Source organism: Lepisosteus oculatus, chromosome 6 (assembly GCF_040954835.1).
Source record: "Lepisosteus oculatus isolate fLepOcu1 chromosome 6, fLepOcu1.hap2, whole genome shotgun sequence".
Taxonomy (NCBI): Eukaryota; Metazoa; Chordata; class Actinopteri; order Semionotiformes; family Lepisosteidae; genus Lepisosteus; species Lepisosteus oculatus.
In genome coordinates, this window is record NC_090701.1 from 15972549 (window position 1) to 16191328 (window position 218780).

The following is a 218780-nucleotide window of genomic DNA, read 5'->3' on the forward strand; positions in this document are numbered from 1 at the left end:
ACATCAAAACATGGTAGGATGCCTTTAGCGCGTTGGTGATGCTCCTGACATACATACAGTATATTTTACATCCTGAGTTGTCTGAGATGTCTAAGCTACAGTAGCTGCCATATCACTCTGCAACTCACAATTGGCAACCCTCTGACAGGAGACCTCCTTGGAAAGCTAAGATTGCTGCTGGAAGTGGTGCTAGTGGGACAGCAGGGGACGCTTACCTTGTGGTCTGTGTGGGTCCTAATGCCACAGTATAGCGACGGGGACACTATACTGTAAAAAGGAGCCGTCATTCAAATGAGATGTTAAACTTACCCCAGTGTCCTGGCCAAATTTCCATTGGCCTTTACCAATCATGGTCTCCTAATAATCCCCATCTATGAATTGGCTTCACCACTCTTTTCTCCTCCCCACTGATGTGTGGGGAGCATACTGGCACACTCTGGCTGCTGTCATATCATCCAGGTGGATGCTGCATATTGGTGGGGGTGGAGTGGAGCCCCCATTACCTGTAAAGCACTTTGAGTGGAGAGTCAACTTTTTCACAGCAGTGTTCGCAGAATTGCACCCAGATGAATGAGGAGTTATCTCACAGAATCATTCCAAGGGCCCTCTTGTAGCTAATCCAATAAAAGCACTGACTTGAACCACAGGGTCAAAACCTAACGATATGAGCCATAGCATTAGCCAGATGTGACCAGAATTCCCCAGGCAATGCTTTATAATTGATGTAGCATTGTCAGGGCTAAGAGATCATGTTTCAAAAGGGGTATCCTTGACTCGTTATGGAACAGATACTCCAGGGACTCACCTTACAGCTGCGAGCTTGTAACGATTTCATTGTGAGATGCACTGCTTCTGCAATCAGGGCTAACACTCCAACTGCAGCTGTAAACCACTATATAGACTATACAGACTACACATTTCTCCCTTTATTCAAGCAGGTTAATTTCACTAGTGTATCAAATCAAGAGCAAGAGGAGAGCATCAAGCATGTCCTCCTTTGCTACAGATGGACCAGTAAAATAAGAAACAGTTAAGTTCCAGAAATGGTCCGAAAACCAAAACAAATTAAACGTAGGCAATGATGAACTATATCTGATGTATGACAAAATCAAATGTCAGTGTATTTTTGAACCCCCACAATAATGATACACTGTCTGAATTAGTTACAGCATTTCATGATTTACTCACTAACACTGAAATATTAATATACACCTAGCACCTAGACAAAGTTACTGTATATTTAATGGAGAGCATCATTTATAAATATATAGAGCATTGCTGCCCTCTAGTGAGTTGCATGAGCCCCTTTTTGAATAATAGAAAGAGGCTTATAACTATTAATTTACTCCAATTAACTATTAACAGCACAACTGCAGCTAAATAGATCCCCTATAAGTGACAGTTGTTAAGTTCGAAGTCACAGCATATTCACTGTGACAGTGCTGATTTTGCACTTTATACGAAAGAAAAAATTTAGGGACTGGACATCTTGCTCTACCTAAAACTAGTGAAGCAGCTTTAATGGGCTCAGAAATAAAGTGAAAAACTATCATCTGAGGCTGTTTTAGCCAAGCCTTACCAGTGATCTGAACAATTACTGTTCCTATGTCACTGAGAGCCACATAATTTGAATAATTCTAGTGTTTTAACTGTGACAAACAGATTATGTAAAAAAATACCAATTGTAAAAACTTTAACAACACAAATAGACCCATATGCATTCCCAATTGTCTAGGTATCATATGTTTCTTTTCAAAGTTCTAATACAAACTTGGGAACTGCTAAATTTTAGTTGTGTTTAATACCTGTTTTACTCTTTAATCGAATAAAAATAAAAAAAAACACAGCATGAACTATTGACAAAATCAACTTATCGTATGTATTGTACCTTTATCGTTTCGTATGACTTTACTTTGTTTAAAATATTTGGGTTTTTCTTGTGCTTCTGCCAGATCACCCATATCTGCTCTGTCAGACAACACTTTTAACATCGACAATTCAACATCCAGTATAAGCCTCAAGAGAACGTGCCAACATTACATATGTCTTGCACTGGGCAAACTGACATTCATCAGTGAATAAAAGACAGACTTTCTCAAAATGTCTGTGGCCCGCAGAAGACGGCGCTTTAGTCTCTGAGCTTTCATTGTCGTTGAACTCCAAGCTTCTTCATGCAGACAAAAACTAGTCTTTCTGCTGAATATGCAGATTATTTCTCCTGGAACTTCTGGATCTGTAGCCGCTGAGGTTTGACAACGATTATGCAGACAGATGTGATGTGACTATCTTCCATTTCTTAAATTGTGGCAGTGTGCGACGGGGATGAAGAATTTTAAGATATTTGGTGGGTTTATGGAGACACCGAATCAAAGCTTGGAGGGACAAATCCACAGCAGCCAGTCACACCTAGACTGCATGTCGACTGGGTATTGCAGATCAGAGCACCTGGAGAAAATCCACACATGTAGGGTTAAAGCCTAACACAGAGAGCACTTTAATGCAGAATAACCCTGTTGGTGTGCCCTCTACTTCACAAAACCAGTTCTCAGAGCAGTTTCTCTCTCACATAATTCACCTTCAATCATACTGATAGCAACTAGACACTCTTCATTACTTAAACAGGGCACCGTTTATTTTTTACTGCTCTTGCATTAATAAAAAAATAACGTCTTTTTATGATTTATACAAAATATGAATGCACCTCAATAAAGCAGAAAACAGACATGAGCGTTTTTTTCATTTAAAAAACATACAGGCAGCCGAAAGTTTATTTTAATTTGAAAAATCGCCTCGCCCTTGAGTTTTTCCAACAAAATGTTTCATTTTTTATGATTCTCGTTTGCAACTAAGCATTGCGTTAAGAATAAATTAAACAGCATCTGTCACATTATTTACTAATTTCATTCTAAAACAGGGTTTAAAATATAAATTTACAAAACTGAACAGTTTGAATCTATTTTTATAGTAGACTATAGTGTCATCAGTTTTAAAATTGATAAGGACAAGAAAACCACTTGGGTGCTGCTATACGGCTCCCATATGCGATCGCTATCCACAGATTTCTGCACTGAAAAAAAGCAGAAAATTGAAACTTGATTGCTGCTGCACTCGTGCTCGGATTTTCAACCAACCCTTAATCCCCGGTAGTTCCACCTTAGCGGCGTTTTGATTTGCTCCCAGTTCTTCGTATTCCTATGTAATTGGCCTTCACTCCTGTCAATCATACAGTTTCTCTCCCGGGCCTGCAAAAGGGTTAGGCGGCTCTTCCGGTTGGCTTTTCGAGCATGCTAGTCAGCGGCTGAAGGCATAGGGGCAGATGTAACTGTACTTTAGCTTTTGCTTTAAACACGTGAATAGCAAAGCATCGGTCAAGGAAAATCAAGTCAGATACTGTTAGTGTTTTATTTTTGAAGTAGTACAGTTTAAAATTTGAAATAAAAGTTATTTTTATTATATATTTTTTTAAAAAAATTGAACATGGCGGATATTGATAATGGTGGTGCGGAGAAGAGCTTGGACGATTTCTTTGCCAAGCGGGACAAAAAGAAGAAGAAAGAAAAAACTAAAGGGAAAGAGCAGGCGATAGCCCCAGGACCTGTTAGTCTGAAAAAGAATAAAAAAGAGAAGGAGAAGTCTGCGAAAAATGAAAACCAAGACACCCAGCAGGAAAAGGTAAATGTATAACTGGAATATATGGGCCCAGTTGAAAGATGGAGTGGAGATGAAAATATTCTCTGCTAAATTATTTCGGGTTTAGTTTGCAGTACAATAGTCTCTATCCATACTTTCCAGAAGGTTTTCTCAGCCTTTTCAATCGGCCTTGTGTCGTCTGTTCGTGTAGTCAGCTGATGCAGCATATGCTGATATATTGATGCCGGACGACAGGCCACAAGTACACGACATAAAATTAAAAAAAAAAAACTGAAGGTGGATGTGGAAAACGTATACCACTGACGAGCGAGATTCGTTTGCTTCCTTTGCTGAAATTGAGAAAATATCGCATTTACCAGATCGTAAATGTTCGTTCGCGTTTTGCACAGTTGTGTCAATGTCAAAAGTCAAACTGTCACAAGGGAAGGTATTTGCAATATCATTGTCAACTAGGTTACACGTATGTAGCTATTCATAGGCTGGACCCCGAGTTGTCGACCACGTTGCGCTGGTCAGGTGGAGAGACATCTCTGCTGTGGCCCGGTGAACGTGTCTTCTGTCCTTCCAGCAACGAAGACGGGAAGGCCAGCAGAAATATTGGGTAAAGCCATTCATGGACGCCTTAGTACACACGAGCTGGCCGGGACGATATGGAGACCTGCTTCTGTGCGATGCTGGCTTTATCGGCTAGAGCAGTGGTACAGAGTGGATGGCTGAACGAGAGAGGGTGCTTAGACAGGCCAATACATGTTCATGGACATTTTGGTACTGATCTCCTGCAACTCATTCCTTTGCTGCACAAAATGTCACAATTTTCCAGTTGATCTTAATTTTCCCTAATCACCTTGTGGTATAGACTTCTAATGTACAACAGGCATGTTCTATAAGTATTTTTTTTAAATACACTTCATAGATGGCAAAATTTATGAATGCACTCAGTTGGGGTGATGAAATTTGCTGAGGTGTCAAAAGAAACATGACAGCGAATGACAGTTTTCAGTTATTATTTTTTAGCGGTTGTACTAACATTTTATTGAACACTAGACGTGGGTAGATTCGTTTTTCGGATTAACGTAGGTAATGTGGTTACATTGAAACTGCAGCTCTATTTTTATATTTTGAGGTTAGAAAGAATCAGCATTGATGAGTGCATTTCAAACCACAGTGATCGTTAAATACACAGTAATGTATAAAACGTCCAATTTACATCACAAAATAAAATTTACAGGTATGCACAGCGTCATATTCTGCAGTTCAAAATGAGGCAACAATTTCTGGTGAGATGAAGTGGCCTTATTACATTGTAAGCATGTAGGCTTGTGATTACATTTCTTTTAATCCAGTAGAAATATTGCTCTAAGCTTTGAGACAGTTTTGCCGACTCTGCATGTAGATCATGTTGGAACATTTCTGCAGTGAAATGGCTGCTGAACAACACATACAGTACCTATTCGCTTATAAGTCGCATTACATTAGTCATTACAGTGACTAGTGAGCAGGAAGGGCTGCCTCGCACACCTATTCAAACTCTTGACAACATGGCGAGCGTGCAGTTCTTCAGCAAAGTTTGCACTTTTGTGCTTAATGTGGAATTCATAAAATTTTGCTATACATTCAATTAATTTATTTTGTTACTGAGATTTAATAACTGGCCTGAGAAATTGGAACTGCAGTGCTCTTTTAATCAACAGATGGTCTGCATTGAAAGTCACAGATAGTAGCATGTTTGGCCATCGTAGGAAGCAATGCATATTGTACACGCAAGGCACATGGTTTCTGCCTGTTTGCAGTCTTCTGTCAGATTCCTCCTGTACAGACTGGACAGGAATGTGCCAACTCACTGGTCTCCGAGTCCTAGGTGCTACAGTCAGCCTAACCACAGGTCTTTGATGAGGCTCAGGTCTGGCGGTGAGGACATCCATGGTATTGCTGTCGCATTCTCACTTTGGAAGAAAGCCGTTGTTTCATGTGGGTGTGTGTGGTCCTGCTGGGATGTTGTCTAAGCCTACAGGAAGGGCAGCTTGTGAAGTCCCAGGACACGGTGTAGTATCATGCAGTTGGGTTGCCGTTATTCACTATGAGCGAAGCTTTGCAGTGAGTAGACCCTCCCGCCAGATCAGTACACTAGGACTCCCGCATCGTTTGGTCTTTTGTATGCTACAGTTAGTGTACCTTTCTGCTCGTCTGCTCACTCTCACTCTTGTCTGTCAGGGTGGTCTACACAAAGACCACATTCATTTTCAGATAGGCTTGAATCTACATACTTTTTCATGCTTAGTATATGATGAGAGTGAATTGTGTATACTACGCCAAATGGAGCTATTTTCTTTTTGTATGAAAAATCAGATTCCCGAAAGTAGTTTCAACTGTGTTGAGAACATTCCTGTCATTTTATATTGTCATCCTGACAGACAGTGTACCTTGTTGTTTTCTAATTCTTCAACTTACTAATTGCTTTTTATGAAACATAAGAGCATCACATTTTCTAGCAATGTTCTAGGCGTAGACCCATGCGTGCCTTAGTCTTCCATTGCAAGGCATCAAAAAATTATATAAAAGTTCTCTAAGGTGTTTTCTTACTGCCTAGTATTGCTTAGCATTGCCTGATCTCGTCTACTGTGTTTTTACGCCGGACTGAAGAAAGCAAGTTTTTATCCAGCTTCTGGTTTTCTTGCTAAAACTCACTTTGCCAAAGTATTAAGGCTGTTTGAAGTACATCAATCCAGCTTTGTAGGTGTGCTTGGCTTCATGTTTATTTCTCTGTATTCTCACTCTCCTGTTCCTTAAAAAAAGAATACAGAATACAATCACAATAATAGATGGAAACTTCAGAGTCCGTATTTTTATTTTAGGTAAGGATTTACGACCGTGGGTAAAAAAAGGGCTTGGAACTGGGTATTCCATAACCAGTGAAGACAAAGTGAACAGATCACTAGCTTAGATTTTAACATTAATTAACCAACACTTTCAGATTTTTGCAGAGCAGACTTTTAACAGTCTGATTGATATACATCGGGGTCATTTTGAGAGGAAACAATCTGGTATCTTTGTGTATAAAATTTGTCCACTTCAGATATTTGAAATTCCTTACTGGTGAGTACTCCACTCACCTCCCAGGATGTCATCATTCACTACCTGTTCAAATCAGAAAGCCCAGAACCTACAGTCATGCATGAAAGTTCGTGCATAATTTGAGATTTTATTTTTAGCCACAAAATGCATATTTAATCAGAATTTGTCCCTTCTTAATTGAAATAAAGTAACTTTTTTCACCAACTTGAGTGTTTTGAAAGAAAATGTCCATGCAGCAAAACAATACACACAGTATATAGAAATTGTACAGGTGCAAAAATAAGTGAACCCTTAGTTCTGTGACTTACATCAAAGTAAAGCAGGATCAGGTGGGTCAGAGACAAGAGTGCTAACCAATTAATCGAGAAAACTTATAAAATTGAAGATCTGAAATGATGTGTTAGGGAGGAGCAAACATAAATAATTGCAAGAAAGCAAGGTTAGTTACTCTTCCTATGAGTCTAGCATAATGCCTTGAACAAAGGAAACATCAGCAGACCTGAGGAAAAAAGTATTGGATGCCCATCAATCTGGACAAGGTTATAAAGCCATTTCAAAAAGATTTGGACTCCATAAATCAACTGTTAGGCCAATAGTATACAAGTGGAGGGCATTTAAACAATGGCAACCCTGCCAAGAAGTGGACATCCTCCTAAAATTTCACGCAGGGCCACAAGGAGAATTATAAAAGAGGTTAAAGGTAATCCTAAAATAACATCCAGAGATCTTCAAGCCTCCCTAACTGCCTCTGAAGTAGTGGTGCATAGATCCCTGAACAGAACTGTCATCTGGAAGGGTCGCCAGGAAGAAGCCTCTTTGTTCTCCAAAAAAGAGCAAAGCTGCCCTTCTGAAGTTTGCCAGAGATCACCTGGACAAGCCTGAAGAGTTCTGGAAATCTATTCTCTGGACAGATGAGTCCAAAATTGAACTATTTGGGCACAACAAGAGGGCCCATGTTTGGCGAAGAGCCAACACAGCCTACCACCAACAAAACCTTATCCCTACTGTTTAGCATGGTGGTAGGACTGTCCTTGTATGGGGCTGTTTTTCTTACTCTGGGCCTGGGCAACTTGACATTATTGAGGGAATCATGAATTCTGAGAAATATCAAGGAATTCTTGAGAAGAATGTCAGGCCATCAGTTAGAAAACTCAAGCTGGGCCTAAAGTGGATGTTTCAACAAGAGAACGATCCTAAACATTCAAGTACGTCCTCCAAAGAGTGGCTTAGGAAGAAGAGGTTCTGTCCTGGAATGGCCAAGTCAAAGCCCAGACCTGAATCCTTTTGAAATGCTGTGGCAGAACCTGAAGAGGGCTGTTCATACACGACATCCTTCAAACCTCACAGAGCTGAGTTTTTAAACAGGAATGGGAAAAAAATCCCTCTAGCAAGATGTCAGAGCCTGATAATTGGTTATAGGATGCGACTGTGTGAAGTTATTGCTGCTAAAGGAGGTGCCACAAATTATTGACAAGAATATCTGGTGATTTATTAAATATCACAGTCTAATAATCTGTGAGTTCAAATCTCTTTTTATCTGTGGAAAGTCTTTATTAAGGATATTCATTTTATATATTCATTAAGAGTTCAGGTTCATTTAATAGCATGACTGTACAACTTGAGCAACAATATGTTCTATAACATGTGAACTACTGTTTTTCTTCATTTTTTTTAAATTGGTTCTTTTTTTAAATTCTAACACAGGCACCCGTGTTTTGGGAAAATTCTGAAGTGAAAACGTGCAGCAGTAAAGACAGAAAAGGATAACTTAGAATGAGCTGTTTGTAATGTAATTTTTTCTTTTGCTAAAGGTTTAGTTTACTTTTTTAGAAATGGAAGTCTGGGTTTGATATTGTTAGGGAAGCATTGCCGTAGGAATTGTCCTTTAGAACAGCACACTTTTATCTTGGGAAGGGGGAGAAACGGCTCTACCACATGTCTTTTTTTTTTTTTTTAGAGAAAGGGGTAGAAAAAATGTTGGTTACAGCCTCTTGATTTGTGTAACGAAATCTAACCAAGCAAAACCTCCTGGGTCCGTGCCACGTCGAAGCTGTGAAACTCTGCAGCGGATTGAGTCAGCTACCATTTAAAAGCAGCATTTCTGGATTTGCTGGGTCAGTCGTGCAGTCGTGTCTTTCAGGTCTGCAGGCAGAGGGATCTGGACCTCCCAGCTTTATTTTCTGTTTAATCTGGATGAAGTCACCCAGGGGAGAGTGAATCATCTGGGTGAAGTAACGCATCAGAATGCTTCAGGGACAGTGGCTGCTCCTGGTTCTAGATACAGTTGAGCAGCTTCTGAAAGTTACGTTTTATCATCTCTTCTGACAGTTACTTGCAGTAAAATTGCAGGTAAATGCGTTTTAGTCAAGGGTGGCTTGTTCTGCTCCGGGAAGGCGGCAAGATTCCTGTTTTTTTCACATGATCCAGGATCATATAAAAATATTTTTTCCCATGTCTTATGAAAATTATAGCTCACTGTGCAGCTTTGTTATAGACCAATATCATTATTGGTCTATAACATATTGGACCCTTTAATTATATAAGGGTCCTGATTCTCTCCTGATACAGAGGGGACAAATTTGACTATAATAAAAATGACAAAAATGCAATCACCTCACAGTTACATTTCCAGACAAGTAGTACTACGGGAACTATTTTGGCAGATGCTAACTAATGCAGCATTTGTAATTAACGCAGTCTGCTGAGAGAATCTTTTCGATATTGAAAAGTGTTTGCTTTTGTTTTTACAGGAGGATGAAGAATGGAAGGAGTTTGAGCAGAAGGAGGTGGACTACACTGGACTTAGGCTCCACGCTCTACAGCTGAGGTATGGCCTCAATATTCAGCTTTGTTTTGGAAACCTAGGGCAGTGGAAGATACTGGACACCCCACTCCAGAAGAAGGCAGTAATTAATTTGAGTCCTGATGCCTCATTTATTGTGCTCATTTCAAATGATTATTTTAATCACTGAGCCGTGAGTTTTGAGTATTTGGTAAGCAACAGTGTTTTAGTCTGATTGCTTATATGTGCATCACAGGTATGGAAGTCTTGTATACCTAGCTGCAACTTTAGGCTTTGGAAAAACTGAACAGAAAAAGTATTTTTGTAGTGCCCTTAAAACATGCTTTTTAAGGGTGTCTGTGATGCCTTTAACACAATGCAGCCTTGAGCAAATCTGTAATGAAAACATGATTTACATTCCTGGTTATTGATAAGAGTTATGTTCCACTTGCCTCAGTAAAGCCCTCAGTCTCTCTCAAATGCTTTTAAACTTGAGCAATCACGCTAGCTTTAAAAAAGGATTGTATTTCAAATGTTCTCACTCCTGACCAAGCCACGTGCCAACGGGCACTATAAACAAATCTGTCAAATATTTTAAGATGGGCAGAAGCACTTTAAAGGGGGTAAACGTCAGGAAAATCGAATCGAAAAGGCTTTGTTCCCTGCATTTAATTAGCTTAAGCAGGATAAGGCTTAAAAAGTAGGATAGACAGTGTTAGTTGTAAATATTAAATGAATGGGTATCATGCTAGCTAGCTGAGCTGTTGTTGTTTTGTTTTCAGGAGCTGTTGAGGTGGTGAAAATCTGGTGTGGCTTCAGCCCTGTAAACAAGTTAATTTTCTTTAAGTCCATGCTGCTTCAGTGACTTTCATTTTATTAGTGATCATGCATGGAAAAGAACATTTATTTAGACATTTAGGAGGAAGTTGTACCTGATTAAAACAAAGCTTTTCTTTCAGATGTTATGTTTTACTTGGTACTTTTTGCTTTATTCGTTCCATCTAACAGTCTGTGGAATTTTCAGTTTTTCCATACTGATACGTTTATGGAAGCTGTGTTAAATGACAGGGTGAATGTGAATGAATGTTGTGTTTAAAGTAAATGCATTCTCTTTTTCTCCCATTATAAATCGGTATATTCCAATAGGAGTGGAGGTTTAGGCTTTGACTAGTTTGATGGACTTTAACTGAGGGGATCGTAACAGTTCATAACATGTCCTATAAATAACTGTAGGCTGCTAATAATTTAAATGGTTCATCTTGCAAAATAACTGTCTTGAGGCTGTGTGACAATATTACAAAGTGCTATTTTGCCATTATGTTTTTTTCTGTACCTGGTAAGCTTGTGAGGGTGCTTTAAGCGGTCATCTAATGCATGAAGAAATGAAAGGTAGCACTTAGCATGTCACAACTGAAAATGTGCAAAAGGGGCTCCCAAGAGGCAGTTGTTTTTAGGTAATCTCAAATAGCATGCATCTTTCAATTTCTGAATTTCTTTGTGGAAACCCCAGATATGGGCATTTTCCACTGGCCGGCCCAGGTTCTGTGCACTCCTGCAGAATATGACTTTCCCCTTACATTTGACAGCTTACAACTGACCTTTAAATGCGGAAACATTGATGTATGTTTTATATACAGCTGCATCAACACATCGATAACTGTCAAAGCAATACCATTCAATAGGTTTAATTGAAAGCTACAATTAAAATGCTTTTTTTTAATTTGTAAACAAGTGTATTGAAAACTAGAGGACCAGCTTTATGTACATCAGTTGTAAATTGCATTGTTATAACACCTTGCTTATTGTTACCTTGGCTATCTAAAATGAGCCCATTAAGTGAGGTTTTGACACATTTATGGCTTGGATCACTGACACAAATGGCAGGAAGTAACTGTGGTTGGCTGTGGACTGTTATTGACAGTGATGAGAAGGAGGAGGAGGAGTATGAGAAGAAAGAAGAGCTGGGAGAAGATGGGGAAATAATAGTCTTCAGTGGAGACAAGACATCAGGGCCATGGAACAAGTCTGCACCTGCTGCCCCTGTCTCTGTTGCACCCGTGGGTGAGTGCTGTCAGGGTCCTTTTTGTTGCGGGTTTGGGGTTCTCCTGCGCCCCTCTCTGTCCACAAATGTCTTTTGAATAGCATGAGATATTTTAATTGGCAAGATCGCTGACTTCTCATCTGTGAGTTGATCTTATTTCCACTCAGTTGGTGAGCGGTCAGTTAAGTCTGTCAACATAATGTTCAGCAGTTCTTCAACAGATGCAAGCTGTTAATGTCATTTTTTAAATCAAATTTCTACAAATACAAATAAGCGCTCTGGATGTGGTAGGTACTCAAAAATTGTGACCTTCCCAGAGACTCGGTTTCAAAAAAAGGCAGTGTCCACCTGCCTTTTCCTTCCTGGGCAGGATCCTTGCTGTGGCTTCTGGATGCCAAGTCAACCGCTGAGCTAGCACTGGATGAAGACGAGCTGAAAACACAGGATCGATGATGTGCCTTCTCGTGTTTTGAGGGCTGGTTTCACTTCAAAGACGTTTCTGTCTTCGAATGCGGGGTTAAATGGAAATGCTTTCTCTTGTAGAAGTTGAAGTGCCGGAGCCAAAGCCGGCAGGCGTGTACAGACCTCCCGGAGCCAGAATGAGCACAACGAAGAGGGGGCCTGCGCAGGGGCCCCCCGAAATCTTCAGCGACACCCAGTTCCCTTCTCTGCAGGCCACTGCCAAGCATGTGGAAACCAAAAAGTAAGTTATTGCTCTTCTTCTGAATCGCTTTCTTCATAATAATTATTGAGAGACCCTTTTTTTAATGTGGGATAAAACATGCTTGTTGGCTTTTATTTCCTGGTGTTAGTAACACTATTGTCCAGTAGGGAGGTACTAGCAAAAACTGTTGAACTAGTGGTTGGATTCGTGACACTAAGAAGTTCAATGTCCTCTTAGAAACCAAGTTAAACTACTGTTACTCATTAGAATTGGAATGTTTTATTAGTGCTTTTGACTGCCCCATCTTCCTACTTGTGTACAGTACAGTTTCAGCTGGTAAGAGGGATTGCTCTTCATTGTTGATTTTAATCAAACCAGACAGGAACAACACCGATTTATGTAAGAAAGTGTTGTTTGGAGAAAAGAATAATTATTCTGTCGCAGCCTTAATACAGCTGTTTTATATAGTACCTTGGTTTAATTTGGAGATTTGGGGTTTGCTGCTGCTTTCTAAAGAGATGGGAATGTTTTATATCCTGATCACATAACATTTTATGTTAAACTTAGGACTTTGTAGTACATAAAAAGGCTCATTTATCATGAAATTATGTCAAGAAAACAGCAGAAAGGACAAAATCAGAAAAACGTTTTCCTGAAAAAGTAAGATTTTAAGCTACTTAAACTTGCCCAGTGTGGCTCTGTCCCCGATTTCTTTTGTAATGGTGATCCAGTTCCAGGGCCAGATTCCATGTACTCGCAGTTCATGTACACTTGTAAGAAATTGGTACTAAATATTTTTCATTACCCTCATCTTGACTTTATGCAACTACAAAAGCACTGGATTTAAAGAAATGTCTCAACTCTGTAAGTCTTGTGATATCTTTTAAAGTAGAATTGGAAAGTCATGACTGTTTGTTTTTGGTCTAATCGCAAACCGGTGATGAGCGAGTTTGTGAACTTCAGTTCACTTCCTGTCTACGTACTCCCTGCTGACTTGCAGCGTCGTGTTCAGATTGATTTTAGATGAGTTGCAACTTGTTGGGGTGTTGGGCGCATACAGATGTGTGCCTGTGAAATTTTAAAACCACAAAGGTGACATCTCCTATGATATCACAGATTTCCCTAAAAAAACATCTGTAATAAATTGTTGGATTTTTCAACCTGATCAGTTCCGGATATACGAAATCAGCTTCCCACCAAAGCTGGAAGTAACAGCAGCAATATTTTCTTTTTTTCATTTTTTCCAATAGTGCTTAAATCTGCAGTTTATTTAAAAACAATAAATCAATGTGTATTACTAATGAAAACGACAACACTTAAGGTATTTTTTTTTCATTTTAGAGACTAAATTGGTTTTATTTGGCTGTAATCGCAGTTACTTTATGAGGAGTAAAGGTATTTTGAAAACTGTGGTATGACTCAAGGCTTCTGTTCAAGAGGTACGAAATTAAAACAGCATAGTTGTAAATCGTAAACCAAAAAAGAACTGTTTCTGGACATGATTAATATAGTGCCTTGCTGTCAGCCATCAATGCTTGGATCATCACAATTGGAATTTCCTATCAGTTGGTCTGTAGTACATAATGATTCGTGTATTGTTGGTAAATTGGAACCACACTCAAATGTGGTGGTCTACACAAAGTTTTGGTTCTTTGTTTTATCGCTCAAGCTAGTCCACCTGATAATTTGCTTCAACATCCTAATGGCACAAAGGCGTTACTTTCTTGCTAAACAAGGGGTATTGATTGATTTCCAGAAATCCCCTTATCACAAATGTCCAGTCAGATGTCTTATTAATGAGGTGATTTCACTTGAGTCTATCACAGTCATCTATGCATCATTATTGAATCAAAATTTTGCACAAAACAATAATAAAATATCCAAAATCGGTATAATGCATTTCAATGAAAACCTGCATAGATAGAATATTTTGATGTTGAGTTTTTATGTTAATATGCACCATATTTGTCAAAATAAAAGAATTCTGGTTTTAGAACTGACTCTAGGTGTTTAGCTGCCTCCAAGCACCAGAAGAAGGCTCCGCAGCCAAATTGCTTTCTTTTTTTTAGTGGAATTAACCTCCACTAATGTTTTTTTTACATCTTGGGGTGCTCTCCCCTTGAACCTCATCTGACAACATTGTATATTAATGATAAATTAACATCACCGAAAGTGAAACAACAGTCATTGAATTTCCTGATGTTTTTTTTTCTTGTCTGTTTCAGGGACAGAGAAATGGAGAAAACATTTGAGGTAGTGAAACACAAAAACAGAGCACGAGAGGAGGGTGGTGGGGGAAAGGCCATGGCTCAGCAGCTGCAGCTTGACAACCAGTACGCTGTCCTTGGAGACAAGTAACATTGCGCTTAAATCTTGCCTGAGAGCTGGTACCCATCCAATCACCCATGGTAACTAAACTACAGCTATGGATTACATCTGCTGTTGCAGAACTGGGCCAGAAACGACAAGACTCAGCCGATAAAGACCTAGACCAAATTTAAGGGCCATTATGAAAGTGTGTGCTTTACAACAGTGGAACAGGAATAATTAAAAAAAAAAACATCTTTTGTCTACTGTGGATCATATTTAGTAAAGAGGAGGTAAGAACGATAACTGGTTTTAACTGTCACTATGCCAAGCAGAGAAGTGGTTTTATAAACTACTGGGTTTGTAGCTGTTTTGCAGCCAAACTGCGCATTTGTTTCACAGCAATTTTGTGGTGGGAGTTATAGCCTTGTGAGAGGGGCTACTACCTCAGGTGTGTAACCAGTTAAAACTGTTGACCATACCTTGCATTGGATCCTGAAAACGCCATTGCTTTAAAAGGAGGACACCTGACCTGTTCAGTTCTGAATTTGGAAGACCGGACTGAAGGATGGGACATTGTGAAACTCGCCGAGGGAAAAGGTTATGATCTGCTTTACAAGAATGACTCTTTAAAGTGCCCTTACTGTAAAATAAAGCTAGAATCCTGTGTGGCGTCCTCTAAGAAGATTTTGGTTTTTATTTTATAGGCAGTAGCTCACTCCTGGAACACACCACTTTGAAAAAAGCAATCTTTCTGTGCATCCCCGACTAAGAAGGTAGTGCAAAGCTGTAGTTTGAGTTCCTACGGAATTTGCAAATGAACTGCTCGTTTTTTTTTTTCCAACTGACCCCATGCCCGCCATCCATTTGTTTTTGTTCACATTGGCAAACCATTTTATGGTTAACATTAAAGATGTACTTTGTAAACTAAAGGATAATTAACTTCTTAACTAGTTTATTGTTGTGTCTTTATCTGTTGTTTCTGGCTTTGCTTCAATCTTAACTTGAGAATTTCTTTTTCTCCCCCTGGTATCTCTGGATTTGAAGAAACTGGTTTTAATGCATTCAGCCACATGTATGGCAAGCATATACCTGTTCCAGACATTTTCTTGTTTTTCTCCATGTGTGTGGTTTGAGTGCTGTAAGAATTGCAATGGTAACAGCATCTGTGGGCATGTAATTTGTTTGAGACTGACAATGAAAGGGTGTTAATTGAAAGATAAAATATTGATGCTGTTTACTTTCAGTACCAACTAGAGCAATACTTTCTTGAAAGTAATTTCTTTAGAAATAAAATAACTTGGCCGGGGGATGACTGAAATTATTTTATATAAGAAGTAGATAAAAATGAATAGTCAGAACTGTGGGTCACATTGAGTGATAAAGTTATTATATGAGCAACATATTGATTAATTTCAAAGTCCCATCTATCTGTTACATGTGGAGGATGCAGGTTAGTGGTGGAAAGCACCCCTGAAAGCAGACTGCAGTGTCGGAATGTCCACATCTCTACAATATATTTAGATGCTGGTGTTAAACTGAAGTCTCATTGAAGGGTGACTTGGCACAATCTATTTATAATAATGTCCTGATATTGACTGCACACAAGGAAGAAGCTTTAGCGGCTTAAATGTGAGCTTTGCAGACTTCAGACATTTTATATTAAGGATTGAAAATTGATGTCTCCCCTCTTTAACATATTTCAGTAAGTACAATATTAATTCCTTTTCAGATTTTGTAAAAGCACTGGTTGTTCTATGAACTCCCTCAATTTGGAATGGCTTTTATCTTTGTTTTGGCTCATATTGACACCCCCCAGTATCCACGTGGCAAAAATGCCAACCTCCAGACTGATGAGCTCTGATGAGCCCCGCCTGTCGAGCCATTCATTATTTTGACGTGCTGCAGGCTCTGCCGAATTTCACAGGAAGTTCAGCACCAATTTTTTGCTTCACGAATGTCACAGGAAACCTGCCGTTTCTCCCTGGGAGCTGAGAGCGCACTGACTGACCCTGTCCTGGGCAGCGCTTAGCCAGTGACGCACTGCTGCCTGGGTCACAGTCAAATAGACCCAGCTGGAAACTCCCCTGATGAAATCTGATCTGTCCTGTATGAAGAATGATGTTTTAATTTGCTGCAAAGGATATTAATGCTGCAGAAATCAAATGTTTTAGTTTTTAACACTGACACCATTGTGATGATAATCGCATAGATCAATTTAGATGTTAACAAAGATCCAGTCCTGTCCTGTGTGTACAATGCCCCAAACCCCAGACATCTGTCATTATTTCTAATAATGGTTTGTCAGTTGAGTTATTAATGGAAACCGAAACTGAAGTGTTGCCAGAAAGGTTTTGTAAAATGGAGACCTGACATGGATCCCCACCCCCCCCACAGTAAGACCTGGAACCACTTGTTGTCCAGGAGATGCCTCATATGGAGTAATATTTGGTGGTGCTGTTGTTTTTTTTTAACAAGGCAGTCATGCACTTTGCTTCTGTGTGGACAAGATCACTGTCATCTGGCCTGGGGAGTTGTAGCTTATAGCCAGCCTGCCCACACAGTCCTGGGATGTACAGTTATGGGAATAGTTCTGTAATTGAACTGTAGCTGAAGAGGGGATCCCACACATGCTGTAGGATAAAATTCCAGTGCTTTGCCTGGCTATGGCACAGTTATGATAGTTTTTCTATTGTGTGATCTGTGTGTACACATGAGTGGTGGTCTGCTGTACTCTTGAGCTGATGTATCACTGCATAATGTCCTTTAACCTGGATGTTTTCTCATGGTTTCTATTGTGTTATGTTCCCTTTTAGCCCATTAGTTGAATCCAGTGTTTCTGGCAGTCTCAGACATCTGCTAACCTGTGCCTGTTTTTATTAGTAGTTTATATTTGTGTCTAGCATTGCGTTACTGATTTTTAATTCTAAGGAGTTTTGCATTTATTCGCAGAGTCTTAATATAACATGTAATCTAGTTGCCTAGTGAAAATCAACACAAAAAGTTCAACTTTCTTCCTTTGCCTTTAGCAAATGTCATTCATTTTTGCATTTCATCTTTTAAGCAAACATTTTAAACATTCAACATTCACACAGCTCCAAGCCAAGGCTGCTATTAAAAACCAAGAAACTTGTTCAAATATTTTTGCAAAAAGAAGTACCCTACTTCTACAGTTAATCCATATTGTATTTTTGCAGATTAGTCAACGATAAACATCTTGATTTGGCTAAAGGATATAGTCAGTATATGTTATAGAACACAATCTATTATGGGCTGCGTCAGAAGTACATTTGTTAGTTATTATTAGTAATTTAAAGTTTTTCACAATGTTGTTAACAGTAAAATGACGAGAACAGACTGTTATGGAACAGACATGACATAGCTGAATACATTATGCTGGTTAACGGTAGGGGTCTACTGTGGATGTCTTGAGCTGTGTGTGTGGCCACTGTTGGAGCCCGGCTGTGTATCTGCAATGTATGCTTTGCACCATGTGTCAAGAAATATTAAGATATTCGTCAGTCTACAACAGCACTTTATGAAAAGATGCGCACCACGGACGTTTCACAATACAAGTACTTTTTAAGACCGTTTAATTATTCTGTGGTTGCATGAGTCCTGCTCAATTGTAAACATTGTTCTGCAGTCCATTAACATTTCCATATATGCGACATCTCTTCAGTTCCTAATTCATCTTCAGTTTAAAATAGCCCTTTTAATTATTGAAATATATTTTCATCACGTTGGAACTGCAAAAACATTAAAATGTCTATATTTGCGTTGGCTATTCTACACAAAAACTGAAGGAGGCATGTCGCAGTAGATTATTAATACTTCTAAAATTAGGATGAAGCTTTTCTCCAAATCTTAAAGTTTCAAAACCGTCCTATACCATTTTCCTATTTTCTGAAATATCGGCATGTGTATCTTATTTCTATTTTCTTATGTTTATTTTTGTTGAGATTTCATAGACTAGATAGCAACATGCCACAGACTACACTAAACAATAAAATTTGATTGAAAACAGGGATGTGTTTTACTTGTACTATGGTATATACCATATCTTGACCTTTCTCTTCCATTCTTAATGGCTTGTCTTGGGATCTGGGAGTTGTTAGGAGCCACAAATCTAGCAATATGTATGGAATTCACTTATTTAGAGCTGTAGTTCTAAACCATTCATTAATCATTAATGCAAACAAATTGCATTGTTTTTCCATAGGTTTACTAAATTTGTAATCTACATCTCCAAATGTAGGGTAATGTGTGATGAGGTGTCACATCTTTTTAATCCACTCTTTTATCAATGATGCAGTAAACCGTAGTATTGCTTGTGGTTCATATCTTTCATCCTTATGTAATCTATGAGAATTATAACTCGTAACACAGAAACAACCTTAGATTGTTACTAAATAAATAGAACTTTGGACGTGTAATAAAACCATTATGGAAGCTCAATTTGTCTGTAACAGATTGTTTTGGGTAAATCAGCAGGATTTATTAGGAATTATGATTTAAGTCTCCTATAATCTGGGACTGTACACTGCACTAGGCTACATTCAGATGCCTTGTTAGAGTATGATGTGAAGAGGCCAAGAAGAAATGTTATAGGTTTAGACTGATTCTTTGAAATTGTTCTGCATATCTTAAAAAATAATGTGTATGTCCCTTTTGTTCTGTAGATTCTGATCAATACAATTCATATTCAGGTGTCTCAATAACTTACATGTAGTTACATCTGTGTTTTATTTTTTTTCTCCCAGGACAGAGGTGTGGGTGTGGGTCTTGAATGATGGCCAGTGTTGCCGTCTCTATCCATTCTTGAAGGGATTTCATGGTTTTCTTTAATATTTTTTTTAATTGGATTGAAACCTACATTTGAGGTCGAGACACTTCCATTTTCACTCCTCTCAAACTGATTCTGAAAATAGTTATATGTTGCTAAAGTTGCTTAAAAGCATGTATGGTTCAGTAGAGGATTTTTGTGGTCTGGGTGATCTTTAACATTTCTTTCTCACCTATATACAGTATGTTGAAACAAGGTGATGCACTGTAGAATTGAATCAAGATGATTTTTTTGAATATTTGGATACTTTGCGTACTGTTAGAGCAGGTGTACAACTAGATATAATAAATCTGCGGAACTCAGTTTTTACTTGATTTTGGTGCACTGTCTGCTTATTTTAGCCTTTCCTGGTCATTGGTCTCGGATGGTGCTTCTGTCATCTCTATTCTAGCTGTTAGTGACCTACTAAATAACTTAAACTGATTTAGATGTACATTTCCTGTGAGAATGAAAACATACCAAACCGTCTTACCGGTTTTTGCAAGTGCTGGAGATAGTCAGTTTGTTTTTGTGCTTTCAGAAGAAAAAGGTGAAGGAAATGTCTATAAGGCCTGGTGGCCTGTGAATGGGATTCTCCCAGTGGACTTGCACATTTAGTTCTGCACCACTGGGCATTAAACTGGGGTTAGCAGGCCGGGCTCTCTTGCTTCCCAGTGAACTGCAGGCACATGGTGATGTTGAGGAATGGGCTGCTCCTCCAGTGGGATCTGAGCTTCTGTGTGTCTGCAGCCCCTGCGATTTGTCAGAAGATGAGTAGCTGTGAGGGAAGGAGGATCGGAGGTGTCTGCCTGCTGTGCTGTAAGTTAAGAAGGAAAGATGCTATTGGCGATTCTTTATATGGAATAAGATAAGATCACTTTATTGGCCATATACAATTTCTTGTATTTGGAATTTGTCTTTTCACATACCCCAGCTTGCTCTCCATGAGACACACAGACAGTGAGAGAGAAGCTTGGGGTCAGAGCGTAGGGTCAGCCATTTATACGGCACCCTTGGAGCAGTTGGGGTTATGGGCCTTGCTCAAGGGCCCAACAGCATAGGATTCCTCTGCCGGCCATGGGATACGAACTGGCAGGCTTCCAGCCACAGGCGCAGATCCTTAGCCACAGAGCCATCACACCACCCTATGAGTGATAATTAAAAAAAAATCTTAGAGATGCTGAGCAGGCTTATAATGCTACTCTGGATTTTGGAGTGCTTCTCCAGTGTTTCCTGACAGATTTTTTTCATTTCCAGTCTCTGGAGGGTAGCTTGCTGATATACCAGAATGACCTTAGAATGCTTTAAATTACAGTAAGTCAGCTACACGTGCAGATTTGGTTACTGAAAGATGGGAGAGTGCAGTGGCTCCTGAACTAAGCTCCTTTTTTAAGATTCCTGAAACATGAAATGGTCTTTTTTTAAATAGCTGCAACTTTCAAATGTTAGAGCAGGGTTAGATAAGATAGAGTTAAACATTAAGAAATCTTCCATGTATGAGGGCCACCATCTCATTCCAACCTTTTCTGATGCATTGGAAATCAATCATTGGGTTTAAAGATCTGCAGGAGTGCATGGATTTCAAAGCAAGTTGAATAGGTCTGTTTGCTACATTTCCTGGAAATATTACACTTAAAAAAGTAGCACATTAGCGTAGTGGTTAGTGTTGCTACCTTGCAGAGCTGGGGACCTGGGTTCAGCTCTGGACCTGGGGTGCTATCTGGGTGGAGTTTGAATGGTGTCTTTGGGGTTGCATGGGTGTCCTCCCATGGTCCAAAATCATCCTAGTAGGTTACATGGCTTCTGGGAAAACAGGTCCTGGTGTGTGTGCCCTGTGACAGACTAGTGTGCTGTCCAGTGTGTATCCTGCCCATTGCTTTTCAGGATAGACTTTGGCTTCCCCATGATCCTGAATTGGATAAAGCAGTTAGAAGACAGATGGATGAATCTGATTGCACTTAAAATTGATTGTTTATGAAACTGCTGAAAATGGTTAGTCAATCAATTGGTTATGTAAAGGGCTCAGCAAGAGAGGAATTCAGGGTCTGTATCCCAGCAGGTTCTCAGGTCAACAAAAACCAGCCATGTTGTGTAGTTGATAGAAGTGGTTAATTCAGTAGGCATGCTAGGTTTATTTCTGAAATATTTTAACTTAATACTTTGTATTATTTACATAAAACAATTGTATAAAGACTGGTAGAGCTGGATATACACCAGTTTAGTTATGGCTTAAATTATTTATGCTTTAAAAATTGAGTAGAACTATCCTTTGAAATTATTTTATGCCAATTAGGGTGAGGTGAGGAGTTAGGGCATATTGTCTTAATCTTGCCTACATCATTCAAACAGGACGCCAATGGTGAATGTTGGTTCACTGCTGCCCTTGGCCACATTCTCACAATCTTGTAAACTGGGACAGGCAGGATCTACCTGGCAGTGTTATTATGAGAGTAATATAGGGTAAGACAGGAGATTGCACAAGACAATTACAGAAAATCAATTATTTCTGTCACCTGCAGAACCACAAAGTCTGCATAAGATTTATCTAAGGCTAAAGTGCTATGGGGAAGAGGAACAGATTTCTACGGCTTACCTACAATCAATTCAAACACGAAGAGTTGGGATGAGCTGCACCTCCCAGGGCAGTTAGAGCTAGAAGTGTGAAGCTCCTACATAACCATGCCAGGGACATGATGAATCAGTGTAGCCTCAAACCTTGGAAAAACAATCTCTGTACAAAAGGAGATCATACAACCCCAGGCACTTATATAGCCATGCATTATAATTCACTTATTCCATGCATGAGAATCTAGAGCTGAACCAAAAAAACAGGATGCATCCCCTTGCAGAGCAAACACATGGCACACAGGGGAGAGAACCACCAATTACCCTCATCAACTCATCAAGTTGGGGAAAACAAATGTTAACTATCTCCAAATTCACCCATGTACCTTTTTACATATGTGGTGAGAATACACCCATACATGTGTAAAAAGATACAAAACAGAATGAATTCATTAAATAATGATGAATAAATTATTTTATTAATTAAACATTTTAAGTCTAACACTAGTTGTATCAAGTGTACCCATAATCATGGGGAATCCATAAAAGGAGGCTTTAATGAGGTGCTAATAACCTTACAGCAGAATCTGTAGCATCTCTCATACAATTTAAATAAACATGCTTGTACATTTTAAAACTTCAATTTTATTTTTCCATAAAAATGTACAAATGTATTTTTTTTCTTCTATACAGCTGTGAAAGTCATAAATTGTACTAAATCTTTACATTAGTCTATCCTAGGCAATCAAGTCATTTCATCCTGGACTTCTTGATCGATGTCATCTCTTCAGATGCTTTGCGTTTACGAGATGCTGAATATCTGCTGGAGTCCAAGCCATCCTGCAAACACGCTACAGCTTCTGGCAGGTAGTAATTCTCTACTGCAGGTGTGGGCTCCTGCAAGACACAAAATGCAACAAGCTGAATAGTATAAAACTACCCTTGATTCTTGTAGCTTGATTCCATCATGTATATACACACATTTAGTTTAAACACATCTAATCCAGTATGAACAATGAACAAAGGGGTGTATCCAGGTTCCTGTGTCAAAAGGTCTCTATATACAACTACGTAAAAATCAAATAGAATTAAAACAATTACAAGTATCTAAACTGTGAATTGTTTAAAATTATTAATTTTTTTAAGTTAATTTACATTTTTGTATGAGAAACATTCAAAATAAAGATTATTCAGACTTATCTCAATATTAACTAGAAGGACCTATGGCAGCAATCGCCATCACTTTTCTTGGGAAAGTACCAGCGGTGCTTACCAGCTTGGTGAAATTTTTGCCACCAGAACTTTTCTTAGCAGATTTACTCAAGCCCTCTCAAATTGCTTGGGGATCGCTTATGGACAGTAGACTTCAAGTCCACTGCCCGTGAGGGCCACTCACTTAAGAATAAATTTGAGCCATTCCAATGTAGCTTCGACCTTGTGCTTTAGGATATTCTTCTGCTGAAAGGTGAATGATTGTCTTAGTTGTAGGTGTTTAACAGACTGAAACGGGTCTTCTGCTATGATTTGCCTGTACTTTGCACTTTCCACACTGCCCTCAGCAAAAGCTTCAGTCTCTTCTGTGGAGAATCAGCCCTGTAACAATACTGCCATCACCATGCTTAACAATAAGGATGGGGTCGACCGAGTGGTTTATTGCGGTGTTCCAATTCTGTCTCATATGACCACAAAAAGTTTGCCACATTTGCAGTATCACTGAAATGCTTTGTTGTAAACTCTGTGCATGATTTGAGATTGTTTTCCCTCCAGTAATGGCTTCCTTCTTGCAACTAAGAAGTGCCGGCATTCATAGCCAGTGTCTTCCTGTGAGTCAGATCATGGCTTTTACATTTTCGCTAAGGGAGTATGTAGGTTGTCTACAGTATATAATAGATATTAACTGCTACTTCCAAGTGTCAGGATTGCAAGCTTTAAAGCAACAAAATGTGAAGACTGTGCAAGGGTCTGAATACACTTGCAAGGCACTTTTGAAGGTCCTTTAGATTTTAAAAAGGTTTTATTTAAGTGAAGAAAGGCATTCCTGCTGGACCAAGCCAAAATACACATACCTGCATGAGGTAATCGGCAATGTATTCTGGTTTCAAACAGTTCACATTTTGGGAAACAGCTTCTGCAACATTCACCCTGGGATCATCTGGCTTCAGCTTGCTGAAATCCGCAAAGAGATGAGTGGCTTCCTTATAAAGAGATGGAGAATGGCTGGGAAACACCTGTTGGAGACAAAATACATCAATGCTTTGATTCATTAGAACCCAAAACAGAACACTTGTCTAGTAGTGAATGAGATATTAAGTTGTGGGATAAGGGCATTTTAGGTCTTAAGATAATTATTTGGATTATTAGATTCCATCACACATTAATGAATTTCAGACATCTTGACATACACTATGTGGAAATAATAGCAAAGGAGCAAAAAAACAAGAAGTGTCGCACTAGAGAAAGAAGCACATAATAGCTAAATCTAAACATAATAAAAACCCGAAGGCAAACCTTGGCGCCTCCAGACTGCAGCAGTCGTCTGAACCCTGCCTCTCTCGATCGGTCAACGTTGAGTATTACTGACCAGCCACTGAAGGCCCCCTGAGTGTTCAGAGAAAATACATCAGAAACTGTGCTGGACTGAAACCGATGAAGCTCCACAAGATTACAGCCTTTTGATCCTTCTGTCCTGGTGTTCACAAGTTCATACAGGCTAGCAAATGATCATTACTAAATCAGCCCCGGTTCCTACAAAGAACTCCAGACAGATTTGTATCAAAGTTTGTACTTGCAAATCTGTGCTGAGGCCAGATATCCAGCCTCCATAAAAGTATAAATCCCCACAATCTTAAAATATCCCTCTGAACTGTTGACTTCAGTCTTCCCCCCTCAGTGCTTGTACAGTGCTCTTCCAACAGCAGTTCTGCTAATGAGCTCATGTGGTTTACAGTGAGGACCTTCCTGGGCACTGGTACCTCTGTACTGCTATCGCTGTTTCTTCTGCCCTGGAGATTTCTTCTCCATCTCATTGCTGCAACAGCCAGCTTTCTCTGCTGCGCATTGATGCCAGGAAGAACATCAAGAATGGAGCTGCTGCCCCATTCATACTCTTCCTCCTGAAAGAAAAAAACAACTTTAAAAGATCAGAGCAAATCGACTGAATTCTCCCGAAAAGCAGCCCAATTTCCTTACAGGAGCATCTTTTGCACCTTCATCAGATTTGATATACTTACTCCCATAGTTGAGAATACATTTAATAAACAATTTTGCTACAAAGGAATAAAACTACTCGAGAATGACTAGACAAAAAATAAATTTATATAGCATTCAACAAAAATATTCAACACTACTTTTTTTTATATGTTTTACAATAGATAAAAATAGTTCCATTCTTCATTGTAGCAAATCTCTTCTGCACTATAAAAAATGTTTACTGTAAATTAAAAGTAAGCCATTACAGAACTTATAATGAATACCTTCCAATATACTGTACTGGTTCATTCAGTAGTGTCTGTCTAGGCACCAGCAGAGTACCCACTGCACCATTTCAACCATAAAGGGCACTGAAACCCTGAAACCATCAGATAATGGAAGGAAGGCAACCAAGTCCGGCAGTCAGGCTACAAGATAAACTGAAGTAACCCTGAACCGCAAACCACAACGTCAAAAATGATTCGACACGGTCTGCCAAGTGCAGTTAACACGAAAATAATAACCTCTTGTGGGTTCATTTGTTTCCTGAGCCTTGCAAGCCGAAGAGCAATTTCTGCAAACTTCAAAGAGCTCTTGGACCTAATCCATTTGCAAAAAGGAGTCTATGAAACTGCTGAAATATTGAATTGGCTGTTGCAAGGAAGAACCCTCTTCTAAAATTCTCCCAACCTCGATGAACTTCCCCACGGCTCTGCAGGCCTCGAGATAGGAGCGGTGAAGGATCCACTTGCCAGCCGCCATCGCAGCCAAATACTTCTCATTCCTCAGCGGGTATCCAACAATTATGTGCGTGCAGCTTGGGTCAAAGCACTGCTTGTCCAGGACCACCCCACCTGTAGGGTTCAACGGATGTACCTCAGTGTTCATGCAGGTGGTTAACAAATACAGTAACAATCATCCTTCCTATTGACTTCAATCAACGTGTGGAGATAGGTCATGCTTAAAGCTGGGAGTTTGTACCAAAATCACAACAGTTAACCATGCTTAAAACTATGAATGAACAATGGAATGAAGAATAGTCAACAGGCTAAAACACAAGTCTTTCAAAAGACAGACATACATATATACAATTCCTTACATGAATATATGGTTATAGAATTCTAAAAAGAAAACAGAAATTTAATTTTTACAATATCAGTCTGAACTGGGGACCAATCATCCACTTAACATGACAAGCAATAATGAACAAGAGTATATAAGCTAAAGTTTAATAAAAAGTGAGGTAGAAACTCTCAACAATGTCCCACGCAATCAACCACAGAGGCTGCTGACTTTACAATGACAGTTATGCACAAGCTAAATACTGGTCTGTGGAAATGGAGTGTCAGGTTCAGTGATCAGTGATTACTAATACTCTCACAGAATACATGCCAGGACACTACAAAAGCTACAGCAAAGTCTGTAAAACAGAGAGCAGAGGCATTATCCTTTTGTGACCTCTCTGACTGTATCCCATTTTGATATTCCCACGCTGCTGTGGATCCCTTAGAGGTAAATATATCACTACATCACCTGGGTAGCTAATAAAAAAGCCCTGGTCCAAAAGACTTCCTCTTCTTCGTACCCTCTATTACTTTCTCTCGGGTATTTAAAAATAAACTTGCTATCACCAAGTGGCAAAACAGGCTTTGAATAAAGGTTCCCTTTCAATTAAAATTGAAAAGTTGTAAAGTTGTAAATATTCAAAATAATTGTTTATGTATATCTAGAATTTGTCTTGAAAACTACTGTATAATTACACCAGAGTTTGAAAAAAAAAAAAGGCCAACCTATAGGTTTTGGCTAATTGTAGTAGCAGAAAAAATGATGACGAGTGAAGGGAAAAAAGTGATGTGCAAGACAAAGGCAGTACAAGCCTCCATCTCTTCTACATACTGACAGCAGACGTGGGTCAACACTTGCCCAATGACAAAACACATTCACGTATACAATGCTGAAGACCTCAGAAGAGATGTCAGGGAAACTGGCCATAGGGTACTAATATTTTTAAACGGGCACTGCTGTTCTGTGAAATTGTGAATAACCCAACAACTGGAATGTATATCAGACAAAGGTAATAAAATAGGTGAAAAACTCTATCCTGGAACAAAGATTTTGTAGTTCATTTTAAGTCTGACAGAGCTTTGGTGCACAGGACAAAATGACATGTTTTAGAAGCTGATTCACCAGGAGGTGAACAAATGGCTTCATTATGACCTGTACTGTACTGGTGTGAATTTACCTAGCTCCTCGATCAGGTGACTGTAGTCAATGCGTTCTTGGGGGTTAAGGGAGGACAGCTGGAATCTTGGTTGGACCTTTGCTTTTTTTTCCTCCTTCTAGAAGCGAAAGAAAAAAAAGTATTACAGACTTTAAGCAATTCCCAGACTCAGTTCAGCTACTTAAAACGAGACGGCGACAAGAGATATGGACATTTCTACTTCAGATGCTTTTGTTCGACAAAGAATGTGTAAAAGTTTTGTTTACATTGAATATAGAAACACTAACAGACATATCTGAACCTTTCACAAATCACTGCTGATCCAAAGGTAAATGTAAACAGACCAGGCCTGGATAAATAACGGTATCGCACTTCTCCATACCTGCTCTTGGGGCTGTGGCGGGACAGGAGGGTTAACTAAAGGAAAGGTGGTGCTGGGAGCCTGGGGTGTGAGTATCTGGCCTTCTGCCGGCGAGGCTAGAGCCTCTTCTTTCACTGGAGAAGCGCTGACCTTACTCCCGTTAGCTTCCTCCACACTGAAGGCAGCTGAATCACAAACAGGAAACGAAGACAGCGAAAGCTGCAGCCCGATTATTACATCTCAAAAAATGATCAAGTGATATTGTTGCGAGGGACATTTACTTCAACAAAGTTCTCCGAGATTCAACCACTTACTCGCCAGCCATTTTAGTATATATTGGAAGCAGACTGAGAATTAGCCCTACAGGAATCCATGTTCTAGACAGCATCTTCTTCCTCTCACATGCTCAAGTCTCCTTTTCGTGTATTTTTTCCACCCATGACAGCAACCTGCTTCTAAAAGTCTATTAAGCGTCTGTTACTTTTTGTGGAATTCAGCTGATTTCTCATAGACGTTTTTGTACCAGTTACTTTTTTTCTGACCCCTCTTCTTAGAGCACCAGTGCAACAGTAAGAACTATTTTGGGTTCCCAAGACAGAAGTTTGAAAACTCTTCTTCCAGGATCCCCTCAATAAGGAATAACTCAAATAACTCTATAAGGACCCGTAAAGTTTTAACATAAAATTAAAATGGAAGTCAATACCATAAATAAATCTTCCTTTGTTTTAATTTTGTTCTTCACCTAACATTCCACTCATTGTAATTGGGTGCACAAATTAATGCAACGTGATAAAGAAGAGCCCAAGACATTCTTCTGAGAACTGGAGGAAATTATTTTTCTCAATTGCATGAAATCTTTAGCTTTAGTATGAGAAGAACAATCTTCGCACCCCTGGTTTTGGGGTAGCCCCCCCTCAAGAAACCTAGCTGCTTGTGTTCTGGGCACATCTGCACCTCTCTTACCAAGCTCTGCCAGCTCTGAATCGGTCATGGACTCCTTGTAGTCATGGGTATCCGTTTTGCCATCAATCCCATTAACCTGCAGTGGCTCTGAGTGCTGGGACTGACTGGTTGGCCATTGCAGGTTGTTAGCCAGCCTGGCCCTCTCCTCTCGTGCTGTAGGGTCATCCCAGATGATCTGTTCGTTCTGTGAAGGTTCTGTGTTCATGTCCATCATAGCATGACGGGACTGCCTATAGGAATAATGAGGATAATATTGAATGAATAGATAGAAAATACCATTTCCAGGGAGAAATTAATATTAAAGCCGATAAAATCTTCTCTGTTATTTTCCAAAAGAACAACAGCAAAAAAAACTTTACCTGTAAAGCATATAGAAAATGCTTTTAGCACCAGAGCTCCACAAATCATACTTATCAAAATCATTTTCAACCACATTAGACTATTCAGTACTATTTATGGGCCATGCAACATTTCATGTCTTTTTTTAACACTGCAATAAAATCCTGAACCTCCAGAAGCCAATTATAAAGTAAAAAATTGTTATAAAATAACAATTTAAGCCATAAAAATCAATTGATAAGTTGCTGTTCTAACTTATGCAATGCAAATTCATTAACACAGTGAATTGAGTGACAATTTCTTCAGCAAGCTTTTAAGTCCGATGAAGGGAACATGCCGTAATGTCAGGTGTCACGAAAGTGCATATTAGCAATTTTGCAACAAATTACAAATGCTGCTTTCCAAAATCCCCATTTCTTAATATCTAACGCCTGACTTCACATCTCTGAAATGCACTTCTTCAGACCGGAAAAAAACATCTTTCCCTTTGAATGGAATATCTGTCACAGATCTGCTACCTGAGAGGCTGGTGGTATCATAACCCCAGCTGGTTTGCTCTTGGCGGGGATTACTTTACCTCAGCGCCTCCAGGCCTCTGCTGCGCCCATTCCTTAGAGGCCGACCCACACTGTCAGGGGTGTGGGGGCGGTTTTCCAAAGTGATAGAGGACCGGTGACCTTTGGGCAGCTTTGTGGCTGACATAATCTCCTGGAGCTGACGCTGCAGGTTTTCCCGCATCTCCAGAGTTTCTGCCAGCTCTGCATGAGGAAAAAACAGCAAACATCCAGTCATAGAACACCTATGTGCAGCACAGACGTGCAACTAAATCAGTGAACATGTAATAAAGATCCCATTATATACAGCCTTCATGATCTTTGGGTCATGAAAGGCATTTTATATTATGACAATAAAACAGTCTCAAGGGTAACAATGTTTTATTTTGCTAAATTATATTTGTTCTTCAATTTCAGAAATGCTTTACATGTACACAATCAGAGATTTCATCCAACGTCCATTATTCCTTATCTGGACATCTTGGCATATCCGGGACAAACAGTGAATTATACAAAACTTTACACTTGACATTATCATAAACAACATACTATCTAAAGGCTTCACAAAATATTGCACATGCAGAATATTCCACATCTCCAATATTCTCTAACCATCCAACTATCAAATTTGTTTTCACAGTAAACTATTTTTTAACAAATTTATGACCCAGTGTCGAGTATTGCAATTTAACAACAGTGTTAAGGGAGGACTCTGTCAACTTCAGAACTATACATACAGTATTATTTTAATGAAGATTCAAAAATTATAAAATGCCAAAAATATAGGAAAACATCAGAAATGTGCAGCTACTTTCCAAAATTGGCATGTTGTTTGTACAAAAAACTAATTACATCAATAATAAAATATTCACAAACATAGTGCAAGTCACAGACGTACCTCTTTTCTCAAGGTTTTCCAGGTCTGTCACCTCACCTAAAGCAGTCTGTTCGCCGTTTTGAGATTTCTCACTTGCTTCCATATTTTCCTCATTGCCTTCATGTGGCTTGAAAGAAGAGAACGTAATTCATTACCAGATTCACTCTTGGCAATGATTCAGTATATATGCATCATCAGGGAGCTGCTTATCCTGCTGAGGGTCACCACAGCCCATCCTAAAGGCACAGAGCCCGAGACAGAACTGAGCCCTCCCTGCATTCCAGTCCACTGCAGAGCCCCGGACAAGAGCCAATCAAATTAAGCCAGTGGGGTAAAGAGAGTTTACCAGAGTACCTGGCAAAAACCCTCACCCAGACAGAGAACATACAAACTCTACACAGACACAGAGGGCTGAGTGTAGGGCTACACAACTTAAAGAACCATCTGCCCTGCAAAAACTCAAGAAAACGTTGAAGTAGGTAACCCAAATATAATTTATGGATTACACAGTCTTTGTCGGAAACATTAAATATATGCACAGCTTTGCGTCTTAAACATGGATGTGCTATACGTGGGGATCCCATGCCTGATCTGAAAAGTAAACTGACTGGGAAGGAAATTAATATTATTTCCGCATCTCTTGTCTTCTAATAAGGTTTTCCTCGTAAGGAACATAAAATATTGGCTTTTCTGGAGCAGCTTGTATTCGGGATAATCACGTTTCTTTAGGGATATGGTCTAGGCCCCAGCGTGGGAATCACTTACCACCGATTCGAAAGAGGTTTCCTTACGGCTCTGCACGCTGGGTGGCGTCTTCTGAGTATCTTGCATTTGGCTGAGGTTTAGACTCATTTTAGGATTGTATGTAAAGGGGTAAAGAGATTCTGGTACAATCCGTTGTTCTTCAGCACACTTAAAAAGAAAGAAATGCATACAAAATCCAGTTTTTGTGTCAGTATTGTTATTTCTGCAGAGGCTGATATTAAACTTATATTTTACCTATATTTCTTCTGCTTTTCATTTATCATAAGTAGTGATTGAGAGAAAAAAAACAGTAAATCTTATCTTACATAAAGCAGCTCCAAATTACTTTAAAAATCCACCCTTTTGTGATCTGAACACGTCTGAGTGCTGGGATACATACCACATGAAGCCAGTGCTCTGAGACAATATGGATTCCTCTTTCTCTGACAGATTTCAGCTCTTTACTGTTATCATTCTGCCGGCCTTGGTAGATAAAGTGTGTGACTGTTTCATCATAAGACCACCTAAAAATTAAGATGAACATACTGATTCAAAACCAGTCCTTGTTATTACCAGGTGAACACTCTGTTAGTAAGCCACAATTCATAATACACTATGATTTAAAAACAGACAACTACTGTTTTCATGTTGATGTTGGGTCAGTCTTCCAATTTAGTATTTTTGAGTTGATATTTTAACCATGAAACATTCAAATTTTAATTTTAACCATGAAACATTCCAGACATTTATGTGACCTAACTGGCATGGCAAGAATAACAAAGTAGGATGCAGTTTAACTGACTGCTAAATAGATGATGCACAAAAGCAGTCAAAATCAACAGATACATAATTTAATCATCCGGTATGGAGGAAGGGCAGGGGAAAAAAGCAAGGCGAGGCTGCAAATACCAGCATCTTGCAGGGCACACAGTGAAGTATGAGAATCTGTATGATGTGGAGGTACAGTTTGCAGTTCTGCTTCTTGTAATGTTGTTGTCCTAGTACACTGCTGGAAATTGCAGAAGGCTTATGCTGTGGGATATGCAATTTTCTCAACATGGCAGAAATAGCATGGCTTTACATATACAGTATTAAATCAGTTCTTTCTGCATATGACCTGGTCCAGTAAGAGAGCCCCAAAGGGGTAACCAGAATTAGTTCTAGTACCTGAAATCAGCCCCTAAGGAGGCTGCAATGGCATTCAGTTCGCTCTGTTTTTTACTCAGCTTCTTGCTCACACAGATCACCACACCAGCAAGGGGCTTCAGGTCCTCACTCTAGAATAGAACATGAAAAAGGTTACATGTGAATGAAGGCCATTAGACCCAACTGGCTAATCCCACTTAATTCAGTATAATTCAGGTAATCGGCACCTATTCCTCCATAGGTTTTTCTACAAAGTTTAACTGGTAATACCAAACCTTTCAGCCTTGCCTCTTTATTGTTTCTCCTACATAGTCAATACTTCAGTGGCATAGGAAGTAAATCCACTCTTGCCTATAAACCACATTAAAGGATCTTTTGAGATGAAATGAGATACTGTTTAAATGCAAATTATTTATTACTAACATTATAATACAAAGCATGAACAAACCAACATCAATGCAAGCCATGAAATGCTTCATACAAGAGTTCTACACATACTAATGTGGTCAGCTGCATATGATTCCCAGTCTGCATGATTACATTTTACACGATCCATAGACAACTCCCTACACAGGACACTATTCTTTCTCCTAGAACTGTTTATTCATTTTAATTGTGTTGTGACGACATTTACAGAGCAAGATCAAACTACCAAAAGACTGCACATGCTTTTTTGACCTCAACTGCCAGAGAAAGCAACCCCTGCTGGTACCTTGTGGGCCAGTGGGCTTCCCAGCTGGGGGCTGGCAGTGACAGCAGCCATGTTGTTGCGGGTGCTGTTGGCCAGGGCCACCTGCAGGTTCCTGCCGATGACCACGGACAGCGGGGTGCACAGCTTCCGGCTCGGCTGCCCGGGACCCCCAGGAGTCTGCAGCGCCTCCAGCGCATCCTAACCAAGAACACGAAGGTCATGAACGCTCTTCGTCTTGACATTGGCCTCTCACCCAGATTAGGCAGCCTTCTCAGTTATCCATTAATATAATGTTATGGATAAAAAAAAAAATACATAACAATTATAAGCTACAGTGGGAAATAAAATGTCCTCTCTGCTGTGGCAATTAAAAGCTGAAATGCATGCGCTGTGTGATGTAGGAAGACTGGAAAGCACAACGCTGTAGAGAAAATCAAACAGATTTCAATAGCTGGGGGATCTTTTCCTCACCTCTTGATGCCTTGATCCCTGTACACACTTCAATTCAAATTCAACCTAAATGGATATATTTTTATAAACGACTTTAATTAGAACTCTAAAGCACTAATTACTAATACTATAAAAGAGGGGGTAATGAATAAGTATTACCAATAAAGACGCAAAGACAGCTGACAACATTCTAAAGCCGGGTTCACTGCTGTGAAATAAGCACCAAAAACTCTGAACATGACCTATAAATGAATGTTTTTACATGGTTGTCGAGAATAATCGACTAGCGCACCACACCTTGACGTCGAACGAAGGTCTGAAGAGCTGGTCTCTGCAGAGGAACCTGGAGGGAGTGTCAAGCTGGAGGGAGGGCTCTGTGGTCGGCGCTTTGCCTCCCTGCCCTGGACTGCTTTGCTCTCCCGCTGGCTGAGCCAGTACTGACTGGAACGCCTTGCTCTGGAAGCGATTCATGTCCAGCGGGGTCACCACACTGCTCTTCAGCCTATTCAGATTAAGCACTGGGAACTCAGGGGAGCACATGGGCTTGTTGACTTCAGGCTTCTGGGAACCACCCACAAAGCTGTGCTCCTCTTCTGGCAATACAGAGAAGAAAGCAGGATTGTAAGGGACCTCACACCATCCAAGTATTTTATCTATAAACTGCAGTTTATGGCACATAGCACTTTAAGAAAAATTTTATATTGAACTTGCATTTAATCTTTTGTCCATATTCATATTAGATAGGACTCCTTAAAGGATTCTCAACAAAAGTTTGTCTTTTGATTTCTGATCATTTTTAAACAATTTTTAGTTTTTACTGTGACACAGAAGAAAGCTTAGCAAACTGAATCCTCTTAAATGAAGGAGAGCACAAACTTTGTACAAATTTAATGAATACGAGGTTTGCAGATGTCAAAGGAAGCTACTGTCTTTACTACTCTCTGTTTTTCTTCAATATTTTACTGATTTTCCTTTGTTTTGTATCCACTAAAGATTCATAAGGAACCTTTAAGGAAGTAAAATGAATTTGCAATGCTGAAACTTCTGAAATTGTTGGATGAGCCAAGGAGACTTTTATGAGTCTCAGCTCAATATGAGTAAAACCAAAGAGGTAGTCTTTGATTTCAGGTGTAACGGGGTGTGACAGGTATAAATTACAACCTCTCTACATTTTTCTTGGTATAATAATGTCCTCCACCTTGAAATGAGGCCAGCATATGCCATATAGTGAAAAAATCCAATCAGAAACTCCATTTTCTCAGACAGCTTAGAAAGTTTAGTATGTCCCAGCAAGCCATGGCTAATTTTTTCAGCACAACTGCTGAGACCGTGTTAACGCTCTGGTTTGGGAACCTAGCCTCTCAAGAAAGAAAACAGCTGCATAAGGTGGTCCACACAGCTTTGAAAGTAACTGGCTGTGACTGCTTCCATATATGCAACACACTTAAATAGGAGATACTTTAAAGTTTATTAGTGACCACTCCCAGCCACCTTTTAACCCGTTTTAGCTTACAACCTTGTGAAGATTTTAACTAAACAGTAATATAAAAGTATGTACTGGCAACTTTGCATAAGGATATTATGATATTCCAGACAGCTTAGGTCATTTTCCTACAAAAATCAATGAATTATTATATGTTTATGTCATTCATGTTCTTTTCGTAACTTGCAAAGGAACAGGTAAAAGTTTATCCAATGTTGTAAGGAAAAGAAAAGAGACACGTTTCGTCTGTGGAGCCTTTTTCAAATGACACCGAAAGAAGGTACCACAGCCTTTAACTTTAGCTGTTCCTTTGCAGTCTACGCATGCTGACGCAGTCTCCTACTTAACTTATTTTTTGTGTCTTTGTTATTTTAACAAGTGCACCATAAATCATTGCTAACAACCAGAAGAGTTGGTCTGGCAGTAAAGCTGACCAATACTACTACTACTTCTGTCTCAATGTAACGTGACATGACAGCGTTTGGACACCAACTTGCAGGGCTGGCGTTCTCCACCAGGAAGCGCCCCTCGTCTACCCTCCTGCCCGCGCGTGCGGACTCCAGGACCCAGCGCATGGTGACGGCGGGCAAGCTCCACTTCTTGGCAGCTTCGTACTTGGAGCCCTCGGGCTCCTTCAGGACCAGGTGGGTGCTGGCCAGCATGCCCTTCTGCTGGTTCGCCCTCCGGACAAAGAACTCCTGCACTCTGCGTGATGGGGACACCGACCTGATTAGTGACACTGCAGACTGACCAATTCTAATGCAAGGCTGGCCTCTCTTGAAAGACTTTATCTAGTATGAAACAATCTTAGAAGTTTGTTCTAATAGGTTTATCTGATATTTTATTTTATCAGTGGGCAAAGGAGAACAAAAGACATAACCTGATTAAGACTATATTTTATAAAACCAAGTATCATTATTTTAATGCTTACATAACTGGAAATATTCAAGGTGGAAAAACCACTGACAGACTGGCTACCATCAAGGTGTGCAGGTGTGATTGCTGTATTTTCTATCACATTAGCTCAACAGAAATTATGTTGTACATACAAAGTGATTCAGAGCCTTGCAGCCTAGAAACAGGTAAAGATTGGTGATTGCTTTACTTTTAGTAAGTCCTGCATTCTATCCTTAACTGTCCAAACAGGTCCAACAATGAGCTTTTATCTTTTTAAGTCCAAATGGTTACATTTCAGTAACATATATGAATAAGGGAAGTTTTTAAAAATGATATGTGCCTCAAAACGATCTTCTGAGAACGTCAGAGAATGCTGTGCATCAACTGTCAGATGCCCAACACCACTATCTAGGGGAACCCTCATGCACAAACACTGGGAAAACTGACACAAAACATCTATCAGAAAACTCCAAGCTTGAAGGTCATCTGTCTTTTTTTCCCCATCAAGGCAAACTCAACTGTATACTCTAAAGCTCATAAATCGATACATAAGGAGTGCATCTTAAAATAGTGCCATATGACTTTCTTAATTTCCAGTTTTAAATAATGGTAAAATGTCTGCATTTTGCCAAACTAGCAGGGAAGCACCTTATGTAACGGTGGAAGAAACACGCTGTTGAGAATGGAAACTATGTACTTACGCTATACGAAACAGATTATACTCCTGTTGTGTTTAACACAAATTGGTTACATATACTAAGGGTTTAATGACTACAGCCACCTTCCTAACTCTATGTTCAATTGCTATTAAGATATAATAAGGGAACTGTTACACATACAGCGTACACAATGCAAGACCAACCTAGCTCCCAAAAGTTCGGCGAGGAAGATAAGTGAATCTCTCTCGATGCCAGTGAACTGGCTGACAGACAGGACACAGTCCTTCAAGGGAACACGTCCCTCTACTGTTGACACTGGAGAGAAGAGAGGATTCATATGCAGGTCTAGGAGAATCTGCTGCTCTATACACATAATCTGTGAAAACAAAGGACCAGGTTCACAATCACCTGGGTACATTTCTTGCAAGAAATCGATTGGGAGAATTTAATTAATAATAGACCTATTTCAAATACCTTCCTCTTTAATATCAAGTTATCTTCTAATTAAAACATGTTACAAACATTGTATTCCAAGAAAAATAATTAAAGACCTACCACTAATGAAATCAATAAATGATTTTAATTTATGACAACTAATTAATTTATAGCCATTATGTCTTCATGCAGCTTTTACTTTAGCAGTGATTAAGTTAGAGTAAACTAGTATAAGTTATGGATTTTAAACATGATTTAAGCATGTCATACATGAAATACAAGGAATACTCAAATGTTAAAATAAACTACTACTGTTGCCTTAATATATGTCTTACAGTTTCACAGTGTCCCTTATGATTGTGTTGCATAAGAGATGCACATTTCAAAAAAGCATATTAAATTAAACCGTTCAGTCACATAGTTTTATGAGTTTGTATAAAATATGGGTTACATATTGAAATACAGATATGACAGTATTAGGTTTGCATTTTCAAAAAAATTACCCTTTTCAATGTAAGGTTTTTAAATTAACAAAGGTTTTTTTAGGAAGCAATAGGTTTGTATTTTCTTCACTAACCATACAGTAGTCGCGTATTCTCACAGATATAAAACAAACGTCACTAAATACCTCTTTCTACTGCCTCTGTGTGTGAGAATCCCTCAGTAAAGCCTTCTTTATTGCTTTCTTACCAGCCAGGTGTTGGTGACCACTTCCCCAACCGTGACCTCCACCTCGCAGCCCAGCATGGGCACCACAGCGTAATCAGCGATGGCTCGGCTACGGGCACCCAGCACTTTCCCAGCATGCTCCTTGATGAGGGACGTCAAGTACGCTTCATCTTCTGTGCTAAACCCAAGGATCAGGAACCTCTTTCCAGAGAATAGGCCCCCTTCCTCCGCCAGTACAGTAGAGGTCTCCCCAACTGTTTGAGAGCGGCTCGGTGGCCTGTCTTCCAGCTCGTCTTCATCCTGCCTCCCAGACTGATCATGGTTCCCTGCTTCAACTGAAAACAAGGGGATCAGTAGACAAGAGTCCACCGCGCCTCTCATAGACATTTCTCAGAAGAAATAAAAAACACAATCACAACTATCATTGGGGAACAAGATGGAGCTATAGGTGGATATAAACATCACACCATGGTTGTTGCCTTTATGACTCCAGACTGCCAACACTGACTCCCAGATGCAGAACATGTCTGCATAGACTTGCAAGCAAGGAATCTCTCACTAAGGTTAACACATAGTCCTTATTAGTGCCATGATAAAGCACTGTTTTTTTTGTCCCCACCCTAAGAAACACTTTCCAGCTTACTGTAAGTAAATTCAACGGTCATCATTCCCAAAAATGACCTGATTTTTGTATTCCTACCTACAAATTTTAAGACTGACACATATATGGACCCGAGCACAGGCTTGAAACGTGCATGTATGGATGGATCCCTCACCTACTGTCTGATCTTCATTGAGGTACTGGGAGAGTAAGTCCTCTTCTGCTTTCTGCTGCCCAGAAGAACTGTCTGCTCTCAGAGCTATGCTCGTGTTGATCTTACGCACAGGCGGCCTGGGGGCTGGCAGCTCCATGTCTGCACTGGCACAGGGCAGGTAATCTGCATGGAAATAATTCTCTACTGGAAGCAGGCAGCACCTGGAGAAGCTCTCCAACAGCCACTTCACAGTTACTACATGAGGTCTGTAGAGAGGAAGAAGGACAAGGCTCTTAAAATGGTCTTAATGCAAAATAATTACTAGTTCTAACTCTAACTCCTTAAAGCTATATTTGACTTCATTATACATTATAAGTGCTACAGATAAATGAAAAAATAATCTGACACTTTTATTACTACTGAAATGATTAAGAGATTGACAGTCATGAGATTTTAACTGTATGCCAACTTTTGAAAGCAGATCGAATTCCTTCCCAATCACCTAAACTGCTTAAAATAAGAAGATGATTCCCAACATTAGACCATTAAATTCCTAATATGAAGAGCACCTGTGGGAGGCCTTGCTTAGAAACTGCTTGACATCTTCGTTCCCGTCTCCCATGATGATGTGAGTGAGCTCCTCGCCGAGCTGGTTGAACCTCAGTCCTCCACCGCTGTTGATGAGCCTCCTAACCTTCTCCAACTGCTTACTGCCAAATCCACACAGGAAAATCTGAGGATGAAACGATCACACACTTTCACACAACTGGTTCTCCTGCTTGGATTATGCTGAACTACCAGCTAAAATAACAGCATCCAAGACTCCAGTAAACTAGATGGGTGCCATAAAAATCACGCCAATACAGAAAGCTACCATCTGCATGAATCGTGCTGTCAGTTATATTAGTATTAATGGGACTTAAGCAACCATAACACAATTGGAGGTTTACAAAGAAGTACAGAAAACAAAGGAAATCAGACGAATTTGCTGGAAAAAGGCAGTCAAAACTGACTGCACATTCAAGATAAATATCTTCTCAGATAAGTCAGAAGTTCAACGGCAGATTCATGAATGGTTGAAGTCTGAAAAATCTTCCATCACCCTATCAAGAGTTTTGGCAGAAAAAATAGTGCTCCTGCTTTATTTGCACAAAGTCCCTGGACTCACTTTGCATCCATCCAGCAGGTCATCAGGGGCCTGGAAAGTGCTGATATCCAGCGATTCCAGGGAATCCTCAGCAGGCACCAGGCGGCTGGCTGAGACCGTAGTGACAGCAGAGTCGTTCACAGAGCTGGTGTTGATGTGAGAGATTTGGCTCACTCCCAAAAGAGCACAACCTGAACAAGAGTCGTAACAATATTTTAGCTAAGTCTGATTAAGTGAAACAGATATTGAAGAAACACGGACCTTCGATAATAAATCTCTCTGTAGTTCTAATGCTGCACTGAGTTGTTCCATAAAATGTTGTATATTTCAAGGGTGGATAAATGTGAACTATCAGGACAAATGCCTAAATTCGAATTTTGTCTCTGGAGACTAGAAATCCCTTTTTTTTCCTGTATGAAATTAAAATTCACATATATCACCACATTGAATTAGAATCCATCCACCCACTTTTCGCCCGCTTGATCCAATACAGGAGTACATATATCCATATCCCAACAAGTAACGGGTGCAAGGCTGGATACACCCTGGATGGGGTGCCAGTCCATCACAGGGCACACAGATATAGTGACACACTCACTACCAGGGCCAGTTTTCCCCAGAAGCCAATTAACCTGCCAGTGTGTCTTTGAACTGTTGGAAGAAACCGAAGCACCCAGACGAGACCCACACGAGCACGTGGAGACAATACAAACAGCATTCCAGGTCCAGAATTGAACCCAGGACCCCAGCAATGGTAACCACTGCCCCACCTTGCTGCCACAAATGAACTTTCTGTACATTATTCCTAATTCTTAAAAGAACACCATCTTTCATCAACACCCTTATAATTCAAACATTAAACTATAAACTTCAGATGCTTTCTGTTATTCATCACAAACGCAATACCTGGCAATTGAAGACTAGTTACAAGAATATTCACAGATGGGGAGATTGAGAGAGAGACTAGTACAGAGACAAGTACTATCAAAATAGATCTTGCCATCCTTACCATCCTGCTTCTTCCTGCAGTCTGTGGGTGTTGAAGTGTTAGGCAAGTTGGTCTGCTTCACACCGGGCTGAACCCTGTACTTGTTCTCATCCTGGCAAAACCCTTTCTCTATACTGTCAAACAGCCAGTGGACAGACACACAGGACACGTTCCACTTCCGAGCGCACTCGTACTTCTGACCTGCAGAGCACCAACACAGGAAGAACACATTTCACTGGCTGCAGAATGGTGGGGAGACAATGGGAGAGATTCCTCTCTCTTGCAGGGGGGAATAAAATCAGCTGCTCCAAGAAACTACACAACATCTTGCGTGATTCAAAAAAAAAACAACAAGAAAATAATTTCGATGGCTAGGGGATTAAACAACACTCCTAATTTTCTAAGCAAAGATTCAAACTGCCAGTACGTATTAGTTGGTTAATAAACCAAAGTAATAACTATACAATGCTAGTGCACTTTTTCATTTTTATTTCCTTTTTTATTTACTAATAATTTCCCAGAATGTTTCCTAACAACTAACTGAAAAGTTAAATAACTACCTGTCTGTTTAAACCGCTTTAGAGTCTATGTTTCATCTCTGTCTAGTCCATTTTACTTACTAGGGACCATTTATTTCCTATAATGCTGCCTGCAAATTCACTGACAAAGAAATAACTACCTTTCAGCACCTTCTCAGTTCAGACAGTTTCCTTAGAGCCTACGATTAATCCTTGTAGTCAAATTACAATGCTTAGTTATCATATTACCCGATTTGGTATGGTTAATACCACTCAACTTTGTTTTCTAATGCTCTTATTACACCTTTTATGTTATTGTACAAAAATGTATAAGGATATTATAATTATAACTCCTTATATTCTGCAATATTAACTTTTACCGATTTTAATGTACATCTCTTCAGAGAAATGCTAGTTAAATAATTACTCTTGAAATGTCAAAGAAAAATAAAACATATAAAAGTATGCATATGTACTGCATAATGACAGGAACAAATGTATGCAGAAAGCATACATCTGTATCCTGTATTGTTATTTTTATTATTAAGACAAAACTCAAAGTGCTAATTTCAGCAACAGTCTTCGGAAAATAAGATTTGCAGTACTTTATTCAGGAAAAGGGAATTACGTCTTGTAATGTGTCTTACACTCAGCTCAGTTGAAGTCTACGGTACTAACATGTCATTGAACTTTTACTCCCACAAAAGGAATCTAGGAAATTTCACCACCTATAATATATATTATACAATATACCTTTATCATCAGTGGAATGTCAGACTTCAACAAGATATCTACACCATTGTGCTGTGCTGCCTAGCAGACTCCAAGAACATACCTTTGGGCTCCTGGACAATAAGGTGGGTACATTCATTCATCTTCAGCTGTCCTGTGTACTGTCCACCATGCTGAAGAGTGAGTCTCTGAACCTCCTTTCTGTCCAGATTGCTTAGACCAGTCACACAGATAATACAACCTTGAAAGACGGGACACATGTACTCCTCTGAGCAAAGATCGGTGTACCTGAACAAACTAATGAGGAAAAAAACATATTAAGGTTAGTCCTTATTCTCCATCATGGTGCTTTGTTCATAAGCTCAAACACTTTACAAACAATCGCCAGGATTCAACATGAACCTCAGAGGGTGACACTGATGTGGCTTATTCTTACAATTCTTATAAATTCTCACTCTTGTATTATTTCAAGGTACTCTGGTTTGTGCTCAACAGAATACGAAGCAGCCTAAACAAAAGAGAGCAAACAGTGAGGCTCAAACTGGCAGAGAAGCCACATGTTAAACACAGGGAGATTTTCCCCAAACAATGACTTCTTTGAAGCTACAACAATGATGCGACTTGTCAGCGGATGACGCAGAGATACACACCATATCAATCCGCGCTAGAAACAGATGAAATGTGGTGACTTATGAAGTTGGAATTTGGGGCCTGTTGAGCAACAACCCCCAAATGTTGCTCTCTAACATATACTGTACTCTGACATTGCCAAATGAGACTGAACATCACAGAGAGCCACCTTTTTCCAAAACCCAGGTGGGTGTTTTCCACTTGATATGCAAAAAAGGTTAGAGCAGCTACAAGACAGAGTAGGCCATTTCGCCAATCGTGATGTTACCATAGCAGGATCGCTTGCAGCAGGTACTTGGACCTCAGCGATATCTCATGAGCTTAACCAGATAAATGGATCTTCCCCAGGAAATTGAGTATGTTTTTTTTGGGATTCCAAATCTATTTTTTTAAAGAAGATTACAGAAGAACCAGATGGTTCACTGAGTACGGTGCACTCCTTACTGAATCTTGCTCATCCAGAACAGTAAATGAATTTTATGACTACAGCATACCTATCCTGGGACTTCTCCCAGCATGCCCTCACCCAGGAGGGCAGCAGGATGGGCTTCCCAAGGCTAGCGGCCACCAGGTACTTCTTACTGCCCACCTCCCCAGCGATAAGGTGGGTGACGGACACATTCAGATCCTTGTACACCCGGCCCCCCATCAACTGCACCCGCTCAGTTATTTCTCCCTAATGAAAAATCAAAGGCGAGTTAGAAAAGAAGAATGTTCGGAAAATGTGTCGCACCCACTTCACACCAACTGTACTTGCACTCACATACAACACAGCTTACTCCCTCTATTAGATGGGAACAGTTAGAAAAAAAAAAGAAATCAGGTCACAGAGAATGAATGAGGTGCTATTCCGTTGCTTGAACTCCAAAATGCATAAGGAAAACTATAAAGGGCATTAATCTCATTTCCATTTTCAGTGATTTTTAATGAATGTTAAAGGCGACATTAACAAGCATTCAGAGCTTTCATGGCGGGTTGCTGACCCTTAATTTCAGCGTCTGAATCTGTCGCGTGTAAAGGCACATGGCTTGTTTGGGTCACTGGAGAGACCTGGCAGCAGTGTGAATCGCGCATACCCTGGTGTCTTTGTCCAGGCTGGTACAGGTGATGGTAACGTCAGCCATGGCCATGTTGTACACGGGGAGTTCTGCTTTAGGCACACAGCGCTGATGCTTGAGGCAGAAGAGGACCACCAGGGGACTGACAATCCTGCAGCCCAGCTACACGGAGAGGAGGAGAGTTCAATGTAAACCAGGAGACATAGGGAACACCTTTACATTTCAATTCATAATTTCTACAAGAGAAATCTCTCACCTGCAGAGCTAAAACTGTAAAACATATGAAAATACCTCATCATTTTTACACAGACCAGAAAATCAATACTGTTATATGAAAAAAAATATTATAATGGCATACTGTCCATAAGTACTAATTGCATATTTACATATATTTAAATTGAATATTTACACTGAATGTTTATGTTTTTTATATGGCAAACATTGAATATTTTTAGATACAATTGGATACAAACCAATTGCTGTCAGTCCCCATAAGACATAAAGAATATGGACTCTGCAATGCTATTGCAGATAGTATTACATTACAGACAGACATCTTAAATATTGAAACTTCAAGGATGTCATGAAGCACACAGGAGCAGTTTCTGGTCGTTTGGTACATTTAAAATTGACACTATTATTCCACTAGCATTTGAAATCATGATTCCTACAAATATATATTCTGCCATGTAAACTGCATATTAATAATGTAAAAACAAAACATTCCGCCCACGACTGAATTATCTTTAACACAAAGAATTACTTAAGATCACTAGCAGAATTCAAAATAAAAATGTATTGATCATTTGTCAGTAGAATGAGTAAATTATCATTTCAGACACCACGGATTTACAGCACTGTTTTCCACTCACGTGAATGAGCCTGGTAGCACATATTTTCATTTTGCCAAAAAAGGCAAAATATCCATATGGTATCTACATACAGTACAAACCTTTTTAAAGTGCTGGAATGCACGCCCACTGAAGTTATCAAAGACATAGAGGGATTTGTCATTGTGTTTTAAAAGGAGGGCTTCCTTCTCATCTATATTTTGGAGGTATTTTTCCGATTGCAGCTCTCTGATTGCCTGGAAGACAAAAAATGATTTGTGATGAATTTAGAAACGATGAAAACCAGAATACAGTAATGTGTGGGATACAGATTCCATTAGCAACATCTCCTAAGGAAACAGTAAGACGGAATTAAAATTAGACTAATAAGCTTTTGACAATAATAAATTCCATTCCACTACAATTTCCTCCATCCCAAAAGGATCTCAGAACACTTTAGATTTAGAAGTGGTTCCAGTTGATCCACAACTAATAAGCAGTATATAAATTTAGGTCATGTGGCTGGTTATGTCATTTACGCATATTAAAAACAGCAATGCTATAAGTGATCCATTAGTGGGACATATAAATTACTTAGGAACACGTTTAGTTTATCCCATGCTGAAAAGAGAAGAAATTAAGCAACAGTTCAGCTATGGGACCTTCTTCAGGTGTGTGTATATAAATTACTTTTATACTCCAAATCCTTTGCCTGAAAAGCAAACTGCTATCCTATTACCTTGGCCATTCTGTTTTAACCCTAAGGCTACCCAACCACAGTCAAGCTGACATCATATTAGCGGGCACAAGTCATTAGAACCAAACCTTCTGGAAAAGCCTGGCTTGTCTGTTAGAACCTTGAGTCTATTGTGTATTCACAGCTGTCAGACACAAAGTCAAACAACAGTCCAGGCAGCAGTCAAAGGAACTCCTTACCTCAAAGGCTTTCACGGCACGCTCTGATCTTTCTTCGCTGGTCTTCACAAACTTCACGAGGAATACTCCTTTATCTTCCGTGGACATCCTATATTCAATGTTTCTAAACAAACAGAAATGACAGGAGTTCAAGTAGGTAGCAGCGTCGGCAGGTGTAGGCTGCAAAGGAAAAGGGAACGGGTTTATTCCACGCTGAAATGAAGAGAAGGGAAACACAACGTTTCGGCTGTGGAGCCTTCTTCAGGTGTGAGAAAGACAGGGCAGACGGCAAAGATTAAACAGCACAGGAGAACAAAAGCTGGGAGGAGGGAGAGGCAGAGAGGCCACTCAGGTGGTGCAAAGTGAAGAGGGTTGAAGTCGAAACCTGTATGAGAATAGAGAAGACTACGTGATAATAAGTCTGCCATTAAGAGAAGGGGACCTAGTTTTCAGGAGAAACGAAACGCATCCTGAAACTAGGTTCACACCTTCCCCCTTCTCTCAAAGACAACTTATTTTCATGTAATCTTCTCTATTCTCATACAGGTTTCGACTTCACACATTCCTTCACCCCTCTCCGATATGCATTTCCTGAGTGGCCTCTCTATCTCGCCCCTCTCCCAGCTTTTGTTCTCCTGTGCTATTTAATCTTTGCTGCCTGCCCTGTCTTTCTCACACCTGAAGAAGGCTCCACAGCCGAAACGTTGCGTTTCCTTTCTTTCCTTTTCAGCATGGAATAAACCCGTTACCTGTTCCTTCGCAAACAAAAACAATCACCCTGCAACTCACAACTGGCAACCCACTGAAGCTAAGCAGGTGTGAGCCTGGTCAGTACCTGGATGGGAAACCTACTGGGAAAAACCAAGGTTGCTGCTGGAAGAGGTGTTAGTGGGGCCAGCAGGGGGCGCTCACCCTGCGGTCCATGTGGGTCCTAATGCCCCAGTATGGTGACGGGGACACTATACTGTAAACAGGCGCCGTCCTTCGGATGAGACGTAAAATCGAGGTCCTGACTCTCTGTGGTTATTAAAAATCCCAGGGCTTTTCTCGAAAAGAGTAAGGGTGTAACCCCGGCATCCTGGTCAAATTTCCCATTGGCCCTTACCAATCATGGTCTCCTTATAATCCCCATCTATGAATTGGCTACATTACTCTGCTCTTCTCCCCACTGATAGCTGATGTGTGGTGAGCGTTCTGGCGCACTATGGCTGCCGTGGATGATGCACATCGGTGGTGGTGGAGGGGATCCCCATTACCTGTAAAGCGCTTTGAGTGGAGTGTCCAGAGTGGAGTTTTGAGTGGAGTGTCAAGTGTAAGCAATTATTATTATTAAAAACGATCATATCGCAAGACTGAAACTCCTGCCGCATAAGGTACATCATTGTTTTTCCTGCACTCAGTTACATTAAAAATAGGGTCAGCATAACTGCACCTTGATGTTACAGTTTGAGAACATTTTCAGAACAGTTAACACACAAGGCAATGTAGGGGTAATAATTGTAATATTATGGAACTGAATACGTCTAAAACTGATTGCTCTTGTTTCGTCTTTGTTCTAATGAATAAGAGCCCACCAGTCATCGGACTCTCATCTTCTCTTGAAGAACAGTTAATTAAATACAGGTGTAACAATAATAAAATGTAATAGAGAATAATCCACAACAAATAAGGTCCAACGGCATTTCAAAACACCAAAATAAGAAACCAACCAAAATTCACTGTGGGAAAAGGAACGGAACATAACAATACGATCACATGACGGAACTACAGCTGAGCAAAGCCACGATTTACTGACAACTTGCGGTACTTGCTCAATGCGATCAATGTTCATCAATTTCAAAGCGGACAAGCTCAAACAGTAACTATCAACCCGTCTATTTTTCAAACAGCTGTACACGTGAAGTCAGCGATGTGCGGAAATAATTCAGTAATGCTGAACTTACCACGTCCCGGTTCAACACACCGTGTCCACAAGCAAGTGCATAAAATAAACCGGGAGTTACAATACAAGATCCTGCGAGCTCGTATTTCAGCGTTTCGCGTTTTTAGTCCGGGTTGACAATCCAGTGTTCGGCTAGTATCGCCGTCTTGAGTTTCACACTCAACAACGAAGAGAAAAGAAAAAAGGGAGCGTCTTCTCAAAACAAGTCATTCGTTGAGATAGATACATCATAACAATTTCCCTAAAGAAAGAACACAGGGTATTTTCGATTTGCCACTGATTGGCGCCAAACCTCCACCTCCTTGTCCGGCGCCGGACTTCCTGCCCAGAACCGGTATCTCGCGTCGCTCTGTCTGACGTCATGCCCAGCTGGAGGAGAAGCTGCTCCCTCCAAACAGTAGCACGTGAGATTGTCTTTCCTTTCGCAGTGGGTGTGCAATAGCAGGTATTGCATTGGATTTGGCGACTCGCAATGCTGTTTTAATTGATTATACTTGTTTATAAGCAACATGGACTTAAGTTTTACGTAGTGCAAATTAGAGGATACCTATCTAGAAGAGGTTCTTTACAGGGTTTTCTGACACAAATAATTCGATTGCAATAGTAAACCTGTTTTACTGGTGTTTGAATAGTGTTTTATTACTCAGATTAGCGTGTTTAGCAAACGAACTCTTATATCTACAGAACCTTGTTCAAAACAGTGCAGTTGATTTAAAAAAGCACATCAATAGAGATGTTTTCAGCTTTAAATTTAACGTCGTACAAATGAGAGGATTACTATTGAGAAGATTTTCTTTAAGCAGGATTTTCCGACAAAAAACATATACGACTGCAATAGTAAAGCGTTTTACTGGTATTTGAATAGTGTTTTATACCTCAGATAAACATAAGTAGCTAAAGAGCTGTTTCTATCTACAGTAACTATGCAAAACTACGCAGTTTATTTGAAAAGGAGCGGAATAGAGGGACGTTTTCAGTCCAACAGGAACAGTGACAAGGATCCCAGTTCCACACGCTACTGTCAGCTGCAGTAGAGTCACTGACGTGAGGCCAGCGCTGCTAGCAAAGAGCAAAATTAACCAAATCACAACAAAGCCACACAACACTACCCCACGCACTGGTTCACACTTGAACTGGAATGCTACTGGGTGCAAAGAGATACTGTAAATGTTGACCTGTTTAAAACGACATCGTTGACAAAAAGCTGAGCAAAACGGGAACAAACGGGTTTGCTGCTAGAAAAATTATTTTAGTATTTGTGGACAAGTATTTTGAATTGTTATATATATATATGTACAGTAGAAAGAGACGTTTAACAGAAGTAATGTTTAAGGTGTATAAAAGGACATATGGACAAGAGATTGGGGAGCCTTAAGCCAAGAAATCAAGTTTTTATTTTTGTAATGCAAAAGTATTAAAATTGTAGTGATGTAAATTATTTGTTTATATGTTAATAATATGTTTATAAGTTACATATGGTACCAAACTGTCTACCAAACAAAGCCATCAGGAAGGGAACAGTAGATAATAAATGAAATCCCAGCTTGCTCTCCATGAGACACACAGACTGGGAGAGAGGCTTGGGGTCAGAGTGCAGGGTCAGCCATTTATATGGCGCCCCTGGAGCAGTTGGGGTTAAGGGCCTTGCTCAGGGGCCCAACGGAGTAGGATTCCTCTGCTGGCCTCGGATACGAACCAGCAACCTTCCAGCCACTGGCGCAGATCCTTAGCCACAGAGTCACCGCTCCGCTATATTTGACGTGCATGAATTTCTGCAACATGTAATCTTTATAAAAAGCACGTGTCCTGGATTTGATTTTGAATCAATCAGGGTTCCTGCCATGTAGAGTTGGAATACGTTCTCTGTGTTCATGAGATATTGTGCTCCAGAGAAGCATCTATAAATTGAATCTACATTGTCCCTGTGTGCTTGTGTACGTGTTCTCAGTGACTGGTGTCTCATCCAGAATGTAGGCCACACTTCCTTTCTTTCCTTCTGGGATAGAATCCTGGTTTGCTGTGACCCTTACTAGGAAAAAGCAGCTTTCACATAACAGTTATAATTTGCAAACATCAAAAACATAACAAATGTATTCATAAGAAATTATAAAAAAGTGATCCTAAGGTCATGTATTGTTTGCTAACATTTACTTTACTTAACATTACTTTACTCACCATCATCTATTAATGCAAAACGATCATATCTGACCTTTTTCTATAATGCATAAAATTGCTTTAAGTGTTATACAGTGTAATAGGATACCTGGAGCTTTATTTTTGCATATGGGTGATCCTTTAATAAGTGTCTCTGTTACAAGACAATCACTGATTAAAAGGTAACATGTTCTTGTGAAAAAACTGGCTATTCAAATGTCATTGTCTCTTGAATGATGATCACAGTGAAATTAAGTTAGTTGGCTAACTTAAAGACTCCTTGAGAAGAATTCAGGCTAGTGGCTGAAAACACTGAAGCGTAATAAATGCAGGCCAAATGTTAAGACACAGAACACGATAATGTGTATTCCCTTTGTTTATTCTTAAAATTTTATGTACAGGAGTGGCTGATTTTTTTTCTTCTTAATGTACATTCAATATAGAAAGTTTATATACGGCATATTATATAGAACATTTCACAAACGCACTAGTCTTTTACATAATATTTTAAATCCGAGTCAATATTATTGTTCCTCCTCTTTTTTGCAGAAGCTCATATAAGTTTGTAAAGGCAGTTATACTGTGAGTAGAAATATCTAGTGCTTTTTGTACTCCGGGGGGAAAAAAATATGAAAGAAGGTTTGGGAAGAGGTACAGCAGAAGCAGAGAAGTGCAGGACTTGATCAAATGAACAGTCAATATTACAACTAGATTTCAGAGACAGTGCTGCACACAGCGAGATCCACAACTGATGGTGGAGGTGGTGGACAGGTTTTTTGTTTCTAGAGCAGTACAAGTAGACTGTAATAAAACACCACAGTCGAGTTTTCTTTTTATCTTTAGCACTGTAAAACAACATTATAAAAATTAGGAAAACAATTTATAAATCAGATTCACAGTCTTGTAAACCGATAACACGTTAAGTAGGGCAAGACAAATGCTTGCCTCTGCTTGACACATCTTGTTTGGCGTTTTCTTCAAGGGGCAGGGGGGCTGTGTATCAAAACTGACAAGGTCGAGAGGACAGGAATGACTTCCTTGATCTTTTTGTTTTCTCTCCTTTCTCCCAAATAAAAAATATATTCGTAGAAAAGTAAATTATGCTTGTGTCACTGTGACCAAAAAAAAAAACAAAAAAAGGCAACAACGCTTTGAACAGAATCCTATGGACTGGGGAAGTCTCCACTTCATGTTCCACAGGTCGCTGTCAAGCTCGAAAGACTGAAGCCTTTCAGCCCAAGTCTCCAACGTCATTGTCAACAGGGGGGGGCACACTAGATAGGACTGTGGATCCTGTCCCAGCGGTAAGATAGCCAGCAACTCCGGGACCTGCAGTTGAACATAAAAAAAAAGAAATGAATAAAGTCAAGTTTTCAAATATCACAGAGGTGTTGCAAACAATTATAAAAATGTATTTAAAAAATCCCCCGACACTCTTTAAGAGGCTGGGGTGGTGGTGAAAAACTGTCTCCATCTACAGTTACTCCTAAAGCAGACATTAAAAGATTACAAAGCATTTTGCATAGTTTTTTTTCCACCCATTTGTGAAATGTTTTTAATGGTTCCACTCTGTTAAAAAGCATGCACAGCTGTGGACATATTTCCGCTCTGCTCTGTGACCTTCAACAAAAACAAAGTTTCTATTTGCTAAGCGCAGACTCAGTGTCGGCAAGATCTTCGCTGGTGAATTTTTCAAGTTCAGGTGGAGTGTTCTTTTAAATGGCAAAAGGAGGCTGGAAAGTAAAATTTTATGACCTTTTCAGCAAGTATGTCTAAGAATAAAGGAAAGCGAGCTGGATATCTACTGCATGTTCCCTCATAATGTATTAAGATGAAGATGATATTCATCGGACGTATATTGTGACACAATACGCAAAGAGAAAGGCAACAGTGAAACAGCATGTGATAAAGGAAAACACCAGAACACACTGTGTTCTACCTGCTTCAGAGCTAGAGAGAAGTAAGCAAGAAGCCCTGGGAGAAGAGGTCTAGAGCCCACTTCTGAGGTGATGAGGGCTACTACCACTCAGAAGGGAAGGTGCGGAGACGCCTGAAGAGAAAAGGAAAAAGGAAGGAATGCCAGAGGCGAAGGAAGAGGAGAAGCAGTGTCCAACTAAGAGGGAAAGGGGCAACCGGCACAAATTCCAGAATTAGTAGCACGGCTTCAGAAAATATTTGATTTCTGTCCAAAATATGAATAGTTGAACGTGATCTACTTCATCTAGGTGCATACGGTACATCTCCTGCCACAGTTTCCGTAAGTTTCTTATACGGTTGAAGCAGTTCAGGTGGGGAGCTGCGTCAACATACGCAGGCTGCAAAGGAACAAGTAACAGGTTTATTCCATGCTGAAAAGAAGAAAGAAAACACACCATTTCGGCTGTGGAGCCTTCTTCGGGTGTGGAGACCCCTGAAGAGAAAGAAGGACCAAAGAAGAAGGCTCCACAGCAAAACAGGTGTGTTTTCTTTCTTCTCTTTTCAGCATGGAATAAACCTTTTACTTGTTCCTTCTTGAAAGGTTACTTCATTTCTATTAGGTAGTACAGCACTCTCAATGTACATTGTTTTCACTGCATTTCTCTTATTGCTATATGATTATTACACAATAAAAGACATATCATATTAACTCACATAAGGTAGCTGTTCAGGACATAACTAATGTCAAATATTAGTCATACACTGGATTTCCAGTCCATTGATGTACTGTAATTGGCAACCAATCAACGTATTCTAACAAATAAGGAGGTATGTGCATGTGTTCAAGTGGTCATTCAGAAGATCTACAGTATATATACTGTATAAGCATTAGGTTCCCAGAATAATCAGTATGTCACTAAAGATAAATTGAACTTCACAGTTAACGTCCTGGAGCAAAGAAAGTTAGGTACCAACCTGTGAGGTACCCTGCAGTCTGTGACTCTGAGATGAATAAGTCATGTTTCTGATCTTTGAAGGCACTCCAGACATTAGAACGAGAGAGAATTTCATTAACCTAGAAAAAAGAAAGTGATAAACATTGCCAGGGGTTATTTGAACTGCAAAACCCTGCTAACAGATACCACATTATTCCTGTAAGGCAACTTGCCAACTCTCTGAAGTCTAAACCAGAACAATGGACTTGCAGTTCTTCTCTGTAAGAGGCTCCTTGCAGCCTGTCTCTGCCCTCCCCGAGTGACTTGAATACTGGTCGTGTGTTCTACGAAGTCTGCATGCACAAACAGCCGAGGGGGGCGTACCTGATCGCCGTACTGAAGACTGCGCGTCATCGATTTCAGTGCTTTTACAATCTGCGCCTTGGTGGCTGCGGGGTTTTCCAGCGTTTCCAGACCAACCCCTTCCAGCAGCCTCAAGAGGTAGGGGACCAAATCCACCTTCAGTGCCTGAGCAGCGAATACAAGAAGAGATGACAAATAAATCAGGAACATATACAGCCTTTGTATCGGTAAGGCAGGGTAAACACAAAGAGGCAGAAGTCATGTCAGATGCAGAAATACTACAATATATGAGAATGTCTTTGTTCTGTATGAAGCATGAACACAGTCACCTTTACTTTCCGAACTGGAAAGATGAACATTGCTACTAGTAGTAGCAGACCTGCTTGTGGTTCAAGACAGATGTGTATAGATTTACAGCATATAGATATACCCATAAGGCACAACGATTACATTCTAAACAGGGCCAGGTCCAGGCTAGCTCTGCCTGCCCAAGCAAACAATTTTATAGTCGACTTCTTTATGAATTTTTGGTTGTTTTTTACCCATGCCTGTGCTTTGTAATTATTTTAGCTTCAAATGTAATAAATGAAAAACTTTAGTTGGAAAAATAAAACAATTTCCTACCGGTGTATGAATTCTTTCACAATTTTAAACATTTTGGGTTAAACTATTTATATACACACTGTAACAAAGAAAAACATTAGCGCCTTTCTTTGTGCCTAATCTCTTAAAAGAAGTTATCATATGAATTGGATTTTTCTTACTTTTAAAACTTGCATAGTGTTTTAATACTTTAATTAAATCTATTTTTTTTCCTGTGGTGCTTTCCACTGATATTAGTGCTAATCCTGACAAATGATTCTGGGACATGGCGGATCTCAAATAATTTATTCGTTTCGGTTTTGAAAAACTGTGGTCACTACAAGTTACTGAAACTGGTAATGTTAACAATTTGTAAAGCAATAGCAACATTTGGGGTGAAAAAAAATCTTACTATGTCAATGTCTGTGGTTATATTCTGCATAACCCTGCTGACCACATTAACTTGATTCAAAATATTATGACAAATTATAAAATTTAATGTACAATAGAATTTACAATATAACTGCACAGTGCTAACCTAATAATAATGGTGATCTGTCATCTTTATTTGTGAAATTCTTGAAAAGATCTGCTTTGTATTTTTAAAATCTTTTAGCTAGTGATGGAAGTGGAGTTTAAACAAATTCTCCCACCCCGTATTCGAGGATAAAACTGGGGGGGGGGATACAATTTTCCTTAAAGATACTGATGTTAGTCATTATTGGAAATTTCCAGTGACTATGAATCAGGTACTTAAAGTCTTTTCTTGTTGTAGTTTGACACATGCAAGACAACTTGCAGTGTCTGAAAATATCAACAGGTACATTTTTTTGCTGAGAAATTAATTTGATTAATAAGTTATCATACAGTATGAAATGAACATAGGGATATTTAAAAGCAATATGCCTCTACAAAGACAATACTCACACAGGTACATCTTAAGATCGCAGCCACAAATATATTCAAACTGAACATGGCAGGCACCTCTTTGAGTATCGTATTTTTCCACATTTTGGTGGATGTTTCCGGAACAAAAATAACGATGACTGGAATGCCACCCCTGGAAACGTGACTACCCAAGCGCATGCTTACTTTGCTGGGGCCTAGAGCCAGCACTGATTAAAAAAAATTGAAACTATGTTTTGCAAACACAGACATGCATAGAAAAGGTATTTATCAGTGCCCCTAACTAAAGCAGTGCTCATTCAATGAAGTCTTCTAAGAAGAACCATACCTGAGCTACAAGGTCAGTTTGCTCTTTTTGGAACATGCGGTTGAGTGCCTCACACGCCACGCCAGCCATGTCTGACCTGATCTTCATTCCACTCATTAAAGGCCCGATGGTCTCCAGCGATGCCATTGCTCGGACACACAGCTGTTAGAACAATATGAAATAAAGATGAGCTGAAAAAAAAAGTTCAGTTTCTTTTTTCTATTGGCAGGCAACCCAACTAAGGCAAAAAAACAACAACTTTAGGTTCTGGATCTCCTCCTTTGATTTAATCCAAATAAAAGAAAATAATCATGGAAATGAGGCTGTGTGTTTTCATTACGTCTATATTCGTAATGGCCTAATTGAGCTACGTATTAGCTTAATTGGATTAACTGAACCCTTTGCAAAGGTCTTCAGCAGTTGACAAATTAAAAAGGCTTTCTGGATTCTGTCCTTCAAGTCCCAATGTTAATGTCACGTATGCAGTATATGCCATATGTTATGTATATGTTCGAATGAATAAAAAGAAGCAAAACTGAAAGAATAATGTAATCTGACATTTTAAAATCTTTTCAGTAAATAACGAAAAATGGAATGTTGCTCACATTTCTAACTGTTACATCAGAGGGTCATACATAACATCTATGTAATAACACTTCAGTAGCTCATTTGAAAACTGAGCTAGTACACTGACCACAACAAGCAAGTACTGTACCTCATTGTCTGAGAGCACGTGAATGACCCGGATGGAACTCTTTGGAATGGCACTGTTCTTGTGAGTGAGGCCCTGCAGAATCTTGGGCAGGTGGCCCAGGGGTGGCACCTGGTCTGCCAGCTGTGCCTGAGAGCTGAAGAGACACACAGTGGCTGTAGTAACAGTCTCCAAGGATTCGCCCTGTGAAAACACGACAAGGTAGTTAAATGGAAAGTCTATACCTGACCAAACGAAGATGGGAGCGAATTAACACACAATTTTGATGACCTTCTTCAGATATGATGGCTTTTCTTGTTTGAAAGGTATTTTGTATGTGTACTGAGAGGTATTTAAACTGCAACAAATATTGCTGGTTCCACAACATGTGGTTTTGTTATGCCTTTCACTACATTAACCCCCACCCCGCTGTGTCACAGGGACTAACCCCAGGGATGTCAAGATTCTTCATGTGCCAGTCCGCATGGCTGCACTTCAACTGGACCTTGATGTGACATGAAAACCCAGAACCTTTTTTTTTAATGTACTAAATCCTCTAAGGTCTCAAATTCTGTTGCCGTGGTTAAAAATAAAAAAGCTGACCGGATTAAAGAGAGGCTGGATAAGAGGCAGTCACTCACGTTGGGGTTGTTTTTCTCCAGCAGCTCTGTCAGGGTCTCCAGTAGCGCCACCAGGAACTCTCTGGGCTTCCGCAGAACCCAGCCTGGCTGAGCGATGAAGATTCTCAGGAAGACGCCTCCAACCGCCAGCTCGCCCTGAGCTGCCCCATAGGCCACCGTGAAGTCTTCAGGCAACTGGAAATAATACCCGCTGTGACTAACGTGCCCTAGTGGAATCCCTCTCATATGATCACAAACTGAACAGGACCGATCAAACTCCCTTATAACTTGTTCAAACTCTGTATGGTTGCTAAGAGACCAAGTTCTTCCATTTCCTAGTAATACTTATAAACTATACTTACAAACAGGGTCACAGAGAAACTGTATAAAGTATTGCTATGGAGTAGTGAGTATGGGACTTGGTTGAATGTCTCATCCAAAATACGGCATCTTCTACAGTACAATATCCTCGGACGTTGGGCATTGTTTTGGAAATATGCATTGAAAGGGGGAGTTCAGTCAGTAAGATTTTCTGTTGTTATGAATATTAAAACAAAGGGGGGATTTTTAAATGCTGACATTTTCTACTCACCCTCCAGTTTACATCAGGATTATCCCTTTGTTGCTTAAAGTGCCTTTCAGATACAAAAAAGAAAAAAAAAACATATTGTAATAGTACATATTAAATGGCCCTTCAGTAATTATTTACTGCAGGTCAAATTGATCTGAGAGACAAACTAAAGCCCACAGGAGGTGTAGAGGAAAATAATAAGAAATACTAACAACAACCCACAACTCAATTCTCAATTGCACAACTGCAAATGTACTGCAAACAAGGAGCTCAAGACCCTCAAGAAAATAAATGGAATAATTGAAGAATTTGAAGATGATCTTGGAAAATATATAAAATGTGCATTTTACACAGTACTAAGCCCTAGCTGCAACATCTGCTCCATCACCCATCTTATTCCTAAAAACACAATACTACCGTATTAAACCAACAGTACTTCTTGTACTTTTAAACAGAGTAGGGAGTATTTTTTATCAGAAATGATATTTAGAGAACCTGACAGGCTCTAGCAGGTGTATTTCAAAATGGAAGATCGGCAATGAGGTTTCATCTTTAATAGCTCCTCTCTCACTGGAGTCATACATACGCGAGCATCATTTCTCTGACAGTTGTGGACACTTTCTCTCTGGAGTTGTCGTTCCAGATGAGCTCAGGGTTCTCGTGAGTCCCTTCAAAGATGTGCACAGCAGCCTCGGAGTTGTCTCTCATTGCATCCATGAAGACCCCAGGCAGGAACTTCAGCAGCGTGAGCCGAACCTACAGACAGAGGAACACTGGGGGCTCAGGAGAAGCGACAGCAGTGAAAGGCCAAAGGTCAACTTATTCTCATCGTCAGAGCGGCCAATAATAATACAAACAGAAACTCACACACCTGCATTTCAAATGACTTATCCTTCATCTCAATAGAAATGGCTAGAAACGAAGAAATATTGCTAAAAAAAAAACAATACTCCCCAAACAATAACTTGAAATGGAGGAAAGGGATGGTTAGTTAAGTATTATTTGAATGTTCTGCAAAAACTTGCAAATAAGTGGATGTCTTTTCGGCCCTGCTAGCTTGTTTGGTCTTTAAGTTGCTAATTAATTGGAGTCTGCCATAGTTGGGCTGCGTCTCACAGAACGAGTAACTTTTGTGTAAAGAAGTGCTTCTTGTTTTCAGTTTGAAATACTCATGCACTAAAAACTATGCAGACCTGTATTGTATTTGTAGTTCTGAGGTTTTGATGGTATTATTGAAGTGGAATAAGTAATAGTTTTATTCCATGCTGAAAAAAAGAAGAGCTCACACTTGAAGAAGGCTCCACGGCTGAAATGTTGTGTTTTCTTTCTTCTTCTTTTTTCAGCATGGAATAAACCTATTACTTGTTCCTTTGCAGCCTACGCATGCTGACGCCGCTACCCACCTGAACTATTACTGAAGTGGTTCTACCTTTAAGTTTCTTTTTTAAACACGGTGAAACAAAAAGAGCTGCCTCTTAAATGACAACCTTACCTTGGGCCCGACAAGCTTGTCTGAGGTCATTTTTGCAAACAGATCGGCAGTCTGGGAGCGAACCTGTGGATGCGTGGAATTGCAGAACAGGTCCAGCAGGTAGATCAAAGCACCTGAAACCCAAACCCACAGCACACATGTTATCGAAAATATCAAAGCACTTGACTGCATCTTGCACACTAAAAAACACAAATACAAAACAAGTTTTAAAGGTGAAGAGATCAATATGATGTGAAACAATATAATTTGTTCCTTTCAATGTCAGTACATTACTGTGCAAATATTCCAAATTTCAGTAACTAGTAGTACGCTGAATGTAGTCCTTTAGACTACACACTAGAAGTAAATAGAAGAAATTATTATACTGAAATGGTACATTTAAGTGCCTTGCCATCCTTAGAAATAACGTCTTCAAAACCACAGTTCATAATGTTGCAAAGAATACAAAAATACAAAGTTACAAAATATATAAACAAATTAACTGGATATACTTATTTTAATTAATTGACATGATCTGCTATGATCTCAGTGGGCCTACTGGTTGTCTTATGCGAAAGCAGACAGAACCAGAGGCTCATATATAAAACCCCCTTTTACCAGGGGTACAGAAATGTTTACCAAAATCATGAAGATTAAAGCTAAAAAGTAAAAGGACAATATAAAAATGAATAAAAAATTTGAATCTGTGAAAAGCTGATTTTCCAATACCAGTAATTCACCCCTAATGGGAAAAAAAACAGACTCTAGATTTTAATTTTTCATGGCTGTTTGCAGCGTGAACTGTGCTGAAGATAAGTGATCAGTGAAGTATAGTAGGAGCTCATTCACACTTGTCACCTACCCTTTGCCATAGCCTCTTTAATTATCTTTGTGTTTGACACCAAGGCATAGAGAGTTTCCAGGACTAGCTGTCTGCCTGAAAGGAAAGAACAGAAATGGAATTGAAATGAACATGAGAAAAAGTTTTAAAACCGAGTGGTTTTCTGAAAATACATATCTTAGCAAATATAAAACTCTGAATGTAATTTTCATCTCTAAAATCCAGACGGCTTGACTACCCCACAGGTATGACTATGTAGTGAAAAATAAACACTATACATTCATCACTGATTTTTCATCAGATACCACTGTCTTGTAAGACTTCTACCACTTTCAGTCATTTCTGCGAGAATTTGTGACATGCATTGCTACTGGTACAAGGCTTGTAAAATAAATTGTAAATGATTTGTCTGAATATTTTCTTATGTACGAGTCACCCCCAACACCACACCACTGTTGTGTTTTGGATTGACATTTCTTGACTTATTCTCAATCAAATATGAGATTCTTCTTGAGGACAAACTATTTGCCAACTTCTGTGTTAATTTAAGGCTTTGATACACACTACACTGAAAGCTAATACTGTAAATTAGTTGTGATTTCAGTAACTAATCAGTAAAATCAAATTACAATGAATTTCTTACTTGAGGGCAGGGAATGCAGCAGAACTAAAAGGTTAGAGAGCACCAAAGACTCGGCAATATTACTGACACACTCCTGGTTGGCTGTCACAATGTTTACCACCTGAAAGCAGATTAGAAGTAGGTGAGAGAGGAACCTTTTATCCTATTTGCAGTGCTTTGCAGTCAGATTCATCCACAAAAAATCATAGTTCAGAAAATATAGTTTATTTATGCAGATAGTTCACACTCTAATATTACACTACGTGTTAAAAAAAGCACTAATGAAAGCTCTTAAACATACAGGCTACAGAGAATGCTTTACAAACAGCAGCTTCACTAGGCTTTAGGGAGGTGAGTGACCTGCCTTTGCACTCTAATTTCATTATCTCAGGTGTTATCAGCATATCTGATAAATGAAAAAAATAGACACCTTACATCAACGTAGTTTACATTTTTCTGACCGTAAAAAGGTAGAATCCTCACTTTCAATGAAAAACAAAATGGCAAAAGACTTAATATATGGAGATTGCGGGTCAAAATGGCTGTAAAACAGCAGTTCTTTATCCTTAACCTGGAGAGTTAAGATGTTTGCAGGATCTCTGGCTTTTTAAAGCACTAGCACCTGAAGAGCTGGGTGTCAAACTGGTCCTCTGATAAAATATCGAGCTGATTCAGGCCCAGTTAAACTAAAAACCTGCAGACATGTACAGTATGCCCTCCAGGAGCAGGTCTGGAGATTTGCAGTATAAGGCATTTGTGCAGAGCTTAGTTTTATTTACAGAATGTTTTTTCTGGTTCATTTTATTTTAATTGCCCTCAAACACAAAAGTAACTTCCAATAAAAAACAAAATATCAGGGAAACTCTGCTTTACCACCAGTTCATCTTTGACTTTTCCCCAAGAACGGGGATGAAAAAAAGAAGGTCAATGCCCGACTTCACCATTTCAGCAGATCTGAAGAATGGACAGCTTTGGAAAATTTACACTAAATGGAAGTTCTTTGTAATAAGTGTCTCTAGAAGGGGGCAGTGTATATTTGAGGGAAAAAAAAGCCTTTAAATACTCAAAAATAATTTAGATCAGTTCTGTTTACAAAGCAAACAACACAAGTCATTACAGGAAAAATAGCCTGGACTTCAAATATGCCGCATAACTCAGATTGTTTTACACCTTCATTTTAATCTCTTAGTGATTAGACAGAGAAAGATGATGCCTTTAGACTTTACCTCCAGCGCCAGCTGCTGAACTTTGCCAGCCCCGTGCACCCTCAGCAGAGAAAATATCAGCTTAAAATGCCCTATGCATTCCGTCTCTGACCCTATAGGAGGAAGACACCTTTAAACATCATGTCAGCATCAGGAACATGAACATCATGTCAGCCTTGGCTGCATGAACTTCACATAACCAGCTCAACACTGCAAGTGCTATATTATTCTGGTTCAACATTAAATTAACCCCTTGCATTCTGACTTACCAGGATTGTTCTTAATGACATTTCGCAGTGCTTCAAGAGCCATTTCAGCCCAGCGTAACCTTTCCTCGTGCTGCTCCGACTCTACCTTGCCAGTCTGGGTGATGGCCATCAGGGTGTGGAGATACTGTGCTTGGGACCCAATGTAGTCCAGAAGACTAGCAGCAAAGGCCTTAGGAAACTGAAGGGAGAAGAAAAGCCTGAAAGTGAGGAAGAGTTCGCAAAAGGACCTGTGTGCCGAAGAATTATTAGCAACTGACCTCAGTTAAGTTTTAAGTTGAATTTTTCAGTTTAACCCTAACCTGTCATCCGCTACCAAATTTTAAGTAGATCATTTCTTTCTCATGTTCTCCTAGGCTGACCATGGGGAATTGATGGTGTGTGATATTCATTAAGATCACATAGCCACTGAACTGAATCCTTCCTCACAAAAACTTGAGTCTTTCATACTTTTTTTCATTACTAGACAATATACTTGGGGGTAAAAATATACCTTCTGGGCCTGAAAATAAGTGTTACAGTATCAAATTAACGTATATTTCTTTAATTCCAATTTTCTTTTTAAAATTATTTTTATGGTCACTTTTATTTGCACATAACATTTAACTTAATTATATTTGGCATTATAATTTCTATTTGCAATTAAATGAAATATGTATATATACACAGGTCACTTTTAAAAGGAAACTTGAAACTCATTAAGCATTCCTCATTAAAAGAAGTATTTTTATTAAATAAATATCTACCATTCCTAAAACATTGAGAAGCCAATAATCAGACTGATGTGTAGAAAAGACTACATAAGAAATGCCCACCCCTTCTGGACCATCAATCACTTGTTGGGGGTCCCAGTCCTTCCCCAATCCCCTACAGGCATCAGTTCCCTTATTTTCTTTTACAGTGCAAGCACTCCTTTTGAGCAGCCTATGGACAAGCCTGTGCTGTTTTGACCTATCCCACTTCCAAAAATACCAGTTTCTAGTTTTAATAGTTTGAAAAATCCAACTTACCTCCAAAGGAAATGTAGGTTGTAAATTGTAGACGCGCACAAAAATCTCCCCCACAATCAGTTCCTTCCCATGTTCACTGAACACAAACTCAGAGCCAAAGCTCTTATCACACTCACTCTAAGGAAATGGGAAAGAAAAAAGATTTATCATTTATACCTTTCAAAGTTAAAAAAAGAGGTAAATAAAATCAGGAATACAAATGATAATACTTAATACATAGAAATGCATTTTTCTTTTACGTCTGTTCAACAAACTGTGAAGTCTTTCATCAGTCGACAGATATGTCAAAAGACTTTCCCTTCACAAACTTTTCCTTCATCAAGTCCATAAATATGAGTAGCTATTTTACTGAATACTGAAAAACTGAATTTGGCCTTTGTGGACAGTGGAAATACAGCCTGAATAGGTTATAGCATCCATTCTACAAGATTCTGAAATATATGCATCCTAACCCCCACTCTATTCTTCATTCACGATGAACCAAAGTGAAAATCACATCCCTTTCACTCAGGATACTGAAAATTGTTCTGGCTAAGAAAGTTGATTGTGGGCATTTTCATACTCCTCAAATTAATCAAACACTACTTGCCACTGATAGTTATTCAACATGCTGTACAACACACATTTAATTTGCTCTGTAGTTCACTCAGTGGTGCGGAAATAAAGAACTTCACAGTGTGAGGTCTCTGGACATCCTCACCCTTTTGATAATGCCCTCCTGTTGACATTCAAGAAACTCCAACAGCTCTGCCCTGGTGCCGTTATTCCAGATGAGGTAAGGGTTCTCTGAATTGCTATTAAGAAGCTTGAGGACCTAATGAGAAAGAAAATAAAGACAGCAGTGGTTTAATGGGACTGTATTGCATGTTGCTATAATGTACATCCACAAGATTCAACTGATATTTAATTATTAATGGCATTAATAAGAGTAGTTATTGGGACCAGAAGGCAGTCTGTGCAGACCTGCAATCTGTGTGAGTCCTAATACCCCGGTGTAGTGATGGGGACACTACAGTATATTGTAAACAGGCGCTGTCCTTCGGATGAGACGTAAAACTGAGGTCCTGACTCTCTGTGGTCATTAAAAATACCAGGGCATTTCTTAAAAAGAGTAGGGGTGCAACCCCAGCGTCCTGGCCAAATTTCCCATTGGCCCTTACCAATCATGGCCTCCTTATAATCCCCATCTATGAATTGGCTTCATTACTCTGCTCTCCTCCCCACTAATAGCTGATGTGTGGTGAGCGTTCTGGCGCACTATGGCTGCCGTCGCATCATCCAGGTGGGGCTGCACATTGGTGGTGGTGGAGGGGAGTCCCCATTACCTGTAAAGCGCTTTGAGTGGAGTGTCCAGAAAAAGCGCTATATAAGTGTAAGCAATTATTATTATTAATTATTAATGATGGAAAAACTATACAGCAAAAAGGAACCATCCTTCAGATTAGACAGAAAACCAAGGTCTTGACTTTCTTTGATCATTAAAACTCCCAGGGTATTTCTAGGGGTACTAAGCCAGGGTCCTGGAAAATGTTCTGCCTGGCCTTTACCAAATATGGACTCCCCAGCTATGAACTGGCTTCATCACTCTATTCTCCTCCACACTGATAGCTGGTGTGTGTTGAGTGTACTGGCACACTATAGCTGCCAGGATACACATTGGTGGTGGAGGGGAGTCCCCATTACTTGTAAAGTGCTTTGAATGGAGTGTCTTTTCCATAAGCAAATTAATAAAAACAAAACATGTTCATTTACCTCAGCTGGAGTATTTGTTGCAAGTTTCCTGGAGATATAGGGAGTTAGCATAGCAGCAAGGCTCTTTTTGATGGTGGGATTTTCCGGTGGGCCCTCTTCCTCCTGGATGTACCCTCCCAATCGGCTCAGAGCTGTCAGGCTCAGTTTGGCTAGGCTGTTGGACACCTCCTGTTGGGGAATTAGGACAGGCTTCAGAATCAAAACCCTGAGAAACTAAGGCACATTACTAGCAAAGTGTAATGAAGGACATGGTTTTAATGGAAGACTCACTTCTTTCTGCCAAGCAGAGAGCCGATCTGTAATTCCTAAATAAAAATCTACACTAACTTTATGATCAAGACCTTAAACCTTCCAGTTAGTCTCCATGAATATTAACGAAGAGAAATTCAGATACTGGTTATTCTGAATTTAAATATGATGCAGTGATACCTTAAGCTTTTACTTATTGAAACATTTGTTAATTGTTGTCCTGATCCAAATGTCATGGATTTGGGGAACCGAACTTTTTTAGCTTGGAACAGAGTAGGACTGGAGTTACTTCAGTTACTTGAAATCCTTAAAGACACTTCTTTACAGCTGTGGAAGTCTTGAACAATTCCTATAGCTACTGTATAGACACCGATGGCCACATTTTGATGGAATTATTGGATATTTCCAACCAGACCAGCAAGATCAGCTAAATGGATTCTCAGATTTGTAACTTTCCTCATGTTCAATTCAGCGACTTTCTCCTGTGCCGGTTTGTTAACTACAGCTGTGACATCGAGTGTTTCTTCTTTTCATTAAAGAGAACTGACCTGCTGGTTGGTGTCCTCATTCTTCTGGATACCGCTCTCCTCGAGAGTGTAGTCGTAGTTGAAGAGGTAGCCCAGGAGGTGCCAGAGAACGCCAGCATGATACATGTGCGTTTGCAGGAAGAAGTCCACCGCGAAGGAGCTCACACAGTCCACAGCCAGGGAAGCCACTCGGGGGATGTTCTGCACAACAGGACCACAAACAAGACCTCAGCCCCTCAGCCCTCAGCCCTCAGGACGGAGGCAAGTTTGCTGTCAGGATTTTGGAATACCCTCATCACACGTCAACGGGGAGAAAGGCAACATGGTAACCATGTGCTCATCACGTATGAGTTACCACATGTGGTAGTTAGCAAAATTAAAGAGATTTCAGCTTGCCAAGGTGTGAGAAAGCCCAACTTGACACTTTGCTTGGATTCATAGTACAATTTACTCAAGCTGAGGCTGGGAATCTTGGCAAACTGATAATACTGTATGTAGGAGGGCAAATTTCAGGACAGCTTTTGACTTGAACTGAAAGCCTATTGAGTTTTTGTTTAAATGTAGCTGAAGGTAAATAAAACTGTTTTCATAACGTCACTGCAGCTTTTAGCAAACTTAAAGAATTCTTAAAATATGGGATAGGATGCAGATTATACTGTTTGCAAAGCAATTTGCTTTCTGTATTTGCATTTCTACCATTTTTAGAAGCCGTATATGTTGACTATATACATGTGGAGTATTTTAGAATTTTAAATAGGGAACATTTAAGCATCTTTCTTAATGATCAAAACAGTTCTTTTTAAGTCTAACTTAAGAGATACAAGGTGTAGGCCCATTTATTTCTTAGTAAGAGTAAAAATAATACAACATGATAATTCTATATTTCTAACTTGGCTGTACTGTACCAGTGGTGTTTCAATTACTGTACATATAATATGAACTTTCATTTTGCAACTAAAAAAACTACCCTTTAATCAGTATGACACTTATACTCAGTATACACACCTTGCCATAATACAGAACTCTGCAGAGGTCCCTGATGATGTTGGGAAGCTCAATGATCTTCTCTCTACACTCCTCAAACTGAGCTGCCACACTGTAACACTTGCATATGTGCCCACAAACCTAAAATACAAAATTAAGAAGGACTGAAGAAAAAAACAAGAAAAAGAGATACCCCTAAATGTGAAGTGGATACTGCCTAGATTTTCCCTGGGTGTTAACCCATAAGCCACATGCACCCATCACTTTTTTTTATACAGTACTTCTGTTTCTTAATTGAAAATGTAATATTAAATGACTTTTCACAGTATTTCCATTAGACTATATTATTCCCCCTGACTTTTGATATCATTCCCCATTGGCAGAAAATGTGTAAATGGTCTAAACAGTTTCTCAGACTTCATAGGCTCCAATTAAAATTATGTATTGCATTTTAAAGTAGGAAAGTGCAACAAAAGTACAACACAAATCGATAAAATAAATGAAAACAGCACGTTAAAGTCCAATATACCTGAACTGCCATATCTTCTGGTTTGCTTGAAGCAGTGAGTACTGCTACACATCGAGACAGAGCCTCCAGTAAGACCTACAAAAAAAATCAAAGGTTTTTAACCTTGTTCCCTATTGAAGAATGAAGAGATAAGTGAGATAGTAATATCATTTTCGTGTTTTTGTATGTTTTTTGCAAACTATGCAGTCTAGTGGCTTGAAGTAGGCTTTTTCCTCAAATATATATAAAGATGCTGCCTGTCCTTGGTCAGTAAGATAAGGGGCATGTATTTGGTAAGCTGGCTATATGCCCAGAACGTGAAAAGAACTAACTGCTAACTAGTCTGCAACTTAGATATAATTAATTGGCAGGTGTTGCTGTTTTATCATTTGTTTAGAATATGTCATAGTAACTCTTTATGTTTTAAGGTATAAAGGACCATTTTCAGCTACTTATTTTTTAAGTCTGGTGGTTGCAAGCCAGACTTCCATATGCATATGAATAAAGGGACTTCTGCTTCACAGACACCTGAACTTTGTCATTTGTTTGACACTACACTATGAAATGCACAGGGGATGACTGGCCTTGTGGCCAGCGTTCTAAGTAAGAAGGTAGTTACTTCACATACAGGGACACCAAAACATAACAAAACCCTAAAATGACGTAGCCAGCTAGCTGTAATGTTGCCAGTATCAGGCAGCCTACAAGACAAAAGCCGAGCATTTGTGAGGCAACATTTTAATGATGCTGCGCGTTACTTCAAAGTCAGTGCTGATGGAGTTAATTCAGAATTGCTATTCTGAAGGCAGTACTAAGCCAAAATGACATCAAAGCTTCTCGGAATGATAAAGAGTCCCTTTATTAGTATGTCCAAAGACAAGTAGAGAAAACTCCTCCTTGCTGTGTCCATGTCCTCCACAACATGCTCTGATACACCCTTCACAGATACTTTGACAGCCTGGGAAAGCTGGTTTCAAACCATTAGTGTCCAAAACCCAAGCGTTATATATTATGGTACGTTGCGCCCGGCAATAACGAGAGCAGCCGAAAATGAGTCGAAGAGTGCCGGAGAGCTGTGGCCCGCACGTACCTCGATGCCGTTCTCTCGCCGCAGCTCCTCAGCGTTGAGAGCCGAGCAGTTGACCGTGTGGAAGGCGAGCTCCGCGGCAGCAGGCAGCAGTGCGGACGTCTTGGAGAACAGCTGGTCGTCTGAGGTCTCCATGGTGATGGTCTTAATGAGCATGGGGTAGCCAGCATATTTATAGGGTTCCAGTTCTGGAAACCGAGAGAGAAGAGGGAGAGCTTTAAATATCCCTCCACAGTACTAATTATCTAGCTCTGAAGATGTATCATTAGAGTTGTGTGCCCTAGGTTATATTTCCAACATGCTTTGCAAATTATACGACTATGGGATATTTGTTAATTCTCAGTGCCATAACTTCTGGCACTTCTATCCCCTGTTTCTTTCTTAAGGTACAAAAGCAAATTAATAACTGTAATTTATCCTTTATTTTGATTGAAATGGAAACGGAAACAATTTCAGCACTTTTCCATGCCATTACTAGTCATCTAACAACCCAAATCTTGTTCATGTGAAGAACTCTAAAAGTTCTTCACAGTAAAAATTAAAATTTGCAGAAAACAAAAAATTTCACCATAAAGTAGTTACAGTACATTATGAGTTCATTTTTGCTGACTTGACGGGAAGAAAGAAAAAGATGAAAACGCTACCTTCTCGGTGCCTGTTGAAGAGGATGCTCTGGGCTTTGAGGATGAGGATGATGTTCTCTGGATCCGGCCCATCCACTATTTTAGCAGACTTTGTGCACAAGAACTCGTAGGCTTTATTTACTTTCTCAAACATATCCTTTTTTGAAAAAAAAAAGTTGAGAGATTGATAGATTGGTTTCACTGTCCAACCAAATATGTATTTATGAGGAAACTGAATTCCTCATGCCATGACAAAAGAGAGTGCGATTATAAAATGTATTTACTACCAATTAAATGTTCATCAAACTGAAAGCATCACAGTAGTCCCTTAAGCTGCACTGCCCTTCTCCAACCATGTTGGTAAACATTATAATGGTTTACAAAGCATTGGCTTTATAAGCATTAAATTAATCAATTTCTAATCGTGTTATAACTGACAGTGAAACACTTACAATTATCCTTTTATAAAGGAAGAGTTGAAATTACCTCAGCATAATTTCAGAATAACTGTTGGACATCGGTTTCACTTTACCAACAGAATGTCAAATCACATCCAGCTTTACTACTTCCAAGAGAGTTTTATAAAAGAACACAGTGGATACTGATTTATCCCAGTTTTCTTAATACAGTATATAGAGTTAGGACTATGGGGCAATCATTACAATTTTGCTGTAATACCAGTTAGTTATTGAACTCCACCATATTGTCAATGTATCATGAAACCATTAAAATACAACTGTAAGTTGTCTGATATTTTTGACAACTAGAAACCAGCATTTAAAAACAAGCAAAACATACTCTGCCTTCTGGATTCTTGTCTGGATGATACTTCTGAGCTAGTCTGAAGTAGGCTTTCCTTATTTTGCTCTCATCATGCCTGTAGAACAAGAAAAAAACAACAAGACCATTATTGAATCAAATATCTGGGGAAATGATCAATCCATTGAAAACTGACTCACGTTCTGTGCGAATCTAATTCTTCTATTCTGTACTAAATGCATGTTTTCACTCACCACCTTTCTTCTCTTTTTAAATATATCAGTTTGATCCGATAGCTGTTATTGTAAACCTCTGCACAATATTCAGAAATTTCTAATGAAAAAGGGAGGGACAGTGGCAAATACCTGGGATTTTCTTTAGTTTAGCTGCTCCATCCAGCACAAGACAGTGCAGATGTCAGTAACATGAGATGCGTTTACAATGTAATGGTTTTATTTGTATGTTTTAGTTCAAACCAATCTCCATATGAACTTAGCTAGATGTTTGCATGACCTTAATACTGTCAAAGCATTTAGATAAAGGTAGAACACTGTAATGGGCAATCGATTGTTTAATCCAGATCCATTTGTAAGAATAGGGATAGTTTGGGAAAACTCAGTAGTGCCCATCAATTTTAATAGGAACATGGCTGTCAGTATCCCATAGTGAAACACTCTATAGGCCGTTTGTAAACAGGAATTATCTCAGCCATACCAGAAAGCAAAAACAAAAACTGAAGGAAACTCTTATTCTTAACATGTATCTAAATATACAAATGCTTCAAATACAAATGGTTAAATCACACACAAATGGACAAAATGGCATCTTGCTTCTCGTGCTCATTTTTAGCACTTTCCAATTTGGAAGCAAAGCACTTACTGTCCCTGTCCCTTGGGGAGGTTTAGTACATCGTAGGCATCATCTACGGACATGGATGGTGGCTTCTTCTCCACCTCCCTCTTCCAGGCTTCAAGGGTGTCTTTCAGAAGTTTCACCTGCATTAAAATTAAAGGAGAGCAGTCCGTTGCTCAATTCTTTGATGAATATGTCTTTCAAGTAATGTTTTCCGTGATATACTCAAGATGTATGCTTTCAGCACCTATGGATACATTTTTGGCCAACAATTTACCTCAATATGTTAAAATGTGTTCATTTATATACTGTATGTATTAAAAGGTAATCTGACACTAAAGCTGCATCAAAGACCTGCTTTCTCCATCTGCTGTGACCCGTTTGCCCATAATTTACTGATGGGACAACAGAGGAACTTGAATGATAACACTAAGTTCACAGGTGCCTGGCAAGCCATGCTTTGGAGAAATCTGATCTCAATCACATCTAGTCCTAGAGATATTTAACCGATTGTGTGCTGCCACTTAGAGACATTCTATCACACTTAAATCTAGTACTCTACCATAAAGCTACTCAAGAACCTGGGATAGAACACATTTTTACTTTGATTAAACTCTGCTTGGGGTAAGTAGATTATGTTTTGTTTAACCGCCTGCAAACAATTCTAATATACTCTTTTGAGTTAATTTCGTGGCAAATATGGAGCTGAACTGATGTTAAGTTTAAACCATAAGGGATCAAAATGGTGTCATCAACCTACAGGGTCTTTGATAGGCCAGTCAGGGAATCTTATAGTGTCACAGAGGTGTTTGAGGTAATAGATGTTGCAGAAGAGCTCGTTCTCCAGCTGAGGGTAGTTAATGATAGGAATAGGGCAATACTGGTATAGTGCTCTAGTGTTGCTCTGTAGCCTTGGAGAGAAGTCAGCAAGATGGGCAGCAATCTTCTCAATCATTAGACGCCTGTATTCACAAAATGAAAAAGAAAACAATTATCAACACCAAATCTAAATTTCACAGCCTATAAAGACAGTTACTTTTTCCTGTATCAAATTAGAAAGGATTCCTTTGTGACTTTCCAGAATAAATACGATGCTTTTTGGCAATATAAATGTTGGGGTTCACCCAAACCTCTCAAACTAAACAACTCTTTCTTATCAAGATGAAGAGTTTCTGGAGTTGCTCATCATTAACACATTTTTATATGGCGAATTTTTATATGGGACCTTGAATGACAGAGGTCCCTGAACCGGATACAACTGAAATTTGTACTGGACAAACAATTAAGACAAAAACTTCCATGGGTTCCACTAAAACCCACCTGAATGTTTCCCCAAATGTAACTAATACACCAAGAAGTACAACTCTAAAACATTTTTTCTGTTTATTAAATCTTCTGTCATTATCCTCTTTTGAAATTAGTATTAAAATTTCCCCTGAAATAAAGCTTTCATGATGAGAAATTGATGCACAGTGAAAATAAAATGATTACTCACACGCATAAAATTATAAATACACACAGGGTTAAATATTTTAATAAAGCGACACACAAAACTCCTATTTTAACTCAAGATGACATCTAAAGTTAGTGGGAGGGCATTCAGAACCCGTTTTATTCAGAACTGGAGGTGTGTCCCGCACTAACTACATCATAGGCCATCAGTTGCCAGCTAAAAGTTATTGCGGCAACTCTACTAAGCTTGGAAAAAAAGTTAGCTGGTGGAAAAAATGGCGAGCACAAGCAGAGATTGGGACAAATTTCGAAAATACTACAGTGGGTGTGAGAAAACAAAAAGGGAGCAGAAGAGGGAGGATGCAAGTGTGGCACTTAAAGGGTCTTTGGAAAGGTTCGTTGTAAAACCCAGGAGTGAAGAAGAAACGGACACGACAAGGATGCTAGCATTGAGACACCTGAAGGTACCGATAGCATGATCTTCACACAAGAAACCCCCCCACCATGGGCCCCGCCCACCCCTTGAGACGGCCCCCCTACTGTAGCTCTGTGTACATCCCCATACGGACTGGCAGTCATGTCACAGATGTATTTTATCTCAAACCTGAAGTGCTGCCTTTCAGCTGAAAGCAGCCATTGTCTGAGCTAATGGCTATTGATCCACTGTAGGCAAACAGGTTCTCAGAGGAAACTTAATTTCTTAACAGCTGAAAGCTGAAGCTTTTAACAATGAATCCATGTTAGTGAAAATGGAGCAAAGGCCAGATGGGAAAAACATTGTGCAGTGTTTAAAAACAAAATCAGCCTCCCGAGCCCAGGAGTCACAAGACGAGCGATGTTTATTTGGCAGAACTTATTAAGTGGGCCTCCACAGCTGAAAGCCTGCAATGTGGAAAACGGTCACATCCTGAAGAATGACACTAAATGAAGGCCTCGATAATCCGTCTTGAAAGATAAGTCTTAAATACTTCCCCGTCATTTTTGTGCACTCCAGAATAGATTAACAGCTTTGCCAAAACCTGTAATTAGCATGTGACAAGCAAACAAGTCTAATTGGAAACATTTTATGAAACGAGGCATGCCATCTTGCCAGTGGTTTCACAGGCACTAATTTTGTCTAATCCCGGTCTATTTTATGTTAACTGCATCAAACTATGACTACTGTCAATCAGGATCTGTGAAACTATGTACTATGGAAATGAAAGGGAAATGTATCAAGGATCACAGCCAATGAGACACCTTACTGAATTTTTCCCTAAGGAAAAGGTTCTGAAGGACTACTGAAGGAAATTGCTTACCTCCTAGTATATAACAGATGCTGATCTCAACCTTAAGAGTTTTCTTGCAATGCTGCTAAAGCATTATCTGGGGCAGCCAATGCACTTACCAGTGCACATGAATGAGTTGTGGGGGGATGCTTCATTTTCCTTTTGTTTATTTAGCAAGAAGTGTTATGTTGCGAAGAAGGTAACCAAATTTAATAGAAGGTAGCTCAGAAAGACCAAAGATAACATAAAATGTGCTTCATAAATTGTTGCAAATATCAAAAACATTAAAATAAACATATCAGACTAGGTTACCAGATTGTTGTTTCAATATTTGTTATTAAATGCAAGAATTACCCCACTATTGTTATGGTGGATGCATGAAAAAATAAGCTATCATTCTTTTATCTTAAGTACAAAAATGAAACAAGTACTACATACTAATTTTAAAAGCAAAGATTTAATCCAGATGCGGAAAAGGCCTTTTGTAGATCATATAAAAGAAGTGAACACACAGGTAGGTCTCAGTTCATGCTGAATTTAAGGTCAACTGAGGACTAGCTGGTGCTATATGATGATTTCCTACATTATAACACTTTGTGTACCTAACTGACAGGCCTGGGTGATGTTTGCTGACAGTGCAAAAATTGGAATGAGACAGCTTCTGATTAATGCAAAGAGAACCTTTCGCACTGAGATAGATTTCTTGAACATTTCATTGTGCCTTTTTTTTTTTCAATTGAAGTCACTGGTTTTATTGACAGAAGCTATTACACATATGGGCCTTCGGTATTCCTACCTCATTTCACTGCTCCAAATTGCTTCTGGAGTATCAAATTCTCCAAGGAAAATCTCTGAAAATTTTTCAGGCTCATAGTTTTCCAAGTAACAGACCATGGCCTCAGGGAGAATGTGACCGAGGACACTTCTCTGCACGATGTCCTGACCCTTCGACTAGAAACAGAGAAATACATAAATAGGAAGGAAGCTAAACATGGGATTCTGTTTACTTTTCAAAGCAATACCTCAGAGATTGTTTTATCCTTTATTTAAAAAATATTCACAATAATTCAATTTAATCACCGAACCCCTGTGAGGTTCAGTTGAAGTTAAAAAAACTTAGCTTAACAGTTTTCTGAAGAATAATTGAGTGAATCTTTTATATAAATACAAAATTGTCATGACACGCTAAGGGACAAAAATGTTTAAGCTTTTTATTTAATGCTGATATTCTAATGTATTTTCTGTGTACTTTATATTAATATAAACTACAGAACAATGACCATTCATGATAGTGAATAGCTATACTGTTTAATAGTTTAACATCATAATGGGAATTAAATTTTGGGATGATCATTTAACTATTTCACTGAGGAAAGATTTAACTAGCAAATGGTTATACACTGCATATACAGTTTACATACAGTATGTCTAAAAATTAAATGTCTAAATCTAAAATCTAAAAGTTTACTAAACGTATAAACATAAGTGGAATGGAAAAATACTACAAATACTACAAAGGGGTAAATAAAAACACTTAATCCTTATTGTATATATGTTGGATTTCCTCAAAAACATACTGGAATGTTAACTGCCTTCTGGGACAACTGGCCCTAGGTGTGCCCAGTGACAGACTGCTGTCCCACCCTGGGTGTGAACATCCTTGCGGAAGAAACGGTTCAAAACTGGATGGATGGATACATGCCGGATCCCACAAAAGAATTACAATCACCATACTTAGACTGAAACCAAACAAGTGCTTGTAAAGGAATTCTAATATTCATTATAGAATATTTTTACAGTTTTCTTGCGATGCTCACATCCAAAAAGAATCCCTACAGTCTGCTATGCAAACCCATTGTCTTTTTTCATTCGTGAAATCGCAATTGGAGAAAAATCTACATAAGACGGAACAAGTAGTATGGGTCTTGCATTGGTTTTCTCACAGCTCTAATACAGTGCTGTTACCATATGTACTGTACAAAACGTTCTTTTGAATTAAGGGTATATATATTAATTAGCTTTTGTCAAATAACAATGGTTAGCTGTAGTAATTGGTCTCCTGCTTCAGGCATAATGCAAATGAAATATGGTGATTGGGCTGCACCCCTTAACCTCTAACCTTACGCTGGAAGAGTGTTCATTCTAAAAAGTACCAAAAGGGCAAATGTAATTTACATTAGTGATTTAATGTCTTTTATCCATCTCTCATCTACCATCTATGATTTCACTCTGGAAGCTTGGATGCTCAGTTAGTATTAGCCTGGCTTCTCTGTGATACACAAGATATTATATAAATGCACTGACCTCTTCAGACTTGAAAGCCTGTTTCAGGTGAGTATACTTCAGGAATCTGCCAGACAAAAATGTAGAGAGGCTTCTGTAAGCTTATGTGGAGAATAAATTAACATAGATAATAAATGCTTTCTTGAATAACCATATTGAAATACAAGAAAGATCAGTTGACTAAATCAGTAGGTTATCTATCAGACGTTCTTACAAATATAACATTTACTGGCCTTGTCGTACTATGACATGCCAATTTCCTCCCAAAAACATGCCCAGTTGAGATGGTAAGAAGGAGGCATTGTTTATGCTTTCTTACTAAGGGACACTGTGTAGAAGGACACTTAAAACTGAAAACAGGAGGCACTTTACTCAAAAATGGGAGTATAGAACAAGCTTTTCAGCCTTGGTGTTGAAGCTAATATCCTGACCTCTTTCCAGAAATAGCTAGATGAGATCCTTGGATCAATTAGCCAAAAATATCAAGCAGACTAGATGGGCAAAGTGGTCTCATGTTGCTTACATTAAGAAGTCGAGTTCTTAATCAAGTAGGAATTCTGCTTTTGATAACATTAAGACCAACATGCAAAGGAACACACACGCCACAACCAAATTCTAACACCTGATACAATGGGAAATGGTTAATTGATAATTTTACATTTCAAAATAATAATAATAATATACCCTGCTGATCTCCCCCAAAAATAAAATGCACACTATTTTCCAAAGTTAAGTCAAAACATCTAATAATTTCAAAAGAAACTTAGTTTCTAAAACTATGTCGAAAGCAATACCACTGTTGTCGCAACTTTAAGCACTGCCACTGATATCAGACTTGCTTGAGGTCTCACTTTGGCTAGAATAGAGTGGTCTTCCTACCTAGCAACAGGAAGCACATTGGAGCCTGTGTACATCATGATGAAGAAAAAGACACCAGTGAGGTACAGCCGAGGCAGTTGGGGGTTGTCTTGCATGATGAGATACAAGACATTGGCGACTTTTTCCACCAGTATAGGATCAAAGGTGATCAAAAGCTGGAAATACACAAATCGCATTACAGGCACAAAAAGATTAAATACTTCTCCCGGGTTTTTTTCAATATTCTGGATGAAGGTTTTAACACAACACAGTCAGTCTAAAAAGTTTTTTCGTCTGACAGCACAGGCTGCACAGGAGTATTCCCTAGCCAGCATGGTAAAGAGCTAATGCCATGTATTACAGACCCAGTCAGTCTCCGGATCCAGTGGTGTAGCCTATTTACAGAGCTTGAGGCCTTTTGCAAATAAAGAAGTAATTTAATTCTGTAAATATGTGACCACAGGCTCATCTCTTTTTAACCCAATCTGAAAGCCATTAAAAATACTGCATGGCACATGCAGTCCTGAGCAAGGACACCAATCTAAAAGCAAAACTGAAATAATTCCAAACAGAATACATGCATTACCTGAACAATGTGAGGAAGACAAGTGCTATCAGTTAGGAGCCTTTTGATTCGAGGGAGTGGTCTGATAATAGCATTATCCTGATCCCTGATCAGAAAAAGTAACAAAAGTGATTTTATGCTCTTTAATTTTTTATATTAGCATCATATGTAATAGTTTATGATTACTTTAAGTTATCCGAAACTATACCTTTCTTAAAAGAAACAAACCAAAGAAAACAAAATATCTAAATATGTTTACTGATGTATAAGTTGAAGACAGACATGAATTTATCTTTATGACTTGAACACAGACTTCTCAGAAAGATGTTGTGATGAACAGTTTTTTGCCAATAAGAACATACATTTGTTCATATATTTGTGTATATTTCCTGGTGTTTGTTACGGCTTTCTACAACAGGTAATATTTCTCTTACGTTTCTCTTGAAGATTTGTTTTAGATGATTGAATTTCTAACTATAAATCATAATGTGCAACTTGACCAGCAGTCCAATTGCAAATATGTCCAATTGGCATCCTGCAAAATTTATCAAAAAGAGGCACTCAATATTCTGTCCTACCTGCTGGGAAAATAGGAGCACATAGTGATAAGCATATTGAGAATGAGTGTGGCCAGGTCTGTCTCATTTAATACTGCTTGCCCACTGGCAAGCAAACACCATTTAAGCTGGGGAATGGCCTGCAGAGGGCGCCAGCCATCCATGCCCTGTGCCCAGCATCTGGTCTTTGGGGTCAACACACCAGAAGTCCAGAATTCCTGCATCTGAAACACAGACATGGCACACATTGTAATGAACATAGAGGTGCATTTCCTTATATTACAGCCAAGGTGGAAAAACATCAGAGTGTCCATGGAAAGGCTCTGTTGGCATACAGTACGTTTTATATGAAGCAAATGTTAGAATTGTAGTGGCTTCAATGCATCCCAAAACAAAGGCATGTGATTGTATCCTTTGAAGATAAAAAGCATGAATACATGTCACAGCACAGTGGGCAGCATTTGCTTTGCTGTATTCATCTTTTTGTGAGAAGTTGAACTTTTTTTTTCCTCATGACCAAACCACAACTAGGATAGGAAGCGCTCTTTGCAATAAAACACAATTTAAATTATTTGCATTTATCAGTCTATATCCACCATTCTTAAGTCTCTCAGTTACTCGAAGAAAATGCCTTATCTAACACTGTCAATATTTGGAGCTCTGGTTAATTTTTGTGCAATATGTGCCTGCAAGTCACAATCAGTATTGTATGACTATGTGCCATTATACCCATAAGCAAACCCTTACCACCCAGTGGAAAAGTTACCTCCTCAAAACTGAATGGGCCACGTCGTTCTTTGTCTGCATTGCCAAAGTACCACTCCTTTTCACTTTCTCTCTTCATATCTGGTGAAGCTTCAATTACATTGCTCTGGAGAGAATCACATTAGAAGCTTTAAATAGTCTCCCACTAAACATCCAACACATGCACATGATGAGGTTTAATGGTTTTAGGAATACAGCGTCGAAGTTATGTACATTGAATAATTCTGTTAACCACACTAAATATGTTGACTTATATTTTAATATTTGTAAAACACGTACATCAGCATTTAATAGAAACCATCCAACATCTCTGTAAAGCTAGGTAGAGTTCTGCATTGTCTGATTCTGTGGAAAGCAGGACTCTAATGTGTAAATATCCATACAAAATTTCTGTAGATGTGTATTTGTTACATTGTTGTTAACAAATCTGTTTTAAGTTTGGTTATCATTTTTTACCACACAGCGTTGGAAAACAAAGAAAACGTCATGTGACCCTCCGTAATCTCTGCTACAGGGAGTGTATTATTGTTATTTTTTCATTTTAATTTGCTTGCACAGTAAACTAGTATCAGGATCCGATTTTGATCATAACATCCCTTTATTGAATTATTTACAACCTACAGGTCATAATACCAACATGTAAGACTGGTCAGGACAGCAAACAGGAAACGACATACCTGCAGGGGGACTGTGGCCCGACTGGTGTGGAGATGAGCCAGTGTAAGTAAATCCACAAGGATTCGAACACCATTTGAATCCATGACTTCCTTCACATTTTTCTTTAATACCAAAAAGAAAATTAACACAAGTGTGTTGGTTTTTAATTCGGAAAGTGCCAGATAATCACATTTTTCATATGTTAATATTGTCTTACATGAAAATACAATTAAAGAAATGTTAATAAAATTTTATTGAATATTATTTTAAGTAAATCCCACCATCCTTGCTCCATTCACTTCTTTTTACTTTAAATTTGTATTTTCCTTTTAACCTGAAACTAACAACTTGTGTCAAACACATTTTTCTAGATAAATTAAAGAGGATTTCCAGACTAAGAGCACATGAATGCCTAACACCACCTTTCTTGAATCTCAAGGTTCCTACCACGGCAAGAGATCTCAACAGTACGATACAAGAAAACCTTTATTTAGAAATGTAGTATTCAGTATTTTTACATACCCTGACCCTTGTCCTTCTTGCCACATTGACTATGATGTAGCAAAAATATATATATGAAGTAAGCTTGAGCCTTACACTTTCCAACTTCTATTTCAGAGTACAGTGTTATAATAAGTCCAAGCCGTGTTGTACTTCTTATGTTGTGAGATAATCTTCACATTAGCCCACTTCAGTGGTATCAAATACACAGAAGTTCAGACCTTACAGGTGTAATGGTGTTGCATGCAAACTAATACTTAAAGTTAACTTTTTCTCCTATTACATCCCACACATGTGGAACTGAATTCAGTCTTTGCATCTTGGCCCACAAGATGGCCCTAGGGACGACTAATCCCAACATACCCCTTGAAGACACCTAGATTTCAGAGGTTAACCTGCTCTTAAAATGAGCATATTTAGCAGCAGAGTGAAAGAGGAAGCCTGGAGATTCAAGCATGGCACTCTCTCCGAGTTCTTCTTCAGTTTTATACCTCAATGAGCCAGTTAAACAAATAAAAATGTGTTCTGTTGCTAACAATGGCAGTTACAATTTATTATGACTGAGGTGAAATGGATCCTCCCATTTGGTTGTACAGCAGTAGTCACATGGCATGGCAAAACTGAAAACAACAAATTTACCCCACTGAACTGAATTAAATGTAACAGGTTTCACCCACGGCTTAATTTTACAAAGAGCTGAAAACAGCCACGTACCTTGTTGAGAATGAGTTTGTTAAGGAAAAGAATAAGCCTGTCCCTCTCCAGTCTGTCAGTGCACTGTGAATAGAAGAGCAGTGGTTTACACATGGGAGCATCCTTGAAGCCTCAGGCATGCTGCCAATCAAACATTAGTTCTGGAAACAAGAGAGTGCATACCAAATAGATGCCCAACATGAGTTAAGGTTAGGAATGAAAAAGAAAAAGGCTCACAAAAAATAAAAAAGGATAAAGTTATCCACATCGATGAGAAAAAAAAATTGTCAAAAGTATAGCTCATAAAGAAGAATAACACACTGTGGCTGTTATGCTCCTTTCAGCATTTAAAGAAAGCCACTTTATTTTGAAGGGTGTTCTCCATTCCCCTTTCTGAATACATCAGTGCTGTTTTTTCGTGCTGTCCTGCGACTCTCTGATGTGTTTTCAAACCAGCTGCTACTTAGAACAGTAATTAAATAACTTAAATAACGTATCCTTAAGGAAAAGGAGAATGCTGATGAAAATAGCCGTGAACACAATGTTTAAAGTTCATTGCTATATAAATATTTTGCCGAGCTGTTAGCCACACAAATCTATTTTGTAGCTCTGCTTATCGTTCCGCGAGAAGCTGGCAATCGTGTTGAGGTATTCAGGATGGTGCAAATTACCTGTCATACTACAAAAATTAAAATTTCTCTTGTAACTACAACTGTCACTGTCGCTACAATGCAGTTTTAGAGTTTGTTATTGAACTTGTTATAATGGCACTAAAAACAAAATCACTCTATACTGATCAAGATTTGATTTTTGTAACAAACTTCAAATCAGGACCCATAAAATAACATATTAGCAAGTGTTACTGAAGCTTATTGCAGATTAACTGGCTCCTGTACTGCAATACGTCAATTAAGGGAATTGATGAGATATCAGATTTATCCAATTTATTGTATTGCTGGTGCATCAAGCAGTTTCCAGGTCAGGGTTAAACCGAAGAGTGACTGTGGAGAGAGACTGCCACATCTACCACCATCTCACTGGGGAACTTACAACACGCAAAATACTTACACCTTGAAATTGATCAGGGCAGAGCATAGTTTATTTTGGCAGAAATTATCGGAAGCAAACTATCAATAACCCATCAGCAACAGAATTAATAATTAAGTTAAATTTCCTTTAGACTGTTTTCATATTCCACATTGATTTAGTAAAGAGCTATCTGTAGGCATTTTATATGCTTCACAAATATGCATGACTACCTTAAGAATTCCATTCATTCAAAGCAATGCCACCACTGAGACACACTGATTCTAAGCATTCTTCTCTCTTCACTGGTGTGGTATTGGTTGAGGGCTGCATGTTAATTATTGCTCTGAGAAAATGTTAGCTTTTTATTAGTTTAAAGCCTGCTACAAAACACTCAATCCTGCATCCTGTAATTTTTTCATATTTTATAGAAGTTTCATTTTTTTAATTAGCAGAAAATTGAATTTTACAGCAGCGATTTTGAAAAGCAAGTTTTACTGTAATGAAATGTATGTTTGTATAGAGCAGGACAACAAAGCTGCAGTTTTGTTACATTTCAGGTGGTACAGGCCAGAACAAATCTGATGCAGGAAATATGCTTGTAAAAACTGCTGTTGACAGACTTCTCAGTCTCTAATTCATGCTGTTTTGCTCAGAAATGACCCTGCATTTTATGCCATACTAATATAATGAAGCTTCGTTTTTGAGAAGCATTAACATTCTTGTAATGTGAAAATTATTTATGCGTGAAGGTTGAGCAGCACTTGATTATGCTTGTCAGTAGTTCTTTTCACTAATTTCCTGTGTTTTATAACAGGCTCCAAATAATGCCCAAGGGGAAATACTACAGAGATAATGAAGCGAGCTCCAACGGAGAAGGTACAGGAGGTTAAGAATGTATGAAAACTGAATACACTAAACAAAGTTTATGCTCTCGGTAGAAAAACAGATAAAACAAACTTTAAATATTTCCCCAGACTACATATAAAGACATTTAAGTTACTCTGAACTCTTTTAATATTTTTCCAGTTTAATCATTCTAATGTTATGTGATCTTCAGCACTGCTGAAATTATGCTCTTAATATCCCTGGTGTGCAGAGTGTTTATGTTGCAGACATGTTCTTTTCATTCAGGGAAAACAAAGTGTCAGGAGAGACCAAAAAATGCTCCTGGTCTGAACAGCTCCCTATCTATTCTTTATTTTTCCTCAGTCCCTGCTCAAGTCAAATATGGAAAACTGTATTATTAGCCTATTTTAGGTTTATGTATAAAACTCAAAACAAACAATGAAAAGTTACTAAGTTTTTTATTTTATTACACTCTCCCCCTTAGATATTGATTCTCCTTGTTTTGTTCATTTTTCTTCTTTATTAGACATGCTCTACCCTGCTCTAAGTATAAAGCATGCCAATAATAAAACTATGTATCATCATGAAAATGCTATAGTTGTCATCCCTGCCAAGTTACCAAGTAACCCTGGTTCAGATCCAAATTCTCATCCGGGGCACCAACTTGGCAGAAGCACTACAGCATCATTAACATCATTTATTTTCTTACTTTCCTTTCTCACTCTGCAGTGTACTGTAAAGCACATCCAGATTTTTAAATAGCTGAGCCAGCAAGACATTAACCTCAGCTAAGGGTACATTTCTGTGGATTTAGAGATTACAGATGTAGAGGAAGTCATCACTCAGACACAAAAGACCTCCATTTACCATTTGAGCTAGTCTGTTTTTTATGATCAAGGTTCCTTCTCTGAAGCTTGAACATGGCAGCATGTCCTGTGTTGTAATGACTTAAACCTAAAACAGCCCACGATAGCCCCTGTGATTAGCCTCCTGAACCAGGCCTCTACTGTCTGTACTCACAAAGATATTGCAAAAAGTTTAACGGGACATCAGTACAGGCATGAACTGCCTCTGGAGGTCTATGACACATGGGAGTACTAAAAGGCTAACATGCCGTCATCCTTTGTCACTCACCCGGTCTAGCATTCCAACTATGTACTTTGTGTCAGTGAATGGTCCGATTTCTTCATAGCACTTTCCATAAACAATGGTCAAAGCTTGTAAACATAAGCACTTCATGTTAACTTTAGGAGTCAGTAGGAACCGGTGATATAGTTCATTGAAGAACTCATAGCTGGAAAATAAAAATATCATTGTTAAAAAAAAAAACATTGCTATGGAAGTGCATCAGTTGTGAAACTAGGGTTTCTTGCTATTTTTTAAAATAAGGCATCAGGTAAAACACCAATTTTCAACAGAAAGTCACTGAGCCCCAGTTTACTGGTCCTTTTCAGTGTATACTGGCTGTAAAACATCTTTTACTACAGTAAGCTATTTGACTCAATCTTAATGCTATTTTTACACAACAATTATTTACAAACTTGGATTTGTCAGGTGTTAGAATTATATTATCTGTTAAAGAACTGAAAAACCCATACACAATTCTACTAATTTAAGCAGATAATGTTTATGAGGTACTGGATAAATCATGACATCCCCATGTTCTAGCTTAAACCAGAGAAAAAGGCCAAGCCATTAATTATTACATTAATTATTAGCAAGCTTAAAAATGAATCACTTACGATCTCTTAATGGCTCCTGTTTCTTCATTCTCATCCTCCTCTAAAAGCAGCCGCAGGTAATAGTCTCCAATTTTTATTTCATCTGAAAGGCACTCATATTTCACCTTCAAGGAGTATTTACAAAAACAAGTGTTACTCATTCAATTCTCTTTCTGGAAAAAAAGTAGTGATTCATAATATTGATTTAAATGCAGAAGGTTTAGTACAACATATTTAAAAAAAATACATGATACCAGTTATTACACCAGTAACTCATGTCAACTTAACGAGAATCTTAAGTAGCATTTACTAGAACAAATGTTCAATGAGCATTGAATGGGTATGAATGAAAGAATTTAACAGACTTTTAATTACAGAACTAATTACATAATTTAGACAGATGTTTACATTCAAGACACAGTCAAAGCAAAGCCTTTCAGTTTCCAAAACACTGAAGATAAAGCACATTGTTTTCAATATACTTTATTTTCTGGATAAAATGGCAACATTTTGTCGTTATCGGTGTTAGTGGTGCGCGTGACGCCAGAGGACCCGTTAATATCTAAATCCTTAAAGCCCTAAAACCACAGTTGGTACCATCACGCACAACAAAAAGATCCAAACTCTATGAAGCTACACTTATTCATCTGTCCAACAAATCATTAACTATTCGCGGACTGCTCCACCTCCCCGGACACGAGCTTACCTCAAACTCCTGATGGTTCCAGGAGATGACCGTGGCGCTGCCCAGCTCGCGGTCAATGTTGAAGGCCCGCATCTCACTTTCCAGGGCATCACGGAGCTCCTCCCGCGTCCTGAAGTTCCAGATCAGGTTGGATCTGGCATGGTCCTGCTGGAACCTGAGGCAGCCGGACGCCACGAGGGAGAAATAAGATTGTCTCTTTGAAGTTCACGCAGACAAGGGGGGGGGGGGGGGGGTGTTCGGACTTCGGATGTAATACGATCAAATAATTCTTGCTCGGTCTTCAAAACTGTAATTGTTTGAGCTTGTTTATGAAACGTCAGACAGAAAACAAGGTGTTAATCAAACTACTGTATGTCTGCTATGCCATTTCATGATGTTAAAGCAAAGGATCAAAACCAATCTGCTAACATGCAAATAGAACATTTCTAATTATTTTCAATTTCCATAGATTATATATTTGTCATTGCTGTTCCTTCTTATCTTCTCAAACCCACTGACAGGCGGCAACAAGCTAAGGCACAAACATAAAAAAGACACTACAATTTCAGCACTATGAAGCATTATCCTGTGTGTTTCCCTGAAGATTATTTATTTCAGCGCTACGCAAGCATGAACATTGTGTTTCAGGAGGAACCCGATCAACCGCACATCGTCATAGGGTGACACAGGTGTCAATACAACATGAACAAGTGGCTACAATAAAGCCATCGCTACCAACATACCTGTAATAGAAGAGTTCCCAGTTGACCTCAATTTTAATTCTTTGCCTCCTTTTTCGTAAAATGACGGGTTTTTGGTTTGGGTTCTGCAACAAGGAAAATCAATATTAATACATACATCCAGTATTTTATTTAGAACTTGTAATAACCCCCGAGCACCGGGACCTAAAAACCAAACAAATGATATACTATAATATGTAAAATTCAAATAAATTACAATTTTGCTATGTGAGCATACAGTTGAAATTACTAATCATAAATATTTTGAAACATAAGAAATTCTACAAAATACATATTTAGGATTTTGTTTCAAATACCTGTTTAGATTCACCCTTCTAAAGCACTTCAAACCAGAGAGAAGGTTTCCCTATGTATTTTTAATTACACACATGAAAAGTTTAGTTTACACATTCCAACATCAGCTGGGCTACATCAGTATGGTTTCATAAAGATATTGTTTTGGAAGAATTAAAATTCAACCAATAGCCTGATTGTTCAAATTTAAACAATCCCGTTGAATCGTCACATCTCACAACTGAAATGTTGTGATTGGGGATTTCTTTCATGTTTCAGAAGAAGAGGAGTTAAGATGGTGAACCGATGAGATGACAAGAGGCAGCACAGTGCTTTAGCACAGAAAAGCTTTGCGAGTCCATTGCTCACAGTTGTGAGTACACATCACCTGATAAATGTCACTCAATGTCCCTCAGATCAGTAGAAATGAGCTGTCAGAGTGCATCACATGCACTGCTGCCCACTCACTCTTGTGATGTAAGCCCTGAATGGAACAGCTAATACAGTATAACTTTACTATTGTTTCAAAAATGTGTCCCCAGTTCCCTTTCCATGATTACCAACACCCAAGCACAAAGACATTCCAGCATTCTGATAATCTATGGACAGATGAGTTAATAGAAAAATCTAGGATCAATTGAATACAGTCTATTTTATTTGTTTTTCTCCTAGCAAATCATAAAAGTAACTACTCACCAAGTTATTCCTGTCCTGCTGTATTGATTGACAGCAAAAAGCCAAAGAACAGGGAGAAGTAGAGGTGCAAAGACGACAGAAACAAATTATTTTTCATAGGGAAAGCATTTGAATTAGATTTTAATATTTACTGATTGGAGTTATAAAGTTAGCATTTAATAGCTTGCGGCACAATTGTTAACAGATTGTTTTTGTCGATCAAGCTTGTGACCTTAAAATACAAATTACCCTTTTCATTCATGAACATTTTTGAGCAAAAAGCTTTCCAAATAATTGCACAAACTTATATCAAACTAATTTTGGAGAATCTTAAGAAAAAATCAATTTTGTTCACAGTGTATTGTGGATCAAATTAATAGAGACTGTAAAACAACATTAAGGGGCATTTAATTCAATTAGTGAAAAAATATTTAAAAAACAGTCAAATGGTAGCAGGTCAGAAAATCACAATCACTTATAACAACGTACATTGATTAATCTAGGTTGCAGCTAAGACTGAACCTTCCAAGTATGATGTTATTTCTAACAACATTGTTTTCTTATTTTAGAACATTATTCTTAAGAATGAAAATAAATATTTAAGGATTGTGCATGAAAGATAATGTAGCATAATGTAGTGGTACATTGATATTGATCAGGTGTTCAAAGAAATTTCCTAATCACACAAGTATTATTGAGAGCAGTTATGGTCTAATAAAAGGCAAATAAAAAATCGACTATGGGCTAAAAATCTACAATATAGTGGCACACGTGATATAACCATTTTAAAACAACATCTTTACTTCTTTCAAACACAGTGTGATAATAAAACTTAGTCTGGTAATTCAAACATCATAGGAATGAAACATTCACAAAATTCCATACAGAAACATTATTGGGACAAAAAGGAACATTTTTCCCAGGACAATGATGCACCATAGGACGCAACACGTGAGTCATCTGACAGAATCACTCTGCCATTACATTAGTGCCCCCAGTGACTCCTACTGCCTGGGGTATGATACAGAGAGTGAAGAAACTATTCAGTATTCACTCTCACTGTGTGAGAGTTCTCTTTGGCCCATCTTGTATATGTGTATTTTGCAGCCCTGTAATTCAGATTAAGGTGACCTTGACAAGACTGGTCAGTACTGACATGTGCCTCTATGCGACTTGAGTGTGTTTTGTCAGAGGACCCGGCAGACTAAATCTCCATCCTCAGCAACATGAAGGATGAGCATCACATGTTATGAGGAAAACGGTTCATGTTGTTTCAGCAGCGTATACCCCAGGGATTGGCAGGGATGTACCGGCTAAAACATACCTCCTTCTGTGCAATTCCCATCCTGTCTCTCCAGTGCATGAGAACCAAATCCACCTTCTCTTTGGCAAATTTCTCCACCTCCTTGGCAGCTTTACCAGCTAGTCGCTGCCACTCCGGTACTTTACTGGACCTGCCATACTGATCCTGCAAACAACCAATTTCCCCAGACAACCACGAGTGTAAATATTTGCAAGGTGTTTGCAACAGGCTTCTTCTAAAAACAATTTTTAAGCGCAGAATTTTTTACGAGATTAGCAATAGCATTCTGCTCTCTGTGAACAAAAAATAAATCTAAGGCAGATAAACTACTTAACTACTTTTGAAACACCTTCACACAAAAGTAACAAGGTATGTACCGTGGCTATTTTAACGTTGTCTCTGATGTGCATTCTGTCTATGTCCTTCTCAGGAACGGGGTCTGCACTGTCCAGGTACGCCAGCAAACCTGTTGGCTGAGATCACAAAGGTGCAGTAAGAACACGACCTTGAAGTGCCATAAAACAGTAATGATTAATTAGTAACTGCGTGCGTCTGAACAGCACTTTTCAGTCCCACAGCATTAAATATATACAGGACGAGGCAATCGGCTTAATTCACTAGTGAAGTGCAGCACCTTGTATGGTGAACTGTGGCAGCCATGATGTGTCAGCAGCACACCACTCCACAGATCAGGTGAAGTGAGAAAGCAGTGATTGAATTAAAGTGGGAAATATCAGAGGGCAAATGGTGCAAGCTCAAAGTGGAATTCAGACAAGGGCCTGGTGGGGTTAATTTGTATGAGTCACAATCTTTAGTGACCAAGTAGTCAGAACTTTAAACGGTTTAAAATCTCATCTCTAGAATGGCACCTGCTACAGCATTGTAGTACTGTGACCATTCTGGGCCACTGGTGTCCAATTTCTGGTGAAGGGAAGTGTGCCACCCACTGGTCTACTGGCCACCTAGTTTTGCAGGACTGATCTAGCCCATGTTTAAATTCTGGACTCTAATGCGATCAGACAACTGCATAGCTGAAATCTGAATTTTATATTTTTATGAAAACACTGCCAATTATTCCTGTACAGTTATTCCTGCTTTCAGATTGCTCCCACACAAAAAAAGTCCTAAGGTTACCACATCTAGAGAACACTGCTGCCAAGACCAACTATGACCAGAAATCCCTGAAATACCGTTTGAACTCAAGTCATTCTTGAAACTCTCAAAAGACACTTGACATGGGTAGGGTGAGATAAAACATCTGCTAGCCCAGGGGTAGACATGGTGTACATTACAAACCTGTTGGAGCTACTTTGAGGACATGAGTGAATAAAATGATTGGGTTTTCTCCTGAAGATTCTGTATATGTTTACATTCTTTTTTTTACCAATTTGCTTCACAATGCCAACATATCCACATATACCGTATGTGGATGTTATATGACAAGCATGAAACTACTTCTGAGTCAAGACATCAATTTTAAACACTAGCCTTGGCCTTGAACTATACACTGTACTACATATTTTTTCTGGCTACTCCGCAGTTTCTATACATTTTAACTGGTACCAGAAAGTAATTTTACCTTCTACTTCATAGGTCTGACCACTCTATGCATGTTGGACATCTTCTGCAAACTGTTGTTAACAAATGAGAAAAAACTGCTTGCCTTCAAATGATCTTACCAGCATTCGCTTGAGTAGATTCATAGCTGTTGGGTTTTCTGCAGTCCAAAGTCCCACCAAATGTCTGCTTAGTTGCCTAAATGAGCAAAGATTGACTTTGTTAATTGTTCTTTAACATGAAACGAAATTGGCGCAGGCAGCACAAGATGCTGTGGTTCCTCCATCCATGAATAATGGATGATAATGATAATGAGAGAACTGCCTCACACCATATTTTCCCTCACAACCTCAAACAAAGGCATTACTGCTAAAGAAGAATGGACTGGAATGAGATTGGGTTGCAAGTATCTCAAAACTCTGCTGAACTGGCATAAAGGAGGTACTGTAGCAACATCAGCAAAGTGGCCCAACCAGGTCTTCAGTGTGGTTTCCTAATAAGTGTACAGCAGCTTTCTTGGTACATTTCAGGGAGAATTAATTTTCAAAAACTTAAAGAAAACCTGCCGAGGATGCAGTGCTTATTAGTTTAGTGTTTGAAAAGGGGCATGCCACTCACCTGTTGGTCAGCATCCTTTGATCTGAGCTTACTGTAAACATAGATGTGTGGAGATGGCGTGGTAAGGCACCTTCACTGAGGGCAAGGTCCTGCATTTTGGTGGCAATTTCTTTATCTCCTTCCTGAGACAAACAACACAGGTAACCTTATCATATACCACCCCACTTATCTGTAATGGAATACCATGTTTAGCCTAACTTCACCAGTTTTATTACAACGGGGTCTAACCTAAGGATCTAAAATACCAATCTAAAACTACAATCAACCACAAACTCTGTGCCGATTTAGCAGATTTGCCAAAATCTGCAAGATCAGCAAACAAAACCCCAAAATGTCTCGGGAACATTTGCTTCCCTTTAAGGAGGAACAGAATCCTAATTAGTACTCAACGGCTCTTATCTCCTTGTTTCCCACTCCTAATGTGAAATCACTGCTAACAACATTGAGATCCATTAGAAAGTCTATGACGACAAGCTACAAATATTTACCGCATTAATGTAATGACAGTCTGATTTAGAAATCTGCAGCAAACTCAAAGTATGGGTAATTACTAAACAGGCTTTAATGTATTATTCACGCAGGCATGGCTTATTTAAAAAATAACATGTGGCACACACATTATTTTTGACAAAATCTCACCTCAATGATGGCTTTCATAACCAGCCCTGCTCCTTTTACAATGGCCATTGAAGGATGCTGAAAATAAAAGAATAGCTCAAGAGATTATACATGTATTTTAAATGTTACCTTACAGGTACAGCTATTGATTTCATTGACAACATTTCACCTGATCATCCAATTCATGTGCAAATAGGACAGATTTCATTAAAGGTTTTACATTTATCGGCATTTAAATGATGTGAGTAATTTTCTTAAAGCCCAATTACCAAATTCCTTGGTTACACCCTAAACATTCCCAAACAGTCTTCAATAACTGAGAAAATTCTAAGGAGTACTGTCTGGGTCTGGAGAGGAATAAGAATAATTAAATTATTATTAATTATTATTCTGACATTATGAAGTAACTTTACTTTCTAATATTAATTTGACAATTCAGACTAAAATATCACATATCACTCTGCAACTCACAACTGGCAACCCACGGAAGCTCAGCAGGTGTGAGCCTGGTCAGTACCTGGATGGGAGACCTCCTGGGAAAAACTAAGGTTGCTGCTGGAAGAGGTGTTAGTGGGGCCAGCAGGGGGCGCTCACCCTGCGGTCCATGTGGGTCCTAATGTCCCAGTATAGTGACGGGGACACTATACTGTAAACAGGTGTTGTCCTTCGGATGAAACGTAAAACCGAGGTCCTGACTCTCTGTGGTCATTACAAATTTCCCATTGGCCCTTACTAATCATAGCCTCCTAATAATCCCCATCTATGAATTGGCTTCATTACTCTGCTTTCCTCCCCACTGATAGCTGATGTGTCGTGAGCGTTCTGGTGCACTATGGCTGCCGTCGCATCATCCAGGTGGATGCTGCACATTGGTGGTGCTGGAGGGGAGTCCCCATTGCCTGTAAAGTGCTTTGAGTGGAGTGTCCAGAAAAGCACTATATAAATGTAAGCAATTATTATTATTAAAAATGTCACTCCTGCAGACTGCAGTCCTGCACTGCTTCATTTAGCTATGACAACACAATCTCATGGATTAGGAAATTAGAAAAATCTCTCAATCCAACACACACATACTTTTTTTTAAAAACCCAATTTGCTCCAGAAAGAGAGTGTAAAGTCGTGCCAAACACAGTATATGCTTGTCCTCTAGTTATCATTTTTATAGGAAATGGCATTAAAGTAAAAATATGTACATTTAGTTTTCATGTCAAAGCACCCGATCTTTAGAGAGGGGGCCCAGGGTTATCCAAGGAGAAACAGCTGCGGCTCTCACCTGGAAAAGCTTGAAAAGGGTTCTTCCGTTGGACGCCACCATTTCCAGTAGCATGTCAAACTGCTGTCCTTCTGTTGTCTCGCTGTAGGGGGCGCACAGCGCAAAGGTGAGGAAATCCAGAAGGGAGCTTATGACAAGGGCTCCTGTTCCGTGTTCCTGAAGACACCAAGGACCAGCATTAACCCAGCCGTATTTCGCTACACATATTCTGGAGCTGGAAATCCAACCATGCTTCATAAGCAAGTTAGAGATTATATTTAAGATTGTTAATTAAGGTGTTATAATGTGTAATTAAGTTGTAAAATATACTGTAACCTATATTGTGAACAGAAGTGGTTTTTGAGACTGCAGTTCTCTCATCCAGCGATGATACTACTCTCAGCTGTTTTTTTTTTTCTCAGTCTGTTTTTCTCTGGCACTGAAAGTCACAGAAACAGTACTCACCACGTGGCTGATAAACTTTTCCAGCAGGTTTTCTAAAAACTTTTTTGAAGACAAAAGAGATGCTTTGTTCAACTGTTCTTGTCTCAAGTCATAATCATCATGCATGGGCTGAAATGAAAATGAGAAAAGTACTGTGATGCTTGTCTACTGCAAAAAAAATGTTTATTCATTGGAAACTATATGACACAATTTCTACTGAGTCAAACCTCATTCATTCATTATTCATTCAGATCTCAGATTTGATCTCATTCAAATTCTTATTACTGCATTGTTGTGTTCCTCTTGTCTACTGAAAGCTGGAGTATGCTGACAAGACGCTCTAAATTCAGTTAATGGGGGATAAGTGCAAATTCTTACATTTATCTCCATTAATACCAAGATTCTATTTTCTGGGTATTATAGTGCAGTTCAGAATGAAATACATTTGTAACGCAAGACATGCAGCTGGGATAAGATGGAAAAAGGAAGCTGTGTTTAAGCTTTTCACACTAATCTGAAAAACCAAAGAAACTGAGGAAAGAATCAATCCCAGCAATACAACACAAGCTTTAGGTGGGGATGAGGGGTTCTTTTTCCAATCAGCAGTACAGGAATACAGCAGAAAGATTGCAGCAGTAACTGAAAGGAGACCTCCTTTTATGCCCTTGTGAAAAGACATGGCACTATTAACATAATAGGTAACATTGCTTATGAGCAACAAATTACAGTACATTTTATAAATGCTAAAAAGAGTGTTTTAACACAATGATTATTGTGTTAAAACAATAAAGCCTGGTTAAATGGCATCACAATACCTGATAGCATACCAGCTGAAACTGAATCCAAAAACGCTGACATTTAGCAGCCAGGAGATACAAATTTGTTTAAATTTATTTATTTTAGGAAAAGTTCTGGGTTTTGCCCTCTGATAAAACAAAGCGAGGATCCCTTCATAAAATGATCACAAATAAAGCGTTCTGTTATTTCAATGTATTTACAACAAGAAAGCGAATGCATTGTTACACTTAAAACCCTATTATGAAATCAAATGATGAAACAATCTTAAGAGTGTTCCTAGCTTGCATTGCAATTACATACTTGAAAATATGATTTTATAGGCATCCAAACAATTTACCTAATAAATATTTTGTTTCTTGCAACATGATTATAGTATTAACTTATTAACATATAAAAATTCAGAAGTATAAATAATTAAACACTGTCCAAATGATTATTTTACTGGTTGGTTTTATTTAAATTATTGAATTATTTAACTTTGACTTTTTCGCTCACTGAAACTTAATAAACAGTTTTGGTCAATTATTACCACATGCATGGCACAGTTTTCCAGGGCCTCCTAAAAAGCAACAAGGCTGCTTAATAATAACAATACTGCTTAATAGTCATATGGTAGCATGGGGTGAGGATTACAGTTAGCGCTGAAATGCCACTCACATTTACTGTATGTAAGGTTGGTCCTTACATACAGTAAATTGGTTGCCATTTTGGTTGGCAACTTAAAGAAAAACTCTCATCTGTCATAAAACACTTATGATCATAAGGCTATCTGGCATTGCTGGGAATATCACGGCACAGGTTCAGGACAGCAATGTAGGGGATAAGGAACATTTCTGTACAGTATGTACTTGTACATAGGTCCATCTTTAAGGTCGATATTATTCTTCCTGTCAATAAATGGCACAAACTGACAAGTTGACCTAATCTAAATACAATTAACGATGCTGCTGGGATCAAAGTCACTGTGTCATGTAATTGCCATGAATAATGAATAAGTGTGAACAATGCAGCTGCCTAATGGCTCCGTGATAATTTGTTTCCTGGCTGCCTCCTAGAGGGAAATGTTCTGGCTAGGGGGAAGTACCAGTGCCTGACAAGACAGAGAGAAAATACAATTGTAAAACAACTTGGAGCACTGATCGAAATAATACAAAAGAAACAACTGAGATAGTGTTTAAGGTTACTTGTCAAGGAATGAAAAACCTTTTAGTGTCTTACATTCACTACAGAAGGAGAAACTTGGCATACATTTCTTCAGATCACAGTGGCATTATATCTGGTAAACCAATTTAAGAATGCATTTTCAGGGGCTATATTAAACCGAACATGAGCCCTGCATCAAAAAGAAAGAATTAAATACTTACACACATTAGTGCACAAAGCATGTCTATTGCAGCATGTGTGACTCCATCATTGTTCCTTTTCAATGCCTTCACAGTCTTCACTCCCAGCCTCTCGCGAAACCTACCAAGAAAGGCACCTTTCAGCAAATGGGAAGCTTACAATAAACAAAATTCACAAAAATGCTCAACTGGCATTTCAATACAAAACCTCAAGATGCCAATGAAGCCACATTAATGCAACTGATTAGACAATAATTAGCATATCTAGTCTTGCCTACTGATAAATGCATGACCACTATGAGACACAATATTTAGTATTTGAACACTACAAGCTTTTTTCGTCATAGACCCATCCAGTATTGCTTGATTTTTGCTTTTAGTGATTGTTTTTCTTACACGTAGAACAGTATTGAATGACGTGCGTTACATTAAGCAACTCAGACAATGTGTGAAAGTATTACGTACGAAGTGTTGTAGTGAAATGTAGTCAGAGAATGGCACTGCACTGCAATGGCACTGCACTGCAAAGTGACTATACAACATGCTTGCTCTATTACAAGCCAGCAGCAACAAAAAAACTAAAGGGATGAGGACTAGCACACAAACTAAAGGGACTTTAAAACTGGGAACTTGTGACACACAAGTACAAAACGCTTCGATCATAAAACACCTCATTAGAAACGCACAACGACACAAGCAAGAAGTCCTACTTTGGAAGCTGTGTAAAGGCCTGAAATCCTGCCTTGGAAGCCACTAGTCTTCGTACAGCATGAAACTGGCTCTCCACTTCTGCATTGTTAACCGTCAGGTCCCCCTCCTGTGACAGAAGGGCTATGATGGCGTTGTTAATCAGCTTCTCCTTGTTCTCCGAAAACAGGCCCTGCAAAGTACCAGTAACACATCTTCTTAACACAGGCCGGCAGACAGGCAAACTTCATGAAGTGTGTGAAATGGGCAGTTAGAGAAAGAGCACTTACGTCTTGTGTAACAGCATGCAGCACACCACTGTAAGAAACATTGGCGTTGAATCTGAACACAGCATCAGCAAAGTTTCCATCTAAAACAAAGAAAAAAGCATTATGAATAAATACACACTTTAAGATAGCCTGGATTGAGCTGTTTGTCTCAAACAAATTACAAGATAGGGAGAGCAATGTAAGAATACAAAATTTTAAAACGAAATAAGGAAAAGCTTTTGAATTATCAGAAGGGAAAGAAACTGTGCTTAAATCACCAGGCAGCTGGCAGTTACCCCAAATTGTAACATTGTAACTCTGTGCTACTTTCCCCTCTGTGTGTAAGAAAGGACACAAGAATTGAAATTTGAAGTAGAAGCAAGCCTGAAGACAAGAGGCTGTCTCTTGTGGGGAATTCAGGGAGAAAATTCAAAGAAAGTTCTGGAAACCCAATACATTACAACCCTGCATAAAATTGACTATGACTAATGGACTTCTGGATTGAAAAACAGTGTCACATTTTCTCCTTTTATATATTCCAATACGTTCTTTAATATGCCCTAAACCAGGTTTTCCAGTTTACTGAACCTGCTAATATAACAAGTCAATGTCACTCCGAGCTGTTTCTGAAACAGACCCGTCAAAATACATTTCTGACGTTTTTGTTCTCTGGCATCCATAATACAGGCATGTAAGCGAATCATGACAAACTAAAAATCTACTTTTTCTTTAATCAAAAGCAACGATTCTGTGTGTAACTGTACCTCTGCACTTCTATATCACTATCACAAACACTTATAATACCATAGTTATGAAAAACAGAGAACATCCGCAGGAGCGGAAGAGTTGTAATCTGATTCTTGTGGCTACTAGCACTGGGCCTCAAGTGGAGATAGAGGAGTTTCCTACAACCCTTTTAGAATTTATTATGTAATCTGACTCACTTGGAGGTGCTGCAAGGAATTTAAGATGCAGACTTTCCACCTCTTCATCCACTGGCATGCTGAGCAAACCCCACCTCTGTCCCTTCTGAGTGGGGGCCATTTTCACACATACATCCCTGTTCCCTGAAGCACGCACTCCGTCCAGCAGACTGGCCATCAGGGAATCTCTATAGGAATGTCAAAAATGATAACACTCGCTGGATAAAAAAAAACTACCGCTGACATTAAAAAACCTTTCTTAGAAGATAACACGACAAAGTTTACAAATGAAAGGAAACCACCCAGCACAGTTTAATCATTTGATTGACTAAGGTGTTGAAATAGATTTCAAATGGATTTTGAATCTGTAGAATCAAGCAAATACAGATTCCTTGTACTGGATAAAATGGCAAACACAAACCCATGTTAATGCAGTGTCTTACAAACTTTTTCTTAATTTTACTTCTAGTTGGGGAAACCCCAGATCAATATCAAGCTGTTTTTGTAATCTTTCCAAGTCCAAGAAGGACATAAATTAGTCCTTCATACATTTTTTGGTTTGTTCCTAGTTAAGATTGCTTAATATTAGGTAGTAATAAGCACGATAAATATTTAGTTATTATAAAAGCATTATAAAAACCGCCAATAAGGAAAAAAAACATAAGTAGTTGTACACACCTTTCTGTTGAGGAGTATTTTCTGATCTGTCCCCTAATGAATTCCACAGTAAAAAGCTGAGGATTTTCTGAATCACATACAAGTGCAAATATCTAAAACAATGAAACACAAACGAGACTTCAACCATCATCTGGTATTTTATCAGTGGTGCTTTTATGGACATGCAAGTGAAAATACAGTGTTTTACACAGAAAAGCACACTTCTGTCTCGCTTATTTAATCCTTCTATGATTTGTGTGAGCAAATATTGCTGAACAACAGGATCTTTATTTAACTTGTTGGTGGAAAAGTGTTTGGTTCCACTGAAGGATAAGGAGATTAAGGAATTTAAAAAGAGCACTTAAGATATGGTTAGAGAAGAGAGGTGCTTTTCATTATTGATCAGTGGAAAGGCAGAATACCAAATGTGACTAAATTAGTGAATGAAAAACATGACAACATGTGACAACCAATCCCCAAAAAAACAGCACAATTCAGCACTCCTTAGAACGTCTGAACTACTGTTGTTTTACTCCATGAATATTATATGAAATTATTAAATCACACTCAATTAGTAGTATCATTTAAGTCAGGTGAATATCTTGATCCTTATCACTCTATGAAGAATGTGATGAGAGTTACAATGAACTCACAGTAGAAACATCTGTCACAAAAAACAAATACCTTCTTTAGAAAAACATGGACTCAAAGCATTAAATGGCATAAGAAAGTCATTCTTAGTTTTCTTAGAAAATCATTATGAGCATTTAAAGAAAAAGGTAGCCACCAGACAGTTGATGACCTACTATACTGTAGATGACTACTGGAGATGAGTCTGTTCTCCTATGAATTGGTGAGCTCTTCCCTTGTTAAATTTCATTTACGGGTAGTGCTTCCTTGGAAAATACTTTCAAATGCTAATCCTGCACATTCAAATGTTCCATAGCAATCTAGTTTTTTCCAAATGTGCACAAACACCATTATCTTTCAATCTGCACTGAGTGAAATAAGAATCCAGCATAGATGTACAGTACACTCAAAGTTAGCAGTGCTACAGGTAGCTTTCTGGATTTGGACTTATTCACCAATTTATTTAATTTAATAAAACTGGAACAGTTTTATTTTAAATACTTGGAGCCGTAGAGTTAATATTTGCTACATTTATAGAACTCTATCCCAGAGAAGAAAACATTATGGAGTTCAGCCTTTAAGTCAGCATCTCCACAGATAACTAAAGTGCAATTAATCTAATCCTCTCCAGTAAAGAACACTCACCTCTCCAAATGGCTTTAATGTTACGATATTATATGATGCCGGATCTCGCTCAACTAAACATGCTTCCGTTAGCGCTAATATTCGTTTTACAGGTTCCTGGAAAAAAGATAAAATATAATTAATCAAATTCCTACAAAACTACACTAATTATAGCTAAAATGTACACCACACCTTTTGCACAAAATCTTCAAAAATCATTCAATCTGCTACTTTTCTACTATGACGTTGAACATTTCTGTATTTATTTCTATATATTTTAAGGAATTTTGTGTGTCAACAAATGTAACAAATTAATTGAATCTGCTGGAGACCTACTTGCTAAAATGAAGAAAAGCAGAATGGTACTGTGTGTTGTAAAATCTACACTCCTGTAAAGTCCTGGGTCCTTTACATGCAAATAAAATAGGTCAGGATACACACAACCTACAACCTTGCCTCATCACTGCCCCTGCTAATAACAGGGGCAACAGCTATCACTCTGACAGGCATTGAGACAAAGCAAAGAGTCTAGAAGCCAATAACAAAATGATACATTTGCAGATATACAAAATTACAAATGAATCTAAGGGCTAGATTAAATCAAATCTTTGACAAACTGGAAAGCCACAAGGCTTACATACATGAACTGAAACACTATGGAAAACATTTTGAAAAAGTGGGATGTGTCCACTGTCTTTTTTTTAGAAAAGCATCTGATTTAAAAATGCCAATTGTTTGACCTGAAAAGTGCTCCAGATCAAAATCAGAGGTTTTCAGCTTTTGACACACTACAAAGCTAGAACTGTCTCACATTCTCCAGTGCCCTTTAGGAGAGTTGCAGAATTAGCACTGACCACTGAAAGCAGATCTCTCGGTTGAAGACAATGCAAGCTTTCAGGCACCCCCGCAAATTACAGCAGCCATAGCTTCAATGAAGGCCAAGAAAACTAAAACCACATCAATGAACACCCACCCATCTCCAGCACAGGTTTGCCACCTCAGTGCCAACACATATGGACATGTTTGTGACACACCCCAGCACTGAACTGGAAACATTTGTTGCACAGAGCCCAGTGTTTTTCATCTGGTTGAATCAGTTGGAACAAAAGGTACTTTTGGACACGAAAGGAGAAGTTGTTTTGTTGCTGTTTAGTGGATAAGTGGATAATTTAATTTAATTGAGGCAAAACACAAACAATTTAAGAGTTCAGCTTAGTGTTGTGGTACAATCAGCCGACATAGTGGGAAAAAAAAACTTATATTGACTAAATAGTCTAAAGAAAAGACCGTGATGGCACAAAAGGTTCACTTATTGATTAGGATTCTTTTGTTATATTACAGAATTCCAAAACTTTACTCAACTCCACTACCAGATAAATTAAGAATAGTTAAGGGGATTTTCAGCAAATGCTCTCACCGGATGTCTGGATGAAATTTTCTGCACTACAAATTCCGCAAGAGAAGTTATTGAATCATCTGTGCTGTATTTGCCCAGCCGGTGGTTCACATACTGCTCAAAATCTATCGGGTCCTTCCGGACACGCAATGTGATGCCTATGTAGTTCCCAGCATGCTCAATGGCACTTTTGATAATGTCATCTTTGTGCTCTGAAGCAAACAGGTGCTGTAAAAAGCAAAACAAAGTAATTACAAGGGTTACAATTTTCTGACAGGGAAAAGAACAATTCAAATGTTCTTTTGCTTAAATTTCATAAATCAGAAATTGATTTATATACATTGATATATATACATACAATAATATACAAAACATACACTGACTTTGATTTCTAGTGCATTTGCCCCCGAAAAAACTGGTTAACAATAGCAAATTGAAAGAAATTATGTAGGATAATCTGTAGGTATGCAAATACAATAGCAATCTTCCTTTTGATTACTGAGATAATAAAGATCTTGGAAATATCTGATAATCAATTAAAATGAAAACAATCTTTACCAGGGCATTATAAATGTCTACGTCTAACAGCTTCAACTTAAAAAATAACAGGAAAAAAAACTGTTCAAGACTAAATAGCCAATCCATATCAATATAGAATTAAATTTATTTTCACTTATGCTTATACTGTACCATAGCTCTTTAGTACTGCTTTTTCCTAAAATAGGAAAACAATATAACTATAGGTTAGAGTGGGGAACTGCATCAGTGCATGAGCTGTACAAGAAGAAGCAAAGGGTCCTTGCCGAAAATTAAAAACATTTAAGCTGCAGAACTTTTTCTGACGTTTGTGAATGAGGTAGAGAGCAGAAATACGAGCATGACGAAACAGGGTGGTGATTCTGTGAGAATGAATACAGAGCTTAAAGGGGGGCATAAAGAGATGGAAATCTGGGTATTAAAAGCCACGTGAAGGGTAGAAGGGAGTAATCAGTAAATGAATGGACAGATTCCCATTTTGGATGATCAGTCCTTGAGAGCTGTGAGAACCAAGTTAAAGGATAATTCCGGCTTCTGATATACGAGTCTCTAAAAAAAAAAAATCTCTCTGAAAGGATGCAGATAGAAAAGCCAGGAAACTCACAGCCAGAAGAGGTACAGTAAATGGGTTAAATGGCTTAAAAGAAATGGGCTGATATTTTCCCCTGTTTCCCCAGTGTAAATGGCTAGGCAGTGCAGATTTGCTGGACAGCCAAGATATCCTTCAAGTGAATTCTGAAACAGAAATAGGAGCTAAGTTAAGCACACGTGTGCTGTTAAGATCTGTATTTACAGGTGACACAGTGGCTTCTGCTCTGCGACAAAAATGGTGTGGAAATATCGGGATGTGAATGATAAAAGGGAACCGGGGACCAGAAAGCTGCATAGCTGAGGTGGTTGGCGGTATTAGATGAATATCAGATGATAGTGGGTTATGAAAAAAGGCTCCTGTTGAAAGTGTCATCCTGTAAAATGAAGAGGTCCTGTTTCATGACCCTAGGAATAAATGGTGAGTTGGTATGGAAAGGGGGGGAGGGGGCACGTGCAGTTCTGGGTGTGAGAACTCTTTCTAGGGCATTTGTTATATAGGCTGTGACTGTCTTGGATGAGGGCCCTCTTAATGGTGTGCCAATATCCCTCATTTTGAAAGAAGAACACATTTTAAGGACTTGGATATTGAAGTCAGCCTTGTTGCTGCATAAACAATAATATTAATGACCCCTCGAGTTTTAACACTAATACTAATAGTTTTCCAATTCTAGCAGCAGTAGTCAGTAACGGGAGCAGTCAGCCGATAAATGAGCACTCAATCATTTAATGTATAAAACACATACCAGTCGACTGAAACCTCCATACAAAATACAGAACCCTCCCTGGTAGTCGGTGACCTCAGCAAATCCTTCAATGTTTCTGTAGTCATAGGAGCAAAGAATTCTGTTGGTAGAGGGGTCTATCTGGTCTACTCCTCCTGGCGTAACCTCTAGGACCACAGGTTTCCGTGCATCACTCCAGTGATGCTTGTAACAGTTGTATCTCTGAAAATCAGAACACAAAGATCTCAAACTTCCATATTACCCTTGCTATGAAATTAACATTTAGTTTCAAATTTCTGAGTTTCTAATACAGTTCCTAAATCTCTAAAACCAGATTACGTTTTTTTTATTCATTCAAGATCTTTTCTATAGATGCAGATATTTGTCCATAAAAATACTATTGCATGTGAAGATACATTTCTGTTTATTGAGATATTTTGGAGCAAGGAAATATCTAATAAAGCCAAGACATATTACAGTACCTTATTATTCTTTGCAATACAGTGGTTTCAGACATTTATAAGCCTTGTTTATCTTCTTAGAGATAAACATGGTCATATCAAGTAACTTACAGGAGTGCTTCAAATTCACTGTAAAATAAAATGCTCATCCAAACCAAAGGAGAGAAACTTGAGCCATATAATTATCGATCACAAACTCCAGCGGATTACTCGTTGTACACTGTAAAATCATTTGTTGGCATGGTTTTAGAAATTGATTATCTTGTTCAAAACTCCTCAAATTATTCTGAGTTAGCGAAAGACGCAATAAGATCATAATAAAGCAGTTTATTTGTCAGATTCAAAGAAACCAAATTTAATTCTCAAAAAGGAAGCTATACTGTATAGTACATTTATGTGGTGGTGAGATTTATGAGGAGTACGAATTAAGTAATAAGCAGAAAAAAATCATTTTCGAGGCACACATTTTTATTTCAAGAAAAATACGTTGACTTATGTACCTGCTAATTTCTTTCTTGGTCTGACAAAAGTCTGGGAAGCTTCTCCACTCATGATAACTACAGATTAATTAGCTATTTTGCATCTGTATGGAAAATCATTAATTTAGAGGTGCCTCGAATCGCTTATTTTTGTCACACTTTGGGAGATGCATCTTTTTAGCTTTTTTTTTAAAAAGGGGACATCATACGTTTACGTTTCATATAAAATATTCTCTCTTAAAACACTGGTACTGCAAAGTTACTTATAAAATGAAGCACATTTTTTCAATTGCTAAGTGTTCATGCTTTGGTTTGCTAAAAGTAAGCAAATTAACATGAAAACCACAGAAGAGGTACAATACAAAATTAGGTGGTATGAGAACCTCTGAAGAGGTACAATACAACATTAGGTGGTATAAGAAAACAAAGGAATCAATTAAGCTACTGGCTGGTGCACATTTTGGGTGTTCAATATGTGCAATAAAAGGAAATGCTAAGCTAGAGGAGGAGACCCTGCAAAAGGGCTTTTGCCGACTCAGCACATACTGTACCTTCTCTAGACAAAGCTGGTAAGCAAAATAATAACTCTGATTAATAAACTCCAAGCAAACAATTAGCTTGGACTGCCACTTTCCAAACAGTTTTGAGGAAAACAAAATAAGAGCAGAGTTAACTAGTAAGGTAACTAGGAAGAGTTATGCTGATTGATGCTGATTGACTGAGTCGCCAAGGCAGAAACGCTTCGTGGAAACAAGTGCAAAGTCAGAAAAGTTTTAAAATACACCTTCAGGTTTGAGTTAAAAAAATGGTTTATATCAAAACAATCCTGCATATATCCGTGAAACAAGTAATAGTTTATAAACCTGACAATCAGTTTTCTGAATATAATCAGTTCACTTACCCTCCCAGTTATTTTGCCCTCAGAAAACTCAGTCCTGAACCTCTGTAGAGAAAGTAAAAAAAAAGTGTTTGTACATCTATTAAAGCTTGTCCTCAGAAACCTGTTATATCGGCTCCAAGATATGTATCTCAAATCTAGGATCCACAGATATCTATAGGAAAAGCAGTAGTTTTAGGATACGCCCTGTGCTGTTTATGAATAAAACAAGTTAATCTTATACATTCACATTCCAGCAAAGATGACTACAATGAATCCATCCATTCTGGAACTCATTTTTGAAACACTAACATTTTACATAAAACTTGAAAGATACAACAGTCTCCTAACTCCAAAATATGGGACAATGCACGTAAAGCACTAATTAAATAAAGCGTTTCTAAAAATAATCAGTAGATTACAGTCACCAAATGCTGAAAAGTTACAAATGATAACAATTGAAATACATAATAATAACAACACAACCTCAACTGACCTAACTGATTTTGCAGTTACCATATGAATACATGTTAGGAAACACTTCAGAGCAAAGGTTTGTAATGGCTAATATGTTGATTCTGTATTGCACTAATTCTGGAGTAAAGAAACCCTTGTGCTTTAGGATGGTTGTGCTTTATTAAGCTGTTATGTCCAGTTAAAGCTCTTGGGTAATGCTGACTTTAGCTTGTATCCTGCTTGTGTCGTGATTTCTCTCCATTACAGTGAAGACCACAGGAAAAGTACACATTTTGGAAAAGGGGTCAGACAAAGATATCCTCCGAATTTGTATCTTGACTTGTCTTGAATTGTTTTATAAACATTTGTTCAGCATGTTAGGGTGCTTTTTAAAGTTATGTAAATAAAAAACTGCATTACCTAGAATTCAAAGGTTGCTTTTAAGGAAAGCTCTCCAGAAGAGCAAATGAAAAACAATACTTACAGATCATAAAAATAAATTAGGTTTACAACATACAAAAGCCAAACACTCAGGTAATTCAAGATCCCATAAGGACTGCTACAGCTTATGTAAACATGAACTCTGAGTATGGGCAATTGCATATTAAGTAATATGTTGGCTGTATCAGGATTTAGGGATTTTTTCTTAGAAAGACTTACGCACACAAACACCATCATACAGGACGGATTAAAATAACACTGCTCTTACCAGCGCCTCTGTAAGCAGTTCTGTTCTATGCTCCGTGGAGAACTTTAAGGTTTCTGATTTTTTTCCACTCCCTTTTCGGAAGGTGAGGTTAAACTCAGTTCCCTGACCCTTCCCAAAAGGACCAATTCCACAGATATCGCCGTAAGGCCACTGACAAAGAAAAACAAAATATATTTCACATTTACAAGGGAAAGCTGCTTATATTTTCAAGGTGACACATGTGAAAAAGCAATACTGAATAGAGTTTACTAGGTTCTATGCAAGATGCATCACGTTGGACTATAAAAAACAGGAAATATGTAAGGATATGGAACATGTAAAAACAAATGGAGACTTCATTTGGAACCGCTACTTTAAAATCATGGTGGAAATTATCAGCACATATCTCTCATTTCTGTTGACTTCATTTTTTTATTTCGTTAAAAGAATTTGAGGGTCCATTGGACATCAAGATCACATGCATGTGATTACTTCTCTCCTAAATTAAAAACTTGAATCGTCCTCTGTAATCAGACATTTCTCACACATTTCCTGCTTTAACAAATTTAAAAGGCTAATAGTCTGCAAAAACATTATTTACCTGATTGGTTACTTCTAATGTTGTTGGGTTATAAGTAGTTATTCCATGTGTACCCACAGAAAAAACTCGTTTGTACCTGCAAAACAAAAAAACATACATTAAGACGCAATTTCCAGCTTTTGCAAGCTTCTTCGCACCCAAACCACAAACAGGATTAGCTTCATTTTTTTCTGCCATTCCCACCTGACAACACTTTACTTTTAGGCGTTGTTTTCAATGTTGAGATTAATCAGAATTAACTTTTTCTCACTTAATCAAGTGTTTTTTTTTAATGCAGGAGATAAAATAATTTTCTTTCATCAACATGTTAGAAGCTGTCGCTTATTTCCTTTCTGCAAACGTGATCAGCATTGTTTTAAAATTTGATGTGACAAATGGATTACGCTGAATACAGTACATGACACTACTTTCATTCGAAATCATTTTGTAGGACTTTTTCAAAAACTGCTGCAATGTTTGCTCAGCAATTTCAAGGTAATTTTAAGGTAAATTTGCATGCATTGAGAACACAGGCATGAGACTATTCTCATAACTACATATGAAAAGGGAAGCTCATATCTACATTGGTTATAAAGGTCTGCAGGAAGATGAAGCATTGCATCACTGAGCAAATGTGTATGGGATTACATGTTCGTCTCTTTCTCCTTTGTATTCCTGGCCCATCCTTCTGGGCTTAAAAGCCTACAAGATAATTCAGACAAGAAATAGCCCTGAACTGCTACAGTTATCATATTGCAGGTTCACAGAACCCCCACGCCCATCTGTATTTTGATCACATTGCAGAGAAAAATCAAAGCTTTCTTCCAGACTTTGGCACACGTTAGACAGGAAAATACAAGCCATCTCCTGCCATTCTGCTTATTAGCCACTAACCAGACCCTCTGGAGAGCAGATTTTACATCCATTTCCTGTCTCTGCACTATATTATTACATTTAGGCAACATGGAAGTAAGAGTTACTGCCCAAAATTATTTCTATTTAAAATGAGGGAAATCAATCATTGTGAATCAAGGTGGTGGAAGTTGTAAATGAAGCTGGGAAGTAAATAAAACTCATTTTTATTTTGTAAAAAAATGAAGTGATGGATATTAAATGTGCTTCTTCTGAAGAAATTTACTACGATACAATTTAAAATGTTAAAACGTTTGTTTTTTTCAAAAAGCAGTGCAGCTGGCTGAGTGTCACCCGAGTTGGGCAGGATATGGTCCTAGTTTCTTTGTGCTGTTACACAACAGGGCTGTGAGCTTGCAATGGCATCAGTGACAGACGCACTGCTTGTCTGCAACCCTCTACCCTAAGGCCCCATGGCACTTGCTGTGTGTTAAATTAGTAATGGCTCTTACTGACAGCAGTGTTGGAGGAGCATGTGCATGTATTCTCATTCTCACTGAACAGTACAGTGAAAACCATCATGTAATTGAATGTAACGTTCAGACCTATCCTAGCAATAGATGTCTAGCCATGTATATAGTAAGACAGAATAACAGCCACGTGCTTTAATAGCTGCAGAAACTCATTCCCTTCTACTACTGTAGGTGTTAAGAATAGGAATCTAACGAAATGACTCACACTCAAAGTGTGAAACCAACTTTTGTCACACAGGGAAGGATAAGCACTCATAGATAGATCAAAACAGGACAAACATTCAAATTGTGAAAGAAACTTCTTTCTGAGCATGTGTACTGTATATAAAAGCTGGGAAATCCTTGCAGTCTGTTCTGTGGGGCAGACACAGTGCACGTTCCTGTCCTTACTGAGCTCAATAAAACTGAATCTGCACAAGACTGTGCCCTGCTCCTCTGATGAAGAATTGCCCACAACACCAGGTATAGACATGTGCATTGCTGTGCAGGTTAAAACTGCAGCAAACCTCCACCAGAAAAAAAGCCTAGAAGCAGCCATATTTCAGGCTTTTCCCATTGCAAACGTCTTGATTGAAAATGAATAAAAATGCAGGAAATCCTAGCTTAGTAGTTTTAAGAGGTTCCTCATTCTGCATCTGTTGGTTGAAAAGCTGTTCAGAAATGTTCTGGAAACCCTTCAAACTATGACTATCTTAACAGTTACTGAGCTACAGAAGTGTACTCATGATGTTTTCTTCACTTTTACATTAATGCACAGGTAAATTAAATCAGGTAAAATCTGCAAAACACTGAAAAAAATACACATTTCCCATAGTAAAAACATCCAAACCATGAATCAGTGAGATTCTTTTTGTCTCATAATAAAAGGGGGAGCATATTGCTTCCCACAAACTCCCTCGTGGGCATGAAAAATGTGGTGTTTTCCACTGAAGACTAAAAGACAAGCCATGAATCAGTTCTTGAGCTGCTGTCATTGCACTGTTTGCCCTCCTCAGGAGGAAGAGCAAGAGCTTCCTCTACATGCTCTGCTAACTAATTCTAGCACATGGTGCACAACTTTATATTCACAAATCTAAATAAAAAACCAAATACAGACATTTATTGCTGTACTGAACTGCAATTTTAGAATAATAACAGTATCCATATAGCCTACATTATTTAACTGTCAGAATTTCTGAGAAGTCTGCTGTTACGACCCCAAGTGTCTAGGGGTAAAAGGGTGTAACATTTAAGATAATTCTTTTGGAAGCAGGTGGGTTTTGGTGAGGTACTAGGAAGCGTGATAACAAGGGTAAGGAACTAGAGTGGTGCCAAAGGAAAGAAAATAACAAACAAAATGGAGCTGGCTAGGACAGTGAGGGAAAGCTAATCTAACTACAAAAGAAAACCCGAAACACACGGTCTTCAGCGTCTTCAACACCCTAGCTAACCTGCACTGACTACCCAAAACCATACAAGACAAATGGCACTCACCCGTACTAAACTAGTGTACTAATACAAAATCAGCTAAGTGTGTAAAGTGTACTCAACAACCTAAACTAACCTTATAAACAAAAGTTCACACAAAAACACAAGTGAACCAGGAATACAAATAAGGGAAAACAAGAGTAATCAACAGGAACAGGGTACAAAGAACACAAAAGTTGCACATGTAACACTGGGGCAAGGTAATGGCAAAACAAGGATGAACACACAAACAAACGAAAGTACAAAGAAACTAACAAAAAAACAAAAAAACAACAAAGCCGAAGCTATACGAAAATACACACACACAAAGCAAAACAAACCAACAAACGAAGCCAAAGCAATAACCAGAAGCGAAGCGATAACCAAAACCAAACGGGACCGAAGTCAAACGAAAGGCCTCTCCTTGCTGAAAACCTCCATGTTACTGTATATGCAGAATAAGATGTGTTCTGATTGGCTGAGAGTTAATTGATGATGACGTCATACTGAAAGTGTGGTGTAATGGTGGGCCAATCGGGAAGGAAGAACAATCAAGGGTCAGCAGTGTGGACATAATAGAAAAAACACACACAGAACACACACTGGGACGTAACACTGCTCAAACGGAAAAATGCACTTGTTCTTAAAAAGCAATTACTGATTTACTTGGGGCGTGAGGAATTTAAATCCTGTCACTAATAGTTTCCTGATACAAGGGCCTAGCATAGCCGGTACTGATCAAACAGCAACTCACAACCCATTCAAACAAATCAATACAAACGCTGAGGCACAATACTGGAGTTCATGTAAAAGAAAATATTATTTTTTCCCCAACATTAACATTAATGAGAAAGTCAATGACATTTCGAAATGAAAGTTGAGGTGGCCCAAACTCTCCACACCCATTGCTGTTGCAATCACTGGATTACTTGGTTGTACTCACATTAACATCTGCTTTCAAAGATAAGTGACCTAAATGTACATTGTAACCTAACAATACTACATTTCCTATGTTGCATTATTCAAGAGTTGATATACTTGTCAACTCTTTTCAAAATGCATGAAATGGAAACAAAGGAGACACAATGTAAATCATACTGTAGGTAGACAAGACATCCCAAGACAGTTTTACTAAATATCTGAACTTTGCTATTTCTTGCATATTCTATGTCATTAATGTCATTAAATGTAAGAAATATTGTTGGTTAAAGGACTACAGCAAAAGAAAGCTTCTTTCTAGGGAAACACGGGGATAAAAATGTTGCCTATGAAAACAAAATGCTTGCGTCAAAGTTTTTTTTTTTCCCCTGTTTTCAAATGGTTTCTTCACATCCTCCACCCCCGACACTGATCACTCCTGTCACACATGAGAGAGTCTCTACTGTATATACAAGCTGGCACTCGCTTGTTTGTCAATGATATGGTATCACTTTTACATTCACAGAACAAGAATGCAGGACACTTTATAAGCAGCCCACTCTAGAGTCACATTAATTTAAAGCTTTTTCCCCCTATAATAAGTAACACCACCCGTCAGTTACAGTACGTACTATCAATGCCACAAATGCATGCAGGAAATCCATTCTTTCACTGATGGATCTTTTATTGAAAACAGGGAGCTTTCATTTGGCACTGTTTAATATTAGACCAATAAGTGAGCTTTTACCATCTATTTGGGAAAAAACCCAGTATATCCGTGTGTAGAGCTGTACAACTCTAATGTAAGCACAAAACTCAGAATGGGAAATCACCAGATTGATATCACATCAGATCTTCAAGTGTTTCAGAGTGCTGGAGCACTAACAGTAATGGAAATAAAAGGCAGCGAGCTGGTCATTGACAAAGTAGCAGTGATTACTACTGAAGGAAGAAAGTCTTCCGGCATGTGAATGTGAGTGAGCAAAATATCTAACAGAATAAATCCTTCAAATGTAATTAACAGCTTATTCTTTAAACCCATATTTAGTTCTCAATTACTCGAACAGGAATTGCTATGGATGGTGAAACCAAGTGCAATTCAGTTTATCCAATTTCCAGGCTAATCAGCTGCTATTGTGAAATTAATAAGCAGTTTCCACACATCCCCCCACCTGTTGCCCCAAAAGAGCATTGTGTGCCAAATCATACATCTGCCCAAAGACCAAGACAAGCAGTCATGGTTTCAGTTTGGCTGCATCGTGTTCAGGAAATGGAGTCTAAGGTCAGAGACTGTGCACCTGACCCCCAACCGTGCAGGTTCAGGGCTATCCTCATCCTCATTAGGCAATAGTTACTGTACGCACAGAGGTCTTCAGCACACGTACAATTAATAGCATCAATGTTGATATTGTTCATCCAAATGCATTCTCTAGCTTTCCCTTACCCCCTTAACCTCCTGCCTTCTGTGGCATGATGGGATTGTTCGTTTTCCTTCTGCATCAGTGCCAATTCGTCCAATTCCTCCCTCTGCTATCCAATGATTACTGTAGTATAAATTCCTACATACTTTTTGTAACCCTCTTACTGTACAAATGATATTATTTAAAGATCGCCTGCTTCATTTTTGAAAATACCTTATTGAACCCTGCTGTATGTCTGCTGTGCTTCAGTGCAATAGGGCTCGTGAATTGCAGACAATTAAAACTATGGAACTGCATTCAAAAAGCTATAATTCAAGTACATGCTTTTAGGTCCTTGTCAATGATACCTTTATGTCATGACTGGGTTGCTTTTGAATATTAAAGAGTTTACAGGAGATAATGGTTCCATAATTCCATAATGGTTGAAACATCTTTTTTTACGTTTCTTCCGTAGACTCTGTTGGATTCCCTTAAGAAATGGTACAAGGAGATAAAATGCGTCAAAAAATCTTCAACATATGACCAGTTTAAAATGTAAATTGTTCTGGCTAATCACTAAACTTTTACAAACATTTCTCTTTACCGTCATAAAAATACACTCTATGGCTGGGATCTTGATACACAGTAAAGCACTATAACTAGTATGTGTAACAATCAAAGTGACAAAACAAGGTACACTTTTTAAATGTATGATTAATCTGCATTCACATTTAGATGTGTAAGCATCTTGCATATGAAAAAATCTATTCCAAATTCATTAGTGGAAGATAAACGTTAGCCAAGATAGTGACAAAAAAAAATCTTGAAATAGGAGCTGAACTCCATTGTAGCGCTGAATGTGAAAATATACAGGGAACAAAATCTCATTCCATGGGTGGTGCCAGGAAACCTCACTTTCATCGCTTTGCGGACAATGGCTCTGACATTTAATATGACCTTGTTATATAGTCATGGTGCAGCTAAATTAAGATTGTACTTAATTATTCATAACATGCTTGTTTACCTAAATGAAGCATGCCAACGGAACATTACAAAAACCGTTAAAAATCTCATTATTTTGTTAGTGGGATGTACTGTATTTGGCCATTGAGATTTCTTATTTAAATGGGGTCTCTTCACTCCAAATACCCTGTTTTGTTCTGTGCTCTCCTCCTCTACCACAAGGCTCTGTGTATTCCCTCTCCATTCTCCTGGTTTCACAGCCCGTTTCCTACTAATCATAGTACAATTACAGAATACAGTGCACAGCCAGCAGCCATGTCACTCTGCAACTCACACCTGGCAACCCACTGAAGATAAGCAGGTGTGAGCCTGGTCAGTACTTGGATGGGAGACCTCCTGGGAGAAACTAAGGTTGTGGCTGGAAGAGGTGTTAGTGGGGCCAGTAGGGGGCGCTCACTATGCCCCAGCATAGTGACGGGGACATTATACTGTAAAAAGGCGCCCACCTTCAGACGAGATGTAAAACCAAGGTCCTGATTCTCTGATTCTCAATAAAAATCCAAGGGTGTTTCTCGAAAAGACCAAAATTCCAGACCAAATTTCCCCATCGGCTTTTACCAATCATGGCCTCCTAATAATCCCCATCTATCCATCTATTGGCTTCATCAGTCTGTTCTCCTCCACACTGATTGCTGGTGTGTGTTTAGTGTACTAGCACACTATGGCTGCCACATCATCCAGGCGGTGGTATACATGGTGGTGGAGGAGAGTCCCCATTACCTGTACAGCACTTTGAGTGGAGTGTCCAGAAAAGCACTATATAATTGGAAGGAATTATTAAATTATTATTATAATTAGTGCATGTAATAAGCCATTGTAAAACAAAGAATGATATGTATAGTAATAAGTTACTCTCAAAAATACTAATAATGTATAGTAAAACTATAATGAACTTGCAGTGAAAGTGATGCTCGTGTTTTTTGCAAGATTTTTGCTGCAGCACTGATTTCTACGCCATCAGCCTGCTGCAGTATATACCTTTCTTACAGCTTCTTTCGATTGCTTTAGCATTTGATCTGCCACTTTTGCATGCTTGACAGCACCAGTAGTAGACTCTATCGTTGTTGCACCACACTGAATTTTTACCAAAAAATTGTAAGAGCTGCTCTTTGCTCTATTGGTGACAGTTTCTTAAAAATATAATCTTCAAGCTACACAAGCATATGATAGAGATATCAGTTTTCAGTTTCAAGTCTTATCTGTGAGTTTCTGACTTGGTTTCAATTGTTTTGTTTCCCTTCTCACCACCCTTAAATGCCATGGCAGGCATACTCTTTGTGCGCCTACATAGCTAATGAAGAAGCATATACAGTATATACTGTAACATTAAGATGACAACCTGAAACAGCAGACTAAGAAAATACAGTAGTGACCAAATTTGTACAGAGTATTCTAAGTGATTCCTTAGTACATTACGCAATCTGAATGTAACATCCCTTGATTTAAATTCTACACTTAATTATACATCCTCGCATTTTGTTTGCCTTCTTATCTGCTTTTTCACATATTGTAAGAAAAACTGTAAAAGATGTGTCAATATACTGTGAATACCTCAGCTTTTCTCATTTTCATTTTTTGTCTGTTGTTGCTAGGCAGTCCAGAGGCTTGCCTGACAGTCAGCATCCTTGGTTTTGGCTGCTATCTCTGAATCTGTTAAAATGAGGTATTCCTGCAAAACTCATGAATGTATGCACATATAAGCACATGTGTATAGATACATACTCTGATCTCGGTATTTATTGTGGTTGTGCCTGCTCTTGTAACTGTTTTGGTCTTAAATTACTTGAGAATAACAATCAAATAATTTAAAAAAAAATGGAAAAACAATCTAGACTGTTTTTTTCTGCTGCTCTGTACCTGTTTAAATTCCCCTCCCGTATTCAATGTTACAATGTAAAACTCTGTTAATCCTCATAATAAGGAGACTTGGGCATTTAGAAAAGTTGTGCTAAGAATTTAGATTGAACTAAAATGGTGTCGTGCCACGTTTTACTACAGATTTACGGTAGTATGGTATAAGTCATGAATCATATTTAATTACTTTATCCCTCACAAACATACACAGTTTTCTTTCAGCTGAAAATGTTATCAGACAGATTATTACAGTATGTGACAGGCAAAGATATCCAGGGACCATGGAAAGCAGTACAGTACAGCAGCCAGCCAAAGCAGCTTGCTCTAATGACTGCCCTTTCACAATGCTCACAGGAACCTCAGAGTATTAGACAGAAGACCCTGTCAAAGGCACTTCAACACTGGGTTCTTTGCCTTCCAAAAGAACAGAGTGTGCGACAGACACGCCGCTTAAAAAAGTGGCATTCATCCCAGTGCAGACACAGACATTTCTGCTTCAGAAAAGACATCATGAGTGTCACCAGTGCTGGCTGTTTTATTCTGAAGGCATAGTGATCCATTTTTTTCCCTCAATTACAATGCCCACTTTCTTGCTTTTTTTAAATTATTTTTGCAGAGAAAAAAACCCTACTGATCATTCTGAGGACAAGAACAATGCGGACCTAAATCCGAAATAACACACTAAGGCACACCCAGAGTACAGTACTTCAAAGGGAAGAATGTACAAAATGTCATGTCCCGAGAAAGTCCTCCAAAAGACTGAATCATCTCCTGCCTGTGTGGTATTCAAAGTTCCATTTGAAATGTGGATACATTGTATTTACATATACTGTATAAGAAATGTACTGTAGATGTTGAGATTAATGCATGATGCAGGCTCACAATGCGTCTCCTGGCTGGCTTGGTTTTAGCCAACAAACAGCAACAGGTACTGCAGTACCTGGCATTTTGCTGGAGAAGAGATTGCCAGGTTTTCAAAAATGCCAAACATATATTTATTTAAGTTTATATACTAGCTTATAAATGCACATACCTTACACTAAGTTGTGTATATATTTGAAAGTTTTAAATGTGTTCACTGACAAAAAATTATACAGTAAAGTATAATACACCACACCACATTTATTTCTCATTATTTCCCACATAATTCATAGTTTAGAAAGAACTTAATGACAGTAAAAACTTTTTGGGTGAATAATATAACTCCACAGTCTACAGTTTATTCCAAAAATGAAATGTTTTTCTCTTTTGTTAGAAGAGATTTCTACTCAATTCTCCCTATTCCATCACTTTCACCTCATATATACAGTTTCAACTGTAACAAATTTCATGTAACACCTCATTTATTCAGAGTGCCTAAATGGCAAAAAGGCTGTACTAAGCCCTTTCACTGAAATTGGAATTAAATAATGAAATATTGTGATTGAGAATAACTGAGAGGTGACTCACATCTTGCTGTTATTCAGATGTTTTCTTATAGAACAGGGGAGACACAAATATACAGACAGAGGCGCACATACACAGAGAGGCAATTTTCCCAGAAGCCAATTACCCTCACAGTATAACTTTGGACGGTGGGAAGGAACCAGAGCACCTTGAAGAAATCCACATAAGCTTGGGGAGAACATGCAAACTCCACACAAATAGCATTCTAGGTCTGAAATTGAACCCAGGCCCCCAGCGCTGCGAGGCAGCAATGCTAACCACTGTGAAACTTACAAGGATTTATCATGATAAATACATAATAAAGATCAATCTTAAAGTTTATTGGTACATACATACACAATATCTAGAAGCTAAAGACATGATTTTTTTCTACACACAATATCATGACATAATTATATGACCAATTAACAGAATTAATTAATTAAGTTGAAAGAAGTGGTTATTTAAGCCTAAATCTGTGTATTAATTGATTACTTGATTTAAAACATGAGTACATCTCAAGAACTCCTTGCAACTAACATCTTTTCATAAAACCCCTTTTCAAATTCCACAGGTGTATCTATAAACCCTCTGTATCTTTCTTATAACCTGTTCTTCATGCTGCTCTTAGCCAGCACTGGACAGAATTCAGAATGTCATAAATCTCAAAACCTACAGTTCTACACTATACTGCTCCTGCTTAAAACCTGCTGACTCTTCTACTATAATGCACACATTACCAGAAAATAAGGCATCAAATGACATTGGGGCTCCCTCCTCTGTTCATAAAATGATTAAATGAACTTCCACTCAAGGTATGGGGCTTGGCATGTCAAGATCACTTAAAAACTAAGGCAATATGCAAAACAACAAAACATGGGTTTAATTTCTCTGACCTTACTTATTAAAAAAAAACTAGTTAAATGAGCCTCTTGGAAGCTTTCTGTTTTCTATCCTCTACCAATTCTAAACTACACAGGAATTACAGAATTACATACCCCCACGTGAAAGAAAACTGTAAAGTACTCTCAGACTGAGATGCAACTTTATCCTTTCGCTGCCTGGTCAACACTAGGCTCTCTAGGCTGGTTGCAAAAGCTCTTGCAGGCTTATCTTTCACATCTGTGGCAGCGACAGGAAGAAAGCAAGTGCTACACATGAAAAGAACAGATTTAGTTACACAATAGAAAGTAAAAGAAAAATAATATAAAAAAACAGTTCCATTGTTAACAGATTAAACAGAAAATATTGCTGAAGCCTGCCTTCAGACTTACATTTACTAAAGATTTACAAGGAATAGAGTGCTGTTCAGGGTAAAGTACAATACCATGCAAGATCAATTGCTTCGGTCAGCACCTAATACATAGCATCCACTAACAGCACAGCACTTCATAAACCCCTGGAAAATAACATGAGACAAAGGTGGTTCCTTCTCAGTGGAAATGTCTCCACCCTGCCAGGTAAGGGAGACACATAAGTACTCTTACAGTAGATCCATTTAAAGAAAGGTTATTGGAAAAAACTTAAACAGCTAAAAATAACATTTTAAAAATATTATTTAATTACTGGAGAGAATATGAATTTAGAAATTGCGGGTTTTAACTAACCTGCTAGATTAAAATAATTCATCTTATCAAGATGGCCAAGATTTACAATCTCCACTACCATTTATATAGCGGGGGATTTTTCAGGACTAATCTGAATGAAATACCCTTTAATAATGAATGAAAGAAACAACAGCTATGGCACACCTGGGATTTGAACCCACAACCTCCAAGTCACACATTTTACTATTATACTTTGTCATTTACTGTGATGTCTGCAGATTTCCAGGAAACACTCTTAATGATATGGTCCAATTCTTACCTCTTTTGTCATTTTCATAGAATGTGCACTTTTAATTCAATTAACAGAAAATATATACAATACAGTGAAGGCTCATTTCAATTTGCTGTTTGACTTTAACTGAAAACTTTATTCATGAGTAACAAATTAGTGCACTTCCCCCTTCCTTTAATCTTGTCTTCCTTTCTTGAGCAACACCCCACAGCGAGGGTAACTACTGAAATACAATGTGACAAAACGGAAGCACGTTTTGAGGAAAGGATAAAACAGCACTTTGAAAACTCCTATTTCCCCGAATTCCCAGTGCACACAAGGAGAACAGGGTCATTGTTAAATCAGCATGGCTCAGTCTCTTGAATTTTGGCATCATCAGCTTGCAGTTTCTGTCAACTCCTTATCTTTCAGTTTCCGTTACAACCACATTCCACAGTTTCTTTCTGACAGAACACCTCAACAGCTGAGTAACTCGAAGCCAGCACATTTTTAATGAATATGTATGCTTACCTGCCTTCCTGTTACGTGAACACCTTATTATATTTCACCTGAAATGAAGCTTCCATTTACTTTTCCTTCCAATTACAGTGCAGTGATTGATTGAAACATGTAACATACAGCACGCTGTGGCAGTGACACCCATCCTTACAATTTAGCAAGCCAGGCACTCAGCATTTGCTACCAGAGCATCTTTTCAGATGCCGATCAGGACTTCACTCAAATTTAAACAATTTCAAAATTTTCTAGCTCAAGCATATGCAAAAGCAAAAGCACAAAAAAGACTTCTAACGTTAAAAGAGAAAAGGGCCTTCCTCTTTCCTTTCCTCTTGGTTAATGTGGTTTTCTACTAATAAACCAAATTAGGGAACATGCTTGTAACCAATGATAATTCTAGTAAACTGTCAAAATGATCTGGTTAATGTACACAGCATTTGGAAAGTATTATATTACAAAAAAAACCTTTTTAATGGCTAGTAAAATCTATGCAGACATATCCGAAGTGCATAAATAACCTACACAAATGAAGAATTTCCTAAACATTTCACATGAGGCGTAAAAACATAAAATAATCTACTTTCTTGTACGGTCCATAGGAGTTTAATCCCCAAGTTAAAATCATGAAGTGCAATGTACCAATATGTCCATTTATACCATCTAAAAAGCAAAATGGACCATTTTGCACAAATAAAATGCACGAGAAACAAAAATATGCACTATATGCACTTAGGAAAATTCAAGCCAAAGTGAAAACTCAAGCCAATATTGGTAGATTATAAAATTAAAGCACCAAAGAAATATCTCAATTTCTTAAGGTGAATTGAGATTAATTTTGGCACCCGCTCGATTTGAGTCCTACACTACAAGCTGAACGGGAGCCTCATATTTTTATATTCAACTAAATGAAAGAAACCAGATGTAAATGCAGAGCACATGTAAATATTACCAATCAGTTTGGATTTTAGAGATCTGGATACAAACAGTAAGTGAGGTATCTTTCTAAATATTTTAAGGTCAAACAGACATTATGTCGATATCCTTCAGAGAAAACTTTCTTGGATGCTACATGCGCTCCACCGAAACAATCACTGTCGGAGCGAGTCACTTCTTACTGACTCTGCCAGTTTCGGTGACAACAGCTTTAAAAGCACCACTTGGAAGGGTGATGCAGCAGCCACTGATAATGCTGTCAGTCAGTTCACAAGCACACACACGGACAAGGGTCACTGTTTTGTACCAACTCAAAGATGCCTTGAATAGCTCAGAACAAACCCAACTTCATACCTGGCCAAGAGCTGTCAGTTTGCAAATCCAAGTCATAATCATCTAAAGCACACAGCCTAAATTCAAACTACCCATGTCTGCAAGGCAGGATTTATTCTGTTCTTTGAACAATGATCTTGGCAGATTGAGCAATACTCTATGGCTTAATACAGCCCTTCTACATAGAACATTACACATTTTCTTGGAAGTGAAGAACTGCTGTTAGTACATTAGTGTAATTTTCAGTGGGGGGACAAAATTCCCTGACCCAAAAGTAGTGACCAATGAATCATGACGTGACTGAATGAAACATGGCTTTCAGAAACAACTTCTGAATTTGTGATGTAACAATACTTCTGATAGACTAAGAAAACAATTGTAGGGGTTCCTAGTCTCAAAAGCCTTTAAGGTGCCGATTTTGGAATCACTGCATTTCTTGGGGAACTTAAAAATTCCAACTTTCAAATAAAAATGAACGTTTCTTAAATTGTTAAATAAGTGTTCAATTAAGCCAACAATGCAGCAGGAGGAAAAAAAAGATCAGGGCTTGAGCCCCGATTTACTGGATGAGAGAATTCAAATCAAAACCAGCGAGTGCAGCATTTGGCGGTAAAAAGAAATATTTGACCAAAACAGCTAAAAAGCTATTGAATCGCCTTTTCCCACCTGGACCCCAAAGACCTTCTAATGAACTGGACAGAAAACATGGATTTAACATATTTTACAAAGTCATGGCAGACTCCAGATTTGAGAGTTGCTTCCTGAAGATTTCTGTGATAAAAATATTACTACGGATTATAATGAAAACCAAACGGTGTAATAAGAAGGAATGGCAAATAAAACAGGCGCATGCAATTTCTACATAAACATCAGGACCATCCAGCATTACAGATATATGCCCTACTGTACATCTGTGGAATGACAATGTTAGACAAGGTGCTTCTACCACCATCACAAGACTTTGTCACGTACTTTATGTCTCCACTGGAGAGTGCATTTTACCAAGTATGAGAGTTTGTCCCTTCAATGCTCGATTCATGACACCACATTGGCGTGAGCAGAGCATGAAATGGACTCCAATAACTGAGTCCGGGTCAGTGTTTACATTTCAACAGCTTTGTTACAAATGAATACAAAATCTTAAGCATGGAATGTAGTAAACCTGTTTTATCAACAGAAAAGTGCACAATTAGCTTTACCACCCCTTTAAAAAAATGCAGACAATTCCAGCCCCTGAATCGGCAAATCCATCTGAATGCTCTTGAGCAGTCATGGCTTAATGGGCATTTATATTTCATGAGCATGATTGATCCATCCAAGTAAAGAAAGTTTTAAAATATTCAGGCCGGTGCCCATAAAAATGAACCTTATGAACACATTCCACTGGGTCCAGAGGATGACAAGCTTCTCTTTTTAGCAATACAAGGACGTAATAAGAATAAACAAGCCAACATCAGCCATGTTCGTCTCCAACCTCTTTCTCAATTTTATCAATAGTTTTTTTCCACCAGTACGAATACTGTTCTAATGTAACTGCAGTACTATACAGTACCTCCTAAATCTGCACAGAAGCAAATAATATAGCCCTACAATCCATAACTACAATATTCTTTTACTACAGTATTTGCAGCTCGTCACCACTATTATAAAAAGGTTGTTTAAATCATATAGTTGAGAGCAGAAGAGATACACATTATTTGTGTGATGACTGCCAGGCACTAAAGGCTAAATAAAAGAGAAACCACTCTTATACATGAACTATACTTTAGTCTCACCATACTCCAAGCATATAAGTTAAAATGTTAACTGCAGAATGGCAAACTACTGTATATGCAGCATACTGGCCTTAACAGTTCAACCAATTTTCAGACTTGTCATGGATGTCTAAAATTGAAATGACATGAAATAGTATAGGACATCATGGTCCCTATAAATATTCACAGAACAACAAGAAGGACAAAGCACACTCCAGTATTTTAAAAATAAGAAAATAAAACAATTTAAGTAGTAAATAACTCTGTTAACATTCTGGGTATGTCAGCTCTGTCTCAGTCGCTGTACTCACAGAACAAAATCTTTCATAACTGCTTTACATATAGTCAAATTAAAGAAATCAATAAGAATAAAGTAAAATACATTAAGTTTATTTTCACAAGACGAGAAAAACTAGTTGATATTTTTCAAAGTTTTAATATGCACAATTGTTCCTTTGAGAGATATATGAATATCATGGACATCTTGAAAATCAAATTCTCATGAGACAGACAATTATATGATTCAGTGTGTGCCATCATTCTGTGCACTCTTCATTTCATCTTCAGCAATTATTTTCTATTTAATTAAAAAACAAGTTGATTTAAAATAACCGAAATAGAAACTCTATAAAGGGTTTATTTTAAATAGATCAACATAGATCAGTTAATCAGCTAGTTCTAAAAACACAACCTCACATGCTGCTTTTGACAGTGTATAAACTTATAATAAACTCATTTTTTAACTCAATACCTGTAACGGAGACTATTTGCCAGCTGTATGCACTTTAAGTACTTTCCATAAGAAGGCTATATGAAGAACTTTTACTATGTATTATAATACAGCCATATAAAAGAAGAAATGATAACATTAAATGCATTAATAATTACAGTATGAGCCTCAAATTTCTGTCCATCCTGCATTTATATCCTTAATTGTGAGTATGGGCATACAGTATGTGTTCAATACCATCAATGCCCTATATTTAGACAACTGTAATGAATCTACCTTTTTGAGAAGAGAAGAATTAAAGTTAATTTAGCTAATTTAGTTAATTAAAGTAGCTCTAGCAACAATTGACTTTGATGACATTCCACTTGAAGACATTCTGCTGTTTCTGCATGGATTGTGCTGCTGGCTTTAACTTCTGCAGAATTATAGGAACACCCTCGGCTGTTCAGGGGGTAACTGGGGATATTTTAAGGGGTTTAACAACTCCTTATTTTTGACCCAGTTAGTGTATGTCACTGATCACTGACAACCCCCAAAATTAATTAGCTTATGTGGTTTTAAACCAAGTTGTAGAACATACCCACAAGCCCAAAATAGCACACTCCAGCCTGGCAGGCCTATAGCAAGTGTAAAAATTCAGAAGATAAAAACGACACTTCCCCCACCCAGAAAGCCAGACAGAACAACTCGTACAGTATTTGCATCTCATCTTGTTGCTACCATGCATATCTACAAAACACAAGAAAACTTTCCAATTCCAATGTCTAACAATTAAAAGTCAATAAGCTGGACAGTGTCAAACAGACTAGAACAGCCCTCACAGATCTTCAGCTTGGCTGGTAATGGAGGAGCACTCCAAGCTTGCTAAGTGACTTCTTAATTACACAAAACATCTTCCATGTTCTGTGTTGTATGATGAGAGTAGAATGATCTGGGACGAACCTTAGGTTGTGATTCTAAGGCTGGCTGTAAGAAGTACTTTCAATAAGTTTAGTGCAGAAAGGAAAGAGTCTTGTGCCTACTGTATATACACATGAACCATATACATCAAAAACCTTATGTGAATTTATGCCTTCAATGGTCCTGGTGGTAGAAAAAGTAAAACATTAAAAGGATAATTTCTACTGGTGCCTTTCCAACAGGAGAAAATGAAGCTAATAAGTGATTAATTTAATCCTCTAATTCAGCCATAGAGGATTCAAGCAATATTCTCTTTCTCCAATGCTTTGCGGATATTGAGGGCTTTTAGCAGTATGGAATATGCAAGGCAGCAAGGCTGTTGTGGTCACTGCCCTTATTTACTTCAGGAAATGGCTGCATGAGATCCTAGGATCAATTAACTACCCAATGGGCTAGATGGGCGAATGGCCTCCTGTTGTTTGCAGGCTCTCTTAGGTTTCCTCCTAACAATGCTGAAGGAAAGGTTTGAAAGTCTCCAGATTGACTTTTTTGCTGATGTTTAAGTTGTCTGTGTCAGCTTTTAGAAAGCCCGTATGGCAACAAATAATAAAATCATTCAGCAAGTGGGTTTGGGTGTCAGAGGCATTGGAAATGACCACAGTGAGTCACCTCAACTGAAATTTAGTTTATTTTATAAAGAAAACAGGTGCTGGACATGACACTGTCCTTAATATGCCAACAACGTACCCAAAAGGCACTGGAAACTTCTACTGCAGCGTTTTGCACTTAATGGAAAAGCAAAGTAACTAAAGTTAATTAGGGCTTTTGTCAAAAGTTAAAAGCTTCAAAGGTTCAACGATTTGCTGTCTGCAAAAGATTCAACAGTAGCTCTAAGCCTTTGAAGGTTTATTAGGTATTCACGCAGTGGTGTGCATGGCAGTTATACACCATGTATATTTAATTTACTTGTATAACCAACTACACTAGTAGTGTTAACTCATCCTATGCGTTTAATATTGAAAGCACTGCTGTCGTCACATAACAGTTAAACCCTTAAGCTAAGCCATGTTCTCCCACCTGTCTATTTTAGAATTAATCTCATCCAGTAGGTCACGATCTTACCAATGGTTAAGGTTCTCAAAATCTACCCCCCCCCCCACCACACACACACGGCTGTAACACAATCTAATAAGTTTATTTTAGGGAGTACAAAACTGCTACTGTGTATGGCTTAATATTTAACTTGTATTAAAAAAAGATGTAAATCTTCTTTCCCTCATTTATATGGATTACTAGCAACAATCTTCAATGAAATAGATGAATAAATTATTACATTGCATACCAATACACTACGCAAACCTCTAATAAAGACACAAGGCTCAAACTGATCCCATTTGCTACAAAGCTTTTGGTTTCCATACTTTTACTGAATGGTGCCTTGTAAAGTTTATATGTAATATGGTATGCAATTTATGTCTTATATTTCATGATAGCATGCAAAATTTTGAATCAAAGCTTTATAATAACTTATGTAGTTCAGTCACAAGAAAAATAACAAAATAGCAAAATGGCACATTTCAGTTCAGCAATAATGTATTATATAAAATATTTTAAGCTTTCCTTATATTCCTATTGTGTTCTTTTTGCAATTTCATTATTCTGAACTACAAAAACTACAGTGCTGACTATGGAAGCTTTTGTATTCATTAATCTAATTTTTAGCATTTTAATTGATAGAATCAGGCAACAAAAACAGGATCAAAGTACCTTCATTGCCTAATCTTTCTGAACTAAAAATATGCTTTCTTTCTCCTTTACCCGACAATACACATTATGTGCTCCTGAACATGATCAACAGCCTAGATATAACACTGCAGTAAACAATCTTTATACGGATCATTGTTCTTTCTATGAGGGCAATTACCTACATATAATATTTGGCACCAGTCCTCTACAATTCCTTCAGAAAGTGTTTTTTAAAGGTTTCAGAATGCATCACTCCTTTCAAAAAATTATACTACGTCTGCCTAATATAATTAGACCTTCTGCCTTTCTGCATTAATCTATATAGAGCATATAACTAACATTTGGATCACAGCTAAAGTTAAACAAGAACTACAAAAAATAGAAAAAGAAACTTGAACAGTACTTCATTAATAGCACCAACATCAAATGAAATATTCCAAGAACACTGCATGATAGTATAATAAAGTACATTGAGCACTTAAAACTAAAACTCTCAACTGAGTGTAGCACTGTACAGTCAGGATCTATATAGTCACTACAAGTGGAATTCTGCAGCAACAAACATCTCAACATCAACTGCTACCTTGCACAAAAAATCATCATATTATTCTGCATATCTATACCATACGGACATACCATCGGGGGCTCCCCACAAAACCTTAATTGGTAAACCGGACTTGGCTTTATTGGCAGTGTGTTGCTCCAATATACTGATGAGATGAAGACGTTCTTATCCTTCCAAGTGGGGTTTATTTCTGTGTTTTTGTTTCTTGATTTGCACCATGCTTGACATTCAAAAGGTTCAATCACTCCACCACCTGTGGCCAATCAACACTCTCACTAATGCGTGTGCAACAGAGTCATTCAAGTGTATCACAGTCAGTCACTAATCATCAATTAATCAAAATCACACCAACCATTTAATTAATATCTAAATTTATCCTAAAGACATATATGCACAGAGTGCTACGTTCTAAGAACTAAGATACATAAGCTAAAAACAGAAGAAAACACTTACTTTCCCCTCCAGGAGTGCTTTGTTGTGTAGAAACAGGCTAAGTCTTTATTGTCTTTGAGGATATTCATCTTCCAGCAAGGCCTAAAAACAAAAAAACAGCATATGAAAGATTTACTCAAAAGTTAAATTTGATTAAATCGGTATGGAACTACATTTTAAATTACACAAAGGCAGAAAATTATTTAAGAAATTAAAATAGTTATAGTGGGACAGTGAGTCAAAACTGGGCTCTTTTATGAATGTTACAGAACAAATTTGCATTTTAATACAAAATTCTGAACAAAAACCTCACTAGAGTGAACACTTTCCCACTTCTTCACCCTCAAATGCAAGTCTCAAATTTGCATTCAGCTTTTTTCCTCCTGTAACAAGTTTTGCAGACGTAAATCGAACATTAATAACACTAAACACCAATCCAGATGTGGATTCCAGATGAACCCAAATATGCCACTAATCATAGGCCTTTACAATTAAAAAAAATCCAAAAAAATATCCCACCTAATTAAACAAATCAATCATAGATTATTATTTACAAAGGATTCACTATAAAATTTAATACATAGATTACCAAAAGCAACATGCTTATCTGCCACTTCTGTCAAGTGTATGTCTGACAAAGCACAGAGATACTTTCTAAGAATGCTTTTAAGGCAGTAGAAGCCAATCTCCCTATAGGGTAAGCTTTAAGGCAAAACATGGGTTCATTTTTCTTCTGCATAGAGCTAATCATCTGTCCTTTGCATGAAGAAATTGCAATCATGTAGACAAAATGAATAGACCTTAATCATTCCATAAAGCAGTTCCTGTACATTATAAAATAGGTTTCCACCTTTACATACTGTAGATTTCAGAACATTGTTTTCAGCTGCAATAAAAGGCCCATGTACTTTAAATCGCATTTTTAAACTGTGACTGTATTAAAAAAACACGTTGTCTAAGAAATCACAGTAATCATATTAAAGATATGAAAAGAAGATCTTAACACAAAAACAGGAGGAAGTAGCTGTAACCAGGATTTAAAAACATGCCAGAATACCGTGATCTTTTCACACAGTTTCCTGTTGAAAAAAACAGCCCTAAGCAGCAACTGACTTTGACCTTTTGTAGCTCACATTCCCAAAATACAATCCATGCAACTTTCACAGTATCTATCCAAATTCAACTGTTGATTGAAAAACAAACTCCAGCTATAAGACAGAAGTAGTAGCAAATGAGAAAAGGCATTCGACAATTAAAACTTTTCCAACATTATCATGGGGATAAAATCACCTTGGCATCAGGAACAATGACTGCATTTACATGGTAAAGTATTGGGAACATAAAGCAACCAGAATTTTGGAAAAGGGCATATATAAAAATATTTTGAACACTCTGCTTTCACATGGAATTCTCCTATTCCACTAACATTCTGTATTTGACTGACAAATGGAATATCACCGTCTTTCCCTTAAGGGTGAGTGCAAACTTAGTTCAGCTCTTCATAGGAGGTGGAAAAAATGCTTGGTGGCTTGTTATGAACAAAGACGTATCCCTGATTAACAACAGAAAGTAGACTGTGATTAGAAAAATGTATCAAAATTAATTCATCTTGAATTTGGTATTTGTGATGAAACTGTAAGAATCACTTATGCTCAAACCAGAAAGCAGTCTGTTGGCAGTACTGAAAGTAAAAATCTTACAAATGTACTGTTTTTGCACACAAAACTTTACACAAGGCAGGTAAGGTGTCTTGCAGGCGATAACAGATAACCCTTATCTGTGTGGAACAGCCCAACACCACAAACATAAACAGAAAAAGATCTACACACGTACACACAACTGCATACAAATTGGGAACCTACATAATAACCACCTCCTGCTCTGAAAGGAATATTCAGTATCAAAATAAAATGATCACAGTAAATACAACAGTTCACCTCTGCATACATTATGACTCCTTGACAGAAAGATTAGTGGCTATCACAAGTTTTGTTATTAAAAGGCCTCATTAATAAGATGGTAAAAGAAATCTAAGAGAGGAAAACATGTAAGCAGTTTATGCAAGCGACAGGAACGTTCTTAATATATCTTATTTTGTACAACTTATAACATTCATGTTTTTTGTGTCCCATTTGAATTTTTTCACACATATTCAGTTTAACTCCCCAATGACCTGCAAATTGATACAGGTGACACAATGTAAGTAAAGAACAGAACTCATTGCAAAGGGTTATTTTATCATGCTACTGAACGATTAGTGTTCTGTCATGACCAACATTCGTTTCCATCTTAAAAAGGAAGATGCAATTCTTCTGCAAAATAACAAAAACGTCTAAAACATAAACACGTTAAAAGTAACATTAAAGGCACAACTATACCACAATTATCAGCCACAAATCACAAAAATAATTACAGCACCATATTTTCATTCATTTTCAATAGGATAAGGATAAATATATAAACAGCAAATTAAAATTACTTGGCCTCTTTGATCTACAATGTACAGGACAATCAATACTCATTTTTGAATGAAAAGGTATTATTTCAGCAACATATTATATGATACTATGTGACACTCTAATGCTGATGAACATACCTAGACCTACAAGCATCGTTATAGCAATGAGGTATAATTGAGGTAATGAGCAATTTAGTGTGCAGCACTGCAGACTGACATCCAGAAAGCAGGAAACTAATGCATGTCACAAGAGCTTCTGACTGTTGTATGCTAATTAGTGGTTTATGACAGGACCGCTTAGTCAGGAAACACGTGCTACGTACTGCGCTGCTTTTCACAATGATACTTCATGAGAGAAGTAACAAAAGTAAAAGACCAGAAACAAAAGGTTTGCTCCAAAGCAAGCAAAATTAAAAAAAAAAATCTATACATTGGACAAGTCCTTTTGATAAACAGACCAGAGCTTTAACAGCAGATGAAAGGAGCAGTGAGTGTACAGTTTGTACTCTACAGTTATGTAGTCTATCACATGCTATATGTATTATCTTTTTTTCTGGGCTATCTTCTCTTACTGCTCATTTTACCGGTTAATAATTAACCATTTCACCACAATGAATATAATACATCTTTCTATGAAGAGTATGCTGAGACACACAATACAAAAGCACATTACTGATGAATAGAGTGAGGTTACTTATCTAAATCCATCTGTTAACCACTTCTTCCTAATTATCCCTGGAAAGCTGCTATTTTTCTTTTCATCCTCTCAAGTCTGGACCTAGAAACTGCTAATTAATCCGGCCTTATGCTGCATAGCAGCCTGAGGGGGATACAGACTGTGCCCCAGCTCATGCAAAATCCACACTGTCCAGCTTATGGCTCATTCTTTCAGTAGGAGGCCTGCTGTACAGTACCCTCTTGTTGCTAACACCACAAGATCACAGGTCCCTAGCAAGCCAACAGGGTCAATGTTTGACAGTAGACCAAGGACCCAGCCCAAACCTAGCAGTGCTCACTCAATTGTGTGCAGCTGTCCGTGGAATGCTAGTCACAGTTAGTACTGACACACAGGTGGGATACAGGGTTCAGTCTGTATTCCAAAAGGCCCCGTTTTTTGTTCGCAACATGGAGTAAGCAACCAACACTGGTGGAGTTCAAGTTCCTCTTGAGTCAAAGGGAAAATCACACGAAACACTGTTCAGAGTTCACATGAGCTCTGTACACTGCACATGGAAGAGACGCTCCCATTGGAGTTCGGAAGACCAGACATCATGCAAATGAAGTAGTAAGGATGGATTTCATATGCAAATTAGCCATGTGCCCAGATTTTGTGCTGTTTTGCAGAAAAATGCACCAGGAACAGCAGTTCACCCAGAGAACATAAACATGAGAAAAGCCCACTGAAATCCATCTGGTTATTATTACTAAAAGTGCATTGTTTGATGGCTTTGATAAAACTGTGGCTTGGAATTCCCTTGTGCTTTCTTCTTTCATATCTTGTTTAACTGATCTCACCCATATCATTTTTTACCTCACTGATGATGCAGACTTTCATTTAACCGGGAACAAGTCTGACTAATGTACCTCACATTTCAATAATTAAATAGAAAACATGCAACTTAACCTGAAGGTATAAAATGAGACGGCACACTCCATCTATATACAGATCTCCATGGCAGAACTCCAGCTGATCCCTCCCAGACACGCACACCTGAGGCTGTCATGGGAGAAGCCAATTTACATTTTCATGTGAACGGTGGGTTTATATGTGAAAACAGATTTGGATATTCAGGCACTGTACATCTTTCTCATGTGAGTCATTACGTGGATTTTTGTTTTCCCCACACACCTATTCTTCCCTTTGGACCAGGATTATGATACAGGAGATACTGCCCTTCAGATGAAATATTAAACCCAGGTCCTGATTCCTTTGCTATTGAAGATCCCATGGCACTGAACTCAATGGTAAGGTCTTAACTCAGCTGTCCTGGCTAAATTCCACTGTGGGCTCATCTACCTGATCTACTGCACAGAGGGGCTGCTGGGACATCATCCTAGTGGCTGCTTTACTTCAGTAGCGGATGAAGTGTATAGAATTCCATATCTATAAATAACTGGGGGGATAAAAAGCAATACATAGTATTTATTAAAATAAAAAGCTCTAAGTAAGCAACAAAAGAAAAAAGACGCAACCTGCTTTTGCATATTCAACAAGCCAACATCTGTTTAAAATACATTAAGTCATATGTTATGTGGTTTAAATGTGTGCGGCTTTGTATTTGTATTTCTTGAAATAATATTAAAATGTGGAAGAGCATCCCTGGTGGTTGAAACTACAAAAGTCTTGATTTACAGTTCAGGCATCACTAGTTTTCATCCGAGTTGTCGTTAACCAAGTAGAACCAACCAGTATTCCCCAAAGGCCAACACGCACGGTTCAATAGGTTCAGTCAACCAGGGCTGCCACTACTTGACATGTAACTCAGAACCTTGTGGTTTGCTAGGCAGCCACCTTGTAAGCTGGCAGTGCTCTCTACGAGACCTACAAATGTCTGAATGACCAAATTATGCGCAAAGCGCCACAGTCACTCCTGTGCCAATACGAGGGCTGTAGATGTGAGCTGATCGCTTTTAATTGGCAATGACAAAAATCAGAGGCATCAAAAGAAAAACTGCCCATTTTCAACTTTTAAAAAAGAGGCTGTTGTTCTTCTCAGCAAGTCTTCATGAACTTTAAAAAGTGGCAGGATTAGGGCACCCTGGACACCCTCAGTTCTGTTTGGCATCTTGTTTTAGTTATTTACAAATTAGCTGAGAAGATTTACTAACATGTTGACCCTCTACACTTTGATTTGAAAAAAATCTACTTCCTGTAGAAAGCTTTTCATGAAGCTTAGTTCCTGATATGTAGGGAATTCAACATTGTTCTTCAATGCTTTAAAAGTAGTTCTACAAGTTCAACGAACATTTTATAAATGTGCAGTCAAACTTCCTTTGGCACTTAAGCTGCTATCCACTCAGAAAAAAAAACTACCGATTAGTTACCTGTATTGTGTGCCAGTGGTTTCTAGCCTTGGTCCTGAGGGAACTGTGCCTCTCCTGTTTTTTGAGCCCCATTCTTCACCACAGGCTGATAAATTTCACTTTTATAGATCTCAGACTACGGCTTCTCAGGCTGTGATGACAGTGTTATTTTCAGCACTGATGCATCGACCCATAACTCTTTCTGCGACTTCGGATGTGAGATGGGGTTTCACCTGGCAGTTTAAGCTGTACAATCATTCAGCACAAATACAAAATTATCTATTAGTCTTTAATTCTTATGAAAGGTATACATTTCATTTAACGTCACTTTACTGCTTAAATAGTAATTGCCAACTGCCATTTCCTTTGGGTGACATCTGCAGATATAGCTTTGCAAAATTCTTTTTTAAAAGTTTTAACATTTTGCAACTGCATTTTATAGCTGAAGCCTGTTTGGTGGAACAGGGATGGTCTCATTGTACCCAAGAGTATCCAACACAGAAAAGCCTAAGGCAAAATGCTGCTTGCTCAGTGGTCCAGAAGACTGCTGTAATTCACTGGCTGGAACTATTAATGAAATGGTAGGTGTGCTGCGACAAAAGTACAGGGCAGGAAAAAGCCAGGCGTTTACAGCAAGTGAATTCTTTTATTTTCCGGCACTGATCTGATAATTGATCTGATTACCCCATATTTACAGTTACCCTATATACAGATTTGTACAATCAGTGGGTTTCAGAAACATACTTTAGACCTTAAGAAGCCCAGAATTCTGTGCCTATAAACCACCACAAAGTAAACCACAAAATATCTTAACAGGCCAATGACGGAAAAATGTCCTAAACAAATGTATCCAATGCAGGACAAAATCTCTCCAAAATACAGATGCCAGTATAGATACACACTATAGGAAATCAGAATTCCCTACCATAATTAAGACTGGTTCTCTTGTAACTCCAGAGTCCGGTACTCTTTACAGTGCTCAGATTACCTTTGCAGTATTTGATTCTAAAAGGAAAAAGGAACTCTCCTATGTCTCAGCTTCGATAACCTTCCTTCTTTGCTTCCTGTCCTCTTTCTCTTCCTTCCTTCTTGCCTATATTCCTGCTGCTGTGATTACGCTCATGTACATTTCTATGGATGCTTTCTTAATGACCTCATTAGGAATTGTCCAGTAACAGTTGAATGTTTATTCTTTAATACAACAGTCTTAATTATTTACTTTGAACCTAATTAACTCAAGTAAACTACTGCGAACCTCCTCTGATCATCTGTGACTCTCTCCAAGTTTACTTTCCTTATGGCCCAAGGGCAGCAACATACGCACAGCAACACAATATCCATTTTTCAAGCCTTCTGAGTAAAGCAATTAAGTTGGGAAGTGCCAATATTGCTAACTCCATCTGAAAACTCATCTGCACTGCTATCACAACTTTAACCCTTACATCTATCTGATGTTCAATGGCATTAATAATGACAACATCTGGTACATAATTCCCTTTTAAGTCTACAGATATACCACACATTATGAAATAAAATACATTTGTCTTAAGTTTCTGCATAGTTGGGTGTCGAGAAAACTGCTTGAATTTTACCTTTGTCGCTTAATAATCTACAAGATGCATTTTTCCTGTTTATAACTTTTTTAATTGCAGCTGAAAATATAGCCTCGAACTCTGCTTTTTCTCACTTTTGTTTAAAAAAATATGCATGTAACACAAAATCACGTTCATAAAATGTTGAACAGATAGAATATAGGGTTGAGTTTAAATTACAGAACTTCCTACAGTGATGACCGTATTCAACAGCAAAGAAGAGCTGACAAGGAAGCTGACAAATCCACCATACAGCTGTCTATGACACTTCTTAAATCAGTATTTTTCTTCCATTTTAACTATGAAACTGCGTTTTTCCCCCCCCACAAAGTCTCCAAATTCTGAAAACCAGGTTACTCATATTTCAAGGCCACTTGAAGTACAGTATCAAATTCATCATTCTAGCTTGTCTGGTGTTTCCTGTACAGGTGTTGACTTCTTCACAACAACAAAAAAAAAACAGGCATTCCAAAAACATCTCTCACTCTCCATATATCTGCAATGACAGCATACCTTTCACAAGTGAAGAACTTCTAAAATAAATATTATTACTTATTGCTATAGTTGTTGATATTGTTAATAAAACAAGTCCCTTGGTATCACCCAAATACCGCACAAAGAAACAGGACCTCCCTTTACATATAGGGTTATGGGAAACATTCTGTTCAGTCCGCACTTTACTACTTCTAAGTAAAAAGTTAAAATTTAAATCTGAGTATTTTGCAACAGGTATTAAGTGTTTTCTCCTTCCCTTTTATGGCAAGCCCCAATTAACTACCATCTAACGCAGCAATTTAATGAAGTTCAATTCTGCACTTGACCAGTGCCGCAGACAGAAGTATGGGAAGTACCGTACAACCATTAAAGCACTGAAGATCAATATATTGTCAGGCCGACATCACTTTGAAAAGGTCCCACTTGAAAAGATAAAACAGAATAGGCTTATCTCTGTTGTGGCCAGATATAGTATAGCATCTTCCTAGAACATACTGTAGGCACTGGGCAATACAGCACTTGGAATTGCCAACTGTCACTTCAATTAAGTAATATGCTTAGTCTGACAATTTGATGATGTGCAGCATGTCCACATCTTGAAAACTGGTTGGTCCCTTTTTTCTTGGAAACTCAAATGATCAAATTCATGCTTCTTCTGTACACAACGCTATCAGACTCAAATACTGGTCACTCTCCCTACATTTTCTAAATACAGTACATACTGTATTACTGTACATGCCTGAACCAGTGGTACAAAACTGAAATGCTTTTATACCTGAAACGCCTTAGCATTTTCTTGTGTAATGCTCTCTTGTGCATCGAAACCAAATACCTTACATTTTTCTGCTTTGTGTACAAATGAAAGCAGGAGATTCATACAATTTTATTCATTTTGTATCATAAAACACAACGGACATACGCTCCACACTTGAACACTAAAGAGAATTAAAACCGTTTCAGAAAAAGTAAAAACATCTAAATTTCTTAGCATAAAGCAATAACGTATTTTTCTGTGTGAATATTTAGTCATGCCAAATTTTCTTGAGGCCCGTGACACATTCTCGCTTCTAAAAAGTTTAAAGAAGCTGCATTATTATCGCAAGTACGCCCAGCAATATCGGTGTTGTTGTACAATCAAGCAGCGCTCTCTAGTCAATAAGCAAAACGCAAACGCAGGACGAGGAAACAAAATAAAAAAGAAACACATTGTCATTTAAAGTTCATTCTGAATGACGCAAAATGATCACAGGTTTTGTTTAACGGAGGAAGTTAGTTGGTGCTATATTTGACATTAATGTCCAAGACTTTCAAGTGCTAAAGGATGTTCACTTGTGTATGGGTTTCAAATAAGCTTCGTCACTACATAGAAAAAAACGCAAATTATTACGCATCACACCACAACTACTATTCATTTGGCAAATGACCCCAATAACAGCTATACTATGTTTTTTAAGCGATACATATGAAATGATCCCAAACCATTTCCTAACACTTTCTTGCTTTCCTGATCAGTTATCGAAAAAGTGCTGCCGCCTACAAAACACTAAAATCAGCTGACAAGAAGGTACAGAACAGCATTAAATGTATGCTAATAAATGTATCTTGCTCTAGTGGTACAGTCGATACCCGAAGACTATAAAGAACTAAAACAGTTTTCAAACTAGCGAGTGACATGACATGGCTTTCGTTCATACTCGACGAAAGTAAAAACTGCTTCGCTGGTAAATTGTTAAAACATTTGGTCACACGGGTGTTTCGAAAACTGATCTGCGGAATAAGCTCAGAAAAAAAAACATCCGATTTGCCAACGCAGACTCCTAAAGCAAAGCAGGCCTTTATTATTAAAAGGGCTGTAGAGTCTAAGCAGGGCTAAGTCCGGACTGTCACCAGTTCAACACAATCTGCTGCAGTGCTAAACTAGACATCAAAAAGGTAAAGCAAGTTGAAATCGAACGCATTGGTCGTCTAATGTCATCCATCAGACTATGCTTCTTTACCTGGAATGCTGATATCAGTTGCAAATGATTTCTGTGCTTTTGCCCCCCTCCAACGTGAATGGCTATTATTTTTTATCCTGTTCTTGGCATCGGCTCTGCGCTCTCACTCAGGAGGCTGCCATCTTCCCTCTGCCACAAGCAGGCTAATGCGCATGCGCCCCGCCCAGCTTGTCATGGGACTGTCAGCTGATTGTGAGGACAGGAAGTCGGAGAAGTCAGCAAGTCTAAAGGCCTCGTTCATTACATATGGATAGTTGTGGATATTATTCCTTAATCCGTAGGTTGTTGATGTACTGTAAATTGGTTCAGTTGCTTTGGTCATGATGCTTAAACCCAATGTACACGATTATGTAAAACTAAATGCGTGTCAAATATTTCCAACCCGACGCTTTGTTATACTGAAACGCATTATGAATATCAACTTTCTTTTAACGATTTTATCTCCCCCTCCCAAAAATAGTGGTGATAATTCCCTGACATAGTAGTTAGTATATTTGGTTCTCACTTTCAGCCTTGTAAAACATGTTTTCAGGAGGTCTTATTGGTGGTTGACTTACAATGAATTGTCCATCTTTACAAATTATAAGACATGCCTGTGACTTTCCAATCTGTTCACAGCTTTGTTTTGTTTAGTTTTTTTGTGAAAATGGTGCTTCTTCATATATAAATATTATCTCTTCTCTTCATTGTGTCCTATGAATTTCACTAATCTGTTCCTCCTTTTTTCAAATTTAGATCTGATTTTTCCTTTTTAAGAAAAAAAAAAACATAACTAGAAGGGTTTTCTTTTGGATAGTCCCTAGTTTTTGGAACTACGCTCATGGGCTATTCCCATCCTGGAATCACCTAATACAACCCTCATGCCACATTGTAGAGAGGTTGGCTACATGTACTTCAAAACCTGTTGCTATTACAGTATATCACTCTTGCACTCTGGAAGCTCTACAGAACAACCAGCCTCAGACTGAGGACTGATGCAACTCTCATTAATAATAATGCAGGTTTACAGGATCACGGAAAACCACTGGAATCTCTGTTGAAAAATAATCCACAGATTATCTACAGTAGATCAGACTTTCCCAACCCTGGTCTTAGAGAAATGCTGTGTCTTTTGGTGTTTGCTTCTGCTGAGTTCAAAATCTAATTGATTTCTGCTTTGGGGTTACATTTGTTAATTTCACTTAACCTTAAGTCTGATGGGATTTGTAGGATTCAGACTTAATTGTTGCTACCAATTGGTACCAATTGCTACCAATTGGTAGCAACCCTGTATCAATTCCGTAGCCTCAATACTGCTGTCATTCAAGTATGTACTTGTTGCACATACTGTATCATTATTGCTTTGTCTCTGAGTACCTGTATGTACTTGCTATTGTTATATTGCTTATTACTATATATAAATATCGTTTTGGTGTGGCACTTACATTGGAAGTATTGCTTTATATTTGACCTATTATTTCTCTTGTACACTTAATGTAAAATCCCAGGATTAGTAAAAGCAAATAAAATCATGTTAATAAATGTGGTCATACCGCATTTTCAGATTGCCTTCCCAGGCCTTTGACTGTCTGAACAGCACAGCTTAAACGAGCATCAAACCTGCTATGCAAAAAAGCCAATCCCCTCAGTCAAATCAGAGGATTTGAACTCTCTTCAGAAGTCAGAGGCACAACATACAACCTGCAGTAGATTTTTTCTTAGTATTCATGTTAGATACTCTACATTTCATGGGACAGGGAAAATACATTGATTCAATTACACCCAGTGATATATTGGTAGGATGATTTTAGTGTTCTCTCTTGAAAGTGTCAAAATTATTCCTGATGGAAAATAATGAAGTAAGGTTACATGACTTTGACATGTAAAGAAAAATAAGAAGGCTCAATGATAGTGTATATAAGCTAACTGAATGTTTTTTTGAAGAGCCTAGTGAACTGTACTGTACAAACTATTAACATTTTGTTAGTCTTTTAATATTTGACTGTCAAATATTTGTATATACAGATTTGTATTGTCAAGTATTTTCAGAGAACTTAATGAGAACTGAGTGGTTGATCCTTAAAATCAGTATTGGCTTAAATATAGGAAACAGTGTAACATCAAGAAGTGCATCAACTCTGCATTTTACTGAGAGCTTTTCTTAAAAGACATGTGACAACAGATAGCAAGATAGGTACATTTTTTTTATTATATAAGGTTAAGGGTATTAGACTCTTGATGCTGCTTTGATACTTAATTTTGTTTCCAGAAATGGGCAATATATGACAATTGAAATTAAATTGAAAGTTTTGAGAGTAGGTAAGAAAAATATTATTGAAGTACACATGTAACATAAGACAGTGAAGCAGTCATTTTCAGCAACAAGACAACTTACAGCAAGTAATAACAAGTGAAATGGAAGCTTGTTAACAAAACAAAGTGCAAACATTTTGAACAAATAAACCAGAAAAATATTGCATGTTACATCTCAAGTACAATACTTGACTTTTAAGAATTTTGAAGTTCACTATGACAATTAGACGTATTAGTGCACATCAGGCTTAAATTTATTAATTGAAACCATCATAAACAGAAGTCTTGGGTGAAATCTTGTTTAAAAATGTTTTCAAATAAATATTTGCAAATACAACTTCTGTCATTGAAAATCAAGGTCATCAAGAAAAGCTGTGCTTTTTATGCATTAATTAAATATTAATTAGGAAATATTATAATGGTAATGTATATAACATCTAAATAACATTGTAATTGGGAGAAGTACAGTAATACAAACTACTGTATATACAATAATTAATCAAAACATATCTAAATTCAATTTGCTGTCTTTAAAGGAAATGGAAGATACGTACAGTACCATTTCAATCTGTGTTTTTGGAAACATATGCTATCTTTATGATACCATTTAAAGTTGTTGTTTTTTTATTAGAGAACACTAGAGCACATAATAGATTTCCAGGCCATACTGAAGTGTATATGCATATTAGAATACAGTATGACACTTCAATTTAATTACAAAACATTTCTGTAAATGCTGATGGTTGCTTGGCTGGATATCATGATCTCATCATGAATGTTCTTATGTTGTCAGGTTGATTTAAGATTACTGGAATCTTATGCTGTAATCTTTTCAGTTTAGTGGGTCAATCCTTACAGTCATTTTAATTAACTGTTTAATAAATAGACAATAATTCAAGGCTTGTTTCCTCATGCAGACTTAATGATAAAATGTAAATCAAAATAATATCTTACTTAATAAATACATTATTTAACATATAATGAAACACATTATTATTTTGAATCACATGTAGCAAAACATTTTCTTGTATAATGCTTCGATATATGCTCTGCATATGCAGAATATCCCTACTCTGAGAGTTTTAGAGTTCAGCTTTTTTGGAAAGGAAGTGCTTGGTTTCAATATACAACTAGCACTGGGGCTTGAACGCCATGTCTCTGGTTCAACGAAAGATCATGATATTAGGGCAGTTCTTAATGATTGTGAATTATCCTGTATACCAGCAGAGGTCACTGCAATCACTCTCTCCTCATTGCCATCACAGCATAGACATTCCTTTGCTACCAGCAACCAGGGTTTCAGATACAGTATGTAGCATGTAGACTATATGTGGCTTTATGGAAAATGTGGTCCCACTTTAGAAATAATGGACACAAATTACTAGTGCATTTTGATTGAATAATTTAGGGATGGAAGTAAATCAGACGTAGGGCCAGAAGAAGTACCTAAGAAGCTCACAGGTTGTTCCTGTCAGAACTTTTTAGGATTTTGCAGACATTGATTCAGTGTTGTAAAAAAATTAAAACTTTATAATTTTTCAAATAGCTAATCCCAAAATCCCCACAAATCCCATAGAGAATCCTTTTGAGTTATCAGAAACTGCTTTGCTGTATCCAATGTCCATCCATTGATTTTCTCACTGCTACAGGGTGGCGGGGGAAGCCGGAGCCTATCCCAGCAAGCAATGGACTTACCCTGGACAAGGCGCCAGTCCATCGCAACGCAAACACAAAACACATACACCAGGAACAATTTTCCCATAAGAAGACAGTTATCCTTCCATGTTTTTGGACTGTGGGAGGAAACCAGAGCACCCAGAGGATACCCACACAAACATGGGGAAAACATATAAACTCCAGATGAACAGTCCCCCATGTATGGACCTGAATCTAGAGTCCCAGCACTGCAAAGAAGCAATGCTAACCACTGCACCACTGTGCCATCCAGCATTATATCACAGTTAAATATCTAGTGCTATAGGTCAGTCACCATACTCCTTTTTCTCAAAATGGAGCTGGAGAAAGATGTTGAAAATGCATTAAGGTGATGCTTGGCCTTTCCAGAGCTGTGAATGTCATCAGGTCATGGGTGAAATCCTACAACCTTCGACAAACCACACTGCCTTATTATACCATTAGACATTTCCTACTAAAGAGATAGTTACAGGAGATCACTTATTCCTTGAGCTATTGCTTTGGTGTTGACATATTTACAAGCATACACACATACAGATACAAAGGCAACTCACCGGGAACGAAAGTAAAGGGGAAATGCATTCATCTTGGTTTCCGAAGTAGTAAAGGAAAAAGGTTTTGCCATGTTACTGTATATTAAACATCTGACTCGTGAAATAGCATGTGCTGCACATTAACATAATTAGGTTAAAACAAGATGGGGGGAAGGACATAGGGAAGGATCTCTAGATTCTGAAAGAAGATTTTTTTTTACTAATGTTTATTAGACATGAAAGGAATTAGTCAGTTTTGGTCAGTAAATATTGCTCCATAGAATTTAGCTGCATAAATAACAATACTTATTATTATTATTATTATTATTATTATTATTATTGTTGTTGTTGTTGTTGTTGTTGTTGTTGTTGCTGCTGCTGTTCATTATCCAGTTATATAAAAAACATTTGTAAAAGTGTCCAACAGTTCCTCCCACACCGATGCCATAGTGCCTAGAAATAAAAAAAAATTATTAAAGTTTTTTTAAGACCAAACCTCTTATTTTTAAAATGTTTTAAACATTATTTTTTCATGACAGAGTACTTTGTTCTCACAGAAAATAACAAAGCAGAATATGTGTTCTTGATGAAACTAGTTGAATATGTTCTAGACCAGAAGATAAAACAAAAAGTGTAGTAAATACAGCAGAAGGCTTCCAAATTTGAGAATTTGAGCTTTGTATATGGAAAATGTTCAAACCTTCACTTTGACTAACAAATTACTGACGCATTTCATTGGAGTTTATTTTTTTGCTACATTTCCAACGTGTACAGTATTAATTAAAGGTTTATTTAAGAATATTTTAAAAATAAAAACAGTTTGCCAAATTCTAATTTGTGATGATGAGTAAAGAACTCAGTGGACAATAGTGTTTTAAATATAAATTGTATCCTAGAATTGTGGTGAAATGAAAAAGAATTGTGGTGATTTCAAGGATTACATTTCAACTGTTGATCACAGCATTCCAGCTCTTCTGCAAACTTCACAGTTAAACCATCTGCAGCACTGATACACACACATAAATGGCTTGTTTGCAGCATTCTGCTGACAACATTAAAAAACCTGTGCTCCACTTGCTTTTACAGCACCAACAACATGGGCTTAAAAAGGAGGTAGCTGTGTGAGTCTGGGTTTGGAATACACAGAAGTGAATTGTCCCGGGTATTTGATGTAGAGGCTTATGACCAAAAGAGGAAGATTATTGGTGAGTTTATGGTAAATGGATGTTATGTTACAATTATGATGAGTTTCTTAATCAATGTTTTTGTCACAACACCCTGCTTCACCTAACCTTACATTATTGAAAGGGGTGAATCCTTTTGCAAGGCACTGTATTCTAATGTCTAATTGAGTTTGAAATATTCTGTAAATGATCAGTGATGCAGTGCTGGAAGATATCTGGCTCTGCAAGAGAAACTTTAGCCGAAAACACCTTCTGAGTAAGCCTAAAAATCAAGGTGGCATGACTTTTATAGACTTTATAAGTCAAATATAACATTTAAAATTAATTGTAATTATATTAATAATAAATATAATATTTGGAATCTTATTCCAAACATAATTTTTCAGAATGTTGGTGATCTTGACTTTTTGTTAAAATGTAACTTTGATATAAATAAAATACCAATTAAGCTGTCTAATTTTCATAAACAGGTATTATTAGCTTTTTTTTACAGCCCTGGTATAACAAAATGTATTTAGTGCCTCAACTGTTGAACAAAGACGGTAGATTATTTACTTGTCCTGAATTCCTGGAAATATTTCAGTTTCCTGTTAACCCTAAGGAATATGCAATAGTTTTTGATTCAAGTGAACTCGTTAAAAGCAAATCAAAACTATTAAGTTTGACTTCCTTTCTGGTTTTACAATTATTATGTATTCTTGGATGGGGTGGAAATAAAGGATAAGAAATGTAATACTCATATAAGGAATCTTTGTAAACCATTTTATCCCTCCTTGTTCATCTTTTTTGGAATGAAACGTTTGAAAATATAAATTGGAAATAAATCTGGACAACTCCTGATATTGTACTACAAATAAAGTTAAAGAGACATTGTTTAAAACTGTTCATAAATTGTATACACTTAAATTAGTACTCTAAATTTAAGCACAAGCAGGATGATTTGTGTGTTTTTTGTCGGGCTGAAGGGGAGTCTTTGGTGCATTTATTTGTTAGGACTTTAGGATTTGTTAAGAGTTTTTTTTTTTAAATTCAATTCAGTTTTATTTGTTTAGCGCTTTTTACAATGGACATTGTCACAAAGCAGCTTTACAGACTTCTGGGCCTGAACCCGTTAGATTTAAGGATAGTGATATTGTTGTACTGTGTAAGAGAAAATTTGGAAAAAGAGCAGTTATTTTTAATAAATGTATTAGTCATTCTGTGTAAAGTTCATATTTATACATCAAAATGGTCCAATAATACTCCCCTTTTAGTAATTTTGAGATGGAGTTGAAACATTATTTAAATTCTATAAAAAATTGAAAAATGCTAAAGCAAGGAAAACGTTTGATATATGTACAAAATATAATTTGGTCACATAAATAATTTACCTCATTATCTCTGTGTGTTTTCTCCGTTATCTGTTTCTGCACCTCTATTTGTATTTGCATTTGTAAATTCTTTATACATTTAATTTGTGTTTTTTTAAAGAGAAACTTTATCCACACGTATCCATCCAGTTATTTTTAGGTGTTTTAGAGAGCGGTACTGCCTCCTAGAATATGTATTATCAAATACAAATCAAATCAAACTCATACATTACCGACATAAAAACGTTTAATAACCGAACTCTCAATACGCATGTTATTATTAATACTTTTAAATTATTGCGACATTAAGATTTAGTCTTAATGAAATCAGGTCCATTGTAACAATCAAGATCCAGAAGCTAAATTAATCCGAGACTCCACAAAATTGTATTTATACATGTTACCTAAAACTTCCTATGAAACAACGGCGCCAAGAGACCACTCCGGCTCCATATTCCAGTTCCATGTATTTCTCGCGGATTTTTGTACTGTCGCCATTGTGCTTTACGTCAACAACAGTTGCGTAGCAGCCCGTTACCAGAGTGATGACGCCGTTTGTTTCCAGGTGGTGATGTGAGGCGCAGGGCAGAAGCAGGGGGATTAACACTCGAGTAATATACAGCAAGAGGAATCCGGGACCTGTGCGAAATTTTACCGCAGGACCACATAAAAGTGTATCGGGCATAACGGCACAAAAAGGGCTGATCGCTGGCAGAAATGGTGAGTCCCACCAGGTTGGTATGGAGACGTCTAAACTCCAGACCACAGCAGTCGAAACAAATTCAAGGCCAGGCAATCCATATGGGAATTTAACGATGGCTGACACATAGTTGCACGAGTTCAGTGTATCCAAACTTTTTTTTTTATTTGCAATTACCGCAGACTCACGTCGTCCTCGAAGTCTCCTTATCAATAGTAATAATGTCTTTCATCGGATGTGGTTGGATCGGCAACCGCTGCATTAAGTTACTGGACGCAGATTTGCTGTTCTGCAGCTGAGACGCTAGAGGGGGAGTATGTTTATACAAGAGCATTTCTTTTTCCTTAAAACTTTTCTTTTTTTTAAATTTGACTCCAATGTCTTCTGCAAAAGAAGAAGGGGTTCAATATTGGTGCTGCTATAGACAGATTTCTCAAATATAAAACCACATTTTGTCTTATGTAAGCACGATTTATCCCCCAAACATTCTCCTATTACAGTCTGATCATCTAAGGCAGATACCATTTCAGTCCAGTCATATTGATCCTCTTTAATGACTTTGATGTGCCAGATTTAAATGTCGAATGAAAGAGGGACCAGTATTGTCTCCTTCATATCACGTCTGATACGCATTTGTATCAATGTACACATTGTTATGAACGTGACAGACGAGATATGCAATCACCCGGTTTATACATGACCACTGGTTGCGTCTCTGTACTGAAAGTCCATTGTTTTGTAGGTAAAGATCGTGTTTTTCCGTGGATAAGTGAGATTCTTGGATAAAAATAACTGACCCGCTGAAGTTCTGTTACACATCGTTATTGTTTTCTGATCAATTAAAACGTCAAAAACAGTTTCTTAAAACAGTGTTATCCTAGAAGATCAAAATAGTCATTTTTTTAGAATACAGTGATGGGATATTACCGTGTGCGTCTTCGTTTTTACGTCCCTAGGGGGTAGTGTATTACAACTTCAATATGTGTGGCTGGTTAACTTTCGGAATTCGCTTTTTAAGAACATTTGTTACTTTTCTTAAATAAGCTACCCGATACGTATGGCGAGATATTGGGAAGCAGAACCAATGTAATGATGTGGCTTCAGGGCGATATTCCTTGAGACCAGTTACTCAATAGAGAATCTGCATCTCTTGTTACTGTTCGGTAGATTGATCCAAACAAAAGGTTATTCCTAAACGTTGTGGACTGTAATCTTTCACTGATGTATTGTGTACTTTGAAAATCAACAGATAGACTGCAGTTTCAGTACTGCACATGTGGACCTCTTACCACATTATTCCCCAGAGCAGAATATGTATATTTTTTTACATTAACATCATTTAAAATGACCTCCCTTCTGAAGGAGAAAAATGAGAACAAATGTTTCGACTGGAGCACAATTCTTTAGAAGTGGTCCAGATATTATTTCCCTTCTCAAAGCTCAAAATTTCAGCACGTTATTCTGTGAAGCTTTGAGCAGTCAGTTAATGAATCATAGTTAGTCACAGAGAACTAGATATTTTCCCACATTCAGCGTTGACTCAAAACGTTGCACTTTTCTTTTTCTGTTCAGGCAGAGTTGGGTTTCAATGAGCATCACCAGAAAGAGGTCATCAACTACATGCGATTTGCTCGTTCCAGGAGAGCCCTCAGACTGAAGACCATTGATTCTTGTTTTCAGGATCTCAAAGACAGCAGGTAATACTAGATTTTTTAAATAATGTTTTTGGGAAACCCTTTGGAATATGCTGTATAAACTTGTATGTTCTCAAAGAACACATATGTGCATTGACTGAAACCTCCCCCTTTTTTTAGTTAGCCAGTATCCAACCCTGGAGTGACAACCTGTTCAGTGTGTCTGTAATCCAGTTGGTTTCTTAGGTCTCTCATTTTCTTTTCTCCAAGTGGGCATAATTATTTATTTTTGTATGGTGGTTTGTAGAGGCCTAGTCTTCACAATAGCCCACTTCATTCCATTTCTTTATCGAAAGCAAACAATTAAAAGTGTAGTAACTGCAGACACGTGACTAAAATGGCTATATTGACCTGATAATATAGAATGTGAGATTTATTAAAACCGCTCTACTTTCTTTTTTAAGGTGAAGGCTAATGTAATAGTGGTTAGTGCAATTTATTTATTTTGTTTCCATTGAAAGACAGGTTACAGCAACGTGGGAACATTATGACAGCTTGTTTATAACATATGCTAGGGGTCTTACACAGGGCCCGTAGGTGGAAAGAAAAAGGTCACAGCGAAGTAATTGTCCCCAGAGTCCGATTAGAGGTGAAGATGACGGGTTATTATGTGATTGGGTGATGACAATGCAGTAATGGGAAGCAGGAGGAGAACGGCAGGCAGCTGAGATGCGCAGGGGAAGCAGTCGGATCTGGGCTGGAGGCAGGAGGAAATGATAGATAGATAGTTAGCGAGTAGTAGCATTGCAAACAGGAACTGGAAGGCTGTGAACAGGCAAAACTGTAAAGTAACTCCCGGAAAACCTGAATCAAAGAACAAACACACACTCCTGTTAGTCGACTCAATGTCAGGGCACTGAGGAAGGGTTGTTCAGGGCTTAAATAGTGTGTGAGGTCCTGAACGAGCTTGATAAGCCCGGCCTGATCTCGTTAGAGATGGCCCTGATGAGCTCCTTGCACGTGTGGGATGCGCCGTGATGATTTAGGGTGCTGATGCAGGGGCAGGGGAATAACCTAATAAGCTGAGAAAAAACGAAATGCCTGTTCCATTATCTGATAAAGATAACAAGATAAATATATTGAGGTGGTGATATAAGTTTTTACTGATGTGAACTTTAATGTTATGCCTTGCGTTTTTTTTATTTATTTTGTGATGAAGCTTTATTTAAACAAGAAACAGAGCCCTGAACTTATGATTCTAGTGCCCTGAGAATTGTTATTTTATTTAATAATACAAGTATGGTAGCAAACAATTTAAAAGCAGTGAAAGCATTACAAAAGGCTTAAATAACACCTAGCGCTGGATAGACTCCTGACAAGTGACATGTAGGCTAACATAGACAGCAGTACAAAGTATGAAATGCAAGTAGTAAGAATATATAGAATAAATATAGAATACCAAATGAGCAACACCAAGATAATGGAGGTCTTTGAAAGTATTTAGGTGTTCAGGGGCCTTTTTATTGACTTCCTCCAGACAACATAGTGCAACTATTTAAAAAGCAAAAGATGCAAGGATATTTGTAAAAAGTGTAATAGTCAGGTCACGGAAAATTGTAAAAGCTTCACAATGTATCGGTAAGACCTTTATGTACAATACTGAATAATGTTTTGGTTAATGAATTTTAGAAAAGACACAGCCATTCTCCTATGAGTCCAAAGAGCAACAAGTTAAATGCCTGGCCTTAAAGAAAGTATAGCACTGTTCCGAACAACAGAGACTATGAGAGGACTTGATTGAAGCATTCAAATTCCTCAAAGGCAATGGCAGATACCATGGCAAATTCTTCAGTATCCTCAGCGAAATATTAGGAGTGCATGCTCAGGTGCTTGTTGCTTAGGTTACAGCAGCAAAATGTATTAATTAGCATTTCATGACTCCAAATTGGGTGGAGGGAATGAAATGATCATATTTTTGGATTTTTCCAAAAGTGGGGATACAAACAAACTAATAATAGAAATGTTGCTTAGTTGTTGGTTGCTTGCTGTATAATTCCTTGTTTTTATAGTGCAGATATATACAGATTGCTGGCAAATGAGTAAATCTAAAATTTTGTTTGGTTTAATGTTTAAATGTTTGTAACAGAGGAGGTGAAGTATGAAAGGTATAATTCCTAATTAATAACAATAATTGAATGAGACAGAAATTACATTTTTTCCAGCAGGTATACCACCCCTGCATGGGTGTTTATTTTAGAAGAAAACCTAATTTCTGTGATGATAACTTGACAAAAAATGAGCAAGGTGTGAATATTAGTAGTTCTTTTAAAATTCTGTAAATGTGAACTCTTTAAAGGACACTGCAACCCATACACGGCTTTATCCCATTTGTGACATGGGGAGTTTGCATGTTCACACTCTGCCCTGTGTCTCAGGTTGGTGGAGGAGACGTTCACAGTGGATGAGGTGTCAGAGATGCTGCATGGTCTGCAGGTGGTCGTGCACGGGGAAGTGGAAACTGAGCTCATAAACACTGCCCACACCAACGTGTTGCTACTGAGACAGCTCTTCTCCCAGGCTGAGAAGTTTTACCTGAAACTGCAGACCGATGTCTCTGAGTTAGAGAACAGGTGGGTATTTCTCTTTGAAATACAGCTGTTGCCTTTTTGTTTCATCAAATTATCCAAAGACACAATTAAAATATGACAGAATACTTCCCAGATGAAAGCTATTGTATAAAAGTGGAAGAATTTGTATTAAAGTATTGTTTGCCAGCTTTATTTTATACCCTGTGCTAATTTTTCTTCCTCATTTTCAGCCCCTATTGAATTAATAAAATAGGTCTAAAATGATAGCTCTTTTAACACTTCAGCTGTTATGTCAAACTACATTTATATACTTCTAATAAGATGTCAGTAGAAGAGGTCTAGTACCTCTTTTAAATGATTAATGGCTTATTCTGTGGTCTTATTTAAGAAGAGGTGATAACAAACTCTACTTATGCACTGCACCTGGTACCTTTGTCATTTCATTTCTGCTAGATGTGAGTACAATGTTCAAGATTTTGCACATTGCCTACCACTTGATTTGTTCTCTAATGGTTATTTTAAATGTGCTTTTCTTTAAAAGCGAATTATGTTTGTGAATTGATGTGCATTTTAGATTTTAGATTGTGTGTAGATACACATAGTGGAACATTACATTGTTCAAGCAATAGCAGATCTTAACAATCAGCTAATACATTGGCCATGTTGCAGGAGTGCATGACCAGGTGCTTGTTGCTTGGGTAACAGCAGCAAAATGTATTAATTAGCATTTGATGACTCCAAACTGGGGGGAGTAAATGAAATGATCATATTATTGGATTTTTCAAATTTTAAGAACACCAAGAGGAGTTAATGGAACATGACTTGTTCGGTTGTACTAGCACCAAACAGCTACTGCAATTAACATATATTTATGTCACAAACCATTGAAAAAAGAAACAATAAAAAATGTTGATATACTACGTCTTAGACCAATTATCTATATTAAAATTAAAATTTTACAGTCCTGGGTTTAATAGAATTAAAAAGGAGTTGATTTTCAAATGGCACAGACAGAGTCTTCAGGTCTTGACATCAGGTCTTGCGTATCTGAGGGGAATGGAAGTGCAAAGTTCATTTTCAGGTTACCAACAGTTATTCATCTTGTGGAAAATTTAATCACATTTTTCTTATCAACACTGACGTCTTGAAGAACATCAGAATCTTTGCTTCAGTGGTTTTTCTTCTTTTTTTTAAAACCACTTCCTTCACATCTGTTGAAAGTAAGTCCTTTCTTTCAAATAACGGACCAAGGTCAAATTATGTGTTCCCAAGTCTACATTATACTGTTATTTCACTCCAGGTTACTACTGATGAGCTCCATTGAGACCTGATTTCATTCTGTGAAAGAAGACAAAGTAGTGTTTTGTGTGACTTATTAGCTGCTTGTTATGTTGTTTAATTATATTTCCATATGTAAGCTCCCATCTATCCTGGCATAATGAAAATAGTTAATTATATAACTGTAAAATGAAAAATAAAAGCAGAATGTTGTTGTTTTGTATAGTTCTACCTATAGATCCTTTCATCGTAAATAATCAATCGTAAGTTAAAAAGGTTACTACTGACCCAAAATATAAATTACTTAAAATCTTGTAAATTAAAATATAAATATAATTTTAAAATATAACCTAAAATATTGCTTAAAAACTTGTTGCTAGACGGAACTTGCACACTAAACCTATAGACAGAGTTAAAATAATGAAAATAGAAAACAAAAAAGCGAACAGTGACAAGGTGGTACCCAATGTGTATTCTTTTTCTGTGGTAGACAAATGTGTTGTTTACCAATTAAGGAAACACAGCAACATTTATGTTGTGATAACTACTTTAGTTACGTAGATCTGTTTTTCTGGATCTTGAGATAATGCTACTTTATTGTAGTAAACCTACAAAAGCTTTTTAAAAATATTTAAAGACAGTGTTATGGAAACAACTTTGTATCATTAAGTAAGTCTGTTGTATTTGTCTTCAGGGAATTTAAAGGTGATATTGTAAACACAGGTCTATATAACTTCTTTGTGTGCAGCAACTGATTTTTATATCGCTGTTTCAGTTTTCTTTTGCACTTTTTAAACTATATCCAGTTTCAATGCAGTTCAAAAGTGCAATTTTATGTTTAGAAATACAAAAAAACCTATAGTATTCATCTTTGAAGGAACTAAACTAATTGACCACATTGAGTACATCACCAAAGATCTTGTTCTACAAATTGGTCTTAAAAGCTAAAAGATTTTAATATGTAGACTTATACGCTATACTGTATTATATACTTGTATATTGTGTGTGACCAAAAGCCATTTAAATATGTGCATGTTTAAGCTGTTTTGGGCAAATTGTAGATAAGTTCACTTGCAAAATAAAGACAACTTCTGTCTTGTTGCTACACAGTTGTATAACTTCCACTTGCACCAATGAACTCTCAACCTATAGACTGAGTTAAAATAATGGCTGTACAAATTGAAAGAAAAAGAACGCTAGAGTATTCACAGTGAGATTAGAAAGTTTTAAGTTAAATTACAATTGTGATGACACCATAAATGCTAAAATGCTGGCTTGTATCTTTCACTGCAAGTGTTCAGTAAGTCTATTTCCACAGCAGACACTGTTTATGGTGACTCAGCAGGGCTAGCACAATAGTGTAGTAACTGTTTTGTCCTCCACAGCAAACTGTGACCATGTGACCAACCTGTTATTGTCTTTCACAAGTGAAAACCATCTTCTGTCTTTATGATCTAGACATAGTGTTTTAAATCAGGTGAGCTTAAACGCAGATTCTGTCAACATGATTAATGTTATTATTTGTACATTTAATTAGCTTGTTCTTTGCCAGCATTTGTGAATATTTCAAAACTCATTATAGATTGATGACATGAACATGTATTGTTTTTATTATTAAGAATATTGCCAATTTGGCAGCTGCCTTTGACCAAGAAAACGTGTAAGTTTATGTACTATATACTGTAGTAGGAGAGTAAATACATTTATAAAAAAATCATGAATGAATGCTTATACTTATATAGTGCTTTTCTGGAAACTCCACTCAAAGCGCTTTACACGTAATGGGGACTCCCCCCCACCAGCAATGAGTAGCCCCCACCTGGACGATACAACAGCAGCCAGTGTGTTCACCACAGACCAGCTATCAGTGGGGTGTGATGTGAAATAGATATATACAGTGTATTCAATACGGAATTGTAAATATATGTGCATATTCAGATTATGTTTTTATTTTATCATTTATTATTAGCATGAAAAATACAGCCAGAGGTGCAGTAAAGTTTACATAACTGGATTGAACAATTCAAGTGACCCAAGTGAGCATAATGTAATATATTGAAACGTTTAAGCAGTAGAACTTAATTTTAGTATTTTTTTTTTATTTTGTTTAAGGTACCGTTCCTTTGTTTTAATCGATTTATAGTTTTACATCTCTTTGGCATAGTTGTAAGGTTTTTTACCTAAGTTCTATAACATTGTCTACCACTACATGTTAATGTAGTTGAAAAAATCACAACTGGGAAACTGAAAATAAGGATAAACTTAATAATAAATAAATTAATTACGTTATATTTACACATTAACTTGTAATCTGTTGTTGTTTACCCTTTGTAATGGTTTTATAGACACAGAAACTATATGACCGATACTGTAACTGCATTATGTAATTATTACGTAAGATTCAATTATAGAATGGCAGGTTGTGAAAAAGTATATTTCAATAACAGGATTGTTATGTGCAATTACATGTATGGAAAAGTGTAACTACACTGCAATAACAGCAATTTTTTTAAGTGTTTCCAAAATTAGTAATAGGGAAAAGTTAAAAAACTCAGTAGTAACTGAGGGTCGAACAAACAGGTCTAGGATGAACAATTTGTTTCCCATTTTTTCAGTCTTTTCCACTCCAGTCTCACTCTTCAAACCAGTTAAATGCTAAAAACAATTTTGAATTGTGAACTGGTTTGAAAGAGGGAATTGGAATTGAGAAAAAAATTGAATGGCCCCCAATCCACTTCTGAACTCATGCAGGACCATTGAAGAAGTATGTGCACTGTTGATCCATTTATACCGTATCTACACTAGGATGCATAGTGTACACAGCAGAGTCAGCATTAGAATGCAGCACTGTGACATCTCTAAAATGATAAAACAGCTAATTCACAAGTGCCCAGCAGGTTACTGGGGTCACTGATGTGCAACAATACCTTTGCTAATTCAGATATACTGAGCCATATACTGTAGGTGATCAGTTAGTTGTGCACTACCATTTGGAATCTTGGCCACAGTCATCTGATGTACAGTGGTACTCATGTCCTGTTGACTGTACTAAACTAGCAATCTGGTTGAACACTTTTACTATAGTTGCTCCATTTGGTAGCCCGCAACAAAACTAGATTTTAGTAAGGTGACATTTTTTTTCACAATTAACTTGTCCTTTTTCTGCTTTAATGTAAACTATAAGAATATGTGCCTGTAGAAAACTGCCTTGAAATTTGTCCCTTTATTTCTGGAAAATGTATGATTCTTCCTAAGTCACAAGTCACAGGTCACAAATCGTGTTGCATCAACAGGCTTCGGTGCATTTCAATGTACTTTCCTTTCCTAGTGCGTTCACAAATATCTTTGACTAATGTTTTAAAATATGAAAGCACTCCTAGCGTGAAACATATTAGAAATGAATTAACAAAAAACGCTGTTACATGAAAAGACGAATGATTTCTGATGATGTGGCAACGTACATACGTTTAATGCCAGTGCCACCTTTGCAAAGAAACTTGAGATCAGGGTTTATGATTGACTACAGGGTAACTAAGTGTGAGTTTATGTATTTGAATGGACTTGTAGGAGTAAGAAGATATAAATGGAAGCAAGATTGATTGCCTTTCTAGGGAACAAAGCTGAGACTGGTAAAAATGCAAAGCTAGGCAGGAACTGAGCCTTGGGGCTTTTGATCTTAAACCTCTAATGAAAAGAACAGAACAGTTTCAACTTGCAGATCATGTTATATTCCTACAGTAGGTGTGCCATGGACTAAAATAGATTAAGGAGGTCTCACAATTACATTTCTGTTTTCGTTTATACTTACTGCATGTACGCTGTGAATTCCAGCTAAACTAAATGGTGATAGAGATGTTCTTATTGGAGGTGATTGTAAAACATTACGTCAAGCCTGTTTAAAATGATTATGTTTAAAGCATATATTCTTTAGTGTCAACCGAGCATTAGTAGCGATGTCCTGTGTTAAGCAGCACTTGGTTAACTGCACTCTTTTAGTCTGTTGAATCCAGTAACTGAATCAAAGGGTAGCTACACTGAAACAACAGCAGTATTACAAAATGCAGGAACACATCTAAACTTAAAATATTGCATTTTGCTAAAGTCATTATGTAATGCACTTACCACAGTCCTTTTAGTTAACCGTGTAATGTGGTGTGTTTCAGTGTCTAAGAAGGGTTTTGAACCCAAAGTAAGGTATCAGTTGATACAATTACCAGAAGAGAGAGGGGAGTCCCCCGCATGGCTGATTTGAGTCACACATGGGCTGCAGGTTCAACAATAAGTGTTGTGCATGCTGTGCAGTTGTATCGCGTGAACTAAGAAACAGCTGGACACAATTTACAAAAATGTCAGCTCATTTAATGGTTCTAAGCAAAGCTGCCCATTCTAGAACCATTTGAATAGCAGGCTGCAGATGTTTGAGACAGGCTTGGAATGAACTTGATTTATCGCTTAATTTCAGTGATCTTTTATTGATGGAATTCTACCTGCAAAGGTACGACACTTTTAGGTGAACACCTCCTTTAGGTAGATGAGAACATTTGAAACTCACCACATTGTTTAACCCAAACTATTCTGATCCTTTTCATACAAGAGTTTTGTCCATCATACATCTGTCACCAAAAAGCCTCCTGTTCCTAATAAGGGTTACATCAACCCAGGGTTTTTAAGTTATACTTTGTTTGTAAACTGTGCGTTTTTATTTTCATGCAGTTTATACAGTTTATACAGTTTGCAAATTTAACCATTTAGATTTTTACAGTAGTTATACAACCTTTAATTTAGAGAGCTCATCAAGGTATTGACTAGATACATTCAGTAGTCTGTTTTGATATGATGACTTGTTGACATTGAGTATCCACCTGTTATCCACCTGTCATGTGCAACTGTTGTTTTTGTCTTAGTAACTGTTAGAAGAAAACGGAGCTTTAGAACTCAGGTTACAGATGCAAAAGACTCAAATTCCTCATAACAAAAAGGTAGATAAAACTGCTAAGACAGGAAGACCTTCTGGTATGTATAAAACACACCCTCACTATGCACATACAGTAGTTGAGATGTTTAAACCACGTATAGCACACTGGATTTTCTGTAAACATGCCTAAGGTTTATAGTGTTAAACTGCATGAAAATGTAAAAAATAAGTTTATTTTCAGGAAATTGATACAACATTAAGTTAAAATCCCTCTCTTAAAATTTCATATGCTCATTTTGTTTCTATTTAAAATTCTCTTTGAAATTAAATATATTGTTTTAGTGTTTGAATAGGTATTGTTCTCAAACACCTGTACCTTAAATCTGTACAAATTGTGTGACATGAAAAAAACATTTAGGTGCCTCACTTAAAATTGATCATTTCTCAGAAGGTAGCCGTTGTGAACTACCATACTTAAGGTTTTGTTCTTTTGTAAGAATTCTAAAATGATATATGACATATTTCTATGCCACTGATTTTGTATATAAAAGGTTAACTTAATTAATAATGAGTTGTGGATGAAAAGGAAAAAACAAACCTATTGTTGTATATTGTACAGAATCTTAACTTTTAATCTTGAAAGTAATGACTGAAGAGCTTATTTTGATTGGTCTTTCATTTCTTATGTTGTTGTGCACTATTTTCTAACTGGTCACCTAACTTTATACGTGGTTTATTTTAAATTATACTAATAGCTGGAAATTAAGCTAAAAGCAGGTTTATGACTGATTAAAATTTACATCAGATATAAATGATTTTAATTTTGAAGTTTTTTAATTTTATAAAGTAAAATGGAAATTAACCCTGTAAGAATTTAAATGGCAACTGCAATGCTATTTTTATATTTTGGGGTCAGAAAGAATCAGCATTGATGAGTGTATTTCAAACCGCAATCAAAGTGAAATGTACACCGTAACTTGTAAAACCTCCAGGGTGAGACCAGGGGTTTGCAACAATGTGGCGACTTACAGTACTTTCACAAAGTTCAGGATTTTGTGCTTAATTCGAAATTTGTAACATTTTCTATACCGTCAAAGAATTTATTTTGTTGCCGAGATTTAATATGAGAAATTGGGACTGCAGTTGCCCTTTCAGCAGCTCTCTAAAACGAAAACTTGGAAAACGGCCTGCACACCGGCCCTATGTTCCACTGAACCTGCCAAGATGCTGACTGATCTGAGCTCCCCGTTCTTGTGTCAGAAACAGCACTGAGCTTTCATTGTAAAAACAGTGTGAGTAAATATTGTAATAACTCTTTCGTTTCTTTTTAGGGAACTGTTAGAGCAAGTTGCTGAATTTGAAAAGGCAGAGTTTACATCTTCGAGTAAAAAGGTGAGTTTAGGTAGGTTTTGTCCTCACCATGCAGATTAAATAGAGGCTTTTACAAGATGTGTCACTCAGGCACCACTTATTTTCATGTGCCCTCTGTATGTGATAAGAACTAATGGGACATTAAAGAGTCAAGGGAAATAAATATGAATGTGATAGACCGCATACCTGAGTGTCACCAGAAAGCTCCTGGTAGGACCTCTGATGTGGTTTTGTAAGTTTTGTCATTTAGCCTGTCTTGCATGGGAAGCTTTGGTGTCCCTTTTAGAGTCAGTAGACACTGATGAAGGACATATGAGGACTTAAACTAAGTGGGTAATGTTGCAAGATGTCTGCCTGATCAATCAATACTGTTTAGCCATTTTAACACAACCTGAGGACAATTCCACTTAGCTTCAAGCCGATACACAGCCTTTGGGTCACTTTAGAATTTCCCCACATATTTCTGGTTAGTGGTTAATTACTGCTCCTGAATGATCAATTTGAAAATATAGTATTCATCTTATTTAGCAGAACATGTTTCTTCATTCTGATTCTTCAGGGAGATGGAAAGCAAGGATAAGAACCTTTCTACTCTGGGGAGATTTTAAGTAATGACATGATAATATTGAACTCATTCCATCCTTTAACTTGTTTTTATTTGGTTACATGAAGTCAGATTTCCATGTTTAACTTTTGGAAAGCTGGGGTTATACTATGTCAAAGAGCAAATTTCTACATGCTGAAAATAGTGCTCCAACATTCAAATGAAGCACTGTGTGTTTTTTCCCCCTTTAGACAAATCAAGAATCTAATAAACCCAAATTAGCTCCTCTGAATGAAGGAGGTGTGTCGGAACTGCTAAACAAGGTAAGGGGCGCTTTGCTTGTGAATCTTACATCTTGGCAACAAACATTGCATCATCTCCTGCTGCTGGATAACCTTTCCAGATCTTTGACGAGTAGTTCATATTTTGTTTGTAAAAAACGGAATCTTGAGCTTTTTAAATAAGTTCGCAATATCATCATAAAGAACTCATCTTGATTTTCACCACGGGACAGTTGTTGATTTTTATTTTACCTTTTACCACAAAACCTCAAGATCACAGATAACACCTTGCACTGAAGCAGCAGTAGCAAATGTGCAAGCTGTATGCAATTTTTTGCTTATGAAAATGGATCTGTTAAACCTTTGATTTAGATTGCTGTTAGACATTTAGTTTAAGGTCTGCAAAGTAAAATTATTTATGTGTATGACTGTGATGTTCTACAATTACTTGCAAATTGAACTAAAAACTAAAACAGGGTTAGTATGCAGGTTGATCCATTGGAAGCCCATCTGTAATTAATCACTGGCTAACATTCTGCAGAAACCAGATAGCAGCTCTATTAAATATTTTTGAGAAAAACTGTACACTTAGTTATGGGAGAAGTGTCCAATTCTGTACGGATATAAATTCTTCATTTAGAATCAGAACGTTTTTCAATAGCTCACTGTATTTTTCACAGGAATTTCACAGTCTCCCTCTTTTATTCTTTAGGTCCCACTAACAGCAATACCAGTAGGTAACTGGTATTTACAGTTTTCCACCCTCTGCTCTTGCACAAGCACTTATTGAAGCCAGTAATAAAGTGCTACACACAATGCAACATCAGCGAACTAACTACATTTTGATTTACAGTATACAGGAACACAATTGATTCATCTGAGGCTTCGACAATATAAGATAAAATCACTTTATTAGCAATATACTGTACAATTTCTTGCATTAGGAATTTGTCTTTTCGCAGACTTGCTCTCCATGAGACACACAGACACACAGACAGGGAGAGAAACTTGGGCTCAGAACGCAGGGTCAGCCATTGTACAGTGCCCCTGGAGCAGTTGGGGTTAAGGGCCTTGCTCAGGAGCCCAACGGAGTAGGATTCCTCTGCCGGCTGCGGGATTTGAACCGGCAGCCTTCCAGCCACAGGCGCAGATCCTTAGCCACAGCCACATTGGAAAATGTCATTTTTTATGTTGCAGGAAATTGCAAGACTACAAGAAGAAAATGAGAAACTCAAAGCCCGGCTCAGGACAATAGAAACTCAGGTAAAAAAGTTGTAACATTAATATTGCAAAATCATCATAATTCTCATCTCCCCCATTCCTGACCATTCATTAAACATGTAAAATAATGTAACTAAAGAACATTCATTACTAGGCGACATGTAATCGATATGTAACTGATAGCCCTTAAACTTTTACAGTGTTGTATGTTTAGCTCTTACTCATAACACCATTTTCTTTCCTGAATTTAAACTGGTAGTTGTTTGTTTACAAAAAATACCACCATGTTGTAGAAATTAATAAACTTTGAGCAGAAAACCAAGCAGTTGTACTATTTAATTTTTCTAAATATTGTTTGATTGTTTTTCAGGCAACCAGTGCATTGGATGAAAAGTCCAAACTAGAAAAAGCTCTGAAAGATTTACAGAAGATTCAAGGCGACGAGAAGGTAAGTGAATGAATAGTTGATAGCTAAAGATGCTATTAAGTACGGTACATAGTAAGTTACAATCATGAGGTTTCTTAGGCAATTGAACTTGATTTTTATAAACTCCTTCACCATTATCAATTTATTGAATGTCCAGTAATTTTAAATAAAAAATCCAACAACTCTAATACAAAAAAATAAAGAAAATATTAAAATATTAAAATCTTCTCATGCAGTTTCAGTTCTAAGTATCACTTCTACTTCTGTGTCATACATCACAAATAAACTTTTAGTTCTTAGTGGGGTTGTTGTGTAAATGAATTCTAGAACGTAGAGCTAGAAACTCAGTTCTGACACCACCTTGACTGGTAAGCAAATTTATAAAAGGTAATACACACCCTATCGTCAGGAATATGGTGTGGTGATGTGGCTTTCACCGCAGAAGAACAAAACATCCGTCTATTTACAAATCGTACAAAATAAACAAAAAACAAGGAGACTGTAATTTGCAGAAATGTAAGGTTAGTGTGGGTCTAGTCTTTTAAAACCAAAACCTCATGGGACTCATAACAAATAGGTCTTGACACTGTCCAATTGAGACTACAGTTAAGGGAAGGTAAAACTATCTCTTATAAAAGACCTTACTTAAGATCCGTATGGCAATTGGAATGATAAAACAAATATTTTGGGAAAAGAAATCGTTTTTTGTTCGTGTTACACCACTTTGCATCAGATTTTAAGGGGAAATTTTTTGGGGAAAACTTTATTTGAACCTAAATCAAATTCAGAACGAAAAATGTCTCTCACCGGAAAATTCCAGAATGGAGTCAGGGAGAGGTGCTGTTGATTGGGGATCAGGTCTTTACTGCACTGCACTTCCACTTTTGTGCGACTTGCCGGGTAGAAAATCTGGGGTGCGCTGATTGGAGAGGATTTAGTTTGGTGAGGGAATGTTGTTTTTGTGTTGCAAATAGTTAATGATGCTCTGAAGCATCATTTGGAATTAACAAAAATACAAAAAGCAACAGGAACACCATTCCCATTCTTTCTGTCTCATTTTAAACTTTAACAGACCCAGCAATGAAGTTCCAGTGATTTGGTAACAGATTTCTGTTAGGTCTATTTTGTGAGTGTTGTTTTATTTGACTTCTTTTTATTTTTTGCTTTCGTGGAAAATAAATGGTATGTATTTTTATGTCCAAAAGCTTATAATTCTAAAGCACACTCTATATAGTCTTAGATGTATACTATATCTTTTGAAGGTATAAGCTTGAAAGTTATGACTTCAGTAGATTCCCAGTAGCACAAATTTGAATGTGTATATCTAAATGTAATGGCTAAAATACTAGGGATTTCAATTTATTATAGAGGCTCTGTCTCATTGGTTTGCTTAATACAGTATGTATGAGAAAGACTTCCATCACCTTTCCTGGCCAAAACAATCCCCATATATCAATCTTTTTGAAAACAGGTGGAAAAGAATTAATGTTTGATCCTAAACAACATTATACTGATCACAACTTCGGCTGAAAGCAGACATGCTTAGAGAATGAGATGGGATTGGGCAGACAATATTCAGGATCTTGTAGAATTAATGACAATTTACAAAATTGTCATGTTTACAAAGAGCCACAATGTTGTTGTTTTTTACCAGTGGATTCCTAATATCTTGGTTAAGTGTGTATACATTTATATTTGTTATACATAATCATTGTCAGCTTTTACCAATCCAATGCTGAATGAAGGCTTCTCCAAGCATCATCCATGAATGTCTGCATTTACTTGTCCTCATCCACCTCTCCTGCTGTGTTGCAGAACTCAGCTTATCTTCTGATAATAGAACTTCAATTTGGCCATTTTTGTCCGTGTTTCATATCCCTATGTTGGAGCTGGGAGCTGGTCAAAGACATTTCTTTAAAGGCACAGAGACCGCATCTTCTTTGTGCTCTGTGTCCAAAAAATGCTCCTGCCTATTTTGACTTTTGTCTTTGTTTCAGACATCTATTTTATAGCTGGCAATATGCATAAGTGTTGACAAATGCAACATGTAGAATTGGGAAGACAAAATACCTGAGGGTTATGTGCATCTACTCTATTAACCTAAACCTACATTTTGATCACAACATAATTTTAGGAGGAATTGAATTGCAGTTATGAATTATGAATACAAAGGAATCTAAAGTGATATCTACTCAAATGTTCTCCCAAGTTATTGATCTAAATAAAATCAGTTTTCCATAAATAAATTTGTATGTATGTTTACATAAACATGTAAATATACACATCTAAAAACAGATATCATTTGGTTTGTATAACAGTTCATTCCTGAAAGTACTTCTGTAAATTGAATTTTATGTAAGCTGGATTCTCTCATAACCCTTGAGCCATATGCATGTTTACAATTTTATACTTTGATGGTAGTAGGTTCAATATTCTATTTTATGCACTGCTTAGCTCACATTTTAGTCTATACAGTATTTTCTGCAATAAAATGAAAAAGTCATTTATTGATTAAATAACAAGTTATTTATGGAAGTGCTACAGGGCTGTAAGTAGTTCCTTTTGACATATATGTATACATATAAATTCACAAAAATCAGATAAAAAAAATTGACAAAATTGGTTTGATGAAAAGGTGAATTTCCACAAATTGCTCATTACATAACCCAGGTAGTGCCTATATAGAACTGTAAAATTATACCTCTATTTCGTACAGTATATTGTGTCTCAAGTGGAAAAAGTAAAAGTACGAAGAAAGAAAACTTTGCCTGAAGTTATGGAGGTTTTATTGTTTGGCATGTCTGCTTGGGTCAGTAGTGTGGTTTTTGTTTTCCTTTCAGCTTGTATTAAAAACAAAGGAGATCACAAACCTAGAAGAAACTGTGGCGGCACTGAAAACAGATTTCCAAAAAACACTTAACGCAAGTACAGCCACCCAGAAGGACTTAGAAGACAATCTAGTGACAACGAAACATGACCTTCTCAAAGTCCAGGAGCAACTTGCAATGGCTGAAAAGGTAAGAAGCTCATAAGTAAGTGTGGTACCTCTGTAATTCTCATGGGAAAATAGGGATCATATCCGTATCACTACGCTGTAGAAGCAGTTCAGACAATTGTCTTGTTAACTTCATTCAAAATGGTGGTAAGGTCCTGTGAAGCCATAATACTACCATAACTTGATATTTCTTACCAATCTTTGGTGCATGCCCTTTCTTATATGTGTGAAACATTCCCTCAGAAATTGAAAGATAGTTAAGACCAGTCAAAATGTCCACTGTTACAATTGAGGTGATGATAATCCAGAAATACTTAAAGCTACTGTAAGTATGCCACTGTAATGTTTGCTATTTATGGGTTTGTTTCCTAGGAGCTAGAAAAGAAATTCCAGCAGACTGCGGCTTACCGCAACATGAAAGAAATACTGACCAAAAAGAATGAACAGATAAAAGAAATTCGAAAACGCCTTTCAAAGTAAGTGCATATGACACGTTCTGTTCTTGCCTTTTATTAGAATTAGATATAATTTTCTTATTATTAGATATAATTTCTATTAGATCAATTGATAATTATGGATTACAATAATACCCCATACTACAGTATAAATTGATTTCTCTTCAAAATATATATTTTTTATAAAAGGCACAGTATTGTTGTTTAGTAAATACTATTGATTATTTTACTGCATTATTGTTTTCTTTTTAATTTTTAAATATTACTATGTAACAGATTTCATTTTAACAAAGGGATTCACAGACTGAGGCAAGAAAGCAAGAGTTTTAAGTTCACAGTAGCCTGTGTTAAACTAAAAAATGCAAGTAATGATTACAATGCAAGCAATTATTCAATCTAAAAGGAAAATGCATGGGATTAATGGCATCAAAGAGCTAATGTGGGCTATAAGTGCTTATGCAATTCTGTTGAGAATCAATGAAAGAATTGGCTTTAATATTTAAATGATTTCCAAAAGGTATTTTTTTCACTTTGCAAACTTATAAAATCTACAATATGTTAATTGTTTGCAAAACACAAAATACGTTTCTTGCTTATTTAACAATATTCAGTTTGTGTACGTCCGTGGGTATATCTTTGTAGTACAGTTAATTCCACTCTCAAGAACCTAGCATTGATCTGTGACCAACCTTAATCTGTAACTTCATTTTAACCAAACATTTCACTGTCCAAAGTTTGTCTCTTCTGGACATTTTGTGCTGTGTGGTTTCTCTAAAACCCATCATTAAGTGAACATGGTAGTTAATCAAACAATATAGGAGACTCAGAGGAACGTGTTCACTTATCAAAGATCTTCAGTCCATACAGGCTGATATAACCATCCATGTCTACACAAAAAAAACACTAGTTTGAAACATGTTCCTTTAAATCACAAATTTGAACACCACACAGGATAGAACTCTATAAAATAGATGGAGATGGTCCCCTGAACAACAACAATTTACAAAATTTACAAAAACACATTTTTTACTCAAATATAGAGAGGAATTTGGGGTGGTCATATCGTGACCTCTGTGTTCCACTCTGTGGGTGATAAAAGGGTCGATAATATACAACACTTGATTAATTATTTATATTATAATGCAGATTTTAAATCTTTTTAAAGTGTTTGAATGACCGGGTTTGGAAATTCTAGAATATGGTTTACCATGATCCATGTGTTTTTTGAGAAGGCACATAATAAGTTCTAGTATATAAAATGTACATAAAAACAGTGCAATGATAATGCTTTTTATTATATACAGTATAATATATAGCATCTTTAGAAGAAGTAATCTCAAATTATTGTACAATAGATAAAAACACAAGAAACAGACAGACTATAGACAAATAGACAGACTAAAGCAGATAGGCGTTTTTCAAATTGTCTTTCTCTTTGTGGAAAAAAAATAGGCTTAAATGTCAGACTTGCTAGTGACTTGACCTTATTTTCATAAAACAAATCATATTAAGCAGATATTTCTTTTATATGTTTCTTCATCAGGTATGAGCCCAATGAATAAATTTTCTTCACCATGTTTTACATTCTGGGTGCAAGAAAAGCTGCCAAGTCTGAAAGCATCCAGAGGAGGATCTTTGTCAAATTTAAGATACTGTTGACACAAAGGACATCAAAGAAAATGCTTGCAAAAACAAAGGATAAATACAATGACTATGATATCGCTGTCATTAACACGTGGTTAGTTTAAATTGATCAAGAAAAAGTAGAAACTTGTTAATCAGGCTTCATAGACAAAGAAGTATACAGGTAATGTAAGTAGCTCATTGACATAGAGTTTGTGTGGTGAAAACTCTGAAATCTAAAAATTGCTTTGCCTTTTGAAAAAGGTTAACAGAATGCAAGTAAATGTCGCTTTGGAGACTAAAAGTGTGATTAATTGTATTCACATTATGTAGTCGTCACTCTATGCCTACGTTTTAAGTCTAATTTGTATTGTTTCATATACAGATTAGTCCAGTTTGAAAGATATTTTAGTTTGTCCATTGTTCTAATAAATATTTACTGTTAAAGGGACACTTTGTACCAGTATGGAAAAAAATATACATGTTTGTGTCTCCTTAAAAAGGAGATAAAGTAATTGGTTATGCACAAGTATATGTATATACACTTCTGTGCCTACTGACATAGGCTATGGGGAATAAAATTGGTGACAAAATTATTTTTATAAAATTGGTATGTTTCCTTTTTTTCTTACCTGCTGCTGCTGAGAGAGACAAAGTTACCAAAAGTGTATCAGCATTTATGAATGTTACTGAAGTACCTAATTTGCAAAAGTACATAAGGTAAAACTGCACTATCTGAATCTTACAAAGTGTGTAGTTGTTGGGGTGTAAGGCAATAAAACCTGTTATAGTAAAACATTTTTTGTATTATTGTTTATTCTGGGAGAAAAATGATTTTGTTCATGAAATATGCGTTTACTGTATGTGTTATCTTTTCTTTTGTGTACGTCTTTACATGGGGGTCTCCCTAATCACTGTATAGTTGCTTCTAGGTTATATCATGTTGGCTAGTTCACTCATGTCCATTTTTGTGTAGAGTAAATCCTTATATGTTATATTGTGTTTTTTTTGTGACTTCTTGGATAATTTTCAAGGTTGCTCTTGGGGAGGCCTTGGTAGGATGACCAGTCCTTGGTAAAGTCACTGTGGTCTTGAATATTTTTCATGTGTAGAGTGAGAGTGAATGAATAGAGCCCAAAATCTTTAGATATGGCTTTTTAACCCTCTCCAGGCTGATAATCGTCATTCAGTCCACTGAAACATTTTTTGATCATAATATTACATGTTTTCATTAACCTTAATGTTAAAGACCAAACTTCCAACGTTTCTGACCTTAATATAGGACAGGGCAGCCCAAACACAACCTCCTGATTCTTAGTACCATTTTCGCTGAATATTTCACAAGCGCTGATAATTATTCTCTTTTTCTTTTAAGTCACAGGAAGCATGAAATTGGTAAATAAAAACCATTTTGATAATTTAAAAAAAGACAGGTTTAATCAAAAAGGGTATCATGGTGGTGATTGTTGTGGGAATTGACAACCTTTTTCTCTGCTCTGTACGAGAAAAAGTTTCTGAAATACTTTAAAATGGCAGACTGGCACAGTTTACCTCTATATGAAAATCTACTACATGATTGCATAGTAACCTTCATCCTGACTGACAGCAGCAAGTTTGTGCATGATTTACAAAAATGCTAAATTCTCTGTTGGCTCTCACCTGGCACCAAGAATTCTTAAAATATTCCTAAAACTTGAAAACCTGGGGGCTTTGCAAGTCTTGGCAGTGCAATCCTTCAGTCACTGAGTGACACTGGGGATCATGCTTTAGGTGAACATATAAAAAAAAAAAAGATTCAACATTGATTACTTTTTTATTTGTAGCATTTTTTAGTGTTATTTACAGTGTCCTTTATACAGTGCCTTGCGAAAGTATTCGGCCCCCTTGAACTTTTCAACCTTTTGCCACATTTCAGGCTTCAAACATAAAGATATAAATTTTTTATTTTATGTGAAGAATCACCAACAAGTGGGACACAATTGTGAAGTGGAACGAAATCTATTGGATTTTTGAAACTTTAACTAATAAAAAAATGAAAAGTGGGGCGTGCAAAATTATTCGGCCCCTTTACTTTCAGTGCAGCAAACTCACTCCAGAAGTTCAGCGAGGATCTCTGAATGATCCAATGTTGTCCTAAATGACTGATGGTGATAAATAGAATCCACCTGTGTGTAATCAAGTCTCTGTATAAATGCACCTGCTCTGTGATAGTCTCAAGGTTCTGTTGAAAGCGCAGAGAGCATCATGAAGACCAAGGAACACACCAGGCAGGTCCGTAATACTGTTGTGGAGAAGTTTAAAGCCGGATTTGGATACAAAAAGATTTTTCAAGCTTCAAACATCCCAAGGAGCACTGTGCAAGCGATCATCTTGAAATGGAAGGAGTATCAGACCACTGCAAATCTACCAAGACCTGGCCGTCCCTCTAAACTTTCAGCTCAGACAAGGAGAAGACTGATCAGAGATGCAGCCAAGAGGCCCATGATCACTCTGGATGAACTGCAGAGAACTACAGCTGAGGTGGGAGAGTCTGTCCATAGGACAACAATCAGTCTTACACTGCACAAATCTGGCCTTTATGGAAGAGTGGCAAGAAGAAAGCCATTTCTCAAAGATATCCATAAAAAGTCTCGTCTAAAGTTTGCCACAAGCCACCTGGGAGACACCCCAAACATGTGGAAGAAGGTGCTCTGGTCAGATGAAACCAAAATCGAACTTTTTGGCCACAATGCAAAACGATATGTTTGGCGTAAAAGCAACACAGCTCATCACCCTCAACACACCATCCCCACTGTCAAACATGGTGGTGGCAGCATCATGGTTTGGGCCTGCTTTTCTTCAGCAGGGACAGGGAAGATGGTTAAAATTGAGGGGAAGATGGATGCAGCCAAATACAGGACCATTCTGGATGAAAACCTGTTGGAGTCTGCAAAAGACCTGAAACTGGGACGGAGATTTATCTTCCAACAAGACAATGATCCCAAACATACAGCAAAATCTACAAAGGAATGGTTCACAAATAAACGTATCCAGGTGTTTGAATGGGCAAGTCAAAGGCCAGACCTGAATCCAATCGAGAATCTGTGGAAAGAGCTGAAAACTGCTGTTCACAAACGCTCTCCATCCAACCTCACTGAGCTCGAGCTGTTTTGCAAGGAAGAATGGGCAAGAATTTCAGTCTCTCGATGTGCAAAACTGATAGAGACATACCCCAAGCGACTTGCAGCTGTAATCGCAGCAAAAGGTGGCTCTACAAAGTATTAACGCAAGGGGGCCGAATAATTTTGCACGCCCCACTTTTCATTTTTTTATTAGTTAAAAAAGTTTCAAAAATCCAATAGATTTCGTTCCACTTCACAATTGTGTCCCACTTGTTGGTGATTCTTCACATAAAATAAAAAATTTATATCTTTATGTTTGAAGCCTGAAATGTGGCAAAAGGTTGAAAAGTTCAAGGGGGCCGAATACTTTCGCAAGGCACTGTATACTGTATATTTAATTTATTATCACAGGGAACATGCAGTACTGTTGCTGGAAATGCATATACATTGGTGTATTAAATTTCTACTAATGTACAGAAAACATTTGCAAAACGTGGGTATCTTGCTTATTTCTCAGAAAAACAATCAAGACACACTGAGTGCAATTCTGTATGTATCGCATATACATGGTCTCCACACCTGTCGCCTCCCTTTATGTATCATCCATCCATTTTCGAACTGCTTTATCCAATACAGGGTCACAGGGGAGCCTATCCCAGCAAGCAATGACAGCAAGGCAGGATACTCCCTGGACAGGACACCAGTCCATCACCACCAGGATTTTCCCAGAAGCCAATTAACCTCCCAGTATGTCTTTAGCCTGTGAGTGGAAACCCGAGCACCTGGAGGGAAACCCATGTGAATATGGGGAGAAGATACACACTCCTAGAGATAGCACCCCAGGAATTGAACCCAGAGCCATTTTGAGATATTACCGTGAACTTAGTTTGAGAAATTGAAATGATCATTTCTTTCAGTACAGTTGTCTGTACTGCATAATTGAGTTTGGAAGGAAGGGTGGCAATACTTTGCCTTATTTTTAACTATGTACAGTACACACTTGCTGTACTGAACCTCAGAGACAAGACAACAGGGTTAATTCTGTAGTAGAGAAATCTTATATAACAAACTCAAATATCCACCCAAAGCTAATAAAACTCTTCGGCCTTTGACAGACACATTTTTCAGACAAGCTCATAAGGATAGCCCTAGGACAGACGCTAAGGTGGGGAATCCAAACTTGGGAGGGATAGATTTTCCTAACCAGGTCTGGAAAAGAGCCAGCCAACATGCCCAGACCGTGTCCCACCTCACCAGCGACCCTTTAAAAGGGAAGCAGAGTGAGATCCGCTTGCTCATGCTCCCAGTAGCTCACTGCTGCCTGTGCTAGTGTAGATCAAACTGACCTGCAAGCCTCACAATGTCATCTACTACCAGAGTGTCTTTCAAATCCTCCACTAGGAGTTCGGGGGCCAGAGGAGGGGTGTCCTCCAGCCTTGGGGTGGGCAGTTTGGGTGGGCTGGGTATCTCCTCCGGCATGTCCCGTCTTAGCCTTGGCGGAGGGTTGGGGGGCTTGCGAGGAGGTGCAGTTAGCCTGGGAGCAGGTGCCGCTGGGCTGGGATTGGGCGGCGTTGGGCTGGGAGCAGCTGGACTGGGGATTGGCGGTGGCCTTTCGCTGGGGGGCGCAGGTCTGGGGTATGGCGGTGGCCTTTCGCTGGGGGGCGGAGGTCTGGGGTACGGCGGGGGGCTGGGATTTGGAGCCCCAGGTCTTGCCTTTGCCTCCGGCGGCGGCGGCGGCGGCTTTGTGGCCAGCCCCGCGTTCGCAATGGGCCGCACCATCGCTGCGGCGGGTCTGAGCACTGGCTCGGCGCTGGCTGCCGGGCCGTCCCTGGGCCCCGTCACCCCGCAGTTACTCTCTAGGGCTGCAGAGAAGCACACCCTGTCCTCCCTGAATGACCGCTTCTCCCAGTACATGGGCAAAGTGCGCGTGCTGCAGCAGGAGAATGCCTCTCTGGAGGCCCAGCTCAGCCAGTTCACTGGCGGGGCTGTCATTGAACCAGACAGCAGCTCCACCGCTGACCACGAGGCTCAGCTGAAAGACTACCGCACCACCTTGGAGAACCTCACCCTGGAGACCATCAAGTTGGAGATCGAGCTGGACAACATCAGAGGAACGGCTCACGAGATGAAAGCTAAGTATGTGTTTCAACCTGTATGGTTTACCATGGTAAGGTAGAGTCAATAGTACTAGTATCTAATCGTGTTAAATCAGAAAATCAGAAACTGCAGGTGAGAAGCAGTATATTTTGAAGATGGCCTGATTTTGCAGACACTTTTGATTTGAGTTTGATCTCTTTTATGCAGAAAGGAATGAATTACGGGGGAAATTCACATTTTTAAAAAGAGAAAGGAAAGTAAAAGAAAAGATACCATACAAATGCTGTGTTAACCAGCTCCCTCAAAAACTATTTTCCACATAGCTTTTATTTTGTTCTTGAGAAATAATAAGAATAAAATGCTGCCGCATAGTAGGCTTTACTAAGAAACCAAACCAAAACAAAAACTGTTCTAAATGTGGTTATTGGTTAATACAAAGAATTTCAAAAGCATGTTAAAACCACAGGAGATTCTAGTACAGTCCTCGAGATAGCCGCGAAAAAAATATTATTTTTCTTTTCACAACTTTTTCCTCTTGTCATCAAATGAACCAAATCTTGTGGTTACAGCTGTATTCTGTTACATTATTATTGTGTATTAATATTATTTTTTTTAAGTCACTACTTTTTGCAAATAAATATTGCTAAGTTTGGAGTCATGTTATTAGGTTCTCATGTTATTAACTACAGCTGACAAATTGCTTTTATAAAATGTATGCTATTATAGTATTGACAGTACTCAACTGAGTTTTAGGACTCAAAATTTCAGATCATTTTTGACCACACTTGGCATTTTCAGCCTTGATGAACATCACTAATACATTTCTTTTTCTCCATCTATGGAGGATCACTAAGTTAAGTACCGCTCTGTTCAAGCCTGCTGTGGAGAATCTGGCACAAACATGGTTACTCTAATTATTACTGAAGGTGTTAAAAAACATCTCATGTGTCTTGTTTCTTTCTCTTTTCTTTTGAACATATAAGCCCTGCTTTGAAAAGGTTGAGTTGTATTCTTGGTACAGAAAAGAGAAAGATCTCTCTCTGAGGCTGAACTCATTGTGTTCACAAGCAGATTATTCAGAGTCTTTATCAGTCTTTAAATCACTTCTTAAAATCCAATTCTTTACAATGGTTTATCTTTTAATGTTTACAGTGTATTTTCCACAGTTGTCTTTTTAAATTTTGTGTGTGGGTTTCTCTTCCTCTGTTTTATTATACAGAACTTTGCTAGATTTTTATGAAAGGCATGTTATAAAATGTACAGTAGTTTTGTTCTTCTTATGAGGTCAGTATGCAGAACAGTGCAGTTTAAACAGGTTTTAGAGTTTGATTTTCATATGTTTGTTTCACATAAAAATGACAGAAGTCTCCCATTGTAGGTTTGACTTTGAACAGGGTGTGAAGTTTCAGCTGGAGGCAGACATTGCAGCCATGAAAAGGGTAAGGTTTGAAAAGGCAAAAGATGGTTTCAGTTTCTCTCATTCCCACATACAAGACTTAAAGGAAACTGCAGTCCCAATTTCACAAACCCAGTATTAAATTTCAGTAACAAAATAAATTATTTGATGGTATAGAAACATTTTTAAGCACAAAAACATGAACTTTGTGAAAGTACTGTATAGTCACTATTTTTGTCGCAAACCTCTGGTCTCATCGTGGGAGAGAGCGAGAAGTCATGCATACTGTGACATGAAGTAGGGCTCTGTGCCTACCTTGAAATTAAGTCTATTTTGTGACATAAAATGGAAATTTTACAAGTTCTTGTGTACATTGTACTAGCATTGTGGTTTGCAGTTCTCCTTATTACTAGGTCTGATATTTCAAATTATGTGTTGCAAATACTCCTTCTAATGCCGTACTGATCTGTCATGAAGTCTTTCACCTGTGGTTCCTTTTTCCTTTTGAGGGGGTTCTAAAAATATTTCATTCTAAGAGTTGAAGCATGTTGTATGCATTATTAATCTGCTAATAAAGAGATTAAATCAATTGAGTAACTATTCTGATGGGAAGATAAATCCTACTATATACAGTATGTATATAATTGTATTATACAGTACATGTTGAAATAATCTTAATCATTTTTCTGCAAGTGAGTTTTTTTAGGCCCCCAAAGCCTTTGCAATTTGAAGAAGAAAAAATGGATAGCCAAAGTATAATATCTTTTTCTTGTCTTCCCAGGACATAGAAACTGCCTCTGACCTTCGCATTGATCTGGATGCAAAGTACCAGAGTCTTAATAATGAGCTTGACTTTATCAGCAAAACTCATGAAGAGGTAAAATCTGAGAAACAACAAAACTGTATGTTGATATCCAGGTTGTTCTGATGAGGTGTCGACTGCTTTGGCACACGTAAGCATAACCAAAGCAGGGTTTCTTTGTCAAGACATTTTCATGTAGAAAACAAGCACAAGCACAGAGCAAGGTGGCTCGGTGGTGGTGTTGTTGGTGGGGTGTTGTCCTGGATTTAAAGCATCCTGTGAAAGCACACCCTCACAGCCACACGCTCACCGAGCATTCATACTCTCGGGGAAAACATTTACTCAAAAATGCCGAAAAACATGCATTGCACAACATGTTGAAATTGTCCCAACTTATTCTCTCCAGCCTGGTCTTAATTTAGAGTTGGGGTTAAAATAACTTAAATAATTAAATTAAATAAGTTAAAATAATTTCTTCAGGCCTGCTAGTGTGTAGAGCTATGGAGATTTAACATGTATGGCTGGTCTTTTCCCTGCTTCCTAGTCTTTTAATTGACACTGAAATATCCTCAGATATCTAAAGAGGTGTGTCAGCACTGGATTGGAACACAAAAAGGGGAAAGGCTCTGTTGGTAGGAAACAAGGATATGGGCCAGTAGTACACAAGCCCAGTCCTAGAGATGTTGCACTGTCTGCAGGTTGTCTTTCCACCTGAGCTCATTAAGTACATTATTGATCAAATGAATAGCTAGACCAATCAAACACTTTAACCTCGTTTTTTAAGGTTTGGGCATATATTTGCTGGTTTTTGGCCTTCAAGGACGGGATGTCTGCCCTATACATGCTATGAAGGCTTCATTATTTCTGAATACTGTTTATCAAAAGCCAAATCTGTTTTTTGCCTGATTTGCTTAAATTGATTTAATCAAACAGGACATTTTCTGTTTCTATTACTAGCTCCACACACGCTGCTTGTGAATGACTCTTTCAGATGTAATTCATTCCATTTTGAAGGAGAGATTTCTACTCTTTGTTTTTAAATGAATATGAAAGACATTGTCACATGCCCACTGTCCTTCCTCATCATCGCCACCCCGCTTAAACATTCCCAGAGTAACCAGTTCTCATGGACTCGGCCTATTTCAGGAGTTGGCTGGCTTGCAAGCTAAACTGGGAACCACCACCGCCGACACGTCAGTATCCATGATCGAGGTTGACACAGTCAAGTCCTTCGACATTTCTTCTGCGCTCAACAAGATGCGAGCTGAATATGAAAAGTCAGTCCAGCAGCACAGAGAGGAAGCTGAGGCCTACTATAAACTCAAGGTAAGTGAGGAGTGGGGCTTAACATCTACTAATACTGGACCTGTAATGACAAACAAAGATCTCGAAACACCTCACCAGAGGCCCAGCTAAACCAACAGTCATCACCACAGAGACTCGGTTGAATCAACAGTCATTCACTGAACTGCAGCTGCCTGTGGGATGAAAGGCAGTTGTTTTGTAGCAGTGCACCACACCACAGCTAGATGACAGAAGTATTTTTAGTGCGAGATTCAGATAAAAATCATTTTATCTCTATAAAAATAGGGGAATTAAAGATCATGTCAGTTGTGAAGAAGGTATCAGGGTTAACGTCACCATCATGCTGGTGTTTTTCTTTACTTTTCTTTCATGTTTATTAATGGCTTATACTATTACTATTATTATAATACTATTCATAATATATCTTTCATTTTTTAGTACATAGAATATTTGGGGAAAATGCTTCTATGTGTTCTTTATGTACGGTGACACTACTAATATGGCACACTAGGGGGCATTAGATTCAAGAGTTTTGTTTTTGAAACACAATTACTTTTTAAAACTTTTCAAGGTTTAATGGCACCATTATATAAGTTGATACCAAATTCCAAATGAGAAATAAGTGCTACAATGCTGTTGAAATTGGAAGACACAGTTGTACAGCAGGCAGTTATTTAAAACCAAATTTTTTCATGTTTGCCATTAGTGTCAGTAGCTTCATTATGTTTTATTTAGCCAGAACTAGAAATGCGGTAGTAAAAAAATCGCCAAAGCCGAAGGCTTTTCTCCATGGCCTCACAGATGGTCTAGCAAGACCACAAAGGTGAATGAAACTGCTAATGAACATGATTTAGAGGTGCAATGCCTATCTGGTGAAGAACACGCTCTCTCCGGATGGAGTGCGGTCTGACAGTTCCCTTACCACAAGCATACTGCTTTAAAGATGAGATACAAATTATACAAACTATTTTCATGTTCAAACATTAAAATATTTAAAAGATATTTCTTAAAACTCACAAATCTTCTCAAGGATATTGTAAACATAACAGGGCCCATACGGAAAATAAGCCTGGCTCTCGCATCTTGCTGAAGGTGCTGAATTCTTGGGGCCAATGAAGCTGGAAGTCCTCATGGTCATTGTTGGCTCCAGCACTGACATAGAAGCTGACGTTATTATTCCTTTATTTTATGCAGATGGATGAGATTCAGACCGTTACCGTCAAGAACACGGAGGCCATTTCCACAGTCAAGGTTGAAATCACAACATCACGCAAAGAATTGCAGGCATTGAACCTAGAATTACAGGGTCTTATCTCTACAGTAAGTGCAAACTTTTCTTACAGGTTTTTCCTATACGGTAACAACAAACTTCCCCGTTGCATAAATGTGTCCGTGGTATGGGTTCAGTACTAGTCAGCAGGACTGTGGAAGAGCGAACCTCCCCCCCTGTTTAGATTATCCCACAGAGATATGACTGATTTCCTCCACATCAGTACTTTTGCTAAAAAAGCCTCATGTTTAGTTTAGTGTTCAGCTTAAGTATAGCATCTATTGTTGAAACCTTTGCTATCTTATTACGTATTTTCCTGACCTTTTATGAAATAATTCCTTCCAGGCCATGTGTTTTAGACAAGCAAACTTCGTCAAGCTTGGGAGAAGCCTTATGAAAGCAAATGTGAAAAAAGTGGAAATATCCCATGAAAATATAACTTCAGAGATATGCTCTCAAACCATAATGTAAAAACACATTTGTTTTTTACACAGATCAAATGTTTCTTACAATCATCTGCAAAGAATATACCAATGATAAACCAATATGAAACAGTGAAACAGAACGCAGCAAAGGTTTTTTCTTGTTGAATGTGATATTACACAAAGAGGCGATCTAAATATAAAAAGCGTTAAGAGGCTCCGTGCTGACTTCCTCAAAATAAAGTTAATGAATCGATACCATGCAGCTACAAGATAAAAAACAATTCAGGAGCTGGATAATACAGTATTGCAAGGAAACCTGCAAGAAAAAACTGCTTGCTGAGAGCCTCTGCAGAACTTTTCCTTATCTTGTCTGAATTATCATCACATGTTTTATAAAATACATTCAGTAATATTAAAGTGGAATCCCCCTAGAACAATGCAGGGACTATGTACGTACAGTACTTGCCTTTACGTCAAAGGATAGGGAATATTTTCTTTTTGGTGCAAGGGAATTTTAGAAGAGCTGTTTGGAAAGTCCTCTTTGATTTCACAAAAACAAAACCTAAATCACTTTGGAAGCAGGGAAAAAAGATGTAATCAAGTCAAGGACCAAAAAATAAAATGAATGTGTACTGTAGTGATTAATTACATGCTATAAATAAGAAAAAAATATTTTGATGGCTGAGTCCTCTTTAGGTGTGAGGTAACATTGTTTTTTTTCTTCCTGCTTTTCAGCATGGAATTAACCCCTGCTTGTTTCTTTGCAGCCTGTATGCTTATACAGATCCCCATACAAAACTTTAAAAATAGAAGTGGCAGGTCTTCTGTTTATTTGCAGTGGCTTTTACCTGAAATTAGGACACCTCAAATCAAATTTCTACATGAACCCAATTCTGAGGTTCGGTATCACCTAACACCTTATCTTAAAAAAAAAACAAATCTCTTTGAAGTGGTCTTTGCGCATGTACTCTAGGTACATAACATGAAGTGAAACCACCAAGAGCATCAAAACAAAAACAAGATTTAGTTGATGTTTAGTAGTTGAAAAGAAAAAAATACATGAACCCACCATTAACTTTATGTTTTCCCTTAATAATGTACTGCCATGCCTTTTGAAGAGCCTTATTTTTGAAGTCATCAAACCACTTCTAGATTACAGGTAAAGTGTCTTATCAGACCACAGTTATTGCTGCTCTTAAAGAACACTTCACTTAGCTGCTAGTTCCCTGCATTATTCAGGTGCGGAGTGAGACTTGCCATTGTTTTAGATGCAATTCACTGTAAAGTAAAAACTAAATCCCCCCCCTTTTACAATTTCAGGAAAGATGGGTGTTTAATAAGCATTTTTCAAAAGCCAGTTTACTTTACTTGACATTTATTACCCTTTTTTAAATCACACTTGGGCTGTCTGATTCTGTGAAAAACATTGCAGTCAAAAATACTGACAATTTAGCTTAAAAAGGGACATGAGGAACATTAGCAGGAGTATATGAAGTGGGTACATCTACATGTAGTGTGTACTGTATGATATTGAATAGTCAATAGTGAGCCATCATGCTTCTGATATGAGTATTTGGCACCTCTCTAATTTGTTTTCCCCTGCCAGTAATGACTTAAAAGACTTTTCATAAATTATTTTAACATATTGGTGCAAGAAACAGCAATCTAAACAGAAAAGGCCACAGAATTACACACAACAGACAACCTATTTAACATTTTAATAAAAAGAAATTGCAGAAAAAAATGGTATTTCACTAGAAATTCAGACATATCTTCAGGGTTTAGTTCCAATGAAAGACGAATGATTTTGGAAAGCCCAGGGGATGTTGTAATGATGGGTACTTCTTTCCTTAGCGCATCACTGGTTCTTGCAATCAAAGGGATACGACCCAAAGTGAAAAGACTTTGACGAAAAAGAAATCACAGTTTACAGGAAGCGCTTGTGCAGCTACAGTATAAAGAATGTGGTCTCTCTTGATTTAGACCGAAGTCAGACTTCCCTGCTACTTATGATTACTAGAAACCCGTCAGCAGAAAATTTGTAATTATTTTATCTCAGCACTCAGCATTTGTTTACGCTTTCAGAGCATCTGAAAATGAATTGCAATTGAACCCCAGACTGTTAAGTAGCACAATAAATGGTTTTACAAACCACTTAAATGGTTTTTAAATGTACAGTATTTATGATAAAGGTAATGCTATGGACACTAATAGTATTTAAAGACTATGTATATCCCCGTGGGAGTGAGATTTCCTTTATGGGAGTGTGAGAAATTCCAGTTTTTTTTTAAGGTAAACCATCTAAAACACAATTTAAGCACCATCACATACAATAGGTACTGTATAACTACTTTGTTTCATTAGACCTAGGTATTTATGTATTCTTAATTTTACTGCAAAAATAAACTAAGTAATTCGCTATTATTCTTTAGTTATGATATATTGAAATATCAGGGACTGACCTTCTCTGACAGGTTTTGAACATATTTTGAGAACCAAAGGGGTACTGGCTGCGGTAAAGGCTAAGAAACACTGATGTACTGTATATACAGTAGTATAATAATAACAATAATAATAATAATAATAATAATAATAATAATAATAATAATAATAATTGCTTACATTTATATAGCGCTTTTCTCGACACTCCACTCAAAGCGCTTTACAGGTAATGGGGATCCCCTCCACCACCAACAATGTGCAGCATCCACCTGGATGATGCGACGGCAGCCATAGTGCGCCAGAACGCTCACCACACATCAGCTATTAGTGGGGAGGAGAGCAGAGTAATGTAGCCAATTCACAGAGGGGGATCATTAGGTGGCCATGATTGGTAAGGGCCAATGGGAAATTTGGCCAGGATGCCGGGGTTACACCCCTACTCTTTTTGAGAAGCGCCCTGGGATTTTTAATGACCGCAGAGAGTCAGGACCTCGGTTTTACGTCTCATCCAAAGGACGGCACCTGTTTTCAATATAGTGACCCCGTCACTATACTGGGGCACACAGACCGCATTAAAGGAAAGCTTTCTTAAAAGTATTACCACATTTCTTTTTGAAAGACCTATATAAATGTGTGCTGGTGACTTTTTCATCTACTACCTGTACTGCCTGTAGTAAAAACTCATTTTGCTCTCCCAGAATTTAGCTCTTGAACAGAGTCTGGCAGAAGCACAGGCTCAGTCCAGTGTGGGGGTGGCCGAATACCAAGCTCAAATCGCCAGTCTGGAATCATCCATCGAGGTGGCCAAAGCAGATCTTCACAAGCAGATTCTCGCATACCAGGAGCTGCTGGATGTGAAACTTGCTCTCGATGTGGAGATAGCCACCTACAAGAAGCTTCTCGAAGGGGATGACTTCAAGTGAGTCTTTCAAACACATTTCCGAATAGAGAAGAGTACTGTATATACAGTGTAAATTGAATACTGTATGTTGTATGTATATTGTTTTATATGTGCTGTATATAAAGAGAGAGTGTGTTTGAGAGATGGGATAAAAGAATGGAAATAACCTCTTAATGAGTTACATGTAATATGAAATTCGTACAGTAATTGTATATACAGGTACTGTATGTCATGGTTATTTTAACTTTAAAGTTCTATTTTACAGTTTTGAAGAGCATTCCAAGTTCCTTAAAAATAACTTAGCTCTTTTACTTTTACCTTTTAGCTGAGTTAGACCAAAATTATTTACCGGTTTAACCATGTAAATGTTTCATAATTTATTTTTCAGGATATCAGACAGTGGGTCTTTCTCAGAATCTTACAGTTTTACAGGTAAGCAGCTTACAGAAAGAACTACACTGTAAGGAACAGTTGTGTCCTCTGTGGATGTGCTTTATCCTCCAGAATTTAGACTACAGAAAAAGATAGTCAAGTGTCCCATCTTACACTTATTCAGCTTAAATGGTTTTTGTTATTTTAACAAACAGGAAAAAGACATTGATAAAAAAAGCATAATTTAGAAAAGCTTGCTATTTGTCAATCTGTTTCAATGAAAAAATAATACATAAAACACGGAACTATATACTATTGATCAGTTAAGGCAACTGGATACAAATACATATTTGTGATTCCCAAATCATATAAATCATATAACAAAGAGATGAGACACTGGGGACACTTTTCAGTGATGTATCCTCAGAATCTGAGAAACAAGAACAATAATACATGTGAAACTAATATAACCAAACAAGGGCCGCTCTTTTATAAGATGATAGTCAGCTTTCAGCTTACTGATATAAAAATAAATCATGTTTCTGTATCTCTTGCAGTTTAGCAAGATGGAATGTCCTCAACTAATCTCTACTAAAATGATCTGAAACATCATCAGTGAAACATCATATATTTTATTCATGAAATACAATCAATGAAGTACATCATTTTTGTAGTAGTATGATTACATGCTTCACAGTAGGTGGGTGGCACAGTGGTTAGCATTCCTGCCTTGCAATGCTGGACCTCAGGGTTGAATCCCTGGGTACTAGCTATCTGTGTAGAGTTTGCATGTTCCACCTGGATTTGTGTGGTTTTCCTCTGGCTGTTCAGGTTTCCTGCCACAGTCTAAAGACATGCTAGTAGGTTAACTGGCATCTGTTAAATTAGCCCTGGTGTGAGTGTGTATGGCCTGTGATGGTTTGGCATCATATCGATGACATATCCTGTTGACATATACTTGTGTCCAATGCTTCGTGGGCTACCGTGATCCTGAATTTCATAAATGGTTATTGAAAGAGATGTGATGTGACATACCTGTACTTTTTTTGCACATGACTGCGGTTTTAACATAATGTTTATTAGGTTAACTATGTGAGGCTTGCTTTTTTATGCCACGACCTGTGAAAACATGAGTCATGTTATTTGCAACGAAATCTACCATTTTGTATGATGCATCAAAAACCTTATCTAACATTCTCACGACTTGTCTCCTCAGCAGTGACTTGCTCTGCTATACCGGGAACAAAGCTGATAAATATCTGTTTCTAATTTCAAGAACCCAGATCTAAGTTGATTTTTTTTTGTGCTGGTTTTCAAAATCAGTCAGGTTCCATTCTTCACCCCCCACTGAGAATGGACCTCTTCTTAGACTCTCATTAGATCCTGGGCAAGGTCTTGTGATGAACACTCCTTCAGAGGGGTGTCACTCACGACAGCTTTTCCCTCTCATAGGGTGGGATGTCCCACACCACTGCAGCACTCCCCAAACATCAAGAAAAAGCTACAGTATGTAAAAGCTGCAGCAGGCAAGTCAGCAGTAACACAATATTGTTGGTTAGGTTAGCAAGCATTAGTCATCTCCACTTTTTATACAGGCCCTGCATTTGTCACCAACTCTGGGCGATCACAACTCCATTTTATGCCCTTTTTAAAAAAAGAAGGGTCTATTTTACTTTCCCTTACTGTTCAGTTGTGGAAGAAAATCATAATTTCACATTCTTTGGAAAATGCCTGAACTCTTTGGTATAAATAGAAATCTAAGAGTTTCCGCAAATTTAGGACTGCATTAGTACGGATAAACAAAAGAAGGACTGATCATCACAGTTCTTCAATGAGGGACATTTGTATCGTCAGACAACAGGGCAGAATGTTCAGTCTAAAGGATCTAAATATTATTGAGAAATGCTACCAAAACATTGTGGGAAGAAGTTTAAGTAAAGTGAACCTGATTTAATTCTTTGTTAAAACATAAACAGCACATGGTCTATTTTTATATACTACTTGTATGTAACAGTTTCTAATGAGCAGTTTTGATTATTGCTGACTGTAGTTAGACTAAGGAACCATTTCCAGTATGTTCCTCATAAGTTCTCCAGAGTTTGAATTCCCTTCCTGACTTGTGATCCATTAGCAAAGAGCTATTTGAATTAAAAAGTTATCCAGCAGAAGTAGTTTTAAATTAGATCTACTGGGTTAAAGACTACAGTTTTCATACAAATAGATTTTACCTTCCAAACTATTACACACCACACTGGAGGGATTTATTCCCTTTGAAGGAAGCTTGCAGAGCTGTGTAGTATGTTAAGTTGGACAAAATGTCTACAAAAATGCATGAGAGAGCAATATAGCCCATGTCCAAACTATAATCAGTATGAATGTTTTCCTTTGCAAAGAATGAAGTAGCATCCTGTGTTGGTAAAGTCTGCAAACTTTGTGTGTGAGTTTAATATGATCTTCGGTGTTTGAATGCCTCATTTCAATACCATACAGTACGTACAGTATGTGTTACAGGTTGGGCATTGTTAGTAAAGGAATATACAAAGTAACTATGAAGTTGAATTATGCTGTTCTGGTACATTACATCATTCATTGCTGTACTCACTACATCCTGTCAGGTTTTACAGTTTTGCCATCACTTACAGGGTTAAACAATGCAATGAATGCCTTTTCCATTACTGTCTTGTCCATAGAGCATAAGAGCCTCTTTTTTTTTCACAGCTCTGGACTGTGCTGAGTTGTGTGACAGCTGTGATTATAACTTCTTAACAATCATTTCTGGGTGAAAACCTGCCTGTGTGCAAGTACTGTAGGCGTTTAATTCAATGGAAAGGAGAGTGCCTTAAAACTGTATTTGAAACGATTTATTGTGGAACATAAGTACACACAAATGTTTCAAAATGTTTGTTTTTCACTGTATAACTTGTTTGCCATGTCTAACATATTTAGAAAATAAATTTAAATGAACAGTTTATTATCATGCTCCTATTCTTCCTGTAGTAATTGATGGTGGAATCCAGAAGAAAGAACTGAGAACAGGTACTGTGAAATTTCACAAACATTTTAAAAACCCTTATGTAATACTTCCTTACACTTCAATAACGCTTTACGGGTAATGGGGACTCCCCTCCACCACCGCCAATGTGTAGCACCAATCTGGGTGATGTGACGGCAACTATAGTGCGCCAGAACGCTCACCACACACCAGCTATCAGTGGAGAGGAGAACAGAGCCACGCAGCCAATTCATGGATGGGATTATTAGGAGGCCATGATTATTAAAAACCAGGAAGAAATTTGGCCAGGATGCTGGGGTAACACCCCTACTCTTTTTAAGAAATGCCCTCGATATTATTTATGACCACAGAGAGTCAGGACCTCGGTTTTATGAGCTTTAAACATAAAAAAAATTGTTCTTGTGATAGGCTATTGTAAAGCTACTAAAATAGCTGCACTAGGACTGGGGGGCATCCATGAGTTTTCTTTTAGTTAGCTGAAGTAGAATGAAAACCATAAATCATTCCTGCATTTCTTAGGTGTGCATAAAAAATTGTAATAAAAAAATACTGGAGATATAGTAATAAAGATAATTCAGTAGGATTTTGTTTTTCAAAAAGATTAAATGATACTAAACCTAGATAAATGTCAGAATTGTGTCTATGAGATCATGCTGCTTAAGACCTCTTTACTTTTTTCTTTTCTTAGAAGAGACTGAGTCTTCAATCATCAGCTAAGAAAAGCAAACAAAAGCACTGTGCTGCTGGGATGGATCATTGGGAATATCTGATGGAGCTCCATTACTCTTTTCTCTCAGCTTTCTTTTAGAAAAATGTAGAATCCCTTTTTTCTCAATAAATTCATCTGCTTTGCATTAAAGACAAGAGTGCATCTATTTTTAGTCAGAAATCTGTCCTATTTTTGAGTTTTACCAGGATATACAGCCCATGAGATATGACAGTAATAATTGAAATTAATGTTCCAAATGAGCCAGGCATTGGTCTTAAACTCATACGTCCTGATAAATTACTTTATATTAGAAACATGGCATTATAGTAGTAGTATTTGGTTTGCATCAGTTAATTTGTACAACAACTTAACCATCGTCACACATGACCTGTGTTAGAAAGACAAAAATGGTAGCAAAGTTTCAACCAATCAATCAATCAATGGTATTTTAAATAATAATATATAATATTGCACGTTTACATTAAACAGAACTTATATTAAATCAAATATCCAGTAAAAATATCTCTACTATGGTAATACAATTACCACCTTCAGTCTTTTGCATATCACTAACTCTTATCAGATTAGACTCAGCGTGTTAAGGCCAGTCTTTCCTGCTAGGAGTTACTGTACATTATTGATAAACCACTATCATCCTGGAGGGCCAAGGTGTCTTTATGTTTTCAATCCACCTGCACTCTGTACTGCGTAGTTCAGATCATCATTAGACCAGTTTAAGGTTTTTCAAAGGTCTTCTGCATTTGAGAATTAATGTAATCTACATCATGCACCAAAGCTTAGCCTATGAATAACAACACAAGGATACACATAGCCAAGCCCAATACCAGTGCAATGTGGACGTTGAAAAAAAATGAAAAAATAGTGTTGTGTTTTACATAGTATATACTCACCTGCTGATATAATCAAAATACAACAGAAGGCATATTTATAAAGCAGATGTGTACTATGTACTATGAAGAAATAGTCCCTACATGTTTGAAGCTCCCCTTGGCATTGCATATTCCTGACAGCAATACTCAAGAACCCCTTCCTGTCAGTCAGTATCAGGACACCATAATGTCCCTCTTCAGTCTGTAAAAGCCTAAGAGCTGTTCCTCAATAAAAAACTTAAAGAGAGCCCTAATTGTAGCTATCTTTTTGCCCTTTCACCATCCCAATCTCAGAACAAAGATCATGAGCTTCTTTTTATGGTCTGTCTTTTACTTTGTACAGAGTACTGAATCCATAAATCTCACAGACAACATCCCTAATGTTCATCTGTACTGTATGTATGCTGGGATTCTGCAGTCACAATACCAGCTTTTGGATAGCATCGTCCATGGAATGGAGGATGACATACTGTACGCAGTTCAGCAGATATCTTTACGGTTGCTGTTGTTCTGTTGCAAATATATTTCTTCAGAGCTATTGTGCAAAGCAGCACTCTCACTGACTCACTGCTTGTTTTTGTACCAGAAAACCAACAGGCAGGACTAGCACTAGTGTCAATTCAATTTCTCATTTGCACTTTTGAGAGGCTTTCTGTGGCTAAAGATCTGCGCCTGTGGCTGGAAGGTTGCTGATTCAAATCCCCCGGCCAGCAGAGGAATCCTACTCTGTTGGGCCCCTGAGCAAGGCCCTTAACCCCAATTTGCTCCAGGGGCGCCGTATAAATGGCTGACCCTGTGCTCTGACCCCAAGCTTCTCTCCCTGTCTGTGTGCCTTTGTGTTTCATGGTTTTTCATGCTGGGGTATGCGAAAAGACAAATTCCTAATGCAAAAAATTGTATATTGCTAATAAAGTGATCTTATCTTATCTTTTAAATAGTTGTCAGATTCCTAACTAATTTTGGTATTTGTTTCCTTTATATTTTTTCTGGCATCATCGTGCCACAATAAAACCTTGTGTAAGAAATTCAGCCCTAATGCTATTGTAATTCTGGTACTGGATATCCATCAATTTTCTAACCACTTTATTCCAATACAGGCTCATGGGGGAGCTGATGCCTAGCCTGGCAAGTAACAGGCACAAGTTGGGATACACCTAGGACAGGACGCCAGTCCATCATAGGGCACGCACACCAGGACCAATTTTCAAATCTTCCCAGAAGCCAATTAACCTACCAGTATGTCTTTGGAATGTAAGAAGAAACCAGAGCACCTAGAGGAAACCTACTCCAACACTGGGAGAAGAAACTCCATGCAGATAGCATCCCTGGTCCAAAACTGAATCAAGGGACCAACTACTGTGAGGCAGCAATGTTAACCACTGCACCACTGTGTTGCTCGGGTACGGGATAATTCTTCGCCATTGAAGGTATGAGACCCATACTGTAGGTAGAGTAGCCCTCTGAAACTTCTTTTGCATAAGAGTCAAGTAATATGTGAGCATGAGATTAATATGAATGCAAAGTACTACATAATGCACGTTTTATTAATGGGCAATACCATGCAATTTGATCATACTGTATTTAAACAAAACAGACTATGTTCAATCCAGTGATTTCAAGTGAACAATAAGTATGGTCACTTCAAGGAAATGTCTAAAAGTCAGTAGTTGGTTGTATGTCCCTTTGAGACAACAATGGCGTGACACCTGTGACAAACTGATCTCACCAAACCCTTTTTTAAGATGCGTCACCAAGCCTATTCTGCAGCTACGTTTAGTTCATCCCATTCTTTCTGATCTAAAGTTTTTCTTCAACATCTGCAGTTTCTTTCTTTGTCCGTATTCTAAACATTCTATCAATTTGATTAAAAAAAATCTTGATCTGCTCTGCACATGAAACTTTGAACCAAAACATGCCGCCCCCTTTTTTGTATTTCTGAGAAAAATCTATTCTGGTTTTTCTGTTCTTGGTACTGAAGACGGGTTTACATCTTGTGGTGTAGCCTTTGTAATCCAGCTGTCTTGGTCTCTTCTGAGAATTTTAATAGTTCCAAACCTGCACTCTGGAGATTGTTGGTGTGATTTAGGGTTTGAGGGTCATCAACTGCAGATATTTTTGGCCAAACCTGTCATGGTTGTTTGATAATGATACAGTATACGTGGTTTCTTTCTTCTGTATATTCCCAATTGTTGATTTAGGCACACCCAATTTCTGTGCATGGCACTGATTAATTTATTCCTTCAGCATCTAAACTGTCTTTGATATCAAATACTTCAAAGAAAGACAAGTCAAAAGGATCTTTACAGCTCATTTATAATTATACAACTATACATTATTATTAAGCCAGCAGCCATATCACCCTGCAGCTCTCAACTGGTTAACCACTGAAGCTCAGCAGGGTTGAGCCTGGGCAGTACCTCTATATGAGACCCCCTGGGAAGCTATGGTTCCTGCTGGAAGTGGTGTAGGTGGGGCCAGCGGGGTGCACCCACCTTGCGGTCTGCATGGGTCCTAATGCCCCGGGATAGTGGCTGGGACACTATATTGTAGTGGGCGCTGTCTTTCGGATGAGATGTTAAACCGAGGTCCTGACTCTCAGTGGTCATTATAGATCCCCGGGCATTTCTTGATAAGAGTAGGGAGTTATCCTGGTGTCTGGGCCAAAATTTCCCCCTTGGCCTTTACTGTGGCCTCCACATTGTCCCCATGTATGATTGGCTTGCACTTACCCTGCGATGGACTAGTGCCCTCTCCAGGGTGTACCCTGCTTGCCATCGTTGCTTGCCATGTTGGCTCCAGCTTCCCACGACACCGTATGGTATAAAGCGGTTTGGCAAATGACATTATTATTATTTTTATTATTATAATCCATAGTGAATTATTCCAGTTTAATCTTAATATCCCAATAATATTGAAAATCTTTGCATTTTATATATCTGTTAAATTTTAAAAACACATTAGAAAAACATTGTCATTGTAACATTGTAACATGTATTTGGAAGGTATTGATCCACAAATCATTTTCTTGGAATCTGCTTTCTCATTGTTTTTACTCTGTTTGGAAATAAGGGTATTTATTTGAGTTATGTAGGATTTATCCTTAAATTTACTATCAAAAGCACTGGAGATTTAATTAAGCTATGTAGTATTTATTCTTGAAATTTACTTTCAACAACACCATACAGATACTACGTATCACCTTTCATGTTTCAGTATCACATAACAAGCATTTCACATAAAGTATTTTTTATTTTACTTAGCACACCTGCCTATCGGGTCCCCTTTCTTTTAAGATTTGTTGACCTGTTTGAATTGAGCAACAGTTTTTCAGAGGATCTTTGAGATTAGATTTGATGCTGCATGTCAATTGGTGATGCAGAAATGAAACTAAAATGCATGGCCATCTGGCATCATTAATCACACAAAAGCACAAAATCTTTCTTGAACCTCCTGAACATTTCCAGAAGGAGTTCTCATTGTGTCATTAGTGATATGTTCTGGTCATTGCTTTTGAGCTGTTGCGGCAAACTGTGAAACAGACAAGGAAACGAATTGCTAATACTCTCAAAGGATGGGGTTTCCTATTCTCAGAAAAGAAAGAATATGTTTACATAGGATAACTTTCAAAATGAAAATAATTAATTGCCTTGGATCTTCCATGACAACTATGAAACTGCAGCAGACAGCATTTTAGAACATGAAAAGTAATAATTCATCTAAGTCATGACAGTTTCATATATCCATAAATAGCTTTGCAGGAAAACAAAAACCTCAAGATTCACACTTCCTAGGACTGCACAGTTGAAACTTGCTCCATGGTGAGCAATGAGGACTGTCTTACTTGTCCAAGAACACCTTTTTGGCGTTCGTAATCGCAAAATCATAAAATCTTGTTTTTTCCTTCATTGCTTATAAAACTAGACTGATATCATGATGGAGCACAATCCCACTTCCTGTTTTTCTTTAAGCTGGTTTTGTATAATGCTAAGTTACATCTTTTTCACGACATCAAAGCTGTCCAACTACCGTTGAGTGCCCAGTGGCAACTTACTAAAAACTCTTACTTGCAAAAAATAATCAAACATTATTTCTAATATTACAATCAGTATTTCAGAAAAGGTGACAATATTTTGTTAGGTGTTACACAACATACATCACAACACAATAAAAGCTAGAAACTGAATGTCAGTCTTGAAAATAGTTATTGCAAAGCACTGCATGGCCATTGTAGGGATGTTACATTGGAACCATACAAATTAGAACACTAGATCATAGTAAGAACTTATGAAGGAACAGGGAGGGAAGGAAATTATCTTTAATTTAAGTCTATTTGGGAGTCATAAGAAGTACCTTAGCTGCTGAATTAAAAAATTAGGAGTAATTTTAAGTCTGGAGAGAGTTTGGACTGGCTGTGAATTAGATTCCTGGCTTTTGTGCCATGCTTTCATGTCTCACACAAAGCTCTTTTCATCATGACTGGTTCAGATTTCTCATTTTACCTTGAAACCACATGATGATGGAAAAAATACCAGAGATGTGCAGCACCTGACAGAAGAGATGCAAGTGTGTTATGCTTTGCATGTTTGTAGAGATAGTGGCTTTTCTTGAAACCAAAATACCGATATATTTTTTTAAAAAGTACCTTGAATTCTTCTCTGTCTCTATTCGTTTAACAGCAGACAAAGTAGGACATTGTTTTATTGACGTGAACTCGAGTACAGGACGGCGCTTGGCTTTCATATCATGGATGCAAATCATGGTCATTTGCCTCACCTGATCTCTCATACAGACAGCACCAGCTCTTCAGCAGAAATGTCTTGGCATAAAAAAAAACAGTGAATTAAAATGGATTAGCTCACGATGTATTGAAATAAAAATATCTGGAACTAACGCAAAGAAAGCAGAGGGTAAAAGATTCCATAACTGACCGCATTAGGGAGAGACCAGGGGACTGACCTAAAATAAACACAAATAAACTGATCACTCGGACAACAGGCCTGGCCTGTCTCAGAGTGAAGACTGCTCCTCCTTCTGCCTTCAGCCCTCAGCAGCTTGTGAAAAAAAAGGAATGTGAGTATTATTTCAGTTCTGCATTTTTCAGCCAGATTGTTTTTAAATTAAATTGTTGAGGGGTTTTACAGGGGTATTTTTACGACCAGCAAATTTGCATGTCCATTGGTGAGACTTGACAGCAGCCTGAGCAAAGTTATCATATAAAAACACCCCCCGACACTTAAGTTCAGAGGTCTGTTTTCTTTCAGTCCTCGCTACTAAACAATGCATTAAATGAAATCCTTTAATGATTTGCCTTTGAATGTATTATCCGATCACCCAATCGCAAGATTTATGAGCGAGTGGAACAAAAGGGGAGATCTTTGCTCTCTATCAATTATGTTATTGTGCTCTCAGGCCCTCCACACTTGCCACTGATAAAATTAGTTTATATTATGTGACTGCTCATGACTGGAGGAGCTGTGGAAGCTCAGACGGCAAGGGCTCCTGACCGGAAGGTCCCTGGTTCAATCCCAAGCGATGTAGTTTGCTCTAATTCCTTCAAGACGGCTCCCAGGTCCACTTAGCCTGCTTTCCAAATGAGTACTGGGAGTTAATCCTTCCAGGGGTAATAGGCCAGCCGGAGCGTGATGCTGACCACATCACCTCCACCTCCAAAGTCAGATGGTCAAAAAAAATGGTGGCCCTCTCCCCCCATTCCCCATGGGCCTTTATGGCCTGAAAAGGGACTTTTCCTATCTACTGTACCTCATGACTGCATTTGCAATATGAGGATGTGGAAAATGTAGGCCTGTTTTTCCATCTTTGAGTGTCATGGTGGCTTGGTGGTTACAATGGCAGCCTTGCAACACCAGAGCCCTGGGTTAAATTCCAGAGGTGCTATCTGTGTGGAGTTTGTAGGTTCTTCCCATGTTCATGTGGGTTTCCTCTGGGTACTCCAGTTCCTCCCACTGTCCACAAACCTACTGGTAAGTTACTATAATTAGCTTCTGGGACAATTGGCCCTGGTGTGAGGGCATGTCTGTGTCTGCCCTGTGATGCACAGGCATCCCAGTCCAGGGTGTTTCCTGCCTCACTTGCACCTGTTGCTTGCCAGGACAGGCTCCTCCTGTCACCTTGCATTGTATAAAGAAGTCAGAAAATTGATTCATGGATTAATTTAAAAGAATGAACCATCATGACTGTATGGTTGGTGACTTTGATATTTAGAAGCCACACAGATACAATGAAATACAGTTAAATGAAATTCCTTGCACATACTGTACAGTACATATGGAGCGCTTCCCAGGAGAAATGACACCACACTCAGAAGCACCACAGAGCTCAGTAAATGTCTTGGCTGTAATAAGACTCCACCTTTAAAAAACACCCATCAGTGAATATCATTAATTTTCCAAGGAGTGTTGAATCGTGGTTTATTCCAATAATATCACCGGTTGATTCATTCATTAATTGATGTTAAGACATTTTCACTGATGGCAGAGCTTAATTCCGTGATAACGAAAGTTTACTCTAATCCCACAACTGTGATTCCTGACCTTCATTGATTACCAAGGACTAATTTCCTTTTGAATGATATTGCAAGTTTCCTGGAAATGTTCCTTTTATACTGAGATGAACTCAAATTATGCCTCTTTGAAAGAGACTCAACACGTTTGTGAAAATATGAGGATCTGAAAAAAGTAGGCCGATCTCAAACATCCTTGGTTTGCTGAAATCCTTGAAAAGTTTTTTTAGTAAATTAATTAATAATTAATTAGTCAATTAATAATGGTTAATTGAATAAGTCTGTTTTTTCTTAATTATAGTTAGTTATATTTTGCTCAATTATAGTTATAGTATTGAGGGTCTGGTCATAAGAAATTATTTGAGAAACAAATAATATCATGGGATATTATCTGAGAAATGCAGAATTATGTTTAAATCACAGGCACCACATTGGAAAGGTTTCTTTCCTGCTCTTTAGACTGGATTTGATGTGCTTCTCTTTAATTGCTGGAGTGAAGTATAGAGTCTCCGTAGTATTGTACTCTTCCGAATCTACCTTCTTCCTGTTTGACCCAATGTGAACAACTTTGGAAACCTTGATATTGAAATATACTGTTTCTCCTAAACCTGGTCACACAAACCTGATACTGCAAGCTCACATGTGCCTGGCACACCACAAGGGTCACTGTCACAGTACACGCCAGAGATTGTTTGATAAGCTGAAAGCCCTGCCAGCCCTGGAGGTTCACAGTCTGCTACTGTCATAATCTAGACTCACGCCCGCGATCTTTTGAAAGGAAACAACTAAACAAATTGGCTAAAAAACCACTAGTTTCACTCACGAAAACAGCAGTAAAACAGTAAAACAACATCCCCCTATCTTCACAGCATTGATATGATGCTGGTGAGGAGATACTTCACTACCGAAAAAGGCTAGACCAGCACTGTTATCACTGTGATATATATACTACTGTATGATTTTGAAACAAAAAAAGAATAATCATAATTACTTAAGAATTACTTATGTTTATAATTTTGTATTTAATTTTAAAATATAATTTATGTAATGGTAACTCCACAGATTGATTTAAGGTTGGGTGATCACTTTGCAGTTTTCATGTCTTACAACAGATTCTTAATGACCAAAGGCAGGGTTTTAATTGAAGGACATTTGCTTTTTTATTAAACCACTCTAGTGTAGGTTTAACCTTGCACCTGGGTCATTCACCTGTTAAAAGGTTACATTTTGTCTCAGCTTTAGTAGTGAAGCAGGTTTTCTCTAAGATTTACCAGTATTTTGATCCATCCACCCCGGCTGGTGAGAAGCAGACCTACAGTACAGTATAAAATTGTGCAGACAGCATCATACTTGACAGAAGGTATAGTGTTGACTGAGTGATACACTATGTTGGGTTTGTATCAGATGACCTTCAAAACCTTTTTCATGTTTGTCATTTAAAACGCATTGTTGGAAGCTCCAAGCAGGATTTGAGATGGATTTGTCACTCTGTCATACAGGCCAGCTTTGTTAAGTGCAGAACTGTAATTGTTGACACATTTTCTCCTGTCTCAGCCTTTTGAGCTCTGCTTCTTTTAAAATCACTGTTGGCCTTACAGTTACATCCGTTACCAGTGTCCTCCTTTCCTGGCTGCTCAGTTTGGATGTATAGCCTGATCAAAGCAGTGTCTGGATATCTGTGTGAATTCCTGCACCAGGATGACCAGATGTCCCAACACAGCTGCAGTGATGGCCTTTGCCATGGTAAGTTTTCCAGTGGCCAAGAAAGCTGAAGCCTTCTGCTTCAAACCATTCCCTTATCCATGCAGGTGTTTACAGATTCCCTTTGTAGCTGTTTTCCTTTACCTGGTGCTCTAAGAATTCCTGAGAAGCCCAATTAATTTGTCCTGTTTTTCAGGTTCTTGCCAAGCTGTTTGAAGTTAAATGGACTGTTTACACCAATGGAACAAGTAAAGGTATAATCCATGCTGAAAAGAGAAGAAAAGAAACACAACATTTTGGCTGTGGAGCCTTCTTCGGGTGTGAGAGGGAGAGGAAAATCGGCAGTTGATAAAACATGGGAGAACAAAAGCCAGAAATAGAGAGGAGGCAGGAGCAGGAGAGATGCAGAGAGGACACTCAGGTGGTGCGAAGAGAGGTTTGAAGTCAAAACCTGCAAATGAATAGAGAGGATTAGCAGGAAACGAGTCTGTCGTTGAGAGAACGGTGAAGGTGTGATCCTAGTTTCAGGATAATCTTGGTTACGGATATCTTTCCGCAGCTCCGAAACCCCTCTTTGAGAACACAGATGGAGAGATCAGTAAGATCATGGCTGTTAGAGGTGAAATGGGTAACTTTGGGCTTGGAGAGATCTTTGATCCTCACAGCCCTGACATGTTCCCTGAAACAGTCTCCCAGTCTCCTTCCTTTACGCCAATGTAGAGACTGTGGCTGGGCATTTTCTACAAGAGATGCAGTAAATAAGGTTGCTGGAGGTACAAGTTGAGGGATTTGATGAGGTATAAAAGGAACACAGTGTGAAGCCATAAAAATTTCTTAGCTTCTTTGATATTGTTGTCAGAAAGACTGCTGTCAGTAATCTACTCTTTGAACCACTTGAACTTGTTTATATTAATGTAATTTGTTTCCACGCTGACAGCAATAATTGGGTCATCGCCTACTCTAAGTAGGAGCCTGTAGAGTCAGAAGACAATATTAATGACCACTACTCCAGAGGAGGCCATACATTGTTGCTATGAAAGTGCCCTGGCCTTGAGCTCTCACATCTAATTCCAGGACTTGGATGGGCAACGTGTTTGGCAATGTGATGCTTGTTATTGGTTTGGCCCTTATGATGATTCACTGTTTCCTACTTGAAAAAAATAAATAAAAGCTAGTTAACCAAAGTTATATGCTTTTACCATAGAAGTTATCAATGTTTTTTTAAATGATGCTTGGGCTGTTAACTGCAAAGAATCCTTAGTTCTTGCAAACATATCAGCATGGAATAAACCTTTACCTGTTCAAATGTTATGGGTAAATTCTAATTTAACAATAAGTGAATTGTATATAATTTAGTACATAATACGTATTATGTACTGTAATATTATAGTATGATAAAGCAAAGAGGAAGGTAACTTAAAAGAAATCCATCAGAGTAATAAAGTGATGTTGAGAAAGTGAGGTAATTAGCTGTGACTTGCTAACTTGTTTCTGAAGTTTTCATCACATTCGATTTTGTGGTCAGCTTTCTCATGCAATGCTAAAATTAGAGTACCACAGGCAGCAGTGAAAGTTGTGTGGGGCACATTGCTAATCATTTAGATTAGCAGAGGTAATTTCTTCCACTTCTTTTCCTTCTGTTTCTTTATCCATTATTTTTTTAATGCTACTGCAATGCCTGTTCAGGGTTCTCCCCTATACTTTCCTATAGACATTTTCATTTTTGGTTAAAGTAATGGGGCCCTAATAATTTTGGTACCAAATATGTGAATATGCACAATCACGTAAATGTAAATTTTCCTCACGTAGAAGTCTCCTAGATTGTTTTGCACATTTGAATGCCTTCATGTTCTTACAGGATTTGTATAAATTGGTTTTCTCTTTAATGTTCTTGTCATTTCACCGAATGATTGACAAGTCATTCTTATTGCTTGTTTGTTGATTGCATAATTGCCTGAGAACTGAATAATAATTCCAATCATAATAACCCATATGATGATATACATTACTGTATATTGCTTTCCTAAGTAATTTCTTTCCTAATATATAATAAAAACAAAAATATATATTTTTTTATTTTCTTTATTATAGCCAACAGTTCATCATCTTCATACCCTATCATTTGCTTAAATGTTTTCCCAAGTCTCTCCATCAAGTTACATCAAATGCCTAGGAGTATCTCTTCTGTGGGAGAGGTCTTTATCGAACACAAGGATGTGTTGCTTCATATACCTGATCTGAAGAGTCATACCTAGGCAGGCTGCATTCGTGAACAATGTGTTAAAATAAAAAAAAACACCTATTTCTCTTATATATTTTCAAGCCTTGTCCCCTAACTACTACCAGGAAAAAAAGTAAATGTCTTTTCAGTCTTTTATGTGAAAGTCTGTTGTTGCTTAAGATTCATTTAGAAAGGTGAAACAGTTCAGTTTTAGTTTGGTAAAGGTAATCTTGTTTGTAACACTACAGTATGTTTTGTGCCATTAAGCCACCATCTGAAGTCATAGAGTTCAAGGTAGTTTTACTTCTGATGGTGCACTCTTAGCACGACTTTAGTGTGATAAAAAGAAGAAACAGCTGTTTGAAGGAAATTGGGTAATGTGTTTTGATTATGTTAAGCATGCACTGTTTTCTTCTCTCTTTACTGACCTTAAATTGTGTCTAGACTATGTTCTGCAAATCACACGTACAGGGAGAAAAGTATGAGCTAACTCTGTTACTGTATCTTTCCTTCCACTCTTATCATTTTTAACTGTGCTACCCTCACTTACTGCAAGTGTCTAGCTAAGCGTAATATAGAAAAACAAAATAAAATGCAAAAACAGAATTAATCTTGTAAGGAAGACGTAGATACTTGTTACTTTTGTCTGTCGGATTGACACCTGCTTTAGTTTGTGGACTATTTTTCTCATGCTCTGCTAGTTTTTAACCACAAGCTGTGTGTTTGTGGTCTATTTTCATCATTGTATGTTAATGTGTGTAGCTAAGTGTATACGTATATGCATAAATATGTGGTTGGTAAGTGGAATAGGATAGCTATGGGGCAATTACAGCTTACCTTCACTAGAATTTCTAACACATTATCCAGACATTAAAAACCCTTTGAGCTGTAACTCCATGGTTAACTCCATGGCACTTCAAAATGACGTGTTGAATAATAGGCTTCAAAATGGTAATGAAGATGACAAATGACATGAAAAAATTTAAGTATTTAGATAAGTGCGGCGATAGAAATAGGAATTCATAACACAGTGTTTACGTTGAAAAAGATAATGGAGGCCATGCAGACTTACAAAACATATTAATAGGACAGACAAATTGAAGCACCTGTCAACTGAAATAAGAAGCACCCTTTGCTGAGTAAGGGAAGCAAAAAGGATGAAGCAAAGGTTTCTGAGAAGATTTAAATCCGTTGTTGTGTACTTATGCGTATCTATCTGGTTTTCAAGAAACACAGACTTCTGTAAAGTACTTGGAGCTTAGTTATTGTCAAGATGTCAGCTGAATCCTTCACCTTTGCAGGAACAGGGCTTTACAAGCTGCATTTCTAGCATTAAAATAACAACTATGTGCAACTCTGACAGCTTCAACAAGATGTAATCTGCTTCCTAAAATGTCTTTGTCTGGCCTGCCTTTGATATCAGGGAAGACTTGTCTATCAGTGAAGGAGTGCTTCCTTCCTTATTGCTGAATAACTGAGGGCAAAGAAGGAGCAAAAAGAAAGGAGACCTGTATTGGGAGTGTGAAGATTAAGTAGAAGAAGTAGAAAAGAGTGGTCACCCAAAGAAGACCAGTGCAGAAGACCAGGGCTGGCAGGACAATGATGTCTGCAGTAACAGAGTGAGGCAGACTCGTTTTCTTCTTCCCTAAACTCCCACATAAAGTGGAATTTCATGAAAGAACCAAACAGCGTGGCCTGGATTCTCTTCCAATGTCTGAAGAGATCAAGTTTAAAGTGCACTTGTCTGATATTACCTCTATGAGATGAACTTTGATTAAATAAGGTATATTAAGACTACAACAGAAAAAGCAACACACTCCTCAGTTAATTTATAATGTAGAAATATTCTTAAGACCATAACTCTAATCTTGTAAAGTGTAAAATATAATACCTTTGTCAATGTCAATTATAATTCATGTATCTTCCAGTCAACCACTGGATGTGAACCAACATTGAACAGACTGTCAGTAACGTAACTTTGTAAATAATGCTAAACTATAATTTTATCCAATAAGCTGAGACACATTTACTTTAAGTGAATAAACTAATATTGAAATACAGTGCAAAAAGGTGGAATTTAATTTAATTTTATTTTTTTTATCCAGGAGAGGAGATTACATTCGCTGCTAAATTAGCTGCTGATAATGGATTACAGGATTTTGTTGCTTCTGTCATCTTTGTGTTGAGTGCTGTACAGAGGTCAGAAAGATAGACAAAACATTGTGTCAGCACTCAGTGATGTACAGTGTACGTGCATGCTCAATTCCTCCACTGTGGTGAAGGAGGCTTACTTATGACTTGCATGCCACAGGATCTTGACTCTTGCCATGACCTTCAGCACACAACGAGTTCCTTCGGTGTTGTGGCCTAAAATTTTGATTCATATGGCATTGTGCAGTGACTTTTGTCCTTTTTGATCTTTGTTGTTTTATAGAGCTAATGTCCTACTTCCTATTCTGAGGTCTGCCCTACATGAAATTTCAGTTTTTTTGTGTTAGTTTCAGGAGGTTTGACAGCCCCAGTTAAGCTGAAACAGTGGAAACGACTGGATTTGGTTTCTGGTTTAACCCACTTGGCAGAAGGAATGACAGGCAGTACATTGAGCTGTGGCTGAGTCCAGCACTGAAAGGTTATCTGTTGTGAGAGAGCACCAGGTACAGTAAGCTCAAAGACTGCAGCTCTGTTACTGTATGTGCCTTGCAGTGTAGGATGGATAACCACAGGTGGAAAGGGGGTGAAGTGAAATTAAATGATAAAAGAGAGACTGCCTAGTGGCCCTGTCATGCCCTATGCAGATTTCAGCTGTCTATTCAAGCTTGACTGATACAGTACATGGATTCCAGCTTAGAGAGACTGGTAGCAGTGATGGCCTAAGATCAAGTGGAACTGGCCTACACATATCCCAGGTGTAGCCTGCATCCAGCTGTATGAAAGGATCAATACTATAGTTTGTTCGGGTTTTTAGCTCTTGGCTTTAAAGCTGGCCATCACAGAGAAGTTTAAGGATGAACTTTGGCAGACACAGTTTACCAATAAACCTCCTGCAGTCCATTTGGTTAAAGCCCACCTGGGTGCAATGAAACAGAGAGGGGCAGTCTAGTAGGCAAACATTTGTTTTGACAACAGGTATAGACCTGCAGTGCTTAGTCGTAATGTATCACCAGTGCAGAAGACCCACAGTGACTGTGATAGTGATGACCCTGGCCAAGGAGCTGAGTCAAGGAGAGGTACGACTGGAGAATGCGATTAAAGTTCTACATCTGGAGGCATCTGCACCAAGACGCTCCTACCCTGCAGGAGGTATGGGAAGGGTTTGAGCAGGGGACTGCCCACTCAGAAGGGGGATTTGCAGTCAAGCTAGGGTCTGGAAGCACCACCCCCATCTGCGGTCAGTTGAAGAGCCAAAGAGGAGTGCTGATGTGAAATTGGGGATGGGGGCAACCTGGAATGTGGTGGTGCCTCCAAGACATTGCAAAGAACCATGATGAAATGGACCACCTGGGATGTAAAAAAGGTCCTGTTGGTGGTCTCAGAAGGGAGAGGAGCTGACAGACCTGAATGTGTAAGTGTATGGCGTGCACCTATAGAAAGGCCTGCCCTGAGAAGAAAGTCCTATAATGGGAAATAAGAATTAAAATAGGAATAAAATCTGCAGATTTGGTCCTCCACGACCAGGACTGGACAGTCCTACCTTAAAAGAATGTGCTACAGTACATGTTGATGACAGAAGTCTCAGTAAATTCCTCATTATTTAGTTACATTATCTACTGAAGGTACTGCTACCACTAAGCCATACAAGCATCACAACCACTACAATTAAAAGGTTCAAAGGTTTTCTGTATTAGTGTTTACTTTAAATATGGAGGCCAATGTGTTATATTTCTTCATTTTCTATATACAATAATAGTCCTTGAAAACACTAGTGCTTGCATAAACATACATGTAGTATTGTCAAATATACAGTAAGCAATATCTGCAGAATCATTTTTGGCACAGATTGACTTGTGAGCATCAGGGTAGGATAATGTTATTATAAGTTGTTTTTAGGAACATGCTGTACCTGTGAACATGCACTTAGTTGGATTATGGGTTTTACAAGTTTTACAAGTAGGGTAATGATTATGAGCAGTGCAGGCACAGAACAATGGGGCAGTGTAGAGGTTTACCCCAGAATCCCAGGCCAGGATTTACCTGTTTTTTTGCAAAACATAAAACAATGGCCACAAGAAGTTATGTACTGTACAGTAAGTGGTATTTGCCTAATACCATTGTAGGCTCCATGTGTTGCTTACATCAGTGTGGCTGATTTACTTCCTCTTACAGTGCTGCCAGTCTGCAAGCCCTGACACAGCAGTCTAATCAGCACACAATGTAAATTCCAGTACTCACCTGCATGTAGAGTATGAATAAATAATTCATCCTTAATAAACCAATACCTTTGCATAACTATGTATTTCATTATAACAACCATTCTAGTGAGGATCGTTAATTGAACACAAGCTGGGTGTTTAGTAGGTTTGCATAACATAAGAAGTAAAAACACACATCAGCCAATACCCTTCAACACAGGGCGTTGCTAATATTATCATCACTCAATCCTTTTAGAAAGAATAGGGAATAGAGGCATAACATCTTTCCAAGTTAATATCAAGGGAAGTTCAAAATCCCCTGACAACCAGGCAAATTGGTTGAGAAAAAAAGGTTTACTGTTGACTTTCTTATGCTTCAGTGAGTTTCTGTTCATTCTTCATCCCCTTGTGTGACTGGTCTAGGGTCTTCCCCTTCTACTCCTTATCCCTGCAATACACATCTTGACATCATTAGGAGACATACTTTCATTTTGACGCTGTCTAAATGGAAAGTATTAAACAGAGAAAAAAAAAACTTTTGTTATTATTACTTCTCCTTTTCAGTGGGAGTGAAATGACATTGGTTGAGTCTACCCCTAGCTGGAATGAAGAGAGTGTCCACAGAAGGCAACACAATAATGTAAATGTCTGTACAGATGACATTATAAAGGTAGGTAATGACCAAAAACAGAATGTCCAGTGAAATCACATAGTGTAAAAGTGTTACAATTAAAATAGAGGATCATTTTTTTTATTTCTACTGCCTCAAAATTTCTAAATGCGAAAGCATTATATGTGTGGTGGCCAGTGACCAGTTGAGGTTAACATACATCGAACCATCTTCCTGTTTACTGTGAGAGAGTGTGGTAAGACAGTCTACAACAACAATTAGAGGGTGTCACAACAGAACATGTGCTTCTTCCAACATAACTTTCAGTTCCCAAATTTAATACGTATCAGTATTGTCATTCAATAAAGCATTTCTGCTTTGTCCACAATAACAAAAAAACCTGCCCTGATGATCATTTTCAGGAATTTAAGGGCATAATGTTTTGTTTTGATCACACGCAAATGAAAAGTAAGATTTTGAAGAAAAAACTTAATTATGACCTTTACCAGAACACAAGTAAAACAAAAGACATTTGACTCTTTCTAATTTGAATGCTCAGATATGATCATTGGAGACTGCTTTAACAACATGGTTAAGAGTCTTATTCTTTTACCCATATTCCCTCTGTGTAGATGTTCCCATTAATGCTATTTTCATTTCCTTTGTTCTTGAATTATTGTCAATGCTGAAAGACAGATTAAATTACTCACCATTTTTCAGGATTTTGATCATTAATCATGTTACCATTTCATTTTTGTCTGTTTGAGGCTCATTTTGAAATTTTAGTTCACTTAATCTATCTGCAGATTCATCAGGAATATTAACTGAACATGCCCCGTTCTGGTTTCATTTAAGTCATCTGACTTAACCAACTAATAAGGTTTCTGACAAATACTTTATGTAAACACTAAAATCATCAGATATAATTTAGAACTCATAATGAAGTCAGACATAGGTTATTACAGACATAAAGTCAGACTGAACAGATCAAACAGAGGTGGAAACAGCTATTTCAAATGGAGCAATGAAAAGCACCACAAATTAATGGAATACACTACCTGTAACTAACAGGGTATCTGTTCCTGCCTAGAGTAGCAGGGGCTAGATCTACAAGCTAGCAGCCATTTCACCTGCAACTCACAGATGGCAATCCACTGAACCTCAGCAGGTGTGAGCCTGGTCAGTACCAGGATGAGAGACCTCCTTGGACAAACTAAGGTTGCTGCTGGAAGAGGTGTTAGTGGGGCTAGAAGGGAGTCTGTGTGGGTCCTAATCCCCCAGTATAGTGACGGGGACACTATGCCATAAAAGTTGCCATCCTTCTGATGAGATGTAAAACCGAGGTCCTGACTCTCTGTGGTTATTAAAAATCCCAGGTTGTTTCTTGAAAAGAGTAGGGGTGTTACCCTGGCATCCTGGCCAAATTTCCCATTGGCCGTTACCAAACATGGACTCCTAATACTCCCCAACTGTGAATTGGCTTCATTGCTCTATTCTCCTGATGTGTGGTTAGCGTTCATCCAGTTGAATGCTACACATTGGTGGTGGTGGTAGAGGGGAGTTCCCATTATCTGTAAAGTGCTTTGAGTGGAGTGTCCAGAAAAGCGCTATATAAGTGCAAGCAATTATTATTATTATTATTATTATTAAAAGTACAGTCATCTGGAGTATGCCAGATGTATTCCACTGCAAAATATCTGGCTCAGCATATGTGAAGTGCATGGCAGGAGAAAAGGACAATGTTATGTCCTTGCCCATTTAACTTTAAGAGGAAGAAACTGCATGGTGCATTATATGACTCCCTTTGTTTAGTAATGAGAAAATGCAAAAGGGCCAGCAGAATTGCTTGAAGTCCAATCAGTTCATGTGGACAGTTTTACGGATCTCACTAATCAGACACAAGCCCCTGCTACTTCCCACAAACGCCGACACACAACCTAATTACCAAACCATGCCCCTCGTCCTGCACATATCCTCCAGGCAACTCACTACTTAAGGGCTCATCGCCTTCAACTCCACCTGAGTTAAACCTCACTGAGCTACCTTCTCAAAACTACTACGCCTAGAAACCCATCGTCTTGTGACACCCTGACTACTTGACCCACGCTTTCTCTCGACCATGATTATTGGCTACGCAACTTAGCTAAGTAAACCCGGCTTCCACTCAACTTTAATTCTCTCTTCAGTCTTTGGCTAAGCACCGTGTAGGGTCCTATCTTCTTTGTCGTGACCAACTGCATCTACCAGACAGTCCACAAGGACTGACCATTTAGTTCTACCACCACCCCACCCCCCCATCCTGTGTTATATATATCCATTGTGTGGCAACTCCTTCCCTCTGTGGAAAAACCCAGCTGCAGATAGAAACTATTCTGCCTCAGTCTATATCATTCCAACAGGCTGAATGGTGAACCGCCTTGTCTATTTTCTGTCAAGAGCTATTGAAATCAGTTTGAATGATACATTTAACCACATATCTAATCATTTTGTCATATTTTTATGGTTTCTACCAAAATGTGTAGAAAAGGAAAATGTCAAGTCGAAAGATCGACCTACAGTATGTACTATAAGCGTCTCATAGACAGCTTCTTTCAGTCCATCATTGCCAATCTGATTTTCAAGATATACTGTACATTTTTCCAAATGCATGTAATATCTTGTACCTGTCTGTGTTAAATTTCATTTGCCAAGTATTTACCCAATTCTAAATGTAGTTCTCTCAATATTACAACGGCATTTGCAGCTTAAATTACTTTCTGCATGATTTTAATTTTAATTACTATACCACAATCCATGTATCTTAGGAAGAGCAGCAGTCCTCATCCTGATTTATGATACAAATCCCTAAGGTTAGGTGAAAATGCCAAGAAAGTGGTTAAATAGTTGCTGCAAGAGCCAGTAAAACAAGTGTGAATGATACACATTGTGGTACAGTACAGTGTATTTCAAATATAATAGAGCAGTGCCCATTGTGTTATAAGGAATTGATCATTTTCCCTGTGTTAGCTGTAAAAAATGACGAACCTGGTGAAAGTTTGCCTCAGCGGAAGCTCTTTCACTAGTGGTGGCATGGTCAGTAGGAACCTACTGTTGTCATTTGACTTTGCAGACTATTATTAGCATAATATTCTGACCAAGGATGACTCTGCAGTTGAGGCCACATTGTCATTTCAAGAAGCATAGTGCATGTTAGCTACAGCCCATGGACATTGTCTGGCAGCAATGAAATCACTGCCTGGATGTGTTCCTTAAGTAAACGTCCTGCTGTTTTCCATATGAAAAAGCTATTTGAGATAACTATACTGTACTCAAATACCAATACACGTAATCTGTTGAGTGTGAATTCCACAATTGTGAAATAATGCATCTTTTCAAATTAAAAAAGGCAAACCCTTGATGTTGCCTAATGACATGAACCTTTTAGTAATTAAAAACGGTTCAAACACATCTTGGGCATCAGCTGTTAAATGCTGCACTTGATGGCACTACTTTAGCTCTTAATATAACTGAAAAGTAAAATAACATCCCAGTGTTTGCACTTACTTTAAGTGCTCTGGTTCCTTGCCACAGTCCAAAGATATACTGGTGGGTTATTGGCTTCTGGGAAAATTGGCCCTGGTGTATGTGTGTGCCTGCGTTGTAATAGACTGGTGTCCCGTCTACTGTGTATCCTGCTTTGCTCCAGTTGCTTGCCAGGACAGGCTCAAGCTCCCCTCTGACACTGTATTAGATAAAGTGGTTAGGGAATGGATGGATGCTATTGTTTTCCAAAATGGTTAACTGGAAATATATAACATTCGTATAATAGTTGCTGTATTTTAAAAAAACAACAACAACATTTTTATCCCCAGTGATATTGGAATAGGAATTGGCAACATTCCTTAACTGGTGCACTGTTATCTTTTCCCAGGATTGAAATTTGAGAACTATTCCAATTCTGTTGAGATCTGATTGATCGGTTAATGCATTTTTACTTTAAGAAATACTGAGCAAAAGTAGCGAGGATAAAACGTACTTCCTCTGGACTATCTGAGTCCCTCTGTTGGTTAATTGAGGTTAAGCAAGGGAGTCCTGCATTACTAATTGCTTGAGGTACTGCAAAGGGAGCTGAGTTTTCCACATCAGCCTAAAATTTAATCAAAGTATGGTCACAGTCTTTGGGCAATAAAATGTTTTAACCCCTAAAATTCTAAATTCCTAAACAATTAGTCCTAAAGAGATATAGCAAAGATGAAAATGAACTTAAGTACTGAGAAGAACAGCAATATCTAATATTCTACACATTCATGTGATGGCTAAGTGCTGATGTTGTACATTGCTTGATAGATTACCAGAGATTTGTTTCAATTACAATCATATTTTTAGGTAATTTCTCAACAAACCTTTTAAGAATTGTACGTTGAGTTCTCTTAAAGTAGAGAAACGACAGTAATACTTCACTTAAGAATGTTAGTGTCTGAGCAACAGGTTCTTGATTTTTTTTTTACTTTGTGTTACTCTGTTCTTTTAGTTTAAGTTGCTGTGGTGTGTCACGCAACACATATACTGCCAAGATTAACCTATTTTATTTCATTTTCGAGTGCACCTTTACGTTTTGCACAAACCCACCATTTATATAATGGGTTTGGAGTCCGTAAAACGTCGATATTACCATGGATAGTGCCAGTGTTTATATTACAGGTAAAAGGCTGACAATCCTTTAAACAGCATTCTCAACATTTAGGGCTTAACAAAGACTCTTTCCATAAGATCAAAGGCACAGGAAAAAAACGGTCTAATTCAGGTTTTCTTTTACAACGTACGTATAATGATGTAAGAGTTGTTGAGAGCGAAAAATACGATGGAACAGGGGAGGCGCACAAATACTACAGTGATTCGTGTTTTTCACGTGAGCTTCATAAACTGCACTCTGCTTTCTCCAGAAGCAAATCTCTACCGTGTTGTCGTTCGTTTTATCGTATGTTACTTCAGGCGTAGCATAACTGAGATAAACAAGAGGATTTCGGACATCGTATGTTAAGCTGTAGCGCTCCTCCTTTACCATAAGCAAAATCACAGGCGCACTTGGTTGAACAGGGACTTTTTTATGGAAGTAAAAATCTGGTATTTTTAACGCGCGTGTAGGGGGCAAAGAGAAGGATCTTATAACGTTGTTCAGTTAATTAAAATAACGTGCCCAATTGAAATCAATCTAAAAACACGTGTATCAAACCATGGTAGCTTTTATAAGATTAAATAACGTCCAATCTAGCTCCAGATTTTGTAAAACAGACATATTGTCCTGTTGTGGACGAAGTATTTCTGGAGTCATCAATTTCAATGACTCAATTACACTTATTGCAATAACTATATTGTTGCATATAACAAATTCTGGAAAATTGTCCTGCAGGAAAATTAAGTTACATATAGTACATGCTAGATGTCGTGGTATTGTGCGGTTTACTCCACAATTTATAACATAAAGATGTAACAAAAAATACATATAAAAATGTCAAGTGGTTTGCAAACGCTAGTCCAGATTGCATAAGTAGTGCGCCAAAATCTGAAACTTAAAAGCGGTAAAATGAATAAAAAGGTACAATATAGAAAAAACGCATGTTTCGTGACAAATTTATCTCGGTTTCACTTTCATGACGAGAGCTCCTGTGGTATGAATGGTAAAGACAAAAAATACCCATGGTGTTTGCGTTTCAGCTATAAACGACGCTGGGACATCGCTTGCGTCATGTGATTGACAAAGCAATATAAAGCGCACAATACGAAGGGCATATTCATAAGACAAAAAAAAAAACAGAAAGCAGAGAAGGTACACTTCCTCCAGCGTCCGGGTTCTGCAAGTACATCAATATATATAGTACAACTGTTGTAAGTACTGTTGCTCCTGTGAATACGTTTTGCAAGTTGCATGCTAGGAAATCTAAAACCATTTTTGCGGCGTTACCGATAGAATGAGTAGACACGTAAAAAAAAAAGTTATTTTAGAATTTTAGAGGGTTTGGGGTGAAAGGTGTAGAATTTTTCGAGGACATTATTATTTTTTATCTCTACTTTTTATTTAACAAAATGTTTTTATCAAAGCAATTCTTTGTCCATCCGATTGTACTGAAGAAGGGTGCTAATTGCGTGTATGTCTATAGTATTTCATAATGAGGAGCTTAAATCATTCGTAATACAAGGCGTGGACCGCCCAGGAGGATGAAAAACGTGGGCTTTGTTCAATGTGCGCTGTGCTGTGCGGCTCCTAACACTATGGGACATACTGTACTCTACAGCACGCACAAATCTGACTCCGGGAGCTTAATAAAGATGCTGAAGAGAACGGGTTTTCACTCAGTCATAATATGCGGAGTACTGCGCCAGAAAAAAATGTTCTATAGAACAGAGAAGATTTTTTTTGTCCGTTGAAATACCCAGTTAAAGAAAATAGATACTAAATTAGGATTATTTCGTCTCCGATTTTAAAATAATTGTATTCTCATATGATATAATAAGAATTTTAGTTTTAATGGAAGGGCTTTTGTGTTTTGCGTGGCAGCACCTACTCAGTGATCAAATCATGTCTTAGTTTGTCTGATTTCTATTGAGGTTGATGCCTGTTCAGTATAGAATAAACAGTATACAGTATAGAATTGGTAAAACTACAGGAAGTGGGGCGCGATGTGTTTTTATCAGTCATTAGTTTCCAGCTAACGTAACAATTATGGCTCGATTAACTTTAAAAAAACAGTAATTTGGATAAAATAAAATTACTCTGATATAATTAAGAAGAGTCCTCAAAATACTGATGGCGTGTTTTGCCTTCCTCTTCCACTCTATAGTGGAAAAGCAATCTTTCTTTTCCTTGTGTTCTAGCATTTTTCTGACTACCAATACCCGACAGCCAGTACCTTGTTTTGGGGGAAGAAATGATGACTACTACGACAACTAATGTAAGTATGGTGTCGAAGCCAACATTGTTTAACACGAATATATTTCCTGTTATGGAATATGTAACAGACAGCAAGTAGTCCTTATTCTATAAATCTGAAACCCTATTCACTCAATTAGCCTGAAGGTGAAAAGGTAGCTTCTACCATCAAAGCTTCATGGTTTGCAATGTGTGCTATTGATTTGGTGGCTGATCATTGGTTACAAAGTAGAAGTAATGTGTAGAAGAAAAGACTTCTTAAGGATACCAAAAAGCTATTTGAAGTACAGAATTATTGATGTAAGTACAATTTTTAAGGGTGACATGAGCCTACCTTTTTATTTTCGTACTAATCTATTAGTACTCTATACTGTTTTGACAGTAATCTAGCATGGCAGTGTGCATACTACTGTACAGTATATGTGTTGAGAGGTTCAGAGGCAGTCACTTTCGTTCCCCACAGTAGCTCTGGCTCCTGTAAGCCTAACTCAATCCTTCCTGAAAATACGGCCAGGTATCTCAGCAGAAGTAAAGAAAATAATGCTAAAGTTTTAGTCACAAAATAAGTGAATTGTATTCCTTTAAGACAAAGCTGGAGTAGTATAGTACCTACTGTATTTTTTCTGCAGTGGCAGAAAATGTCTCTGCCTTTTCCTTGCAAGGGTATAGCAAAATGGAAAGGTCAATAGTGTAGAATTTCAAAAAAAGTATAATGCAAGTATTTATTGCAGCCAATGCAACTCTTCTTTGTTTGTATATGCATTTATGTATTAGGCAAAATAATTATATCTCCTTAATACTTACATCCTTTGATTCACCTTGGGACTGCCCAAAGATGTAAGTATAAAGAAGTCAAGACCAAAGCAATGCAAGTGAAAGAAAGATTTAATGTTTTTTGCTTTCTTGATGGGTTTAAGACTAATGAGTATGCAGGTACTGTATCAATTTTGGGACTGTTTTGGGGATTATAGTTTTAAATAGGAAGCTATGTTTAGAGTTACACATAATTCAAGATAAAACAATAACATAAACACATATAATAAATGCCCATTAATGTTTTAATGTTATAGTAAATAGTGGACACACATGCACTTAATTTCCAGCAGTGTTCTTAGTTTTTTTCTGTTGACTTCCTTCCGGTCTGTTTGTGTTACAGTAGCTCCTGTGTCAGAGTTATTTTTATAATTAGCGTTCTATTCCTGTGAAACACATCAAGATCAGAAAAGCAGTTAAGAAGCTGAGTATTAACCACTGTTGCATTTCAGAATATATGACAGTCAATGGTGGTGGAATATATATAGTGTAGCACTCTCTGGTTTACGTGGGTATGGACCCTTGCCACTGCTGCCCACGGTCAGCCCCCCACCGCTAGGGACTCGAACCCAGTCCTCCGGCATCAGTCAACAGAGAAGCAGCCAGCTGAGCTAAAGTGAGATCTCCCGTCAGCCTGGTGGCTGAGGCCCCTGCTATTCACAGGGAAGGGTGGTGACGTCACTGCGCTGGCAAGCCGGCTCACACAACCTGCAGTGGCGGCCGCATGTGTTACAATATATATCTTTGTGCAGATAGAGTGTACATGTGATCTGAACAGAACAAGTAGAAGTGAATTGCACACACAGAAGTGAAAAGAAAAATGAACAAAACATTTTCCTAGGAGCTTTCTTGAAGTGTGTGTAGATCACCTCTAGAAGGCTCCACAGGCAAACCATTATTGTCTTTTTACTTTTCATGGTGAAATTAACCTCTGTACTGTATGTCCCTGTACCTACTTACTGTATCTGTCTTGTAAGGAATATATCTTTATTCTGTCATTTCACAACATTGCAATGCAGATCTAAATAGACATCAAATATAATGTCAAAGTTAACAACCATGGACAGTATACTGTAGATACAACATATAATAGGAATTAATGTCAATTAACCCTTACTGTTTCATTACACTTAAGACAGTGCAACCATCTAAAGAGACTTTTGCATGGTCTAAATCAAAATTAGTAGTCATTGGCAGGTGTTTCATCTTACAATTAGTGCTCATCAAGGAGACTAGTGAAATGGAAATTGAATTGAAATTGCAAAGAATACCTATGGGAATTATGGAGACAAATTTAAAGTCTCTTCAAGCAGTTCTACTCCTCACTTCTTCAGCAAGAGCAAATAAATGATAAACTCCATAATGCATAAAAAGAATGGATTGTGGCTGCACTTTTTAAGTGATTTTCAGGCATTTTAAAATTGAATCAGAAGGTTTATAGAAATAAACATCAATTATATGAATTGGCAGCCGCTTATTTTTATGTCAATGTCTTGTAATTGTGTTGCTTGGGTACAAAAATTCCCCATTTTAACAGTCAAGCACTCACTAAATTAATAATTTAGGTTATGTGTCTTCCTTTGTGCTGGAACCGTTGCTAAGCAATCAGACATGCCTAACGTAGAAAAGAGGGATGTGGTAAAGACCGTGGGTTTTTTTCAAGCAGTGCACCTAAGTGAAGGGGGAAGAGTGGAGGGGGGAGATGAGTTTGTCAGAGGGTACTGAAGAATGTACCCAGTGCCTGATACTGTATCACAATTATGCGATGAAAGAAGCTGTGGTGACCTATCCAAACATTTACATACAGTTAGCTTCGTAATCATTTGCACGTGGGTGGGCCACATCTAATCTGAACACGAGATAAACATTTGTTTTTCCATTTCTAACTGTAATAGTGAAATTCATTGCTGCAGTAGTTTCCTTTGTTTGCAGTCTTGTACCTCAGTAGACTCTCTTGGTAACATTTGCAAAAACAATTTGCACTGCACTTCTGTTGATAATCAGAAGGAGTTAGATATACCAAACGTTTTTCTAACAGCATGAGGAGTTACACTCAGTAATGAAAATAACAAAAATACTTACTAACATTAAACATCAATATGACAAATCAACATTTCTATTTTTGTGCATGTATTTTAATCACTTAATTATGAATAAATATCCTCTTACATATTTATACACACCCTCTCATGATGAGTAGTTGTGCGCATGATCAAAACTAAATGCCAAGCTGAGGTTTTGGTTAGTAACGACTGTTAACGTAGACAAAATGTTAGTGATTTCAGTCATAGCTATCAGTCAATCATTCTGATTTGAGTCATTCTAGTTTCTTTCTAGTGTGAGTAACGGTAGTTGACCACAAATCTTTAACACAGTTAAGAATGACTAGACAGTTGAAAAATGTGCAGGAAATACCCTGCTGTTCACACATACTTAATCAGATGTTGGGATACAGAGCGATGAGAATCACGCTAAGGAGAAACTGATAACAGTCCTATGATTTAATTTGCTTACAGAACATTGTAAAAACTATTGTATGATTGTCCGCACAAAATGTGCAGTCAGAAAAGTTTACAAAATCAGAATTTTTTTTAGGTGGGAGTCAATATCCCACACATCTTAATTTATTTATGTGATTATGACAAGGGCATATAATGTTTTTTGGCTAAGGGATGAAGAACCGACCATGAGAAGGATGAAGTCAGAACCTCCCATATAGAATAAAATGAAGGAGGACGTCTAAAGACACTGTTGGCGATGCTGGAAATATAGTAGTAATGCAGGCAAGGAAGATTTAATGACACATATTTATAAAGAGAAGCTGAAAGTTGTGGTCTTCTCTTTCATGCTTGAATCCTGAACTCCATTAAAAGTGTCTAAGAGGCAAGGGTAGATGTCTTACACACACTGAGTACATTGAGTGCAGAGTTATGGAGGCTACCGTGCACTGTATGTACTGTAATTAAAATGAAAGGAAGAGAAACTTCTTAAACAAAAGAGTTGGTAATCATAGCTATTTTTATAGCTAAACTTTTCTGAGAAAAGGCAGGCGATGGTTGTTTCCACCCACACAGACATTCATATCTTGTACTTTTGTATTTCAGTTTTTTTCAACTGATGAGTATTATGACGATGGAACCACGCCTGAGGACATCCCAAGTGGCATGTGTGACAAGAGTCGCGTCAGGGCATTCCGTGGATACTACGAACCCCCACTGTACTGGATCATTTGTCTGCTTGGAGCCGTGGGCAACCTGCTGGTTGTTGCTATATATGTCCACATAAAGCACAGACTGAGGACAATGACAGACATGTATCTGTTGAACCTGGCCATTGCTGATCTGTTTTTCCTGTTCACCCTGCCCTTTTGGGCATCAGAAGCCACCAGTGGTTGGAGCTTTGGGACTGTGATGTGTAAACTTGTGTCCGGCATGTACAAAATTAACTTCTTCAGCAGCATGCTCTTGCTGACTTGTATCAGTGTTGACAGGTACATTGCTATTGTCCGAGCTGCAAAGTCACAGAACTTCAAATTCAAGCAATTCTGTTACAGCAAGTTGGTGTGTGTTGGTGTTTGGCTGTGCGCTATAGCCCTTTCATTGCCAGAGTTGATTTTTGCCCAAGACAAAAAAGACTACGATGGCAAAGAATCTTTCTGTAAAATGGTCTATCCAAGCGTTGATAACAATTCCACCAAAATACTTGTCCTTGCCATCCAAATCAGTGTAGGCTTTTGTATTCCTGTTGCTGTCATGCTGTTCTGCTACTCTGTGATTGTGCAGACCCTTCTGCAAGCTAAAAATTTTGAAAAACACAAAGCGCTGAGAGTCATATTGGCAATTGTAGCTGTCTTTATTCTTTCCCAGCTTCCCTACAATGGTGCTTTGGTAGTTAAGGCCATAGACGCTACCAATGTCACCATCACTGACTGTGACCTCTCCATGAAGTTTGACATTGCACATCAAATAATGCAGAGCTTGGCATACATGCACAGCTGTTTGAATCCAATCTTGTATGCCTTCATTGGTGTGCGATTCAGACATGATCTGGTAAGAATCTTTAGGTTAATGGGCTGCGTAAGTCAGAACACAATGTACAAATGGTCCTCCAGTTCCAAACGTACAGTGTCAGAGACTGAGCTTTCAGGTCCATTATCATTATAGTTTCCCCACTCAAAGTTTATCTGGAATATTATGGTGTCTGTCCTGACACATGCTGTTGTCCTGAAAGAGCTAGAAATGTAAAGCTCTCACCAGGAGCTGCAATGTTTCACTGGTCTGAGTCAAGCACGTCCAGGCTGAGATACAAAAAAAGATTAGGTCATTTGTATATGAGACTTTTATGCATTGCTTCTGGGTGAACTTTCCTGAATTTTAGGTGTCTGGAATAACTTGTCAGAAAGCATAAAACAGGTGTCAAAGGACCACAGTCCTGTAAGGGTTAATTCAGTATGAAATCAACTAATTTAACTACTATCAACTATTGCTGTTTAGATGGCTGCTTATAAGAATTAAGAAGTCACTGCAGCAGCTCTTTATAGCCTGATCAATACTTTACTTGAATCAAATACAAGTGAATACAATGAATCAAAAGTGGGTGTGAATGCTCACATGTAATTATTATGTCATGTATAGGCTATTGAAAGATATACAAGTTTAAAAGATCATACTTTTTAGGAGTGGGTAACTATTTCTAGAGGTATTGAACAGCTGTTTAAACAGAACAGTTTAAAAAGAACAGCATTAATTCAATTTTATAAGCATGAACCTACTGATGTTAAAGGATGCATTTTTTTTTGGTATTATTATGACTTTGTAACTGCTCTGTCTGGTCTTTCCATTGCCTTGATCTAACAATTATTTAATGTATGATTTCCTTCTACAGTATGTACTGTACAGTATAGGTACCCAGGACTTTGAATTATGTGAATAGTATTTCTCTTCATTAGTCTGAAATTTGTATATAACACCATTTAAAAGACTGCTTCTTCATAATTAAAAACATGAATATTTTTACATACTTTCTAACACGGTTTTCTTTAATTCCATGTCAGTGTACCAAAGAAATCTGAAAATCTATTGTTTTGAAAATTCATGATCAGTTGAAGTTCTCTTTTAGCATCAGACAACACACATAGAAGCTGATATGCCCAGATAGTCAGACATTTGAATTACATCTGTTTAACTTCTAGTTCAGCTTCATTGAATTTATTTAAATGATACTTTTTGTATTCTACGATATGTGTGTTGTTCAGACCTAAAGATGCCAAAAAGAGCAAGTGAAGTTTGCTCTCTTATTTCTGACATCGACACAAGCATTATGACCACCAGAAATTTTCTCCAAATTTCACAACCAAATTTTCGATTTAGAATGATTTTGCACTCGACATTCGCTTCATATGGTATTTATAAATAACTGAAACTTTACTCATCCATAGGAAAAGTTACAATTAAAATATGAGATGAATATAATAGGGGTAATAGTGTCGCAGTGCAGGGACCCAGGGTTCAATTCCTAGGGTGCAGATAGCACCTCATTGTGCTATGTTGTGCAGTGTGACATTGTGCAGTCTCATTGTGTTTGTATGTGTTTCCTCTGGGTGCTCCAGTTTCTTCCCACAGTTCAAAGACATGGTGGCCGGTTTATTGGCTTCTGGGAAAACTGGCGCTGGTGTGAGTGTACCTGTGTGCCCTATGATGGACTGGCACTCCATCCAGTGTGTATCCAGCTTTGCACCCATTACTTGTCGGGATACACTCTGACTCTTACATGATCCTATATTGGATAAAGCGGATGGAAAAGGGGTGGATGAATGTTAATTCAGTAGGCTGATATATGAGAATTGTATATTCCATACAGAGCTAAAAAAGAATATCTAGTCTCCAAAAATAAAATCTAAATTCGGGCACTGTCCTGAACCAATAGGAGTTCCGGTTGAGCTCTCTGGCCTAAACATTATGTGTTTGTCTAGACAAGCATTGTCATTAGTTTACTCTTCTTGGGATTCCCCAAGTGGTTGCACACAATTGGCAGCATTGGTGGTACAGTAGTAGAGTCAGAATTGGCTGGCAAGAGCTCCCTCAGCTGTTAGCAAGCAGTCACTTCCCAGCACTAGGGAGGGACCTCCAGTTAGTGCCAGTCACTGTTGAGCTGGTGTTGAATGGCTCAATAGGTTTGCAAATTGCAGCATCTTGTCCACCCATCCTTATTGTTCCTGCACAATGCTGGAGTTTTTGCTTTGAATCAACTTGTAAAGAACTATTCCACATTCAGTGGAATAAAACAAAAAATAGGAATATTTTTATTACAAATATTAATATTACTAGTAATAATACTAGTAAAAATGCCCTTGTTCTGCATTCAATGATATCAATGAGTGTTTACAGTATACAGTTTTTAATGGTAGACAAATTATATCTGTGTTGTGCACAATCTTGAGCACACAATCAAAGCAGAAAACAAAAAGAAAGACATAAATAGATAATAGATTTGAAAGCAAAAATGAAACGTTTTCAAACCCTTTGGTGTAGGATACCAAATTAAATAATTTAGGTGCACAGAATTACCTTAATGAGCCACGTAATTAGTTTAGCGTCCTCTGTCTGTGTACAAGAACAGTGGTTCTAATAGTTTCAGAACAAAAACCTGGTAGTGAATTAATTCAACCATGAAGTCCAAGAACCTTTCTAACCAATTCAGGTACTGTGTATTTCATTAGAAAGACACAGGCCAAGAGAAGGGTAACCGGGAAAAAAATCTCAAATCCTGCATGGATTTTGGGATAAAGCATCTAACTGATGCTGCCAACAAGCAGAAATAGATGATGAATATGAGATTGGAACCTTTTGGTCTATATGCAAAGCATCTAATGCAATCCCAACATAGTGCATTACTCAGCCACCACCAACACTACAGTCAAGGGTGGTGTTAGCAGCATTATGTTATAGTTCTGTTTCTTATTAGCAGGGACCACGAAGCTTGTCAAGACTGTTGGGAACATACTGTAGATGGAGCAAAATGTCAAAGACAAACCTTAGAAGAAAACCTATTTCAATCTGCTAAAGACCTAAAACTGTGAAAAAATTCTACTTTCAGCAGGATGATGACCCAGACCACAATAGAAAACCGACACTGGGCTGGCCTAAGAAGACAAAAGTAACTGTCCTTAAGCAGCCCAGTCAGTCAAGATATACAGTATGTGTGAGGTCCATAAGCGATCATCTAGCAACTCTTCTCAGACGATTGGGCAAGCATTGCACCAAGCTGGTATGCAGAGACTTACCTAAAAAGATTTGCAATTTTCATTGCTGTCAAAGGTGCTACCACTACAGTACAGTAGGTATTAAATTCATGGGGCTCAATACTTTTGCAAAAATACTTTTGCAATGAACTTACTCTATTTCAGTTTCTTCTGTTTAGTTTTTGTTTACATTTGCTATAATTTATCTTACTCTAAGAAGTCTTCAGATTGAGCATTCGGGTGTTGAATAAAGTATTAAGTTTTAAAAGATAAAATATCATTTTGTAATTTCACAAAATAGGACAGTATAGGAGTAGTATAAGTGCTTGCAAGGCACTGTATTTTGAAAGACATGAAAATACAAAAAATGGATATTGGCACCAATAGTATTTTGTTTGTTTTTAATGCCTCTCAGTATACAGTATATAAAGTGAAGGTTTAATAGAAGGCTATACATTATCTTTTAAATTATGTTTTCTGGGTTTTCAATGTCTGGAGTGTATATTTCTGTCATGTTTTTTCTCTCACATCTTTTACTCACATCACTGACATGCCAAAATGTAACTTTTGCAGATAAGGGGACCCTTTTGTGAATGAACAGTGAATTTACAGATACATTTCCCCTTCAAGTTGCTTTCTTAATAACATAAAAATGCAGCAAACAAGAATAAAGCACTTAAATATTTTTCCTCATTTTGGTACTAAACATTTGAGAAAATGCTTGTGTGTGGATCATGGATTGGTTAATGGACAAAAAACAGAAAACAAGTACTGTGTATGGGGTAAGTGTTTAAAATGGCTTAATGTGATCAATGGAGCTTGTCTGTATTAAAATATCACAGTGGATTGTATTGCTGACATCAAAGACGTGTATTATTGGTATTTCTATAGATTGGTTTGCAGATTATACCAAAATAGAACGATTAGTTGGCAAACACTGTCGAAACAACAAATGGAATTTACAAAAAAATGTTATGAATTTAAAGATCGGGTTAACACCTGGCAGATGATGTTTTCAGTTGATAAGTGCAGAGTATTACACATTGGGAGCAAAGATAAACTATAGATGCAAAATACTGTAGGAAACACTGAGCTCTAAAAGGCAACTTATAGCCTTTCATAATTTTTTTAAATAAAAATATTTAGATATTTTTGTCAATACGTCATTGTAGACAAGTGTGGGGAAGCAATAAAAAAAGCAAACACAAAGATGAAATAAGTTGCTATGTAAGTGTAGAATATAAATTAAAGGAAGTAATGTTCAAATTATTCAACGCACTAGTAGGACTACATTTTCAGTATTGTCCAACTTTTTTGTCATCATGTTACACTTCCAGAGCAGCAGAGATATTGCTGCTCTGGAATCAGACCAGATGCAGCACATTCCTGGGCTTAAAGGAATGTTCTGTGCTGAAAGAATTTAACCTTGAGAAGACTTTCCCTAGTTCCAATGCTAAACAGATTTCTTTATATTTTGTTTTCCCAGATCTGAGAGCTGGTCATTATTTATGTTTTAGCTGAAACCTTTATTTAAAATCTCATTTGTATTTTAATATAAGTTCACTACAAACCGAGGGAAAAAACTACAAAATTTATTTTCCCTGCCTAAAAAATCTTGAAAAGATATGGGATAACTAGTAGTACTTCTAGCATGCTAAAATAGATATGTGGCATAAAGTTATGGGAAAAAAAAAGTCCTTAGGTTAACATTGGCAGAGTGTATTCTGCCAGTGAGGGATTTCTTCATAGTGCACTTAAAACCCGCCTAGACAAAATCTAGTTGGACTGATTACCAACTGAGTATTCCAGATATGGTATATAAAAGGTTTAACCACCAATTCCAATTTAATAACTAAATATCTGGAGTGAAATACTGTTTTTTTTTTGCTGTGAATTTAAAACACAGAACCACTTGTTTATTGCTGTTGATTGTGGGAAAGACAAAAGGTGGCCTGGCTCCATATAACATATAGACTGTGGTTAACTATCTGGCTGAATAATGAGAGATTATTTTAACTAAAAACTGCACTTTCACAATTAGTCTACATCCGTGGATGTCTGAAAAGTCTCCGAATCTCTGTTTGGCTTCCTGTAACAGTTTTGTAAAAGACAGTTTAAAATAATGATTATATGTAAACCACTCAAGTCAATGAAAGTTCAACAGGAAAGCAAACTGCAGAAAACTGATTTAAAAGAAATGTCCAGGCACTCCCATGGAAGTAAATTATACATCATCTGCAGTTGAATTTCTTGCAATTAATCACTGAAAACAAGCTTTTTTAAAGAAAAAGTAATTTTAGGATACTAACACCAATATTGAAATATTAATTGCTTTACAATATTTCAAAGGATTTTAAATAAACAGTAAAAAAAGAGGAAAGTTCTCTTATCTTCCCTACTTCAATTATCCTATGTACTGTATATGTAACAGTTGTTTTGCACCTTTCCAGCCATCTCATCTAGACCCTTGCAGCAGGTCCCCAATTCATTCCTCATAAAAGACAAGCTGCTGTTTACTCAGACAGGGAAGTTGCACTTACAGCCTATTGTATAATAAATTCATCCATTTTCTACCAGCTTTGTCCAATACAGGGTTGCTGGCACTTCATTAAGGGTTGTGAGAATAGTGAACAATATATCCTGACTTGTTGAAGCCAATACCCTGGCTTCTTTCAAGAAGTAGCTGGATGAGTCCCTTGGATCAATTACCTATTACAGGCTAGATGGACAAACTAGCATCTTCTGATTTGTAACTTTTCTTATATTCTTAAGTTAACAGCTGCTAAACCACTGATTTAGCACAGCTTGCTTACTGCCAACAACTATTTAGTTCTTGTTGAAACTCCATCTCTAACAAATTCTCTCTGGAGCTATCTGTCCCTAACAAAAATCCCTGCAAGTCCTTATCTCATTCAAGCTTCACACCTACACTGGACTTAGGAGTGCCAACTGGCTATTGACATTAAAACACTCCTGTACTATCTACTGTAAAATCACTACAATTCAGGAATCCACTAACACTCTCCCTCCCTGACACCTAAAAGTTTAAACACAACCCCAATACCCACTGCACCTGACTGCTCTTATACTGACTGCTGCTACTCTAGTTAAGCACAGGGCCAATCAGCTGAACCCTTTTCTGCCTGTGGAATTCCATTCCATTCCACAGGAGTCTAATCAGTCAATCAAGGCAAGTGTGTCCAATTTACTCAGGTGCAGGAACAGGTCTTAACTAAGCCTCAGCTTGCTCCATCACACTTGTTTTTAAGAATTTTTAGTTTCCAATTAAAATAATCCTTTAGAATAACTCTATCAATATATCCTAGGATCTTGTTTTTCTTGTTTCTTGTGAAATCTCTTCTCTTTCTCCTTTGTTCTAGAATGAAGATGTGCAGTACCCTTAACCTATCTGCACAGTTTGTGACAATATGGTTGGTGTTCTTTGAGCTCTTTCTACAATACAACTATTATATGATATTCATTTTGTGGTACAGTGACCAAAACCAAAGACTATTCTAAGTGTAACCTTAGCAGAGCTTTGTAAATCATATATACACAAGCATTTTGTTTGCATACCACTACTTATGTCTGCCCAATTAAAGGTTGTGTCCCTTCAGATGACATGTTGCTTCCTGTTCTTTAACAAGTTCTTGATCAAGGTGCATACACTACTCTAGATTCCCATGGCTGTAAAACATACTGTAGCTCCCAGCTACCAGTCACGTTGAAGAATGCAGCATTAGCAGGTACACAGTATTCTGAAGAGGCGGGAGAGATGGAAGAGGTGAAGGTGTACCTGAAGATACTCTGCTCAGAATTCAGTTGTAATACAGTCTTATGTAATGAAATCAGAAAAAAGTAGGTGTGATGCGAAGTCAACAGATGAGTGTAATTACAAATTACAAAAAAAAGGTTAACATGGGTGGCTAAAAATGGGTGACAACACTATTTAAAAGAAATGAGGTGATTTGTGTTCTGCAACAAACCTGTTTTTGATGTGTCTTAGCTCCTTTTAAGGGCTGTCTGTAACATTTTAGTGTTCAATGCCAGCTATATGGCAATAACGAATATGCATGCCATCAGTGGTAGTTAAAACTGAGAATTAGGGTGGTCAGTAGCTGAAACTGAAGAGGCAGAAAATGAAAAATGCTTTCAGTCGCACCTTGTGCTGTATTCTTCTGGTCCTGACTCCTCATTGCTGTCCCACGACAGCAGAGAAATCCTGTGTTTTATAGCAACCTTTTCAATGTACTGTAGTTTATCCTACAAACCATCTAAGAAGGATTTGCATTAAAAGCTCAGATGGTTAAATCTGTATTTAAAATTGTAAAATACTGAAATACATACAATGTTTGTCAATATATTTTGTATAAGGCAATTATCTATTATCAAAAAATGTGATGATGAAATTATCACAATTGGATTAAAGTATTTTCATATACTAAGATACTGATAAATGCTAATTTGTGAGAATGAAATGAAATACCTTCACTAATATACAGGTGTATATTATACAGCTGTTTTCACCTAAACTGAGTCCCTCAGTTCTCCCTAGTTACAAATAAAGTCCCTAGTTATAAATACATCTCAATTACCAAGCATATGTGGCTGCATAATATACAGTATCTGTTCCCTTTCAATCTGTTTCAATATAGAACCCTTCAATGAGGGCCCAATGTATACAGCATAATACTGTATGTACAGTACACTATACAGTAAGTCTCAGAACATTATTAAGAAAGGAGATCCACAACCATGCAGTTCTCCTTGTCATGAATATAAACCTGTTCAAACCTTTAATAACTGAATCTCCAGTACAACTGTCTCCATTTTCTGGGGGTAGACTGTGCACTCCAGGGCTCTGGTGTTCCTCTTGACTGCCATGCACAGAACTTCTGGGTGACTGGCAACCAGTACTGAAACCCACTTGGCACGTCAATCTCATCAGTCGCTTCAAGTATACTGGAGTGTGCATAACCCTTGGTAACAATTACTAAGAGAGTGCAGAGTACTGGTCTAGGTTCCCACAGAATCAAGTTTAGCATGCACACCTTTTTTTCTAGTTGGCAAACTGTTTCCTTCAGATTACTTATGCAGTGGACATCAGAGATTTTTCTCTTCAGATTGTAAATTCTAATCTCAAGGTATCAAAAAACATTGCAGTTTACAGATTCCATTAGACACATTTGTGCCTTATCAACAGTCAACACTGATATGGGATAATTTTTATTAAGTGGAAAATGCAAGTCAGAATTAAGCAATTGCTTGTTGAGCAATAGTTGATCTATAGTATTCTGACAATATGACAAGTTTTGAGTTTACCGGAAAAGCTAAAGACATAAAAAAGGAAAAAAAAAACTCAGGGGAAATACAAGAATCCTTTTTTACTTTTTAGAGGTAAAAACAGTACAATTGTTTTACCAAAATTCCTGCCATCATTATTTTATCCTCAGCAACAGCAAACCTGAGATACTTTGAGGCTCTATGAGATCAATTAACTATTTTGAATGTCTGGCTTGTGTTAGAAAATTGGCTATTTGTTTTTTAGCCATTTAAGTAAAACAAAGTTACAAATGATAAAAAACTGGTCGCCACAGATGTCTTGCTTAGCAGTATATAAGTTACCCATCATCTGTACCTATCCAGTAGCTTATGAAAATGCCTATTTGGTACCATTATCTACTGTATCTTTCAGATTTCCTGATTTCAGTGTTGACATGAAAGTGATTGCTTCAGATCAGTTATTTTAAAGATGATAAAACAGATGCAAGATATTTACTTGAAGATGATTTTGATTTCAAAATACAGTCCTGCACTCAAGCAATAATACTGGGAAGTATTCACATGGGGAAGAGTTTGGAGACCTCTCATGACATTAGAACTGAAGAACACATATTTGTGGGTCTGCTAATTAATAAGCCTGTTCAGACAAAGACATATTTGAAAGAACTGAAGATAACTAACAGTACAGTACTTAAAATCATTTGAATAATTGCTAAATAATGCACAGAGCTCTTTCCAACAAAACATTCATTGTACTCTGTAGAGTTCAGTATAAAGTTTTATATCTCAGATGTCTGCACTCAACATTAACATAATCTCAGGGACATTTTATTCACATTTCTCATGTTTATTCTGTTTCAAAAGCTTAAATCTGAACTTTGAGACCTGGTTGAGTTCTTCGCCTACAAAGAGCACAGGATGATAACCACAAAAGCATTCTGCATTTTTTTTTTAATTCTATTGCTTTTCATTGAATGTGATCATTGTATTAAAATATAGAATTATAGAATTAATATAGAATTAATGAAAAATATAGAATTTCCAGGATACTTCTTAACATGATTTACAGTAGATAACAGGTGTTGCTTGAAATGTTGCTTGTTTCTTACACGGTGTGATTAAATTTCCTTAACTGCAAAATGCTGCATGTTGACGTTAGCTTCACAGTAGAAATCTGTGGGTAGTACATGTACTGTACTGTATATGAAAGTGCAAAGATGCACTGCAAGCAGGAGACACAAAGGAGATGTGTACAACATCCTTCCCTTTTACACAATTTAGCAGGTGTGCGCTGCTGGTTGGCGCTCTTGTCAATAAAAACAGATGTTTCTGTTGCTCCAAAACAACAGTATGAACCATGGTTTCATCTGCAATTCAGGCAGCTTCAATTATCATTCTTTGAGGTGCCTAACAAAACGAATCTGTTGGGAGTAATTTCAGAAAGTATTAAAGTATGTTAAATATTTTCAAAAGACTAACTTTTTAACAAGATTAATCTGTCTAGTCCTAGAAGACCTATCTATCTAACCATGGGTTTACAATGTAAATATAAAGTACTGTGTATAAAGTACAGTATTTTCCATGTGTGCTAAAAGACCAGATTGCCACCAAAGTACTGTAAATGAGCCCAGGTGGCCAAAATGAGTTGTCCTCATTCTGAAACTTCTGATGTTCTCAGGCATATCCAGCAATAATGAGACAGTGAGTACTGTCAATACCAAACGTATTTGAGTTGTTAAAGGGGATTCATTTTGAAAATATGAGTTCTGACACCAGATGAGTTGAGAAGATACCTTGTTACACTATTTCACACTGATTTCAAACTCGCAAAATACCACTGACACCATTTATAATGAAAGCCTTTCTTTAGAAAACTACGAAACATAGCAGCGATTCTAATTTGTTTCCATTTTTCCACCTCCATAGTAAGCCTCTTGGCACAGTTTAGCTTGGACTACATACAGTAGATAAATCAGGTTGAGGGCAGCCAGTGAGAATATCTAATGAACAAAAACAAATGTGCAAAACAATGATCACAAGAATATGAAAAAAACAGTACTTGCTCTCATTTGCAAATCTGTTACATCTAGTCTTCATGACACCTCAGTACTCTGCCACCACAAACGAGGTTAGTTTGAAGAATAATATATCCTGTTTCCTGTTCCCACTGCATGGGAATCGAAGTGGTTTGTCTGCAGTGTCATAAAGTAAGGCACAGAAATGCAATATTTCAGTTACATTAACAAACAAGCTTTTGTAAAACCCTATTGAGCCATAATTACCACTTTACATGTACTGTGTGAAATGTAACTCAGAACGTTTAGTGTAAAAATTGAGAAATTAAAGTATTAAGAAAATCTGAAACAGTAAATAAATATTTACCGGATTATTACATTAAAGATCTAGCCATTTTTATTAAATATGACAGTGTATAGACATCTTCTCAAATACTGTACATGCCCACAAAAAAGGCCAAATAGACAAAGCCGAAAGCTTGTTATTTTGAATTAAGGTAAAACAACACAAGTTCTGAAATTTAAAAAAAGCAGCTTCATCATATGTTAATCCCATTACAAATGCACAGCATGGTTACAAATTTATTATCCTGAAAAAAACACATACAGTATTTGTCTTGCTTCAAAGGAACAAATTACCCTTTCTACAAGCACCATCCTTTTCAAATTAATAAAAATCTAAGTGCACACGTCTTTACAGGACATAATGTCACGACCACCAGCCAGCAGAGATCAACCCACAAGAGAGCTAACCAGTGTCAGCAGCAAGTTAATAATAACACTCAGCGCTATTTAAATAATCTAAACTCGCTTCTCACGACACGAGACCCCCACCCCCCCATAGCTATAGCATGTGAGATATACTGTACATCTCTTCAAGGATCTTGGGACAGTGATCTTGGTACAGTGTGTTTTTTTTATCTACAGCATGAATCCTTATGTTTCACAATTCTCTCAGTTGTGCAATACTGTACATTTGTGTAATATTCATGTGAAATTGTATCATTTTCTACTATCCTCTGTATGATATATTTATTCCTTTAGGTGAGTGCACTTACCTTACTTTGGCACTCAAATACTATACTGTACAATATGTGGAGAAAACTAAAAGGAATTGTTACAGCTATAGGTGTGTACCACCTGGCAGTGTAAACATTTTCCAACTTCAAAGCAGAGGTTATGTTTTCTGAGCTGTAGGGAGTTGAGAATCTGTGATCCAAGCAATCCTAAAGTTGACCTTAATCTTATTTAATTAAGTTCTGCGTAAATAATTGAGTGTCAATCAACAGTATGGAAAGATATCATTATAAGATCAGATCAAGCCACAGAAAAAGGAGAAAAGAGGGGAAAACCGACCAGGGAGACAGGAGGAGATGGAACTTGAAATTTGTGCCAGGAGAGAGTTCCGTGTTCAAGATCATCTGAAAAGACCATATTATAGCTAAGCCTTTGGACCTTTCTAAGAGAGCCTGCTATTCTGTAGCTAATAGGGAATTTAAGGGTTCCTGTGTAAAGTATTCCTCAGTTTAAAACTGCCTTTCCTGCAGATTTTAGAATAGGTCGTTCCTCTCTTCTTTTGGTCTCTTTTGGCATTATTTAAGAGTTGAATATTACCAGTCTGATAGCAGTCCTGGGATTTCCCTGGTGGTCTGAAATGCCTTGTCTGTCAATTTATAATGTACATAGGGCAACTTGTGTGTTCATGTTGTATGTAGTGTAGTGTTTATATTGTCACTGTTAATAAATATTTGTTTAATCAAATGTGCCTGACTTCTTACTCTTTTCACCGAATTGGTTCCAGAGAGCAAATAATTAATGTGCCCCTAATTATATCAACTGCTCAGGTATATTCTTGGAGAAATCATTACAAGTTGGGAGTAATGATCATTTATTTAACTTACTGACCAAGCCACTTAGTCAGTGCCTGTTATCCACCATTTTTATAACCCTCATTTGTAACAGTATATTTTCATAACACATACTTGAGTGTTTGTCCAATTGAAAGAATGAACTGTTTGTTTTGCTTAATGTTATTTGTAATCTGCATATATTAGATCTCAAAGTTCCAAGTACTTGCTGTCAGAATTATTGTTAATAGTATTGGAACCTGGAATTTACAGTGCTACTTGCAGGAACAATAATCTTAGCGAAGATTAGAACTGTAATCTTAGATATAATTAATGAATATGTACACTTCAATCAACAATATTGGGTAAAAAAAATACATTGGAAAATAACATTTTTCTAAAGAATGGTGCCAATATTTCTCTGTAATTGCACATACTGTGCACAACATACTGTTTACATATGCTGAAATACTTTGAAGTATTAACCCAGATACAAATTACATAAATACAATGATGTTGGGTGTATTCTATGTATTTTTGTTTGCAAAATCCATAATCTATTAAATAGTTTTATGACAAAGAAACTTTTAAAGAGTGCTGTGTGTGGTATTAGTCAAGTGGTACTCATGTACCTTTAGATTATACTGAAATCAATAATTTGTGTATCCAACCAGTAAACACATCGTGTGGCATAGACCCACAGGGATATTATTGTATTCAGTTTGTAAAACAGCTAGTGGCTCAGAGTCATTATCTGGCAGTGCTTGACATTGATATATGCAGATGGAAAAAAGGAATGCAACATTTTCTGGAATGAGAATACTATAGTTGTACAGTAGCTTATGTACTTTCACAAAAAGTTGTCAATTTGTTTTAAGCCCTCTGACCAGCAATACAGCTTGTGCAGCGAGGCATTCCAACTTGTCAATCACATGAAACCTCGTTAGGTGCACTTTTACCCAACGAGGTCAAGGTAGAACAATGCCTGATCAGGTCACCTCTAAAAAAAGCTTTAATTCAAGGCTTTAAATACTTAGTCAGTATTCTTTGCATTCCATAATGCTTCGAATGTCACCAGAAGCAAGGGAGAGCAGGGGAAAGCAAACAAGGGCCATTAGCAAGTTGCAGGTAGGCATGTCTTGTGCCAGCGTTGCCAGACACTATGAAGTAAGCCACTCCACTGTGTCCCAACTGCAGGGAAGGTTTCAGCTGACTGGCTGGACAGATGACCATCCAAGATCCTGTCGCCCCCAAGTGACCACACCAGAGCAGGACCAACTGGTCCATCTGAGAGATTGTTTCAGATCTGCCACCCATACTGCTGCTGAAACTGCCAGCAGACACAATGCCCACATCAGTGACAGGACAGTGAGGCTCCATGCTGCTGGCCTCAGAGCAAGGCGACCTGTCAGAGGCCCTCTGCTCACACCTCCTAGATGTCACACCCGATAGGCTTGGGCAAGACAGAGGCTGCGATGGACTCGACAGCAGTGGCATCAGGACCTTTTCACGATTGAGTCACTCTTCAGCCTGTTCCAAGCAGACAGGAGGGCCAGAGTGTGAAGGAGGAGGGTTTTTTTCATCTGTATATATATAGCTTGTCAGAAATTATTTTATCTGAAAAGAGACAAGAACACTACTTCTCCACTCATATGAAATCTAGAAGATTGCTGTAATTAACAAATACCCAAGACTTGAAGCCAAGAGAACAACATAAAAGT

General features: G+C 37.8%; 6 protein-coding genes across 18 annotated transcripts; 4 read left to right on the plus strand and 2 right to left on the minus strand.

Moving 5' to 3' along the window:
- The first annotated feature begins 3267 nt into the window (after positions 1 to 3267).
- On the plus strand, positions 3268 to 15470 carry cdv3 (carnitine deficiency-associated gene expressed in ventricle 3). Its single transcript, XM_006634417.3, has 5 exons — positions 3268 to 3672; positions 9474 to 9550; positions 11427 to 11566; positions 12090 to 12249; positions 14436 to 15470. Exons 1-5 carry the CDS (start codon positions 3478 to 3480, stop codon positions 14566 to 14568), a joined length of 705 nt encoding a protein of 234 aa, XP_006634480.2. The 5' UTR covers positions 3268 to 3477; the 3' UTR covers positions 14569 to 15470.
- A 7059-nt stretch (positions 15471 to 22529) lies between these two features.
- Positions 22530 to 47432, minus strand: topbp1 (DNA topoisomerase II binding protein 1). The gene is made up of 28 exons (XM_015354966.2): positions 47102 to 47432; positions 45180 to 45282; positions 44366 to 44500; positions 43432 to 43575; positions 42850 to 43031; positions 41829 to 42022; positions 40497 to 40676; positions 39509 to 39678; positions 38910 to 39073; positions 38362 to 38606; positions 37607 to 37920; positions 36685 to 36857; positions 35419 to 35630; positions 33740 to 34035; positions 33014 to 33190; positions 32323 to 32432; positions 31556 to 31679; positions 31177 to 31323; positions 30433 to 30538; positions 29558 to 29738; positions 28642 to 28871; positions 27700 to 27863; positions 27339 to 27435; positions 25787 to 25950; positions 24880 to 25020; positions 24416 to 24505; positions 23974 to 24135; positions 22530 to 22804 (listed from the first exon to the last, which is right to left on the minus strand). The coding sequence occupies exons 2-28, from the start codon at positions 45264 to 45266 to the stop codon at positions 22658 to 22660; spliced, it is 4536 nt and encodes a 1511-aa protein (XP_015210452.2). The 5' UTR covers positions 45267 to 45282; positions 47102 to 47432; the 3' UTR covers positions 22530 to 22657.
- A 2183-nt stretch (positions 47433 to 49615) lies between these two features.
- LOC102693828 (dnaJ homolog subfamily C member 13) lies at positions 49616 to 131891 on the minus strand. 7 transcript variants are annotated; one of them, XM_069191016.1, is made up of 59 exons: positions 131746 to 131891; positions 122201 to 122281; positions 113451 to 113603; positions 103023 to 103098; positions 102443 to 102592; positions 101302 to 101343; positions 99482 to 99682; positions 97632 to 97838; positions 96236 to 96331; positions 94982 to 95073; positions 94325 to 94491; positions 93402 to 93481; positions 93135 to 93304; positions 92446 to 92545; positions 90305 to 90412; positions 89861 to 90016; positions 88609 to 88665; positions 87970 to 88091; positions 87474 to 87549; positions 86172 to 86267; positions 85816 to 85959; positions 84513 to 84530; positions 83526 to 83608; positions 82804 to 82957; positions 82119 to 82222; positions 81511 to 81670; positions 78523 to 78585; positions 77328 to 77429; positions 76652 to 76756; positions 75907 to 76109; positions 75350 to 75434; positions 74785 to 74939; positions 73927 to 73972; positions 72419 to 72573; positions 69663 to 69864; positions 68930 to 69045; positions 68090 to 68168; positions 67313 to 67448; positions 66672 to 66856; positions 65603 to 65677; positions 65095 to 65214; positions 64111 to 64290; positions 63314 to 63481; positions 62262 to 62375; positions 61562 to 61678; positions 60555 to 60732; positions 60307 to 60398; positions 59102 to 59201; positions 58480 to 58554; positions 57639 to 57751; positions 56733 to 56902; positions 56168 to 56210; positions 55597 to 55770; positions 54980 to 55159; positions 54286 to 54426; positions 52491 to 52634; positions 52147 to 52246; positions 51194 to 51304; positions 50497 to 50583 (listed from the first exon to the last, which is right to left on the minus strand). In XM_069191016.1, the coding sequence occupies exons 2-58, from the start codon at positions 122266 to 122268 to the stop codon at positions 51243 to 51245; spliced, it is 6858 nt and encodes a 2285-aa protein (XP_069047117.1). In that variant the 5' UTR covers positions 122269 to 122281; positions 131746 to 131891; the 3' UTR covers positions 50497 to 50583; positions 51194 to 51242. The 7 variants fall into 7 exon arrangements, with proteins under 7 accessions (XP_069047115.1, XP_069047114.1, XP_069047119.1 ...); XM_069191014.1 differs by lacking the exon at positions 51194 to 51304 and having other exon boundaries at positions 49616 to 50583; positions 84513 to 84527; XM_069191013.1 differs by lacking the exon at positions 51194 to 51304 and having other exon boundaries at positions 49616 to 50583.
- A 5508-nt stretch (positions 131892 to 137399) lies between these two features.
- Positions 137400 to 159628, plus strand: lztfl1 (leucine zipper transcription factor-like 1). 5 transcript variants are annotated; one of them, XM_015354815.2, is made up of 10 exons: positions 137400 to 137470; positions 141071 to 141195; positions 143568 to 143762; positions 151245 to 151305; positions 152080 to 152151; positions 153307 to 153372; positions 153701 to 153778; positions 156616 to 156774; positions 157125 to 157228; positions 158751 to 159628. In XM_015354815.2, exons 1-10 carry the CDS (start codon positions 137447 to 137449, stop codon positions 158767 to 158769), a joined length of 903 nt encoding a protein of 300 aa, XP_015210301.2. In that variant the 5' UTR covers positions 137400 to 137446; the 3' UTR covers positions 158770 to 159628. The 5 variants fall into 5 exon arrangements, with proteins under 5 accessions (XP_015210301.2, XP_015210300.2, XP_015210304.1 ...); XM_015354814.2 differs by having other exon boundaries at positions 137405 to 137470; positions 156598 to 156774; XM_015354818.2 differs by lacking the exon at positions 137400 to 137470 and adding an exon at positions 139409 to 139518 and having other exon boundaries at positions 156598 to 156774.
- A 3576-nt stretch (positions 159629 to 163204) lies between these two features.
- Positions 163205 to 176818, plus strand: LOC102693434 (thread biopolymer filament subunit gamma). 2 transcript variants are annotated; one of them, XM_015354624.2, is made up of 9 exons: positions 163205 to 164067; positions 165407 to 165467; positions 166206 to 166301; positions 167373 to 167552; positions 168726 to 168851; positions 172367 to 172587; positions 172958 to 173001; positions 175939 to 175977; positions 176643 to 176818. In XM_015354624.2, the coding sequence occupies exons 1-9, from the start codon at positions 163292 to 163294 to the stop codon at positions 176669 to 176671; spliced, it is 1572 nt and encodes a 523-aa protein (XP_015210110.2). In that variant the 5' UTR covers positions 163205 to 163291; the 3' UTR covers positions 176672 to 176818. The 2 variants fall into 2 exon arrangements, with proteins under 2 accessions (XP_015210110.2, XP_069047121.1); XM_069191020.1 differs by lacking the exon at positions 176643 to 176818 and having other exon boundaries at positions 173499 to 175974.
- A 21897-nt stretch (positions 176819 to 198715) lies between these two features.
- Positions 198716 to 205689, plus strand: LOC102693230 (C-C chemokine receptor type 9-like). 2 transcript variants are annotated; one of them, XM_015354627.2, is made up of 3 exons: positions 198716 to 198819; positions 199807 to 199883; positions 203779 to 205689. In XM_015354627.2, the coding sequence occupies exons 2-3, from the start codon at positions 199860 to 199862 to the stop codon at positions 204835 to 204837; spliced, it is 1083 nt and encodes a 360-aa protein (XP_015210113.1). In that variant the 5' UTR covers positions 198716 to 198819; positions 199807 to 199859; the 3' UTR covers positions 204838 to 205689. The 2 variants fall into 2 exon arrangements, with proteins under 2 accessions (XP_015210113.1, XP_015210114.1); XM_015354628.2 differs by having other exon boundaries at positions 198728 to 198819; positions 199773 to 199883.
- Positions 205690 to 218780: the final 13091 nt, after the last annotated feature.

Bases quoted from the DNA above. Each gene is read 5' to 3' on its own strand.
- LOC102693230 (XM_015354627.2), top strand. From the start codon at position 199,860: ATGATGACTACTACGACAACTAAT. The intron at 199,884-203,778 runs GTAAGTATGGTG...TTTGTATTTCAG, and splicing joins TGACTACTACGACAACTAAT to TTTTTTTCAACTGATGAGTA.
- cdv3 (XM_006634417.3), top strand. From the start codon at position 3,478: ATGGCGGATATTGATAATGGTGGTGCGGAGAAGAGCTTGGACGATTTC. The intron at 9,551-11,426 runs GTATGGCCTCAA...TGTTATTGACAG, and splicing joins CTCCACGCTCTACAGCTGAG to TGATGAGAAGGAGGAGGAGG. The intron at 11,567-12,089 runs GTGAGTGCTGTC...TTTCTCTTGTAG, and splicing joins TGTCTCTGTTGCACCCGTGG to AAGTTGAAGTGCCGGAGCCA.
- lztfl1 (XM_015354814.2), top strand. From the start codon at position 137,447: ATGACCAAAAGAGGAAGATTATTG. The intron at 141,196-143,567 runs GTAATACTAGAT...CCTGTGTCTCAG, and splicing joins CAGGATCTCAAAGACAGCAG to GTTGGTGGAGGAGACGTTCA. The intron at 153,779-156,597 runs GTAAGTGAATGA...TTTTCCTTTCAG, and splicing joins AGATTCAAGGCGACGAGAAG to CTTGTATTAAAAACAAAGGA.
- LOC102693434 (XM_015354624.2), top strand. From the start codon at position 163,292: ATGTCATCTACTACCAGAGTGTCTTTCAAATCCTCCACTAGGAGTTCG. The intron at 165,468-166,205 runs GTAAGGTTTGAA...TTGTCTTCCCAG, and splicing joins ACATTGCAGCCATGAAAAGG to GACATAGAAACTGCCTCTGA. The intron at 172,588-172,957 runs GTGAGTCTTTCA...TTTATTTTTCAG, and splicing joins CTCGAAGGGGATGACTTCAA to GATATCAGACAGTGGGTCTT.
- topbp1 (XM_015354966.2), bottom strand. From the start codon at position 45,266: ATGTCCACGGAAGATAAAGGAGTATTCCTCGTGAAGTTTGTGAAGACC. The intron at 37,921-38,361 runs GTGAGGGATCCA...CCTTGTTTTCAG, and splicing joins CAATGAAGATCAGACAGTAG to TTGAAGCAGGGAACCATGAT. The intron at 35,631-36,684 runs GTTGGTCTTGCA...CCCATCACGCAG, and splicing joins GCCGAACTTTTGGGAGCTAG to AGTGCAGGAGTTCTTTGTCC.
- LOC102693828 (XM_069191013.1), bottom strand. From the start codon at position 122,268: ATGAATATCCTCAAAGACAATAAAGACTTAGCCTGTTTCTACACAACA. The intron at 78,586-81,510 runs GTGAGTGACAAA...TTCTATTCACAG, and splicing joins TAGTTGGAATGCTAGACCGG to TGCACTGACAGACTGGAGAG. The intron at 76,110-76,651 runs GTAACTTTTCCA...TCTGTGTTTCAG, and splicing joins GCCCATTCAGTTTTGAGGAG to ATGCAGGAATTCTGGACTTC.